Source organism: Phycodurus eques, chromosome 8, assembly GCF_024500275.1.
Source record: "Phycodurus eques isolate BA_2022a chromosome 8, UOR_Pequ_1.1, whole genome shotgun sequence".
Taxonomy (NCBI): Eukaryota; Metazoa; Chordata; class Actinopteri; order Syngnathiformes; family Syngnathidae; genus Phycodurus; species Phycodurus eques.
In genome coordinates this window covers 24,444,773-24,718,036 of record NC_084532.1, presented here as the reverse complement: position 1 = coordinate 24,718,036, position 273,264 = coordinate 24,444,773, and the positions used below count along the sequence as shown (strand labels likewise).

General features: G+C 42.0%; 4 protein-coding genes across 14 annotated transcripts; 1 reads left to right on the top strand and 3 right to left on the bottom strand.

The window, feature by feature from the left end:
* Positions 1-30,093: 30,093 nt before the first annotated feature.
* plpp3 (phospholipid phosphatase 3) lies at positions 30,094-68,914 on the bottom strand. Of its 2 annotated transcripts, none has more exons than XM_061684825.1 (7): positions 68,337-68,914; positions 47,270-47,427; positions 44,827-44,919; positions 44,557-44,744; positions 43,401-43,458; positions 39,388-39,564; positions 30,094-31,942 (listed from the first exon to the last, which is right to left on the bottom strand). In XM_061684825.1, exons 1-7 carry the CDS (start codon positions 68,476-68,478, stop codon positions 31,814-31,816), a joined length of 945 nt encoding a protein of 314 aa, XP_061540809.1. In that variant the 5' UTR covers positions 68,479-68,914; the 3' UTR covers positions 30,094-31,813. The 2 variants fall into 2 exon arrangements, with proteins under 2 accessions (XP_061540809.1, XP_061540810.1); XM_061684826.1 differs by lacking the exon at positions 47,270-47,427 and adding an exon at positions 47,705-47,859 and having other exon boundaries at positions 68,337-68,907.
* Positions 68,915-70,374: 1,460 nt separating this feature from the next.
* Positions 70,375-84,719, top strand: prkaa2 (protein kinase, AMP-activated, alpha 2 catalytic subunit). The gene is given in 11 exon segments (XM_061683189.1): positions 70,375-70,673; positions 72,828-72,969; positions 73,650-73,743; positions 73,921-74,065; positions 76,329-76,416; positions 78,619-78,721; positions 78,723-78,844; positions 79,138-79,300; positions 79,604-79,942; positions 80,172-80,298; positions 80,442-84,719. Coding segments are annotated over 11 exon segments (1,728 nt in total). The 5' UTR covers positions 70,375-70,519; the 3' UTR covers positions 80,693-84,719.
* LOC133406007 (FYN-binding protein 1) lies at positions 84,055-98,438 on the bottom strand. Of its 3 annotated transcripts, none has more exons than XM_061683186.1 (20): positions 98,210-98,438; positions 95,902-97,031; positions 95,683-95,822; positions 94,443-94,637; positions 94,014-94,308; positions 93,828-93,937; positions 93,162-93,190; positions 93,030-93,064; positions 92,290-92,464; positions 91,691-91,850; positions 91,470-91,593; positions 91,153-91,187; positions 91,006-91,078; positions 90,879-90,913; positions 90,398-90,467; positions 90,187-90,258; positions 90,066-90,088; positions 88,277-88,310; positions 87,380-87,474; positions 84,055-87,299 (listed from the first exon to the last, which is right to left on the bottom strand). In XM_061683186.1, exons 1-19 carry the CDS (start codon positions 98,249-98,251, stop codon positions 87,390-87,392), a joined length of 2,862 nt encoding a protein of 953 aa, XP_061539170.1. In that variant the 5' UTR covers positions 98,252-98,438; the 3' UTR covers positions 84,055-87,299; positions 87,380-87,389. The 3 variants fall into 3 exon arrangements, with proteins under 3 accessions (XP_061539170.1, XP_061539171.1, XP_061539172.1); XM_061683187.1 differs by having other exon boundaries at positions 87,380-87,468; XM_061683188.1 differs by having other exon boundaries at positions 95,902-97,016.
* A 1,743-nt stretch (positions 98,439-100,181) lies between these two features.
* On the bottom strand, positions 100,182-199,694 carry dab1a (DAB adaptor protein 1a). Of its 8 annotated transcripts, XM_061684446.1 has the most exons (16): positions 193,122-193,398; positions 157,328-157,583; positions 143,703-143,842; positions 140,480-140,578; positions 132,841-132,972; positions 129,433-129,552; positions 128,103-128,141; positions 127,746-127,808; positions 125,081-125,134; positions 116,133-116,195; positions 115,962-116,058; positions 113,163-113,551; positions 112,729-112,927; positions 111,012-111,160; positions 108,879-108,975; positions 100,182-102,576 (listed from the first exon to the last, which is right to left on the bottom strand). In XM_061684446.1, the coding sequence occupies exons 2-15, from the start codon at positions 157,395-157,397 to the stop codon at positions 108,895-108,897; spliced, it is 1,695 nt and encodes a 564-aa protein (XP_061540430.1). In that variant the 5' UTR covers positions 157,398-157,583; positions 193,122-193,398; the 3' UTR covers positions 100,182-102,576; positions 108,879-108,894. The 8 variants fall into 8 exon arrangements, with proteins under 8 accessions (XP_061540430.1, XP_061540434.1, XP_061540429.1 ...); XM_061684450.1 differs by lacking the exon at positions 127,746-127,808; XM_061684445.1 differs by lacking the exons at positions 125,081-125,134; positions 127,746-127,808; positions 128,103-128,141; positions 193,122-193,398 and adding exons at positions 118,980-119,147; positions 199,640-199,694.
* Between the last annotated feature and the right edge of the window lie 73,570 nt (positions 199,695-273,264).

The following is a 273,264-nucleotide window of genomic DNA, read 5'->3' as shown; positions in this document are numbered from 1 at the left end:
CGTCAATAAATCTTGTCTACTTTAAACCTTGACAGACTTCAGTAATGCTTGTGAGATTTAAGAAACTGTCGTCCGACTTGAGTAAATCTTTACGAGACTTCTCTGATTTTGCAAATCTTGTGAAACTTCAGTAAGTCTCGCAAGACTTCAGTAATGCTCTTGAGAAAAATTAACCTTTTTTAGACTGCAGAACATCTTGCAAAACTTATATATTATTGTGTGATTTGAATCTTGTGAGACGTCAGTAAATCTTGCCAGATGTCAGGAAATCACACTAGAATTCAGTAAATCTTAAGAGACTTAAACAAATGTTGCGAGACTGTAGACAGGCAGATAACATGTGCTTTAATGCCGATTACTCATTGCCCTCCCTCGCTCGCACGCACGCATGCGCGCACGCATATCCACACACAATTTTTTACCATCCTGGCGAGCTCAGCTGTCGTAGATATTCTAACCCTCCAAGTCCAACGCCCACGCTGGCTCGGGTGAAAGTGGGTCATAAGTACTACCTCGTTCATGTAGTCAGTCTGTTTATAATCAAGTCAGTCGGACACTTCCCCCTCTGTGTTTTGAACGCGAGGTGCGAAAAAAAAAAAAAAAAAAGAAAGAAAAATCCTCTCAAAGGCATCTTTCCTGCAGATCGTGGCCGGGCCTCTAAATGCGGCACGGCAGGCGCGCTATTGCATCCAGGTGGATCGATCCTGACAGCGGTAGCTTGGCGGCTGGCATGGCTGCGCGTTCTCTGCTTACACGTTCAATCACGCTCGCTATGCTTTGATCAGCCTCAACAGCTGCTGGAAATGATGGCGATGAGGTCCCACCCAGATTCCTGCCCTGCCGTTGGCACTGCCAGGTAGATGTAGCTGCAACTACGGAAATTCCTGTTGGTGTGTTTGTCCAAGACCAAAGCCTGTTTGTCCAAGACCAAATTTGGTCTTGGACCTTGAAAAAAACAAAAAAACAAATGGTGTGAAACTTTGTTTTGGAAAAAAAATAGTAGCAAAAAAGCCAAAGAAAATACAAACCACATGGACGATGGTCTTTAGATGAGTATTTTCTCCAAAAATCGGTTGCATATATTGAATTTTCAGTCCGTGTTTTCGTAACATACAGTATAATACAATAAAACCGTCAAAAGCCAAGGAAAAAGCTAAACACTTGAGCACGATGCTAGTGACTCGTGTGATGACATGCATGATGGCGGTCTTTAGCAGTCTTGGCCCCCCTAGTAGGAGTTTGAAAAAGGAATTCATTCGAAACGCATACCTCAAAGAAAAAGGGCCGACTTCCGGTTCAATTTCGTGCATGGATGCTTGAGACTTTTTTGTGCGTCAAATGACCCAATTTCAGGTCAATGTGTGTAGCTGGTGCCAGGGCCTGATTTTTATTTTATTTTTTTAGCCAGGGGGCGCTACTGAGGGAGTTTTTTTTTTTGCTAAGGGCAGATGGCTAAAGCCTTGGACATGAGCTTCGAGAGAGATGTGTTTAACATTGCAAAACAATTTCATTTTTTTTTTTTTTTTTTATGACTCACATTTGGCTGCTGCAATACATGGAAAATATTTTATTGGAGGAAACCAGACCGCCCAAAACTTAGCACTGGCCGGTAACAAATGCCCTCCATGCACCTGCTCGCCCTCAACGTATTTATATCCATGTTAAGTTAAATTAAAGCCATTTGTTGCACTTTATTGTGGATAATTTCCTCATAAAATCACATTACCGCATGTGAAGTAAAACCTTAAGAACAACCCCCACTCCCTCCAGCTTGTGGATCACTTTCAATGCCGACATCGCTCCTATCACTTTGTCTGTGTTGTGCAACTGGTGAAGCTCTTCCGTGCATTATTTATGAGCCTGTTTATCATCTCATATTCACCAGGAATGCCGGAACCAATCCCACGTATGTGCATTTTGCATTACAGCCGAAAGAACACGCCGGACACACACTGTAAGTGCAGACACTTACAGTAGAAGTACAGGTACTATACATATTAAAAAAATAAATACAAAAATTGTCGCATGTTGTTATTTGTTTAAATCCAAAGCTAGCTAGCATTGGTTCAACTTTTACATTCATCAAAACAATGTATTCCCATGAGTTTGCCATTGTTGTAAACAACAACAACAACAAAAAAGTTAAATTAGCTAAGGAGAACAAATGAAAAAATATCTCTAATTGTATAGTGGTGTCTTTACTCACAAGTTTAATTTGTTCTGTGACCATGCTCGCAACTCAAAACACTTGTATCTCAATTCATCTTTCCCCATTGCGATATGAATGGAAATTACATTTATTCATTCCAGCGCCCCCAAAAAACACCAACAAAAACATTTTTTGTTTTAGTCATAAAAATAAAACTAAACAGCATTGTGCTTCATAAAAATATATAGCAATAACATAATTATATAGAATGAAATCATTTAACAGTTTATGTGGCATAATAGTTCAATGGGCATTGATGTGCTCCTGGTGTGTGCGCCTTGGCCACTAGGAGGCAGTATAATACACAGATTTGATGAACTGAGCTGCATTTAAATGTTTATAAGCTGTTTTTTTTCTTTGTTTTTAAATGCTTTTTAATCATGTAAAGCACATTGAGTTACCTTGTGTATGAAATGCGCTATATAAATAAATTTGCTTTGCTTTGCATTATTAGTTGTTTTTCGCAGAGGATAAAGAATATATGAGTATTGTTTTATGCTCTGTCTGCATGTGTGTGCATGTTTGTGTTGCAACCATTTGTGTTCAAATATACATTTATAAATACCGTGCCATACCGTGCCGTCCACGCTAGTTTGGTTAGCCCGTCTATGCTGTTTAGCATTGTGTGTTTTCTGACTTTTGTAAGACAGAGTTGATGTTTTTTGGTGAATACACAAAGTGTAATTCTTTGTTTTATGTTTAGTTTGAAAGTAAACTTCAACTGGGAATGGCAAGGAACAGCTCGAAGCAAGCATTTGTTCACTATTTTACAAACTGTTGCTTGTTGTGAAGTTCGCTGCCATCGTAGTCAGTGCTCGTAAGTGAAATTTTAACGAGGTATTTGTACTTTGATACTTCCCATCACGGCCGGATGGTCGCACACGTTCCCAGGCAGACAGCCGCTTGGCGTCCTCGAACGTCACGTAAGTGTGAAACAGATCCCAGTGGTACAATTGAGGAACGAGCTTGTTTTTCCTTGACAATTCACACCCCACCACTGAAGTGATGAGACCCTCCTCTGGGGGGAGTAGGGCTCCGCTGTGTGTGTGTGTGCTTGTTTGGGGGGGGGGGGGACCGGGATTCCAGTAAGTCTTGTGAAACTGCCCCCCGCCACAATTTGCCAGACGTCATTCCAGTGCGATGGTGTGCGCTTTTAGTGTGTCAGAGCATCCAGGCTCATGCATTCCACCGAGATGGAGTCAACGCTCCTGTCGTCTGGCCTTTCGGGGCTGGGAGGTAAACATCCAAATTTCACCTTTCTACGCCAGGAGCTGGGAGACATTCAAAAGTACAAGGTGAACCCCTCCAGCTTCCACTTGTCTCCATGCTGAGGGCCATGATGAAAAATTTCTGGTTGTGTTAGCCTCCTTCTGAACCGAGCAGCAATGTGTTTCTCTGATAAATCGACAGTCGTTCAGAGATTTACTGTCAAATAGAGACTTACGGCTTTCACTATCTTAGACCAAATAAATTGCCATTTGGAGGATTTTTACATACGCCAAGACTCACCACATTTGCCAAGAGCATCCTGCTAAATATTTACATTAAGTGAGGGTGGCGGGTTTGAGTCTCCAAAATTGTTTCAAGAGCGCACCTCCTGGAATCTTTGGAAAATTCAGCCCCCGAAGCTTGTTTCACTTAGCAACATGACATTTTTGTAGGCAGGTCTAACATGAGTCGAGCCACAAGAACCAATGCCTGAAAAGACGCAGGCATTCTGGATCAATGTTGCCATTTTTTATTATTATTATTTCAGGGAAAATGCAATGTTTTCCTAACATTTATTGATTTAAATTGACAATCGGCATTTTCCTCATTATTCCCATCTCATGTAAATTGGGGTACATACACACTTAAAGACAATCTGGCCAAATTTGAGCCTTTTCCCAATCAAGGAGCAAAGGCCAGATTACCCGATGTCTCGAGTGTCTGGCTGACAATTGCAAACGTTAAATGTGTTGAACATTTGCGATCTTGGTACCACCATCTTGTTTGGGTGAGGAGACCCTTGATCGTCGTTGGAGATGTGGTTTTATGTGTTAACTCGAAAAATTTGGCTTCATCGTGTGTGGGTTCTGTGACATTTGAAAAATCTGCAGTGTTAAAGATCTTGTATGTGTGTACCTTGCTTAACATATTCTGTCTTCGGTCCATGTAGCGCATTACGTCATCTAATGAGCAATCCGCTGCCTGCGTGCCCGCTAATGTGACATCTTGACGACCGCCTTGGCCGAGCAGTGCCGGGCGTGTCCACCTCGGGATGGGTTTAGTTCATCCAGGGATTAGTTAATTTGTAATTGATGGTATTATTTGTGGATTAGGTAAACGCGTGAGGAATAGTGGCACTCCCACGTTGCATGATTTACACCGCAGAAATGTTTTCTGGAGCTCATCTTACACTTGCAGCCCGTTCCAAAACGAGTCCGATCGAGGATGGAAAACAGACTCCGTGCCACTACACGTCCCGGCCCTTCATTCTGCAGAGATTGCCGCCATATGTTCTGTATAGAGGCATAATTAGAACATGTCCGCCTCTCCCTCGTTACCGTGGAGACACGGTCGTGTTTTACCGTTATGTCACAGCCGCTGTGTGTGTCATGCGGACATCTTCTGTCTTCTGTCTCTTCACCTCATCCGTCCACCACCACCCTCGCTCCTCATCATCCATACTGCTGTCGGCCATCTTTCACGGTTGACATCACAGAGGCAAGCTGTTGCGTCCTATAGCAGGGGTGGACAAAGTATGGCCCTGGGGCCACATACAGCCCGCTCCCTTCCTTAAAGACCTTGCAGAGTGAATTCTGAGATGTATTTCGAAATAACATTATACATGTTTCAAGATATTTGCTAAAATCGTGCAAAGACTGACAACTATGTAGTACTGAGTTGTGGAGATATAGCATGAAACTGTTTTTTCACCATTTCGGTTTTCCCAATGCTTTTGGGTGTAGCTAAAATGGCGACTTGATTTTTTTTCACACTTTTGAAGCCTCTTTTTAAATACTGTGAACTGTTGACTCTGAACAACACTCATCTATCTCTATTTTGACTTTACAGGGAGCTTTTACATTATCAAACACCTGGTAATATTTCTTTAATTAATTGAGCCATTTCCCCCTAAATTGGTTCATTAAATATTTGTTCATTTTAATTTGTTTTAATTAATTATTTTCATTAAATAATTGCTTCACTGTTTCATTCAAAAGAGTCAAATAAATGAACAATTTTACATATACATATATATTTACATTAAATGTATATGTTACATATACATATACATTTAACATTTTGTTCATTTCATTCTAATTAAATTCATTAGGAAAATAAACGAGAATAATTATTTTAAATATGAATATATAATAAATTATATATATATATATATATATATTATAAATTATTAGAATAATTATAAATATAACAAATATAAAATTATAAATATATTATTTATAATTATATATATATATATATATATATATATATATATATATATATATATATATACACACAGGCCTTTAATCTTGTCATTTTTAATAGAGGATTAAATAAACAGTTACTTAATTAATTAATTAACAATGAACAATTAAATTAGCATTACATTAAATTAACACTGACATTAAGTGTTATAAATCAATCAAATGATGGAATAATTGCCTTGAATATTAATCGTCAAAACATTTAAAGAGAGAGATAATTTATTATTGTGGTTTAACACAGTTTTCAAGTATCTTTATAACTTCTCTGTGACAAGCTTTCGTCAAAATACCCCAAGGATCAAGAATCATAGCAGACTTTCTGGGTATCCTGTCTAATGCAAATAAGCCACTGCTCACCCTGTTGTGTGTAGAGTTTTGAGGAATAATGAATTCAATACATTTTGGGATACAGCCATAAATACACAAAATGTGGGAAAAGTGAATCACTGTGAGTACTTTCTGGACGCACTGTATGTTCCCCTTTAGCACAGTTGCATGCCTCCAACTTTGCTCGATCAGTTTTCTGTTGCAGCAGGGTTTGGATGAATTTGGTGCGGAAGAACCCGCCCTGTAATAGAGATGTCAGCAGGTCCAAAATAAGTGAACTTTAATCCTGAGCAAATGTTATTCTGGATAAAATTCCCACCGACGTGCTCCAAAAACCACGTGTAAAGATTACCCAACGAGCCAGTGCTTATTGTTGTGTTTTGACCTCAACATGTCAACATGTGTTTTAGAGCCTTTTTTTTTGGGTGTGTGTTTTGCGAGCCATGAGAATCAAAAGATTTACGCAAGAGCGTGTCGTTAACCTCGCTATTTTCATAGCACCGACGCGGTCAGCGATGAAAGACAGAATGAGTGACCCAACGAGGCCCCTTTGGTGACCGTATCGCAATCGCCACGATCGTCAGCAATGTGCGGTCTGCCTCTGTTGAGCAAGACGCAGACGCTACTGGACAGGACCACAAGCAGGAGAAAAGTGATGCTGATTTACTTCATGCTTAAAGTAAGTACAGCAGTCCCTTGGCTTGCCGTAAATTGGTAATGCAATTTAGTTGTATACCAAATCAAATGACCCCATTGAAATGAATTGAAATGACTTTAATCCGTTCCAACCCACCCAAAAACCACCACAAATGTAAATAAAGAAAAATAGCACTGTATTGTATGGAAACAGAACTAAATAAACTGGCTTTATAAAGTGTGACTGTATGCACTGTAGTATTCATGTTTTTGTATGCCTTTAAGGGGCGTGGTCGAGTAAGTGAAATCAGGAATTGGAGTCCGAGCAAGTGTTCCCCTTTGGTATTTTCTGAATTTTACTGGGCTCGTCAATAACTGACTGAAAGTGAATCAGCGACTGTGGCTCTCCTTGCCCAAATGCGAGGGCATTACAGTAAAAACGTTGAAACGTTACATTAAAACATTGGATGTGCAGTTACTATAAATTTTGCAGTTTGACCATTGTTTCCTATGGGAAAAAAACAACAACATTTGATTAACTCCAACAAATTGGAAGTCAGCCACCCTGTAATGGATGTGTTTGACCTTTGAGTTTCCGCTGTATATACGAGCATCCGAGCCGTCTTTTCTCCTCTGGCCTTCTTCTAAACAACAGCACAGTGAGTCATGTGCTCTGTTAAAAAAAAAAAAAAAAAAAAAAAAAAAAAAAAAAATCCAAGAGCAGCTTGAATCAAACAGAGCGAGCAACTGTATACATCTTGTCCTCTTTTCCTCTTTTGTCGTAAAGTGTGTGTCCATGTGTGTGTGGTTCCTGGCTCCAATTAAAGACTTCCCATCACATTTTCAAATAACTGCTTCTCCTTTCATCCGAAGATGTGAAGTCACACGTGCTCACCACCGCCATTGGTACTTTTGCCCTTTCATACCCGACAGCTGATTGCACTTACGTACGTGCTGTTAACCGCAAAAGAACAAAGCGAGAAGGCCGCACTTGAACGCCTCGTTTTTACAAGCCACAGCAAGATGAAGGTCATCGCCCCCGAGTGCGCGAGTTAGTCATGCGCTAAAATTCTTTGCACCTAAGTAAGCTAAGTTGTGGTAAGTGGAAGCCAAAGACATTACTCAGATACCTCTGCTGACTGAAATTGTCCCGCGTTGTTAGTCTTTTAATAAAACACAAACAAATAACTAAAAACAACAACAACTCTTTACAGTATTAAATGTATATATATCGCTGTACATAGCTGCACTTATCTGAACTACGTTTGCCATCTTGTTTGATTTAAAAAAAAAATATACTGCCTGTAAGCGTGATTGACAGCTCCTTCTGGTCGAGCGGTTGAAATTAGACACTGTTATACATGGAGGCAACCTGTCCTTTTATGCTCTTTATGGCTATAAAGTGTGGGCCAACTTGACAAATTCATGACACGGATTTACAGGGAAAGAGTGAGCAAAGGTTTACAGTCGAGTTCTTGTCTGGAAAGCATCCATCGCCACGTTTCCACTGAATCTCTCGACATGAATCTGCGCAAGCTGTGGCGAAGCACGCGGTTGGCACGCGCTGCCATTTTGTCAAACTGCACATCGTCAACGGTTAAGCCTGGTGTCGTTAACCTTAAACGACCGCCCTCCTCCTTACTCGTCCGAGTCGGTCCGGACGGCGCACACCCTGAGGGATTACGGCCGCGTGATCTCATGACAGCCAGACGTCATCGCCTCTGTTTATTTCATCTCTTCTTCGAGGCCCCTCTCGTCTCTCGCAGGACTCGAACTTTGACTCTTTGAGGTGCGTGGGGCGGGCCGCTCTCGAGTGAACCCCACCTTTTTAGAGACCGCTGAAAACACAACCTGCTCCCAAGCACGTTTATTCGCATATTCGCGGTCGGTACAGTGGTACCTGGACTTATGAGTGCCCCAACGTCCGGGTTTTCAAGTTGTGAGCCTTCACAGTGAGAGTTTTTATTCGGTTCTGGGATGCCCTCGCATGTGGGCAAGGAGAGCCTCAACTCATCGAGTACAGACAGTTAAACACACAAAAACAAAATGAGAACACTCACAAGGAGCTGCTGTAGGCCACAATCCAGGCCCAGTCGCTCACACGGAACTAACTCCAGTTCCTGATCACAATCCACGCCCCTTAAAGGCACACATCCAACATAAAAATACATTATAAAACCAGTTTATATCTTTACATTCTCTTCATGTTTTATTATATTGTTCATACATACCATAATTTTAAAAAATATATATAATACAGTTCTAATTTTCTTCACTAAACAAATAGTTTTTTTTGGTGGGGGCTGGAATGGATTAATTTCAGTGGGGTAAAACGTTAGTCAAGGTACTACTGCTAAAATGATTTTTGTATAGTTTAAACCAAGAAGAGTAAAAAATATCCAATCTTTACATACTGCATTATTGAAAATGCAAGTTATATGGCAACAAACCAAACTTTATAGGAGACATATTGTGCATTTTTCCCCCTCACAATTTAAAACAATTCCCAGGTGTCTTAATATTTTGTCTGTTGTATCCTTTATTTCAAAATACCTTAAGAAACAATAATTATAGCAAAATCTTTTTAGGACCACATCGAATATCAGCCTGTTTTGAGGGGGTGGTTCTGTCTCCTTAAACTGCGAGCACAATGCAGAGTAAAGGCTTTCATTACCATGATGATTGTGGGCGGAGCTAGAGGGTACATGGAGGGCAGAGGGTGAAGGAAAAAAAAAACAAGCCTCCCAAAAGACCGTAAAAGCATGGAATGTATTTTCACTTGTGGAGGCAGCACTTCTTCACCAAGCCGTCAAATTACTCTTCAGCCGATCTGTATATGTGGTGCATGCAGTAGACACATTATCAAGGACATCAATACAGGGTCAATTCCAAGTACGGCTTGCGTTACGGAGCTAGGGCGTTGTGACGAGGCTAGTGGCTACTTCTGGTTCAGCGCGTTAAGAAAAAAAATAAAAGCACCATAAAGACAGTAGAAGCGTGGGCTGTATTTCCTCTCATGGCGGCACCACTTCATTACTGAGAAATTGAATGAAACTCGGGCAGATCTGTGTATGTGGCGCAGGCAGTGTACACATCGCCAAACACAAATACCCCTGTTCTGCATGACCTTGGGAAGAGCTAGGGGTTGTGAGGAGGCAAGCGGCTACGACTCGCCCAGAGAAAAAAAGAAAAGAAAAAAAATAGCGAGACTCCGTAACGACAGTGAAAGAATGGAATGTATTTTCACTCGTGGAGGCAGCACTTCACCACCAAGCCGCCAAATTACACTTTGGCTGATGTGTATGTATGTGGTGCATGCAGTGTGCACAACTTTAAACTCAAATCACCACACCGTCCCCTTCTACCAATGTCCATTGTCGCTTTTGCTAGGGGGTTGCGGGGAGGCTAGCGGTAAGTAAGCGTTTACTATTAACAGCCGATTTCTGTGTGTGATTATGGAGTATCCACAGAACATTTCACAATCCCTCATCGCAACATTGGATTGGACAAGCGGGACGGAAAATGGATGGATTAAGTATCATTTGTATTGTAGTCCGTAATGAAGAAATCAGCTGGAATGTTACTTGAATCTTGTGGCTGGAGTTAGAGGAGGAGTGCAAACATGTGGTTTATCCCCAGCAGAGTAGCAGTAGTAAACATGAGGATGGATAACACCCCCCACACCTCCACCACCCACCATTGTGGGACAGCTTGCCCGTGTTTTGGCTGACCCAGCTATCAACAAAACTTCTCAGCTTGCTGAAATATGACTGACACGGACTAGCTTAGCACGTCACGTCTGTTGGGGGTCATTGCCATTGTCGCCATCCTGTAGGTGTCAGTAATACGCCTTCTTTGAAAACCAATCAAGAAGAAGATAGTTCCTTCCACAAATGTGTTGATTTAAATTAAAAACAAAAATATATATAAAAAATAAGAAATGACTTAGATTTCCTTGCTCGACAAACGTTTTGTGTGAAGAGGATCCACTTGAATCCCTGAGCCATCCTGATACAATATTTACAATCATGCTCACAGTTAATGTGCTCATCTGTCTTCTCTGGAGGCAACTAAACATTGACTTTCCCCAAAGTACCGAATAGAAATACAGTAAATGCATTCCAGATATAGTTTCTGACGGTGTAGTGATACATTCGCCTGACTCACGTGCAGGCAGTGTGGGTTCAATTCCCACTCGGTCACTGCGTGAGTGTGAATGGTTGTCCGTCTCTACACGCGCCTTGTGTTGGCTTCAGCTCCATGTGACCCCCAACTGGATAAGCAGCACGGAAAATAGAAGGCAAAAGTACTCACACTTTGTACTAAAGAACCCCGTAAAATGAATTTCTGAGATTTGTTTTCGAATACATGATACGTTTACAGTTAATTGCTAAAAACATGTGTACGAAGACGAGGAGAAACAAAAGCCGCTCCTTTAGAGCGCCTCATTGTCACGGCATGGAAAAGCCCTGCGACGCCATGGTGAGATATTTTCCGGCCAGGCTTTAAGAACATATGTTTTCACCATTCAAACATTTACAGTAGTTATGTGTAGGTATAATAATATATATATATAATATAATAAACCCTTAACACTAACTCCTAAACCTGAGCTGACACGAAAAGGTAGCTGGCGGCCAACGAGGAGGAGGAAGGGGGAAGGAAGTGGAAGCTGCCAGTCACTCGGGCATCAAACGACAGTCCAGTGCCAGGAAGCGCCGTCCCGATAGCCTCCGTAGGTCGTCTCATCACCGCGTGGGCTCTAAATAACCACCCTCATGACTCTGTTGTTCCTGGCACTGCGCCCCCAATGCCCCCCTCCCCTCCGGCTCGCACACTTTCACCTCATTCGTCGGGAGGCAGGAAGTGGGCCTTTGCCCCTTTGCTTTCGCCGTTGATTTCGCTCGGGTGGAGTCTTCATCCTCCATGTGACCGTTGTTTGCGGCCCGAATGACTCGCTGTCAAAACAAAGCATTCTTTGTGCGCTTTTATTTATTTGCACACTTCAACGATATTGCCGAGCTTGTGTGTTTCATGCTAAGGTCAAGGCGGAACCAAATAAAACGAGCTCTGCGTTAAAAGGTTATGAAAGAGTTGATATTGTTGCTTGGATGCTTCTGTTATTTAAATGATCATACAGCAGCCGTGTTGGCGTAATCGCAAGCGGGTCCACAATGAGTGACCCAATTTATGAGGTTTTTGAATTATGAGCCGTCGTTTGGACGATTTCTTTTTTCTTTTTTTTTTTGCTCACTTCACAACAAGCAGCGGTTTGGTGAACAATTCTTCAAAAAAGAGCTGGCAAGCTTTTTAATGCCATTCCCAGTTGAGGTTTACTATCAAACTAAAAGAGAATGTCATGTTGTGTTCCTTAATACAACTACAAAGCTTTGCTTTAGTAAAGTCTGCTTAGCCTAATGCTAACCAGCAATGCAAAACACCATAGATGGGCTAAGGGATATTTGACATCGCTCGGTGTGGGTGGCAGACGGCCGGCCAGTTGGGTCTACCTTACACTTGAAACCCAAAAACTCAAAAGTTCCTGCACTAGACGACGGTCATGTTCATTCTAACGCAACAGCTGCTTTTCCAGACAGCCATGACTAAACGCAGTCTTAAGCCATCTGCCATTTTTGTTTCCACTGTTGTGTTGTGTTGTTTTGCATGCGACGCGCACGCACACAGAGGCGCCGCGAACATTCTACAGAACCTTGGGCCTTCCATCAGTTTGTATGATGTGGCATTCAGCAGGGCTAACGTGCTCGCTCATGGGTTTGGTTCAAAGTGTGCGGTTAACCAGCCCCAAGAACTAATTTTCTGGGATTTGGTTTTGTTTGTGTCGCGCGGTCGTCTGCCAGGCGATGAATCAGGTTTTGAAGTGACAGTGTTGCAGTCCAACAGACTGGATTGTTTCCCAAACACACACACACACACACACACATACACACACACGCACACACACGGTGTATGACTTTCATCCTAGGCCGTGGATTGAAGTGACAAAAATGTCAAAAATGCATGTGAATGCTTTCAAGTACTTCAGGAAAGTGAATGTGGTGAAATTAAACATTATTATAGAGCTCGTAAAGCGACGGGAGCTAATAAAAATGTGTCTTCGGGTTTGTCGCCACATCACTTGATGTTTCATCAGCGTTTTCACGACGACTCCTCCCCTCACTTTTTCTAACCACAGCAACCATAAGATGCCAAAAATAGCAATGTCAAATGTTGGTATGTGTTTCTCTGCGACAAATCTTTTTCAAATTTTCTGGAAAGTCACTGATGGTGTAGTGGTGCATACGCCTGACTTTGGTGCAGGCAGCGTGGGTTCACTTCCCACTCAGTGACGGTGTGAATGCGAGTGCGAATGGTTGTCCGTGTCTATATGTGCCCTGCGACTGACTGGCGACCAGTTCAGGGTGTAGTCCGCCTTTCGCCCGAAGTCAGCTGGGATAGATGTGGGAGGAAACCGGAGTGCCCGGAGAAAACCCACACAGGCACAGGAAGAAGAACACGCAAGCTCCACACAGGCGGGGCCGGGGATTGAACCCGGGTCCTCAGAACTGTGAGGCTGACGCGCTAACCAGTCGGCCAATGTTACCCATGTATTTCTCAAATATTGAGGGATCAAAACAAGAACCCTAATTGAACTTTGTAGCTACCTGACATCAAATGTGAGATCATTGTCAGTATTTTGCACAATTTTCAACTGATTTTCCAACTTGCGGTATAGGTAAAAATCCAATTGCTGAAAACTGGAAGAAAAACCTTATACACTCAGTAAATTTAGACATTTATTTGTTTGAAGTTATATTGCTTTGAAACTACATGAATGTATTTATTTTTATATATTTGAATGTCTAAATTCATCTACATTACACATTTATGCACATACATGCATTTATGTATGCATATAAAAAAAAACACATTAAAGTAGTTTAAATTCATCAAAGATGAATAGAAAGAATGGATACAAAAAGAAGTAAAAAAGAAAGAAAGAATGGATTGTGTGTGTTTTTTTTTTAAATTGTAAAGACGTCAGCTGTTGTTCGAAATTCTTCCATGTGTTGGCTGAACATGACTGGTCGCGTGTGTTTCATTCATTCCCCGGTTAGTCGGGAGCAGATTCATTCATTCCCCGACGATTCCAGCGTGCCAGTGAATGTTGCCGTGCAGTTTATACCTCAGTTGTACTCATTATTGTTGTTCCAACATGTGCTTTTCATCTCCCCACAACAAAGGAAATCCCAAGTTAGAGGCAAGAAAGTGAGCATGATATTTCCCTCTTGTTTCTTTTTATACTGAGACTGAAGTGGCAAACATCACATGAAAGCTAGCGGGCTGTCTCCGGTCCCACAAACCCCAGCCTGGGCTTGAAACCCTAATCTTGATTTGAAACCCTAACCCCGGTTTTGACACGCTAATTTGAAACACTAACCCTGTTGAGAAAGCCTGCTTTGGAACCACAACTCGGCTTTAAACCCTAATTTGTATCCCAAACTCTGGCTTGGAACCCTGAGTTGAAACCGTAACCCCATCTTGCAAACCTCCTTTGGAAACCCTACTTTGAAACCCCAATTCAGTCTGGAAATTGTGACTGTGGTTTGAAACTCTAACTTGAAACCCTAACCTTGTCTTCAATCACTACTTTGAAAGCCTGACCCGGGGTTGAGACCCTCATTTGAAACCTTAACCTTGCTTGACATCCTAATTTAAAACCCAATTTTGAAAGTCCCAGACAGCTTGAAACCCTCATTTGGAACCCCACCCCTATTCCAGAAACCTTACTTTGAAACCTTAAAGCGTTATAAATTCCCTTTGAAATTCATACGCTGCTTGACATCCTAATTTGAAACCCTATGTCTTGAAACCCTACTTTGAAACCCGAGCACCGCTTGAACCACACATTTCAAACCTTAATTTGAAACCCGAACCCTGCTTGAAAAAATACTTTGAAACCATAAACCTTGCTTGGATTCTTGAAACTCTACTTTGATTCCGCAAACCGGTCTTGGAAACATGACCGGTTTGAAACCTTAATCCTGTCTTTGAAACTCTAATTTGAAACCCTAACCTGCAAAGAATTGGCGCAGTTTTTCTGGAGTAATGACTGTCTCCTTTCACCTCGTTAGTGACGTCATCCTTTTGCTCCCGCATGTGACGACGTCCTGTTATGTTATCTCAGCTCGCCCATCTCTCTCTCGCTCTCTCTCTCTCCTTTTCCGGGAAGTTCACCGCTGCCATTTCCCCCCCCCCCCCCCCCCCGTAAAGACCAAAATCCGACCGGAATTTTCCATCACGGTGGTGTCAAACAGCAGCACGGGGCCGAAGTCGGGGGTGGCTGAACTTTGACTCGTACCGCCTTTCACGCCTTCTGATTAAAAAGGACAGACAGCCTGACAACATCATTGGATTGGGCGGATTGGTGACATTTCGGGACGTTCGCCGGCCTCGTTATTCGTGCTCCTGACAGGGCGGCCATTTGAACGTGACCTTCAAGGACTGGTTTGACCTTCAGCTGATGGGAGGAGCCATCGCAACACTGCAAGCCTCCCTTACGAAGCTTTCCTACCAGGACGTTATGGTTCTCATATTCACGTCACGTCGAGATAAATTGCATTTAACACGACACCGGTTTGTTTGAAAAATCCATGAATAGCATGGAAGTTTTTTTTTTTTTTTTTTTTAAATAGGCTTCAAACCCTATTTCGAAACCGCACATCTTTATTTTGAACCTAAACCCAAGCTTGAAACGAAATTCAAACCCTAAACTTGGTTTCAAACCTTTACTTGAAACCCTAACCCTGATTTGAAACCCCAATCCAGTCTTGAGACCCTAACCCTGACTGGAAAACCCTTCTTTCAAACCCCAACCTTGTCTCGAAACCCACATTTTTAAACCCTAACCCTGCCTTCAAACACTGATCCAAACATGAAACCCTAACCCCAGCTTCAAACCCTAACTTGAAACCCTAACCCTGCCTTCAAACACTGATCCAAACTTGAAACCCTAACCCCAGCTTCAAACACTGATCCATATTTGAAACCCTAACCCCAGCTTCGAACCCTAATTGGAAACCCTAACTGTGCTTTCAAACAGAATCCACACTTGAAACCCTAACCCCAGCTTCGAACCTAAATTTGAAAACCCTAACTTTGCTTTCAAACCGAATCCAGACTTAAAACCATACTTTGAAACCCTAACTCGTTCTTGAAACCCCAAACGGAGGTTCAAACCATAATTTTAATTCTAACCTTGGTTTGAAACCCTAATCCAGACTTTAAATCTTAAACCTGTCTTGAAACCCTTTTTTGAAACCCTACCCCTGGTCTCGAAACCTCAATTTCAAAGCCTAAGCTTTCAAGTCCAAGTTTTTGTTCCTTAAATTCTGACTGTTTGATCTTTCCAAAGTTTGTAGAGACGTTTTCATTGCGAGCATGCGCAAGCGTGTCCGTACTTTTGTCTGGTCGCGTAAACGCAACCGAAGACTCGTTGTTTTCTAGACACGAGGGAGACGTCGCGGAGGACAGCCCCCTCCCATCCGTCATGGCCTCCCACCCCAAAACTGAAGGCTATCTTCGACACCTATCTGGCCCGGAGACCAGTTGGGCATGTGACGCCGACTCGAGTCCTTCCCCCCCCTGTGCGCCGTCCCGTCTTTATCTTGAAGGGAACATGAAACGGCATCCCACTGGCCAACCGCACACTATCTTTTTTTTCTATGGTGATAAAACCTTCAGCTGAATCTCAGAGGAGTTGCTTGTGTTCCCTGATATTCATTAGGATTTATGTTTGTGGAAAAAAAAAAAAAAAAAAAAGAGAACGTGTGACGGTGTTACGCAACAATGTGGCGTTCAAAAACGCTTTTGGGGCGAGTCCAAAAAGAAACACACTCAAGTGTACCTGAAGGGGTCTTGAGAGGGAAAGAGTTACCGTGAGGGCCTTGCAATCCCACAAAAAGGACTGGGGGACCGCAGACAGACAGACGTTAATCCTGGCTTGAAACCCTAATTTGAAACACTAACCTCGTACACTTGAAACCCTGATATGAAACCCCTACCAAACTTTGAAACCCAAACACTGACATGAGACCTTCAATCCAAACTTGAACTTCAAAGCCTAACATTTGCTCGAAGCCCTACTTAGAAACCCTAACCCTTTTTTGAAACCCCAATTTGAAACCCTCACCCTTGTTTGAAACCCCAATTTGAAACCTAACCCTGTTTTGAAACATTGGAATTAAACCCTAGTCCTTTTTTAGAAACCCTAACCAAGGCTTGTAACCCTAATTCAAAACTGAAACTTGAAACCTTACTTTGTATGGTCAAATTTAAAACCCTAATTTGAAGCCCTCGCCTTTATTTGAAACCCTGCACATGTTTTAAAACCCCACTTATAAATCATTTTGAATCCTAAGGCTTGGAATGCTTCTTTGAACCCCTAACCCACAATAGAAACCCTAACACTGACGTAAAACTCTACTTTGAAACCCTAACCCACAATTAAAACCTTCATTTGAAACACTAACCTTTACTTGAAACCCTAACCCAGGCAAGAAACCTTAATTCGAAACTGAAACCTGAAACCCTACTTTGTAAACTCCAAATTAAAACCTTAATTTGAAACCCTCGTCTTTGTTTGAAATTGTGCATGTTATAAATCCTTTTGAACCCTAACTCAGGCTTGAACCCCTACTTTGAAACCCTAACCCGCACTTCAAAACCTAATTTGAAACTCTAACATGAACTAGAAAGCTTAACCCAGCAAGAAACCCCAATTTTAATCCCTAACCCTCTCTTGAAACCTTAATTTGAAACCCTAACCATTGCAGGAAACCCTATTCCTGCTTGAAACCTTAAATCCAAACCCTAACTTTTGCCTGAATCCCTAAACCAGACTTGAAACCCCAATTTGAAACCGTAACCCTGTTTGTAAACCCTAAATTGCAACCCTGCTCCTGCGTGAAACCCGACCGCTAACTAGCACAGCGCTACGAACGGCCGAGCTCAAAATCGTGAGCTTTGCTGAACTAGTTCAACACGTGGTCTTCGACACATCCGCCGGTCGCCTTTCGAAGAAGAGCCCTCGGAAGACGTCGATCGGTCGTCAGCGATCCGATTCCGAGACGGAGGGCGGCGTACGGCGTCGAGCAGATGGCGTTACGAGTGAGACGTGTCACCAAAATATGGCAGCTGCGTGCTAATCTTACACGTGGGACGGGACGGCAGCGCGCTCAGCACTTTAGCGCTTTGGCTCCTGAATGCTTCTGCAGACGTCTTACACTGGAAGACATAAAAGACATATATGAGGTGAACTATTATTGATAACTTCTTGCGAAAATGAAACCTTTTTTTTTTTTTTTTTTTTACATTTTTATGGCAGTTAAGAATGTTTAAATATTACATTGAAAGGTTTTGCGACGGATCACAGATTTTACTTTAAAATCCCAACCTAGTTGTAAACACTAACATTTGCCTTTTAACCTTAATTCTTTCTTGAAAACCCAAATTTGAAACCCAAGCCCTGCTCGAAACCCTAATTTGAAAGACCAACTCCGTTTTGAAACGCGTTTTTGAAACCGTAACTTTGAAAACATTAACCCAAGCTTGAAACCCTCATTTGAAAACCTAACCTGTCTTAAAACCCTATTTTAAAACCCTAAACCCTGGCTTGAAACCTTAACTTGAACACCTAACATTTCCTTCAACAAATATGAAACCATAACTGTGACTTGAAACTTTACTTTGTTTTGCAACCCAGCTGTGAAACCCTACCCCTGGCTTCAAAACACTCATTTGAAAAGCCTAACATTAGTTTAAAGCTATTCCCTTCCTTTGTAAGGAGAAAAAAACCCAATAAAAAATAAATATGATGTCACTGCATCAATATTTAGAATACCGGTGTAAAACTCTAGGCCCGGGGGCCAGTTCTGGCCCGCCACATCATTTTATGTGGCCCACGAAAGCAAATCATGTGCATCAACGCCTGTGATTCGTGCTCAAATCTGTACCAAAATGTTATGTCATATGCAATAAATAATGTTAAAATATTGCAAGCATTTTTTTTTTTTTTGCTACCAATCCCCCTTTTTTGCTTTTTTTACAGTAACTGAACAACCTAGTATCCTTCACTTCTGATTTCAGAATTGTTTGTGTATACGCAATAATATGAGGCAATTAACGATTTATATGGTTTCACAGTCATAACGGCCCTCTGAGGGAAATCGTAGCTACAACGTGGGCCACGACAAAAATGGGTTTGACACCCCTGATTTAGACCCAGCAAGTTTGTCTGATTGTTTTCCATGCAGCGAGTTGCGTATCTAGACTGTCAACAAAATATCTCCGTTGTCCGTAGTCGCGGGCTGACTAAAGTAAATAACATCGGAGCTGAGCCTCTTCCCCGACCGCGGCAGTCACGCATCAGGAATTCTTCTCGTTTCAAAGCCACGCACGCAAGCTGCGCTCAGATGTTCTTGCGCAAGATGCCACGTGTGACGAAGCGATGACGCTCGCTTCCAGGGCCCTGGCGTCTCATCCCGTCAGTATCTGCTCACCATTGCTGGCTTCTCTGGAAGCAGATGCTAACTAAGACCATTACAAAAAAAAAAAAAAAGTCATTTCTAACTTTAACTATGTCAATATTATATATTATATTATTTGTGTGTGTTGGCGCCCCACCAGAAGCGCCTTTTCTTTTTGCCTCTGACCTCCTGCGAGCTCTCAGAGGAGGCCATCTTCTCTTCATCATTCATAACAACAGACACCAGAGAGGAGGAGGGGAATGGGGATACGGGGCGCGGGGGGTACAAGGCACAATGATGGGAACGCGTGTTTGCGCCAGCTCCAATTTAACATTGCACAAGCTGTGAACCGAGCACACACACACACACACACACACACACACACACACACACACCCACATGCCACAAAGATGTCCACGAAATGTATCCAGAGAGAGAAAAACATGGTTTTCCCAGAATTTCCATCCTAAAGAAAACATCTTTCTATACTTTAATACACACTGCAACAGTTCAACACACTCAAAGTATTGTAAACGTTGTGAAGGGTGCAAAATTAAGAGACCACTTTTCGAAAAACCATTCAGGGAAACAATAGGGTAACAGATCTGCATAGAAACATTTTGGAAGCCCTCCAATCTGAAAAGTTGGGCAAGGTACAAAATAACTTTACCAATGTGAAAAATTCGAAAATGTGTATCTGTACATTTGGGTAACCTTTTGTTTTCAAAAGTTGTGAATGGTACCGAATGATAAGCGCCCTATCACAGCCACTTTGGCAAATATATACTGTACGTATAAGCGGTGCAGAAAATGGATGGATGGATGTATACAGTATGTATACAGTTTATGTAACGTTTTCAACCACACAACACATCCGTACCGTACCATTTTTGGCACTCTTTTGTTTCCAAAATGTTGTTGTTTATTTTGTCACTTGTCACGGCACCCGTCATTGTCTGTTCTAGATCTCAAAGCGTCATTTTCCACACTTTCATACCCACTGTGTTACTTCAACACACTCAAACTGTACGTGAGCAGCCTCACTTTTCATAGTTTTGTCTGTTCGGCGCCCTGCGGAGTGACTGATAAGTGTGTTTTTCCGCTTGTGCATATCAGCAGGAACTATCAAGTAACCTTCTAATGGCCTAATTACACACGCACACACATTCACTCACAACCCCCGCCATCCTCTAATAAGGCCATAAACAGAAGGATTAGCACGGCCGCTTAAGAGTAAACCTCAGTCGGTGCCCGCACATTCTTTGGCTGCTCTGCAGTTGGCCAAATTAGGGAAAAAGGCACGGTTAGACACGGTTCAGTTCAACCGAGTTCTGAAGGGTACCGAAATCTGATCCTTGCAATGGGTACCAATCGTTGCTATTAATCTTCATAAATATTTGATTTACTAGTTAGTTATCTGTTTAATTGCCTATATATGTATTTGTTTTGGCAACGCTCCATTGTGTAAAACTATACTATTTGCCATCCATCCATCCGTTTTCTATACTGGTTATCCTCAGTTTGGGCGAGAGGCGGGGTACACCCTGGACTTATCGCCAGCCAATCGCAGATATCGATATTTTTTTCCTTTATTTAAAAGTATCACAAATGTATCTGCATTTGGCCAGCGACAAGTTTGTGTCTTCAATGATGACCCGCGAGAACTCGCATGAATTTACCAAATACGTTTTGTGGCAATATAAAGTCCGATTAGTAATGTTATTATAACTAGTTAAGTCATTGTAGTTCATTTTTGTGTGTGGCATTCTTCAGCGTGTGTCTGACGTTCACTCCGCTCCAGCTTTACAGAAGCCACGTGCGGGCAGCGTATGTTGTGTGGTAAAGCTGTACGGGCATCAGTGCTATTAATCTTTACTGGCCCCTAGTGGCACAACCTGTTATTGAAAAAAGGAGGTGTCCATTTGAGGTGCGGCATGTATTTTTTCGGGGGTACACCATTTATTACAGCTGAGGGCACTATTTGAGGAAATATGTCTATTTATTGAAAAATGGAGAAAAAAAAAGATCCAACTTGACTGAGCCCATATAAACACGCCAAGACATTGAGTAGCCATTTTACTGTCGGGCGTTTGACAGGAAGTGACAGTGCCATGCGAATAAATCAGCGCGAGGGCCCGCTTACAGATCGCATTCATATTCCACATCCTCAGTCACGCCGAATAAATGGCGCGTCTGTAAATGTTAAATACAAAAAACAAACTCACTCGCTCTCTCTCTCCTGGGAACTTGGCTACATTATACCTCAGTGGTCCCAAAAAAATTCAAGACCCCCTCAGTGTGCCTTTCTCTCCACCCCCCCCCCCCCCCCTTTCCCTCCTCCTCCCACATTGAGCTGGGAAGGGGTTCTGCATATAGAACCAGCGTGTGAATGAAGGATTGTGGGACGGCGGCCACAGGAGGCGAGAGAAACGGGCCGTTCACCCCCGCTGGAGCTGAGCCCTAACCTGGGTACACACTGCATCCTTCCCCCTGTCAGCACATGAATACCCGCCTGTCAGAGTCCACGCATGTGACCCACCCGTCCTACTCCTTCACGAGCCGTCTAGTAAAGTGACTTGACTTGCTTCCGCTGCAGTCTCGCTTCCAAACAATCGGAAAAGCGATGCATCCGAATTCTTCGGATGGTTGCGCCTCCACAGTTGGAACTGGGGACGTGTTACTCGCTTCACAACCAATTTGGTCGGAGATGCTTATGAAATATGTTTCCCATGAAAGCTCATTAATATTTGTAATTTTATTTCGCAGAAAATCTGCAAAACAAATGTTGAAATACAGTATTATTCGCATATTCTTTATATAACTGCCTCAAATACTTTTTTTGTACGTTATTTTAATTTGTTTGATGTTTTGATTGATTTATTATTATTATTATTATAACTAAATTAAACTAAATATAATACTCTAACTATAAAAATACATGAAAACTTGTATAAAATAAAATAACACTACCTTTTGTTATATGTTGGCTGACTTGACCAAATATGGTTTGTTGGACTACAATTATTAAAATAATAATAAAAAACACTGAGGCATAATTAAAAAATATATTACAAAAATAATTGAACATGGGAAACTATTTTCCATGTAGTTTTTCCATGCAGTTATTTATTTTTATTTGAGAAATTAAAACAACTTTAAAAAAAAAAAAAAAAAGAAATGAAATTAAAACTACATTTCATCCCTCTTTGGCAACAACAAATCAAGAAAGAGTTTACCAAATATGGTTTTGGTACAATGTGATTAATTATTGAAGTAATTTAAAAAAAAAAAAGAACAGCAGAAATAATTTTTAAAAATGTTCAAAATTGTTTAACAAGTGAAACCTTTTTTAATAATATTTTTCTCATTGTTATTATAAATAGATTAAAATAGAATACATATATATTAAAATATACATATGCAGTTTTTAAAAATAAAATAAAAATATTTCTCTTCATTCAATGGATTTAATAAATCATTAAATACCAGATATGGTTTGTTGCAATATAAATGTGAGATTAATTATTCAAGTAATTAAAGAAACACAGCAGGAATAATTAGAACAATATCTTTTTTGATTTTTTTTTTTTGTAAATTAAAACTAAAATTTGTCCCAGCACGGCGGGAGTGTTTTTACCATCCATCCTTCACAAATACATGCCACCTCCCCAAAAATGGACTTAGCATTGTGTCATTGTTTGTGCCTGACCTCCCTCAAGGTCAAACACAACCCTTTTTAGGGTCCTGGCGTTATCGCCTCTTTTCCGCAGAGTGAGCGTTTTCACTGTTTCCAACACATAAAAGAAGACGTAAAAAGTGTCATTCTTTTGTAACCCAAACAAAAAACAGATAAAGTGAGTGACAGCAGACAATAGACAGACGAGGACGAAGAGGAGGAGGAGGAGGAGGAGGAAGAGGGCAACAGCAAGGAAGCCGAGCTGGACGGCTCCTGCTCCTCCTCCTCCTCCTCGTCGCCGACCTCCTCCTCTTCCTCTCCGCCATAAACAAGCCTTTCGCTTTCATCCCTCAACAATCGAGCACATTACCTGTTAACCCTCTGACCTCCTAGCACATGAGCTGCTGCATCTTGACCCCTGAACTCTCACCCAGCCAGTGTCCTGTCATTCATCGCCCCCCCATTTGCTCCAGTCCCCTTCGAGCCCAGCAAGCGATTGAGTTTGATCCGACGCCGAGATCCTTCGCACGGTTTCCCCCGAATGAGCGAGGCGTCATAACGGGAAGGCCGGAGATCGAATTTTTGTCCACGGCGCCGCTTACGGGTCTGATCTCCGAGTGAAACCAGATGTGCGTATGACAAGGAGCGGCAGAACGCAGAGTGGACAGGTAGATGGAAAAGTAACGATGCGTCACCTCTGGGTGCCGTGCGTCACGCATCTACTTCAGAGATTAGCGAGATTGAAGAACGCCTCATAAACTTTTTTTTGCCTTTTTCGCCTTCTTTTGGAGAAGGGGCTGCAGATCTGTCCACACGTAGGCAAAATGCAAAATGCCAAGCCAGTTGTGGTGCCTCGAGATACAAGTTGAATTTGTTTCCTCACCAGTCAAATGAATGGAAATCCCATTAACCCGTTCCAGCCTACCTCCCCCATCAACAAAATCTTACGTAAAGTGTTTTTCATAAGGGAAATGTCACCCTACAATCCTGCAGATTTGTTTAAAATCATAGAGTAATAACACAATCAAATAGAATACAAAGAATTTAACCAATCCTAATTTAGTACTGCTACAAATACAGTCATACAGCCACAAACGAATGAGAGTGGTGGTGAGGATAAAGAATAGATCCCTGTGAGTATTGTGATATTGTATGTTCAAATATCTCTTGCTTAAAAGGTTATAACACCGCGACTATCGACGCTAACCATTAGCCGGTCAAGAATAAAACTTTTTAAATGAATATATCCAATATTTGTATTGAGCACTGATGGTCATTTATCAACCAAAGAGCAGTGAATGCTAATGTCACATTTTGTCATTCCTTCCAGCTCAGGAATGAAGCTCGAAAAACACCTCCAGTGCAATCAAAGACATCCGTGACATTGTCCCCGAGAGAGAGCTCGTAAATAAACACTGACAGTTATTGTGTGGAGGAAACTCTATCTCGGCGCTCCACGGGCCTCACGGAGACAACAAACAAACATCTGCTCCGCATTTGTCTGCGACGGTCAGTGACAACACACGGGACACTTCATTAGGTACACCTGCACGCCAGTTGGTGTCGAATCCGTGCAGGACACAATGAAGCCAGATGATCAAGCATATGGAGCGAAATGCGTTGGCTAGTGTAAGAATGATCAGTGTCTGTCAAATTCTGGGGCTGTTTTGCAACAGTCAGCGTGCATATCAGCAGGAGCTATCAAGTAACCTTCTAACGGCCTAAGGCCCCCCCCACAACCCCTTTATATGAAGTACGTTTGGAGCTGATGAGGCTGATGGTCTCTACAGGCGATTCATCAGAAGACGACAGTTTAGCTAGGTCACAACGGACTAAGCACATAAACAAGCTGTACCAGGTTGAAGCTGATGACAGGCGAGCTCTGCAAAAAGCAGTTTTCATGACTAATAATCTTGGCCCACAAAAAGCCAAACTTCATCACACGCCAGTCTCACTGATAGCACACTTGAATGATGCTCACCAAGAGCAATAATTCTATTTTGCGCTCATGTTTCAAGCCTCCGTTGTGCGCAGTCCACCAGATTCCTGCTCGCCATCGTCACAGCGCGAAGAGAAGAACTGGTGCTGGCGAACGATGGGAGCAGCTGGTTAACGCGATGTGCGATCGATGAGTGTTCGTCTCGCACGCACGCACGTGCGCGCAAGGCCGGGAATTCAGCTGCACGTGGATGGAAGCCAGAGAGACTCAGCTAATAGTCATTCCATGACTGTGCATTGACAAGAAGAACAATGACACTTCGGAATTATGTATTTATTTGATTTGATTTAATTTATTTATTTGTTTTTTTATTTTCTCCAGGTCTCTCCCTACCATTTGCATAGTGCAATGTAATTTCACAATGACAACTAGACCGCAGTAAACATACTCTTACAAAAAAATAATAAAACACAACGAAACAAAAGAAATAAGAAGCAAATGAAAAATAAGACAACAATGAACATTATTAAAAGATAATCGGATTTAGACTACAAAAAACAAATAACACAAAAATAACAGAATTGACTAAATAAAAAATAAAATAAAATAATCAGTGATCACTTAATAAAAATTCAAAATACTGATATAACTGAAATTGATATTTTTTGTTCCAATAAAAAAAAAAATAATAATAATAATTTAAAAAAATAATAATAATAATCAAAAACAAAAAATAACGTTGCTTTTTTAGTTTTTCCTTATTATTATTAATAATAATTAAATACAAATACAAAACCAAATGATTAATAAGTTATAATTTTGAGATGAAATAGATACTCAATAACCAATCAATAAAAAAATAAACAATTTGTAAAATTAAAAATTAACAAATATATAAAAAATGAAATTATAACAATGATGGTGGATGTCTTTATACTAAAAAAAACAAATATCAAATATACATGATAACAATACACATAAATATATTTAGTTTTTCATTTTATTTTTAAAATAAGATAAGCCATAAGTAGCAATAGCCAAAATATACATTTCATTTTATTGTAATTGATTTTTTTAATTATGTTTTAATATATTTTATTTTAATTTTAAAAAAGGATTATTTGTCACAATATGAAAAAGAAACCGAAACCAAAATATGGAATTATAATACAATACAATAAAAACATCATCATTTCAACTAAAAATAAATAGTAGAATAACATTCTACTAAACATAAAACAAATGAATAACAGAAGTTTAAACTCGTAACCGTTTTATATTACAACGTCATCAAGACTGTGCGGTCATTTTCGATGCGTGTGTCCCACACTCATACAGGGGAGCCCACTAAAGGAAGCGATCCATGGCAAGAACAGCATTAGCATAACTGTGAAGGCCTTATTTCAAGGTCAGATTGTTACATAATGTGCCTTTAAAGACCACGTGTACGTAGTTCGTCTGCTTCCACTTAAACCGTCTCGACGTCTCCGCCACAGCATAGGTGATAGTTTTCAAGTCCTCGGGGCTGTTGGAAGTTTGCAAACGGAATCCCTGGAATCGGGTTCCAAAGGGACTCGAATAAAACCAAATTCCTGCGCCGTTCCATGTGGGCCAATGGGGCGGACTGACAGGAGGAGGCGGGAGATGTCTTTTCCAGGCACCAGTGAAGAGAGGATCAGGGCATTCAAAGTTTTGCAAAACGGGCCTCCTCGCTGACGTTTTCTCGGGCCCTCGAGACCAATCGGTCTACATGTGTTTTGTGGACTCGGAGAATGCGTTTCCAGTGGACTCCGTTGAGGCTGGCCTTTGTTACCGATTCTGTTCATTCCTTTTATGGGCAGACTTTCTAGGCGCGCCGGGTTTGATGGTGCGGAATCAACTCAATCGCCTTGGGATTCCCCCTGAAGAGCTAGACCGAGTGGCTGGGGAGAGGGAAGTCTGGGCTTCCCTGCTTAAGCTATATAAATAAGATCAAGTGCAAATCGGTCACAAGATGACCGATGAGCATTGAAACAGTCAAACGATTTATGCTATAGATGAAAATCAAATCAAATAAATGAAATTCAATCACAAGATGGGCGATCAGCACTGCAACAGTCAAGTTGTTATTGGTCTGTTACATCATAGTGTAGGCAGCATAATCAAATTAAAATTCAATTGAAGATACTCAATAGACTGACGGGGTCTATTTCCCCCTCAAACGGGAACGCAGGAATTAGGTTAATCCATCCTTCCTGTGTGCCACAATTAACATGAGCCTCTCGTCTGAGCACATTTGACGTCCCTGCTGCAATGGGCTTTGATTCATTTTTACATAAAAAACGAGCCAAAAGATCCTCCTGTGCCAGACAAAGACACGGCGTTCTCATGTCGGATCATCGCCATAAAAACATCGCATTAATCCCGGATATTAATCCTGCCGCTCCCGCCTACACACACAAGATTACTGACTGACTTCATTTCGGTGAGAGCATCCAGCACCCCGTTGTGTCCTCATTTTCATGCAAAATCCACTTAGAAATAGGTTAATACTTGACAAAAATCCTCATTTTCTTTCACTTTTAAAGCATTTAAATACTGTTTTGATGACACTCCCACCATTAGTGCACATGTTGGCCTGTTCAATGGGTTTTATTGTGTTCCCACATACAGCCTGCTGGGAATCTGCTCCCATTGCGCCAAAGGAAGTGTCCGTGGTCCCCCGGGGTCCTCAGAGCCGTCTTCCCCGGCTTCCCCAGGCCCAGTTAGCTGCATCTCTCTGGGTTGAGCTGCAGGGGAAAAGGCCTTCACAGTCACGTACTGTATACACAGTAGCATGCTTGTTGAAATGTGCTGCTTTTTATATCAAGTGGGCCATTTAACTCTTCCAGAGAACTCGTACATGGTAACATTTTGCTGTAATGCCCCTCGCCAGTTCCAGATACATACATTGTGAGTTTATATTTCATACAGAGTAGTGGTTCCACTGAACAACTTGACTTTTGGCATAATTTCCTCAGTGTCTATTTGATTTCTGGTCAAAAAGAGCCTTTCTATCACTGGGCTTTGGCTCACAACATTCCCCCCCCCCCCCCCCCCCCCGCAAATTTGGCAGAGCAACAAGTTTGAAATTTTTGGATAATGTATCCCAACTTTATTTGTTGGTTTAATACAGCAATTTTAGAGAAACATTTTTTTTTTTTAATTACTCATCATGCTCATGATCATCTTGATGATCATGATCATCATGATCGTGATCATCAAAAATATGTATTGTATTTACAATAATACTACTTTTATATTATCCATCCATCCATTTTCTGAGCCGCTTCTCCTCACTAGGGTCGCAGGCGTGCTGGAGCCTATCCCAGCTGTCATCGGGCAGGAGGCCGGGTACACCCTGAACTGGTTGCCAGCAAATCGCAGGACACATACAAACAACCAACCATTCGCACTCACATTCACACCTACGGGCAATTTAGAGACTCCAATTCATGCATGTTTTTGGGATGTGGGAGGAAACCGGAGTGCCCGGCGAAAACCCACGCAGGCACGGGGAGAACATGCAAACTCCACGCAGGCGGGGCCGGGGATTGAACCCTGGTCCTCAGAACTGTGAGGCTGACGCTCTAACCAGTTGGCCACCGTGCCCCCACTTTTATATTAATCATAATACATTTATCAATAATATATTTATTATTAATATATATTTATTCAGCAGACATCATCATCATGAGTGTATTATTTATGACTCTATTTACAATAATATGACTATTATATTTATCATAATTAATAATATGCCTATTATATTTATTGTAATACATACATCATACAAATATATCTCTTATTATTATTATTATGTATTATTATCATTATTCACTAATATAAATAGAAATATCATTGTTACTATTTATAAATGTAATTTTATTATTTTTTGTACAAAATAACTCATGATAATAACACATATTATATAATATTAATAATAATTATTATTATATTAATTATTATTATTATTATTAGTCCTACAATCCAATTGTCCATTAACTTTTTTTATAAAAATAAAATGTACATTATTTGCATACAATCTTCATATGCGTTGCATAGTCTATATTCTAATACATATAATTTGTGTAAAATATGGTTTAAAAAATAAAATACAATCATTAAAAATATATATAAAAAAATGTAAAGGAGGAAATTCACATGAATGCAATGCAAATGCTAAATACCATTGGAAATAGATGCAAACAGACCCACAAAGAAACACAAACATATGCAAACGCACACACACACACACACACACACACACACACACACACACAGCACGCCGAGAGTGCGGAGAGGTCCTATAAAACGATTGGGTCCTGAGCTGGTTTAGCTCGGTGCCAGCTCGGCTCCTGCCAAAAAACACGACCACAACACGGGCCTCTCTCTGGCTCGGCTCGGGGCCTGCGCTATCCCAGCCACGCGTGGCCCGCCAGCTGTTCAGCTCGCAGCGCGTCAAACTCAACAGTGGAGGAAATATGCAAACGTCCGCTATCAGTGCACTTACCGTACATGATGAATTGTAGTCCATAAGTTTTTCTTTGCGCTGCGGTGGACAAAATGACACTGCTGGTTTTGGTCACAATCACAAACCGTGAAGTGGTTTTCTTTGCTTTCCCACCCCCGCCCCCCCATCGATTTACTTCTTCTTCCTCTTCAATGTTTTGAACCTTTTTGGTGCTGTTTTCCCTGGCCACTATGTTAACTTGGCGGGCCAAATACAAGACAGAAAACAAATTCAAGTGCTTACGCTTACATTTTTTTTTTTTTAAATTGGGGGAGCCGAGTTGGCTGTTATTGGACACTTGAACGCTGTGTCCTTCTGAAAGTTGGAGACTCGGCTTTACAAGACCAAATATTCAACTCCAATATTTTTGGGGCGATGTGACGTTTTATGCAGTGTGGACTCTGCATCTTTTTGCACAATTGTTTTTTGTCAATGTCTTTATGTCCCCAAAGTGTTCTGTAAATTGACTGTTTGTTGTACTAGAGCGGCTCCAACTACCGGAGACAAATTCCTTGTGTGTTTTGGACATACTTGGCAAATAAAGATGATTCTGATTCTGATTCTGATTCTGATCCAACCCTACGAAACTAACCTCAATCTAACCTCTAACCACTAACCCTACCCAAACCAACACTAACTTGTGGATCATTTTAAAGAGTCTAACAATAATAATAACTATACTTTTTCAGATTAAAACCTCAATGGACAAATGTGTTTGAATAGGTTCAATAATTCAATCTTTAGTTCACAATAGCAATTAAGACAAATCCGCCACGTGTGTGTTCATAATGAGCTTTTTATTTCAAAGCACATGTAGTAGCGCAAGGTACATTTTGCAGAAAAACAACAACAACAACATTGCCACTATTTCTTTTGTACAAAAGAGACAATACAAAAATACTAATATGGGTTTGAATAGAAACTGCGGGTGTATTGACTGAGTGCATATTACAAAACGTTACTATGACAATCTACAATAGGTTGACTTGATACAAAAAAAAACAAAAAAAAAACGTCTGTCCGCTCTTGCTTTTCAAGCAGCATTTTACAAAGAACACAGGTCTGTAATTATAGTGGATATATCTAAAACATGTACACAGTTACTTTTAGTGATCTATACATTATTTATATATTTTTATAGATATGAAAAAGAAGAAGAGAAAACAGCTTGGAGAGGCGATCGGACGGACTGTAACGGTGATGAAGATGTGCAACCGTGTGTGTGTGAGGATTGTAAAGGGAGACAGTTAAACATAGGACATCCACAGTTTTTTTTTTAGAACCACGACACACGCATGCACACACACACACACACACACACACACACACAAACACACAAACACATACACACACGCATACATTGCCAATGATTGACTGGGGTGTGTCTGAGCCCCTCCCGGCCAGCAGAAAGAGCCCCAACCATCCCACACGTGATGTGCCAAATTGGCTGTCAATCATCCTGACCCCGCCCCCTTTGAATTCTTCCTGCTTTGGAAGCCAATCAGAACGCCCCACTCCCCCTCCCCCAGCAATAGAGGGAGTTCGCAAGGCACATCCACAAATGTTAGGGATATTCAGCTTGGGTGGGAATTCAGGAGGAACCTCAAATGCACGATAACCTTGACAGGTTAATTTAATTTGACCTTCTTGAACTTTTGAACGTCCAACTCTTTTGTTTTCTTAAAAAAAAAAAATGGATCAAACACCTCAATTTTTCCGTTCGGTTCCTTGTTAGAGAACAAGAGGTTGTACAAGAGGTTATTCAAAAGTTTAGCGAAGGTCAAATAAAGGATGTAGTGCCTATTCGGTTCATCCCGAAATGTCACTAGAGCTGAAAGTTTTTGTGGTAGTGTGCAGTAGGTGCCGGGGAGGGGGCCACCCACCCGCATAAAACCCACCCACCCGCCCCGATTTGACCTAAATCTAAAGTAAATGCAACATCCCGGGCTTTAGGCCGCACTGAGCGCGCTCAGTAGAAAGCCCGACGAGCGAGGCCGCCGTGACATCGTCGGGTTTCCGCTTTGACGCGCCAGGCAGCGAGTGGTGATGAACTTTTACAAAAAACAAGAAAAAGAAAAGAAAAACAGTGCTTTAAATTACATTTTTTCATCCTTCCTGTCGCTGAGGAAGTTGTTGCTGCTGCCGCTCCAAGGCCACAGACACTTCAGAGAGTAAACATCGCTAGAATTCCTTCTCTCCCTTCTGCAGGAAGTTTGTTTTTGTCTCTTCATTTTCGTTATGTTGTTGTTTTATCACCTCTTTCAAGCTCCGCCTGTCATTTTTCAAATTGTTTTTCTCCGATCTGGTAGTAAAAACCCCCAACCCCACCCCCGCACCCGCCACCCCCATCCAGGATGGGGCTCCTCGCAGATTGCGTGGGGTCGGAGGTGGGGTTCTTGAGTTTGCCCTTTAGCTACATTCTACTGTCCGATGAGGGGGTGGTTGAGCGGCGACGTTGGTCGCGGGAGGACGAGGAAGAGGAGGCGCGGTGGTCTTCCTCACACCATGTTGTGGTGGTTGTTCCTCTCGATGATGTCGGACGAGGGCAGCAGCTCCTTCTTGATGGGCGAAGGAGGAGGCGTGGCCGGCTTCAGCCCGTGCTTGAACAGGTCCGACACGTAGTACACCTGGCGGCACGAGATGAAACGCCACAATGAGAATTTGTTGCATTTTGGAAAAAAAGAACATCAACATTCTATGCTTGACTCTTTTAACTAAAGTTCAACTCATTTAGTCACTGCCAGCTGTTTTCAAAGCAGAGTTCCCCACATCGCCGCGATTTCACAATATTTTCACAGATTTTTTTAAGACCCACTGAATATTGTGTTCTGTGACAATATAAGCAGCGGACCTACCAAGAGAGAAAAGAAAGCGTATACTCTCTTCTTTCCTCAGAAAAAAAGGTTGTTTCTAGCTTGTTCTGTACTTTAGTAATCAGCAGTAAAACATGGGTTAATTTCACCCAAAACACCGGTTTAAGACCATTATTCTTTACTTTTGTGACACCCCGAAATCCACCTGACAAATATAAATGTGCCCAGTAGTGAATGAGTTCTTGTTTTTCTCAGTTTTGTAAGAAAAGTGTTATACATTCATGTAAAGTGTCTGAAATTTAACCCAAACACCTAACTTTAACCTCAACACTAACCAAAAACCCGAACCCTACCATAACACTAATCCCAAACCCTAAACCTGTCCTTTAACACGATTTTAACTTTCTTTTAATTGGACTTGAATGCTCTTTCTCCTAAATGTTCTTAATTTTTAGCATTGTTTCAACATTAATGTAAAGTCCTTGAAAATTCATTTGCAACAAATTGACATCGGCTATACTAGAATAGTATTTTCTGTACGTATGTTTTTAATGATTTAACTAAACCACTTTGAAATCCAATTTGGTATGAAATGTGCAATACAAATAGAGATAGGACTGCGGCTTTGTCACTCGGCGCAAATGCAAACATTAGGGGAGGCAAAAGTTGAATAAAAAGTGTTTTCATCTGCAGGGCAGTTTCTGAAAAGCTTCAAGGTAAAAGCGGCATGACCTCACATATTGCTTAAAACTTTCACGTGGAGCGCGAGCAGGTGACTAATCCGCCAGTCGGAAGTGACTTGCGCGCGGCTCACCCAAACATGAAATGGATATTCTGGCTAATCCCAAATTACACCGACCACACTGGCCACAACCGGTCGTATGACGGAAGGGGAAAGAATGGCACAGGCGAAATCTCTTCCTGCGATCGGGGTGACATCATACAGGAAATGAGGCATAGTAGAGCAGGAAGTGAGGAAAGTCATATCGAGAAAAAACACAAAACTGAACTTTTTTCGTCACTGCCCTCATAATAAAATTCCCCTCCAACTACAGCGTGACATTCACTGACCGTGTAATGACCTTCACGGGTGACCTTCGCCAGGGCGATGACGTCACACGTAAAAAGCACACAGCTGCCTTTATGCGGTTAAAAGTCATCTTTGTGTGTGCTGGTGAGTTTGTGCGGCATCAATGTAATGTATGTGACATAGGAGCTAAGTTTAGCCTGGGTTCTTAGTGGAGTTTATGGTGACTGCGTGCATTTTTGTGAAATTAAATCATCTTTAATAATTTTTTAGCATTTCTATTTTATGCTAATGTTATAAAATGACAGATATATGAAACATAGTAAATTATTGGGGATCATAGTTTGTGGTATAGTTATTGTTTAAACTATCAATACAGGCAGTTACATATTTAGCTATTCGTGGCAGGACTCAGACTCTATTACTGTAATTGAGGGGGTGGGGTGGGGTGGGGGTGGGTGGGGGGGGGGGTGGGGTGGGTCTGTCACTCTCATGGGAAGCCATCGAGACGCTTTTCCCATCGGAGGCAGCTGTGTGTCCGAAACCTACGAACTTTCACCCCCTGAGCCTGTCACAGTAATGAACTTATCGCCGCTTCCTGTGCGCACGAACGCGGCTCCTCACACAGAGCGTATTGTATGAATGTGCGTGCGCGTCCGTGTGTACTCCCGCCTCAAGTCGTGCGTATTTGTGCCTGACCATAATTGAAATGTCAGAGCTGTCACATAAAGACGCCGCGTCACACGGGAAGTGAATGTGCAGCAACTGTAAGTCATTAGCTTTGTTTGGAATAGTGGCTGCAACTGGCGATAATATAGTATATATATATATATATTATCTAATTATTATTTTTGTTATGATTATATACATATTGTCTAATTATCAAACTTGCCAAAAGAACCACATACAATACAGGTTTGGTAATTCCCCAGGAAATTATGTCGTGTACACACATACCAATAATCAGGAATTTGAACATTCATTGTGTGGGGTGTGTTAAGAGTGATTTTGTTTTTTTTCCCTCCTCGATCTGCTCGTAAGACTGTCGGGTCAACAATCGTAAACCGGGGTCCAAACATCGATAATCAGGCCAAATGTGAGCATTTTCTCCTCTCTTCCGGTCAAAGTCAGCAACGGCCCCATGGTCGGATGTCTCTAAAAGATTACTCTGGATGATTATCCTCTATTGTGAAGTGTATAAAAATGATTTTTCCTTACAGATCTGCTGGGAAAATGGCCGGCAATTGTAAAGCGGAAAACAAACACACCGATAATCAAGCCAAATGTAAACATTTTTCACCCCTTGTAACCAAAGTCAGCAAAGCCCCGATTGTCGGGTGTTGCTACAAATATTATCCAAAGCGATTATCCTGTGGTGTGGGGTGTGTTAATGACAATGTTGATGTTAATGATTTATTTTTCCCCTCCACGATCTGCTCGTAAAACTGTCAGGTCAGCAATCGTAAAGCAAACATACAGATAATCGGGGCAGTTTTGTGAGCATTTTCTCCGCCCTTCCGATCAAAGTCACCAATAGCCCCATTGTCGGATGTTTCTAAAAGATTATCCAGAGTGATTATCCTGTGGTGTGAGGTGTGTTATGAGTGACTTTTCCTCCTCGATCTGCTCGGATAACGCTCAGGTTAACAATCGTAAAGCATGGTACACACATACCGATAATCAGGCCATATCTGAAAATGTTTCCTCCCTTCCCATCAAAGTCTTGTTGGCTGTCTCTAAAAGATTATCCAGAGCATTTATCTTGTGGTGTGGCGTGTGTTATGTAAACTGTAAGCGCGAATAGTGTGACGTGTCACGGTGCATGTTGTATATCTTGAAATGCAAGCGCCCCCACCTGCTCCTTCCCCCCCTTCCCGCTTTGCAATCGCTTACCCGACGTCTGGACCTCGGCGACAATGAACGCAGAAAAAACAAAACAAAAATGACGCCACTTTCTCTGCGACAGCTGCTTCCTGCTGGATGTGCTCCCCTCGACCTCGCTTGAGCCGCGCCTTGAAAAGTGCCGCCGTCTGATAGGAAGTGCCAGGTAAGATCCGCGGAGCGTTTCCTGTTTTGGGTTTCGCCACCATTCTCTAAAGTATGGGTCGGCAAAGTATGACCCGGCGGCCATATACGGTCCGTGTATACATTCATAAATTTGAATTAGTTTGATCAAACAATTGGTTAATTATTATCATATTACTATTGAATTAATTACAAGTATATTTTACCACATAACCTGGCCCATCTATCCGTTTTAAAAATCGAACGTGGCCCTTGAGGACGACGACAAAAAGACTCAAGACATCCTCCGTCATCAAATGAAGAGCCGGACAGAGTGCACTTGAACGCATCGCGACAAGCAGCGTGAATGTGTTGACAATGGCCCCTCCGTTTGTGTGTTTTTTAATTTACTGCCGCTTGATGGAGGGGTTAAAGAGGGAACTGCTGCCGCAGGCAGCAATAAAGTTAATTTCGCCCTCATTTAATCTGGGTGGTTTCGGTTTAGGAAGATACTTTTCCCACAAATGCACTATAGACCTTAGTTTTTTTTAGACACTTATTCACATATACATCTTATTTAATTTGAATGCTTTACTATTAAGTGGTTTAACTTCTTTTTACTCTTGTTCAGAATACAAAAAAATAATTTAAATGAGACATACTATGCATTTTTTTTTTTTTTTCACAATTTGAAAATGTTCGCAGGTGTGTTGTCTATAATATACTTTGGTCAAAATACCCATAGGATTAAGAATTAAAGAACACTTTTCACTCAAATTACGGTGAAATTAACCCGTTTTAATGGGGCGGTGCTATCTCATGCAAATGAACCACTGCTCACTCAGCCACCACTACTCCAGGGCCAATGCAAAGTCAGACTTTTGTTACCATGGCCACTAGGGGCTGAGCTAGGGGGTGGCTCGGGTCGACCAAAAAGGAAAAATGTTAATCATGTATTTCCATTTTCTATGACTTGAAATTAGAACAAAATTGAGTTTGACTAACAGTTTGGAATGCATCATGTGTGCCTCCCATTATGTTCCACTGTAAAACCAAATTTACATTCAAGCCTGTTGAAACATACTATGATTATGTCATTATATTCTCCATCTATAGCGCTCATAAGATCAAAATGATGACATTTTTGTCTGCACAGACATTAAACCACATCATATGTCGACGAATCACTTGGAGTACATTTACACTGGGATGCGGCCTCGCTTCTGTGCATGGTGGACCCTCTTCAAAACAATGTCATCCACCGCAAAAATCGCACGCACACTCGGTGACCTTCCTCCACTACGCTTTGACATTATTTTGACGAGACGACTCGTGTTTTTGTTCGCTCCAGAGTCAAAATAAATATCGACAGAGCCGCGCCGGGCGTGTTTGATGTGCTGCATTTCTGCACCCGGGAGGATTTATTCCCTCTGGGGTCGCCGCCGCTGCCGCTCGTCGCCTGTCACGTCCTCGCTGCACCACAACTAGTCACATATGTGCATGTCTGCCATCGGGTCCAATCAGCAGTGGTAGGAAAAATACTCACACTGTACTAAAGTAGAAGTACAGATCCTTGTGTAAAAAAATACTGCCCTTCCTGACACAACCCACCCAGGTTTCATCAGAGTGTGGTCTGGCACTGGCCAGGAATGAAACCCGTCGACTTTAATTAAGTAAAAGTAAAAAAGTACAGACTCTGAAATGTAACTTAGTACAAAAGTATAAAGTAAAAATGTAGTTTTTTTTTTGTCAATTAGATACAATACAGTAACCCAAATTCATATTTTGTAGGGCCCTGTTCAAAATAATCTCAATCTACCGAAGTTTTGCTGATTAAAGGCTGATATATTCTTAAATTCTCATGAAACAGTAAACGCTGTCAAGTGTCGGAGTCACGGATAATGATGTCCTTACGCTGTTTGTCCGCAACATGAAGCTCTTGCTCCATTTAATCCGATACGCATCTTTGCTGAGACGGGTGACGTAGTTGCCCCAGTCCTCGTGCGACTGTACGAGAACACCGCAAACATTTACAACAACCATGGTCGATTATGTTACGTACATGCTGCAGAAGCTCCTGAGGATGATATTGATTTTACAGCAAAATCAGCAACATGTAGAGATGGAGAACAGTAAATCCCATGTTCTTAAATCCTTGTTCTTCTGTGGGGTCTATTTATGGTTGGCAAACAAGCTAAATGGTAAATTAGCACCATCAACTGATATGATACTTTCATTGCAAGGAAACCAATGTGAATTGATGGTGGCCAGATGTTGTGAAGTTTGCTGGCGACGGCTCGTATCTCCAAAAACTCGTAAGTCAAGGGACCTGTATCTCGAGGCCCAATCAGAGGGGGCTGTCACGGATGTGTAAAGCTAACATCATCACCTTGATCTGCAGCAGCAAGCTTTGTGTGCATATTTCCATTTCTTGGGGGGTAGTTCTGTCAAAGATGATGTTGTCCAGGAGTTGATTAAACCACAAGCATTGCAGTCTATTGTTACTGCACCAAGCAAGCCATGCTGGCACTCAAGGACCGACCCCGTACCGCGAGGCAACATGTGTCCATGCGCTGTGCCAAGGTCGGTCTTGGCGCCACGGCTCCCCTCTTGCGAAATTTTTATGAATCTAATCCCTTCCGCGATGGACGAAGACAGGGCTTGTGTGTGTGCGTGCGTGTGTGTATGTGTGTGTGTGTCTGTGTGTTCATACTTCTCCCCAGAGGCAGCCGAGTTAAGCCAAGGGGCCCACTGTGTCGATAGCTCTGCCAAAAAAAAATCCCCCTAACTGAAATAATTGAACAACCTCATTCCTGTTTCAAAGGCTTATCGTCTTTGTTATTCCTCTCCTCAATTTTGGCTGCATTTCGCCCTCCTTCATGATGATAATTATGATGATGAAAATTCTTCTGGGGGTGTAATTCACCCTTTCGCCGAGAGTGGACACACACGCGCATGCACCGGCAAACAAGCTCCGCGCAATGTGTTCTTCATTATAGGAAATCGCCTTCTCCTCACTTCACTGGTTGCTCCTTTCCAGTCGTGGCCCATTGGAGCAGAAGCCGTGCGAGGGGAGGAAAGAGGAGGTAAACTCGGCTGTAAGCTCGATACTGAATAATGTTGTGTTTGATGTGAATGCGTAGAGCCTCAAGCAATTATATTTATCATAGTTTACATTTTTACATCGCAAAAACTAACATCTAACCAAGCTTAAGTATCTCAAATCAGGAAAAATATGCCTTTTGTTCTTTGTCCGGGAAGATAGGTCAAAGTTTGCTTTGTTGAGGTTAAAGTTAGTTTGCTCAATGGTCCGCCCCCTATATCCGGGGGCGGACCATTGAGCAAACAATTGAAATTTCCAAAGGTATCCTAAAAACTGATTCATAGTGTGCTTCAATTTAAAGCAAAAATCTTAATAGGTATAAAAACATGTTATTGAGATTCTGTAACTAGTTATGAGTAAACTTAGCTTAAAATAAGAAACACCATAATTCTATAGGTGTAGGTAGTATAAATACATTCATTTTCGACATCGTTAGTGTTTTTAATTTTTGAGGCGAGCTGTGTTTATTTGTCTTGCTAAGTCCAATTTTCCTGTTCTATTGGGAGATAATATTGCTTAAATTAAGTAATATATTCCTCCTTTCACGATTTTTACCTTATATTTTTAAGCCCAGTTTCTGCAGTCTGAATAAGGTATTTACCTTCTTAAAGGGGATGGTATTATTTCAAGAATTTTGCTGTAGCATTTGATGTTGAGCATTTGTTTTCTTCAAAATTGGAAAATAATTCAAATCTCCTTATTTCGACTAGTTAACTTGTTTTAAGTGTAGCGTACTGTTTTTAAAAAAATATTTTGCCTCCTACTGGAGGATGACTGCATTAACAAATGCATGATTTAGCACATTTTCCAACATATTGAGAAAACAATTCATAAATATTTTCCATATATTAGTACAAATCTGTTTATTTTAAGTATAATTACACTAGTTTTAAGATTTTGTAGGCTAGCTATGTTTACTTGTTGGAAGAAATCTTCCCAAGACAAATTTTTCTACTGTATAATCGGATAATCATGCTTACATTAAGTAATATATTCCTCATTTCATTACTTTTCCCCTCATTTCCTTAAGATGGGTTTTTGCAGTGTACACTGTCATCTCCATCACTGCATTAACACTACACTGTCCCCATGAGGATATGCTCAGAGAAGTGTGTCAAGACTCACTATGCAGTAGGCCACCAGGGCTCCCTGCACGAAGCCTGCCAGCACATCGGTGGGGTGGTGCTTGTGGTCGGAGACGCGCGACAGGCCAGTGTAGAACGCCATCATCAGCAGGGTGAACTGCAGCAGGGGGCGCAGGAGACGGGCGCCGCGCCAAGTGAACCGGGACTGGAGATAGAACTGTAAGAGAAAGCGAGGATTACTGATAGTAACTTCACAGTTGAGTGTGATTTGGCAATACTGTACAGCAGGTGTGTCAAACTAATTTTGTCACTGGCCAGATTGGAGTCATGACTTCCGTCTGAGGGCCGTTATGACTGTGAACGCATATAAATGAATTAGATATGCAACAAATTGATGGATAACTAAAAAAATCTTTGAAATAAGAGGCCTATATAAACATGTTTTCAACTATTACAACATATCTTTTAAAAGGGTGATGGGTAACAAAAAATGCTTGCAATATCTCAACAATATTAAAAGTGAAGACAATTTACAATTTCGATATTTTCGGAAGAAACGAAGTCGACGCACATCATTTGCTTTCGCGGGCCACATAAAAAGATGTGGCGGGGCAGATCTGGCCGGCGGGCGATGAGTTTGGAGGCGATCCCAGCTTACTTTGGGACAAAAGGCAAGAATAACACCTGGTCTGAAAAAAAAATAAAACTGATATCTTGTAACTGTCAACTTTTTAGAAGTTTTATTGTTCATTTTAGAAAATACTGTGCCATTTTTTCTACTTTTGCAGTGTTAACATTTATTAAGGATGAACCGATTACGTTTTTGTTTTTTTTGCAACCCAGTCCGAGTCACTTGATTCTGAGTATCTGACAATACCAAATCTCAACCCGATACCTCGACAATGCATTAAGAAAAAAAAAAAGAACACATCCAAGTTGTCTCAATTTTTTGGGGAAAAAAGTATCCTAACATTTTATGTGGCTATAAGTCTAGTGCAACAGTGGTGCAAACCAAGTCTTGAATTCTTAAAGTCTTAATATTAACTAAAATCTAAAAAAATAAAATACTTCCTCTTTACTCCTTGCTGTAAATCAACGTTCCACTGTATGTCTCTTTAAGACGAAATTACTTTACAAGCAATTGTGTACTTAAACAACTCTCCATACACAAAACTTTTTCTTTTTCTAAAAAGCTAATTTCTAACAACTGTCATCACTGGCAACAGGAATGCTTCAACTCACTTTCCACTGTTGACGTGTAGCCATGTGTATGCACACACGTGGCTGTGATTGCACGGCCGCTCATTACGTATTCTCGCATCGCCTTTCTCACACTGCATCTGCACGTGTGGGCCAACTTGTTGCGGGCGCGAGAAGTCTAGACCGAATTCGAGTGGACATGGCCGAGGAGAAGTGTAGAGCTTCGCACACTTTCAACTGCCAGTGACCTGGATGGCTCTACATGCCAGCTGTAAAAACATCAGTGCTAAGGGGGGGAGAAAAAAAAGACGGAACCGCAGAAACACACACACACTGACGTACACCATTTTCAACAGTATCTATCCTGACTTGAGGTAAACGGATGCAGCTCTCGAGGAGCTGGGGGGGGGGGGGGATTTTTCCACCGTATTCCCACACATACTGTAAGGGCGAAGTGGTGAGGTCAGACGAGGTGCCTCAGACATCCTCTCGTTTAACCTTTGCTTCCTGTTTCTCACAGAAGTGGGTAAAGCCTCCGCCAAGGTCTGCCCGACCCATAAAGCCTGACATGTGTGCGTCTTATAATCAGTCACGCTAGCAATATCGGCAGACAGCCACAGCTGCCTCCACGCCAACCGAGAGCCCTGCTAGGCGTGGACCCTAAAAAGCTCCTGCGCGTTTCCTCTCGGACACTCTATCATTGTTACTTCTTCTGCGTTTCGGAAAGGGAGGAAGGGGATCCCTCCCATCCCTCCCAGTTGTAGCGGAGATTGTTTAGACTGCAGACTTCCTGTGCGGCGGTTCTCAGGTAGTAAGGGTGAGGACGAGCCAGCCGCAGTAAGCCGGCAAGCCCTCGGCCGTCATCCTAAACCTCTTGACTCAAAGGACAATTTGTTGAGGGGCGATGATTGAGGCTTAGGGCGGCACACCAGGGCGTGACTGGAGCCCAAACAAGGGTGGTAAAAAAACAACAACGTAAAAGTCCGACAGATATTAGCAGAAATGTTTGTCAATTTTTATTTAGTTACATGTGAATAGCTCAGAAGAAGAAGTCTCCATTTTCTTTGTGACTTTACTAAAATTAGTTTTTACTACGCAATCTAGAACCAGATATGTCTGCTGGTATGTCGTTGCTAGTAGGGTAGGAGGGGGGACGTCTTAGAAGCAGCATTGTGGAATGTCAGAGTAGAAAAGGACCCGCAAAACCTCTGAACCGCCTCAGACTCTCCCGAAAGGCGCTCGTGTCACCCGAACGATTTGACCTGAGAAGAACGACAATAAAAGACTCCCAGATTCCCATGGCGGAGGCAGACAAAAGCGACACAAAGTCTGGTGGTTCTGAAAAGCCATCCAGCCCATTCCGGTAACATCTTCTCCCCGCTGCCTCTCTGGTTGCTTTGTTTCAAAGAGTGCATTAAATGAAAACACACACAAGAAAGGAGAAAGACTGAGGCTGTGGGTTTGTTTTACACGCTCTTTTTTCCCCCCTCCCCCGTCTTCACACCAGGCTGCGAAAAAAAGGCATAGCTGTGGTCAGGACCGCAAATATCACGTGCATGTTGTTTCTATTTGTCCGACAAATGTTTGGCTCTTTTACAGATGGTTCTCTGGGAGGTATAACCTGCTAAAACAGGGACAGACAATGTGCACACTGAATAAAACACGCGAGGGGACCATTAAAGACAACTGCCAACGCACCATCTCTGGAGGATGTTCAAGTTTCTGCTCAAACCTCATCTGGCATAGATTCTTCCCAGGATGTGTTTCCTGGGTGGGCGGCTGTTGTTTGGGGGTGACAGCCACGCTTTGGTGGATATGTTCAAGTGGTATTTTGGTGTAGAAATTAACATGTTACCAGTTTTGCTTCAGTTTGCAGGTGGTTGGGTTCCATGCCGCATTGAATACATCAGTCAAACACTGACAAACAACAAAGGAGATAGACGAGGATCTCCTGTATTTACTTTTCGGCCACAATAAGGAGACAGATGTGTTCGAGAGGAGACAGAGGGCCACTACACCGAAGTGGATACTGTGAAGCATAAAACTGCAATGCACTGTAACAGGGTAAGCTAACATTAAGCTAGCATGTGTGTTTATTTATTTCTTCATTTGTTCACAGGTTCTATTTATCGAAGCAATCCCCTCACTGATTTTGGTTTTTATAATGGGTCTTTTATCAAATCCATGATGGCAGAAGTCAAGCATCAAATCAATCAAACATTAAAATAATAATAATAATAATAGCTTAGAATTAAATGATTAGAAGTCTTTTATGGAGTACTTTTTTCTCACCTCCTTACCAGTTGTAATTACAGCCCTTTTTCTTCTACACCAAAGTAAGAACACTAATTTGAATATTATGCACTCTGGCGGTATCTCAAGTTAGCAGACACATGGTTCTAGTCTGCCATTTGTTTTAATTTTTTTTTACTTCCTCTCTCAACATGGAACAGCTGAGTTTCCTGAAGTGTTTTCACAACTCTTATCCTCTCTCTGTAACGTGGAACATGCAAAGGTCAGTTTTCTGTGTGTGTATGTGTCTGTGTGTCAATGTAATATGCACCTCTGGCAGCACGAGATTCCGCCAGGGAGCTGCACCCCCACCCCATTAACAGGTGGATGGAGGGATGTAAGAGGGGGGTAGGAAGTGCACTGGCAGCGGCCCTAAAGAAAACAGGTGGAGTGTATCCATCCATCCCTGAGAGGAGGATGTTTTTTTCCTCAATTTCATTAGGGCGCCGCAGCCTTCCTCCTACATGTTGGCTACAATCAAAGTATTGTGTCTTTATCTTGTCCGTGTAAGACCGCCCCCAACACCATCCAAACTTCACCCTCTACAGTAGCGTTACTTACCGCCAGGTAGAGCATGGAGAACATGGAGAAAGAAGCGTGTCCAGAGAAGAAAGACTTCCTGTGGAAAGAAATATCCTCACAGTTAAATAGAAGAGAATATGCAACAGGTTGTGCTATAATCCTTAACCAAAGAAGTCATATCAAGACAAAGGACAATAACTACAATGCAAAATCAAGGAAAATTCAAGGAAAAAGCGCACTATTCATGTTTAAGGCTGAGTTACTATTGAATATATATTTGAATATAAAGCTAAATTTAATAAAGTGGAAAAAAACGACATAAAATCAGTTTACCTTAGGACACAGGTGTCAAACTGGTGGCCCAGGGCCCAAATCCGGCCCGCCACGTCATTTTATGTGGCCCGCGAGAGTATGCATCGACTTTGTTTCTTGCTAAAATATAAAAATTCCAAATTGGCTTCACTTTGAAAAATATCGAAAGATTGCAAGCATTTTTTTTGTTACCAACCCCACTTTTAAAATAAAATTGATTCATACTGTAGTTGAACAAACAGTTTTTACTGGCTTTTGATTTCAAAAGTAATTATCCATTAATTTGTGTATATGTCATAATATGAGGCAATCATACATTCATATGGGTTTGCAGCCATAACGGCCCTCCGAGTGTAAACATAACTGCGATGTGGCCCGTGACAAAAAATTAGTTTGACACCCCTACCTTAAGAGATCAAACATGTACTGTGATGTTACATAAAGGAGATGATTAAAAAAAAAAAAAAAAAAGATTCTTCTTCCAAATTTTTTTTTAGACTAATAATCTGGTCCAAATAATAGCAGCTCATGTGAAAGCATTAACTGTCTTTTCAATGACATTAGTCTAGGAGGCAAAATATGTCATAACCTAACACCAAGGCTAACCCTAACCTCTAACCCAAACTCTAAACCCTAACTGAAGAAGATACCATTTTTGACACATACAAACCCTACCACATGTCATTACACACATATGAACCAGGACCCTAACCCTTAACCTAACCCAAACCCCTAACGCTAACTAAGAAGAAGATATTTTGGCCAATGTTGAGATGTAGAGTTCTCAAACACGCAACATTTGAACATGATCCTACTATACTGTAACTGTGATCAACGGATGACTATGGAGGCAATTTATCACAACTGCAGCATTTCCACCCACCTAGCCTCTTGCACATCACTCTGCTTGCCGCTGCAGGTGTACTCGGTGATGTAGCCCAACGAGCAGTTGATGGCGATGAAGTCCGGCTTGCACACGTCTAGGAAGTGCGGCCTCAGGCGGCCTACCGACACCTTGGCAATGTCTGTGAACGACTGGCTGATGGCGCAGCCGAAGATAAACACGCCTATCTGCAGGAGGACAACATGTTATTTTGATGGAGAACGCAACCTGTAGCCTTGGTTAAGCATACTGTATGTGTCGAGGACTGACCTGTTTGTAGAATGCTGCCACGTAAGGGTTCCCCACGAAGGACTTAGTCCCCTCGTGCAGCTGGTGAATCCTGTAGGATTCTCCGATCACGATCTACAAAGAGAGGACTGGTTGATCTCTAAGGGATTGGCCGAAGCATTGATGCAGACGACCACGCGGTATGACGTTGACTCATGCAAGAAACACAACTTATCTCAAAACGACAAGAGAGTGACAACCACACAAAGACACACACATAGAGACACAATGAGCATGGCCTGCCTTTCCCTCAGGCAGTTTGGATGTGATGGGAGATTATTAACGAGTGTTCAAGAATGATGGGCCTTTAATGGAGATGGAGGAAGCCAAGGCGATGGAAGTAAGAAACCCCTTCCCCCTTAGGTGTGTCTTTAGGTGTGATTCGCCTGAACTGACAAAGAGCGTTTTATATACAGTTGAAAGCACTACTGTACAAAACTCCTCTACTGTAGGGTTAATATCTGAACCATGAATGGGGTGACTTTGATGGTACTTAAATTGTACTATTGGTCTTAGCTGGGGTGGACGAACCCCCCTGTGATTGCTGTGGTATTCCAGCCAAAGTGGTTTTACATAGCCTAGGGCCCCATGAAAAGGCCCCGTCGGTACTTGAGGAGGCTTAAGCCCGAACTAGCCGTCGAGCCACAGGGCCTGCCAATCACGTCCACACCTCCAGGGGTGTCTGACTGACAGGCTGGCCACCCTCCATCTTTAAAACCACGTCCCCCAGCACGAGGCTTCAGTCTCTGAGAGTAGAGAGTACTGACCTGACCATCCCATCGAGGCTCAGACATCCTATCAAGTCGATGCTGATATGTCTTGTTTGCGTATTATACTAGCACAGTGTGTGTTAGGCCTGATAAACACACATATCCCTGCCTGATGGGTGGTCAGCTGGTGGGCTCACAGCCAGAGCAAACAAACACTGAGGTTTATTGGTGTGTTTGTGCTATTGTCTTTGAATCGGTGGAGATTAGAGACCTAAGAGGCCGATACGGTCCTTAACAGTCCTTAACAATTTTGGACTATCACCATTAACATTCAGTCTTCTTGCAAATGTGTGCATACTGTTTTCTGTAAAGGACTGGGTTTACCTGGGCTTGTCGGCAACCAATGCCGCTGCAGGGAATTCCCTCACGGCGTACACAGAATGGCGCATACACCGTATAGACTTAAAGGAGCGCCGTCGGCATGGCAGCAGACGCCACTAATGGAGCACAGCTGCGCGGGACACGCCAGCTTTACCCACACATAAACATGTAACGGGCTAAACTGTTACAAGCACACCATCTCCTGGTTCTAATAACCAGAAGAGCTGAGCTAGTGCTATATACTGTATGTGAGTGTGTCTGTGTGTCTCAGTCTGGGAACTTTTGATGGGAGTCTATGCTGCAAAGATCATCTAGCCTGACCACGTGCCACTAATTGACACATACAAACCCTACCACATGTCATTATAGTATGTTTCCACTAACTCTGACACTCATTTTCGCCCTTCCCTCGCAACACCAAAATCAGTGGAACAGCAGTTGAGCCACGGGAATGTAGACTTCACGCAAACTTGGGCTACCAGCAACTCAAATATGGAACGAATGGGACAAATTTTACCCATCGTGTCACGCACGGGGGCACTGGGGACCGGCATATGAGTGGGAGTTGTAAGACTGGGTCAGGAACTTTAAAAAATCTCTTTGGTGTTTGGCAAGCACACACACAGAAACACTTTTTTGACGCTTGAGGCAGGGGTGGGGGCTTTCTTACTACCACTGACTCACTTGGAGATACAAATTAGAAACAAATAGCTTGGATGATTCAAAATGGATGGAGTATGACGGAGGACGTATGGAAGGAGGAGGACATGTAAAGCACATATATAGCATAGGACTGCATGATAACATACTGGCAGAGATGGGATCAAATCACATATGTGCAAGTCTCCGGTATGTCTCTCTTAGATTAAAGTCTCAATCAAGTCCATAGTGATTTTTGTCTTGGGTAAGTCAAGTCACGAGTTAGCCCAAGTCCCTAGTCAAGTCTTGGGGTAAGTCAAACCCCAAGTCAAGTCAACTTATCAAAGCAGTCTTACCTGCAGAGTCTGGTCTTCTTAGAGAAGACCAATGAGCTAAAACAATAGTATTATTAGTCAATTTATGTAAACTTTCTGCATTTATTAAAAACACCTCATCATTTCTCAAGTCAAGTCCCGAGTCTTTCAATCTCTCGCCAAGCCGAGTCTCAAGTCTTTTAGATTTTGTAAAGTCACAAGTAATCAAAACAGTGACTCAAGTCGACTTGAGTCCAAGTCACAATGACTCAAGTACCCATCTCTGGACTAAGGTGGAGCTGCTATCACTTAATGACTAGTTGAGGGGGGTAAAAGACTTAAATTGAAGGAGAAAACAGGGAGGTGTGCAGGTCGACTTACAGAGATGATGGCAATAAGAATGCCAACACCACAAAGCATGGCATCGCTAATGGTGTCGCCCTCTTTTTGGGGGTAGCGGATGGACTCGTCCGAACAGTAAAACCCGCGCTGGTACGGCTTTATGGTGCTAGTCTCAATGATCAGGAAAGGCAGGCTAGCTACAAAACAGAGAGAGGGAGAGCAAGACAGGAAGGAGAGAGAGAAAGCAACAGGTCAGTGACACGGACATAAACAGGAGGAAGCACAAGGAACGCTCCAGCACTAGGGTCTCATGGACTATGGCAGAAGTGGGTGACTGCAGGATGTCGTCTATGGCCGGTGACTAATTTTCCTTGTATAAAATTTTATAGTCTAAACGTTCTTAAGAAGCCACCGTTTCTGCCTTCCATTGTTCCCCAATGCGGGGGACGCTCGTTGTGGGGTTGGGCCACTTACAGACACCGCGGGCAGTGTCAACCCAACAGAAGTGAGCACCGAGGAGCGCACGGTGCTGTTCTTGTAGGGGTATGTCAAGCTGGAGTCGCCGCAGTAAAACCCTCTCTGGTATGGACGAATAGAAGTACGGTGCAGAACCAGGCTGGGCAGCATTGCTACACACACAGACACACACACACACACACACACAAATGGATGGATGGATGATGACACACTCATACACATCTCCATTGGGAGTCATCACCTGCTGCATGTCAACTCACCTGTAACCTGAAAGGAAAACATATTAAAGAGCCCACAGGTGTTTGTGCGAGCAAACGCGATGTTTACGCAGCAAACACTCCAGCTGCTCTGATGACAGAACAACACTGAGCTATTTATCTTTTAGCAGGAGACCCTCAGCCCCCTCCAAGTCCATACCATCCTGGCAAAGCAAACAGATACTCAGGAACAGGGAGGTCCAGTTAAGTTCTCTGGGGAATTGTTTACAATGGTAAATCCCCAGTATAGTTTCTGTATTTTTAAAAATGGTCATTGGCCCATTACCATTGTCGAGCGGAAGTGACAATTTTGCTGACCTATCAAAAGATACCAGTGCCTCCGCATGACCACCAGTTTCATACTATTATGGTGAGTCGTGATAAGTGTTTGGCAAACATACACTTTTGACAGTGGAAACAAACAAGTATCAAGCTGAACTGAACTGTACTGCGCTGCACTCCTGAGGCTTTAAAAGGACCCTGTCAATACATCTTGGAGTTGAATGTTTTGGGTTAGAGGAAATCAGTATGCCATTCCATTTGGGACTTTCTACCTCAAGACAGAGTGTCGCAAAAAAATGTGCTGATAGACTTCAGAAACAGCAGCACGGTGGAGTGGTAGTCTGTGTCAAGTGTCAAGATCTCCGGGTACTCCGGCGAAGACTGTGTGAATGTGATTGTGAATGCGTATTTGTCTATACCTGTATATGCTCTGTGATTGACCAGCCTATCACACAAAGTCAGCTGGGGTAGCTCCAGAACCAGCTCACCCGTAATGAAGACAAGCGCTGTAGAAAACGGTTAGATTAAGGCCTCACATACCACAAAAGATATCAAAACATAAATCCCCAAAATCCTGGCGTGCAAAGCTTGGCTTCAAATGTTATGGGAATTTTAATATGTGTGCATAATAAGGCAAACAAATCCAAGCCCACCCAAATGTGCAACATTTTTGTGCATGAGAGCATGTTTGGTGCTGCAACGGCTCATAAATAGAAGGGAATGAAGAGTCCGAGGCGTCCCGAAGACTCACTGACATTCGACGCCAGACACGATTCTTCACGTCTTTGAGATTTGAGTCAAAGCAAGAGCCTCACCCCACCCCCCTTTGGAGGGAGTCCAGATTCGGTTACTAGGTCCTTTTCCTCAAAAAACACGCCAGCAACCGTGTCTCCAAAGGAAGAAAAAAAAAAACAACAACTCAGCTCACATCTGATCCAGAGCCACTTTGCATGCAATGCTTTGACATCTGCTCCCACTTGGAGGAGGAATGCATTGCCTCTGGTGTCAGACTGACCACTGACTTAATAACAAAGGTACATCTACTTGAGCATTCAAGTGGCTTGCACATTTGGGCTGCATTGTTTGCTCAAAGTGAGCCCGGGTGCGGAAGATGTCAGTAAATGTAGTCTAGACCTTTTACGGTAATGACACTACAGCAGGTGCACGTATCAGCCAGAAGAAGACTTCTTTTTTATGCCTGGTCTTAAAAATAACAATTCCCACAATAATTCAACAACACACACAACAAACAAAACCTAGACTCGCGCTGGGCAAAGAATGGCCTCATTCTGTTATTTTTTTTATTTTTTTTTTTTAAATCCAGCTCACTTTTTCCAATTTTTCCAATATCAAGAGAATTTTTTTTTCTGTGTGTGCATTAATGTATCCCCCTTTTCCCTAAAATTGGCTTATTACATTTTAGTTTACTTTCTATTCACTTATCTCATCCATCCATCCATTTTCTGATCCGCTTATCCTCACTAGGGTCGCGGGCGTGCTGGAGCCTATCCCAGCTATCATCGGGCAGGAGGTGGGGGACACCCTGAACGAGTTGTCAGCCAATCGCAGGGCACACATAAACAAACAACCATTCCCACTCACATTCACACCTAGGGGCAATTTAGAGATGTCAATTATCCTACCATGCATGTTTTGGGGATGTGGGAGGAAACCGAAGTGCCCGTAGAAAACCCATGCAGCCACAGGGAGAACATGCAAACTCCACACAGGCGGGGCCTGGGATTGAACCCCGGTCCTCAGAACTGTGAGGCAGACGCTCTAACCAGTCGTCCACCGCGCCGCCACTTATCTCATTAAGTAATTAAATAATTCAATAATGTAGTTTTAGTAAAGTAAGTAATGCATAGTTTTTATCATTAAATATGGTCAATTATAATAGATTATTTTTAAACATTTAACAATAAATATACTTTGAAATTCCTATTTCATTATCAAAAGAAATTATTTTAAATATTTTATATACACATTTCAATTTTTTTTTATTTTTATTTTTTTTTACCTCCTCTACGAATTACCTATTTCACCACTGACCTAGACCAAAACATCCACTTGCACTTTGAAAAAAAACAACAACAAAAAACTACTGTTCACCAACAAATCTGACAACCTCAATTTTTGGGGGCAGCTGAGTTAGCTGTGCATCCTGACATAATGTAATCAGTTTTTTTTTTTACTACAAGAAAAATAATCACATTTTAAAAGCCCCTTTAAAAGAAAAAAACATAGCCTTTGGATGAGGTCAAGGTGTAGATTTCATCGATTGCTGGTAAACTCCATGTGCTGTAGAGCACTATGTGATCAACGAAAGCTCAAGAGCCTGAGAGGTCAATTGTTTATGATGCCTCGAGAGAAACCTGGTGGTTCGTTTGTCAAAGGGCAGCAGATGGGATAGGCACCTGCGCAAACAGGGCGCAGTGCCAGGGTTCAGCGGGCCTCCTGGTGGAGGCCCATTCGGGGGCTTGGGCCAGACTTTGATGGTGACTTATGAGAAGAAAGGCAACTGCAGGATTCTGGTGCGGATATTCATGTGAGTCGTTTAGCTTAATGCCCGAGTGAACTTGGCAGCACTTTAATACCTTAAACGCAGTGAAAACAGCAGTGGGCGTTGTGCTAATGCTCAGCGCAAAGCCAGTACCGCTGGGTAAACACTCATCACGAGTTGAATCGTTTTCTTCTGTGTGGTTGCGTGAGGGGAGCGGTCCAGGGGAGGGGGTTCAGGGGATTCTCATGCTAATTCTCAGAAGGGAAAGAAGGTTAGTGCTTTAACAGACATGAGAAACACAACCGCACACGCTAACTAATGCTTAGTGACGCGAGGACACCATGGGAAACTTGGTAGCCGCCTCAATGAACAGAAAGTGAAAGCAAGCTTTTGAAAATAAATGAAAGGCTCTCTTGTGTCTGAATTCCTTGAGATGCCAAACTTGTCTACGCCACCACCGTGTATTGTTTATCTGAAAAGTTACTACCGAGCGGTACAGTTCGTTTTGGAACTGTAGCTGCCAATCTGGCTTGTGTTTCCACCACTGTGGGATAGCAGCGTATATGGGCTTCCTATTCCATTCCCATTGTTGCTCCTGAGTGAACAAATGATTGCTGTTGGTACCCCATAATAATTTGGCCCAAAACTGGTAAAAATGGTATGCTTTACGTAATGGGTGTGCCATACCAAGCTGAAAGAAACACTACTGCCGATCTTAAAACACACACTTAATAGTAATCAGGCCAAATTTGAGCATTTTCACACCCATCCGATCAAACTCCACGAAGGCCTGATGGCTCTGAAATCCTGAGTGATTATCCTGTCGTGTGGGGTGTTTTAAGGGTGATTTTTCACCCCCAATCTACTCAGAAAATGGTCAGGGTTGGGAATCATTGCAAACTACTAAGAGCAGCAAAAACACACATGGTGTTTTTTTTTTTTTTTTCTTGTCATGAAGTTTAAACGCCAGAAGCTGGTGGCCACAACTCATGGCAACATCAAAAATCATCAGAAATAAGGCCATGGATGGAAAATATCTTGCTTCTCGGAATCTGTTGCGTCGTCACCATGAATATTTCCTGGTTCACGTTCTTCCCTGTCACTCCTGTCCCTGTTTTTTTCTGCCTTATGAGACCCCAATATCTAAATCAGTCAAGAGCTCAATCACGGTTGACTTTGCCTCTCTCTATTTACGTCTTTTTTTAATTCATTTTTCTACATTTTATCATCATCCGCAAAGGCTAAAAAATTAAGGATTCTAGGATTAAGGATTCACAGGGGAAGAAACATGACCTCCTTTATTGGGGTAAATAGTGAGTGACCTTCGCAAGGCCCGCTGACCGGACTGAGTGGAAGAGTGATGGGGGGTATGGCAGCGGCAGAAAACAACAAAAGGGGTGGTAGGGGCGAGGGGGAGAAAGAGAAAAGAGGTGGGCCGGCCTGTTGGCAAAAGCCTGCTGTGCCTCATTGAATTAAAAAACGTGGTCATGTCATGAGGTCAGTAGCGCTCAGTGACACTTGAGATTCTCCTGGGTGAGAAAGAGCTCGAAAACAGTCCGGCCTCTCACCAATGTGGTCTAGGCACTCTCTGACGGCGCCATAATTCTTCACGGCAGAGTCTGGAGAAAAAAAAGCACAGAGTGCGGAAACACACACGGAGTGGGTGGCTGGTCCAGTCGGGGAACGGTTCTATTAGTCTTATCAGATGCGGTCATGCAATTCTCCCTTGAAGTCCGTGAGGGGAAACCACTGCGGACCACTCGACATCACTCCGAACCCATTTCCCCCACCGACCCAATACAGAGAGAGAGGCAAAGGGAAGTTGAGAAGGAGGCTGCTTGAAGTGGTATTTATGTGCGCAGGTCATGGCTCGGTCTTTCAGACCGTGTGACTGCCATCCACTCAAAATCCACTCACATGCCTGCTGCATGTACACTCCGTGAAAAAAAAGCAGATTACAGTGTTCCACTGCTGTATTGCGGTTCATCGTTCACACCCCCTGCCGTATGGGTTTGTGAGCGTGAATGGTGGTTTGTCTATATGTGTGTTGTGCTTGGCTGGTGACCAGTCCACTTATTGTCTGGTGGTTGCGACAGAAGTCTTCTTTGCACACTGTTCGTAGCCTCAAAACATTGTATCATATTACCATGGTAAACCGAGGACCCCCCTGTACCAACATAACTATTTTGCTCCAATATACAACAGGGCCCATGTTTGTTTACTTGATATTTGACAGCTTGCGTGAAGCAGATTACATAGCCAGTGCCCATTTGATTGGCTTTGGGGTTAATTTTGGTATAGCGGGAGTCAGATTAGCGGTTTGGCTCCCTTTCAAGTCTCAAACGCTTCATCCCGCAGACACAAAGAAAACAAAAATACGGTTTACGACTGTGCTTTATCCTCATTTCCACTATGTGGGATGGCTCATTTCAGCTCAATTTGGTTAGGCAAAACTCTCAAGTCTTAACCTCCAAGTTTCAGGCGAGTCCCCACTAAAGGTCAAGCAAGTCAAGTCAAGCCATTTCTTGGGTTAGGCCAGTCATAAGGCAACTCTTACAATCGTTTCATAGCCGCTTTGCACTCGGTATCTTCACTTGCGTTAGTTAGTTGTACTCTCACATTCACAATGATGTACTGTAGTTTTTAATGGTCCCATACTTGTCTCAAGCGTGTAGCCTTTTGTCTATTACTGTATTGTCTTCTCAAATGCATAACTGACATGAATCTTGGGTCATGTTTAACCGGCTATTGGTTAGCTAAAGCTAGTGACGTGAACGTAGCTTACCTGTCTTCGTGGGTTTTATAAGTGACAGATGAAGTTAGATGTCGTAGTGTATCTTGAGTTGCAAAGTTTTTCTATCAAAATCATAATCTTTGAAACCAAAATTAATCATCTTCGGACCTCCCTCCGTGATATTTTCTCCCGAGCACCATAGCATACTGGTTGGTTGCCAGTTTTGCGGACGCTACAAACAAAATTTTATCTTTCAAATACAATGGCACACTATCTTGAAAATTAAGATTTTCAAATGTTTTCAATTAATGTAATTTAAGTAAATTGGATCTCATGAATACCAAGTCAAAGTGAAGATGAAACAAGCAATTCCCAAATTCTAAAATTGGCGATTTAAATCTGACTTGACTCCCCAACCTCTGGTAAGCAGGAGGACAATAGCGTCGTCACATACCTTAACAGTGTGACATCATAATAGGCTGCGTGCTGACGTGACGTGTAAACAAGAAAGCGACAGCTTTAAATCCGCCTTCACTCATAATCCAGGGTCAACAAACAGCAGCGTATCGGTACGGTACCACTGCACTTGTTTCCCCCAATAGAAAGTTACGGAATTCAGTGGAAACCCAAGTTTGTCAACAGTGCATCAAGTTGGTTGTCCTGGTTCTATTAAACCGACAATACTTCCCAGAAGAATTTGCAAACAGTAGACGGTCTTATGTGGGCTAACGCTCCAAGTGGATTCCCCTTGACATGATACAAATATCCCCATGGAGCAGGGAAAGTCTTCAGCCCTGATCAGCACCCTTCTGGGCCTGCTTTTCACATTTTAAGAGGCTTTGGTGGCTTTCGGGAGCAGAATTAGAACGATATATTATAGTGAGCGTCAGCCAGAGCGAGAGGTGACTTGGGGTGGTGAGAGAGGCGGAGCCAGGTGGAGGAAGCCATATCGTGGTTTGCCCGAATGGAGGATTTCCTTCTCCCGCCTCTCAAAACGGGACATGTGACCCGTGCCGAGAAAAGAAGAGGCGGGGAAAGAACAACTGGGTGGAAGGTTAGCAAGGGGCGGAGGCCGCTCGACTTCATCTTTCTCCACTCAATCAAGCTTTCCCTTCTTTGTCCTGAAATCAATAGCTCGTAGCTATGTAGAAAAACATGACACTGACGCCTGCTCTCGCTTCGTGGTATATTGTACAAAAAAGTAGCTGTAGTTAGTGTAAATTATACAAGTAATGTGGACGAATTGCAATTTTTTTTTAAAGATATCCCCCATTTTTCGCAAAACCCCCACTTATTCGCGTATTTTTATTTTTTTTTACTCAATTCCCGGTTTTGTTTGTGTTTTTTGTGGGGAATTATTTTTTTTTCATGGCAATTATAAGAAACATCAAGTATTCGCTGTCCACAGTAATTAGTTGGAAGCTTACACATTTTGTTTAATCTCACTTAGTAAGATTTTGTACAAAAAAATCGCTGTAATTAGTAGAACGCTAACAAATTTAGTCTGTTCTTGTTTAGGATTTTGTATATAATGTAGCTGTAATTTGTAGAAAATGTACAAAATTTGGTATCTTTTATTTTTGTAGGATTTAGTACAAAATGTAGGTTTGATTAGTAGAAAACGTTAAAAAAAATGTTCTTTAGATTTTGGACGAAAAGCAGAAAACTCACTTCATTGGGTTTTTTTGGTACAAAAAGTAACTAATTAGTTGAAATTTAGATTTGTCATTTGTACAAAAAGTAGTGTAATTAGCAGAAAACAGGATTTTCTTTGGGGTGGGGGGGGGGGGTTATTCTTATGATATTAATAATGCATATAAAACAAAACAAAAACTTTCAGCACAGGTTGTATTCTTTACAAACAAACAAATCAACACTTTTATCCCTACACATCCTCACTGAAAGCTGGTATAATGTACAGCATATTTGTGTGTGTGTTTGTGAGTCATTGTGCCCTGGCGTATGGCTTCAGATCCTCCGGGCCCATCCCAGTCTCTTGAGGAAACCCGACATACTTCCAGCAATTCAAAGCCCCTCCACTCAATGCTCTCAATGCAACATAACCTAAAGTAAACACTGTAGCAAAGCACTCAAAAGTGGCCTTTGAGTGCTGATATCGTATGCTGGCCAGTAGCACTGAGGGAATAGTGGAAATTCAGTAAGAAATTATACAAAAATTGAGTTGAAAATGAAAGTGGTGCATTTGCTAAGGTTATCTACAGCAGTGGTTTGCAAATTGACAAACTGTAGCTTGGGGGTCCACAAACTAATTTGCAATACATTTTTATGTCGTATAATTTTCTTAGTCTGACAGCATAATTGCCCAAGTCATTTTTAATTTACTGCCACAATATCTTGAAAGAAATACGACTTTATTCTCACTAAGATTGTGACTTTTTCTCTCTAAAAAATATGTACAATATTTCTCAAAACAGGAAAAGGCAACTTTATCATTTTTACGACACCTATTGGCACAAAGATTATGAGGGGATCTTTGGAAAACCTTCTCCCCTGTAAGTGGTCTCTGGACCCAAAATGTTTGAGAACTGATCTACAGTAAGTGGATCGCCTTCTTGCCCTGCAAGCATATCTGAGTGGGCCCGCTGATCTTTCCTGATGCTGTTCAGGCATTAATTCCATCCTGTGTGAATCCCGCCACACGTTCCTTCGCACACAATGGGATTAGCTCTGAGCGGATCCCTGCCAAATCCCTGTTGACTCATTCCATCTTTCTTTTATTTTCAGTCGACTCTGGTCACGACATCTCTTTAATTGGAGAACCGATGAGCGAATACGCAACTGGGTGCACAATAAATCCTTCTAGACACCCTCTTTAGGTCCAATGTAAGGAACACTTCACTTTACTGATGTCACTTGAGCCGAGGTGGGAAAGGTACTCACACTTTTGGAAATAAAGACTCTAGGACAGTGGTTATTAATCTGGGTTCAATCTTGCTTCTACGGACCTGTTGCATCATCTTGATTATTGCTCCCTGGTTCACGTAGTAAGTCCCCAACATATCAATCAATCAATCAATTAAATATCAAATCAATTCTGCAGAGGTTGAAAGAAGTAATGCAAGCTTTGGATTTTTCATTAGTTTTTCTAATCATTTTGACTTAATGTAGTTTGTTTGAATTTGTATTTAGAGCAGGTTTCCTATTTGTTTTTAGTTTTCATATTTTTTTCAGTTTTTGTCAGGTGTGAGATTCAAAAAGCTCACAGTCAAAAATGCGGCACCAAGAATTCAACCTCTTAAATGCTAATTCAAATTCACTGAAGAAAAAAATTCCAAACTCTTCCTCCCAGTTACCTGCATTTTGACGTCTTGTGGTATTTTTGTGCCATCTGAATTTGAATTTAAGATGTTGAAATGTTGCCACTGAATTTTGGACACTGAACTTTTTTGATGGTGAAAAAAAACCAAAACAGTGTTATAATTCAAATTCAAACCAGATATAAAAAAAAAAATAACGAAATGCTTTTTCAATTTTAATTTGTTATTTTGTTCATTTTCATTAACTACAATAACCCAGGAAGAGTACAGATATCTCAGCTCAAATGTGGGGAGTAAAATTACAAATAAAAATAAATACTGAGGTAAAGTACAGATACCTGAAAAATCGACCTAAGGACAGTAGCGAAGTTAAAGTACTGTCACTGAGCAACTATGTGTGGCCTTTGGAGAGGGTGAGTGTAAATGAGCAAAACCCTGGAGGGCAAAAGGTGAGCGATGTAAGTCACATTCTGTACAAAGCTCTAGAATTCCACTGCAATGCGCCTGTGTCGCTAAGTCAGTATCTTGCGTCTGTGTGGGCCCATGTGAGTGTCAGGAGTGGATGACTGTGGCTTCACTGGCAGCGTCTGCAAAGACCACCAAACATTTTTGAGACGCTCACTGCTGAAGCCTCCCGCAGTCCAAATACGCGAAGCCAGCTTGTTGCAAACAAACCCGAGGCCTTATTTGCACACATTCATTGTGGTTTGCGTACTGCATAATGAACACGTATGAGTGACTCTTCAATCAGGTCCGACGCTTCTTTGGCTGGTTTTACACTGCAGGTCCAAGTTGCCAATTCTGATTTAATGTCTATATCAGATGTTTTATGGACTGTTTATTGAAAATGTACTTTTCAAGTGACACATTGTGTTTATATTTATAGAACACACGAAACAACATCCAAGTTTCTTGTAAATGACAACACATAACACCAGGCAGTAATAACATGGAAGGAAACAAAAATACAGAAACAATACAAATACAGTGGGGTGCCCTGAGATACAAGTGACACATTTCCAAATGTGCCACTTGGGAGCAAAAACAAAAAAAAAAATCGGAATTGTGTCACTTGAACCATGCAGTGTAAATCCAGCCTTTGTTTCCTGACACGCAGACAGACACTCACAAATGCACGCATCCACAGACACACACACACACACACACACACAGCGGAGTGGCTGAGGTCAGCAGAGTGGTCTACAGAGTCAATCCCTGTCCTGCCCCTCCCTCTATGTGGCAACCAGGGGCCCGCAACAGCAGCATGTGCTTACTCAGAGCGATTTTATTCATAGGAATAAATGCCATTTATTCATTTTTTAAAATTATTTATTAAATTTTTTTTTTTTACAACCAGGCATATGCCAGGGACACCTGTTGGCTTGCAGGCACACTTTTAATGGGACATCTGATGAAAAATGGACTTATTATTTGTATAGAGAAAGGGATAAGCTCCAGCTCACCTGTCACCTGAATGTGGATAAGCGGTATAGAAAACGGGTGGATGTTCCAGACATGTTACTGAGACACCTGGAAACTGTTTTAAATTGCGAAATAAATGCATAAAACGTCTCTTTTAAGAGTTCCCCGTTGCTGTCTTGTCGGAAATCAAATCCGCTTTCCCCGGTTAACAAGCGGAGGGGGGCAAGGGGATATTTATAATGCCTTTTAAAAAAAGATCAACTCATGGATGGGCCGCGGTGGTTGCGGAAAGGGCAGGCCAAGCGCGCAGCTGCCTCTATGAAGGGGAAATTTGAGCGCCCAAGCGGGTCGGGTTGTGGAGAGGTGGGGGCGTATCGGGTTATTTGGCCGCTCGGTGACTGGGCGTTGCGCTCTTGATGCCATAATGGCATTATTGCTGCAAGGGACAAAAGTCTGGCAACAGAGAGTAGGGCTCGGCTCGTCTTTGAAACCTGACGCCTCTGTTCTGGATAATGGCTCACGGCATTCCTTCCCTTTCTTGTCCTCCACTGCCACTCATCTGCTCCTCATTACCTTGATCACGGGGAGACAATGGGTGTCAAACCGGAGCCCCTGTGTGAACGCTCTGCACATCGTTTAGCGTGGAGTTCTTCTTTGTATGTAAACAGGAGAAGGCTCAGTGGCTGCGGCCACAGGTGACAAAAATACTTGCACTCTGTACTACAGTACAAAAAGCGGAGAAAACGAAAATGTTGCATGTTAAATATTTTTGTTTCTATCTTTTTAACATGATTGAAATAGTAAGTACGTAAGGAGTACAAATTCAAGATTTTAAATGTTTTATATGTATTGTTGTAGCTAAAAGTAAAAGACTTCCCAGAAAAATAAATACTCAGGTAATGTACAAGAAGAAGAGCTAGCCGCAGTAGAGCAGATAAGCACTACAGCCCGCCCTCCAGCTCACAATGTGGCAATAAACTATTGATAGATCATCAATTGGCCATGCGTGCTTCAATCTCATTCACTTATTCACCCCCGGCCCCCGCCCTCCACCGCCCTAAAACTCTGTCTGCCACGGCCTCTGTCGGTCCTCATTAGCGTAAACAAAGGCTCTCCGAGATGCATCAAAAGGCTTATTGTCCTCAGTGAAACAGTGAAAAATCCCAACCCCCAAACATTGCATCTCTAAATCCACACAATATGCACACACACATAGAGAGGATTGTAGCTGGCCGCATAGTAAGAGAAAGTGACAGACAAGAGTGGCTTGTGTAACAGCAGGAGGAGGCCCAGGCTGGGACAGCATGGTGCACCGCAACCATGCTCCGAGGACCGCAGCTTGGCGTTTGGCAAACACTACTGCAAGGGAGACTATAAGTGCACAGACAGGCTTCTTCTTCTCATATCATGCAAACAGATCTACACAAGTCTCGTAATCAGTTCATTAATCCAACAGAGGTTGGACAAAATTCCCCAATTCCCATCCATCCATCTGTCAATCACGTACAGTGGTGCCTCGAGAACGAATGTTATACGTTCCATGACCACACTCGTGATCATTTTTCCACAATTAAATACATGGAAATGTCAATCATCCGTTCCAGCCTCCCCCCACCCCCAAAAAATATAGCACTCGCTAATACTGTTCTTCATCCAAACATAAAGGACATAATAGAATGTTAAAAATGTCTTCTTTTTTTTTGCATTAATTCCGAGGACATTGTTGCTTAAAGGGTTATAACACCTCAACACTGACGCAATTTATTTGCCTGACGATGGTGTTTCCCATTATGTGTTAGCAAGCTGGTTATTTTAAATAAACAACATGGAAGCCTTTTAGTTTTATGTTTAGTTTGACAGTAAACTTCAACTGGGAGTGACAAAAAACAGTTTAAAGCTTCTTTTTTGAAGAAATGTTCACAAAATCTACTTTTGTCCACATACTGTAATATAATGAACCAAAGTGGAGAGTAAATACGCCCAGTGCAAGAGAAAGTCTCCAGAGTTTCCAGAATAACCAGAAGCCAGAGTACCGAAAGAAAAACCACGCAAGCACTGGGAGAACGCGCAAACTCCACACGAGAAGCCGAGATTCGAATCCGCCGCAAACCTGAGGACGCTGATGCAGAGATGGAAACCAAACCTTCACCACTCTGCCTCCTTAACTACCAATAGATCTTAATTCCATGCCTTTGACTTTGTTGGGGAAAATGAAGCATTTTCTGACCACTGAATCGTGCTTGAACGAGACGAACTTGACCACAAACCCATCAAACACCTTTGGGACGAAATCGTCCCCTAACTTCCCACAGACACGCTCCAAAATCACATACAGTATTTTCTACAATTTTCACTTAATGCGGATGTGATGGCCTCATGGCCTGAAACTTTTGTCCACATGCTGTAATACCATGAGTGGAGGTAGAATGTAAAAAAAGACGAGAAAGCCTCCCAACCCCTATTTTCATGGGTGTAACGACATACTGAGCTTGCAGTGTGCTCGCAAAAGCAATTAAAAAACTCAAGCACACACACACACACACACAAAGTTTACAGTGAGGCGCTAAGGTATAATTGCACACTTATCTAAATAAGCACTCGCGAGTGTGTTTACTTGAGAGGACTGTAACCATAAATGATCGTAAAGAGTATTGTTATACGTCTGCTGCGCTGTAAAAAAGTGAACGGCAAGAAAGAGTGCAAATATAAAAGAGAGACGACACTATGAGCCTCAAAAGACAGTCAACTTGTCTCCGTGACAACCACACGGGACAGACGTCAACGCTCACGTTGCGTTGCAGCCAGGGCCGGCATGGAAACACAACAATTCACCATTACAGTGAATGTAATTGATGTAACGAGTGGGAACCCTGCACTTGTTTCTATTCATATATTGGGGTAATGAGAGACCATGACCCACAAAATGACCCCCCCAACCAGACAACAAACCTTTAACACTTCACAAAAGCAAACGACTATGGTTACATCCTCTTCCCAAACTCTTTCTCTAATTTATTAGAGCCATGAGTGATGCAATAAATTAAACAATGAGCTGGCTAAGTGGTTTAATAGGCGGAAACAAATCTGCACACACTTACCTTTGAGACCGACCAGTTCCTCCTGCACTGAAGCATAATGGCGATCTATTTTCAACAAAACAGGCTTACTTAAATCTATTAGGCTTTATACGATCAGGATTTTTGGGGCCGATCACCGATCAGCGAGTTGAAAAAGCTAACCGATCACTGATCCGATCACAAGATTGAGGAATGTGTCTATTTAAATGACCTGTTCATTTACTCTATACACTTGTGTACTTAATTGCTAAAAAATATATAATTACAATAAATAATGTATATCTTTGTTCCTCTATTTATGCCAGTGAGGCATAGTGACAGACAGAACAAATGAATGGTCTTCTATTAGATGGCAGGAAGTAAATACAGTAATTAATGTATCCACTTTTTGTGACCTTTTTGTTTGTTGGTGTGCCGTGAGATTTTTCAATTGTAAAATATGTTCCTTGGCTCCATAAAGGTTGGAAATCACTGCTCTAGTCAGATCGTGGATTCTAATCAGTCAGGTCAGACCAACATTACAACGTGACAGAAATAATGGGAGCTAACTTACTGTAATTAAATTACTTTATTTTAGTCAAATGACTTCACCCACACCGAAACTTTAGAGCATGATTTGACAGAACGGTGGCATGTTTACGTCCAACCGTTTGTGGTACCACTAGCTTGCTAGGCTACATGACGTTTTGTTGCCTGCTTGCGAGCCGTATCGTATTCAAAGTACGTGAACATTCCTCAAGCAAGCCTTAAATGGACGTCCTCTCCTGTCCTGAGCACCGGTGACCACCAACACACGTTTTCCCCCATTTTGTCCTTATAATACAGTCGGCGCGCTCCACTCTTGTTGTCGTCGCCACGGTAACGAGTGTATCCGGTCGCATTTGGGTTGACAAGATAAAGCCCAATGATCGTAAAAAACAGGATGCGGTGGTATCGGAATACAAGATTTTATTGCAGTAGTCTGACAGTGCAATCGTGAAAGAGCAAATTTGTCTTGTAGTCTGATCGGGCATTACGTGTTGTCTGTCTCAGACGTGTTGTCTGTTCCACACCGCCAACATGTTTTTTATTTTTTTTTTAAGAACTTTATTGGCCGTCAGATATTTCAAATACTACGTCAAAAGACGCGGGACAAGGCTAAAAATAAACTGGCTTTTGGATTCAAATATACTGTGCACGATGGCGACGCGGAGTAAATGTTTTTTGCGGAGCCGATCAATGACGTCACTGATCGGATCGGCGAATTATGACATTAAAGCCGATCAGCCGAGCAGCATAAGATGCTAAATATCGGCCGATACCGATCAGCCCGATACAATCGGTGTAAAGTCTTAAATCTATCTAACTTAACTTTTTTTTAACTCGCTATTGTCTATAAAATCATCCAGACTTTCAATCTCGAGGCAACATAATGCAAACAGCTCCCGCAGAGTGAGAGAAGAGGCGGAGTTTTACAAACTTCTCAGACAGAATTTTTGTCAAGCTATTTTCAACGCTTTAAATTGGTTAATAATTCGGAAAAATAACAGACAACGTGAGGAGAGAATACAAGTATCGATTTGTGAAAAAAAAAAAGAAGGAAATTGACCATATTTGGACATAGGACGTTTCTGCCAGACAGTGAGTGACGATAGATTGTATCATGTGACAGAGGCGAGCAATCTGACACGTTTACAGAGGCACCTAATTTTCTAAATAAAACTTTCGGATTCTGATTCTTGCTAAAATATTTTTTGTTGAGTTTCTCTGTACGGCCTGGTACCAAATGGCCCACGGACCAGCAGTTGGAGACCACTGCTGTAGAGTACAGCTAATGACAGCTCTGGGCGCCCATAAGGCCCATGGGACACATACACACACACACACACACACACACACACACACACACACACACATACACTCACACCTCTAATAGCAGCCTTTGGCAGACACACACCCCAGGGGTTCGTTCATTTTAGTCGGGCGACAGACCAGCCACATGTCGCAATGATGGCATACGATGCCACACACACAAAACCACAACGGTGTGGCATACTTTGTTGTCATCTACTGATCTGCTGCATAACACAACGATGCCATAGGCCACCGCAGCGTAAACATGCACGACGCAACTCGCCGCAGGCCGCTTAAGATGTAATTATCGTCGGCAGATTTTTGATACCGACGATTGCTGCGGCATATTTTGTGGGTCTCGCCTCCCTCAACTTTGACATCATTTGCTTCGAAAGGAGCTTAAAAATAAATGACATTCACATTAACCCTCCTGTCACGTTTGGTTCTCTGGATGAGAATCACAAAATCACTTCTGGAAAATTGGCTACTTGAGGAAAGGGGAAATGGAGTTACCTTTCAATATCCCACGCTTGAAGCCAAGTAATAAACAAATCATGTTAAATGTATACTCTAACCTCAAATCGTGCCAGTGAATGTAGTTTATCAGGTTGTAACTTGATCAGGTTGTAACTTTGTGACTTTGTTCTGTCAAGCCACTTCTCTTAAACTCTCGACTGAGACGTACAAGGCCAAACAACCCATGACAGTACACCTCTGAACGCAGCATAGCGTGCCCTCCGTTTCACTCCCAAAATGACACCAGATGTCACTTCAAGAGCGCTTTGGTCGCGGTGCAGCAACCAGATGAAGAATTTGAGAATTTCCAGGAAATATTTGCAGAGCCCAGCTCGAGATTGAAGTGGCCGAGAAGCCCGAGAGGTTAAAGCTGTCCGGCTTTAATGAGCTGTACCGCGTGACTGCTTTGCGGTGCTATGGCGGCTAATGGTGGAAAGGGTGGAGTGTGGATTGTATTAGGTTAATGTCCCCGGGGACACTCAGGGAGCTGAATCCTCAGGGCTAAAAGGCTGAGTTGCAGCTACTAATTTCCCCGTATATCACTCATCAAAGTGCCCAACGCCTTTTGGCCAAGGGTTACTGCAGCTCGTGTTTTGATATCTCCAGCAACCATCAGGCCCATGTTGACTTAGAATGTCACTCGGTTGCATGTAGACACCTCAAACAACTCTAATTAGGATACAGATACCCAACTCAAACATAGTCAATAATTTTCTCAAAAAAAAAATAAATCACAAATTAGACATTGAACATAAAACAAGGTACGCCAATTAATCACAGTAAGTGGCTCCTTCAAATAGATTCCCATTAGGAGAAGGAAAACAGGTAGTTACTGTAATTGTGAAAAGAGTACACTGCTGAGATAATTTGAGCTCTGTTGCTAACCAAAACAGCAGGACCTAAATACGCACGTAAGCCATCTACCAGATAAATTTAAAGAGTGGAGAAATACAGCATGTTGGAAAATGAGTTCCCTGCACGGTGTCAAAGATTGTCTGATAGTATTTGGCGATGGCGTCTTTAGCAAGAAGCATTCTGGTAGACTTTCATGTCACGACACAATGTTGTGCCTTTATACTTATATATTAAATCCTTATTTGTTCATTTTAAACTCCAACTTAACTTGAGATAAACTATAACACACTCCTAACATTTTTTATTTTTATTGCAATTTTTTTTTTTAAATGCCCCCCTCCCCCATCTGAAGTTGAGCATCTAAAAGTCCCACCAAAAATCCTGGATCCACACCATCCAAATTTGTACAAAAACATCTTCTTGGCAAGGTAGCAATTTCTGTAAAAAAATTAATTCCTTCCATCAACACTACAGGGACTCAACCAACTAATCGACTAGTCAAGTAATCGAGGCGTCCACTTTAACGATTTTAGCGCGGAGTCAATTATTCGGCAATCACGTGTTTTGCCATTAAAATACACGAATGCCTCACTGAAAATGCAGATGAAAGCACACACGGCGAGTTGACGACTGAAAAAATTTCAATGAGGCCATCGATTGATTGAAAGCGACTCGACCGTCATTGCCTCAGCGTCGTCGACCACAAAAAAATCTGGAGTTGTTCCACCCCTACTACAACACGGCCGGCTCACTAATACAAATATAGCTCATATTACAAATAAACACCCCCACCATTTGAAGTTGAGTAACAAAACCTCCCCCCCAGTCGCTATTTGCGTGACAAAAAAAAAAAAAAAAAAGAAAAACCTAGAGCGCTTTTATCCAGATCTGCACGAAAACTTAATCAACTTCCTTGGCGGAGGTAACAATTTTAAATAATTTACATTTCAGTTGCTGCCATCTACAACACTGCGGTCTAAAGCTATTGCCTTGTGGAAAACAAAACCACGGCTAATTTTAGAGCTTTTGGGGGGAAATCTTTCCCCCCGTGGGCTATGGGACAATCGTGTTGGCATTTTCACAAGCGCGACAATGCAGTGTCGCAACTCACGGTCCCGCTTTTGTGTCATTGCGGAGCCAATCAGAACCCCGCGCCACTCATAATAGCAAAAAGCAGACACCAAAGAGCAGAAGAAAGAATGAACAGGAAGATCGCAGTGCCAGATTCTGTTAGTGTGGTTGCCGCCAAGTGTTTGTGAGTCTGTGCGTGGGTGTGTGTCCGTCCCCATCCTGCTGTGTTTATGCATCATTAGCAGCTTTGATTACCAGAAGCAAAGCAAAAGAGGCCCCTTTTTTTTTTTTTAAAGTACCCACGGGTGTGATTATGGAGCGCCTCAGATGTTCTTTTTGCCTAAGGTTGTGTTGCTGCTAGACATTTAAAAAAAAAAAAAGCAGTGTGTGTTTGTGTGTGAGTGTGCCAACTGGCCGATACACAAGAACGTCCATGTATAGCGTGCGCCTTTTCACTCGACAACACACAAACGGGATAATCTGAGGCCCTTCACACACCCACATTCCTTGTCCCAAACCCCACCCTTGTCTAAGCCCCCCCCCCCCCCCCCCCCCCCCCCCCCTCATCCTTCCACTAACCCCTTGTCCCAGCCCGGACAACTGAAAATGGGCCAACCAGTCACCACGGGGCAGCCAGAGTGCATTTAGCATGACAAAAGAAAAGTGGCCATTTGTGTCTGTTGTGTCAACCTGCATATATTACAGAGCCCGTTCCAAAAAAGAGCTCGTAAAATGAAACGAATTAGGCTGCATGTTGACAAATTGGTGTGTTTTTATTGACTTTGCTCCAAAATGCACTCTTGTTTGACTGTGTTCAAGCATATTCCATCTTTTCATCGCTACCAAAAGACATTCTTCACCCCGAAAACAAAGAGAGTATAACCTTAAACTAGCATTCAACTTCAACCCAAGTTCAACATTAACCAAAGTTCATTTTGACACAATTTGAGAAAGAGCCAGCTGTTATTAGACTACGAAATGATGTCTTTTTTTTTTTTTCTTTTTTTTTGGACACGCTGTATGTGTGAATATGTGTGTGCTCTTGAGTCTTTACAAGTCAAGGAAGTCACTGTAGCCAGGAAATTTGTTTCATGTGCACTTGGAAGAGCTCATCTGTGTGTGCTTTTATTTCTTTTTCTTTTCTTTACAAGTGCATATGAAACACTTGGACGCTTTAAAGCTTGCAAAAAGCTTTTGCGAGCTTCTCAGACGAGGCAGTAAAAAGAAACGTGCAACATCTCGGATGCCCGTGTCACATGTTTGGCTACTAGCAACTCGTAACTGCTGATGCCTTTTCCACATTGTTTTTTTTATTTATTTTTTTTGGCGGTGCGACTGCCACCTGCTCTTTCAGACGCAAGGGTCCTCGCGTTGGATTGGAGAGGCATTCCCCTCGTGCCGCAACACATGCTTAAGCAATTATTAGGCACCACAAAGAGGGGGCGAAATAGCGCGCTTTTGACAACAGGTGAAGTGGAGCGATGGAGTGGAGCCAAACTTTGGAAATTCTTCAAGAAAGAGGGGTGAAAGCAAGGCTACCGGCGATTAAAAGGTAAAAGGGCAGGCCAATAACATGCCAACTGCGAAATCCGACTTCCCCTATTAGTAGCTGATAGGATCCTATAAAAGCACAACAAATTAAAACGGGATCAAATCTGATTTAGAGTGTAGCCTATAGGTCAAGGAACAACAGAACCTGAACGTGTTTGGCTGTCCTGGCTGCTCAGCACAATATGGGCCAAACCATTTTGTAATATTAACAATATAAATTAGAGGAAAGGTCAGCCGCTGTCCCGGAATTGAGTTTTTTTCAACTGTGTAAGTGTCTGTACATTTTAATAGGAGTGTTCTGTGCGGGACAAGTTGGTCGATTGGTTCGCACGTCTGTCCCGCAGTCAAGAGGTTGTGGGTTTGAATCCCAGGTCAAGTCTTGCTGTGTGGTGGAGTTTACATGTTCTCCCTGTGCTTGTGTGGGTTTTTTCCTCCTCCATAAACAAACACATTTTTTTTAGGTTCATTAAGGACTCTAAATTGTCCATAGGTGTGAATGCTTGTTTGTCTATCAGTGCCCTGACGACCATTGGCTGACGACCAGTCCAGGGTGTACCCAACCTTTCGCCCAATGTCAGCTGGCATACGCTCTATCTTACCCACAGTCATAATGAGAACAAGTGCAATTAAAATAATAATAATAATAATACAAAAATAAATTAAAAAAAACAGTGGCTATTCTGTGTTCAATTTAAATTAGTTCCAGGTTCAATTTGGTCTGACGTCACAGATCCTGAGCCCGCATCCATCCATCCTTTCATTTTCTCTAATGCTTGCCCTCTTTTGGGTGGCGGGTGAGCTGGAGCTTGTCCCAGCTGGCACCGGGCGAGAAAAGTGGGGATGACCAGGGTTGAGGGGGGCACAGGGGGGTTGCAAGCGGTTGGGGGGGTGGGTGGGGCACCGGTGCTATTTAAAAGGGCAGGTGACAACACTTCAAAACATTTATGCGAGGGAAGCAGCATATATAAAGTGAATGTGAATGCGTTGACAGCGTAGTATAGAAAAGCCCACTGTGCATTATTTACTCTGTATTTTTGAGGTTCTGTTGCCCTGGAGCTCCGTGATAAGATGTTACGGCACATTAAATTGGAAGATAACCAGCAATACTTTCAGAAAAGATAAGCCTTTTGATTGACAGCCGTTGCAAACCATGGAAGCAAGTGTAAATGCAACTTAGAGGTGGGGAGAAAAAAAAGAAGTGATAAATACAATAGCAGTTATTTAGGACTTAATTAAAGTTGTGCACTCACCAAGTAGAAGACACAAGATGTCCAGTGCAACAAGAAGCTTCCTCTTGGTGTTGTCGACACCGTTGTTGTTGTTGTTTAACGTGGAGCTTCCCCCGTTCCTTGTCTCTTGGGCCATGGCTTTCTCATACATGTAGTTTTGCATTGGACAACTCCGCCCGTTTCGGCTCCGAATCCCACAGGCGCGCGCGTTCACCGGGCAGAACTGTCACTTCTTCAAAGAAAAAGAAATACATAAAAAACAAAAAAAACAAAACGAAAACAAAAAAGTCTCAAAAGTGGAGAGTTTGGGGACGGCAACTATTAAATGAATGGCAGCCAAGCGTCACTTTGCAGCTCTATTGAGAAATGTAGCGCACATCGACAGACGCTCTTGTTATATCTTCACCCTTTTACTCTTCCTCCTCCTCCTCTTCCTCCCCCTGCTCTCTCTCTCTCTCTCTCTCTCTCTCTCTCTCTCTCTTCAAGTTCCCCCAGCAGACTGTCCACAAGGCTCAGCCCTCAAGCGCCTCCATCCCAGCATGGAAAACTTTTTTTTGTTGTTGTCGTTCCTCTTCCCAGCCAGGATCGAGGAGCCCCGGATAGCGAAACGAGTCCACTGCTGCCCCCGGTGGTTACGTTCAGTACAACAGGCGCACCAGAGCGCTTCTGTCTGGAGGGAAAAAAAACAACAACAAAAAAAAAACGTTTTGCGCCCCAGTCGTCGGGCAAAAATGTAATAACGCTGTATTTAAAACACGTTAACCCGCTGTGGAAGTGATTCTCAAACCTTTTACACAAAATACCACCTTAAAAAAAAAAAGAAAAAAGAAAAAAAAGTATTAGCACTCCAAGTACCACAATCATGACCAACCTTAAAATACGGTTGCATAATAGGCCCAAGTGTTCATCAAAAACGAGACAGAGGTCTTATTGTAAGAGGGTTTATTTTGACATTGTTGTATATCTATATTGGAGGATTAGAGTAAAGGAATTGTATTGTATTGACTTTTGAATTGTATTGACTTTATTGAATTTCAAAGTTGAATACAACTGAACTGTGCTGTTATTTCTTTGCAAGGCACTTGAGGGAGCACACAAGTCGCGAATCGCTGCTGTATTGAAAGCCATTTGAGCATTTATTCAATGTCCTTGATATCCAGTTTAAGGTCCATATACTAGTCCGCTCTTAGTCCTCATTAGTAAGACAATTCAGAGCGCGAGTGGAATGACTAGGTGCACTAGTAAAATGACTGCTTCTGATGAGTCGCATTTTTTCAACAACTGCCTATTAAATGACATTTCTGCATACTAGTAGGACAACTACTTTATATGTCACTATTGAGAACTACTATGTAGTGGGTATCTTGTTGATACTGCAGGAGTCCAGGAGGCTACTAGTTTGTTACACCTGCCTACCTTTTTGGCATTGTAGTGTTAATCATGCAGCGCAGTGGTATACTAGTAAGGTTTAATTGCGCACTTGCAGGCCAAAAGTGGAACTAAGTAGCAGGTTATTTTTATTATTATTTTTTTACTAGTAAGACACAGTTGTTCTACTAGTGCGCCCTAGTCGTTTTTCCAGTGCACTGAGTTGTCTTACTAGTGAGGACAAAGAGCATATTTGTACATAGTAGTACATGGGACCTTAACCCTTACTAGGAGTTTGGATCAAATTTGACTCATTTATAAATGTAATTCTTTCACCCTGAAATTTTACAACTTTTCCTAAACCTAAAGCAAAGTGCAAAGAAAACGATCAGTATGTAAGGGTGTCGAAATCAATGACATCAAATAAGTACTGTAAATGTTCAAACGGGTTTCCATGATGGTACTACTAGTGTAGGCCTATACTGCCATCTAGTGGCTACAAATCCAAATGACCCCCCCGACCCTCTCAACCCCAACTCGAATCGTGCGCGGGATTGGGTTTACCAGCGCGGACAGTGAATTGGTCGTGGTCACTGTTACAGAATGTTACTGTCCAATATTACGTTTTTTTTTTTTTTTTTTCCAATGGGTGTGTGTGGACGAACGTTTGTTTTTAAGAGTGTAAGTGAACGCGGTGAACTTGCTGGAAAGGCAACGTCGTCTTAGCAGCAGCCGGTGCGTCCGCTGATGGTCACCTTTAAAACCGAGGGAGGCGGGGTCATCCGTTGAAGACACGAAGCGCTCACCCCTCCGCGCGCCCCGCCGCTGCTTGACAGATGAGCCGAGCACACCCCACTCTCACCCACTCGGAGCTCCGGCGAACGGAGAAGATGGCAGAGCGACAACAGCAGAAGCACGAAGGCAGGGTTAAGATCGGCCATTACATCCTCGGCGACACGCTCGGAGTGGGGACCTTCGGCAAAGTAAAGAGTTAAGTGCTGTTTATTATTAGCGTGTTTATGTTTGTGTGCGTTTCGGTTGGGAAGTAGTTGACGTGAACCCCCCCATACCCCCCTCCCCTTTTTTGGACGCGTAGAATCGAAGTTAGCAATGGTTAGTTACTTTGCGTAACTACGCCGAGCAACGCTGGCCACGTAAGATTGCCAAAGCGTAAATACGTTTGGAGAATACGCTGGCTTGAAAGTCAAATTCTTCCACCCAAAAAACGACCACCATCAGTCGCTATCTATGGGGCAGGTGGATTAATCTGGACTCGCATAGCTACCCGGATATAATTGGAAAAATGACACACGTATACTTGTATTACCAGCTTTATTTGTGTATATTGTCGTATTTTTTTCTAGCTAGCGCCTGCGTTGCGGTAAAGGACACCGGTTTAGCTTGTCTTTAACCCACCTTCTAATTGGGTATAATATACGCGTCTCAAAGTCTAGCATCCCAGCGTGTTGGTGCTAAATTAGCCATTTAAACGCCTTATAAATCCGGAGAGAAAAGCCACATAACACGTTAAATTACAGAAAGCGTAGCTGCATTTGATTTCACGTCAGCTTGTTTTGACCACTTCGTGACCTTGTGACCTTCAACTTGTCAACTCTTTTCTAAATTCAGTGTAACGACACATTAATGTCGCACGGAGCTCTAGCTACAATTTCATAAAACGTTCAGCAAGTTGTGTCATGAAATAAATACATTCTAAAAAGCTGTAATCCACCTAGTTTAATTAAAAAATATAATCAAAGACAATGGTGCTGTTGCTTATTTGGCTACTAACAGTTAGCATACCCCCTTCAGCTTTTTGCGCCAATGCTTCATAAGTGATGCTTGGAAGTGCAGCTTTATAGGCACATAAATGATTTAAAAAAAAAAAAAGTAGTGCAACAGGTTTCTCAAACAACCCATTTGCAACCCTTCTCCCCTTGGCACCCACATACACTCCCCTGCAAATCTAAAATGTCATCTTGTTCCTCTGAAGTAGCAGAATAAGTATTCCAAAATAGGAAAAAAAAAAAAAAACCAGCTGTCATTATGATGCAACGCTTGTTTTACACCACTGTAACGACATACGAATGTGTGTCAGAAAACATCCAGGACTGTCACAAAACACAAACTATGATTTTTCCCGTCAGTGTGGGCCAGACAATCAATCAGCACATCTGCAAAGAGATCCTTGTGCATTTTCGAGAAGTGATGAGAGTTGTGGCAGGACAGTTTGTGGCTCCGCCACCATGACAACGCCCTGAGCATCTGAGAGTTCCTGGCTGAGAGGAACATCGCTCTTCCGACACTACCTCCCGACTCACCCGACCTGGCTCCGTGTGATTTTCTTTCCCAAAATCCCAATCGATGCTACTTTGACTAGTAACTATTTTAATATGCCTACACAAAACTAAGTACAAGTTTGAGCCGCTAAAATATATCCGCTTAAAGCAGTGGTGTCCAAACTATGACCTGGGGGCCATTTGTGACTCACTGTACAATTTTCAGTGGCCCGCGGCATATCCTAAAAATGACATTTGACATGGCCCGCAATACTAGTTTTAAAAAAAAAAAAAAAAAAGGTGGAGGTGAGCAGCATGAGAAATGTGGGTTTTGAAAAAAATGGGTGGTTTGATAACACTGATGAATAAACATATTTCAGTTTTAGAAGTAAATATGGTTCCCTCCACTTTGCTCAATGTCAACACGCAATTTTCGAACATATCATATTAATGATGCTCAAGTAAGTGCTTTAAAAATGGTCAGTTTACGACAGATTGCCCTTGTTTTGGTTCTGAATGCGCAAATTTGGCCCTATTATCGGTATGTGAACCCTGCTTTATCATTGTCGGCCTGACCGTTTTCCGAGCAGATCCCGGAGGAAAAATCACTCTTAACACACCACAGGATAATTATAATTATTATTATAATTATCCTGTGGTGTAAAAAAAATACGACAAAATACATGTCAAAATACCTGAAAGGTTATCCCAGGATAACCTTTCAGGTATTTTGAGACATCAGATAATCGGGCCTTTGCTGAATATGATAAGCCAGGAAACATCTTCAAATTTGACCCACTCGTTGGTATGTGTACACCTTGATTTAGCCCTGACGTGCGCCCGTTTATTTTTATTGTTTCCTTAGTCGGGGAGCACCAGTTGACGGGCCATAAAGTGGCGGTGAAGATCCTGAACAGGCAGAAGATACGCAGCCTGGATGTGGTGGGCAAAATCAAACGGGAGATCCAGAATCTGAAACTATTTAGGCACCCCCACATCATCAAGCTGTGAGAACCTCTCTTTTTTATTGGTCTGTTGTGGCATTTGCTGTGCTCGTTGCTGTTCGTCTACCACAGCTGCACCACACTGAGCATGCCCGACAGGGTCACAGAAGGTAGAACAAATGCAGACAAGCCTGCTCAAGTTAAAATGGCAAGCACTCATTGCATGGCTAAATCCTCACCAAGGAGTCTTGGCTCCGCTTGTATTTTCCCTTTGACCTTGCCTGCTTCCTCTCCCTCCGGTTCTCACTTCTCTCCTTCTGGCAAACTGCGTCTCGACAAGTTCTGTGTTATTTTTAGGACCCGCTCTGAGGGTCAGCCCTCCGTCACACTGCAAGTTATGGCACCTATACTATCTCTTGAGGTAGTACGCTATGGATCACTGCCACAGACGTATAAAGTACGCACACAAATACACTTTTACAAGAGTCTTCAGGCATTGGGCGACGTGAAATGAACCCGCAGACGGTGATAAAGGGCCAAATCTCCCAGGAGTAGCCATTCATGACACTTTTTTTCTGTCTAATAATCATTACTCAGTAGTCATATACTGTGTCACTGGCCCTGCCTTCGCTCTTTTTGACTCAGAGTAGATGATCAGACAGGAGCCTTGAATCAAAGTTTTTCCAGTTTTATAAACCCAATAGGCTCACAACATGAGGTAGAATGATGTGTTTGTGTTCCAGATACCAAGTGATAAGCACACCAACAGATTTCTTCATGGTCATGGAATATGTGTCTGGTGGAGAGCTCTTTGACTACATCTGTAAACATGGACGGGTAAGAGTTGATTTATTTATTCACTGGAAGTACACTTAAGGTAGAATGCGGTTGTTTCCGCCTTTTTACGAAGACAATAATGCTTGACTAATAAAGCCCAAACATGATAATGCATTCTAAATAACACTTTGTAAATCCCTCCTTCTTTATTTGTTTCCCTTCTCCTTCATCTGCCAGGTGGAGGACACGGAGGCTCGCCGCCTTTTCCAGCAGATTATCTCGGCCGTGGACTACTGCCACAGACACATGGTGGTCCACAGAGACCTCAAGCCCGAGAACGTCCTGCTGGATGCCAGCAAGAACGCCAAGATCGCTGACTTTGGTAAGGTTTCCTGAGCGGAAATCCTTAAAGCTAGCCAATTTGTCCGAGGTGAAGTTTCTCAGCCAAAGTCATATTAAATGCCAAGACATTTTGTGTCACTAGGTGCCACTTTGGTCAATCAGTAGCCAGCCACCTGTCACATGATACAGCACCTCCTTCCCGAACACAGACAGAATGGTAGGACGGGGACAGGGACCAAGCCCTATCGTGAATAGCGAAAATCCGCGAGAAACGGATGTCCACCCTTAAAAGTTAATTGCCTATAGATTCCACGAAATGACAGCAAAACACTTTTTCTATTAGACAAGGCTACGGCCTGAGTAAATGACGCTAATCCCCTCATTTCAAACAGAGTTCCTTGGCCCCAACAAGCCAAAACATGGCGAAAAAGCAATATTTTGAAATTATACACGGCTTTAACCTGAGCACCAAAAGTAATTAGGAGAGTTTTTCAGCAAATAACGGAGAATAGGTTCCCCCAAAAGATCAGCCAAATTCCCAAAGGTTAAACTGCGAATATGTGGCACTGATTTATAACCACTTGTGTGTCATTAGGGATATCAGGTGTGCTGAAGGAATTTGTCCATTGTTATTTACAAATGCAAATAATGTATCTTTGTTCTTTTATCTACACCAGTGAGGTATAGTGACAGGTAGAACAATTAACTGTTATTCCGCTAGATGGCAGAAGATAACGTTAACATGTTTATCCACCTGTTGCCATTCAGACAACAAACAAATAGCTTTGTGTTCAACTAGTACAACTTAGTGTCTTCCGACTTACAGTTCATAAAATTTCCCTGTATCTGACCACAAAGAGGGTCAATACGGTTTCCAAAACACTCCTGCCAGCAGTAGAGGTGTGAAGGGTTGCCTAGCAACGGGCAGGTCTCGTATTAGCTCTGGCAAGACGCCTTGAGGCCCAGTGTCATCCGATAGGAAGGGAACTAGGGGTGGGCCGGGGGGTAGACACTCAGGGGGTGTGTTTTGTTGGAGAGCAGATTGGCAAGCAGTTGGTGGGAGTGTTAAGGACACCGGGGATGAAAGATAAAGGAAAGGTCAGCACGTAGCGGGGTGTCTGGTATCCGAGTATTAGGGGAAGGCCCTGACAGGCACAGGGAGCGTCATCTCATTAGGTAAGCTTTGTTGCTCAGAGCTTAGAGACTTGGCGGGTAAAGCGGGATAAAGATATCAGCGTGCTCTTTCACCGGTCTGTCTCAAAAACATTGCCTTTAACAAAGATTGCAATGCTTACTTTTCGGGAAGTGTTCATTTACTGTATGTTAATCAAAACTTTGCTATACCAAAAGGGACAATTTCTGGAAATGTTTTAATGGTTTGTTTACAAATAGTTGGGTCTCTGTATTGCCTACCCACGCATGGAATGTGAAATTAAACAACCAAGTTATTTATCTATTTCTGAAAATGTGTCAGTGTTCCCCCACATAGTTTCTCCACCCATGAGATTAGCAGCTAGGATGGGTGAAAATCCAGAGCCACTTTTAAGTGATGACCAGAGGCTGACCACCGACTACTCTGTCTGAAATAGCTTTACATACAGTAAGGTTACTTTGAACCTTACTTTTTTATCTTTTAAAATTTTTGGTAAAACACAGATGATCATGTCATGTCTTTGAAAGTTTCTGATAGGCCTATTGACACAGCTGGGGATGTACAGTATTTGAAGGCACACCTGGAACACACTGCTTCTTTGTGTAACATCATGGAAGTAAAGTCAAAAGAAATCAGCCAATATATCAGGAAGCGATTTCCAGATGCCTGAAGGTGCCGCGTTCATCTGTTCAAAAATATTATATGCAAGTATAAACACCATGGGAATCTTCAATGGGTTAAGCCATCATAGAGTACCTCTCAGGTCAGAGATAGTTTCTGTCTGACAATGACCTGAAGCACACTGCCAATCTACACAGTGTCGTGTCTTAAGTGCTACCTCCACAAAAGAAAATGTTCTTTACGGGGGTACTTGTTTCCCTCTGTGCTCCGCTTGCTTGTTCGTTCACTCTCCTTGCTCCATCCCCCGTCGTCATGGTAAAAACGTCGCAATTGGCCCAGAAATATATGGGACGAGGTGTCCAATCTCGCTTGCTTGTCTGTCACCATACGTTCCACAATCACAACGATCATTTCTTTATTTTCTGGCGGTATCACTTACTCAACCTTGTTGTCTTTGTAAAGGCTGACATTTTAAGACAGCTCCTAAAGGTGGTCAGTGATATATGTGTGTGTTTCATCCGGCTGACAGGTCTGTCGAACATGATGTCTGACGGTGAGTTCCTGAGGACGAGCTGTGGTTCGCCCAACTACGCCGCCCCAGAAGTCATTTCGGGAAGGTGTGTCTCTGTGCGTCAGTGCATGTGTGTGTGTTATTTCCTGCCTGATTAGTGCCACCATTAGTTGTTTCAGGGGTTCTCACACTTTTTACTCGGCTTTACACGATCATGATTTTTGGGGCCGATCAGCGAGTTTAAAAAAAAAAAACGATAACCAAATCCGATGACAAGATGGAGCAATGTGTCTGCACCTGTTCATTTACTCTATATACTTGTGTACTTAATTGCTCAAAACATTGTATTTACAGTAAATCATGTATCTTTGTTCCTCTATTTATGCCAGTGAGGCATAGTGACAGACAGAACAAATGAATGGTCTTCTATTAGACGGCAGGAAGTACATACAGTAATTAATGTATCCACTTTTGGGACATTTTTGTTTGTTGGTGTGCCGTGAGATTTTTCAATTGTAAAATATGTTCCATGGCTCCATAAAGGTTGGAAATCACTGCTCTAGTCAGATCGTGTTTTCTAATCAGTCAGGTCAAACCAACATTGTAACGTGACAGAAATAATGGGTGCTAACTTCCTGTAATTAAATTACTTTATTGTAATTAAATTACTTCATCCACACCGAAACTTTAGAGCATGATTCGACAGAACGGTGGCATGTGTACGTACAAACGTTAGTGCTAGCACTAGCTTGCGAGGGTACATAACATTTTTGTTGCCTACTTACGAGCCGTATCGTATTAAAAGTACGTGAACATACTTCAAGCAAGCTTTAAACGAACGTCCTCTCCTGTCCTGAGCACCGGTGACCACCAACACACGTTTTTCCCCATTTTGTCCTTATAATACAGTCGGCGCGATCCACTCTTGTTCTCGTCGCCACGGTAACGAGTGTATCCGGTCGCATTTGAGTTGACAAAATAAAGCTCAATGATCGTAAAAACCGGGATGCGTCGGTATCGGAATACAATATTTTATTGTAGCAGTCTGACATAGTGCAATCGTGAAAGAGCAAATTTGTCTTGTAATCTGATCCAGGCATTATGTGTTGTCTGTCCCACACCGCCGACCTTTTTTTTTTTTTTTTTTTAAATAACTTTATTGGCCAGCAGATATTTACAGTACTATGACAAAAGACACGCGACAAGGCTAAAAATAAACTGGCTTTTGGATTCAAATATACTGTGCACGATGGCGACGCAGAGTAAATTTCTTTTGCGGAGTCACTGATCGGATCGGCGAATTATGACATTAAAGCCAATCAGCCGATCAGCATAAAATGCTAATTATCGGCCGATACCGCTCAGGCCGATAAAATCGGTGTAAAGTCTTTTAAAGTAAAGTTTTTACGGGGGAAAGGTTTTCCCAATGGTCCCCCTCATAATGCCAATTAAACATGACTACCCTAGATGCCATAAGAATTACAAAGTTGCCAATTTTTGAGAAAAAACTTAAAATGAAATGATAAATTAATTTTTGTTTTAAGAAAAAAGTTTTACTGTTGTAGAATACAGTCATACAGTCACAAGTCTTTAATTGTTACAAGAACAAAGATGTACTTTGTCGGGTTAAAAAAAATCTTAATCCTATGAGAATAATGTCGTATTTTTTCAAAATTAAATCAGAATATTATGATATTAAAATCAAAGTTTAACGAGGGAAGAAAATCATACTTTTTAACATTTCAAAAATACTTTACAACTTTATTCTCGTAATACTATGCTTTTTATTTTGGAAAAGATGCTGTTATAATTATTTAAGAAAAAATAAGACTAAATTCTAGAAAAAAATATGCTTTTTGTTCTTGAAAAATAGGACTGTATTCCTGTAGTAATACACTTTTATTTAAAAAAATAACTGCTTTATTCAACGCATGGTTGTCAGATTTATATGAGGGTACGTTTCAATCATCAAATGTCTTTTTTTTTGGGGGGGGGCTCCAAAAGGTAGGGACGGAGGAGTAATTGGTTTATTATGGCACACTGGTGCCAGTATGTAAGTACACACATTTCATTTTTAAATAATACGACATAATGATTTATTACCAATTGTTTTGGGGACCCCCAAGCTGTGGCTCTCTGACCCCTCAGGGGCCTCGGGACCTCATTTATAAACCATTGGCTTAGTTAACTGTTTCATCCATTTCACTAATAGTGAAACTGATAAAGGCTGTAATTAATGCTCTTAACCTGTGTTAGTTATTGGCCTACATACTGTAAGTAAGAATGTACTATCACACCTTGTAATCAGGCTGTACGCAGGCCCGGAGGTGGACATCTGGAGCTGCGGCGTGATTCTTTACGCGCTGCTGTGCGGCACGCTGCCCTTCGACGACGAGCACGTGCCCACGCTAGTTCAAAAAGATCCGAGGGGGCGTGTTCTACATCCCCGAGTACCTGACGCGCTCGGTGGCCTCGCTGCTGATGCACATGCTGCAGGTGGACCCTCTGAAGAGAGCCACCATCAAGGACATCAGGTGGAGACCCGATTGGGGTGGCAAAAGTCTAAATTGTCTGTGGGTTTGAATTTGAGTGTGAATGGATGTCTACAATATGTTCCCTACGATTGGCTGGTGACCAGTTTGGGGTGTTAATTAGGGTTAGAAGGATTCATTTACTATTCTGGCCCATCTGTCCATTTGAAAAATTTAGTTGCGGCCTTTGAGCACAAAAGTTTGCCCACCACTTCCCTAACAATATTAGTTCATTCAGTGCATTTTCAACATGAACTAATATGCACGCAACGTGACCAGCTTTGTCCTCCTCTCAGGGAGCACGAGTGGTTCAAACAAGATCTGCCGGGCTACCTGTTCCCGGAGGACCCGTCGTACGACACCACAGTCTTGGACGAGGAGGCCGTCAAAGAAGTGTGCGATAAGTTCGAGTGCAACGAGTCCGAGGTGGTCTCCAGCCTCTTCAGCGGTGATCCTCAGGTATCACCCAGACAGATAACAGTCAGCATTTATTTCCCATCATCTATGGATGTATACAAGAATGGTACAAGCACAGCTCAATACATTTGAATTTCGTCAATTAAATAAGTAAAATCAAAATGTGACGGGAACGTAAAGAAAGGTCAATTCCTACCTACCTAAAACTTATATAAAAATAAAATTATGAAATGTTTCTCTGTGTAGTGAATCTATATGAGTTTTACTTTGTGAATTTAACTACTTTAACTACAGTATGTAGCGTTTGTTCCCACCTTCATGGTCCTCGTTCCCGTGTCCGCGCAGGACCAGCTTGCGGTGGCCTATCACCTCATCATAGACAACCGGCGCATCATGACGCAGGCCAGCGAGTTCTACCTGGCCTCCAGTCCGCCGCAAGGCTCCTTCATCGAGGAGGGCATGCCGCTGCCGCCGGGGATCAAGCCGCACCCAGAGCGGATGCCGCCGCTGCTGGCTGACAGCCCCAAGGCGCGCTGCCCCCTGGACGCCCTCAACACTACCCGACCCAAGCCGCTCGCCGTCAAGAAGGCCAAGTGGCACTTGGGCATCCGGAGCCAGAGCCGGCCCTACGACATCATGGCCGAGGTCTACAGGGCCATGAAGCACCTGGGTTTTGACTGGAAGGTGAGTGGGCATGTTTAATACAGGGGTGGGCAAGCTTTTGTGCCACATTTGATTTGAAAACACACGGATGGGCCATTGAGGAGATACATTAATTAAAAAACAAATCTAAATCAAATCTCTCAATATGGGAAGAAATGGCTAAATTCATTCAATGAACATTACGAGTCTCTTGATAAGGCGGGCCATAGTTTGCCCACCCAATGACGACACAACTGTGCCTGTGCACTAGGTGGTGAACCCGTACCATCTGCGAGTGCGCAGGAAAAACCCAGTGACGGGCAACTTAGTGAAAATGAGCCTGCAGCTCTACCAGGTGGACAACAGGTCCTACCTCCTCGACTTCAAGAGCATCGACGGTTGGTGACGAACACAAAACTTGGGAATTGTTACTTGTCAACTCTTCACCACGTATCTCCACTACCCGAGTGGATATTTTGGGATTCTTTACCATGGAAACGCAGTAAAGCGTAACTGACCCAACCTGTCCTCTGTGCCACAGATGACATCATCGAACCAGCAGGCTTCAAGTCGGGCTCGTCCACCCCTCAGCGGTCCGGCTCGACGGCGGGGCTACACCGGCAGCGCCTCAGCATCGACTCGGCGAGCCAGGCCGGTGAAATGCTTCAGCTCAGCTCGTCCCTGCCGGGTTCGCTGTACGGGAGTTCGCCAACGCTCGCCCCGCGCCAGGGCTCACACACCATGGACTTCTTCGAGATGTGCGCCAGTCTGATCACCACGCTGGCTCGCTGAGAGGAGCTGACGTCAAGAAGGCGTGACAAAGAAGAAGGAGGAGGAAGACAATCGGAGTCTTGGCGTCAAAAGCAACCTGATATGGGGACAGGACAAAGGGGGAACCAGAAAGTCTTCAATCGGCAAGATGCCAAAGGTTAAAAAAACACCCACAATCCCCTTTTCAACTGCTAGAACATCGCCGCCTACTGTAACGCTTCATCCTGACACTGATCAGATGTCAGTTTGGAGTCTTGAGGGAGCACATAGATGATTCATTTCTCCATCTATATGGAAAAGACTGTTATCTATGTCTACTATATTTATATCACAGTCACACGATGTTGCTGAACAAACAAAATCACATTATAAATTATTATTATTATTATCATTATTATTACTATTCAGGCGGCGACTGGGTAGCACTTCTGCCTGTCAGTTCTGAGGACCGGGGTTCAAATCCCAGCCCCACCTGTGTGGAGTTTGCATGTTCTTCCCGTGCCTGCGTGGGTTTTCTCCAGGCACTCTGGTTTTCTCCCACAATCCCCTTTTCAACTGCTAGAACATCGCCGCCTACTGTAACGCTTCATCCTGACACTGATCAGATGTCAGTTTGGAGTCTTGAGGGAGCACATAGATGATTCATTTCTCCATCTATATGGAAAAGACTGTTATCTATGTCTACTATATTTATATCACAGTCACACGATGTTGCTGAACAAACAAAATCACATTATAAATTATTATTATTATTATCATTATTATTACTATTCAGGCGGCGACTGGGTAGCACTTCTGCCTGTCAGTTCTGAGGACCGGGGTTCAAATCCCAGCCCCACCTGTGTGGAGTTTGCATGTTCTTCCCGTGCCTGCGTGGGTTTTCTCCAGGCACTCTGGTTTTCTCCCACAATCCCCTTTTCAACTGCTAGAACATCGCCGCCTACTGTAACGCTTCATCCTGACACTGATCAGAGGTCAGTTTGGAGTCTTGAGGGAGCACATAGATGATTCATTTCTCCATCTATATGGAAAAGACTGTTATCTATGTCTACTATATTTATATCACAGTCACACGATGTTGCTGAACAAACAAAATCACATTATAAATTATTATTATTATTATCATTATTATTACTATTCAGGCGGCGACTGGGTAGCACTTCTGCCTGTCAGTTCTGAGGACCGGGGTTCAAATCCCACCCTCACCTGTGTGGAGTTTGCATGTTCTTCCCGTGCCTGCGTGGGGTTTCTCCAGGCACTCCGGTTTTCTCCCACATCCCAAAAGCATGCGTGGTGGGTCGATTGAAGACTCTAAATTGCCCGTATGTGTGAATGTGTGCGCGAATGGTTGTTTGTTTGTATGTGCCCTGTGATTGGCTGGCGACCACTTCGGGGTGCGTCCCGCCTCTCGCCTGAAAATAGCTAGCTGGGATAGGCTCCAGCACTTGTGAGGATAAAGCGGTACAGACAATGGATGGATGGATATTATTATTCAGATTGCTATTTATTTTTCTGGAGAGAGATTATTTTTAGGCATTGATTGCATTATTTAAAGGCATTTTATTCTGACTTGAACAGAGAGCAGACCACATAGCACAGCAGGACAGTCGAATGTTCTGCTCGGTACTGACCAGTGCTGCATTTATGACACGGCACAGACGCGCACTATCTCATTGACATCTTGCCTTGCATTAGTAGCCTATCCTGAACAGCGGAACCTCCGAAGCCCTCCTCAAGCCTTTATTAACAGGACAGGCAATGTTTTAAGTAACATTTGAACAGTCGTGAATGACAAGTGAGGTATTTGAACAGTAACTCACACGAGTGTAAAATCAAATCAAATGTAGAGTGAACCCCTGCTATTCGCGGGGTTTAGGGAATCAAATCAAATCAACAAATAAGATAGATGCTAATGTTGAGAAACAACAACGCACGCTTAACTTGAATGAAATGTAAAGAGCATATCATTCTTTGACAGTGCCACACGTGTAAGATCAAATCCAATATTGTAAAATGCTACAACACGACTAGCTACAAGCTATCATTTCGAAAGAATAAAGCACTCTTTTAATGTGAATGAAGAATGAGGCGCATTTCATTCTTCGACTGGCACACAAGTTTAAGATCAAATCCAATAGTGTAAAATGGTAAAAGGCGACGAGGCTAGACACCGGCGTTTGGAAAGAATTGAACACTCTTTAAACTTGAATTACAAATATGAACCATGTCGTTCTTAAACAGTACCTGTCACACAAGTGTATAATAAAATCAAATTGTGTGCAACACTAAGCCATAACTAGCTAGAAGCTAACATAGCACCCTACATTGTCACTCAGCGCATCGCTTTACTTCATGGTCGATATTCTTCTCTTCTTCTCTTACCTTCGTCCTTCAGACTTACTCCTTTGATGCTGTTTGAATCGAGGTCAAGTGAGGTGCTTCACCAGCTCCGTTGGCCAAAATGAGTACGATATTTAACAGCTGCTCGCACACAGAATGTCATTAAAACAAACAATCAGAGAGGGCAGATGGGGCGAGCTGTCACATGTGCCGTAAATTCTACAAAAAGACAGGCGGTTGTTCTTGAAATTCCTTTCTTCAAAGCCTGGACATGTGCGAGAAGTAATGAAACTGTCAAAAGACACGTCGAGGGCTCCAACCTTTCATTTAATGCGTACACATTCAGTGCTGCCCTGCTATAGCAGATATCAGTGAATAATTGACGACCCAGCACCAAATACGGTTTCTAATTGCCTATAAATGCCACAAGATGCCAACAAAGGGGAAGTGAATTTGCAAAACCGTGAATATGCGGTGGTTCACTATATATATTTTTAAATGTAACTTTAAAGAAGCACTTTGAGATGGTGTGTGTCTGTTTTGCACAACACACAATCCTTCCTCCGGCTGCCTTAAACTAATGCAAACGACGCGTGTGTGTGTGTGTGTGTGTGTGTGTGTGTGTGTTATGTGTTACGGGTTTATCACATCACATAGCATAACATTATTTTTATGAATGTAAAATATGGAAGAAAGTCTGCTCAAGTTGAATCCTCTTATTTTAGATCATGCACTGTTGCCTTCCTGCTGTTTTCAGTTAACCCATATGTTGTAATCGTTTCTTACCAACAATGTTCACGGGTCAAGGTGACCCGCTCGACACGTAATCATCTCACATTTATGTATTTTTTTTTAATAAGAAGAAAAAAGGAACAAAGTGACCAAAACAAATTCAGGCCATGTCTACTGGTATTTATTTATTTGTTTAAAAGTCACTCAAGGGTAATAATAATGTTTTTAAAAAGTCTGTTTGCACATAAAAATGCATTTGCAGCATGCCAAAAGCAAAAGGTGGCGCCATAACACCATTTTGGCCAACCAAAATCCTCAATAAAATTATATCTGGAAAAGGCAATAAACAAGCAGCAGCAAATCGATAATAATAAAAACATCTCCTTTGTGTTGCCTTTAATTACTTCTGAGTATGACACAACACTAAAATTAATAGAAATAATGGAACACATTATGACATACTTTTTTTTATGCAGTCAGTCAAAAAAATATACTGTATATAAATCGTGTTAGTATGGATTGGGTCTTTTAAAGGTGTATCACTCACAAAATGTTTCTTGATTTTTTTTCTTTTTCTTGATTTTTACATTACACGGGGGTGGTACAATTATTTTTGAGAATAATACCACAAGAAAAAAAGTCCTTGTGAGAGTAAACAACAAATAAGGAGAAACATGTTAGTTAAAACATATTTAAAACAATTTTTAACTATACAAATATGTTCAAATACTTACAGAAAACGCAAAAATATTATGAGGAAAAAATGGTTCTCATGAAATAAAAATCACGTATTAAGTCGTAATTATGAATTTCCATCTTTATTATCATAAACATTTTTGTGACATCACAGAAGATGTAATTATGATATGTTTTTGGTCGTTATTCTCATGAAATGACTTTTATTTTTACAGTGGTACCTTAACTTACAAGTGATCCGGCTTACGGGTTTTTCGAGGTACAAGCTTCCACTCCTTTTTTTTTTTTTTTTTTTGCATTGACTCCTGTGTAAAAATGAGCGTGAGTTCGTGGCAGTGAACTCAACCCACTTCACAACGGGGAGTCAACAATTCTTCATAAAAGAGGTATCAAACTGTATTAAGCCCACTCCCAGTCGAAGTTTATTGTCAAACTAAAAGAGAATTTCAGGCTGTGCATTCAAAACGATGACATCATTTTGCCTTAGGAAAGTCTGCTAGCTTAATTCAAAGACAAAATGCAAAATGCTATTGACAGGCTAATCAGTAGCATCAATGTTGCAGTCTAATAACCCTCGAAGCACTGGATATTGACAATACTCACAGGCATCTATTCTTTATCCTCTGCAAAAAAGAATTAGTGCAGTTTATTGAGTCAGTTGTGAAACGTGTATGTCTGTACTGTACTGCCCCCTAGTGGCCAAGGCGCACAGACCAGAAAGAGCACAATGTGGTGCTGGAACTAATTAATGGCATTTCCATTCACTTCACAAGTGTTTTGAAGTTACGAGCGTAGTCCTGGAATGAATTAAACTCGAAAGTCAAAGCACCATTATATTGCAAAAGTTGTTTATTTTTATCACAATAAGAATATTATAATTATGATTGTTTTCTCCACCTCTGTACAATTACAACTTTTCTCCCTAATATTACGAGTTGTAATTATGACATTCCCTTTATTCTCACAAATTAAAATGTAGACTTTGTTTCTTGATAGATATTGACTTTCATCCCGTAATTGCTTCATTTATTTGTTTTCATAACCATTATACACCTTTGTATCGTTTACATGCAGCTCATACTAATAATGTGTCCTTTGAACACGTAAAACCCTTGACTGATCTTTTTGTCATTTGCGGGGCTCTTTTAGGCGGGGAAAGCACGCCCCTGCTGGAAGGCAGGTGCAAATGCAGCCACACGACACCAACAATAAATGAACAGTGTCAGCATTTTTTTGCTTTGATGCCGTAGACAGCACTGTAGATGACAGCTGTATGCAAAAACCGTGGCATGCGTGTCAATGTAAACTATTATAATGTGTGTCAAACTAGATGGAGGTACACAACACAAACACACGCGTGTGTGTGTGTGTGTGTTTCTACCAGATTGTGGAGGCTTCGGATTGATCTCATCATGCATTGCGTGGAGTAGCTGTTAGGATTTTTTGCACTTTAAAAGAGTATTTATTGAAAGCAAATAATGACAATAAACAAACGTACAAAAGGGAGATGTACTGTATTGTGTTTTGACTGATATTCTGTCACGTTGAGGGATGGAAGGTGCGTAAATAAAAGCGAGTTCGATGATCTTTTTGGATGATTTGGTTTTAAAATCACCATTCACCATCTTAACGGAAGTGTTGTTGTATTTTTGCATATTCATAATAGCCTAAACATTAAGTTCACCTGAACAATCTAAACCGGCAATCGAAATTGAACAAAAAATAATCTGCAATTTTGTTGAAGTGGTGTACATAACATTCCAATTATTGAGTTGATAATCCCCCTTTACGATCAAAGTTAGCAAAGACCTGATTGTTGAATCTCTCTAAAGGATTATCCAGTGTGATCATCGTGTGGTCTGGGGTGTGTAAAGTGGGGTACTTTACACACGTAACACACAATTGGACCTAATTTGATCATTTTTCCTTCCGATCAAAATCTGCAAATGCCTGCTTGTCGGTTGTCTCTGGAAGATTATCCTGAGTGATTATCCTGTGGTGGGGGTGTGTTAAAAGTGAGTTTTCCACGATCTGCTCAGAAAAGGTCAGAACCGACTATTGTAAATGTTAACCTGTTCAATATTTACGATTGCAAATCGTTCTGTTTGTGGTGTGCTGTGCTGGTCATCCGCAGTACACCACACACGATAAGAACAGTCGGCACACTGTACATGTTTTACTAATCGTGTGGGCTTTCTCACTATGTAAAAATGGCTTGTGTGTATAGCACACTTAAAGCTTCCTAATTGGCTATCATTCTTTTTTTACGTCACAATCACGCAACCCATGGCTCAGCCAAATTTGGTGTTTCTGATTAACCCTGAAGGGTGGCTAACCTGATTAAGTTAAAAATCACTCTATTCACACCACACGATAATAATTCAGGATAAATTTTCAGAGATATCAATTGCGCCTGCGTTTTGCAAGAGAGGAAAAATACTCAAACTTGTTTGTGTACCCCGCTTTAGCTCCAGGGTGTACCTAATATTGTGGCCTATATGGATACACATCCGGAGGTGAGGCTAAAAAAGTTTACAGATGAAATTTGGCCAAATGTTAAGGGAGGAACATAGCAGCAAAGGATAATACCAAGTTATTATGATTATATCTTTAAATCTCACAAGTTTAAACACTGCAAACTGGTAAATGCTAGAGAGGGACCTGGAAGTTGATCCGATTGTGGTTATGTCGCCCCCCGGGAATTAGCAGTTCAGAGTTCAAATTACCCGTCGCCTGGGTTCGCAACACAAAGAAGTCCAAAAAAAAAAAAAAAAAAAAAAAAGGTCCACTATCTTGTGAGTGCACGTGATTAAAAAAAACGCCAAAGGTGTCACAGTTTGAAGATAGGTCACCCTCCTTACTGCAACACAAATCAAAAACAGGAAACACCTGAGATAGCATGTGCAAAAGTCAATACTGGTGGTTGTGACGCATCCTCACCCGTTTCCTTCTACTCGCTATCGTCGGCGTAGAGATCCGGAGGAGGTAAAATGAGCAAATCTGGATCTTCAGAACCCTTTGAGTGAGGCCTGTGGCTACAAGAAAGCAGATATTTTTTTTTTCAAAAAAAAGGGTTGGAATTTACATCCTAAATGTAATTCATGATATATTATTACATACTGAGTATTGGCAGTGGCGGTGTCTGGCACGGGGCGATATGTGAGGCAGCACAGGGCGGTATTGCTCGGAAATAATGTAACAATTCAATATTTATCAGAAAAGAAAGTTAGTTTTGGCAGAGACGCGAGGGGTCTGGGGTGGTGAGTGAGTGAGACTACATTCCAATCTCCCTTCAATTGTTTTTGATTTGTGTTTTTGTCAAGTGAGGATGGCCACTGGAGGGTGGGGTACAAAAATGTCAATAAATAGTCATAATCATGACATTTTGTATTGCATCCTTATCACTTATAGTACAGTTTTGATACACAAGGATCGGATATTAAGATTTTTATAACATTAGCCTAATAGCACAATTGCCCAAGTCATTTACTGCCACAATGTAAGTAAAACATACCAATGTACTTGAAAAATGTCGTTTTCTGTTTCGTTTCAAAAGTGTTTTCTTTTTTCTTCCTATATTCACAGAAAATTACAACTTTATCTCTCTTGCTAAAGTATTTTTCTTCTTTACCCTCAGTAAGTAGTAATGGACTTTTCTCTTGATTACAGACATAGTTAAAAAAAAAAAAATACAAAGGGCAAAAATACACGTCGACTGAATTTTAATATCCAGCCCAGACTGAATAGTAATGAACTAATTACGCTTTGTTCACTCCCGACACATTTTGCAACGCCTGACGTGACTCATATGTTCGTGTGTGTGCGCGCGTGACTTACGTGTGAACGGCGTGGCCGCTGCCAAGCACAGGCCCTGAGGAGCAAGCATGAGTGCATTATTTGGCAAGCGACACCCGACAAACACGCCAAGGAAAAAAGGACTTTTGTCAACACAGCGATTCATTGGATATCTCCCCTCTTTTTTCCCTTTCCAGATAGATTCATCTTAAATCATTATTGGTAGCTGATTGATCTTCTTTTCCTCGTTGTTTGGGTTATTGGAGTCAAATGTCAGCTTGGTAAATAAATACATAGTCATCATTTTTAACTGTCTGGCTTGGCTGGCAAACCCGAACACGAAATGCTTGAAACCCTACTTTGAAACTCTTGTTTGAAATCCTAAACCTGGCTTGAAACCCTAATTTGAGTTTTTTAACTTTTATTTATTTATTTTTTTACTTGAAACCCTAACCCAACTTGAAACCTTTGATTGAAAACCAAACCCCGTCTTAAAACCCGAACCATTTCTTGATACCCTTACTCAAAAACGCTAACCCTGATTTGAAATCCTAACCCCAATTTAAAGCCCTAACCCTGGTTTGAGAGCCAAACTTCAAACCCTGACTCTGGCTTGAAAGCTTGGCTTGAAAAAGCCCAACCCAGTATTCAATTCATAATTTGACATTTAAACTTGAAACCCTAACGTTTGCTTCAAACCCTAACCGTAACTTGAAACCCTAACTTCAAACCCGAAGTCTGGCTTGAAACCCCGACACCAGCTTGGAACCCTAAGCCTATTTTAAAACCCTAATTCAAACTTGAAACTTGAAACCCATCAACCAGGCTTGAAACCCTAACTTCAAGAAATCTATGTCAGAAAAAAACAAACAAAAAAAAAAATCCTATTACTTTTGAGTTATCTCTTGTCACAATTTCAAAAGGTGACTTGTTCTGAACCAGGTGAAAACCCTATTGAGTTTTTTACCCAAGACTTTTGTCTAAACCGCCACCCACTTTTTGTGTTGCGCTGAAATCTGCACAAAGAGCGCTTTCCTCCCAGGGGATCTTCCCATCCGAGCGCTCCACCACAAACAAAATGGCCTCTCTCATGTTTTTTTTTGTTTTTTTTGGCGCAGCACATCAAACTCTGGGAACTCTTCAAACAATTGCGAGTCGTCTATTCATCCAACTCAACTGAACCGCGAGCTGAAATGCATCTGAGACAAAAGGGCCTCAGAGGTAAAAGGTCACATTCAGTGCTCCTGGAGTCAGAATTTCTTCATATTCCAAAGTTTGCGCTCTCCCAGCAAGAATTCTTTCAATTTTTTATTGACTCTTATTCCAGATGTTTTTGCTTCAGCGGGTACTATAGCCAATATTGTCCCAGTCCAGTATTGGAGCTTTTTGACCCTTTCGGGCCACTGTACTTACCTGTATAATGTACTGTGATGAAATGCTTTTGATTTTGAATGAGGTGCTGATGTTTGGGCTTGGGTTGTACGGAACATATTCCGAGCAATGCACCAGTCAAATGTATTGTTCTCACGGAAATAACTTTATTGAGTTTTAGTTATACACTGTTGCCAGATATTTTGTCGTGTAATCGCAGAAATATCTATAGGTTAGTCGAGTCTAAAAATATTCGATAGTGACAGCCCTGATCATTAAACGAAGAACCATATTGATCTTTTAAAATAATCTCATTACTGATTTTGAACGCTCGCTTTTAGATATCATTGTTCTATGTGTAGAAACAAGCCTATCCATTTCATTGGGTAGGGCTCTGTTCTGAACCCTATTCATGATTTTTCACAAATTGGAGAAAGATGCATTTTGAGGTACGACTTACTTGTTTCTGGTTCAGCGCGCCTCCTGTTTGAGAAAGAAAAAAAGACAAAAACCCCAAAATGTGTTTCTTGTACGATGTGATACACTGCAGTGCGTTGTACATGATCGTGCATTAGGCCTACCTGGCAGGTGGTTGTACCACACCGGGCGAATGGAAAAATGTAGCCAACTTTTGAAGTGCTTCATTATTGGCTCTGAAATATATATATATATTGTACTATTATTATATATTATTATTGAAATACACACACAAAAGCATATCAATGGTTGCACAAATCAAACAAATGATAAACGATACTGGTCGGTCAGTGTAAACGTGAGCGGTAAACTGACTGGACATTGGGGCCGCCGGCGCTGATGTCACTGCGACGGTGCTGGTGGGTAATGTTGAGGTCTGCGTTTCCTTTGCGGGAGTCAAAGATATACTGTCAGGAAACACTCGGTTTGACAGACCACAAGCAAACGCAAAGCATGGCGTAAGCATGTTTTGGGCGTTTCTGGCAAGATGCAAAAGTACAAAACTTTGATTTCTTTACATTCTCTTTCACTATGTCATTACTGTTTTTTTCACTGTTTTTTCTTTTTTTTCTTTTTTTCTTTAAAAAAAAAAAAAATACAATATTAAAGACTACTATTTTTCTTACTGCTAAAACACATTACAAACATTTTTGTTGCGTTTTGGAGCAGGCTGGAATGGATTAATGGCATTTCCGTTCATTTCAATGGGGAAAGACGATTTGAGGTACAAGTGTTTCAACTTGTATCTCAAGACACCACTGTACACAGAAAAACAAGAATTATGAGTGATTGTTACCCATGTCTGGCATGGAGAGTGCGCGGTAGTGGCGCCTGCAGATGGCGAGATAATGGAGCATATAGGAAAGAAATCGGTGAAAAGCAATAACAACAACAACAACAAAACAAATTTAGCGTGAACTCACACTGAAGCGGCGTCCGTCGGAGAGGAGAGAGCCTCGTCGTCATCGACGGTCCATTCCTCGCTGTCATCCGAGACTAAAAACATCAAACTTGTTCCCAGTGACGCGAGATAATCAAGGCATGAAGAAGAAGACGAAGAAAACACTTACAACTCTCTGTTGATTGCGGGTAGTGGTTGGAAGTCCTGTTGGGGGAGGAAGATGGAATCATTACAATCCAACAAAGATGATACAGAGACACTGGAGGCATCACAGAAAGGGATAGAAGTGGCAGTTAAACGGTCTTAATGTTTACAACAATGTGAACACTGGATATAAAAAGTCTACACACCCCTGTTCAAATGACCTGTTTTTGTGATCTAAAGAATATGAGACCAAGATAAATCATCTGAAAACTCCCCCCCCACCATTACTGTATGTATTTGTACATGACACATGCACTGTACGGTTGTTTTCTCCTCACACACCTGATCCCCGTCGTGGTGATGTTCGCATCCATTGGGCTGCTCACGCGAGTGCCGGACGCTTTCCTTCCCAGTTCCAGCATCTCTTTGATATCCAGCTCCACATGGTCCACAGCCACGTACCCGTCTTAAAAACAACAACAACAACAACAAAAAAACAAGATGCGATCAGGTGTTCCCTTTTGCATCTTGAAACGTGCATACTTGAACGCGGCCTGACTCACAGTTGTTGCCGGAATCCCTGGCCAACCATTTTCCTTTGGGGCAGTTGGTCGTGCGAATGATGCTGATGTTGTCGCCGCTCTGGACGGGCAGGTCGTCCTTGCGTCCTTTGGTTGTCACGGTGACCGTCGCGTGGTACATGGCCTCCTCGTAACCTGTGATCTGGAAGACATAATGTAAACACATTATACAAATACATACATATATATATATATATATATATATATATATATATATATATATATATATATATATATATATATATATATATATATATACAGGGGTGGGTGATAAGTGGGTATAGACTTTCTAAAGTAACTTGTTTTTACAGGTACCATGAATAATGGCAAGTCATTTGAGTCAAGAACAAAGAAAGTGGATTGTAAAGCAATATTAGCACCATCTTGCACGTGAAGTCATCTTCTCAGAAATCTCAGGAGCGATGATGCAATATTTACACAAATTCCACTCACACCTGCAGGCTGAGTCGTCGGTCCGCTGGGAGGAATGAATCCCGACAGGTTTGTACACCGACACGTTACATCCGCCCCGTTTCCCCTCCCGTCCATCACTTCTTCTTCTTCTGTCCCCGTGAACTCACCTTGTATTTCTTCTTCATCTCGTTCGCCCGCTTCTCCCGCTCCTTCTGCTCCTTCTTGTCGCGCTCTTGCTTTTCCTTCAGTTCTTTCCTCTCCTTTTCCAGCCTCTGCTTCTCTCGCTTCTTCAGCTCCTTGCCATCGGGCGCCTCCGCCACCTCAGCGGACTTCTTGTCGACTCTGCCCGCCGGAGTAAATTCAAATTCAATAAAAAAAAAAAATCAAAGATAAAACACAATAGAATATAAATTAAATTATAATAAAATAAAATAAGATTAGCGAAAAAAAACTTTATTTAGAAATTATAAATAATAAAATTATTTTAAATAGTATCGACTAAATGAAAAATAAAATAAAAATATTTCAATAGCTAAAGATTAAAATACAGAAATAATAACAAAAGAAAAATACCAATAAAATAAAATGTAGACAAATAAAACACAAATTACTATGTTAAAATAAAATGACAATATATTAATTTTAAATACCAATAATAAAATGTAAATAAAATAATATCATAAGCATAAAATAATTTAAGAAATAGATAAAAAATAATACTAGCAAATAAGAATAAAACAAATTCAATTCAGGTCAATTCAATAATAAAAGTAAAATAGGAATAAATACAATAAAATGACTTTTTTAAAAATAAATACATAGCACATGGGTTAAAGTACAATTAAAATACTAATTAAATAATAATCAAATAAAAAATAAAGATAATGAAATAAAATTCCAGTCATACTTTCCAAACCAGCCTGTCTTGTTATTCTCTTCATTCTGCAAAAAACACAGATAGCTTGATTCAGTCTACTCCTTATTGTGACACTCTCTGGCAGATAGTCATCCTTTTATAAACACATTCCACTTCACTTACAGATTCCTGGTTGGCCTCGGCATATGGATCTGGAGTAGAAGTGCAGTGAATTAAATATTAATCAATGAAGTGATACAACACGGCAGCCTTTATGTCTATCAAGTGTCAGAATGATAAGATACGATATGATAGATGAACTCCACTTTATTGCAATCAAATAAACGCTCTAATCACACACACACACACACACATATATATATATATATATATATATATATATATATATATATATATATGCACTTGGACAAAACTGTTGCTACCAATTAAAGTAAGAAAACCCAATAATGATCACAGAAGTCAGGAAAATCCGATTGCTTTTGAATTGTGGATCTTTAACCAGGTTTGCACATATTTAAAAGAGTTTGTGCCAGATGTAGCAAAGCAGCCCCAGAACATAACTGACATAGATCTTTCTGACACTGAACAGCACATATTGTTCCCGAATGCCTTGATCGTCTTGAAATTTCATTTCACCCTGCACAGACTCAAAACATCCAGCAAAGGCTGTTCCATGTTTTACAGCAGGTGCAGTGTTGTGACTTTTGTCAGTGACCAATTCTGGTTTTCCTTTCTTGAAGAATTGGGTATACCAACATTTTTGTCTGTATTTACGAAACCGTCCCACACAACCATTACCCTGACAGTTTGAGTTCTTGGAGTTCTTACTCTTTGGAGGTCCTTTCCTTTTCTTCCCCACTTCAGTTTTTGCCTTCCCTTTAGCAGAGTACAAGTTCTCATAGTAGCTTCCCGTACCGCCGCTGTTGTGAGCTTGATGCCTTGCTTGGCAAATGGAAAACACAAAAACTCAAGACAATCCCTCGACTTCAAAAACCTTTTTGTTGTGCATCTTACCCTGCCATTGCTTGACCTTCCAGCGAGGTAGAGAAGGGGGAGTCTGCCAGATGCGGGGGTGGCTGGTCCCGTAAATTGTCGGCAAACACAGGCAGTCCTTTGGGGCCCGTCAGCATTATACCGTTGTTGTATAACAGTGGAGGTTTGTTTCCGTCTGGAATATCTGGACCTGCGCAGTTCCCGTTGACCCTTTGTGACACTGTTAACTCTGGAGAAGGTGCACCTGGAGCCATACCCCCAAATGGTGGCTCATTGGTGGAGTTCATCTCTGGTAATTCGGAAGGCACTGGGATTGCTACAACATACATCAACATTAGAGAGCTGTTAATATAGGGTGTCCCGAGAAATGCACTCCGCAAAGAGTGAGTACATTTTTTGGAGGACACCCTGTACATGTGTTTGGTTTCAAGTCCAACGATGGTGACTTACCATTGTGTTGCATCGGAGGAGAAGGAGGGATGAAGTTGGGGATTTTGATGAGGGAAGGTTTGGCAGGCTTTTTTGGAGGAACCCCCAGACTAGCTCGGTCCAGGAGGACATTCCTGGGATGAGGAGGAAAGACATCCAGCAGAACGTCTTCTGTCCCTTCCTTGTATGTGTCCTCCAATGCTGGCAAGGCTTGCCCTGTGCACAGTTTTTACCGCGTTACTCCCAAAACCACTGGAATTTCAGGGTGGTATCTCTACGGACACGCCTGGCATCTGACAGCCGTGTCTGACTTTATTGATGCGGCGAATAGAATGCAGTCAGAGGAAGTCCAATGGTGGACGACCTGCTGGATAAGATCATGGGATGACAGACTTAGATTTGTGAGGAAACCAAACCAGCTGAGAAAGTTGTTGAGAGGCAGCGCAAACTTTGGCCTTCTGGGAATGTTTATAGGTTCCACTTTGCAATAAAAAGGCTTTGGTGTGACGTTTACAAGATTTCTTCGGATTTCAAAACGTGAAAACCATATTTGGGAAAATTTGTGCCGGATTGTAGGGTCCACCCAAGGTGACAAAATCCTGTATGACCTGTGAGTTTTTCCAATTCCATAAATATTGTCACGACTGACTCAATATATCTGCTGCAGTGTGACTTCTTATGAGGAAAAGGGCTGCAGATTTCAATAAATCTCAATCTTGTTAGCTGGAGAGGTTTCCCCGGTTGTCTGTTTACCACGAGACCTCGTGCAGATGTTCGCTACAAACCTGATACAGTAATCCCCCACTATCCGCGGGGGTTAAGGACTGAGCACCGCAGCGAATAGTAAGTGACGTCCTTAAAATGTAAATATACCACCAAACATTATCCCAAAACAGTTTAATATCCTTTCGGTCATCTTACAATAGTACTCTTACAAATTAATGGCTTACAGATTGAGTTCTAAAATGATCAAGAATTAGTCCCTGCCCGGCATACACAGCTTCCTTCTCAGTCGTGATTTATCCCTTCTACATACTTCCATGAAAGTTTTGTATCTAAGAGGGCTTAGGCAGCATTTTGTGGCATATCAGGAAGCGCAGCAATAGTAGAGTCTTTCAGCGAATAGCTCGTGATGGGTTCCACAGATATGAATATGAATGAGTGAATTTGAAAATTGTGAGCCAGAAATATGCAGTAATATACTGTACCCCAACGATAACACGAGGTCAGTCAGAGAGAAAGGTGATTGGCCATGACTTACCAGGATCTATACTGTTGAGCTGTCTGGCCCGAGAGTTGAGGTCGATGGGTGGGAGGTCTGCGAGCAAACGGTTGGGGCTTTGAGGTAGGTGAACATCATCGGGAGGCGGTGTACTCGAGATGGAACTGTTTTTCTGGGAGCTGAGAACAGAAATGTCAGTCGGCAGTGTTTATATTGTTAACCTCTTGACACATTGATGTCGAGATATGTCTTTTGTACTTGTGGTTCGGCTTCCTGCGAGCCTTCTGCAGAGCATTGAGGATCCTTTGGTCGGCTGCAGTGGTCCTCCTCCCTTGGCTCACGTCTTCCGCTCTCTCCAAGGCCGAGAGGGCTGAAGCGGAACCCTCAGCTGGGAGAGACGACAGGACAGACGGGGGCCGGGGATTCAGCAGTGCTGCTATACTGATAGCCGCTACGCTGCCTGGAACACCATATTTGGGCTCAGGAGATGACAGCGTAGGAGAGGGGACTTCAAATGGAGGGATGGAGATGGTCTGGTAGATGGACTGAGAGGTTTGCAGTAGGCTCATTTTACCTTGACCACCATTTGTGTAAATGGGGAGGGTAGCAGTTTTTATTTCCAGTGGAGTTTCACTCTCTGGGGACGGGAGGTGAGGAGCTGGAATATCAGGAATGAAGGAGGGCGGAGGGGTGAAGCCTGGAGAGACGGGTATTGCGACATCAGAATCAGATAAGGATAAAATGTTTGGTGGAAGAATTTCTGGCTCTGGTTCTACATCGGCAAACTCAGGAGGTATTGGGATGAGAGGGGCGAGTCCAGGACCGTCCAAGGTGGGCGCGTCCAAAATGGGATCTGCTAGTACCTCGTCTGGATTAGTTTTCGCAGACCATTTTAAACCCAGGAAACCTTTCTTCTTGGAGTTTGAAACTTTAGGGAGAGCCGGGACTGATACCAACTCCGCGGTGGTCACCGGCGGGGGCTTCTTGTCTTTATCGCTGTCTTTCTTCAGCTTGTGAAACAGTGAATACTCATCGAAAGGCACCTTGCTTCCCTTGGTCATTTTGTCTTTGCCGGCCCTAAGATTCTTCTCGTTTTTATCCGTCGAGGTCGTCCTGATGAGAGGCTTCTTGCTCTCCTTCTTCTCATCCTTGAAGACCACCCTAGGAGGCATGACGGTCTTGTTGTCCAGGGTCCAGTTGATGGAGGTGAGCAGGGAAGGGCGGGCCCCTGCCGGGAGGTACTGCGTGGGGCTGTGGGGAGGAGGGACCACCTTGGGTTTCTCCGGGAGGGTGGGTTTCATCCTGGGCTGACTCAGAAGAAGCTGTTCCTCTTGGAACCTAGCCCTCAGGGCCTTGAAGTCCATCGTGTCCTCCTGGGGAAAAGATAACTGTAAAATATTAACCTTACTTGCAACAGCAAAAACTACAACAAAAATGTTGTAATGTGTATTGTCATCTGTAATGAGGAAAAAGAAAAATCCATAATATTGTACTTCATAAAAACATACAGTTATGACATAATTAAATAGAATTCAAAACGTTTTTGTCACACAGCATTTAATGAACGGCAATTGTGTTACTCTTTCTGGTGTGCTCGTCTTGGCCACCTGGAGGTAGTATACAACAGACTGACAAATACACCGTTCACTGAGATGTGTAACTCCTCCCAGTTCATCAGTATGGCGCTAATATTAGTCGTTCTTCGCACAGGATAAAGAATAGGTATGCCTGTGAGTACTGCTATGTTGTCTGTGTACATGTGCATTAGAATTACGCTAGCAGACTGAAAATCTAAGCTATGTGGTTGTTTTAAATCCACAAGGTGTAATTCGTCATTTTTATTTTTAATTTAAAGTTTGACAGTAAACCGCAATTGGGGTTGACAATAAACAGCTTGAAGCCTTGCTCACTAGTTTCCCAATTGCTGCCTATTGTGAAGTGAGTTGAATTGAGTCGACGCCTACCATACAGCGCTCGTATCGCAAGTCTGCACTTGCAAGTCAAAGCAAAACGACGGTTTGTATCTCGAAAAATCAAGGCACCGCTGTCATCTCCAAGTCTCTCTTTCACCACAACTTGGGAATCCTTGTCTTACAACATATAAATCATTGCTTATACCTTTTATCTTTTCCCAAACTTGTTTAAACCTCGCACCCCCTTTAACATCCAGACTGAGGTGGCACACCCACTCTCCCCTGAACACACCCTTGAAATAACCACGTGACAAAATAATTACAAAAAAAGCTAATACGCTACATATAGTGTCGATTTCATGCCACGCACCCCCGGGGGTGCAACCACCATTGTTTGGGAATCCATATTTCAAAGCATAGAAATTAGAGTTTCGAGCAGCCTTTCCCAAACCTTTTAAGACACACGCGCTCTTCGACACCCAGACCAAGGTGGGGCACCTCTTCACAAACCCTCACAAAAAAACATAGATACCACAGGCTTGAGTTAAGCTAAAATGGAATTTGGGTCACAGTAACCATGTGACAAACTATCCTGTACATTGGCTTGTAGTCTATGACAGGTCGCGATGAGGACAGATCGTTAAATCGTGTACCTGAGCCATCGCGTTTTGACGTCCTTCCAAAGTACGCACCATCGATCAGTCAAACAGGTTGGCCTCTCGTCTTAGGTAACGCCCCAACATATTGACCATTACATCAAAGTGACAACCACAGTAGGAAAACCAAGAAGTTTCTTCTCAAACAACTCTCATGTGTCAACAACAATGGTTCCCATGGAGGAATGACAGTAAGTAGGAACACACACATGCACACGCGCACACAAAACAGTCCCATCCCGTCAAACGGGTCTGCTTAAAGTCGGAGTGTCAAAAGAGTTTGGATGTTTTCTTTTCATCCTGGAGGAATGTCGCCCAGCAGGTGTGAGTCACCGTCGACAAACCTTGCCACTGGTGCTGAAGTTGTGTGAATGTTTATTTTTATTCAACCAGTAAATGCAAATAACACTCTTGTATTACAAGGAATGTTTTGAATATTTACGACAGATATTTATTTCTTGGTTGCATGTTAATTTTAGCTGGGAAAAGTAGCAGACATTAAAAAACAGAAGGGGTTGGGTAACATTCCAGAATGGTAACACAGAAGACAATTATAATATGATAACATACATACAGTACATGACATACCTGCCACAAAAAAGACACTTTCTGGTTTATTGATGTCATTGTTTGCTTGAGTTTGACCTGTCCGAGGAACTTCGGCAACTCGATTTGTCGGCTTGAGGGACTTAATTTTTTTTTTTTTACATACACTGAACAAAAATATAAAGCCAAGACTTTTTGCTGCAATTTTTTTTCATAAACTGAAAACTGAAATAGCGCTCCCAAATCTAATTCTTTGTTAGTGAGCACTTCTCCTTTGTCTAGATGATCCCTCCACCTCACAGGTCTGCGATGTCAAGCTGCTGATTAGACAGCATGATTACTGCACAAGTGTGCCGAGGCTGCCCACAATAAAAAGGCACTCTCAAATTTGCGGTTTTAAAGTATTGGACACAGCGTTCGTAACTTTGCTCTGAATGCTTCTTGGGGTAGGAAAAAAACAAAAAACGAGAGGGTGATGATTGATGGTTCACCATTTGGGGACTGTTAAGTGAGTCAAATTACCCCTGTGAAGAGATATATTAAAGGTTTTTAAAATTTCCTTTTTTTTTAATTTTTTTTTTTTACATTTTGTAATCATATATTTTTAATATTTTGGATTTCAGCTCAGCATCAGTGTGCATGAATGCAGTAACTCACAGTACTGAGGTTGATGGTTTAAATGTTCTCCTGTGCTTGCGTACGTTTTCTTCAGGTACTCTGGCTTCCTCCCGCATTCCCAAAACACATATCTTAGGATAAGAGAAGACTAAATTGTTCATAGGTATGAACGTGAGCGTGAATAGTTGTACCCTGAAGTCCACGAAGTCAGCACTAAACACACCCACAGTGGTGCAGCCCGCCCATTTTTGGCTGCGCTGGTCTACGAAATTACCATTACTTGTCTAAACCACCTCTGGCGCACAGCTGTACTGCCTGGTGTGCCGAATTTACGGCGGTCATCAAAATAGGGCCTATAGTTTTATAGTAACACTCCATTATGAATAAGTCATGCTCCCTACATAGCAGTCGTGGCTAACATTGGCTTGTTTACAGAGCTAATGCTAGCTTAGTATTGCTAGCTCGCGCATGCACATAAATTATGGGTGCAGCTTTGCTCAAGAGACGGGGGGGTGGATGAAGTGAGGCCACCTATGGTGGGATCCTTTAGAATGGTGCACATGATTGAGGTTCCTAATAAAATGTCAACGATATGAATTATTCAAAATTTGAAAATGGAAGATAGCTGTCATTGACAAGAATTCCACTTTCCATAGCGCTTGTCCTCATTAAGGTTTTCATTAATGTCGAGCATAATTTGTAGCTCTTTTGACACTTTTGTTTCAAGTGTACACATCATTTTAACTGCACTTTAAGCACAAATTACAGCCAACAAGGAATGTAATTGAGATGTGTTTATTTGGAACAGTAATACATGGTTGGTATATGGAAATTAAGAGCGAATCCAAACCTAAAAAAAAAAAAAAAAAAGTTAAATCAGCTAAAAACCCCTGTGTATAATGTTATATATTTATGAAGATAAAAATAATGTCAATTTACATTAAGAAACTGTTAGTTGAGGTAAAATCTAGAAATGTTCCTGCTTTTTTTTGTGTGTGTAAGTCTTTGCTCGCGCTTCTAGAACAGCATGTTAATCATCATCATCATCATCATCATCATCATCGTCATCGTCTGGGTCCCAAAGAGCCATGAAACAGGGAGTTGTTGGATGTAGACCATCATATGGTGTGTGGATTAGAATACAGTGCTACCTCGAAAGATGGATGTTGGGTAACCAATGGAAGCAAAGGAAATAGAAATAAAGACTACACAAGCTGCGATGAACAGACCCTTGCACCCACTTTTTATGGCAAAGCTTTGAAATCGTCATCAAATTTTGACACCATTCTTCATCAACATTATATGGCGTAAGTTAGAAAAGCTTGGCAATTTAGCATCGTCCGTCCGTCTGGTATACCTGTTTCCGATTGGGGCACATTTGGGCGAATTCCCTGGGAGGATTTCGTTCAAGCACAAGCCCTGAAATTTGCCCGAAATGGCTGCTTCAAACCAAAATGGCTGACTTCATGTTCAATTTCCTGTCTTGGTCCTAAATACTTTTTCGTGTATCCTGTTATGATAGACACATCCACCCAATGTCGTGTCCTTAGTTGAAACTGGTGTCAGGGGCAAATTTTTTCTAACTTTCCAGGGGGCGTTACTGAGCGACAATTGGCTGCTTCCAAACATAATGGCGGACTTGCTGTTCAATTTAGAGCATTGGTCCTTGAGACCACCAGGACACCAGGATACATGCAATTATAAATATTAGTGAATTTTCAGGCATGGTGCCACTGCCAAAATGGCCTTAACTTTCATAGAAATGTAAATAGAAGTTAAAAAACACATTCGCTGCCATTGACGGCTTTGGAAGTCAAATATCCATGTTAACTGTGAAGGCTGGAAGTGAACGAGTTTTAACTGCAAAATGTTAAAAACAACTTAAATGTTAAAAACTTATTTTATTAATCATATTGACATCAGACCTATTATTGAAGTCACCATATTGTACTGAGCAGCCAGGACAGAGACCCCCATACCACGCTATCATCACATTTTTCATGTCTGGCAGCCCTGATGTGGCTTTTGGGCAAAAGCCAATGACACACACTCTTAATTTTTTTGTTTCAAATTCTGGATGGAGAATTCTCCGTTAGAGGTTCGACTGTAGTGTGGTGCCTTGACTTTCGAGTTGAATTTATTCTGTGACTGAGCTCGCGGGAGTGAGACGCAGGATGCTGGGGATATGTTATTTTTCACTCCTGCCATCTAGTGGCGCTGTATATGACTCTTGATCGTAACCTCTAATTTTGGCAACACAGCAAAGCTCGTAACTTGAAAAAAAATAAACTAAACTGTCGTAAATCAAGGTACCACTGTTTTCTAAAAGTGGGCAGGGGGATGAGTCAGACGGAGCTGTAAACGGGAACGTGAGGCTCACTGCGGTGGCGAGGATCGGACCGAAAGGGCAGGAAACGCTTGTGGCTATTGCTTGGGTTCAAAGGTTTGCATAACTCGAAGCCTCCCTATTTGATGTCCCTATTTGATGGCGCAGAGGTCTGACGCGGTGGGGTCAGTGGTGGTGACCGTGGGTCATGCTTATTTACAAAATGGCAAACCCCGTGATCCAGAATGCTTTTAAAGCCACTCTACATCGCCCCCTACCGAGCTGCGGCTCAATTGAATTATAAAACAAAGAAAAAAAAAACATTATTTTTTCCTTCAGTTGGCTCTTTTCTTCATTGTTTCTTCTTCCTGTCATTAGTAATGTACAAAAAGCTATGCAGAGAATGAACTCTTTGTCCCTTCCACGTTAATCCGGTCCTTTTAAATCAGTCTGCAAGGAGACGGGTCGGGTCAGTCGTATGCATGTGTGTATGCGTGTGTACGTGTGTGCGGTTGGCGAGTGAGTAGCTCCCAGAGAGTTTGTTTCTGCACCAGAGTCAAACCAACGACGGGCCTCCGCGACAGAGTCCACACAGACGGCAAAGATGGAGGAGGAAGCCGAGTAAGGAGGGAGGAGAGCAGGAGAGCAGGAGACAAGGGAAGGAAAAGTCCATTCGTGTGGATGCCTGTCCTGCCTGGAGTCGAGGAGCAAAGAGGAGGCAGGAAGATCCGACACACACATTCACGCTCATACAAACAAGTGGGGGCTCTCCCTCCTCCAGTTTTCTAAGTGCTGGTCCGGGCCGCCTTGCTGTTTCTGTGTCTCTTTATTTCTTCCCTTTGTTGATGCGGGCGTACAGAGGGTCCTTCTCCTTCTAGAAGAGACAAAATATAACTTTAGCAGAATGTCCAACAAGAAAAGGGCATGATTAAGTCTGGAACAGCACGGTGAAAAGTGGTTAGCATGTCTGCCTCACAGTTGTGATCTTCTGAGTTCGAATTTCTTGCTTGCGTGGGTTTTCTCTGAGTATTCTAGCTTCTTCCCAAATTCCCAAAACATGCATGTTAGATTCATTGAAGACTCTATATTGTCCGAAATAGGGAAGAGCCAAAAAAAAAAAAAAAACAGCAACAACAGCAAAAAAAAAAAAAAAAAAAAACAATGGAGAAAAATAAAAAAATAATAATGTGGACTGAACACAACAAGAAATCAACTCAATCAACTCATGCTGGGAGATAGTGAAAGAGTTCACACTGTGACAATTAACAAATGCACTGTTTTGAGAATCTTATTCATGTTATAAAACCCAATTCACAAAGAAGAGATAAAGGCCTAAAATTAGATATTAAAATTGAATTAAAAAAAAAGGGGAATCCCTATTGCTCCTAGATTGATCACTGGGTGGCAGTAGCACATTAGCTTCAACGCCACCCATCTCTCAGCCGGTTTCCAAAGCCTCACTCTTAAAGCAGGGTACAGTCCACACATACCAATTTGAGGAAAACCTAACCCCAACACAAATGCAAATTTTCTGCATTTAAACAGGCAAGATTTGTCAGGTCATGCAGTTCAAGTCCAAATCAGGTCAAGGTTTTCAGAAGTTTTAGCTAAGCATGCCCCAAGTCCTAAAATGGGTGACTTGAGTCTAAGTCGAGTCAAGTCATGTGACTCGAGTTCCTTACTTCTGGTGTGTACCCCGCTTACCCCGACTCCGATACGCTTTATAGTCGCGCGTATCCCCTCCACGTATCAGCGTAGGCTTCCAAAGACGAGTCGTGACTCATCGCGTCTGCCCGTCGAGCTAGCCGCGGTCGCTCACGCCGGTACCGCTTGTTATTGTTCACATAATTACAGTCGCCCACCCCATGCGCCATGTGGACGGCTCGATGAGAGAACGGACCTATTATATTGCGGAGGACTCCTCTCACTCAGCAACGTGAGCGTGTTTGGAGGCTTCCCATTGAAGGATGCGACACTCGATGGAGATTGTGTGGGAGACAAATGCACGGGCGGCAATTTTGGGATGACTGCAAAGTCGGGGACGGGTACGCGTCCATTCAGCTCTTTACGGTACGGTTTGGAACGGGATTCGATTACGATTGGTATTCAAGCAGTCACCTTCATCGTACCGTTCATATTTTTGACGTATACCATGACATCCGCTTGAGTATGACAGTCCACAATAGCTATTCAATTTTGAAGTTGAGAATCCTAACGTGATTTTACATCGTATAAGCTATCGGCCCCTCAGTATGTTTGATTCCTTTTGACGCATCCATTTGACACGGCCACAGCGTCTGAGAGCTGAGAGTTGGCCCTTATTCAAGATTTGATTTTATATACTTAGCGATTTGTTTTATTCATTCAAATTTGGCAAGGCCTGTTAACATTACTCTTCTCTGCGGTGCGTCAAATTGACATGCCGTTTTTTGGGCCTGCTTAGCTTAGTGCCAATTTAAAAGGTAACAAAAAGCTTCCAATATCTCAAAATGATTAAAAGTGAAGACAATTGGCAATGTTGATACAGATCATAGCAAGAAACATTAAGAAGGACGCCACATAAAATTATTTTGGTGAGCCGGATGTGACCCCTCGGCCTTGAATTTGACACATGGGCTCTAAATTGTCCATAGATGTGAATTCGAATTGTCACCTACATGTGCCATTTGACTGACTGCCGACCAGTCCAGGATGTCCCCCGCCTCTTGCCCGAAGTCAGCTGGGAGAGACTCCGGCTCAATCATGATCGGGATAAGTGCTAGAATTCTAAGTGACGTGCTTTGAAGACTACCCCCACAACGCATCACCCGCAATGAACAGCACAGGGAGGATCAGGATGTAAATGACGACATCATCTGCAGTATGCCAGTGGTTCACATAGTTTTTCTCAAAAATTACTTCGCCGTCCAAGTACCACTATAAAGATGAACATCCCAAAACAGTACCGTAGTAGGCCTAAGTGGTGGAAAACAGGACAATGGTTTCACTCTTAAAAAGTAAACGAAATATTTTCTAGTCCACTATGAGATTATACACAGCTTGAACATTAACATGGTACTTTAAATATAGGAATATACAAAAACTGTACTTAAAAGGGAGTTTACCAGTTTGAGCTGACTTGTTAGCTTGGGCTATAGGAGTTTTGTTGGACCCATTTAGATAATCCACCTCTGGAAAAAAGCGCTGTGGAATTAGCAACATTTCGCTCAACAGATACATTTACCACCTCTGTTTTATGTATAAAATAAATATCTACATAAAAAAAAAAAACCTGATAAATTTTGCATTTTCTATCACAAACAAGTCATGCTATCAATGTAGCAGCCGTAGCTCACATTGGCTTGTTTACACTGCTAATGTTAGCTTAGCATTGCTAGTGCTGCTATTTTGTTGAAGCTGGACAGTCTTCTCGGTGACTATCACAACTACGCACTTTCAAATAAATTACAAATAAAAGTAAAGTAAAATTGTCCCTAAATAATTATTTGGGAAGAAACATTTCTAAACGATTCAAAGCAAATGTATTGTACTTCAAAGTGAAATACAACTGAACTGCACTTGTAATGTACAGTACTGGATCAAAAAGAAGCTTAAGCCACTGTAACATTTTGCACCATTTGAACATTTAATTCGGTGATTCGTTCATGTCCCACTAGAGGGAGCCATCTAGCTCAGTGTTGGGTTGTGGCTGGCGCATTTGGACCACAGAACCCGGCACAGATTGGACCTTTAGTTCCTCTACGAAAGCAGAAGGCTACTGTTGATTTTGTTCTGATCTGGGCACAGCCTGGGCCAGTCTCAGAGCACCGTGGTGTTTTCCAAGCCAATGTGCCCACATTCCGGATCGCTGGCGATGGCGTTGGGAATGTTTTCCCGGCCCCCCTTTGGCTCATTAAAAGGGACTAATTATTGTATTTCTTTTGCTGTGCTGTTTAATTACGCTCTTGGCTCTCGGTTTCGGTTTCATCATCATGTTGTGGTGAATTCCGTCCACATTGCTGCACAATGCGGCAGACGCGTGCTTGTTACACTGCTCAGTTTGGGAAACAATGATTCGTTTTTAAGGGGTTCTGTACATACACAAAGATGCATACAAAGATAGATGGATAGAAAATGTACCTAACCCAGACTTGAAAACTCAACCTTGTTTGAATCCATAACCCTAGCTTTGAAACCCTAATCTAAAACCCTTAAAAACATGTGAAACCCCATTTTGAAACACTTAACCTTGGCTTGAGACCATCATTTGAAACTCTAAACCTGGGTTGAAACATTACTTTGAAACCATAATGCTGGCAAAAAAAACAAAACAAAAAAGGAACCCAAAAACCCCGGCTTAAAACCCTAAACCTTGTTTGAAACACTAACCTAGTCTTAAAACCCTAATACCCTAATTTGAGTTTTTATAGCTACATAATTGAATTGAGTGCACACAGTAGAAAAGTCTGCACCTTTCATAGCACCCTGCCATGCGCTTTCGCTGAAGTCCAAGCTGCAAATATACGAGGGCAGAGCGAGGTCTTGGAACTGTGTTCCTCATACAATGCTTAAGCGTGTGGTTGGGATAGATGGGGGCTGGGGGGGTCTTTGGTGTAAAAGACCTGGACAAGAACAGCGAAATGAGATTGTTGAGTGAACCGTGACGGTGGGTCGTTTCACTCTCTCTCTGGACACCCCTCTACTCCACCCCAACCCACTGAAATAATAGATTCACTAGGTGAATAGGACACATACACACACACACACACATTAGACAGTAATTTGACCTGAGCATAAAAACAGCAATTAGGTGAGTTTTTAGCAAATCATGAGAGGATAAGATTCCCCCAAAACTCATGAAAATTGTATTATAACATTGAACTCTAAATCACATTGGAACAAAATATAAGATTAATATTTACAATCTTAAATTTAAAAGAATGCGTGACAAACTTTAATTCATTTTTAAAATAAAACTAAAAATTGTGTGCTATCTTTCAACATTTGCTCTAAACCTGATGAGGTTTATTTTTTTCTTATTATTGTGGAATGAACAAATGTGAACCTACAGGAGAAACATGAAAACATGTTGACCAAAACAGATTTTCCTTTTAAGGGAGTAACTCTCCGTTCTGGAAATGTTTTTGTCCTGAGCACTTATTAAGTTTGCGTGTTGACCACATGAAGAAATACCCCCCCCCCCCACACCCCCGTCTGTGTTTTCGCTTTACTTTTCGTTTTTTTGCCGCTGTCGGCAGGATCCGGAAGAGACGGACATCGAGGGCGGCTACCGCTCCCATTAAAAACTTCGGACACCCCTGACACCCGCCCACACCCCTACTTCCTACCCACCACCCCCCTTACACCAAGACTCACAAACACACATTTTGGCTTCGGTATGATCCCAGTTGGTCACAGTATCAATCACAGGTGTGCTTGTCCCAGGGATGAGTGGGCCTCATAAGATGATGTGTGTGTGTGTTTATTAGGGGAGGTGTGTGAAGTGGGTGTGATTGAGCAAGTAAACACCATATGGGAGTAACATCATTGGCAAAGCTACCCGCCTCCTACACAAGAACAGCTCGGAGCCTCTGGCCAAAACAGTCCATCTCCCGCCAGATTCAGCACTTAATTCCCCCCCAACTTCAGGACCCCACCCACACACACACACACCCACTTCCATGGGGACCCATCTCCCCATTCTCCCCCACCTGCTGCCCTTCAGCTTCCAAACGCTCCGAAGATGAGAGGCCCAACATGGGAGTGAGGAGGGGGTCTTCTGCAGGATCAGGGGGGAGTCTTCTTGGGTTTGTAATTAATGGCAATTACGCCGAGGCGGTCATTAATCTTAGCAACCCAAAATTAGCGGATGAAAAACAAAAGCGTCCTTTAGCCAGCAGCTGTCATTAAGGAGACGGCGTCTGGAAGCATGAGGGGGACGACAATTAGGGTTTCAAACAAGGCCTTGAAAGCCTAACTCTGGCTCGAAACCCTAAACCAGACTTGAAACCCTAATTATTGTTTGAAATCCCAACTCTGTCTTGAAACCCTAATTATCAATGAACCCTGAAATATATGAATCCATAACTCAATCCATAACTGATACACTAAGGCTACGTTCACACTGCAGGGCATGATGCCCAATTCGCCTTTTTTGTTAAATCCGAGCTTTTAATGTAGTCGTTCAAATGACTAAAAAACAAATGCGGCTTCTACTAATGGATGGAACGTGTCTGTGACGTCACACGCTTGCGCACAAACCAGGACGTCACATTGCACATGCACACAAACACGAGTCACTGTGTTGACGGAAGGAAATAAAAAAACATGAATCATGACGCACTTGTGGCGAGCTCAAGAATTTTGTGCAACCGGAGCCAACCTTTTCTCATATTTATCAGTTCTGAAGCATCTTGTTTTCGCAACTGACTTCTCGTCCTTCGGCCGCCGTTGCCGTTTTGCGGCGTGTCTGTTTTGTCGAACAATTGTGACGTTTGATGACGTTTGGGTCGGACGCGCTCCCCGTTAGCGTCCATCCTACGCTCGTGTCGCATACATATCCAATTTATATCCACATATGAAAGAGGTCTGGGTTGGAATTGCGCTGTTGACATTAGCATGAAAAGAACAACAACAACAACAACAAAATCAGAATTGACCTGCAGGGTAAACATAGCTTAATTTGAAGCCCTAACTTGAAATTGCTCACTCGGGGTTTAAAGCTAAACTCGAAACGCTAACTATGGCTTGAAACTCAACATTGACACCCCAACCGCGGTTGGAAACTCCAACTCAGGCTTGACACCCTCATTTGAAAACAAAGAAGGCTTTAAACCATTTTGCAATAAAATAAATTACTTTGAAACCTCAACCCTGGCTTGACACCCTACTTAAAAACTCCATATGTTCTTCCATTTTCTTCCATATTCCGAACTTAAAAGATGCACAACAGTCTCTTCTTGCTTGTCTCGCATTGTACTTGCTGTCACAGTGTGACGCACGCTCTCGGGGGACGTGGCTGTCCCCAAAAAACTGACACAGTCAGCGCACTATGGTCACATGATCACGCGTGTGACGGACGGACACGTGCCACGAGGCCATGGTACATACTCACAATAGGGTAAAAATAAGAATATAAAGGAATAAAAAACATTCAAAATAGATGAAGAGGAGAAGGTGGTGGTGGTTTATACCTACCGTGCCCTGCTGCTATCTAGCTCCCAGCCTCTGGACTGGCCTGGTCTGGGCTGGGCCCTGTTGGCTCACTGGGGCAGGGCGACCCAGAACCACAAGCCTACAAAGCGCACGGCCCGAGCCATGGAGGAAGAGGAGAAAGGGTTGAGAGGAGAAGAAGAAGAAGATTGCGAAGAATTAAGACGGGAAGCAGGCAGAAGGAAACATCTACAAGACAAGAGTGCAGCTTGTTAACACGACGAGCAAATAAAAAGGAAATAAAGGTGACAATCTAGGATGTTAATAGCTACAAAGAATATCCAGACCTGAGGGAATAAAACGTAAAAGCCTACAACATCACAATAAAACTACATGAAATTTGACATGTAAATAGAATACACATATATATTAATATTGAATATTTATATTAATAGTTGCATTTGATTAAATAAAAGAAATACAACTTTCATTCAAACAAATAAAAAACATGAACTACAATTATTATTATTGTTATTAATTTATGATTATTATTATATGAATCAAAATAAAATGAAACACTAATATAGATATTAAGTATATAAATGAAAAATACAAATATACATATACAAATATTTTTATTCATAATTCTTCTTATTAAATATTACAATTATTATATAATATTTTTTATAATTGTTTAAATATTTGAATAAATGCATGAATATTTGATATTTTAGTAAAATAAAACAAAACTTAAATGTGTCTACATGCATTTACAACATAAATGTATATACTTTATATTACAGATAAAAAGTGTAATATACTAATACTATCCTGGGAAGAATACAGAGTGACAACTCCATCTTGTTGTGCAGGACATTAAAAAGTGTCAACAAGAGGTTGCATCCAAACATGTACAATTTACGTGCAACACGCACGCACGCACGCGCATACATGCACAAACAAAAAACACATTGCGTTCCCTCCAAGGACCTGCTGCTTTTCACACCTCGCTTCACAAAAAGCACAAGCTGCGTTGTTTTTTTTTCTCTTTTCTGCCTTCACTCAATCGCGCTTGTCTTTATTTTTGCGACCTTTTCATCACGCCGCCGCTATTGTACACTTTTATTTTGTAAAGCTTCTCCATGTTATTCTGGCAGGCCCGGTGACATTTGCAGCGGTGTAAGAAGTCTCTCTCTAGCCCTCTCTATTTGATGTTTCATTCTCTCCTAAAATGGCTGGATTGGAGGCATAAAAAAAAGAATAAAAAAAAGAATGCTTCACGCCTATAGAGCGACCAGCGGCAAGTGGAGTAGGAAGGACTTGAAAAAGAGAGGAGCCATAAGGGTAAGAAAGCACCAGAGAAGGTCAGTAACTCTGCACTGGAGTGAGAAGGGAGTTGCTTTGGACAATAAATATTAACTACACTGCCGGACATCTCCGCTTCTGTCCGAGCTGAGCTTTAGTAGGTATCGTGTTTAATGGTTTCATTATGGCCGGTAATGACAGCTCGCTAACTCTCTATTATAGTAATAGACTACAGAGAGGATCACGCTAACGCGAATCTTTGGTCACAATTATCTGTCATTGTGGTAATTGAAATTTATGTATCAACAGTACTAGTGAATTCATATCGGTGGGTACCCAAGAGTGAATACTCGTACTGGTATGAGTCTGAAAAAAAAAAAAAAAAAACGGTATCAAGCATCCCTCGTTTTAAGCTTGTGGGAAGGGTCAAACCATAAAAAAATTTACTTTATAGACAAACGGGGATTCACTGTATATCGTCGTATCCAATAAAAAGCACGTTCAGCAAGTCAAAAGGTTTAGCATTGCCTGTAGCTGCCACAGGATGGCAGCAAAGTAATACTTTTATTGCCTGAGGACAAACACATCGAACGTATAGTTTTTATGCGAGTAACGGAGGATAGGTTCTAAAGAAAAAATAAATTGCGAATGCCGAACCGCAAATATTCGGGGAGGCTGACTTACATAATGCGTTAGCGAAGGTTACTGATATTTACTTAGTATCTGTAAATGGGATATTATGAATAATAGTCCACTGCATATTCGCTTGACAGCAATTATACGCATTTGTTAAGGTTAGCGCATTTTAAGGTCAAAGTTGCTAAAATGCTCAACCACATGCAATCACACGGCAAATGTGGTCGCCAAACTCACAGCATCTTCCTCCCCGCTGCGGCTCGGGCTGCCCTCCGCTTCCCCGAACGAGTCGTCGGTGGGCGGGTCGGTAGCGTCCGTGGGGGAGTCGCTGACATGCGAGGCGGACGATTTGGAGGGCGAGCTCTGGTGGGGAGCCGGTGTGGGGGCTACAAGGGAAACGTGCAGTCACACAAGGAGTATCTACAAGGCTAATGACAGTCTTGTATAGAAAGCTGAAACTATACTGATAAAGCTGTTATTTGGGTCATGTACAGTGGGTACGAAAAGTATTCAGACGCCCTTAAAATTTTCACTCTTTGTTATATTGCAGCCATTTGCTAAAATCATTTAAGTTCATTGTTTTCCCTCATTAATGTACACACAGCACCTCATATTGACAGAAAAAAAACAGAATTGTTGAAATTGTTGCAGATTTATTCAAAAAGAAAAACTGACCCTTTGCTGTCCATTTCTTCTGATCACCCTTGAGATAGTTCTACACCTTCATTGGAGTCCAGCTGTGTTTGATTATACTCATTGGACTTGATTAGGAAAGCCACAACCCTGTCTATATAAGTCCTTACAGCTCACAGTGCACGTCAGAGCAAATAAGAAACATGAGGTCAAAGGAACTGCCTGAAGAGCTCATAGACAGAATTGTGGCAAGGCACAGATCTGGCCAAGATTACAAAAACATTTCTGCTGCACTTAAGGTTCCTAAGAGCACAGTGAAATTGATGACCCTTCCTCGAGCTGGCCGTCCGGCCAAACTGAGCAATCGGGGGAAGAAGAGCCTTGGTGAGAGAGGTGAAGAAGAACCTCTGGTCTGACGAGACCAAGAGGACCAACTTTTTGGCCTTTATTCTAAGCGGTATGTGTGGAGAAAACCAGGCACTGCTCATCACCTGTCCAATACAGTCCCAACAGTGAAGCATGGTGGTGGCAGCATCACGCTGTGGGGGTGTTTTTCAGCTGCAGGGACAGGGAGACTGGTTGCAAATGAAGAAAAGATGAATGTGGCCAAGTACAGGGATATCCTGGACGAATGCCTTCTCCGGAGTGCTCAGGACCTCGGACTGGGCCGAAGGTTCACCTTCCAACAAGACAATGACCCTAAGCACACAGCTAAAATACCGAAGGAGTGGCTTCAGAACAACTCTGTGACTGTTTTTGAATGGCCCAGCCAGAGCTCTGACTTAAACCCAATTGAGCATCTCTGGAAAGACCTGAAAATGGCTGCCCACCAACGTTCACCATCCAAGTTGACAGAACTGGAGAGGATCTGCAAGGAGGAATGGCAGAGGATCCCCAAATCCCAAAATTTAAGGGGGTCTGAATACTTTTCGTACCCACTGTATCTTAACAGAAAATAACGTTGGTAGAAGTCACCTTGTAAAATATTTCTTGATTAAAAGTCAAAGTATCTGACATTTGCTGTACATTTTGCTGTACTTAATGACTTTGCAAAATTAATTCAGAGATTTGTTTCTACTACTACTGATTTCCATAAACTACTGATTTCCATAAACGACAAATTTATTCTGCAGTAACTAGGAACAAAGATGATTAGGAAAAATGTATCTGTGCAAAATTATACATTTTATCTGGGAAATGTAGTGGAGTAAAAGTAAAGTGCAGAGACATTAAAATTTTACTTGGGTACAGTAACAGTATTTGTATTATGTTACATTACAGGACTGTCTGATATTGATGATGATATCTGCAGACGACTCACGAGAGTTGGTGGAGGGCGTCGTGGAGGTGACCGGCGTCAGGTTCATCTGGGAGATGTCAAAGTCGTCGCAGTCGTCCGTGTCCTGGGCGGTGCCGACACGGCTGAAGTAAGTGCTGAATGCCTCTGAGGTGCCCGCCAAGCTGGCCTGTTGCTCGCCCTTCTTTGACGGCATCGCCGGCGGCTTTGCCAGCTGAAAGTCCTGAGATAAACACAATGACTTTGTTGTAACTTTACTTGTCAGTAGTCTTGTTAGAGAACCAGAAGTATATCACAAACCACAGCACTCTTAGAAGGCCTCTGCTGAGGCTACGACATTTGAATTAAATCCACTAGTGAACCCCGAGGATTTTAGAAGCTAAAATTACGTCAAAATCCCTAGGAATATGTACCTGAACAATTAAATCTCAATAAACTCAACCACCTCTATCTCGCACCTTGAACATTTCCTTGACCATCTTCTTCGCCCGCTCCTCATGTTGCGGACTCGACGACGCGGAAGGAGCCGGAGCGCCTGCACCTGAATGGGTTTCGCCGGCCGCCGTCACGGCGGTGACGGGGGTGAGCGCCTGGAACATGGGCAGCGTGCCCACGGGCTGGGCGGGGAGGTAGGCTGCGGGGGGGAAGGCTCCGGCCGCCATGGCCGCCCACTGCTGCTGGGTGGCGGGGAAGATGTTGGCCTGACCCCAGATGAGAGGCTGGCCGCCCGGCAGCACCTGAGCCATCGGGCCCAGAGGGGACTGCACCCCAAAGGCCAGCGGCGTCTGAGCGGCGAACGCCTGCTGGGACCAGTGTCCAGAGGGAACCGCCCCCATTGTCACATAACCTGGCACAAGACAACAAAGGAGGGAAGAACTGGTGCTTGGAGGAGGTCACTGCGGCTGTACAGAAATTCCATGCATGTTGACGATTCACCAGTCACAGATTAATCTGCTCTTTTTTGGAACCTATCCTCTGTTATTTGCTGAAAATCACATATTTAATGTTTTCGTGCTCATTCTGAAACACCCTAAGATGCCCAATAGAAAAGTAGTGCTTTGGGCCATCTTGTGGCATCTTAGTGCCAAGGAAGTATGTTGAAGTGAGGGGAGGAGCTTCAACATCGGTTCCAAAACTAAGGGTTGTACATCTTTACTTTTTAAATCCAATCGCCAATGGGGGCATGACGGCTACTAGTCAACGGGGAAGGTGGGGGGGGGGTTTACGGTAAATTATCTAGGGGAAACATTGTAAAGCCATTTGTCAACGGGCAGGGGGACAATCGTTAACGATGTGGGGGGTGGGGGATGTCTGCCCCTGTTGCCTATATCAATAACCACCCCTGGTCAAGATTACTGTAGCGGTTAATTCCCTTGACTTCAATTCAGGAAGCATGGGTTCAGTTCCGACTAAGTGTGAATAGTTTTGCCTGTGATTGACTGGTGACCAGTCCAGGACGTAGGATAAGCAGTGTAGCAAGCGGGCGGGTGTTGGTGGGTGTTTGAAGGACGCCGCCCATGCAGCACCACTCTGAGGCAGATGGGGGTGCAATTAAAACATCCACAGCTTTTCTTCGACACACAAATTCACACACACGGAGATAATAATCCATGCATCACCAGAGAGCGCTGCCCTACTTGCGCCTGTAGCTAATGTAGCATTTCTTCATGGTCACGGCGAACTAGCATAATTACCTCCGGAATGAAGCAGCGCCGTTTCATCGAAACGCACTCATTAAAATGACTCAAATTCATCAGCGGAATCTTCATCGACGACGCACTTGCTCATCTTTCTGGTGCTTTCCGCCGCTGACATTCAACCTCACCAACGTGCGCCAGGAGGGGAGGGGGGTTGGGGGGGGTGGTCGGAGAGTCTCTGCTCACGCCTCATTCACACACAAGTACCGCGACTAGCGAGCCAGGGGTCGTGGCCATCTTTCTTCTCGGCCGCCTCGGCCCGCAGGTAAATCAACAGCATCTGAGTCAGCGAGCTAATGATGCATTTTATATTCCACACACAGACTATGCCACCTCCTCTCCTCATCAACATTTCATTTCTATTCCATCCCTCTCTATTAATCACATCCTGTTCTTTTACTTCCTTTCTCACCTTCTGCCAATAGGCTATCTTATACAAAAATGACCTTAAGGACGGCCACGATGTGTAGATATCCTGATTTTTGATCGTGATTGTGATCATGTGGAGGTGGATCAATGGCAAATATCCCAGTTAACTCAAGTTCAGCAGGTTTGCCATATAAATGGGCTGCTGTAGAAATAAAAAAATAAAGATATAAATCAAAAGAAACCTAAATGTTTTGGAATCTACTGCATTACAATGTTTTACGGCCACTTAGAATAGGAACTGGATTGAGGAGCCTGACCACAGTTAATTCATGTTTAACAAGCGATCGCCTAAACGGGCTGCTGTCGAAATTAAAAAAAGCAGGATCGTTCTTTTCATGATGACTGCTCTTTGCATGTGTTTTTTTTCCCCTCTCCCTTGTCTTCTTCCAAATATTCAATGCGTATCTGTGCCACTTGGAGGAGCTCCAAGTCACCCCCGCTCACAACTGGCGTGATTTACAACGCAACCAAATCAACGACAGGGCGCACTGAAAGACACACTTAGGATGCATTTATTTACATACTTCAGAACCCTGTATGGTTGGGTAGATGTATATATGAACTGTATACTACATTGTACTTTTTCCAAAAATATAAAATCGAGGAAACATAAATAGCATCGGTGGAATGGTGGACGACTGGTTAGCACATCTGCCTCACAGTTCTGAAGACCGGGCTTCAAATCCCAGCCCCGCCTGTGTGGAGTTTGCATGTTCTCCATGCGTGGGTTTTCTCCGGGTACTCTGGTTTCCTCGACATCCCAAAAAACATGCATGGTAGGTTAAGTGAAGACTCTAAATTGCCCGGAAGGGTGAATGCGAGTGCGAATGGTTGTTTGTTTATATGTGCCCTTCAATTGGCTGGCGACAAGTTCAGGGTGTACCCCACCTATCGCCCGCATGGTGTGAAAAGTGAAAATGGATGGATGGATGGATAAATAGCATCAAGAAGGGCTTTAAGGCAATCAGTGAATTTGAGAATAGTGACCTAAGAATATGCGGGGATTACTATAATAATATAATTCCTTTACATGTCTTTTAGAATTACAGTTACTACCTACCATGCTACCTATGCCTCCACCACTGGTATCATAATCCTTCAAAACTAAAATGTTCTGGATGTGTGTCATACCTGAGGGCACAGACGCAGGGTTGAAGGGGGAAAACAGCTCCGTGGGAGGTTGCAGGCCCTGCGACGGGTCCAGGGGGTTTGCGGGTGAGGCCGGGGTCTGCCAAGGTGATAGAAAACAAGAGTTTAACAAAAATCCAAATCTCAAATTGTGCACGCGAGGCGGTTACGCACCGACGGCGAAGTTATGTCAGGAGGTGTGGACATGTCTCCGAAAAGCTCTAATTGGTTGATATTCTGAGAATCACATAAAGGACACACACTGGGAGTCAGGGTACGATCGTTGCTACGCCACGTCGGCAGCGACAATCCCATTGTGCGACATGCACGACTCGCTCCGCATGCGAAACATCAAACGAGCTGACGTCACCTACCTTGACGACTGCGGATGCGACAGAGAGGAAGGTGCACAAAGATGGGGGGAGATGAGATGAAATGATTATGATGACATACCTTCCGAGATATATTAATCTAGAGGTGGCAAAAGTACTCACTCTGCACTTTAGTAGAAGTACAGATTACTTGTGTATAAAAAGACGATGGTAAATGTAAAGGTACTGATTCAAATCCTGTTCATAAGTAAATATATATTTTAAAAAAAACTTAAGTACAAAAGTTAAAATGATTTTTGTAGACAATACCCATTTTGATAACCTCTGCACACAAAATAGTTTCCCTTTTTTCGTGTGTTACATGTCGCATGTTGTTAAAGAGCTAGCTAGCACTGGCCTGACTTGTACGCTATCAAAACATCAAGCATTTCTCTGTTTCACTGCTTCTATTTCGCTTGTGCTTTTACTGTATTTGAGGATAGACTTGCATGTTTTGAAACTGACCGTGCTACTGGTCTCATTTTCGTTCAAAAATTTCCCCACGCTTCTAGCATAGTACAGTCGTATTCTGAAAAGTGTTACTTTACGACATTGTGTCTGACCACCTTAACAAGTATCGGGGTGTTCCTGCGCATCACTGGACATAACATTGGTATGAATAGTTTAAGACCAGTAGCGATCGGAATAGCCGAAGCTAGTGAGGCTAACCGCTATCCTCATCAACAACCAGTTAATTACGAACACCGGGCCGCCTTGTTGGCCGGACATTATTCTGCTCCACAGAGCATTGTAGTCGGGGCATAGGGCGAGTCGAAAGACCTCTGTAAATTGGCCGACTGGATGACAACACGCCAAAAACGTGATTAGCGATTAGTCGACTTTAAGCTTTAAACTCAATGCGGAGTCGGAAAGTCGACTCGTCGGGTAGTCGACTAATCGGTTCAACCCCTACAGCACTTTTCGTTAATGCTACCTGGTTCACATTACTCCAACCCGCTGCTGTCCCTCAACCGCAGTTCACTTTACGTCTCTCTGTTTATATCTATGTTTTTACGTTGTCCTCATCCGCGGAGGTTGAAAGAAGTAACAAGCCTATTTTGACAAAGTAAGTAGTAGAAAGTACAAATTTGCAAATGTAGGGAATACAAGTAACAAGTTGTCAGAAAAATACTCAAGTGCATATTTAAAAAAATAAAATAAAATAAAAAAACTTAAGTACAGTATTTGTACTCCATTACTTCCCACCACTGCCACCAACTAAAACAAACCCACAGCACCCGTATTGTACCCGCACCCCTCTGGGCGAGTCATTAATGTCCTCCCATTATGGAGGATCAGCGGCGCGCCTCCGAGCGTCTCGCTATCAAAGACTGCAGCCTTCCTATTTGATCCGAATCTATTCTGTATTTCTGCGCTTCCATAATTTGCCCCTCGTTCCGTGCATTAATAATATCTTAAGGCCAGCATGAAGCGAAGGGAAACTATTTTTAGTTGTAAAGGAATTTAGGAGCCTTGAATACACGGTCCGAGATTTGCATAAATCATGGATCCGGATCATTTTTTTTAGAGATAATGAGTGTTCTTAGAATATCTTTCTGCTTGCTCGCTATGATCACACATAAATCAGAAGTGTGTGTGTGTGTGTGTGTGTGTGTGTGTGTGTGTGTGTGTGTATATATATATATATATATATATATATGCATACATGCACATACACACACAATCAGAAAATGGAATCAGTGTGCATGGTGTTTTACATTTATGGGGACTGGATGGTGATTTAGCAAGTGGAAGGGGGTTGGGAGGCTGAGTTATGGGCTATTCTAAGTGTGGAGGAGACAGAGATTGCTCAGCAAGACAATAGGATGGGATATTGATGATAGCCATGATAGATATTGTAAAATGCTGAATGTGCACGGCGACGTTGCGACCGTGTGATTGAACGCGTCAAATCAAGCCACTTCCTTCTACGCTTTTATAAAGTCAGCACAGAGGCTTTCACTCAGTGTCTCCCAGGCGATGAATAGGACAGACAAAAGGAATAGTTAGTTTGACAATTGATTGAAACACTTTAAAAAGGTTTGGCAATTAATTCAATTTGTGTTGTTGTGATTACTCAACTGGTTAACACGTCTGCCTCACACTTCGGAGGTTCTGGGTTCGATTCTCGTTCCCCCTGCGCTTGCTTGGGTTTTGTACAGGTACTCCAGCTTCCTCCTGCATTTACAAAAACCTTGAAACGCTACCCTTGTTTTAAACACTAACCCTGGATTGACACTCTGCTTTGAACACTCAATGCAAACTTGAAATCCTAACCTTTGTTTGGAACCCAAACCAAAGCTTGAAAACCTAACGCAGGCTTGAATCCGCACTCTGGTTTGAGACGCGAATCTAGATTTGAGACAATTTGAAATTCTAACCCTGGTTTGAAACCAGACTTTGATACCCTACCTCTGGCTTGAAACCCTAATTTTCAAATCCTAACCCAAACCTTTTGCACCCTTCCACTTGCAGGTGTCCATTCTTTTTCTCGGTCGCTATGAGAACAGCAAGTTTACATGTTTTATTCATAAGTGAAAAGGGGTCAGGAGTCGGGGCAGTGACTCCCGACTGCTAGGAAAAACAAAAGTGCGGCTCGGTCAAGACGACTGGAGGTCATCGCAGGAAATTTCATGCAGACTACCCTTACCTGAGAAACCGTCTCCAGGTCTAAGTCTATGAGATCCGCCTGCTGATGCTGATGTTGCTCCTGAGGCTCACTTAGTCCCGCCTGGGGGGGTTGCGGGTGATAATGAGAATGATGTTGTTGATGATGATGATGATGTTGATGGTGGTGGTAGGTGCTTTGATGTCCGTTCTGCAATCAACAACCTCTACGTTAGATAAGCGGGTGGGATGACAATGGCCTGGCATACGCAGTCTACATTAGCAGAGTTTCACACTGAGGCGGGGGGAGATGAGGCTGATAAAGGAGGGCAGGTGTTGCTCTCGCCAGGTGCTCGACACACATACACTTTGTACACACACAGGAGATTGAAAGAGGTTTAAAGATCATCCCTACCTTTCGTCTAAACTACAGTGCTGAGCTCCCCTTTATGTTTCTGTAAATCCTCCTCAAGAGTCTCAATGTGCTACGAGAAGCAGATATATCTTCATCGCTCGCTTTTAAACACACTTAAATTCATAAAACAATGGGTTGTTATTGTTTGTTATGGCCATAAAAAGCCAGCTGAGGTAAACAATGAATTAGCCACGAATTAAGCAGACAGCTAATGGTGGTTTATCTCAGTCTCACCAAAATGTGACATCTAATTTTTTTTCTCCGGAAATATAGTGAAATGCTACATAGCTGGAAGGATAACTAAATCTGACATGCGTGAAAAGATATCTTAATGTGACATAGAAGGCTGTATTGCTGGATGTAAAGCTAAACTATATGTTCCGCTACTACAAAGAAAGTGAAATGCTAAATGGTTGAATAGACAGCTAAATGCTAAATCACGAAATGCTACATGGTTGGAGAGGTAGCTAAATGTTGCATATCCAGATAAATAGCAGCATGCTACAATTTTAGCTAACTTGCTACATTCGTGAATGGATAGCTACTGTAAATATTCCAATATATGTCCATGACATTTTTAAACAGGGTTTATGTCTTAACCTGAATGCTACATGAATTTCTCCTTTGAATGAACGAGCGACCGTTATTTTGGGCTGTTGTGGTTGACAGTGCTGACAGCTGTCTTGTGAATGAGGTGGTTCAAATCCCCCATCAGCCCACAACATTCGCATCTTGCTTGAACAGCTTCCACGCTCGTCCTGCCTGCCGCGCTGCCACTGTCTCCCCAGTCAGCGAGGCCTGAGTACGCGCCGCCATGGCATGGCTGAATCGATAGCTAAGTGCTACATATGTGGATATATAGCTAATTGCTACATGCAGTAATGGGTGGATAATTAATGAATGGATGGAATAATGGATGGATAGCAAAATGCTACATGGTACGGCTGATAGATAGCTAAAGATAGCGAAATGCTAAATGGCGGGATTATATATCTTTTTGCCACATACTGTAATTGGGTACACAGCTGGAAGTATAGCGAATTGACTTTTTGATAGCAACCTAATGTTCTTTAACTTTACTAGATAGCTTGCTGCAACATCACAGGATAGATAGCGAAAGCTGCATAACAGACTCGATAGCACAATCCTCCGTGATAGTGTTCAGTGTGGTTCCATCTGTCCAGTAATCCCGTGGCGCCTCTCTTGGCCTTTTCCTTTGTCCTCATGCATCCCGGCCACTGCTTATCAATTAGCCATCTCCAGTGAGGGAAACTGTAATTACCTGTGTACGTGTTCCCTCAAGTAATTAATGCAGCCTCTATAATTAATGCCATCTTGCTGATCCCCTGCAGAGTGACTGATCACAACTGCAAACACACTCAGACACACACACGCACACACACACACACACACACACACACACACACACGCATGTACTGGCCAGTGTTGAAGCTCAAACACACTCTTTTGGATCTAATGCGAACACGACACAAAGAGATTACGGACATGTTTCTCCCCCCAAAGATAATAATCGACGGTAAAAGCGACTACTCTGTGGACTCGGGGAAGGCGTCTGTTGATTCAACACTAACACTTGGTGCAGGGTCAAGGGCTCAGTAGATTGGAATGGCCTCGCTCGGATGTGTGTTTTATTGATCGCTGGCCGTTTAAGATGGTGACACAGTAAATAACAGAAGCGATTGCTTTGCGCAGCGAGTCACGTTCGGGAGGGAGTTATCATTTGTTCCGAAAAGTTGTCGCTCTCGCACACACACACGGCGCAATGATCTCGGTTTAATGCCGCTGTCTGCTATCAATTTCGTCGCTGCTGATGCAATGAAGGCTAAATCCACTCCAAAGCGACGCTGTAGGTCATCACTTCCCACAAAAAAACTTTAAAAGCATCTCTGCAGCAGCGGGTGATGAGCCAGAACGCATCCAGTTGTGAAAGTGCATCATTTCTACATTGTTAACCGCAGTGGAAGATCTTTGTTTTTTTGTTTTTTTTTTACTTACTTGCGTAGGTTAGGGAAGTGACTCCCAACCAGTGTGCGGCAACAAATGATCAAATTGGTCCAAAAATGATCATTTATGGCAAATAATGTATCTTTGATGAGCTATCTATGCCTGCGATGTATAGTGACATGCATAACAATTTGATGCTCTTTCACTAGATGGCAGAAGGTATGTAATTAACTCATGAATCCACTCCCCCCCCCCCCCCCCCCCCCCCCGTTACATTGTTGTTTGGTGTGTCGAGAGATTTTCCGAATGCAAGATAAACTACTCACAAAAAGTTTGGGATAGTGGGATTTTGGGTGAAATGACAGGATGAATCTAAAATCAACTCTGACCTTTACTGCTGAACCTATTTTGACCTTCTCTTAACTTTTGAATGCACCTATCCAACTGTTTAATGTTTAAATACTTTTTTGTAAAAACTTTTTGTGAGTCATGCATGTGCTTTAAACACTGCTATACAAGACTGGAGTGATGTTATCAATTAAATATAATATTAGTAGTACTACTGACATGGCTAAAAATATCCCTTTAAGTATTGTATATTCTTCAAGCTCCCGCTGGAAAAGTTTGATAACATTTGAAAAAAAAAGTGAGTTATGAATTAACTGAAATTGTATTACAAATGAGTGACTCATTTCAGAAGATTTCATTCATACTTTTCTGGTACTAGGTAGAGTCATTGAGTCAATGAGTAGCTCCTCTAGAGGACTGGAGTGGAATTCCAACTAAATGAATCAGCGTTACTTTGTTGAGGTTCCGAATAATATATACTTTGTTCATCTATCTATGCCAGCAATGTATAGTGACAGCGAGAACAATTAAATGCTCTTCCGCTAGATGGCAGGAGGGTCAATTAACCTGTGTATTCACTTGCTACCATTCATTCAACAGAATAATAGCTTTGTGTTCAACTAAACAGGCCCAGATTTCACACTGACTGAGTTAATTTGTGAGTAAGCTGACAAGATCCTTATTTCAGTTTACATACTGTTTTATGCCATTTATGTTTGGGGGTGAGTTGTTGAATTTTTCTAATGTAAAATACGTGCCTTGGCTCAATTAAGGTGGGGAAACACTTGCTTAGGGTTAGCAATTGTCAATACGCATGGAGCTTCAGTTGCATTTGTTTGACCAGTGGAAATACGAGCTAAAATCTAGTTTTAGCATCCCAAAAATTAACCATGAACAGATCAGTACCGACCGCCTGTTGAAAACACGCCGAGCAAATTCAATAATTAGCTCAATTGAAAACACAGCTAGAGAGTGTACTGCTACAGTGCCGCTATCGCTCTTTGTGACAGTTAAACTGGATTTGCGACAGTGCGCACTCTTTGTAACAAGGTGAATTGATTGTAATGACGTCGACATGATTTTGGTTCCATTTAGCCGAGATTTTAGATTCAAGCTTCTCAAGCAATAACAAGCAAACCTCCTACCGTAATCAGAGCCCTCTTTGAGCCTGACTGTATCCTTAAATGCAACCTGATTACCATCAAATCACATCACAACAAGGCATATTTACATACCTGTGATCCATTTAACTGTCTGTGATTGCTGCCTTTGACTGACTGGAGGGAGAATGAAAAAAAAAGACTGAAACCCGCCGAGACAGAGCAGACGACCACAACAAGAGCAAAAATATTGCATTTGTTCGCTTAGACCCGCCAGCACAATAGCCATCCAAATTGCAGCATGTGCCATAGGATGGACGAGGCCAGACAGACACACAAATGTGCGAGAGTGCCTGTAAGCTTCTTAGCAAAGCTCACGATGAGATGCCCGAAGAATAAAAACGTGAGATTATTTCCCAGCCGGGCAAAATTTCACACAGACGGACTGGACTGCCTGCGTTGAAACGGCTCAGTCCGGTTTAACCGTTTAAGGTGGACTAAGCACACGGGCACACATACACGGAAGGACTGAAAATGTATGAGGGGCCGTTAGGGACATTATTCAGAATTAGCTCTCGCACACATTCAAATGCTTTCACACACACACACACACACACACACACACACACACACACACACACACACACACACACACACACACACAACTGAAAGGCTCTCATAAACACAACTCAAACACTCTCATATGCACGAGTCTTGCGCTCATAAAGACTACTCAAACACTCTCATACACACGAGTCTTGCTCTCATAAAGACAACTCAAACACTCTCATTAACACTACTCAAACACTCATATGCACGAGTCTTGCTCTCATAAAGACGAATCAAACACTCTCATTAACACGCACACGTCGATGATGCTCACACGTGAATTGTGTAAATCTTTTATTAGGTAGTTCAATTAAAAAGGTAAAATTATAGAGATGCACTGCACACACTCAGTGAACTCGTGAATGCCAGTGACGTGTGTGAGAATGTGATTGACATGGTCGCGTGAACGCATTTGAACACATTGAATTGCCTATAGATCCCACTTGATGGCACGAAAGCACTACAAGAAATGCCTCAACTCACTTCAACACAGTTCCTTCGCATCAAGATGCGAAAAGATGGCGCCAAAGCAATACTTTTAGATTAGCATTTTGGCCTGAGCACAAAATACAGCGAATTGCTATCTTAAATCTGGAAAAAATGTGTCATATGTATCTCTCTATATCGAATTTGAACAAGAAAATAGAGATATTTTGTAACATTCAAACTTATTTACATTTTTTAAAAAAGCATGGCAATTTTTAAACTTATTTGTAACTCAAGAAAAGTGTGCAATGTTGAGCATTAACTTTCTTTAACGTCTTGATGCAGGCCAAGTTAATTTTTATTTATTTTTTTATTAGCTGCCCACTAATGCCCATGTAAATGATACAATGTAATGTACCACTTCCCAAAACTAACATGGCAGCACACACACACACGATCCAATGTAATGTGCCACGTCCCAAAACTAACACGGCAGCATACACACAAACACACTTACACACACACGCGTGCGGGAGAGCGGGCCGCTTATTACGACTCTGGAGATTTTAGCAGATTAAATCCAGCAGCCATATAAGCCGCATCTTTATGGGCAAATAAAGAGCAGTGGAGTTACCGCCCGCCCCTGCTGGCTGACAGTAGCCAAGGTCATCTTTCATTAGAACTGCCGGGAGCGGGAAGCCAATAACTAAAAAGATATACCATGCACGCACACACGCATATATACAATAACTGAAATGTGGATGTGGTGTGTAATGTATGAACAGGTGAACTACAGATTTTTTTTTAAATACAGCCCCAGTGAGATCCCATTATGTTTGGGCTGGTTGGTGTATACATGTATATATCAAATCACAGGAAGATGACAGTGACAGAATGTGCCATGTACGCAATCTGGGACAAGGTCATGCGGGTTTACACTGGATGCACCACCAGGCATGCTTAATTGAGCACCACAAACTGGTTGACACACACAATACACATAAGCGGCGTCCCGGTTGACCACATGGAGCACAAGGAGGAGGGCACCAGCCACCACAAGCGGAGGAGAAGCACACTGCACAAAGCACTGGGTCCCAGCAAACCTCTCAGGGGGGACCATGAATAAATCACTGAGCTGGGGGGGGGTACGAGGGGGGTAGCGTACGCTGAGCGACGCTCACAAGGGAGGCGCGAGGCGGGGGGAGTGTGATCATGGCGGGGCCGATCTGAGAGGTTTGACTGAGAATGGGGAGGCAGGCGGGCAAACACGACGTCACTCACTGGGTGTCGCTTTGGGACGTCATAGACCCCTTCCTTCTGCTGGCTGGTGGGAACCTGCACAGCCGGCCACAAACCCAGAGCACAGCCAAGAGAGCCTGTTACCTCGACATCAGCAATGGTCTGGTCTTTGCGCAGTACGGTGACGCATTTTACCCCAATCTTGACTAGAATTTGGTCATTTGGAATGGAACCGATTTGATGTTGTGCTGACTAACTTACACTATGTTGTGTAGTTGCTACGTTTTGAAGCATAAGTGGATTTCAGTACTTGGAAGCAACAAGTAGAAGGTACAAAACTTTGATGCCTAAACGGGCAGCAGAAGATGTGGAACAGCGAGTACGAGAAGTTTGGGCCTTATTTAATGACTTGTAGACTAAAGATAAATATGACTCAGACCCAACTAGTTTGCTGCCTAAACGGGCAGATCAGAATTAAAATCTACACGATGAGACCTCATGAGTCGTGTCTTGGCCCGTGAGGGAATAGTTTAGCTCTTTCTTGGTTTGGATAATGAATCTTTTCAACCCCCGCAGATGTGTAATAACTCAATGTCACACACATGGCGACGTAATAATATTCCATGCCACAAAAATGCAAAGATTTGACAGTCTGTGTGCGATGAGCGGGAACAATTAGCGCTGATAGCAAACTGAGATTGTCTAGTTTGGAACAGCAGGGAGACTAATTATTGGGAGATGGCATCTACTGGAAATAAACCAAGGTAATGCTAAATTTGTTAGTTAATTAATATTATTATTATTATTATTATTATTATGCAGAATATTTAGTCTCCATAAAAGTATTTAATACAATTAATAAAACTACACTAATGGAATAAATTCATATAAATAAAAAGTAAAAAGACTAAATCCATATAAATATAGAAAAAAGAAAAATATTTCTGAACTACATTAATAAAATATGAAATACAAAAACGACTAAAATATAGATACAGCACATTTATTTAATATAAAAAGAAAAGACAACTGAATATAAATATAAATGACTTAATTAAATGTAAGCATAAATAAAAATATAAATACATCATTAATGAAAATATAATATAAACATACATAAAAATTACAACATTAATAATCTGCTAAAATGATCCCTCTAGATAATTAAACGTTTGACGTGTCAGACATGAAAGAAAAAAAAATCAATGTGGGAGGTTTTGAGGCTCAGTCAAGCATTTTCTTGATTTAAAAAAAATTGTTAAAGTAAATGTAAAATAAAAACGGAATTTTCACTATAAAACACAATTTATGTGAACAAAATAAAAAGAGCTTCCACTTCCACAGACTCGCAGAGATGTGACACTGAGCCGAGGGCAGGTTGAGGCCGTGTAATATTTGAAAGCGAGTGTGGAAGCAGCTTTAAAAAAATAATTGGAACAAATCCAAAGTATCTGGCCGCTGTAAGCGGCCTACCAGAGAGACACGATGTCCTCATCTCAATCATGCAAGTGCAGATATGTGGGGTAATGAACCAAAATATGCACAAATCCCCACAGTTTGGCTTGAAAACTCTATTAGGGTGGAATCGCAGCTATGGCGGCATTCCCTGTGCGGAACTGTGTGGTAAATGGATGTGTGTAACACACTCTGTCATGTTTATTTCCAGAAGCAGCCATCTTTATTCATACTGCTACAAGCAGCCTCACGTTTGCGTTGTGCACACCCGCTGTCTTAATTTCAATCCATTTTATTTAAAGATCAAACGAATCTGGTGATTAATCTTTCTTTTCTTTCATCTCCCCGGGAGAAGAGGATGAGGAGGGGTGTCGGGCAGTGGGTGGGGGCGGGTCCCGCCTTCCGCACCGGCCAGGAATAACCTCAGTATCCGCTCCCCCTTTTCCTGCCCCTTGGAGGGCTACCCACGCCTCCTGGGGTGGTGTAGATTGCGTGTTTGTCTTTTTCATTTATTATTTTTTTATTTTTATTTTTTTTACAGTATTTTCCTGTTATATCATCTATATATATATATTAACCTTAAGTCAGACATTGCTGGCCGTTGCCAAGTCATTCCAATACAGAACTATATTTCTAATTTCATTTGTACCTGTGCCTAGAAAGCCAAGTGTGGAGAGTCTCTGTCACCGAAATCCACAGGAGCAATCAGTGAATGGGGCAGTCGATCATTGCCAACAGCCTCTCAAAACATCCAGTCTCTCATTATTCTCGCCTGTTTCCTCCATTTGTGGCAATCCGCTTGTTCCTTGACAATCGCACCATGTTTTTGTGGTACACATTTAAAATAATACAGTACAGTATACTGTGCGTGGAGGCTCAAAACCTGACACAGCGTCGCACAACTTCCGTTTTTCTGCTGTACCGTGCTCAGTGTAGTTACAGTATTTTCAATATAGTTTATGCTTGCACATTTTTGTGTTCAACTACGTTTACAATGTATTTAAAAAGTGTGTTTTAATGAGTTTAAAGGGTTTAAACCTTCTTTATTTGGACTCTCCGTATTGTGGATTTTCACCTATCGCAGGTGGGTCTGGAACATGTCGCCCGCCCGCCATGAACGAGGGTTCACATTATTTCCTACGTCTCCTTTTGTATGTTAAGCATAATATTAAACATTCTCGCCGTCTGACTGCCCAACAACGATGAGCTGAAGTAATTTTATTTTGGTTTTCTTTTTTCAATGCGAGTATACCTGATAAATGCTCTCGTCTGATTGGTCGCGGATGGGCTCGTGTCCGGCCTCAAACACAATGTACTACGGCGCCAGAAGCACAGGGAAGAGACAGGGAGGGAGGGGGAAAAAAAAGAAGTGGAAGAAGTCGAGAGAAAAGTCAAACAGCATTTTTGGGAAAATCAGCTTATCATGCACGCCACAAACATGCACATTATGTGGATATTTGAACCCAGATATAGTTCCATTAGTAGTGAGCGAGGGGCTGTCTCCCCACACAGTGCGCACTCACACACACACATACACATACGCACAAACAGATAGGAGCAAGCCAAAAGGTGGTGAAGCGGGGGAGTGAAGCAAGGCTGGCGAGGTTACCTGGTAGACCGGGTCCTCCAGATCTTCCTCCAGTATCGTCTGCGGACGAGCGGAGCCAAGGAGAAAAAGGAAAGAGGCATAAAGGGTTAAAGGCGGAGGAGCAAGAGAGCGTAGGTGGGAAGCACAAGCAAAAAGAAAAACAAAACTAAGAGAAAGAAAGAAAGCATCGTTGGCTTCCCATCATTCGGTAATTTGGCAATCGTCAGGCAGGGGGAAGAGAAAGCACAATAGGCAGCCGGCGCTACTGGTGAGACCTTTAGTGCTTCTTTTTTTTTTTTTGCCCTCATTTTCATCTGCGGGGTACAAGCATCCTGATTTGTAACTGCTGATCTGAAGCGATCTTTAAATGTCAGAGGAAAATATCTTTTTGTTCTTTTAGTGATTTTTTTTTTTCTTTTTCCCAGACATCCAACAATCGGGCCTTTGAGGGGAAAAAGGCTCCACTTAGGCCCGATTATCCGTATGCATGTGCCTCGCTTAAGTAGATCGCGGTCGCAAGTTCTCCTCCTTGTCTTTCTATGGTGGTGAATGACCTGTAAGACGCGTTATAGAAACACTCAACACAACCAGTTGCTCCTCTATTTGGGTCTGGCTGCTTCAGCGAGCTTCCCGATTGGCTACCGTTCTGTTTCACATCACAATCACGGAGCTGTAAATCGTAGCTATTGAACATGTGTAACATTTACGAATGTCTGTTTTCAGAGCAGGTTGTGGAGGGGAAAAATAATCACTCTTAACACACGCCACTACTCAGGATAATCCCACATGATAATAACCTTTGAGAGCACAGGTGTCCAACCCGCGGCTCGGGGGCTAGCTCCGCGCCGTCACATTTCACATGGCCCGCGAAAGCAAATCATGTGCGTCGACTTCTTGTTTCTTGCTGAAATACCAAAATTGCAAAAAACCTTTTAATAAGGTTGAGATATCGCAAGCATTTTTTTTGTTACCAATCAACCTTTCAAAATAAGCTGAGTAATCGTTGAACAAAAAAACTTTTCTTTTTACTAAATTCTGATTTCAAAAGTAGATATCCATCAATCTTTTGTGTATATGTAATAATATGAGGCGATCATACATTTATATGGGTTCATGGTCATAACGGCCCTCTGAAGGAAACCATAACTACGATGTGGCCCGCGACAAAAATGAGTTTGACACCCCTGTTTTAAAGACATCCAATAATTGGGCGTTTGCGGACTTTGATGGAAAAAGGTGAGAAACAAAAATGCTCAAGTTAGGCTGTCATTCTGTTTTGCATCACAATCACAGAGTTTGTGACTCGGCCCAACTCGGTGCTGACAACACAAGCAGGGCTTGACGGATGTACCTGGTAGACGGCCTGCTCGCACTGTTTGTCCTTCTGGGCCTTCTTCTCCATCTCCTCGCGCTGCTTTATCTCGTAGATGAGCTGGAACAAGTCCCGCAGGTCCAGGATCACGGGTTCAGCCTGAGGAGGGTGGCGGCGAGCAAGTTCATCTCAAATAAACGCGCACGCACATATGCACACACAAACAATGCTACATACACACACGCACGCACGCACGCTCCCTCACACACACACACAAACAAACAAACAACGCAATCTAGACACACATACATGCGTGCGCACACACAACTATGGCACCACGAGCCAAGAATTAAGCACCTTGTTGAAGGCAACAACTTTTGTTTGCATGTCTGATTGTGACTTAGTGCTGCTTGTACTTTCTCACTGTCAGACAAAGCCACTGACTGTCAGACTGAATTATTCCCACAAAGCGCTGCTGCCAGCGAGCGGCACAACGGCAAACAAAGACACACCGGCGGCGCTACCAGCTCCAGCACTTTCTTCCTCATCCCGCTGCCACTCCGACCGACACGTACGGCGGCGGACGCAGCCTGGTGGAAAAAGTACTCACGCTTTGTACTTCTACTGAACTTTAATAATGGTACCTTAACCTACCAGTTTATTTTTCCCCATTAAAATGAAATACCACAGCAATGTTTTCGCACGTGTTCATAATCAAGTAATGCATTGTATTGTCTAAAATAGCGTGGTCGAAATTAATGCGTTTGCGGAAATTCCCTTTTATGCTACACACGTTTTGAATCGCTCGATTAACACACGACTCTTCATTGGCCTTGTACTGAACTTGTCGAGTGTGCTGGTCCTGCTGTGTGCGCCTCGGCCTCTTCGGGGCAGTGTTGTGCATGCATGCATATAACACCTACACTACATTAGTTAAATGAACAACAAACGTCGCGATTAAACTGCATTAAGATTACTTGTTTTTTTTTTTGCAGAGTATGAAGGATATATGCCTGTGAGTATTGTTATCTTATCTGTATTCCAATAGCGTTTGTGTGTGAATATTCGTTATTTAAGGGGATATGACTCCCGGACTTCCATGCTAACGTTTGTTAGCCTGTCAATGTGATTTTACATTGTGTGTTAGCATTAAGCTGCCGATTTAAGTATGTCTTGTATTTAAATGTATTATTCTTCTAAGTTTTTTTTGGTGTGTGTTTAGTTTTAAAGTAATACAGTACAATAACAGTTTTACAGTATGTGCCTATCTTCTTTTGTTGTTGTTGTTGGGATGTATTTTTTAAATGATAATAAATATATTTGCATAAGGTAAACATATGTTGATAAGGGTATTAAAACACTGAAAAATATCGTTTTATTGTACATTTAGAACAGAAACTAAATGTGCAATTGCGATTGTTTTCATTTTGCATTTGTGTCTCTCACTGTTTGTCCCGTTCAATATATGGCTAAAAGTGCATCAGCGACTGTGGCTCTCCTTGCCCACATGCATGACAGCACCGTAATTGTGCCATATTTTTTTCACTCCACGAGTGTTTTCATCTTTTTTTGTTGTGTCTTCATCCTTGGAGGTTGGAAATAGTGACAGGCCTATTTTAACAACATAAGGAGTAGAACAATATCTATTTGCAAATGTAGGGAATACAAGTACAGATGCTCGAAAAAAATCTACTTAACTTCCCACCACTGCTCCGAGTGAGCTTCAACACTTGCAGTACATCGACTGTTACCGAAACAAGCGGAACAAGCCTTCGAGTACGACAAGAGTTTCATCCCTAATCAATTATTGACCGCGAGCTTTTTGCGTAGTGCACTCGGAGTTCACAGACGGAACGCCGCCGCGCATGAAGCGCAGCTCTATTTTAGCGCCACCGTTCCATGAGATGGTTTCTCCGCCTCGCGTCGCTCTTGACAGCCCTGGCCCGAGGGGGGGTGCGAACGTCTGCTCTTGCCGGGCCGCCGACATCGAAACATATTGTCACGCTGTCGCATTCGCCTCGCCTTTGAAAGTACAGATTTTAACCGGCTCGGCTCAGCTCCATCTCGCAGTCCCAGCGACTCCTTTCTAAAGAGGCTAAGACTCCAAATCAGATACAAAAATGGGACCATTAGTTCTCAGTGAACTAGGAAGAGCTAACAAAAGGATAAAGAAACAATATGCTTCTTTGGATGAATGAATCATTCTTTTCAGAGGCCTCAATATGCCCAAAATCTCATTTTTGCAAGTGCTTGTATCCTGGTAAAAATGTTTGTATTTTATGGATCCCGAACATAACCCCCACAAAATTCATTTAGTAGTGCCCAATGGGAAGTTAGGGAATAAAAAAAATAAAGAAAAAAAAATCAGCCAACGACACTAGTTTCGCTGATTGACGCGTAATTGGGCGGACATGCATGTCGTAACAAGACGTATGAAAAACTCTCTAGGATCTATGCCTGCAAATAAGCAGGAAATCTGCCACTTTGGTTTGAAGCACCACACTCAGTAACGCTTCATATACATTGTTAGAAAGTTAGAAATAAAGTCAGCCCCTGACACCAATTTTACCAATCGATGCGTAATTAGGTAAAAATGCCTTTCATAACAGGACGTACGAAAAAGTCTCTAGGATCCATGCTTGGAACTGAACATAAAGACGGCCATTTTGGTTTGAAGCAGTGAATCCACACTCCGTGTCGCTCGCTAGAAAGTCAGTCAGCCCCTGAGACCAGTTTCACTGATCGACTGATCGAATTTTTAAAAAACGTAGCGTTGATTTAAAGAGGCTCAACTTATCTTTTTATTATTGGATTATCTTTGTAAGTGTCACACACACTGGAAAATGTATGAGAACAAAACTGTAATTTCTAAGGCTACGAAGGTGTAAATTACACGTGCAGGTCAAGCGATGGCTGGTCACAACCTTCGAATAAAAGTAAGCTTATAATGGCGAGGTTTACTCAGGCACACGTCGGGTAAATGCCAGCTAAGGCTGACCGATGGCACTTCGACGGGTTAGCCTTCGGTGACAACCAATTTTGTGATCTCTGATCTATGTCGCAATAAGGTGTGCAAGTGTGACTGCGCTGTTTGTGTCGCCGCGAGTCAAAGAGCAGCGCCCGGGAGGATGGATGTGCCATTAGAGCCGGTGACACACACTCAAACTCCCATCGACTCAGCATGGGGAATCGATACGGCGACAAGAGAGAACCAGCTGGATGCAAACGGAGCACAACAAGAGGTCCGAAAAAGGCCAAAGAATTGGTGCCGGATTGAACACAACGCTCCACAAACTAAACGGCGGCTTGATAAACAGCACGACGGGACACGAGCTGCTGTGCAAAGGTCCTTGTCTAAATGTCAAGAGGTCTGCAGCGTTGAGAAAAAGAGACTCATACAAAATACGTGAAGCTTGTTGAACGGCATGAAAATATCCAAATACTGACCGACTGTGCGGTTTTGATGGCCACGAAGCGGTGGTTGCCTTCCTTCCCGCAGACGTAGCCAAACGCTCTGTGGTCCGTGATGTCCTTGGCGATGTAGGAGATCTCGTGGACGGCATGATGGTGTTGCAGGACCTGAAGGGAAGACCCACACCGATGGTTTCATTAGGTCTTGATGGCTTTACTGGACCACCTGAACTACGTATACTGGAGTGGAACATACTCATAGCAAAAGGGTGGATGAAAATCAGGAAAAGCAATCTGCATTTACAAAACATGTAGTAATCACATAATTAAATACAATGTGAAGAAATAAACCGTTTTTGCCACATTTTTTGCTTCAATTTGACAGATGTTGTGCTGGTCCTTGATCGCGGGGAATACGTTCAAGACCCGCACGCAACAGGTAAAAATCGGTGATAAGGAGAGTCCATATAATAATAGCTTTAGCCCTTCAACACGCTGAAACCACATTTAAACTTAATTAAACACACTCTTTAAACACAAATAAAAAATGCTAAGTCCGGCACAGTAGATAGAACGCTGGGGTCTAATGCAATTTTGGTGAATCTGATTGAGGTGGAGGCAAACAGATACACAAGCTCATTGGACCTGTGTGGTGGGTCAGACGTATTTCATTCATAAATATATGAAACGCGTGCATCGAACTCTGAATAGTTGTAGAAGTCAATACATTGAATGCATTGTTATATCATCATGATCATATTTTTCAAATCCTCCCACTGGCCACCTTTACATCATCCGCCCGTGGAGGTTTGCTTGCAGTTTCTTATAAATATACTTTGTGTGCTTCGATCTCCCGGACTCGACAAATCAGTTTCTTCAACAGCCACGTCAAAGATGATCAGTGCGCCACTCGCGCCACTCATTTAAAGGGAATGAGAGGAGCCGCTATTGATTGGACAGGATGGAAGTCGACTGTGAACACGCCCACACCAGCCCAGACATCCCAGTTTTAAATGGACTTCCTTATGGAGGTCCACAAAATTACCAACATTGGGTCTAACCTGTCTCCACGCAGAGTTGCGCCACGCGCAGCGCTGGATTTCTGCCAGTCAAGAAATTAGAGGCCCCAGAATCATAGGGGGCCAGTGTTAAGCTGTGGCCTCTTCATTGTTGTCTGGGTAGGGGGCACCACGCTAGCGTTGCCAATGGCAGATGGCAGGGTTATTGTTTTTGGGAAGTGTCAAGGGGGCGTATCAGTGACAATCACAGTTCGGCAAGCTGTCGACTTGATCGCTTCATTTGTGCCCATGTGACAAAAAACACAACACACAAGTGCTGGAAGTCAGACTAAAATGTGTGTGTGTGTCTGTTGTTGTTGTCTGTGCCAGGTGCATGCTGGGAGCAAACACACACACACACACAAACCTGCGACGGAAAGGTAATCCTTAATGAGTCATTCATAATTAATAATTAGACTAATGATTATCATCGTTCCCCCCCAATTGACCTGAAAATGGCAGCCAAGGCGGGACACACAATACAAAGTGGTTATTGAATTATCTCTAGGAATGCATGTGTGTGTGTGTGTGTTTGTGTTTGTGTGTGAGTGGGTGACAGAGTGCACAGAACAGCTTGAGGGGGGCAGCGACCTCTCCAAATTCAAATTGATTTCGCGCCTGGAAAGCCAAAATCGCGACAATCACCTCTGGACTGAGATTGATTGATAAACTGCACAAGTGGCAGCACCCTCATAAAAACAAACTAAAAAAAAAAACTTTTGCAAGGTGTTACACTGAGGGCATTGAAACTTTTTCTTAATGCTTTACTGATGGGTAATGACAACAAGACATAACAGTATGACTCTGAGATTGGAATATAAACCCAATAAACAGAAACGGACGGAGCTGCAATTACCTAAAATCCTTGAGTAATTGACGACCCCGCCTAAAAATGTTTAGAATTGCCTATAAATGCCACAAGGTGGCGTCAAAATACAACTGTGGTCTAAATTAAGCTGCTCGATGCACTTCTACGTAGTTCCTTGGCACCAGATGCTGGCAAAGCATGACTTTTGTCTGAATGGAACTCTTAAACTTACTTCAACATAGTTCCTTGCCACTAAGAAATATGTGGGGGTTCATTGTTGTAGATATAGGGGATTTAACGGTACATGTATTGGTGTTCAGAGTTGCCACACGGGACATATTAGCTAAGAAACAGGATGTGCAAATCTCTTGCATTCTAGCTGCTTAAAAACATAAAACGCAAATCAGCCTCTGGCTCGCCAAAGTCACTTGTAACAATATACTTTTTGCTCTATGTCAAACACTTAAAATGGCATCATGGAAACATATAACGACAATAATTTAAAAAAAAATAACATACTGTATTTCAGACTGTTCAAACTGTGACATTTGTCAGGGTTTTCTAAATAGATGATAAACAATTGATGTTACACTTTCCTAAAAAGAAAAGATTTGTGCTCATGGGGCATTTTAAATACCTTTAAATGTGTTCCTGTGTTGATGTACAATACACATCCAAAAATACTGTCCATTACTACTTGAAATACATATTTAATGAGATCGTATTGTGCTATGAACAAAGACAACAATATACTTAACGTGCATCTATTGTAACAATTTGCTGTCAGAGAATGAATCACTTTTCCCAACCTTGAAAAAAAGCAATTATTTAAACAACAACAGCACAAATATTTGATGTGCCTGTTGGGGGAAATCAATAGGGCCATTGCTAGAATCCTGACAGCAAAGATGTTTATGCTTGTACAAAGACAAATAGAATATTTGGAAAGGGGGCGGGGCATTGAAAATAGTGACTTGAATTGCTCTGAAAATAACACTAATATTGACCAATATGACCAGGCTTTTAACCCATTCAAAATCAATAGGTTTCTTGCTTTGATCCAGTGTAGTGGCTCCAAATGTCTGTCACTTGGCCTGAACAATAACATTATTTATGAGCAATTAAATGAACGTTGCGCCTGTCAGTCAAGTTCCTTGTGTTTTTATTCACGCTTGTATGGTCTGATTAGCTCATGTGTAGATGTTTTGTTGGGTCATTTTAGTGTCTCAAAACATTGTTTACTGCCAAGAGAAAAGATGAGCTTCTTTCCCCCGACAGACTGACAGTGACAACGAAGAACCTTCACACAAACACGAAGTCAATCGAGAGCCATGTCTCGTTTTCCCTTCTGGCGAACGCTCCCTGTGTCTCTGTATCCCCCCCAAAATGATAACAAAGCTTCTGATGACAAATTAGTGTAGCGTAGACAGCCCTGCCAGTACAAGTCAAAGTCTTCTACATTATTGTTGTCTACACACAAACAGGTAAAGGTGGTTTCACTGTGTAAAGTCATTTTTAAAATAACAGAACCAATACAAACAAGACTTACTTCGTTTAACCTTCACATTCCAAATTCATTCAGAGTACGACCATTTTTTTTTTCTTGGTGCAAGTCAGGTCTGATGAGGTTTCAGTCAATACAGTGGAAAGGTAGGCATGTGTATGCTGTCTATAAACTGAAATGAAAGCGAGAATTGAATTACTGATTAATCACTGCCACAAGTCGGCGTCTCAGGAGTGGGAAGCAGTGCACCATTAACACCGTGTATAGTGGGGATGGGGCGCTGACCTCGACTCGGGACGTTGCGAGCCGGTGGGCAGAATACTTCGAAGACCTCCTCAATTCCGCCGACACGCCTTCCCATGTGGAAGCAGAGTCTGGGGTCTCTCCTATCTCTAGGGTTGAGGTCACCGAGGTGGTTAAAAAGCTCCTCGGTGGAAAGGCCCCGGGGTTGGATGAGATTCCTAAGGGCTCTGGATGGTGAAGGACTGTCCTGGTTGACACGCCTCTGACACGCGTGGACATCGGGGACAGTGCCTCTGGATTGGCAGACTGGGGTGGCGGTCCCCCTTCTTAAATAGGGGGACCGCCACCCCAGGAGGGTGTGTTCCAACTAAAAGGGGATCACACTCCTCAGCCTCCGTGTTAAGGTCTATTCAGGGGTGCTGGAGAGGAGGGTCCGTTGGGAAGTCGAATCTCAGATTTAGGAGGAGCAGTGTGGATTTCGTCCCGTCCCCGCATTGCCGGCAGTAAGTCGGACTCATCTCCGGTGAGGGTTGGACTCTGATTCTGTTCATAACTTTTATGGACAGAATTTCTAGGCGCAGCTGAGGCGTAGAGGGGGTCCGGTTTTGGTGGCCTCTGTTCTGTTGGCTTCATCAGGCTGTGATATCCAACTCTCACTGGAGCGGTTCGCACCCGAGTGTGCAGCGGCTGGGATAAGAATCAGCACCTCCAAATCTGAGACCATGGTCCTCAGTCGGAAAACGGTGGAATGCCCTCTCCAGGTCGGGGATGAGATCCTGCCCCAAGTGGAGGAGTTCAAATATCTTGCGGTCTTGTTCACGAGTGAGGGAAGAATGGAACGGGAGATCGACAGGCGGATCGGTGCAGCGTCTGCAGTAATACGGACTTCGTATCGGTTCGTTGTGGAGAAGAAGGAGCTAAGCCGGAAGGCGACGCTCTCGATTTACTGGTCTGTGGGTCGTGACCGAAAGAACAAGATCCCGGATACAAGCGGCCCAAATGAGTTTCCTCCGCAGGGTGTCCGGGCTCTAACACTTAGAGATAGGGTGAGAAGCTCGGTCATCCGGGAGGGGCTCGGAGTAGAGCTCCTCCACATTGAGAGGAGCCAGATGAGGTGGTTCGGGCATCTGTTTAGGTTGCTTCCAGGACGCCTCCTTGGTGAGGTGTTCCGGGGATGTCCCAGGACACACTGGAGAGACTACGTCTCTCGGCTTGGCTGGGACCGCCTCGGGATCCCCTTGGGAGAGCTGGAGGAAGTGGCTATGGAGAGGGCAGTCTGGGCGTGCCTGCTAAAGCTACTGCCCCCGCGACCCGACCTCGGGTAAGCGGAAGAAAATGGATGGATGGATGGATCACTGCCAGCCCTCCCAGTTAACATGGATATTCGACTTCTAAAGCCGTCAATGGCAGTGAATGTGTTAAGAAAAATGGTCAAAGGTTGGATTTTATGAACCTTGTCTAAACTTTCAGGGTCTGTTGCTTTATATCAGGGGTGTCAAACTCAAATTCACATTGGGCCAAAATTATTAATTGGGATAAAGTTGTGGGCCAAACTCATTATTTATTGAAAATTGACTGCATGTTTTCCCTTCTTATTTCAATAGATGCCACTCTTTTGTTGTCATCTGTAGCTTTTGGAGTTCCTTTTAAATGGAAATTGTTTTTTCATAGATTCCATCCCTTGGAGTAGAAAAAGTGCGTTTAAAAAAAAAAAAACATTCATTCACGCTATGTGTAATAGTCTTGTGTTCCAGCCACATTGCCTCAAATCACATGACAAGCAGATCTGTCCTTTACATTCGTGAACAGATAATCTGCCTCCCTCCTGTCTTGAAAACTCCTCTTTTTTCATCTTTCATTTTGGCCATTTTTGGGAAGGGGAGGTGTAAATTTGTCAAAGGACACTGTCTGCTAGCATGGATGCTAATCACTGCAACAAAAAAGATGCGGTGAGCCGCTTGCTGGTCTCAACTGATGTACCAACACACGAGCAAAGCTCGCATTTGTATTATTAGCTGTATATACAGTATTTTTACATTCAGATTTTTTTTTTAAACCTCTTTTACTAAATTTCCCCAAAAAGTTTGCCAACCCCTTACCTAGCGCGTACAATTGCCACAATTATTACAACGGAACAGGACGGTTCTTGGGCATGTGTACGTTTCCAATAAGTGTGCACGTGTCTGAAAGCGAGCTCGAGAAAGAGGAACATGCCCTCTGTTAAGATTAATGTCTCCTCTCTTCTTCCCCTCCATCTCAAGCGCCACCCTTCCTCCGCTCCGGACGACCTTCCCTCCTTCGGGAGCGAGCGGCCATCCATCCTGTCGCCCGAGCCCGCGCGTCCATCCGCCCATCCTGCTGAGTGATGCGCGGGCCGGGAATGAGACTGTCAAGAACCCTGAACCTCAGCAGAGTCATTCTGGCTGTCTCTCTCTCTCTCTGGCTATCCATTAGGACTGATAGTGAGGACGGCATATCGCTATAGTTAATATTAATGTGTGGAGACAGAGGACAAAGTCTCCCTATGGGGAGCTTTACTTTGACATATGCTTTCCTATTCCCCACCCGTCCCTCTGACTCGCTCCGCCTTGTGTCTTTATTTCATCGTCCCTCCGTCTTGGGTCTGAGACAAAGACTGACGACGGACATAAAAAGAGGCATGACGAACGACGCTGCCGGCGGGATGAGCTCGGCCGAGTGAAATACGGCCGCCACGCGGGAGGCCACCGGTCACCGGCGCCGCGCCTCTGAGTTACGGCCGAATACGCGGCATCGAGGTGTAAATCTCGGGGCTCAGCGCCTGGGCTAATAAAAGCGGGTGCGAGCGGGGCAGCCGGCTTCCAATTGCCGCTTGCCCCCATTCACGGTCATTTGGATAAAGTGAGGCGGCTCACGGTGAATATATTTACAGGACATTCGGCAACACATGCTAACGATGCACTTTGTTGTAAAATTAGATATAGTGAACCAAACGAACCCGTCCAAAAGAACAGTGGTCCTCAACCGCTGGGCCGTGGACCCGTACCGTGCCGCACAGAAAGACAGATAAAAAAAATATTTGAGTGATCATCAGTCTGAAGGAAGTTTTATTGTGAAAATCAGGTGCCTGTGCCGCTGTCAAAACACACAATTCGTCAATGTAGAATGGGGGGAAAAAAGGAAGCCCACAAGCTACAAAAATGAAGACCCCCGCCCCGCCCCCCCCAAAAAAAAAATAAAAAAAAAAAATATATATGTATATATATGTTTTCTCCGGGCACTCCCGTTTCCTCCCACATCCCAAAAACATGCGTGGTAGGTTGACTGAAGAGTCTAAATTGCCCGTAGGTGTGAATGTGAGTGTGAATTGTTGTCTGTTTATATGTGTCCTGCAATTGGCTGGCAACCGGTTCAGTACCCCGCCTCCCGCCCGAAGATAGCTGGGATAGGCTCCAGCAGCCCGCAACGCTAGTGAGGATAAGCGGTATGGAAAATGCATGGATGGATAGATGGGTGTGCGGCGCAACAAACGGTTGCCAACTGCTGCAGTAGAACCTCTACCTCAATTTGTCTGGAAAAAAAACCAAATTTCACCATCGGAAGAACAAAAGGAAAACTCATAAAACATTTTGGTGACAGGTGAGCTATTCGTGATGTTAACGATAACATGCTTAGAAACAATTTTTGTGTTGATTTTTCAGTAATGTCATTCATATCAGGAGGAAGCCCCAACTGACAGCTGAGAGTAATCTTGACCGACTAAAAACGCAGCGCGGGAAGGATAATAAGCAAACAAAAGTTGAACCAATACAAACAAGACAATTTTTTTTTTTTTTTTTTTTTTTGGCGTTGAGGGAGACAATGGGACAGCCATGTTCTCTCATCTACTGAGGGCCTTGTTCTCAGGGTTTCAATTAGGCTCTCCTGATTTCCCACGGGGGGCACCCCCCCCCCCCCCCCCAACCATCCCGCCCCCGCCTCGCTCACCCAGAGATGGCTCATTAATGGTGGAAAAACACAATGCTGCATGTTGGCCTACCCGTTAACAAACACACACAAAGATAGAGGGAGCAGTTTGCTTACCCCTGACTTCTCATCAAAGATCTTGATCCCTCCAAAGGAAACAGTCAGGAACACTTTCTGCTTGTGTTCGCCTTTGGACCGCGCCGCAGCAGCGATACCCTGAGGGAAGAACATTGGCAAATACAACAAAAAATGGATTTAAACAGCAGCGCAACATGCTTGACATGTACTTGACATCAATTAAGGGATGATCCTACGGTCTTACGGAATAATGATCAAGAAAACAAACAGTAAGAACACACAAATGAAGATGTTTCGAGCCATTTTATTCCAAGAGGAAATTGTATTTAAACAATCTTCTCAAATACCTCTGACAATTAAGTGGTTAAGTGCCTTGTTTAAACGCTATTAAAAAGGCTTGGAACTAAAAGCAATTCAAATAACAAAATAACAGCAATGCTATGGGAAAGTAGTCAGTGAGTGGATCAGTCAAGCCGTGCAGTTTTACGGCTTATTTGATGACATTAAATTGTTAAACATTCAAAATGTTATATACATATATATATATATTTTTTTAATGAACGTGTTTACATCGAAGTTTGGCGAAAAGGGACTTTTTTTTTCAAAAGGAGGTCCATCCATCCATCCATTTTCTGAGCCGCTTCTCCTCACTAGGGTCACGGGCGTGCTGGAGCCTATCCCAGCTGTCATCGGGCAGGAGGCGGGGTAAACCCTGAACTGGTTGCCAGCCAATCGCAGGGCACATACAAACAGACAACCATTCGCACTCACAGTCATGCCTACGGGCAATTTAGAGTCTCCAATTAATGCATGTTTTTGGGATGTGGGAGGAAACCGGAGTGCCCGGAGAAAACCCACGCAGGCACGGGGAGAACATGCAAACTCCACACAGGCGGGGCCGGAGATTGAACCCGGGTCCTCAGAACTGTGAGGCTGACGCTCTAACCAGTCGGCCACCGTGCCGCCCAAAAGGAGGTCGAGAGACAAAAACATTTATTTCTATGATTTCAATGGAAGTTGATGCAGCTAAAAGCACGGAAAATACATACTGGAAAAATTCAGTTTCAAAACTCGTTTAGTGTCAGGAGGAATTAAGCAAATCCCAAAAATGAAAAACAAACAAAAGCAAAACTTGTTTGAAATAATGTCTTTGTCTTTGCTATTTCTGTTAAAAAAAAAAAAAAGTGGGTGGTTGTGGGGGTGTGTGTGTGGGGGGGGGGAGGGGGGGGCAAGTGGGGGTGAGGGCGGGTGGGATCAGTTAAAATCAGAAATCCAATTTTGTTTTAAGGTCATATTACCCAGCCCTACCATCACATATTCGGCACTCACATGTTTTGTAAAGTAAATGTTGACAGGTGGAGTTGTCCAAAGACTCAAAGGCATACAAAAATCAATCGTGAGTGCCGAAATAAGGCTGGACAGCTGTGGGCTGAAGTTCATTTGCAACGCCTCGTAAAAACATAACCCGTCGCATTGGCTCGCAATGACACATTGATGATTAATAAACGCCCAGACTGCACCTGCGAGGGTGAGCCGTTCACCTGGGCCGCATTTGCTTGACATGGAGGAGGGAGGAGCAGCTCGCGTGAACGAAGAGGCGAAGGAGATCAGAGAGAAGCTCTTGATGGATTTGCCGTAGCCGTAAATGAGGAGGAGGGAAGCCGTTTGATCAATGAGCTGTCGCTCCTCTCCTCGGCCCTTCGTCACCTTCAGCTGAAATGCACCTCCCCCCCCCCCCCCCCCCCCCCCCCCTCAATTCAAATACCTCCTGTAGGACAATAAATAATGAATCGGGCTCTTCCAACTTCCAACTCTGGAAGTCGCCGTGGCGAAACGCACTTTTAAGATTATTGCGTTTGGCGAAGTGTCTTTGGGTAGTGTGTGAACGGCTGCCTGCGTTAAAATGCTTTTGCAGGGATCTGTCAATCCCAGGGGATACGATCCGGACCCACCCGCAAAAGGTGAAAATCTACAACATAAAGAGACCATCTAAAAAAAAATACAAAATCTACTTCTCCCTCATGCTTTAAACACATTTACATCTATTAAAACACACTTTTTAAAGTACAGCATTCCCTAACACGTTCTCACTTTCCAGTCCACTCCTGATCCAGTCTAATGTTATGCGTACACCTACTGGTGAGATGGCAAGAGCCAGTCGGCTGAGTGATGCGGAGGCGAGCGATAGAGAGAGAGAGAGAGAGAGAGAGAGCGAGAGAGAGTCAAAGACAGACTAGAACAAGTACTCTCGCTGGCTTGAGCCAACGCACAGTTACACTTGCTGGCGAGATCTAGCCAGCAGTTAAAAACGCACTTGCTGGTGAAACCCAGCCAGCTGTTAGGCATACACTTGCTGGTGAGATGAAGAGAAACTGCCTATTGAGCCACACAGAGAGAGTCAAACTGAAACTGGAACTTGGACACTCGCTGGCGAGATCTAGTTCACTGTTACGCACGCACTTGCCGGCGAGATCCAGCACACTGTGATGCATACACTTTGGGACGAGACAATAAGATTCAACCCAGTGCCACGGAAAGATACAGCCCGATGTTACGTATACACTCACCGGCGAGATGGTGAGAGCGAGTCCGTCAACCTTCTCTCTAGTTGCAAAGCTCATGCTCCGCCCCCAGTCGTCATGGTAACTGAATCTGTACTCGCCAATGGCCCAGCAGTATAGGGGGGCGGGATCAGAGCTGGCTCATAAACAGTAAATGAGACAAAGTCTCTCATAAGGGAGTTGATTTCAGCCGATTGCCTGTTTTTTTAAATTCCAGGAACAAAACAAACAAAACACAACATGTCTGCTTTATGCCTCGCTTTTTGCTCGTCTATCTTCATCATCCCTCGTCTTCCTCACTCACATCTCACCCAAATTATTCTCCGGCGCGGCTTCCCTTTTCTGGCTAACTAGCCCATCTGTCTTCCTCTGCCTGTAATTGTTCCTGTCCTTGCAAATGAGACTTTCACCCCACATGCCCCTCTCTCATCCATATACTAACCACACCTCTTGATGTTCTTCTTTTCTTTTCTGAAAAACTAGACAATCACTCCAAGGCACTGTGTCAGACCCTGTAAAAATAAAACCCTCCTTTCTACAACATGCTTGTGCTACAGCTGATTTGTTAATTTCCACAATTTCACAATAACAACGTAACAGCCTGGCACTCTGCAGTTGAGTAAATAAAGACCCCGGGTCATTATTTGAAGAATTATGATCATTTGATGATAATACAAGATGTATAGGCTGGCTGTTCTTACCTTGAGCTTCATCATGGAGTCCTGACAGAGTTTGTCTCCGCGGGCCGCGGTGACCTCGTCCAGGCCGATGAGCTTAGCCTTGTAGCGGACGCCGTCTCCCTTAAAGCGCCTGATGAGAGTCGCTTCGCTGCGATCCTGCCCTGCAGAAACACACACACACGTACACACACTGTAAAGCCTGGCGTTCAAGGTCCTCCATCATCTTTTACCTTGGGGATAATCAATCTCACAGAGCAGAAAAGACCATCACTGATCTAAGTAAAAAAAAAAAAAAGTAATGGTAGCGATGAAGTGTGCTATCATATGAATGACACCGATCAATACACTTGTGTTCTTGTCTCTTTGTGGACATTTTTTTCCCCTGCTCTTATCCCCTCCATTGTGCGAGAATGTCAGCGTTGTGCGAGTGTCGGCTATGGCGTTCCCATGTCGACCTTGTTCGCTCCTGTGCTGAATACAGAACGGAGGACGAGGAGGAGCTTTAACTCTGTGTTAATTTTTTTCCATAGACATCCTCACCTGGCCATTAGTTTGCAGCGGTGCGTCCTGTTTCACCGATCATCACTGAGATGTTTCTACAGCTTCATTCATTCACTGCCACTGACGTTTATATTCGTCAACTGGAATCCAACTTGACGATCAAGTGGTTGTTATTCTCGGCTTGTCACGTCGATTATGAAGGGGGAAAGGCCAACATGTTGGAAGTCGAGCAAGTTTACGAACCTGACACCCGTACAGAGTTATGTATATGTACACTACAAACAGAGTATCTATCTTGCGGTAGGTAGTAGAAAGTATGTTTTGCCATTGTGAGAAAAGATGACACAGTTCATGGCGTGGAAGAGGTAGGCCACGTAAAAAGCCAATGATGTTTGACTCGAGCAATGCAATGAGTTAGCGTCTCTCAAGGCACACGTCATAGTTGTATATCTGTAAATAAATTATTATTTTGCAATCAAAATCCCTTTCTCAGTCTTGTTTTTGTTGTTTTTATAATTTAAGGCGTTATAAAATAAAAAAATATTAGCATCATAGTCGCTGTTCTGTTCGACATGTTTTGTTTAACAAAAAGCTCGTTTTGCCCACTTTATCGTCAGAAACTGGTGTTTTTGGCGAAACCAACCCATTTTCTACTTCTAATTACTAAAGAACTGAAAAGCAAAAAACATTTTTTTTCCCCCCAGTGAAACAAGAGTTTAGTCTTTCTTTTGGTAGGTTCAGTAAGTGCATATATTGTCACATAACACAACATTCTGTGTGTCTTGAAAGATCATTTAGAATGCTCTATGCTCTATAACTATATGTAGCGTGATGCTTACAAGCAAGCTTCAGTGTAGTAAATGTCGTAACTCTCTGCTTAATAGTTTCTTCCTTAGCCTGAAGCACTGTTAAGTAATACATAAACACGGCACTGACAGGGGGGAAACCCTTTGAATGTTTTTAATCTTCATTCGTCCAGTAAACGCTCTAAATCAGCAGGTAGAGCCGACGAGTGCCCACACAGTGTAATGATAATGCAGCGTCGCTCGTATAATACATTGACACATTAGCGCCGTGACCCTCAGAAGGTCGTGTAGTGGTGGAGGCGATGAAGAGGTCTCTCTCCTCCTCTTCATCATCAAAAGCCTCGCATTGTTGCGAGTGTTGCCGGGCAACACGTTTTAGTGGCGGTAACTTTTCTGGATCCATCGGAAGGCACATGGATACAGTGAAACACCACCTATTTGAAGTTTGCTGTTCACAAAATCACCTTGTTTTTCTTTTTTTTGTGTTTGCTCTGGAACACCCTAAAATGCCACAGGTTAACCCTGGCGAATTAATAATTGGTGTCAAGGAAGTATGTTGAAGTGACGCATCTCGACTATCATACAAACATATGTTTGGGAGGAGCTAAATTTAGCCTGGGTTGTTAGTGCAAGTTACAGAAAGTCTTTACATGTGTAAAGCCTCTGTAAACCTTTTATGTTTAATGGTATTGTTTTTGTTGCTGATGAGTGTGAAATGAAAAACTGTTTTAGGATCATAGTTTGGGGTATATTTACGGTTTAAACTATTAATATAGGCATAGATATGTTGCTTGTTGCTTTTTTGAACAAAAAAAGTTGCACAAAGGGGTTACAGAAGTTGGCAAAACTGAGTAACTTAATCGCAACGCCCTAAGTACCCCCCCAAAATCAGCATCATGTAAAAAAGCTTACCATTGCTTAATATTACAGAACTGCAAACAAAATGTATTTGGACATCACTAATTATGCCCCCTTCCCCATCTGAAAATGCCAGAATGAAATCCATCCTATATATTTTTTTATTCGACGGACGAGCTCACTACAGAAACAGCTGAATGTAGATTAATGTCACGAAACTGCCAGCATTGACCAAAATGTTTGGGGGCATCTCTACCTTTGCCCACTTCAACCTCACAACGAAATCCCCAAAATGCATGTATATATATATATATATATATATATATATATATATATATATATATATATATATATATATATATATATATATATACACACACACACACACACACACACACACACACATAGTCGGCATGGTGGACGACAGGTTAGCACCACAGTTCGGAGGACTGGGTTCCAAATCTCGGCCTTGCCCGTGTGGAGTTTGCATGTTCGCCCTGTGCCTGCGTGGTAGGTTGATTGAAGACTGTAAATTGCCCGTATGTGTGAATGTGAGTGTGAATGGTTGTTTGTTTCCATGTGGTCTGCGATTGGCTGGCGACCGGTTCAGGGTGTACCCCGCTTCCCCCCCCGGAGATTGCTGGGATAAGCTCCAGCACGCCCGTGACCCTAGTGAGGAGAAGCGGTACAGAAAATGGATAGATGGATGGATATATGTTATGGGTTTGGAAGAAAAGGTGATTGCTAAAAACAATAAAGTTGATCAGTTTGAACATTAAATAGCTTGTCTTTGTAGTGTATTCAATTAAATATAGGTTGAACATGATTTACAAATCATTGTATTCTGTTTTTATGTTTACCACAGCGTTCCAACTTCATCAGAATTGATTGAAAAAAAGATTATTATTTTTTTCATTTTCCATTTGTATAATGTGTTCTATCGACTTGACGATTTTTTTGGGGGGGGGAATAAAATTAACAATGTAGATGAAAAATCAGGGTAGTTAAGTATTGTACAATATGCAATTTCAGTTCCACATGGAAGACCTGTGGCATCCATCTCCATCCATTACCCACCAATGTTGCTATATTTAGCAAAGTGCAGAGGTCAAGAAAGGGGTATGTGTGTGTGTGTGTGCCAAGAGGGCGAAACTAGTCCAATCTGCTCTTTTTAAATGTGTCTGACTCGTGCGACCCTGCCGAGCATCAAAAAGAACTCATGAAAGAATCTTTGCTTGCATCCTCCTCCACAAACACGTGCGCACACACACACACACACACACACACACACACACACACACACACACACAAACACATGCGCGCGCACGCTGTTTGCGTCTTTGCCGTGAAAGAAACACACAGGCACGCACAAAGTGAACACTGAGGGAACACTGCTAATGTGCCAGTCATGGCTGTTGCTCTTCAGGGAGATGACAACACACACACACACGCACGCGCAGACACACAGGGAGGGAAGGGTGTGGGGGGGGTGAAGAGGAGGATGGATGGTGATGGATGGTTGAATGAGCAAGGCCTCCCTGGATAAATGTCACTCAGGATTAGAGCGTTATGACAGGCAGAAGCCCCTTTGACACACACACGCACACACTTGTGATCGATGGCAGGTACAGTACAGTCGGGCCCTCCTGGAAAGCCCCCGGCGTCGCCCCTAGCAACCGTAACCTTCTGTCCGCCACTCCATCACTCTCATCTGTGAAGGCTTCCCCATCAATGTTGTCACACACACACACACCTGGAATTCTCCCATCATGCAACAGGGTCGCACCTTGTCTTCCGTGATGGTTCACCTTCGGCCTTCTCGTCAAGGTTTGGCCATCAGTTGTTCCCTTAAGGAGGCCTGGAGTCCTCATGTCAGATCCCTTACGGCAACCCGCTCCAATGTTTATATCGTTCGACAGCAACAAGGCTTTCGAATCATGTCAAAGTCAAAAGCTAGGCAGAGCAGCAGTGTTGTTTGGAACATGTCATATGCGATAAACGGGGTTCACTGCATCAGAAAAAGTTGGGACACTCGTATCTCAAGGCAACACTGGATAATATATCAGCATGAGCTAAAGCCGCCCGGCACCACTGGCTGGTTGCTATCTCCCTTAGCATTACGTGTCTAGTTTCTGAGTTGTTGTAAATGTGCACCGGGGGAACGTGGTCATGTATTCTTGTTAACTTCAGCGGTCCCCCCCAAAAAACAAAAAAACAAATAAAAAAAAACAATCACGGAGCTCGTAAACGGAAGCAAAGTGTACGCTCAATAATAGTTAATGGTCTCGCTCGTTACATTTATTAGACATTAGAGACCTGGGCCCAGTCGTCCGAGGCTACCGGCTAACAAGCAGCCAGCGCCACCGAGTTTTCTTTGGGAATCTGGGAGTAGCCATGATCCGGTCTCTAGATATGTTTTTTTTTTTTTTTTTTTCTGGCGGCTTGGTGTCTTGTATCCAGGAGCTCCAGATGTAACCGCAGCTGGGACGCTTCCCGAGCAACACTCGACGGCCTCGCAATTAATCCCACTCCGATGCCCACCGCCGTTTGCGCGTCTGTGCGTTATTTCACCTCGCCGGAGACAAAGCGCTCTCAGAACATCACAAAGGAAAAGCCGGTTTCTGCCCGGCAAGATTGATTTAACGCATAAAAGCTGGCACTTGACTGACGAGACGCGTATGCAAATGTGCGACGGCGAGCGGAAAATGCGATGATAAAGTGCGACTCATCGAGTAGACAAATTGCCTCGCGCTTTTGCTGACGAGTGCGCTTTTCGTTTATAGCTGTTGTGTTTATGAAGACGCTTTTAACTACCAGTTTGTGCCATTAAGTGTTTCGATGCTCCCTCCTAAACGGTATGGCTTTTTTTTGGTAAAGGGACAAGACAGGCCAGATCATCAAAAAAATGTAATCGTTTCAAACATTTCTCAATTGGTTCAATGCAATAAATTGTTTCTTGGACAAAATATGCCTTTGCGCTTATGAAATGTATTCTGTCAATCCTCACCTAACTCACCTAAAGATTAGGACTCCTACTGATTTTTTGGATGATCTTGAAAACCAAGGCCCAAGTTCAAAGTTCTCTCTCTACCAGTTAAAACTTTCTTCAATCTTCTTTACCTCTGAGGCGTTACTTTTTGTATTTGATATCATTTTTCATGATCCCTGTTGTCTACCAACCTTGGCCACCTGCTGCATTGACCTGGACCAGACGAGTCCAGACCCGAGTCTGTCTGCATGAGGGCGTGCGTGCACACACAAATGTGCCCTGAGGCGACGGCTCCCTGGTTTGTGGGCCCGGATCAGATGCATCTGATGTCAAGGTCACTTTTCAAGGAGCAGACAGATAGAACTTTTAACTTGTGGAGACAGTTGCCTCCAGAGAGGAGGCCGGGGCTCGTTTCTCGTCACGTGTGGCAGTACGATCGCAGTTTGACTCTCCTGTGTCCATTTGCTAAATGGAGCAACGGCTATGTTCCCAATACAGGAGCCATGTCCTTTGAAAGTTCTTTGATGATCAAAACACAGCGTGAAGGTCCTAAAAGGCTCCTTCAAATATGACATGCTACCTGCATTTGTGGCCTGTCCTGAATACAAATGTCAATACAGTGTTCTCCCGCTTTATCGCGCTACATCATTCGTGCCCCCAATATATCACTTTTTTTTTTTTTTAAAGCAATTGTTTTTGTTTTCACAGTGGGTTTTTACGGTGTACAACGGTACCTCTTATGAGTGACCCGGCTCGAGAAACGAAACGAAAATTTGAGTTGCGATCACGGTGGTGGCAGCGAACCTCACAACAAGCAGTTCGGCAAATAGGGATCAATTCTTCAAAATGGAGGCCAAAGCCAAACATTAAGGAAAGTGTTGTTAGTGATGCTAACTTGTCACCACATATAAAAGGCAGGTCTTCAACCCAGCCAACTGTTTTATTTATTGTTGGGTTTTTTTTTTGCAACAGTTCTCGTTTCTCATATTGAGAAATACTAGATAATAAGAAGATACTCAGATGTTATTTTGTCACCATTTGTCAGCGACGCAGACTTGGAGAGCCTCTGCCTGAGATAGGCTCACCGCAGGCTATTTTTTGCCTGTTAATTGTTATGTTATGCAGCTACAAACAAGTACAGGAATATTTTTAGAAGGTGCTAATTGTTGTCAACGTCGAATTTTGAGGGAAATACCTCGAGCATCTCGTGGAGTCAAAGAGGCAGACGGCTCATCTCGCTGCCGCTGTGAGCGTGTTATCCTTATTCCAGTGTTCAAACCACAACATGATGCGCTGTGCAGTGTTTGCGAGGCTCGAACATGAAACAGAATATGCTGCGTGTACATCGGCTTTTTGATGAGCACTAATGAAAGCTCGCAGATGGTAGTGGTTTGTCGGAGAATTTTTCAGGGAGGGTAATCGGTTGAATCTGACACACACACACTGCAGCATGTGCTAATGTTTACCTACATCGACACAACAAGATAAATGTTGACCTGATTGAGGTCTGAGAGAGAGATGCGCATCTGAATTGGAGTGTTCCACGTCAACCTGTACAATCTGGATCAAATCAGGATTAAATTTGATGTAACATTACACCTTCGGGCCTTGTATGGGATTAACCTCGTACACCTTGTGTCTTCTTTTTCGGAAAGAGCAATATCAATAGTTTGTCTTCTTTTTAGGAAAGTGCAACCTCAACAGTTTTTATTTTGTCCGAAAAATTCAACATGAATAGTTTATCTTCCTTTTCGGGATTTGCAACATCAAAAGTGTGCCTTTATTGAAGTGTAACATCAATAATTGATCTTCTTTGTATGAAAGTGTGACAGAAATAGTTTGTCTTCTTTTTTGGAAAGTACATCATCAAAAGTATGTCTTCCTTTAAGGGAAATGCAACAATAATTTCTCTGCTTTTTAGAAAAGTGCAACATCAATAGTTTGTTTGCTTTTTTGGAAAGCAAAATATCAAAAGTGCGCCTTTACTTTGGAGTAAAAGAAGTTAAACTAAAAGTTAAGCATATTAACATTGTTGTTTTGGAAATGTTGCTTTCAATTTAATACAGTAATGTAAAATATCACCAAGGGCAAAATGCGGGCGGTGCTTGTGTTGATGCGTGTGCATTTATGATGATTCGTGATGTTTGTGTGTACACCTGTGTGCTGTCCGCCTTCTGACAAGGTGTCACAGCGGGCTTCAACAAAAAAAAAAGAAAGAAAAAAAAAAAGACGATCTCATCCTGTCATGCAACACTGAATCTGCTCCCCCTACGGGCCTGCACCGCGGGCACTCGTGCACCGTGACAATCATTACAAGAGGCATACTTATGTGTGTGTTCGTGTGTGTGTGTGTGTGTGTGTGTGTTTGTGTGTCACTAGAGGCTCTTTCTGTAAGAGCATCAGGTATCCCCTCAAAACCCAGCAGTTGTCTTTTCATGCCAAGAACAAAGTTTTTCCTCTCACCACTTGAATTCACGGCGCCGCTCCTTTCATTTTCTTTTTTAACGGTTACTAACGAAGCCGTTCCTAGCGCGGCTGGGCCGGAACGCCGGAATAGTGCGAAAGCGCAAAGCGGCACAGACGAACATCACGATAGGAAACCCCCTTGCTCGTGTGTGTCGACCTCATCGGGGGGAGTGGGTGGGTGACACACGTACTTTCATCGCCGACACAAAAGAAAGTTTCATTCACTGATATATTTAAACTAGCAACAAATACAGTGGAAACTCAAACACAGATTTCTTCGTTGGGGTCGCGGGTGAGCTGCAGTCTATCCCATCTGACACCAGTCCAATCCACCTCCCGGTTACTGTCTAAGCTACCATCATGTATAGTTGCGTTCACCCCATTTTACTACGGCTGACTAGGTTTCTCATCAGCGCGGTGACTGGTGTGGCAAATGTTTTGACAGTTTAAATTTCTCACCGGGCATCCAAGGCAATCACGGCTTGTCAAGTGTGCCCATCCGCCCCCGCACGTTGCCTCACGACCATCTTGTTTTGTCCACGGTTGCCTGGAATTGGGCGGAATTGTTTTGTGTGGAGAAAAAGTCCGTGAGGCATTGAAGAATGCGCCTTATTACAAAAATCCACATGGGTGTGGACGGTTGACCTAAGTTTTTTTTTTGCTACTTTTCCTGTCCAAATAAATTCCACGGAGGATAGAACTTTCAGAAAAGATTAGAAGATACAAAAAAAAGTTGCACTATCGCAAAATATCGGTTTGTTCAACTCTTTCAGGCCAGCTCTGTTGTCAAGTCTGTCAATATCGCACAAATAACAAACGTTCCCTCGGTACTCAGCAAGGCGAGCGTGTCGTCCTCTACCGAGTGTGTGTTCGTGCGTGCGCGTGTGTGTGTGACTAGGATGTTCTCTCCTTTTGTGCAAATTATGAGCAAGGAGCCAACTGTTGCTATGGCGACCGTAGTTATTAATGCGGTAGAGGAGCCGAACACAGCGAGACGACTGCAACGGGGACAAACTATCATACACACTACACTAACACGCACACACGCCACTCACTACACTAATACACTTACATAATGGACCGCTGGTTAAATAAAAGGTTTTTAATGTTCCATATCTTTTTTTGTGTGCGATTGATGTGATGTTTTTGACCATGAATGTGTCACATAGGCTGTTTATTACAAAGAGTGGGTAAGTGAGGCCTGTTGGGAAAATGAAAAAAAATTGCCTTGTATTATCACTGTTATAGAGCTGAATAAAGTATATTATTTGTATATATGTATATATTTTATTTTATGTGCATCTCTGCACACCATGCGCATTATTCATTCGTGAGTCAATACACTAACGGTATAATTTGTTTTCCCCCATTTTTATTTTGCTCATTTTATTCGAATTTTAATTTATTTATTTTTCACTCTGACCATTAATTCGTTAGACCAGTGCTTTTACATTAAATGCCACTGAAAAAAATTGTTAGCTCCCTAAGTACCACTGCGCTTAAATATGGGAATATGAAATCTGTGCTTAAATTATGATTCAATTAGAAAGCACTGCGGATAAAAGTTAAATCAATATTGTACCTAATAAGCGTTTAAAACCTTATTACGCAAATGTATTGTAAGTTTAAAAAAAAAAAGGTATAGAAGTTAGGCGGCACAGTGGACGACTGGTTAGAGCGTCTGCCTCACAGTTCTGAGGACCGGGGTTTAATCCCCGGCCCCGCCTGAAAGCTGTGAAATTAATAAATATATCTATTATTATAGTGCTAAAAGGGTGGAAGACAAAGATGCAATGCGAAGATTAATTAACCACTGTAAAATGGTTCAATTAGCCAGTGGTGGCTTTGGGAACTGTTTTAGGTTTAAAGGATCCACAAACAACTTGGAGTAGTACTGCAGTTTTCCTGGTATGTAGTTGATTTTATTTCATTCGCAGCAATACGAAATTACGTCTTTCATTTTCTGGAAATAAGCAGATGGAGGAGACGAAGCAACAAGGACAAAGACGTCAAGTAAAAGAAAATGTCACAATGCGCCATCAAGAGGACTTTGTTGTTGTTGCAGCAATGACAACCGCAACAGAACTGAGCCAATTCAATTCCATCTCGGGTTTGATTGGCGGGAACAGATCTGATTACCTCTCACAGAGCACAGGGACGGACGGACGGACGGATGGACGGACACACAAACACACACACACAGATTCCAAATGCTGTTGTCTGTGTTCAAGAATTCACTGGGGACAAATATTAGGCTGAATGGCTGCAGTGTTCGCTCCAGATATACTGCACATGTGCATAATATCCACACCAAAGAAGATAATATGTTGGCTAATCACACACCAGAGACAAGCAAACACACACATACACACACTTTTGTTTTTGTTTTTTCCGCTTCTGTGTGCGGTTAGCAGTGCATGTTTGTGTCAGTCGTTATCCTATTTGCACCATAAAATAAAGGCAGATGGAGTTGTGCACGTCTTGTTTGGACACCGCATGAATTACGATCATGGTCAAACAAAATGGAAAAAGCCTACAGAGTAATTACCAAAACTTACACAGTTAGTTTTAAAAAATAAATAAATAAAATAGCCACCAGCATCAGTTTCACTGATCAACACGAAATGTATAACTGGACATGTGAAAATGCCTCCAGGACACGTATGAAATTGAAAAGGAAGTCGGCCATTTTTGTTTGGAGCATCCAATCCTCACTAAAATTAGCCCCCAAAACCTTTTTCACCGATCAACACGAAATTGGATGGACAAAAAAAGTCTCATGGACTCGTGACTGAAATTGAACAGGATGTCGGCCATTTTAGTTCAAAGCAACCATTTTGGCATCTTACTGATACACATTCAAACAAAAATTCACTTTAAATGAAAATCTGATCAGGATATGAAGCAAAGGGAGAACATGCAAACTCCACACAGGAAGCCCGGAATTGAGATTCAAACCCAGATCTTCGGCACTGTGAGGCAAACGTGCTAACCACTAGCAGTCTGTGCTGCCCCAACAGCGGCCATTCCTTTTCAAAAGTTTTGAAGAAAAAGTGTTTGGGGAATCAAGTGTTGCCTCATTGGGCATTCCGAGGCAATTTTGAGGGTGAGATGGACCCAATCTCTGTGGATTTATCCAGGATTAAGTGGGATTCTTGCACTCTGAGGAGCGCTTGACCGCTAATAATAAGAGCGACCCGTTGTGCGCAAAAAAAAAAGCCGTGCTACTTCAGAACGACAAAGGCCAGGGGTTATCTTTCTCTTTGTCATGGTAATTGAATTTAAAAAAAGAAGAGGAGAAGTTTGGAGCCACAGAAAGCAAAAAAAAAACAAAAACAAAAAAACGTCACTTCAGTGACACAGCGTGTGATGGATGCAACGCTCGTTGGTTCTCATTCAGAGCAGAGCTGCAAGACAAAAGGCGAGAGATTAAACAGCTCTGCCTTACAATAGTCTCTGCTCGTCGTCTATCCTCCTGCAAGGTCATTTAGAAGTCGTCAGGAGGAGAAGGAGGACGTTGGAGGAGTGAGGGACTATCCTGCTGGGGTTCCTCCTCCATAATGACAATCAGCTATGGAGCCGTTTTCGTTCAAGGTGATGAGGAGCAATATATGCATGACGCACAAGCGGGGACGGCTGACGTCATACACACAACAACAACGGGAGCATTAGCAAACTTTACTATTCTATCTTGTGTGGTTGCATTGGACTTTCATCACACTGCGGGGTGTTTGTGTGTGCGTGTGCGTGTGCGTGCGCGAGGACGAATTACCCAGATGAGAGGAATGATGAGTTCCCGCTGTGAGTCTGGAGTCTGTCGACGAGCATGTTCCAAATGAGTCTTTTTTCACACTGGTCATAATAGCGGGCTGACTTAATTGAATTCTAGCCAACAACTTTTGCACGTTGACATTATTCTATTGCTTACTATTGTTTTTCGTGTTTTGTTTCTGTTTTGTTTCTTCTTTATTTTCCACGTACATTTTTTTTTCAATGTTTTTAATGATATTTTTTTCAAATTTGTAATGCCATTATCATACAGTATTTTCTATTATTTATTTCTATTTTTTAATGTTATGATTTTTCGTTTTCATATATACAGTATACATTTTTGATTAATATTTTGTATTGTTATTTTTTACTATTTCTAATTTAAATTACGTGACTGCTTCTGCACATGGTACAAATTACGCAGAGATTTCCAGCTATTTATTTTTACCTAATATCTTTTAAAAAAGTTATCTACTTTTTTTTGATATCTCAAATTTATTTTTGATTGCTTATTTTTTATACACTGCATATAATTTATTTACAATTTATTTTTTGTTTTCTACTTTTTAGATATTGTTCTCAATTTTATTTCAATGTCTATTTTATTATGCTTCCATTTTTAAAAATGTTCCACTTTTTAGATAACTTTTTTCAAATTATCTTTCTATTTTGTACTTCATTTTTTTGCCCATTTTTATTGGTATACTTTTAAGATTATTCATTTCCAAATTTCTTCCTATTTTTAAATGTTTCAAATTTTCCATTTTACTGCTTTTGAGATGATGTAGTACACATTTCATTTATACATTTGTTTTTTAACTTTTAGATTCTTTTAAAAAATCCATCTTTTTCTGTTTCTACAATTTAGATGATTCATTACTTTTATTTCCATTCAATTTGTTTTCATCTTTCTATTCTGTACCTATCCCGACACATTACACTTCTATTTTCCTCTCTCATAAGGCTTAATTTATCATTCAATTCATTTATTTCACTTTCCCCCCCCCCCACGCCGGGTTTCATCAGGGATCAAGAAATAACAATAATCACAATTTCTTCTAAAGAAATGGTGTTGGAGGCCCACAAAAGGTTGACGGTGTCGTGTAAGTGTGTTTCTGTTGTGTGTGCGTGTGTGAGGAAGTGAAAAGGCAAAGAGATGTTAAAGCACCCCCAAGTCTCGATGCTGAAGGCAAACCATTAATCTTACCTCTCATATGCGCTTCTGGGCTTCAATCCCAGCCTAGAGTGTGTGAATGTGAGTGTGTAAACGTGTGTACGCGTTTGTGTGTGTGTGTGCATGTGTGTGTGCATGTGTGACAATGTGTCTTCATCTCCCCCAAATATAGAGAGCAGTGTGAAGGATGAACATGAACATTGTGGCAAAACAAAGGTGTTTCTAAATAGGACATAAGGGGCACCTGCTCACATGCACACACACACACACACCTACCTACACATACACGTGTCTGGGACTGGTGTGTGTATTTGTGTGCGTGTTGGCTGCAGCTGTGTCCAGCTTTTCTTTTTTTTTGTTTGCGCTACATCAGTCAGGTGCTTATCGGGAGAGCGCTACACGGCGTTCTCACACCGAGCAGCTGGGCTGATGCGCTCCCGGCCCGGCCCGGCCCACCTTGGCCCCTGACATCTCACACATACACCTGCGCCACAGGACCCAGGGTTGATTTCTGGCCAAACCTATGTAGAATTTCATTCATTCAGTCTACATTTCTATAGACTTTGTACTCCTATTTTTATTTTAAGATGATTAAATATTATATATTAAAAAAATCTATAAATATCTCTCTCTCTACATATGATGCCCATAATGCCTTGATAATCTTGAGATTTCATTGTACCTAGCCCAGATTTAAATTGTCCAGTGCCACAACTCTCGAAGCAGCCCCAAAAACATTTTTTCTGACACCGGTCACCACATATCACTCCAGAATGCCTTGCTATTTTTGACAATTCATTGTACCCAGAACGGATTTGCTGAGTGTTCCAGCACATAACTAGGTCAGACAGTGTTCAAATTTAAGATACAGGAAAAAAAAAAAAAAAAAACTTTGAGATGAAGTATCGTAATTTGACGGAAAAGGATGATATACTTTTTATCGGTGGATCAGACTTTTCATTTTAGCCGGACAGTTTACATGTAAAATATGGTAATAAAATCTGAAAGATTTGTTTGAAATTCTACCTGGTCAACAGTAGTATTCATACTAGATTTCTAACGTGAGTCACATTTGCCGCACCTTTCCTCCTGGAGTCCCGCCTGAGGCTGCCGGGCCGGACCGCCGGCTGGAGCTCCATCTCCGTCGACATCCTTCAGGCTCCGACGGGGCTCGGCTGGACTGGCGCGGTGGGGGAGGCCAGGTGCGTGCTCGGGCGCCGGGTGTGCGTGCGTGGCGTGGCGGCGCCGGGTGTGCGTCTCCGGGCACACGGGCTCATGGGAGGGAGGGTGGCGGGGCTTCAGCCCTGACGTGACGCCCGGCGCACACGCACGCCGAGCTGCGCCGAGAAGAAAAAAAAAGAAGACAAAGCAAGTCAGTCTCGATAAAACAATTTAACAATACAACAAAATAATAACATTGTACAGGTATTAACACAAATCACAATCACACATTGCATATACAGCTAGCCATTTTCTCCCTCATCTCGGATTGGCCTGGTCCATCTGTCAATTTTAAAAAACAAATACGGCCATTGTGCCCAAAAATTTGCCCACCCCTAATTCAGAATGGGTTTTGAATGCTGGTGGGCATGACAATGAGCTGCTCGCCAGGGCCTTGAGTGCATGTTGCCCGGGGTAACAGTGGAGTGCCTTCTCGACACTTCCTGTCAATAACACGTCTCAGCATGGGCGCTGCTTCCATAACAGTCCTACATCGCCAAGCTAAAGGTGTTACAAAACAAAAATGAGGTTTTTATCCATTGTGGCTTGCCACAGGTTTTGTTCAGGGCCAATCGTGGGTGGTTTGGGTTTTTAATCCCATTGGAGGACCCATGACCCACAGATTTCTGACACTGGACAGCGTAATTGCACTTCACAATACCTTCATAGTCTTGAGATTTCATTGTACCCAGCACAGGTCCAAGACTCCCTGTGCTAAATGTAGCAAAGTGGTCCCCGGAACACAACTAACAATCTACTTTGTGACAAAAAGGGCAACATATTTCACTCCAGAAAGCCTTGACAGTCTTGAGATTTCAATATACTCAGCACGGGTTCAAGACGTCCTGTGCCAGATGCAACGACGCCGCCCGAGAAAATAACAACCGACCGAGCTTTTCTGACACTGGACAGCACATTTCCCTCCGGAACACCTTGATAGTCTTAAGATTTCATTGTACCCAGCATATATTGTATATTTAAAACCCTCTGTGTCAGATGCAGCAGGTAGCAGTGCTGGCTTGAATGGCGCTCTGTGCCACTGCTCTAGATTTAGACCCCAATGCTTGCAATACTGTTACTGTTCTTGAACAACAGACAATAATAATAATAATAATATATTCAAAAATGCTGAATATACAATAAAAAAATTGTGGTAAGCTTTCATGAGCCACCAAAAAAATGACGGAGGCTTGGATTTGGCCTACGGGTCTTGCGTTTAACACCTGTGTTTTAGCCCTTGAGGGCCCCGTCTATTGGTAGTCCACAAAGTCCAATCACAGACAGCTGTCAACAGAAGCCGAACACCACTGAGATTTGCGCTGAGAATGCACGGAAAGGCGAATTCGGTCAAGTGTTGCCAGGTGCCAAAACAAGTGAATAAATCACTGAGCATAGGCGTTCCCCTTAGAATATCAGGCCTGACCGCTTCTTCGCCATCTACCCTTGCTCGAGTGCAGACTTGAACGAAATAAAAAGCACTGGCTACTTCTTGTGGAAGACGGTGGTGGGGGTAAAATGTCCTCATGACAAGCCCCCTCGCCATCCCCATCCCCGGTGTTTCTATGCAAATTGGAGGCCCCCCCTGTAAGCCTTGAGCAGATGAATTGAGAGCCTTTTAATTTGCTGCCGTCAGAACAGAACAGAGTCCATTTAATTCCGCCAGCCGAGGCCGTGTCGGCAAAACGCTGACAATATTCTTTATCTGGTCCAAACACACTGGAAAAGTGCGAGTCACTCCAATTACAGGCATTATCTGCAGGGCTGCTCCGGCAAATGGATGGATGGAGAGAGAAAGGGAGAGGGAGAGGTTAGAGGGAAGAGAGATGAGTGGGAAGAAAAGTAAAGGGTGAGGGAACAGAGAGGACGGTAATGAACAAGGGCTAAAAGGGGGGTGGGGGCAGCGGCGGGGAAAATGGGAAGCCAAAGGAAGTAAAATCAGGGGAGAAAGGATGGAGCGTAAACCCTGCTTCCACAGTCCACCCACTCTTGCTTTTGTGTCCTCCAAATTTGTTCATTCGCCCCGTCGAGCCGAAGCCTTTCACACGGCATCTGGTTAATCCTCCACTTGGACCAGAAAACACGCACACACTTTACCCGGTGTTCACTGTAGCCATTCTTACGCTGAAGAACATCATTTTTAGAAGACCTCTGCCAAGGTTTACGAAAACATTTTCCCGAAAGATAGCAACGAGTTAACAATGGACCCCTGCTATTGGTGGGGGATAGTGACTGGGAACGGGCCCGACCACGAATAGCAAAACTCCCCAAATAACTGTCGCTCATTATATTTGCCATGATTTAAAATAAATAAATAAATAAAAGCTCAGTACCCAACATTTTGAAAAAAAACCAGAAGCTTGACAAAAATAAAGGCAACTATTTTTCTTTTTTTAAATTCTTGAGCAAATATCTACAATGTTAAAGACAAATATTCTTACATTCACTGCATTTGAAATTTCACAAATGCCCTAAAATTACTTCTTGAATTGTTGTAAAATCTGATTTTAGTTGTGCAACATACTACATCCATCCATCCATTTTCTGAGCCGCTTGTCCTCAGTAGGGTCGCGGGAGTGCTGGAGCCTATCCCAGCTGTCATCGGGCAGGAGGGGGGGTACACCTTGAACTGGTCGCCAGCCAATCGCAGGGCACATATAAACAAGCAACCATTCGCACTCACATTCACACCTACGGGCAATTTAGAGTCTTCAATTAACCTACCCTGCATGTTTTTGGGCTGTGGGAGGAAACCGGAGTGCCCGGAGAAAACCCACGCAGGCACGGAGAGAACATGCAAACTCCACACAGGCGGCGCCGGGGATTGAACCCGGGTCCGCAGAACTGTGAAGCAGATGCTCTAACCAGTCGTCCACCGTGCCGCTGCGTAATATACTCTTTTTTTTCTTTTTATGTAAATCCCTTGTCATTTTTCCCCCCAATGTTCCACTATTTATTTCGATTCACATTTTACATTTTCTTTTATTTAATTTTGTATATTTTTGTTCAGTGTCTTCCCTGTAAAAATTTCTGAGAGGAGGTTCAATATGCTGAAAATCCCATTAACTGATATATTTTGCCCACCCCAGAATACAAGTGGTATAGTCAGGTCCCTCCCCATTTAGCAGCAGCTTTCAGACTTCATAACACTTTAAACAAGAAACAGCATATTACATTTTGGTGACGATCTGCATAAAGGCGCAGCGAGAGGAATTCATTTGCACTGTTTGAGTACATACCGTTATTGACTGTATTTATCGAAAAAACTGTAGACGGGTAGTTTAGGTAAGCTTGTGAGGATGCAAGTTAATGTCCCTGGTGACGCTCAAATAAAGAGTTCAGGATTTTAAAATTCCACCCACACAACCACAATGCAACCAGTCTAACACATTGCAAACATAACAGCTGCTAGTCCGCGACTAAGAAGTGGTAAAAATGTGCCACGGAGCCACTCTCCAGATGCCTCCTTGGCTGCAGACATATGCTCGTTCCTCTGGAGGAAGTCAGAAGAAGAAGACACTTCTTTGGGATGACTGCTACAACTCAGCTCCAGTCCCTAGAAGGGGGAACACGGTGATATCTTCAACCCTTCCAAAAAGCCCTCGAGCTGTTCAAATGCAGATAACAAAGATGTGCGCGACCATCTGAAGACATCCACATTTGGAAAAAACAAACAAACAAACAAACAAACACAATTATCTATGATGCAATGGCCAGATTTGGCAAACTGTCAGGGATGTAGTTTGTAATTGTAATCTTAATTGAGGTCAATTATATTATGTCTTAATGGGAGTGAATCGTATTGTATCTTCAATGATTGAATCATATCGTAGTTTGAGTAAATCGTTTCATAAATGGAGTGAATTGTATCGTATCGTAATTGGAATTGTGCTGTAATTGGAGCAAATCCTATAAAAACTGTCATGGGAGTGAATCGTATCGTAATTGAGTGACTCATAGTCATAGGAGTGAATCCTATTGCATCGTAATTGGAATTAATCATATTGCAATTGGAATAAATTGTATGATATCATTTTAGTGACTCATACAAAGTAATTGGAGGAAAACCATATCATAACTAGTGTGAATTATATCATATCATATTTGGAGATAAACATGTAATGGGAGTTAATCCTGTTCGATTTTAATGGGAATGAATCGTATTATATCGTAAATGGAGTGAAACTCTCATCTAAATTGTCAAGTAAGCTATGGAAATTGGAATGAATAGTATCTTAATTGGATCAAATTGTATAGTATGAGATCGAATAGTATCGTAATTGAAATTAATCCTATCATAATTGCAGAGAAATGTATTGTTACGTATTTGGAGTTACTATATATGCATCGTGAATGTGTGGCATGGGTCTTAGTGTTGGAGATGCGAATCAGTAGTGCTGCAGTGGCGCTTTGACCTGTAAGCCAGCGAGCGGGCTTCCGAGTACCGTCGGAGTCGGACGTGAACACGCCTTTGAGCGTCTGGATTTAGCCAGTCGAGTCTGGCGGGCAGACCAGAGCGAGCCGTAAATTGGACGTCCATAAATGGAACGCTGCCAACAGGCTGGCGATGTCACGATGTCTGTGATCGTGTGAGTATGTGTGTGTAGCGTGAGTCTGTGTTTGTGTGTTGCAGCAGCCGGAATGCTGCCAACAGGAGCCTAGTGGCCAGAAATCAATAAAGTCTGCCAGGCGAACGGAAAGGGAGAAACAGAGCTGGGATGTGTTTGGACACTATCCAACACCGGTGAACCCGCCCAACCCAGTACACCCCCACACCCCTCACCGCCTACTAGCCACCCAGCCTCTTTCGCCATCCTCACAAGCTTACCTAAAAATTTTAGAACATTTTCACCGACATGAAGTGAAAATGGAAGGCAGTATGCACATGATTCTCATTAACCCACAAAAATATTATCCAGCGAGCTGATTGGATAGTTGTGGCATGTTCACTGCGTTTATCTTACTCTGGTAATTTTCTTATCTGTCCTGGCTGATGATACCCGATACATGAAGGCAAAGAAAAGAGAGAAACCTCTATGGAAACACAATGCAAGCGAAGACTAGGACTAGACCAGGACTGCATCCGGTCATTCTACAGGTCATAGGGGTCATTGTGGCGCATCAAGAGACAAAATGGGACAAAATAATGGACATTATGGGATACTATGGGACCCAATAGAGCATTGTGGGACACTACAGGACAAAATGGGACATAATGGATCATAATAAGATAACATGAGACACTGTGAGACAAATGGGACAATGGCGCGTCATGTGACATGATAGGAGATCATGGAACACTCTGAAGATAATCGGACATAATGGGGACATTATGGCACACTACGGGACAGAATTTGTGAAATTATGGGACAATATGGGAAATAATTGGACATGATGGGACACAATGAAGCATCGTTGAACACGATGGCTCATAATAGGGGACATGGTAAGCCACTTTGGGACAATGTGGGACAATGCAACACAATGGAACATCATGGGACACAAGGGCCATTATGGAACAATACAGGACAAATTAGGGGACACAATGGGAAACTGTGGAACATAAATAGGGGACATGATGGGTCAACAGGGTCATTATGGGACACTATGGGACATATAGTAATAGGGTACATTATGGCACACTATGAGTGTCACGTACGTGGTTAGGGCGAGGGCGAGTAACGCAAGGCAAGAACATGGTGGACCCAATTGCAGGGAAGCAGGGAGTCAAGGCAGGAGTCCGGGAGTCTCAAAATAATATTTATTCTTCAAAAAGGGAAAATTGAACAAAGTCCCACAACAGATACCAATCAAATCAAAGTAACAAAGAAACACTCAAATAACTAAAACTGGAAACAAACTATGACCTGTGAGTAAGACGTGGAATAGAAAGGGAGAATGACACCTGACAATGACATGTGACGACTACTGGCGACTATGACATGGCAAAGACATGTGACAACGACAATGAACCGACAAGAACTGAAAGAAACCAGGGAACTAAATACAAACAGATTGACGAGACAACGAGGAACACCTGGACAAAACACGAGTGGCTGGAGAGAGCTGATTGGCCGACACAAAGTAGACGAGAACAGGTGGACACAACAACCTAATGAGCACACGACAAACATGGAACACAGGAAAACATGGAACAAAACTAAACACAACCCAAACCAAAACACAGACCATGACAATGAGACAATGGGTCATAATGGGACGGAACACGTTAGGGGATGTTATGGGACAAAATGGGACACCCCAAAGGTGTGTGACTGGGTTGAGGTCACGTTCTTACGTACTGTACTCCTCCAAGCATGCCTTAAGGGACCGTTTCTTTGCACACTGGGAACATAAATGTTTCCTTCCCCAGGTTAAAACCAGCTCCATCACTTCCACTTCCACCATGGACATTCTGCGCTTATCGTCGGTGACAGCGCCACACCCTTGTAGATGAATAATCCAGGTGTCAGCGCGTGCTAAAGGTTATGCCTGCAGACAATCTCTGCTACGGTGGCCATATGACCTGCTCAACATGGATGAGCTCTTTATTTTGAAATGACAAGAAGTGTGAGTTGCTGGTGCACAAAGAAAGCCAAGAAACCAAACTGTCACCCAAGGAGAAAGGACATGTGTGATAACCTGTTAATGCTAACTTGCCAATGCTAATTATTATGTAGTGGATAAATGTTATGACCTAAAGCCAAATTAGCAACTTTAGCTTGGTTTAGCGTGTGCTTCAGCCACTGCGCTGTGCTGGACTAAAAAAAAAAAAAAAGCTTAAACAATTGTAACATTATGCACAGTTTGAACATTTAATTCAGTGATACTTTTATGTACCACTAGAGGGAGGCCATGCACCACGAGCGGTACCACACTTTGAGAACCATTCATCTATCATACTTTCAGAATATCGAATGAATCAACATATTCATTGGGCTGACACGTCGGTCCGGATTTCCCAATATTCAAAGTCAACTGCGACCAAATGAAAACTCAAAGTCAATCAAAGCCAACATATGGAGGAACAAGTGATTAACTCAATGTTTTTAAAATGAGCAAAACAAACTCGAAAAAGGAGAGATATTGATTGAAGAACTAAAGACTTACCAGTGTGAGAGTCCTAAAATGTTGACTGTGTGTCTGAGTGTGTTCAGCCAGCCAAGTTAACCGCAGCCCGTTACTGAACTTTGCCCAACTCTCTGAATAGACGTCAGTTATTAACAGGCATGCCGCGTCTCTGATAACTCAACTCCGACAGAGTAGAATGTTACGAAGAAATTCTGTTCCTCGGCTCTTAAGTTTAATGATCAATAAGCCATTGATCTGTTTCAAAAAACAACAACCCAAAAAAAACATTAATATAGCACTTGACCTAAATGACAGCAGCTGGTTTGTCTTGGCTATTGTCTCTGTGCTATAAATCAGGTGTTGAAAAATTGAATAATTATTAAGAAAAAAAACTAAACTGCAGTTCTGTTTACGCACAGTGACAATAGACATTTTGATTTTCTGAACAGGCTGGATAAAACGTCAATTTAATTATCTGGACAGGACAGAAAAAAAAATCAAAATACTTAAATATAGAAAAGATACTATAACTATATATATATATATATATATATATATATATATATATATATATATATATATATATATCGGAACAAAATTTGTACATGAGCATTAGCATTATTGAGCTATCGCTATTGATGGGCATTTGGCCATATTATCTTGATCTCCCTTGGGGATGATTATTGGAATTATTTCTCAAAAGGGTTTCAAAAAGTAATTAATCAAACATTTGTTAAATATTATTATCAAACCGTTCTGTTGGAATGTTCTGGATTCCTGTTTCTATGCTGGTTTCATACTGATTATAAAACGATTCAAGACTTAAGCAGAACAACTTCCACCCATGAATTTTTACTGCCTTTTTACTACAGTGGATTGTTATACGACAGTTGGTTGGTTTGGTTGGTTTATTATCCATCTATCCATCCATTTTCTGAGCCGCTTCTCCTCACTAGGATCGCAGGCGTGCTGGAGCCTATCCCAGCTGTCATCGGGCAGGAGGCGGGGTACACCCTGAACTGTTTTCCAGCCAATCGCAGGGCACATTTAAACAAACAACCACTCGCACTCACATTCACACCTACGGGCAATTTAGAGTTGACAATTAACCTACCGTGCATGTTTTTGGGATGTGGGAGGAAACCGGAGTGCCCGAAGAAAACCCACGCAGCCACGGGGACAACATGCAAACTCCACACAGGCGGGGCCGGGATTTGAACCCCGGTCCTCAGAACTGTGAGGCAGCCGCCCTCACCAGTCGCTCACCGTGCTGGTTTATTGGTTTATTATGCTTCATTAATTTGGTTGGTTGATTGACTGGCTGGTTTCATGCAGTCAGTTAATTTGATTGGTTGATTTACTATCATTGGTTGGTTAGTTGGTTTACTAAGGTTGATTGGTTAGTTTCCTACACTCAGGTATTTTGTTTTGTTGGCTTACTACAGTTGGCTGATTGGTTTATTACAGTCAGTTTGGTTGGTTGTTTTACTACAGTTGGTTGATTTTTTGTTGTTGCTTACTACATTTGGTTGGTTATTTTACTATGGTTGGTTATTTGGTGGTTTTACTACTGTTGGTTTGTTTGTTTGTTTGGTAAGTTGGTTTACTACAGTTAGTTTGGTGGGTTTGTTATTTACTAGATCTGGTTGGTTGGTTGGTTTACTTCAGTTGGTACGTTTGGTTGGTTGCTTTACTATGGTTGGTTAGTTGGTTGATTTACTACATTTTTTGTTTGTTTGGTTTGATTGGTTTACTATGGTTGGTTGATTCTTTTACCACAGTTGATTGGTTATTAGGTTGTTTACTATGGTAGATTGGTTTACTATGGTTTGTCGGTTGACTTGGTCGGTTGGCTTACTGCAGTTGGTTAGTTTGGCTGGTTGGTTGGTTTGGATAGAGAATCTCTATGGGAATATTCTGAACTCTTGTTTCTACTCTGGTGTTGTATTATTTATTGACCAATTCAAGACTTTTAAGCAGAACTGACTTTCATCCCAATTTTAGGGGGTTTGCTTGTCCTAAATGTGTCCATAACGCCACTTAAAGGATGCTTCCATCTTCACTTTGAATGTGATTTAATTATAAAAGCAACTAGCAGTTTGCCTTCAGGGAGACAAACAGCTTAAAAAGAAAAAAAAAATGTTAAAGTGTTTTGTGTTTGGAGTTTGGAACAGCTCTGGTGGGAAGATACACTGACTGTGACACACAGCTGCACACATTTCTTGAGAAGCTTGACACCGTTTAATTGCGCTAACGATGCAAATTTGTGTCGCTGTTTGGCTGCAAAACAAGGACAGCAACGTTGTTGTTAGATGTCTGACAATCCAGAGAGAGGTGGAAGCAAGAGAAGGAGCAAATTAAATATGCGCTTGGTTAGTTTACTATGGTCGAATTGGAATACAACGGTTGGCTGGTTTACGACGGTTCAATCAAATGGTTCGGTTGATGGAAGCAAGAAAAGGAGCAATTAAACAAATATAAATTCAATAGTTTATTTATTATAGTTCCATGGTTTGGTGGCTTGGTACACTTGGGTTGGTTGGTTGGTCGATTTACTACAGTTAGTTGTTTTACTACAGTTGGCTGGTTTGGTTGGTTGGTTTACTACAGTTGGTCAGTTGGTTTACTATAGTGGGTAAGTTTGGTTGGTTGTTTTACAACGGTTAGTTGGGTTAGTTGGTTGTTTACTACAGTTGGTTAGTTTATTATAGTTGGATGGTTGGTTGGTTGGTTGGTTGGTTGGTTGACTACAGTTGGTTCACTACTGTTGGTTGTTTCTTTTAGTTTGCTATAGTTGCTTTTGACAGCTAGATGTTTTTCTACATCTGACTGGTTTGGTTGCTTGGTTGGTTGGTTGTATTACCATAGTTGGTTGGTATTGGCTTCCGACAATTTGTTAGTTAGGTTGGTTGGTTTACTACAGTTCGTTAGTTTGGTTGATTGTTGTACTAATGTTGGTTTTCTTGGTTGATTGGTTAATTCACTACAGTGGGTTAGATTTTTTTGGGGTTGGTTTACCACGGTTGCTTGACTGGTTGGTTGGTTACTTTACTTGGCTGGTGTATTATGGTTTGTTACTTGGCTTGGTTGTTTTACTCCAATTGGTTGGTTGGCTTCTTTCAGTTGGTTTACTATCAAACAACCAATTTAAAACTATTTTTACAGCACTTTTCATACAAAAAATACATTTCAAAGTGCTTTACATGGATGAAAATCAATTAAAATCAATACTATGGTTGGTAAGTTAAGTACAGTTGGCTGGTTTGCTACAGTTGGTTTGATTATTTTACTACGTAATAGTAGTCGGCTTACTCTTACACTCTCTTTAAAGTACAGTCCTTATTAACGATGAATAAGTTTAGCTTTTTTCTTGGGCTGGTTTCCATGAAGAGGTGACAAAGAGGAATATACAGGAAGTTACATGAAGTAAGCGACAATAACACGTCTGCTTCACCAAAACCATGAACACGTGTACCGTCACACCCCAAGTTTCAAGCACGCAAATGTCGTCGTTACGGAGCTCACGCTCATTGTGCTAAAGATGTCCACTCAACGTGATTTAGCAGCCCCCGCGCCCCCCTCCGGACCCCACTGTCGGCCACGCCTAAAGTGAGCGATGGATCGACTCCATCTGTGGAGCGGAATGGAGCACAATTGCCGAGCGTAAAAATAGAGCACAACTGGGACTTAATGAGGGATGCAATCATCAATTATTCAAAACTCTTAATCATGCTTCCGCACAAACACACACGTGTACACACGCACATTCACACACGCACACACACACACACACACACTAACTTGCCACATGCCTCGCACGGCGCCGCCGCAGGCAGACAGATCCAAATAGATGAAGAGCGATCGAAAGAAGGGGGAAAAACTCCTGTTGCTCTACTTTGTGTTTGCATCATTTCTGACAATCATCCATCAGAACGCATCACATATTTTCACATTCACTCTATAAAAACAGCCTGAATCAGATTTCATACCACTCTGCATTATTGCTGTCAAACAAGGAAGAAGCATGTGACAGTAATTTGGTATATTTCCGCAAAGACCTTGTCCCATTTCCCCGTTCTTTTGTGTGTTTTTCAACTCACCCTTGTCTCAATTTGGACAGCATTCAAAAATCAATAGACACCTCGCTTTCTCACAGAGCCACACCGTCCTACAAAGAGGAAGGGAAATCGACAAAATGAAAACCATTGGTCCAGTCAAACGATTCAAAATCGATATAGACCAAAAAATAAAAATAAAAATATGGCAAGGAGATGACAAGGAACCACCAACGCATCAACTTCACCATGGCTCGCACTGGCCTTAATCACCTCGGCTTATAATACAAAATCAATAAACATCCTGCCCTCGTGTAGCATCACAACTCCACCAAAACGTTTGAGGAATCTGGGTTAAACCTTGCAAGCTGACTTGTGAAATGTCAAGAATAATGATTCTAATAATAATACACTTGTTTTATGGAGGGCTTATAAAATAAAACAATAACATACTCAGATTAAAAACCAAATCAAAATAGGAATAAAACATGACAGATTTACATGTTAAAAGCTATTCGGAATAGGTGTTTTTTTTTTTGGGAGTGATTTGAAGGTGGAGCGATCTGAGCAGTCACGTTGGGGTTTTGAGAGCAGATCCCAGAGGGTGGCAGCAGAGATGGCAGAGATGGCGAAGGCCCCCCAGGTTGGATGCCGGGTCCGGTGTGGTGGTCAAAGGAGGTTATTGTCGGAGGAGTGGAGGCTACGGGCGGGGGTGTGGTGGTGGAGGTAATCGGAAAGGTAGAAGGGGGCCCGTTTATGGGGGGTTTTGTGAGTGAGAAGAAGGACTTTGGACTGGATGCGTTGTGGACTGGGGGAACAATGGAGATTCGGGATGTGATACAATATCGATATGTGTTCATACTGTATGTGTTATTGTTTTTACAAGATCTAGACCGCCCTTCATCGTTCACATCCCAAACTATGTCGCTGATTTTGAAGGGATTGTTTTGTTTAAATAATAATTTACAGTATACGGGCAGTATGCCGCACAGCACTGATGAGCGCTGATGTACTGTAAATAAGAGCAAGATGAAGAGGCAGAGTAGGTCCCCTACTAAGATGCAGGAATAGTTGTCATTCCCACAGAGCACAGAATATATGCCTGGGAGTGCTGTTGTATGCTCTGTTTGGAGGTGTTGCTGCTGTGTTTGTGTTAAAGTAACAGTTGTTTGAACATTTATAATTATTGTCACATCTATGCTAATTTCTGTTACACATGTATACCGTTTTATATTATGTTAGCACGAAGCTAGCGGACCTTCGTTAGAACGAAATCATGTGGTTTGGTTGAACATTTTGATGTCTAAATATAAAATGTTTAATGCTCTTTTGTTTCGTGTGTCAGGTTTACAGTAAACTTCAACAAGGAATGACAAAAAGCGTGAAGCAAACATGAGTTGCCTCATGCAAATTTGGTTGATTATTGTGATTATTATTATTGTTATTAGGAGAAATGTGCTAGCGAGGGTGTCTTGTTTTTGTTTCCTCCAAGTGATGTTGTAAGAGTCTCCCATTTCTTGACAGCGAGAGTGAGGACAGGTGCTATGATATACAGTGGAGGCCTGCATCGTCGCAGTTCGGTACCCACGGATTCACCTAGCCGTGGATTTATTTCAATTTGTTTTCACCCCGCCAAGTTTACATTTTTTGTTGTTGTTTTTGTTTCTGTTTATAAATATTACGGGTAGGCCTGGAACATGTAACCCCGTAATAAACAGGGGTTCGCTGTTATAGCGGTTGCAGCTTCTTCACTGATGTCCACCGATGTATCGTATCCCAATAAAGTTCTCGCAATCCTGATCATTTGAGATGGCAACATATTGGATCAGAGAGAATTTAAAATCAACCAAAATCTTTCAATATTAGATGAGAGCAACAATCATCATGAACATTTGGAAGCTTGGTTTAAAATTTCAACCTGTATGTATCGGACCGACCGCACCGGCCGACGGACGGACAGATGGAAACTGTAGACGTATGCATTAGCAAGCTACGTCAACTATCTATAATATTAAAATGTCAACAGTGGTGCTTCTCTCACACAACTACACGCATTCACATGCTTACTCTCACATACACACAAACAGTTTCAGAATCCAATGCAGTCTCTCAAATACACACAACAGATGCATGCTCTCACATGCACACGCCCTCACACACCATTTGCCCTCCCACGTCAAACACATGAAGCCGCGACGGATCAATTTTACTGAGTGGCTGACGTTACTAACGAACTCTTGCTCCAGATGGATCCTGACAACATGGGTGACCACACACACACACACACGGCGAACCGTGATACGCACCCACTTGCCCTCATCATCAAACTTAGTGTTGAATCACCGTCGGATTATTAGACCCGGGATGAGATTTGCATAAATTCCATTGGTAAGTCTTTGAACTTTTCTGCGACGCACACGTATAAAGGCAAGGTGCAGAAATGTGTTAGCTAAAGTTCCTGGAGGTGAAGCAGCTCCGGAAAAAGAGAGCCTTTTAGCACCCGGCGGTCCATTGCACTAGTTCAGTGTGCGTGAACTCTCCCAGGGAAGTGCAGAACATCGCAGTTCTCTTCTCAGCGGGGGGCCCTGAGTCAATACAAAGCTCTTTAAAAGAGCTTGAAAAACGCTTCTGTGTTTGTGTGTGTGGCACAGGCAGGGTTTTAACATTCAAATGTCTTTTTTTTTTTTTCAGCTGCATGCAACTCGATGGCACCATTGTACAAATGTGGGGCAAATTGGTCCAAAAGTGAAGGACTATTATTCATAAGTAGACAATATTCATGCAAAAAATAACACTATATATTGAAATGAATACTTATTGGCAACATAAACACAACCGATTTCCACAACAACAGTACACAAAACCATATTTAGCCCCCCAAAAATGTTGCATTTTCCCTTAAAACAAATAATTGATCCAGAAAAAAAAAATGGAATACTCTGCCACGAAACCACTACACAGTCACAGATAATTTATTATGGAAATACTATTTCACTGCATTGCACTTTAAATGGTGGCAGGTGTGGGCTGACTCACATTAACATGAGTTTGAACGTGATTGATTCATTTTAAAGACAGACAAACATAATGAGGGTGTGCACATTTGTACAAGTACAATATTTCAGTTTTTTATTTGACTTCTCCTCTCAAAGATTTTTCTTTTTTTCAATTGAGTTGTTAAGGGTTTAGGTCACATTAATGGTGTAAAAAGGTTTGAAATTATTTATTTTGGTCACATTTTTATATCACAAAAACATGCCGTTTGTACAGGGGTGTGTAGACTTTATATCCACTGTATATTTAACCCCATAAATGCACTGCTATAGACTATAAAAACATGTTTAAAGGCATAAAGTACTCTAAATTGTCATAAAAACCTTCTTTGCCAAACATAAATATTTAATTTCACCATAAAATAATGTTTTGAGCCATAGAATAGTATATTTTCAGTATGAAACAATGTATTCAGCCACAATTATATTGTCCAATAACACAACAGCTAAAGCAATGTTGTATTTTACCATGACACTGTATTTTGCCATAACAATAGTGTAATTTAGCTTTACGATATACTTAACCACGGAAATGCTATTCTTCATGAAACAAAAAGCTTCTTCAGCCATCAAAATGCTGTATATGGCCATAAAAACACTTTTTTTGTCCCCTTAAAAAAAACTAATGAGTCATAAACTGCTAAATTGTTTGACATAAATTAGTCTATTCAGCCAAATTCTATAGTTTGCCATAGAAACCCTGTATTTAGCCTCCAAATGCTATATTTTAACACAACATAAAACAATTACTGTATTTTCAGCCACAATAATGCAATATTTCGCCATATAACACACAAACCAAACTTATATTTAGCCATAAAAATGCTATATTTCACCAGAAGTATTGTATTTTACGATGAAAACACCATATTGAGCCACAAAATTGCTATAATTGGCTCGAAAAACACTATTCCCCCCCCCCCCCCCTGCGCAAAAAGCTATATTTTGCCCCAAAAATCTAAATATTATATCTCCCTCAAAACACTAATATTCACACACACACACAAAAAAACTAAAGCAATGTTTTATATGACCATGGAAACACCGATTTAACCATAAAATATTACGATAATTTTCTGTAAAAAAAACACTACATTCAGCTACAAAATGAATCATATTTCCACACATAAAGCTCTCTGTGAGCAACTCAATGTCGCCATAAGTTCTATACATGCTTTGGCTGTCATCATTGTAAACACCACGGCGTGAGACACCATGCATATGGATGTGTGTCTGTGTGTGTGTGTGTGTGTGTGTGTGCGCGCGTGTGTGCAGGTAACGATGGTACCGTCCCAGTCTGTTAATGTTCGGGCCTCTCGGCGCCATCCATCACAGAGCCGTACCGCTAACGATAGCACATACACCGGATGGGGGGAAGAGGACAAGGACTGATCAAGACAAAAGAGCCGTAAAGAAAAATGGCTGATTGGAAAATATACCAACGGGGATTAGAAGAGACACATACACAACTTACGAAAAGTTTGGTGTATTGGACTTTCGGGTGAAATTTCCAATTTCAAAGGATGTCCACTTTTATGCCTCTTGCGATGTCGTGTGACTGTGATAGGTGAACTGCGATATAACATGGGGTTAACTGGACAACTTTGACTGTATGTATCTCACTCTAAAAAGCTCATTTGAATGAGGAAGACAAGCCGGTGGAGAAGAGGCGAGCGGCATGAAGGGGGAAGCAGACGTGCTGTCACACACTGAGCACTGAATGAGTGTGTGTATACGTGTGTGTGTTCGTGAGTGTACGTGACTGAAATCCGCAATCTACTCGTCTAAAAAGACACCTTCTCTCGCTCACACACACACACTTGCACACAAACAATGCAGTGTTCCGTGAAACACTGTATTTAGCCACAAAATGTTATATTTCTCCATAAAAAAACTAATTATTCAGCCACAATGCTACCATGTTGCACAATAAAAACACCTTCTCACGGGACTGTTACTGATACAGCTGTTGTTGTGCCTATTGTTCTCTCTTCCCACCCTCAGTTGCTCAACTCCCTCTATCCTGTTTTTTTCTCTCTTTCAACCCACTGCCCCTCTACTCAACCCAACTGGCCTACAAAGATGGTTGTCCGCAGAGCCTGGGCTGTTTGAGGTTTTCAGTTTGTGAACAATTCTTCCCCCCCAAATTTTTTTTTAATTTCAAAAAGAGGCTTGAATCTGTTCGATACTACTCCAAGTTGGAGTTTAACCGCAAACAAAGAGAATCGCACATTGTGTATGAACAACCACACATCTTTCCCTTAGTATTGTCCGCTAGTTTAATGCTAACCAAAAAAAAAATGTATTAATTAAAAAAAAAAAAAAGCAAAACGCCATAGATGAGCTAGTGAATAGCATCTAAGTGGCGGTGGTATAACCCTTTAAAGCAACAGATGTTTGAATACAAACAGTGGAGGAATACATGTACACAGCTAATGTAACAATACTCACAGGCATATATTCCTTATCCTCTTCAAAGACTATTATTGATGCAGCTTACTGAGGAGCCGAGTATACTGTATATCCATGTCTGTACTGATACTGCTTCCCAGTGGCCAAGGCACGCACAACTGAAGGAGCCGCACAATCTCTATTCAATTGAAGCAAAAAACACAGTCCACTGAGTTGAAGTAGAACATTTGGCAAAATCTATCAGTTTATGGTTCCATTCATTTCAATGAGGAAAGATCATTTGAGTATGAATGTTTTGATGAACGAGCGTGCTCACGGAACAAATTCAACTTGTGTCTCACTATTGAATATAATGTATGAGGAGTGTGGCACTTGACCTATTCAATGCGTAAAGTGCCTTAAGATGACTTCTGTAGTGAATTGACCGCTAGATAAATAAAATTGTCTGGACTGGACTTGACATCAATTGACTTTTTGTGTCACTTCTGTAACGTGGCAGCTATTGGCATGATATAATAAAGGATTGCTCAGCATTGTTCTGTGATGTCACCCTGGAGATTACTTCTGAAGGGCTTCTTTATTCATGCAGGTAGATGCAATGTGAGGGTTACTATTAGAAGGCAAAGACCCGAGCGCTTCCTTCCCCCCCCCCCCCCCCCCCCCCCCCTTCCCTATCTACTCTCAGGCAGCCCTGAGCGAGATGGAGGCCGACGCCGCTGTGAAATTGGCCTGTCAGATGCCTCCACTGGCAGGAAAACACAAACTGCGAATATGCTAATAGACTGCAGATTAAGATAGAGTACAGTAGTAGCTGCGGGCGCACGCGAGTGCATTGATATGCACTCGCGTGCGTGTACGTCGGCTGGATGCGGCGCTAATGCAGTGCGGAGTAGACTGAATGGCGATAGGAGTAAGTGTGTGATGAGCTTGCAGGTGAGGAACAAGAGGAAATGCGAGGTGAGATGTGCTTCCCTGTGTTTGCAGGAAATTGTAATAGAAAGTGGTACGAAGAGTTACGGACAATCAATCTTAACGAGACTCTATTCAGTAACATGTTGCCAAGAAAATTACAATTTAGTAATTTAGTAATTGAGAAAGTTTTAATTTGAATATGGAAAAAAATATATTTAGCCACAATGTTATTGTTCCCACAAGGACAGCATATTTAGCCACATAAATGCAACATTCCATCGTCAAAAAATACGACACCCACGGAAATGTAGAATTATCCCATAAAAACATATTTTAGCCACAACAATGCAGAATTTTCCCATGAAAAAAAAGCTATTTAGCCACAAAAAAAATTAACATTCCACCATAAAGACACTATATAGCCACAGACGTAGAGGTCTACCATGAGAACATTATATAATTAGCGACATAAATGCTATTCATGAGCACATAGACTATATATATATATATATATTTAGCTCTAAAAAATGTATATTTTACTTTTAAAACCAAATATTTATCAACAAACATAATTTTCTTTAAAATCCAATATTTAGCCACGCTATATATTTTCACAAAACACCACTTTTAGCCTAAAAAAAGCTACAGCACCAGTTGCTGTTAAAATGCTTCATAAATGAAGTTGAGTTGAGTTGAGTAAAAGTAAATACTTAGCCACAGTTTTCCGCCACAAAATCACTATAGCGCTACAAAGTTAGCGCTTGCCAGGAAAACAGTTTGGAGCCACAGAAATGTAGGATTTTACCATGAAAACAATATCTAGCCACAAAATCTGCATGCAAACATGCAATATTCTGCTATAAGAAACAATAAAGCCACAGAAACACCCTCTCGATGCCGGATATAGAGCACAAAGTGGATATTTTACCTTAAAGGTGACCATATTTTGGCTATTTCGACTTCCATAGAGTGACTCTCTAACATGGACTTAGTATAAAAGTGTCAATTTCATTTAAAAAAAACACCTTGGTTTTGTTATACAAGTGTCCAGAAAAGGCCCCGCTGACAGCTACTTCTGTTTGACCCAGTTTTGTATCCAGTTTGTCCATATTCGGCTAAGACCGCCCCCTTTTCTGTGATTGGTTACCTCCATGTTGAAGACCCACTTGTGAGAACACACGTGTGTGTTATGTTGACAGCGCTGGCTCGTAAGCGGAAAGGGAAGGCGGAGCTCTTCGCTCGTGACGTAGACAAACTCGAGAAATTTACGTAACCTGATTTCAGGCCTCTCGGCAGAAAAACAAGCGTGAGGACCTCAGCAATGCGTGGACGATTTCAATTAATATTTCACGTTTGTTTACTCAGGTAACATAGTCAATATTACATTCCAAACACTGGAAAAAGTTGGCTTGCTAAAATATAGCACCTTTACAAAACAAATATTTTGCCACAAAAATAATAGACAGTCACATAAAAGCTAGATTTTAAAATCAAACTTACTTTTTGCCACACAATAGCTATTATTCCAAACTAAAAACATAAAAACACTAAATAGAACTGCAGCAACAAAATCACTATATTTGAAAAAAAAAAGTGTATATTATACATTGTAAACCAAATATATAGCCAAAAAAGCACCACATAGCCAGAGATCTCATATCTTCTCTATGAAAACACTGTTATACTACTATTTATTGCCACAAAACAATATACTGTATATAGCCACAGAATAGTATATGTTGCTTTGAAAAGTAAATATTCGGCCATATATTTATACTACTTATTTCCACAAAACATCTTGACACAGAAATATACTATAATTAACTTTTAAAACCATATATTTACCGGTAACCTAAAAAAAAAAAAAAAAAAGCTATATTTCACTGTAAAATGATAGCATGTATCTGCATAAATGTTATATTTTACAATAACACTATAAAAAGCCACAGAAATATTGAAATGTGGACATGACAAAGAACATAGAGCATAACATATTCATTCAACTTCCCTGCCAACCGGAGCCAAATATCACTCAAAATCAATAGGCTTCTTGCTTTAGCTATTTTTAAAAAGTTGGAAGATGGGAAAAATTCCACTTCAGCTACCGGAACGTGACAGCCAGAAGAAGAAGACATTCACCAGGAGCTGCACTGACATCGGTATTGCATATGTGCGTGCGTGTGCATGCGCATGTGTGTGTGTGTGTGTGTGTGTGTGTGTGTGTCCGAGGCCGAGCACGTGATTGATGTCGGCAGCGAGGCTAATAAATTGCCCGGGGTCAATCCACTCCGGTGAGGTAGTCCAATCCCTGGAATGTCCGGCAGATATGCAGGCTTCCGAATCTCCCCTGCGGCACAAATTCCCGAAGAAGCCGTTCATCAGCCCCGGGATCATTAAGTGCTTCTCGCAAGAGAGAAGCGGGGTGGAGGGGATTGCCGTAAAAACTCATTTGAGGGTCCATTTACAGCCGAGGACCAAGTTCGAGTGCCTGGTCTCCAGCCGAGTTTACCATAAAAGCACTGGTTACCGTGCAATTGCAAAGCTTCTTTATCCCTACACTGATGCAGCCCCCCAAAAACAAAACTTGAAAAAGATATCACCTTAAAGCTCCTGCTACCTAAACCCTCCTGGATCAGATCTATGTCATACCTTGGAAACACTATTTAACAACAACAACAAAATCCTATTTTTTCACCATAAAAACACTATTTAGACACCAAAGTGATCTTTTACCGTGAAAATATAATATTAAGCTACAAAATTGTATGTTCTACCTTGAAAAACATTTAACAACTAAAATGCCATTTTTCACCATCAACACACTGTATTCATCAACTGGCACGTTGTATTTTGTCATAAATTAAAAAAAAAAAAAAAACTCTTCAGCTGCAATACGCGACATTTTACAGTTATACATAGTTAGTTATACATTATATTTAGCCATAAAATAGAAAATGTTACTTTGAAAATCAAATATTTAACGAATAAAATACTATATTTTCACTATTATGCCACAAAACGCAACATTTAACAATGAAAATATGATATTCAGCCTGTACAATGTTTAGCTTTTACATTTAAAATCAAATATTAAACAACAAATTTGCCATATTTCACCTTGAAAACACATTAGCCACAGAAATTAATATTTCTATAAAAACACTATACTCGTCTACAAAAAATATTTTACAAAACCACTGAAATTTGAAACAGAATGTGTGTATTTTACCTTGAAAATTTTGCGTAATTTAACAATGAAAACACTGCATTTTTCACACCAACAATTTATCTTTTAGCTTTAAAAGCATATATATAGCTAAAAAAAATCTACACGAAAACATAACAACACTAGCCATAGAAAATGCTGCATTTTGCCATAAAAAAAAAAAAAATCTACATTTCGCAATAAGTACACTGTATTAGCCCCCCCAAAATGCTGTATTTCAACATAAAAACACTGTATTCAGACACAAATTTTATATTTTGCCATAAAATTATTTCTATTTAGCAACAAAAATGCTACATTTCACCATCACACTGTATTCAGCCACCAACATGCTGTATTTTACCATAAAATACTATGGAACCACAAAATGTGATATTTTACAATAAAAACATTATATTCAGCCACAAATGTTTAGATTTTAAAACTGAAAAACCAATATTGAGAACACTACTACACGAAAGCACCGCATTTGGCCAGAAAATGCTATAGTTCCTCATAGAAATACTGCATTCAACCAAAAAATGCTATAATTTACGAGTATGAAAATACTATATTTAACAACAATAAATCCCATATTTTGCCACAAAAGAAGCTGAATATCACCCTAAAGCCACCTAAATGTCATTCATTTCCACAAAACAATATATGAAGCAACAGAAGTGCAACATTTAACCACAAAACCACGACATATATATGCAGAGAAATATTACACCTGGGCAACAAGTACTCCAGTTTCTTTCCTTTCACCTCAGCTATCTCGGTCATCTTGTGCTGGCCATCAATGGAAATCAATAGCGATCTTCCATTTATGTATACAGTGAACATTAGTCCTTATAGGTTTTAAGATCCGGTGTGATTTGTACAGATATTTCCAAATCTGGTCATCCAGGCACCTTGGTGGGAAGACAAATAAGGGAAACGTATTTCTTTTTTTTCCACAATTTAAAATTGCTCCCGTGGAACCTTGATTTAACGGACCCAGAAACAACGGACTTTGAATTTATCTGACAGAATGGACAAAGTCCGTTGGTTCCAGAAATGGCTGCTGTTGTTTAACTGGCACCACGCGATTGGCACAATCAACAGACACTGGTAGCCGTATTTCCGGGAATAGATGCTGTTGTTTACTTGGGCGCCCGTCAGGCATCTCTCGAAAATGCTATACTTATAACAATAATAATAATAACTTGGATTTACGAAACCCAAGTCCGCTTTACACAAAGTGGACAAACGAAAGAGAACACTAAACATCAAAAACTGGGTGCAACAGGTGAGTTTTGAGTTTCATTTTAAAACTGTCCAGAGACGTGGCAGTGGGGATCTCAGAGGGGAGAGAGTTCCAGAGGGTGAGGGACTGCCACCCTGAAGGCTCAGGCTCCATGGGTCCGCAGGTGGGTGCGAGGGCTCATGAAAGCGATGCCGACTCGCCACCAGCATGCCGTTATCATCATATATCAAAAGAAACATCACAAGAACATTCAAAAAAGTAGGGCTGTGGGGGGAAATTTTGTTTTAAATCATCTAACTCGGCTAAGAGAACCAAAAATTTCTGCCTCGAGGCAATAAAAAAATATTACTAAAAGATTTTCAAGCATTTTTGTGCCACCCAGTAGTAGTAGTAAAAAAAAAAATTAAAAAAAAATGTAAGGTGAAATTTAGGTTTTTTGGGAGCGTGGCGATTACTTGATGAAATATCTATAGAATAAAAAGATTCGAAAAAGATTCGGGAGTGACAGGCCTGGACAAAATTAAAAAACATGAACGTACAAAAGTGCAAACTGAAATATTGTAAATTGTGATGAAACTAAAAATACTGCCTAGCGCAGGTTACAAAATACCTAACTTTTGTCTATTTCCTGTGTTCCAGACACACACAAAGCGCTCCCCCAATGACCAAGAGGTGAATCGATTCAGAGGATTTGCTGAATCGATATCGAACTATTGCAATGCAACGATTAATCAATATTCTTACCCACCTCTAAGAATGAGTCATTTTTCCTCCTTTTTTTAAAGCCTTGCAGAACTCAGCCAGTTTTGAGGGGGTGGTATTGTCTCATGAAAATGAGCCTTGAGTCATTCCTCTGCAATGGGGATTGGTGGTTTTCGACATTGCAATGTCACAATTTGGGAAAATGTCAGGAAGGCCTGTCAACATGTGCGCGTCGGACACTTCAATCAGCCGCGCTGCTACTCGTTACATGTCACTGAAACCGATCAAATCACGTCACACTCGTTTAACCTTGCCCCTTCCATTAATCCAGCATCTCTCTCTCTCACACACACACACGCACACACCCAGTGAGCAATGGACCCCGTGGCTGAATGGGTGGTCCTTAAACGCCCCTCATTTCGAAAACTGACTTATCGTGCTAATCAGAGCGCTACGACGGAGCGCGGTGGTTATCTGGCAGAGAGTGGTGCTAATTGAAAGCCGCCCGTCCTAATGTACAGATACAGAATGGGAGTGAAGGCAATTACAGAGCAACGGTGCACACGCACGCATTCCATCATGTCCCAACCTCGCCACTCTAAGCCTTCAAATGAATATGTCGCGGCTACATGTGCTTTGTTCCCACCAGGGAGGCCAAACTGTTTCACGGTGTTTTACTCGAGTTGCAAGCAATATTTGGAAATCAAAACATTAAGAAGAAAAGACAGCAACCCTTAAATCAAGCCATTTATGTCAGCAAACGGCAGCTTAACATCAATGAGCTGTGAGTGAAAAGCTTGAGCAATTAATTGCAGTTACAAGTGGAAAACAGCATCTTATTCATCTATTTTTACATGTAATAAAACATTTTATTTTGAAAATAAAGGACAGGAAAGAAAGACAAACACTACCTACTATCATACTTCGTCAAATAGTGGCTAGCATGAGTTTATTAATTAACTGCAGAGGGCAACAGACATTGACATGGAAGTCTTTAACGATAATAATATTCATAGTAAAATATTAGTATCATCACGTCATATCAATAATAATAGTAATCATTATGATGATTAACATTAGTATCGTTTTATTATTATTATAAATATAACACTTCAAATAATATATAATAATATAATATAATCATTATTCATTATTATTGTTATATTAATAATAGGCGGCACGGTGGACGAGTGGTTAGAGCGTTTGCCTCAAAGTTCTGAGGACCAGGTTTCAATCCCCGGCCCCGCCTGTGTGGACCAGCCAGTCAGTGGGAACTAGAATCAAGGCTGGTTGCAACTTTTACAATGTATGAGAGGCCGTTTAGGGACAATATTCAGGATTAGCTCTCACATAGTTTTCAAATGCTTTCACACACACAAACTACTAAAAGGCTCTCATAAGGACTACTCAAACACTCTCATTGCACGAGTCTTGCTCTCATAAAGACTACTCAAACACTCATTAACACTACTCAAACACTCTCATACGCACAAATCTTGCTCTCATTAACACTACTCAAACACTCCTATATGCACAAGTCTTGCTCTCATTAACACTACTCGAATGCGTTCATGCGAGCACGTCAATCACATTCTCGCACACATCACTGGGATTCACAAGTTTATGTCAATCATGCTCACACGTGAATAGTGTAAATCTTTTATTAGGTAGTTCAATTCAAAAAGTGAAATTATAGAGATGAACTGCACACTCTCAGAGAGCATTTGAGTAGTGTTAATGAGAGCAAGACTCGTGTTTATGAGAGTGTTTGAGTAGTGTTAGTAAGAGCAAGACTCGTGCATATGAGAGTGTTGGAGTAGTGTTAATGAGAGCATTTGAGTAGTGTATTAACACTACTCAAATGCTCTCATTAACACTACACCGTGAGAGCAAGACTCGTGCATATGAGTGTTTGAGTAGTGTTAATTAGAGAAAGACTCATGCGTATGAGAGTGTTTGAGTAGTCATAAGGAGAGCATTTGAGTTGTGTAAATGAGAGCAAGAGTGTTTGAGTAATGTGAATGAGACCAAGACTCGTGTGGATGAGAGTGTTTGAGTAGTCTTAATAAGAGCAAGATTAGTGCGTATGAGAGTGTTTGAAAAGTGGCAATGCGAGCATTTGAGTAGAGTTAATGAGAGCAAGACTCGTGCGTATGAGTGTTTGAGTAGTGTTAGTAAGAGCAAGACTCGTGCACATGAGAGTGTTGGAGTAGTGTTAATGAGAGCATTTGAGTAGTGTATTAACACTACTCAAATGCGTTCATGCGAGCACGTCAATCACATTCTCGCACACATCACTGGGATTCACAAGTTTATGTCAATCATGCTCACACGTGAATAGTGTAAATCTTTTATTAGGTAGTTCAATTCAAAAAGTGAAATTATAGAGATGAACTGCACACTCTCAGAGAGCATTTGAGTAGTGTTAATGAGAGTATTAACACTACTCAAATGCTCTCATTAACACTACACCGTGAGAGCAAGACTCGTGCATATGAGTGTTTGAGTAGTGTTAATGAGAGAAAGACTCATGCGTATGAGAGTGTTTGAGTAGTCATAAGGAGAGCATTTGAGTTGTGTAAATGAGAGCAAGAGTGTTTGAGTAATGTGAATGAGACCAAGACTCATGTGGATGAGAGTGTTTGAGTAGTCTTAATAAGAGCAAGATTAGTGCGTATGAGAGTGTTTGAAAAGTGGCAATGCGAGCATTTGAGTAGAGTTAATGAGAGCAAGACTCGTGCGTATGAGTGTTTGAGTAGTGTTAATGAGAGCAAGACTCGTGCGTATGAGAGTGTTTGAGTAGTGTTAATGAGAGCAAGACTCGTGAATGAGAGTGTTTGAGTAGTCCTTATAGTAGTAGTCCTTAGTCTTTCAGTAGTTTGTGTGTATGTGAAAGCATTTGAATAGCAAGTGTGAGAGCTAATCCTGAATAATGTCCCTAACGGCCCTCATAACAATGTGTGCTTTTTTTCAATTAACACCCATAAAAACAGAGACTGTTCATTTCTTTCTAAATTTAGAGAATGAGTTCCCCCAGTGTTAATCGAGCAACATCAGTGCCAATTGAAATGAGGTTGTGGTTATATGGAGGAATCTACTTGGCATGTCCAGAGGTCCTCAACCTGGTGTGTGTTGCCAGCTTTCATCTTAGCCAGAAAGTCCTGCGCGAAGCAAGCTTTAAGCTACTTTGCAAAACATGAAACTGACGGCACCGGTGCGCTTTATTCCTCAGTAAAAAGCTTGACTAATATAATAAACACACGCTTACAAGCTTCTAAAGCCGCACGTCGCTAACTGTCTCCGGTGGTTCTGATTTGGCGTGTGTACACAGGGAGGCCTGGGTCTTTGTTAGCGCACCACTAATGTGTATTTATGTGGGTCAAATCCTCTTACGTGTGTGCCAGTAAACAAGGCTAAAAAGGGGGAAATGTCATCAATGCTACAGGGGGGTGCCGGGTTCATCAGGAAGCACGCTGACATTATCAAGCGCGTGGTCCTTTGGTATTTCAACATATGTCAACATAGGCGCAGCCAATCAGTGGGTTGCCATTTATGAATTTAAGGGAGACGTTCATGTTCGATCGCATTTTTTAATGTTTTTTTTTTTTTTTACAGTACACTTCATGCTCTCCCATGTGGGAAAGTAGAGCCACAGTAGCTAAGTGCACTTTGCAGACCTTTATCGAATGCCAGAAGAACATTAAAACACAAATGCAATGAGAACACACTCACACAGAAGCTGGTGTCGGCCACAGTTCACACCCAGACGCTCACACGCAGAGTCGCCCATGGCGCCCTACCAGACTCCGCCTCTTCAAGGCACAAACACAATAATATGCCCTTAACATCAAATAGGTTAACATGAGTGTGTTTTAATATTTTTTTTAAATGTGTTTAAAGTGTTTGGGATGGATGTAATTATGAGAACATTGTTTTTTATGGTCTCTATATTGTGGAGTTTTATTTCGGGTGGGTCTGGAATATATGCTCCTCCCTCCCGATAAATGGGGGGTTCATTGCATCATGAAAAAGGGAGATCCAAAGATTATTACATTTGGATTCCAGAATTGTGTTCATGATAAAACTGGAAAAAGGAGAACGGCAACATGCAAGATTTGCAACTCAAGGATAAGAGACAAAAACTACGACATCTAACTCCATCTGTCACTATAAAACCCAGAAAGACAAGTAAGCTATGTTAACTTCCCAGTTTAGCTCACGTATAGCTGGTCAAACATGAACTAAGCTTCATGTTGGTTATGCATTTAATAGCGATGGTAATAAAGTAACAGATAATACAAAGACTGGTTTTGTGACCATTCAAAAAAACAAACACAAAATGACTGAATAGCTGAGTAATATATGTACAGATACTGAGTTCAAAGTGGTTGATGTGTGAAAATACTGTATGTTGACACTGAGCAAGCTTTTATGACTTCTTTTAACCAAAGCTTGAAATCTAGTGGGGACGCAACTTAACTTTTACCACAATAACTTGGGACTTTCTTGAAACATGAAGACCTGAGACTTACTTACGTACTCCCACATGTGCTTGTTACAGTGCTTAGCATACTGTATGTATTAAACCAGCACCTATAGTAACATAATTGGTATTTACCAAAATCATTATGCAACTAGGTGGTACTGAGTCACTAAATAGCATCAATAGGAAAGTAAGAAAGAATTATTCCCTGAGAGCAGTTCCGCCGCTCGACACCAAATAGGGTGGATCTGTCCATCGTGACATGGAAAAAAAGGACCCGTTCCTAAAAGTGAACAGGAAGTTAACCACTTTGGATTTATACTTTGACAAAATTTCCCAGAAAGTTAGATTTATTTATTTTCTTTTGCCGGACACTAGTGTCAGCAATCGACACGAAATTTAACAGACATGTTGATCACAACATGTTGAAAAAAAAAAAGAAAAAAGAAAGAAAGTCTTAAGAAACCATGGCCAAAATTGAACAGGAAGTCATCTATTTTGGGTTGAAGCAGCCACTTTGACAAACTCCCCTGGAAAGTTTGATACCAGTTTCACCGACCGTCATGAAATAGAGTGAACACATCGATCATGATAGGACACACAAAAAAGTCTCATGGCTCCATGGCCAAAATTGAGCAAGAAAGTCGTCCATTTTGCTTTGAAGCGGCCGCTTTTGGCTCGTGCTTTGACGAACTCCCCTGAATCCAATCCAAAGAATCTGTACTAAAAAGACGCCATGGCTGGATGGATGGATGCATGGATGGCCTCTCCTCATTTTTATGACAGGTGGCCTTGTAAATTTCTTAAGCGACAGTTGTTCATGTAGAATATTTGCATGCTTAAGTGGCAATGCGGTGGAAATACAATACATTTATAATGCTTGAAAAAAAGGCACCGTCAAAACATTTTTAGAGCCTTTCAATCAAAGTCAATGAGGTTTTCCGGTGCTTGTCTTTACGAAGCATAAAATAAAATAAAATTGCTCTCTTTTTTTAATGTTTCTTTCTTAACTGGAACTTAACTTGTGATGAGCACATTTCATGACCCATGCAAGCCGGTAAAAGCCGGAGCCCGAGATGCAGAGTGCTGACAGCTGACAACTCTGTTAACACGTTAAACGCTTACGTGGCACGTCTGAAGCCAGCTTTCCTTCAAGCACCGTGTGGCTCTTTATTACAAGACGACGACGGGGTCCGTTTGGCAAATTTTGACCCTCTTCCCGTTGTTACATGGAATTTTTGTCCATCGATCGCAGGGCTGCGGGGAATCTGAAACCTGCACATTAAGGTGCCATAAGAATGCAGTTACAATGGATAGGTGCCAAAAACGTTCAATCGTGTCTTCAAAGGTGGACTAAATTTCCTCTATTGAATTCATCATCCATCATCTAATTGTAATATCAAAATATTTTATGATCATTTTGGGTGGGAGAAGTTTGTTTTAACTATGGATTTGGCATTTGATAAAATTTCCTCCATTGACTATGGGGGGGGAAATCAATGAAGTCCTCTTTCATTAATTTTTCATTTTTAAATATTTTATATTAATATAAGCGGGAATAAAAGTATATGGAAATTGTGTAGGTTTTTTTTCCAACATAGATTTTTATTTCAAGAATATTTTTTGTTTAAACTAGGGGTTTGCCATTTGACAAAATATCCTTGCTGGCTATAGCGGAAATAGATTTATTTATTTTTAAAAACATTTTAGAACTGTGTTTTCCTACAAAATGTCAATTAATTAAATCATATCTATGAATTATTATTATTATTCATTTTTCATTTGCAAATATATTTTTTATACATCAGGGATGGCAGAAAAAGGACATTTTGTTTTGCACAGTGTCGCTATTTCAAGAATAAACTGTGTTAACCAGGCACCGGCATTTGACTAAATGTCCTTCATCATAGATGAGGAAAATGAATACATTGATTACATTTGTTAATGGAATGGGAACATACTGTATCTGTGTGAATGTTCTGGGTTCCTGTTTTGATGCCAATGAGCAGAAGGTTTGCGTGGAGACTTCCTTGAGACAGAAAACTAGTTCTGAGCAAATGAAGAGACCGGGGAAATCGAGGCTAAACTAAACTCTTGTTAACTTGACTCATAGGCAGCAGCATATAGCATTCTCTCCACTTAATGTCAGTTTGGAGCTGGTCCAAGATACAAGATGTAAATATAATAAATGCAAGTACAAGATGCAAACATAACATGCTAGAGGGAGGGGGTGGGAGGGGGGAGGGGGGAGACAAAAAAAAGTTGATAGACGCTTTCTGGAAAAGGATTCCAACTTGGAATGTGATAGGATGACATTTCACATTCATGAGTTGGCCAATAAAATCAAGTAAAAAGTACAACGCTATTGTTGAAAACATGCGGTTTCTAAGGCAACATCATAACAACATAATCTAGTTCGGTGCTGCTATTGTTTAACAAGATGGCCGTCACTTCCTGGATATTTTCCCCCAGCGGAAATCATGGAAATAATCCGCGCCGAGGTCAAACTGTCGCCATTGTACAAAATAAATAAATAAATACATTATTTTAAAAACAAAAGCAACAATCAAAAAACCTTTATTAAGTGTGCAAGCCATTTTTTTAAGTAAAATGTTAACACTGGGTTGTTTTTTTGTGCATCTCGGAGTAGTGGCATTTAAATCAATGGGGAAAATTGATCTGATATAATAATTGCTGTCAAGGAAATATGTTCAAGTGATACATCTTGACTGAACGAAAAGCTTTGTATGTATGTATGTATGGATAGGCTCCAGCACGCCCAGCGACCCTAGTGATGGTAAGCGGAACGGAAGATGAATGAATGAATGAATTCATTAATGTAAAATGTGTCAGAATCATAGTTTGTGGTGTATTTCCACAATTATAAAAAATAAATAAATAAGAATTGGTGCCGATTACTCGCTGTTTTTCACTTTTCGCTGCGAACCTGTGAATACTGGACTGTAATACATATTGTATTATATTTAGATTTGAGACACTTTCTTCTTTTAAACCCCGCCCCCTGGCACCGAATGCTGATTGGACAGGAGCTAAATTAGGCGCTGCCAGACACGTCGCTAACCGCGGCTATTGAAGCGCGTCTAATATCGACAACAAAGAGGAGACGCGGGCTTCGAAATTAATTAGTGAGCGAAAGGAAGGAAGAGAGGGAGAGCTACAAAGAGGAAATCCTCTGAGGAAAACATCTTTGTCTTATTGGTTGCTCCTTTGGAACTTGTGTGTGTGTGTGTGTGTGCGTGTGTGTGTGTGTGTGTGTGTCTGTGTGTGTGTGTGTGTGCGTGCATATATACAGGGTGGGCCAAAACTAGATGCAGTTATCCCTCGTTTATGGCGGGCGTTAGGTTCCGGATCAACCACGCAATAAGGGAAATCTGCGACGTATTGACCAAATATTTGGGGGGGTATTCGTACCTTTCTTCTTTGCTTCCATCTTTGCTTTATGCCTTCCTACCTTCCTTTCGTCTCTCATTCCTTACCACCTTCATTCCACCTCACCTGCTTTTTTCCATCTTTCCTTCCTTCCTTTCATTTCTGACCTTTTTTCTGCCTTCCTTCCCCCCCAACCTTCTATTTTCCTAGCATTTGTATTACTTCATGACTGCCGTCGTTTATTCCTTCTCTCCTTATTTCTCTCAGACCTGCTTTTAATTCATGCAACCTTACATCCATCCTTCCTTCATTATCTTAAAACTGCTTTTCTGCCTTCCTTCCTTTCCTCCCACTTTCCTTTTTGCCTACCTACCTTTCGTTCTCCTTAGATTCCTTACCTCCTTCCTTCCACTTCAGATATGCTTTTTTAAATCTTTCCCTCCTACATTCCCCCCTTCATCCCCCCTTCTCGCACTGATAAGTGTATTGTGATTCATTTGTATATTTAGAGTTTAAACTATTAAGTTTGTGGTTCACTGAATACTGTATGTGTGTGTGTGAGTGTGTGTGTGTGTGTGTGTGGACTGCTCTTGTGTCTGCAGATGCTAATCCCAGCACTGCTGGCGGATTGCGAGTGTTTTAAGAGATTACAGATTGCAGCCGGCAGTGGCAGATTAGCTGGCGGATTGACCGGCGCCATCTCACATATACTGTAGCTAAATAACGACAATGGCAGATGACCATTTTGGCAGATGTGCAATACTTTGGATCACAAGCTTTTTCAAGGATGCATAGGTGGCATATGATGTGGTATGCTTTGGATGGCATCCCTAACCCTTGATTGAAACCTGACTCTGAAACCTGGATTGAAACCGTAATTCAAAACCTGAAATCTACTTTGAAACCCGAATTGTTGTTTGAAACACTAACCCAGGCTTGAAATACGATGTGGTATGCTTTGGATCATCACATTTTACTTCGGATGACTGGACAGAGCGAAAGATAGTTTCTCTATGGATAGATTGGAGAATGTTATACATTGGATGTGATAGATCGATGTATCGATATTAGAAGCATGAGAAAGAACTCATTATGATACATTGCATTTAGCACATAGCACTAGTACAATAAGAAATATTATGTATTACATGCCCCCCCCCCCCCCCCCCACCAGGGACGAAAAGGCATCGCCTGCATACACAAACAACAAGCAAGGACACTCCCAGTGGACTATGCAGGCAGTGTGGTCGATAATTACACGTAAAAACAAACCCACGCAGGATGTCGATCAGTCGCGGCGGCCATGGAGTGACAAAACAATATTTAAGTGGCTGTTTGGCGTGTCATGCTGCTTTTCCTTCATGCTTCTTTTAGTGCGTACGTTCTAAGATGACGACGAGCGCTTTTGCGGTATCTTTAGCTCCCGCTGTGACGTCTACGGGAAGTCCCGCTTCCATCATGAAAGACAGACAGAAATTGGGAAAAAAGGGCCACTCGTGTACCAGAGCATTAAATCATCGACGCTCTCTGCTACACATGGATGATGTAATGCCAGCCAATACACCAACTATAACAAATAGCCTGCATTTATAACTTTCATTTTTGACTGACACTGAGCTACCAATGTAACAGTACAGCCAAACCTCGAAAGTCAATCGCCCTTGAGGTCGCACGGTTTGGACTTTGACCAAAATTAGCAACCCACTGGCTCCACCCAAGGTCGTCATGGTAACAAAAAGATAGATAGACACTAGGCGAAATGGATAGCTTTGGATAATGAGCATTTCCTTTCAACAGATGGACAAGACAGATGTATTAAAACCTTACTTTAAAACTCTAACCCTTGTTGAAACCTTAACCCAGACTTCAGCTATGACATGGTTTGCTTTTCCTTCTGATAGCTTTTCCAAAGATGGATAGCTGGCGTTTGATGTGGTATGCTGTGGACCGTAACCCTAACCCTGGCTTAAAACCTTACTCTGAAACCCAAACCATTTTTTTAAAACTCTATCCCTGGCATGACACCTTATCGACACACGTTAACCCTTGTTTGAAACTCTACCCAAGGGTTGAAATATGATGTGGCATTGTTTGGATGATAAGCCTAACCCTTGTTGGAAACCTTGGTTTGAACCCAAATCCTGGCTTGAAACCTTACTCTAAAACCCTACCATTGTTTGAAACTCTATCCAAGTTTGAAACCTGTTTGATTCCATTTTATTCTCTTATTTCGTACGAGGGGTAAAAAAAAATTCTAAATCCAAACACCGACCCAAAACCTAATGAGGTTTGACTGTAGGTTTATAACTGAGCGCAAGAACTGCATTGCATCATCGCGACAGCTGTTTCTACTATTATGCCTGCCTTATTTAAGCTACAAATGAGCACGGGCATGCCTGTAAAATCCAATTTTTTACAACAGCGTGTCAAATGCGAATGAGAAGCTTTGATGGCGGCATCAGCAAAATGGAAAACTCCTCACGGCCAGCGTATTCATCTCGATTTAGCCGTGCAACGATTTCACACAGTGAAGCCTTGACCACAGTATACAGTAGTTCCCTAAAAAGAAAAAGATAGAAATTCATTATTTTATCACTACAGGTGCCAAATGGATATCATTGCGCCATTGTAAACATGAAGGCCACTTAATTACAAGACTACTTTTGCATTTAAGGTCCACCAAATTGTAGCGCTCAATGACTCACAATGAAGCCCAAACCAACTTTTTTAGGGCACAAAAAAACTGTTACGGTGCACTGGAAAAACACAACTTGAAAAGACGAGCCCAAGAGAGTGAGAGTGGAAGGAGCCGAGATTTGAAGGAGGGCAAAAGAGAGCGCTCAATAGTTTGTCTCTCTTTGAGCTTCAAAACAATACTCGAGAGGTTACTATGGCGACCGGGCTCGCCTGCCGGGACCATACAAGCGCATGTAAGGAGCAGCGGTGGGGGGTCAAATGCAAGAAAAGATTAACTTCTTGAAAGTAGCAGCGGGGGAAAAAAATCTAATAAAAAAATTAAAAAATCCAGTGAAGACCAATATGAAGAATTTGTTTTGACCTTTTATGTAAGACTAAGCGCACATTTGGACTAATTCATTATAGCAGTAGTGTAAAAGGTTGTTATAATACTCATCACCGGCCACATCAATGATTCAATACACAAACTGTTTGCAAAATATACTCATAGGGCACTGTAATAATAAAAAAATGAAAAAAAATATATATATATATTGTTTAAGCCTAGAAATTTTTTTTAAACATACAACTTTATTTGTATTTTTTTATTTAATTTTAATAATCTCTGCTTTATATTGAGACATCAGTTTCTAACTAAAAAGCATGGTTCCTTGCCCTATAAAAGATGAATATTGATCAACTGATGAACATCCACAGAGCAATATTACATATATTTGCTAACCTTACTTCATGTTAGAAACGGCTCTCAGTGTCACCGTAACACACCTTTGAGACTTCCCCATTTTGTTGAAAAAAAAGTTGAGATTTTCCATTGAACTTCATATTCAATGTATTAAATAAATGTGATGCTGTTCGAAATGCATATTGTTCAAGTTCCCACACAAAGAGCAAAATATGTGAGCTTGCTGTCAGGGTGGACAATGACAGGGTGGACCGTTTTGGCTAATGTTAGCATTTTTATGAGCACATAAGGGACCTTCACTTGGCAACAAGGTTCAGTTAGCAGGCTGATTGTGTACTGATTAACAAGTATGTTCCCTATTTCGGAAAACTTTTTATATAAGTTGACTTTTCCCTATGACAGAGTGGACATGTTCAGCTTGACCACATCCAAATGCACACATAGGTTGAAAGTGACGAAACATACGTATATATATATTTATTCTTCAACAATCTACTGTGTCAGCCTCCATTGGAGAAGGATAACATGCTGGTCATAATGTCACTGAAAACATTAGGATTCTTAAAGGAGCAGTTACCCCATAATGACAGGGTGAACTGCAATTCCAGGGACACACACAAAATTTTCAATATGATTATGAACATAGAATATACATGTGCATGATCAAAACATTGTTTTATCCAAAAACAACTTGTTGTGGACAATACAGTCATGTAAGAAAATGATTCAGAGGCATTTAACCATTTCTTACATAGTAGTGTGTGAGACATGCCAAAATCACATCCAGTACAGCCAATGAAGAAAACTCATTTTAAGAGACTTTGTTCTGGTATGTGTGCAAATGTTCGACCATGTAACAAAACCTCAGAGTTTCATTATTCCGCTACATTTTCATGATGACTGAATGATTCTGATGAGGACACCAAAGGCACTTTATCGTGATATTGACCCACATATAGAAACACGAGTCAATCAGAACTGAGCATTACCTTGAACGGGCGGGTGTCCCTACTGACGTGGCCAGTTAGCATAGTAAGCAAGTAGCCCCGTATAGGGCAAGGAAGGAAGCACCTTTAGTTAACCTAAACTTACAATAAAACATAAGGAAGAATATGAGTGTATATCATTACAATTGCTTGTGAAGAATTCTAAAAAAAAAGCAGCCCACAACTAAACAGAACACGTATTCGAGTACAGCTACCTAAAACACCAACTCCCGAATAAATGACATGTGTGGACAAAATATTAAGAACTCTGTCAAGCGCATCCACCAAAACAAGACTACAGTATAAAGCTGCTGTCCACTACTACACGTGTACCTAAAAATGTGGCAGGTGCACAGCAGCGTGCTCCTCATCCTGCCCACTGTTTAACTTGGTGCTGAAACATCCCCCTCGGGCCATAGGTTGGACACCGCCCGCCCACAAACGGACGGTACCCCCGGTGAAGCCCACGGTCAAAACGTGTTGATCCGAAGTCAACTTTATGGCTGTCTATTTCTCGGCTTCATGGGGGGGGCGGGGGGGGGGGGGGGGGTGAATGAGTGACGTGGTGATGAGAGGAGACGCCGCTGAAAAGCAGCAGTCTTGTGTGCGGCTCACACACACACACACACACACGTTTCACTCAGGGGGATGCGCGTACCCACGCATACACTTAAACATCTCAATGCACCAGCACATATTGCATTGCAGTGATTGGAGTACATCGTTTCACACACACTTTTAACGCCTGTCCTGCACTTACCTTTGCACAGCAGCAAAAAGGAGCACACTTAGTTCCCATTTTGAAAAAAACAAACAAATTTCAATTAAAAAAAAAAAAAAAAAAGCAGGTTTAGTGGTGTTCCCGTGTGCCTCCTCCTCTTCTTGGTTTATTCACACATCCACAGAGAGTTGCAGCGGGCGCAATAATCCAGTTTTCCATGCCGGAGAGAGCGCGCGCAAGCTTCCTCACATCTTTTCTCTCTCTCAATCGCTTTTTCCAAACTATGCCGGTCTTCTTTCAGCACCTCCTCCTCTGCCTCCTCTACCCTCTCTCTCTCGCTCTCTCTCCCCGAGGTTGCCTGGTTACCTCCTTCTGCCGCACGCCAGCCAATGGGGGGCCAGGGCTCCTCTTAACCCCTCCGATGCCAGACTGTCCTATTTGCAGCTTTCAAGGAGTAGGGAGAGGGATGGGATGGGAAAGTGTGGAGGGGGGCTGACGTGGAGGAAAAATGTATATTACCAAACTATAATGAGGAAGAAGAAGATGAAAGGACTGTGGGGTTGGAGGGGAAGGAGGCACTCTGGGCTCGGATTGAGTTTTGAAATAACAAAAAACAAAAACAAAAACGGGGAATAAAATTATGCGGTTATGTTTTCAGGGCATTTGTAGTTTTTACCCCCTAAAAACTGAAATGAAAATAGGTGTTAACCACTGTTAATATTAAAGGCGTCATATCAGGAACAGCGGCACGGTGCACGACTGGTTAGCACATCTGCCTCACAGTTCTGAGGACCCGGGTTCAAATCCAGCCCCACCTGTGTGGAGTTTGCATGTTCTCCCCGTGCCCGCGTGGGTTTACTCCGAGTACTCCGGTTTCCTCCCACATCTCAAAAACATGCACGGTAGGTTAATTGAAGACTCTAAGTTGCCCGTAGATGTGAATGGGAGTGTGAATGGTTGTCTGTTTGTATGTGCCCTAGTGAGGAGAAGCGGTACAGAAAATGGATGGATGGATATCAGGAACAATTGACTTTTTAATCAGGGCAGCACGACGCACTAGTGGTTAACATGTCTGCCTCGCAGTTCTGAGGTTCGGGGTCGGAATGTCCTTTGGAGTTTGCGCGGGTCGGCCAGCCGGTCCTGCGCATCGAGATACTTTAATCATCCACAAGGGAAAGTAATGTGCGAGGACGCACCCGGCCGCTATTTGAGGAAGTAAAGTATTTCAAATCCTACTCAGTCGCTATTTCTCTTTTATGGGCTGCTGGCCCACTCACATTCCATCACCATCCTCCCTCACCAACACCGTGTCGCTTTCTTCGCATGCTTTACATCTCGGCTCGGCCATTTGTATTCGATTAGAGAAACCGAGGATGCATCATTTGTGGCGCGACTAAATAGAAGTTTACCGAAACGCCGTCTTCGCATGACTGTACATCCTCGGTACAGCAGGGAAACTCACTGACAACACTGCAGTAAGAGTCCACATTCAAATTATTCGGAGAGACTGCTTAAGGGCTTTGGTGCTGCTGTTTTGGTTAGCAATTGAAGTTGAAAATGACAATTGAACGACTGAGAAAATTAGACTCAATACCTGTTTTCCCCCTATCTATATGAAGGATACATTTATTTTACAGAAATTAGAAGTCACCCCACCACCTAGGCGGTACGACTTTCGTTACCATGGCGACGAGGTTGCAACTACTAGCACAGAGTGTGTTGGGGGTGAGCACCCATAAAGACAGTAAAAGCACAGGATGAAATATCACTTGTGGAGGAAAAATGAGACACGTTTTATACCAAAAAACTATATTTAATATTTTTGTTAGCCTCTGTAACATTATGCAGTTTGTACATTAACACTTCACTTATAGGAAAAAAAAACAAACAAAAAATTACTTAAAAAAGATTTATTGCGCATAAAGTTTTTTTTTTGTTTTTTTTAAATTACCTAAATAAATGCTGGAAAACAAACAGTCCTTAAATGCAAATGTATTGCACTTAACAAATTTACTCTACTGGTTTAAAAAAAAAAAAAAAGTTTAAAGTCACTGTAACATTATGCAGTTTCAACATTTAATTCAGTGACTGTTTCACGTACCACTAGAGGGAGCATGCATACCACACTTTTCGATCTATTGCAGTAGCGGATCCGTGCATGTGGCACATGCAAGGGACAGCAGCAAAGAAGTAATGGTCACTTTTTGAGAAAAAAAAAGTTTTGGGGAAACTCTCAGGTTGGAAAAATACTATCATCTAATAGGGATGAAACTGTTTCTGTTTGTTACACAAACCTTTTCCAGTTATAGCTACCAAAATCAGATTTTTTTTTTGCTATTGAAGTTGCGCAATAAAGTAGACATGCAGGTCCAAAATTGTCTACAAGTGGATGTTTTGGAATGGTATGTAACGTAGTAGAGCAACAGGCTCACCAACTGCAAAGTATGGTATGCTCTGCTAACGGCAAACATTTGTCCCGCTTTCCATCTGTGAAGCTAGTTTGAAGTTTGCCACTTTTGCAGAGAGAAAAGACCTACACGCGTGCCCTCGGGGAAGGGAAATGATGCGCACAGCGGCGTATCTTGCTATGCAAAGATAAGACACCTGCTTTCTCCTCTGATATTGTCGCAGCATGCTAATGATGTACAGAATATCGTCCCGAGAGACAGAATTGGATCCCAAGTAGGGATGGGGGCCCGTTTCTTTGGGACAAGAGGAGTTTTGTTAACCGCTACTCCCTGGATGAGTGATATACTTTGAAAACATTCCGCGCTTCAATTTTCCACATATGACGTAGTTTCCCCTTGACTGTAGTGATTGTCTTATAGCCAACGGTGACCAGATTCCCTTTTTTTCCTCGGGGCTACAGGAATTTGAAAATCATTCCACTGCTCAGATACTGCTTTCTCTCGTCAATCGGTCGATTTTTTTGCTTTGACGTGTGAGCACAAACTTGAGAAATGAGTGCTGTATGGTGGGAGTGACTCACTTCACAACAAGCAGCAGTTCGGCGGAGAGAATTAGTGAACGACTCTTCAAAAAAGAGGCTTCAAGCTGTTTATTACCACTCTCAGCTGAAGGTCACTGTCAAGCTAAACATAACACATAGAGAATTGCATGTTGTGTTTTCAAAACAATTACATAGCCTCTGCTAGCCTAATGCTAACATACAATGGCAAACACCAAAGGCACACTGGCTAACAATTAGCATCTATATAGCAGTGTTCTTACTCTTTAAGAAATGGAAATCTGAACACAAACATGTAGACAGATAATATAACAAACCACTCAGCCATATGTTCTTTATCTTCTGCAAAGTTGTTTATAAGCTGTAATATTGTACATTAGAGCGCAATATTTCACATTAAACATATTTTCTTTGTTTTTTGGGGAGGCTGGAACAGAAGTGTCATGGGCGTATCAAAAACGTGAATTGAGTAGCAGCATAAGAATGATCATACATAATAAACATAAGGATCAGAGTCATATGGAGGTCAGAGGGCGCCTTGACACACATACGAGCTCTGCACCTGCAAAGTTACACTTTCCCTTTTCTCTGAGATGTTGATTAAGAATTAATCATCCATTCATTAATCAGAGGCTATTAATACATTCTGAAAAGATCTGCAGTTCATAATTTGATACAGACAATTATTCTAAGAATATTCACTGCTCGGGTCAAATTGGATAAACTTTGTGTGTTTGGTAAATTAGCGGCACAAAGGCAGTGTTAGCAGTTAAGGCAAACTAAATGAGGTGAGCACAGGACCTCAAATGTCACTTATCTGGAAAGATAACATGCATCAAGAAGCGAAGAAGAGTAAAAAAAAAAACAAGCATTGGCATTAAAACCCAAAAGATTTCATCATCAAAATGTGGACGCCATTGCTTCCTTCCATACATACTACTCTATCTACTACATACGACTCTATCGTATCTCGTTTTCTTCGGTCATCAGTTGACAGCTGTAAATAACGACGTCCTTTCCCGGCTCCGTCGATATGTCTGGAGGTGAATTTACGAGATTAGCGGTGACCTGTTTGCCCTACAAGCTCCCACAATGCAACAGTGCCGCGTCCTATAGCCCGACATATAAAGCTTGTGTTTGCTCTTTTAAGAGATCGCGGGATCCGTCTTAGCGGTTCAGAACTTTGTGGGGCGTCTTTGCATGTACAAAACACTGTGGCATGCCCACACGTCTGCATCTACTAGTATTACTATCCATCCATCCATTTTCTGAGCCTCTTCTCCTCACGAGGGTCGCGGGCGTGCAGGAGCCTATCCCAGCTGTCATCGGGCAGGAGGCGGGGTACACCCTGAACTGGTTGCCAGCTAATCGCAGGGCACATAGAAACAAACAACCATTTGCACTCACAGTCACACCTACGGGCAATTTTAGAGTCTCCAATTAATGCATGTTTTTGGGATGTGGGAGGAAACCGGAGTGCCCGGAGAAAACCCACGCAGGCACGGGGAGAACATGCAAACTCCACACAGGTGGGGCCGGGGATTGAACCCGGGTCCTCAGAACTGTGAGGCTGACGCTCTAACCAGTCGTCCACCGAGCCGCCCTAGTATTACTACCATTCCTCAAATAATGAATCAGTAAACCCAGATCATGAGATAACGTCAGTGTCTGGTGTGACGTGTAAACAACAGAGAGTGACAATCGCTTTCGACACAACAGAGCGGAAGAATAAGCGCGAGAAAGGCGGACAATCCCAGCTGTAACAGCAATGGCATCGTTAACGGGACTAATGAACCGCTAATATTTACCCAGCATCTTTTCTACTACATTTCTTTCATGCCCTGCTTCATTCAACACCATTTTCTGCACTGAAAGTTCATGTCAATGTATTGATGTGGTGTGGAGTACTAGATACAGACTGATAGTAGCGTTCATCCACAAAAAAGCACACGGCCGAGGTGACTCCAAAGGACTACAAGAGTAGAAAAACCAAGCTGTGGTTTAAAAAAAATAAAAAATAAAAATAGATCTCTTGGTCTCCACTGGACCGAAGCACCGGGCTAGTGACCCCGCTTGACCTCTGTTTAACTGGGCATGTGCACTGATCGCGGCGGCACGATGGCAGGGAGGACCGACACAGTGGCAGTGTATATTCTCAATATCGTGAATGAATAATTCAAGGTTGGCTCTTTCCCATAAAATGTTGTTCTCATTCATTTTTAAGCGGCTCGGTTACACACGCCAGCTCGGCTCCGACACACTGCCCGTGCCGCGAAGGAATTTAGAGCCTTGAAAGGTCTTTCGGTGGTGAGGAAACGTTGCTGATTGTCAAATGTAACGAAATTTGGGTCCCCGTCCCACACATTTTGCTCCAGAAAGCCTCGATAGCATTGAGATTTAATTCTACTTGTCACGGGTTCAAGGTATCCTGTGCTGGATGTAACAAAGGAGCTCCAGAACATAACCGTCACCAATCTTTCTGAAACTGGACAGCACATTTCGCCCCTGAACTATAGTCGAGATTAGTCATTCTCAAAGTGTGGTACGAGTACCACTATTGGTACGCGGGCCCCTAATTGTACGCAGAAGATTCACAGAATTATATGTTCAAATATGTTACAGTGGCTTAAAGGTTAGTTGTTGTTGTTGTTTTTGTTTGTTATTGATCATGTACGGAACATTCGTTGAGTACCATTCAGTTGTATTTAACTTTTAAGTAAAATATATTTGCATTTAAGAACTAGTCATTTTTAAAGAATTTATTTAAGTACAACTTTGTTTTAATTTTATGTGCAACACATCTTAACTGAATATTTTGTAACCTTTTTTCCCAATATTTAAGCTCAGTGTTAATGTTCAAATTATGCATAATTTTATAGTGCCGATGAAAAATATCACACTTTCTAGTAATGAAACTGCTACCTCATTGTTAATGAGGACTTTGGCCTACTACCTACTGTATTTTAGTCATTGTGGTCGTACTTCCAGTATTTTTTGAGGCAGTACATGGAGCAAAAAGGTTGACGGGTACTGTTCTATATACAGTATTTATTTGCACACATATTGAAGACACTGTGTGCCGGATAGAACAAAGCAACCTCAGACCCTAATCAACAAGTCTTTCCAATACTGGACAGGAAATGCTACTCTATAATGCTGCTATACTCTCAAGATTTAACTGTGCACCCTGTGCTGGATGAAGCTAATGCATTAATGCGTGCCTCGATAGTCTTAAGATTTCATAATAAGTTATTTCAGAGACAGTTGTAGGTTTTTTTCTCTCTTTAATAATACTGTACCATGAGTGAGAATGCACATCCACTTATCACCGTCTGGCTAAAATGACTCAAATACGGCTTTCATTACTATGACAACCAAGGACGGCGCGAGAGCATTGGGACAGAGTGAGGGCTTTGCGGGGTGTCCAGGTTTGTGGCTATATTTGGAGACTCTAAGACTCCCACCAGGGCAGCGTTCACCGCGGCGCGTCCAGACTGCAAAGGAATGCCGCGTGCACAAAGCCACCACCACTAGCTAAATCACCCACGTCCAACACGACCTTTTAACGCCTTCTTACTGAGCAACCCACCTGAGAGTCAGCACACCTGGTATCCATGTCAGAGCTCCTCAAAGGCGGGCAAATGTGCACCTGCAGGACAAGCAGAAGGAGAGGTGAGGGAGGGGGGCACGACATTAAGAAAAAGCACTTGTCAGGTAGCCCATTAGAGCAACATTACAATAGTTTTGTGTGTGTGTGTGTGTGTGTGTGTGAGAGAGAGAGAAAGAGAGAGAGAGAGAGAGAGAGAGAGAAAGACCCTCCTTTTGTGCCTCTCGACGCCAGCGGGAAGATGAGATCATTACCTGTGACTGCGAGGCTAATGTAGCACAAAGCTGACAAACACACACACACACACACACACACACACACACGCACACGCACACGCACACACACACATACAGAGAATGGATGAGGCTAATGTGAGCGCACTTCGGGAACAAAAACGGAGACGACCGCGGGGCTCGTTTCCATTTGGACACCGTGACGGTTCCCTTTTTTACAAGCGTCGTGGCGAGATGATAAGAGACAAGAACGGCGGGACGTCTAATTGGACACGTGACGGGAATGAATCCCTCCATTTTCTGCCCCGTCAATGACTACAACAGCTGCAGAGCCGGTGCGCCGTGCGGAAGTTAGATCGTTAGTGGAGGCGAGGCTTGAGAAGTTATTATGTTTTGTTTGTATCTCTGTTGCCGAGGCGGCCGATCGGTAGTCGGGCGGGGCCTGTCGTGGCAGCAATCCCCGAACCCGTTGGTGGCCACCAACGGTGAGGGATGCCGTCAAGCTGAAGAAGAAGTCCTACCGAGCCTTTTTGGCCTGTGGGACTCTTGAGGCAGCTGATGGGTACCAGCTGGCCAAGCGGAATGGAGCTTTGGTGGTTGCTGAGGTAAAAACTCAGAAGTGGGAGGAGTTCGGTGAGGCCATGGAGAACGATTTCCGAACGGCTTCAAGGAAATTCTGGTCCACCATCCGGCGTCTCAGGAGGGGGAAGCAGTGCACCATCAACACTGTATATAGTGGGGATGGGGCAGGGCTGACCTCGACTCTGGATGTTGTGAGCTTTTTAACCACCTCTGTGACTTCAACCCTAGAGATCGGAGAGACCTCCTCAGAGACCAGAGACTCTGCTTCCTCATGGGAAGGCCTGTCGGTGGAATTGAGGAGGTCTTCGAAGTGTTCTCCCCACCGACTCACAACGTTTAAGAAGGGGGACCAGAGGGTGTGTTCCAACTACAGGGGGATCAGACTCCTCAGCCTCCCTGGTAAGGTCTATCTATTTCTGTGGGGGGCACGGTGCCCTAGTGGTGAGTATGTCTGCATCACAGTTCTGAGATTCAGGTAAAATCAGAAAACGAAATTTAAAAAAGTTGTTCATACATTTTTTTAGAAGGTTATGGACCAAAGAGGAACCAATTTGAGACAGGGGCGTATTCAGCTCATTACCACCACCCACAGGACAGGAGTGGAACAGAATCAAATGCATCTGTCGACTCCTTTCGATTCGCAGCCTTCTGCACGAAGATTATGTCTTTTTTCGATATTAAAAAAAGTAAACAGCATGATGACGGAACTGTTTAAATACAGTTTCTCAGTGAAACAGAAAAGTTATTGGAAGAGACTTGAAGAGAAGTGGAAATCTTCAACACCTGATGAATTTAGCCAGTCAGCTTCTTGTTAGAGATCAGCAAGGTGTGTAAAAAGTACTGAACCACTGAACAAATTGGACGTGCATTTAAAAGTTCTGAGACAGTCAGACTTGCCGCGTTCATCTATAAAGGCTATTGAGCATTATAGATTTATCCGGAAATTCTACCAGATTATCTCAAACCTTTTTGTGAGTAGTGTTTAAACATGAACACTCCATGACTCTAAACAAAGATCAATTATGCAAAATAAAAACAGTCTGAGGACTGTTATTTTATCAAGTCATTTTTCCCCAGTGGGGATGTTTAACATAAAGCCATGCAGACAACGATAAGTGGCAAAATAAATGAGTTGTAATTTCCTAGTGTACGTTTTTGCATTTGGGGAAATGCGGTGACTCCACTTCCACAGTCATCCCCTCTAAATTGCCTCTTTCAGTTCCATTTTTGTTTCTACTTTCAATTACTTAAGCATCATTGCTGAGGCGAAACGGAATTAACCAAGTCATTTACAAAAACGTGTTATGTCTTCTTATTCGTCTTCTCGCTCGCCCTCTTCTTCACCCTCCCCAACGCTACGCGGCCTCTTTCATAATCATGTTGCAATCATGTGCGTGTGAAGCAGCATATAGGAATATTGCATAGCAAGTGCACATTAATTTCTGGCAAAGAAGAATATGAGATGAATTAATCATGGCCGACAAGGTTGTCTGGAGTCTTATCCGTTCTTCTCATCGGCGGCTATGATGCGCTGCAGGATATTAGCGGCAGCCGATGGCAGACGCCTACATTTGTATCGACTGAGTAGTTGAGCAGATTCAAGTACAGGACATGCAACATATATTGTATATGTGCACTTACAGTATATCATACTGTATGTGCACTTCCAAGCATAGGCAATATACTTTAGTGCATATGTGCATGTTCATTGTAGTGCAGTATATTTATACAGGACATACTCAAGTAAATACGCCATGACTGTTCCATTTAGTATAGTATGCATTATATACAAAGTGTTAAGAGTTTCAAGCCTGGATTAAAGTTTCAAACTAGGGTGAGGGTTTCAAATTAGGGTTTCAAGGCTGGGTCTAGGTTTCAAATTAGGGTTTAAAGCCTGGGTTAAGGTTTGAAACCAGTGGTACGGTTATGAATTGGAGTTGTAAACCAGGTTAAGGTTTCAAAGTAAGGTTTATAACCTTAGTTAAGGTTTGAAACAGGGATTAAATCCTAGATTTCAAAGAAGGGACAGAGTTTTAAACCTGGGTTAGGATTTCACACAAATTTTAGGGTTTCAAAGTATTGTTTCAAATCAGAGTTAGTGTCCCAAGCAAGGGTTTAAATTTCAAAGCGTTGTTTCAATTCTGGATTAGGGTTTCAAAGACACCTGACTTAATACCACTCGAGCGGCAGGCTAACCCGGGGGCGGAGTTTCAGAGCCACGATGATAGCGATGTGATCATTTAGAAAGAATCACTCGTCTCTTCTTCATCTTTGTGCTGCGTGGCGCTCCCTCTTAAACCCGCCAGTGGCCCCCCGCTTGCTCCTAATAACCAATGATGAGTCCTCCACACTTGAGCACCCTCTCACCACACACCCACTGAGACCCTTACGCACGCCCCCCCCCCCCCCCCCCCCCCCCACACACACACACGCAATTAATTGCTGCGACTCCTGCGCAGAAAAGCAGAAGAGCAACCGTATGACTGCATGACAGCAGCATCATTGGCAGTGCAGGATTCAGACGAACCAGCCAGGTTTAGGGTTTCAAAGTAAGGTTTGAAACCAAGGTAAAGATTGCAATGTTGGGCTTTAGGACAGCGTTGAGGTTTCCATTTACGTTTTCAAGATAAAGTTACGGTTTGTTATTAGAGTTTCAAACTGGGATTAGGGTTTTAAACAAGGGTTGTGGTTTGCAATTAGGGTTTCAACCCAGCGCTGGGTTTTCGAGGGATGCTTTAAAGTCAGAGTTAGGCTTTCAAGTAAGGTTTCAAGACAAAGTTACAGTTTGAAATCACAGGATTAGGCTTTTAAACAAGGGATTATAGTCAGACATTTTGGATTCAATACGGGGTAAGGGTTTCAAAGTATAGTTTCTACTAGAAAAATAATTGATTTCAAAGTAGGGTTTCTAGAGTATTAAGTGTTTTACAGTAGTGTTTCAAACTCGGGTTCAGATTTGAAATTAGAGTTTCAAATCAGGGATTAGATTCCAACAAAATGTTAGGTTTTTAAACCAGGTTTAGAGTCTCAAAGTACACTTTCATGCAAGGGTTAGGATTTCCTTGTAGGGATTTTAGACGTGGTTTAAAGTTTCAAAATGAGGGTTCAAACAAGGATTAGGGTTTCACATTGGGGTCTCAAGGCAGATTCAGGGTTTAAAATTAGGGTCTGAAACCAGGTTTAGCGTCTCAAACTAGAGTGTCAAATCAGGGTTTCAATCGGAGGTTTCAAATCAGGGATCTAAAATCAAATCAGGGTCTCAAATTAAGGTTCAAAATTCGTAATTCAAACAAGGCTTAGGGTTTCAAAGTAAAGTGTCAAGACAGGCTCAGTGTTTGAAATTAGGGTTACAACTCAGGGTTAGGGGCTCAAAATAGGGTTTCAGGTCAGGGTCAGTGTTTCAAATTAGGGTTTCAATTCAGGGTCAGGGGCTCAAAGAAGGGTTTCTAGTCAGGGTTTCCAACGAGGGTGTGAAGTCAGTGTTTTAAATTGATGTTAGGGTTTCAAAGTAGGGTTTTAGTTCGAAATACGGTTTCAAAACTGGGTTAGGTCTTCAAGCTATGGTTTAAATGATGTGTCATATTGGTTCCCTTTCCCCCGTATAAATGCTGACAATGGAGAGCTCCATATTCGGGCGAGGAGTGAACAGCATCCTTCAGCGGTGCAGTAAGTGAAGGCCATGCTGGCACCTAACCCAAATGGAGCTCCATTTTCCCCTCAGAAAGAAGGATGAGCTGCAGAATGAGGGCACGCACAGACGGGTGGAGGTATGACTGAGAGTGGGAATCATAAAGCCGAGGCGGACGCGGCGGGGGGGGGCGAGACACATGACCACGCCGCCAGCATACTGATGCCGCAGGCAACCCGGCGTGTCGCGTACTGTCTGTGCTGTTTCCATTATTAATTCACCAAATCGAGGGATTCTGAGTCTATGCTATCATTTTTTTTGTGTGTTAAAATAAACACTTCCTCGGTTAAAACAAAACTACGGGAAAAAATTACATATTACAAGGAATAGAATGAACATAGTTGACAGTACTACTGTGGATTACTGTATGTTTAAAAGTTTAGAAGGTGTTTAATGGTGTAGAAAGTGTTGATAAGCTTATGGTAGAGGTTAATAGGAGTGTGGTGAAGATTAAAAAGGGTCTCGAGCGGTTCATACAGCTTTAAAATATGTATGCAAAATTAATAATACAAATATAGGTGGTCACTACTTTGTTGATTTCTCCTATTGCAGGGGTGGTCTGGAACCTAAACCCCGGGATAAACGAGCGATCACTAACCCCTTTCAAATGAGTGTTTCAAGCCAGAGTTAGGGTTTCCAAGTTAGCCTTTTTAACCTGGTTACGGTTTAAAACAGGATTTTGTTTTTCAAATTAGGGTTTCAAGGCAGGGATAGGGTTTCAATGTACGGTGATAAGCCTGAGTTTCAAATTATGCTAAGGGTCTTCAAACAAAGGTTATGGTTTCAAATTAAGATTCAAAACCGGGATCAGTGTTTTAATTCAAGGTTTCACACCTTAAATAGTGTTCAAAGTTTGCGCTTCAAATGAAGCTTTCATAGCCAGGGTTACGGTTTGGAGCTTGGGTTGGGGTTTCAAGCTATATTTTGGGGATGTGGGTGGGGGGCAGTCGGAGGATCCAGAGAAAACCTATGCAAACATGAGTAGAACATGCATACTCAGAGAGAGACAGAGATGTTCCACCATGGATTCAAACCCAAATCCACTGACAGTCAAGCAGACGTGACAACCACTATTTCACCGTGAAGCCAGGATTTTATTTTGCGGGTAAATGTAGTTGATATCGTCTTGCAGTGCATCTCAGTAGGAACCGCAGCTCTTTCCTTGCACTTTTCCAAGTCACAAAGGTCTGAAATGTCCCAACTTTATTCAAACGCAGCATAAGGAATCTCTGGAGACATCCCAGCAAACGCTTTAATGCAGCATCCTACACAAACAACCACTGCAGGACTGTGATCAGACGCCTCCTGGGCCTGGACGCTGAATGACGGTGCCTGAATAGCGCGTCTGCTCGGAGGGCACGCGCACCGAACCGAGCTTGTCCGCCGCCATTTCCCCACTCTTAAATCTCAGCGGGCCCACTGCTGAGCAGGCGGCGCGGCACATTCCATTAATGTAAAGTGGGGCTTCGAGGCCCGTAATTTATTGGCTATGCAGACTTGCCTCCACCACCAAATACTCCCCTTGACACCTTCAGCTTCCTCCTCCAACTTTAACTGGTCCGCCAGTTAGTTGCAGGGCACGTTCGACAAACTCATGTTCATACACACCAGTAGGAAATGTTTTCGGGTATCTATTCTTTATGTATTGTTCTGAAAACGTTTTACTTTTACTCCCTACATTTGAAAACTACTTTCTACCTCGTCAAAAAAAATGGCTTGTTGTTTTTTTCGACCTCTGCCGATGATCACACCATGTTCTAAACCAATCACATTTATCCTTCAACCAAAACAAGAATATTATTGAATGTGGGGAAAAACAATCTCACCAAGAGCAGCACAGCATACAATTAGTCAGGCAATTGCCTGCTTATTATTAATGCTGAGGTGGTGCGATTATGGCTGCATGGGGGGGGGGGGGGGGGGGGGGGGGGGGCTCACCCATCCTTCACTGTTAATTATTGAGACCATTTTCTTTGTGTGCGTGTGTGTGTGTGAGTTAATTGTGTGTATAATTTATGAACAGTTTCAATCAGCTTCCCTTTAGTGAGGTCAATGGCCATCCTGAGGAAATAATACAATGAATGCTGAAGCTAAGTGTGCGTGTGTGTGTGCGTGCACGTCCGCGCGCGTGTGTGTGTGTGTGTGTGCGTAACTTTGATTACTAGTAAAGATGTGGGAAGAAGTGTGTCCCAATACAACTATTAACCTCTGCTACTTCAAGCTTTTTACATTGGAAGTTGTTCAAAATCACTAGGATTCTTGCTAATAATAATCGCGTTTCTTAGAAAATGGTCTCCAGTGTGCAAATGATAATGAAAGTGCTGAAATTCGTCTATGACCTTGGCTAGCTTTGGTGGTAGCAATTCAAAACCTTTCGGGCTAATAGTAATCCATCTTGAAGAAAATGGTCACCCTTGCCCGAAATGACAAAGAAAAGTGTTCCAATTGGTCTTTGTCCTCAGCTATTCTGGTGTTATAACCACTTTCAATCAGTAATCCTCTCGCTCAGGCATAGTCCAGTTTGAAGAAAATGGATGCCCCGTGACCAAGCGGCAAAGAAAGAGTTGAAATGTGTCTTCGACGTTGGCCATTTTGTGCCACCCATTGGTTGATGAATGCGTGTGTGTGAATGAGTGAATGTGAGCCCGTTCAAGTGCTTTGGGCAACGTGTTGATGATGGTGGCTACATACCGTATGTGCACTCCATTTAGCGGTCCAAATCAGTAGCGATTTTGCTCTGTGGGTAACATGGACTTCCGGAATGTTGAAATCAATAGAGAATTCTTGAGATCTTTTTGGAACCGAGCATGAGTAAACTGCCTTTGAAATAAATAAATACATAAAAAAACCAGTGTTTTTAATTAAGCTTGTGTCGTGTTATCTCTCAATTCCGCTCACTTTGTGTTTGTTTGCCCGCCGCGGAGCGCTTTTGGCTTGTTAGCTAATGTGACACCAAGACGTTTCGGGGGCAGGGTCGCTCGACAAACGTTAATGAACAGCCTCTTGCGCTACCGCTTAGCCTAGCATTTAGCCTAACACCGTGCTAACAGCCGCTGTCATGGGAACGCTAACGAACGGCAGCTTAAGAGGAAAAATAACAAAAGTCAGTTTAATGAGAGCTCCGAGATGAGACGCACACAGACGCGCGCACGCACAAAGTGCGACAGGCTCTTCTGCTTCGACTCTAATTAGACGGGAAGGAGTGCATGTGGAGAATGAACTAAGTGTCCGCGTCAATACGCCATTGTGAGAGATTCGTGGAGGAAGAGGAAGAATTGGAGAGACAAATTAGAGAGAGGCCAAGACTCGGAGGGCAGCGGAGAAGAAGAAGAATGTGCTGCAATGAGCATGAAAACATACTGTAATACCGCCCGTCTGACTAGGACATGTACAGTATGTGCTGTGTGTGGAGAACCAGGCGGTGTGTCTCGCTCAGATGGATGTGAGCCGATGGACCAATTACTGCCGATATAAATATATACGTATCAATATCAAAAGCGAACCCCCGCCATTTTGCAATTCACCATTGTACGAATTCGACACATTTTTTTTCCCCTCTGTGTAACCTAACAAATAATGATTTGCTAAAAAAAAAAAAAAAAAAAAAAAAAAACAACAAACACTAAATACTCTCCAAAGACTGGTCCCAAAACACTTTAAAATGAATTCAAATGAATCTTCCAACATTACCCTTCCCCCAAAAATGAGGACACCGGTGTATGTCGTTGCGTCGCAACCTATACAAATTACTACTTTTATTCTGATTTTGACTCTGCGATACATACATAGTTGAGAGTGAACCCCTATTTATTGCAGCGTATTTTTCTAGACCGAGCCACAATAGAGGAAAATCCACAATATAGAGACCATTTAAAAAACATTTATATATAAATCTTACCCCGTGACACACTTCAAACACATTTACATTTATTAAATACATTTTTAAACACATTGCAAACATATTTGAACAAAAAAAAAACACTAAGGAGTCTAAAATGATTAGAAAATACGTATTGAAGTTTCTGTATGCATGCATGTGCCTTTAAGAGGAGGAGCCTAGTGTGGTGTTGTGTGACACGGGCCAGTCTGTGTATGAGTGTCTAGACGTGAGCTGTGGTCAACAGCAGCTCCTTTGCGAGTGTGCTCACGGTGTTTGTGTTTTACTGTTCTCCCAGTGTTCAGTAAATGCCCTTTTCAACCTTTTTCAAACATAATTAACATAAATATGATGCAAATTAACATAACTCCAGATTTCTTTGGAACCTATCCTCCGTTCTCGGCTGAAAAACTAAACTAAATAAAAACTAGTATTTTACGTTTTTGTGCTCAGGCCCATAGCCCTGTCTAATATAAAAGATGTGCTTTTCCACCTTCTTGTAGTATCTACGTCTATAGCTAATTATAAACCTTTTCAGAGGCTTTTCGCTATCAAGGCAGAACTTGGTCCCCATCACTCTAGGTTTCATTATGTTCTACACAAAAATGTATGCAAGTTCACGAATGCTGACTCACGAAACGGCGAAGGTGTACAGGATCTGATCCAGATGTAAACATGTTGAAGTAAAAACATCCCCTCCGCAATTCACCCGAGCCGGGAAGAAAGGCTTCCACCCCTTTTTTGCCCTCACCACATTTGATGTCCTCATTATTAAAAGAGAGCAGAGTCGAATACAAAAGAAACATTTACTGTCCTTGTTTGGTGCAGATACACGAATACTGAATTGCAACAAAAAAATACAATCCAAAAAATAAGAGCTCCACTAAACAAGACAAATTATTCAGTGCAAATAGCAGTATAGCTCAGTGGAATAATGTTTGTACAAGCGGCAGCAGCGTCAGGAATGTTTTGAATTTAATAAAGTATCAGCAATATGGAACAAATGTTAGTGTTATTGTGAGCTCAGTATAACTGCGGACATAATTATGCAGGCCCGGTCAGAAGCAGCGGAGGGGAGGAGGTGCGTGCGGGTGTGGCGCTCGGGCGCAACCGTTAGCATTCATAACAGACAAATGAATCCTTACGTGCGGCCTAATTCAAATAACTTTTGATCACCTTAATCAATTAGAGGTTTTTTTCATAGAAAATGAACTGCTGTGTGTTGGTGGGTGTCTCTTTGGAAGAAAGCCACACCGGACATTTTAATTTCCTCATCAAGGTGACAGATGGAAGGATATTCGCGGTCACGCTTGTACGCAAACACACACGGCAACACGTGCGCAGTTATTACATTCCCTTTATTAAATATCCCGGCGGTCCCTTAATGGACAAATAGCATCTGATTCTATCAAGTTGCGCGTGGAGGACGCAAAGAGGAGGAGGAGAAGGAGAATATTAACCGGGTCCTCGGTGGCGCGGAGAATATGTCACGCCGAGCAAATGAGTAATTCCCAAACTGATTGATTGTGCCGTGGAGAAAGCCAGAAGAGAAGAAGAGCGACTGATAAAAGGGGCCATAAAAGTGCTGTGAAGTGGCGGTGATGAGGATGGAGAGCGAGAGAAAGAACGAGAAAGACACGTTCCGATGGGAAAGATGGAGCCGGGAGAGCTTGCCGGACCTTTGACTGCACACACATTCCGCGTGTCCTGACACAACAGACTTTTTTTAACGGTAAAAATTGGTGGGGCAACAGCCACTGAGGTGGGTCACATACCGGGAAAACTACTTTACTTTCAATTTCTCTCCAACAGCAAAGTAACAAATCGCGGCGGCAGCAAACGCTGTCTGGTATCCTATACGTGGATTTGCGGTTCCCACATAGTTGCGCTTTGTCGATTGCAAATTCACCGTTTCATGAATTTTTGAATCTATCCTACGCTAATCGCTTCAATACCAACATGTGGTTGTTTTAGTGCGCAGGCCAAAGCAATAAGTATTACTTTGGCCACATCCTGTGGCATCTAGGTGCCAAGGAACTATGTTGAAGTCAATTGAGGAGCTTCATTTGGACAAAAGTAGTGCTCTGTCGCCATTTTGTGACACCTATCGGCTATTATAAACTATTTGGTGGGTGACAGTTACACATGGATTTTCGCTATTGGTGGCAGTAAGTTAAAGATTACAGGTAGTGCAAGGAGTAACAATTGAATTTTGATTCGCTAGTCATTCGTTACTGTCAATCCGAATAGCGATTGGGGATTTAGACGGACGCAAAAGTGAAGTGAGTGCACTTCACTTTTGCGGTCGGTGTCGGTCAAAAGTCATCTTGGAAATGAAAAAAATAAGAGACCATAGCAAAATGACCAATTTCTCTGATTTTGCCATTTTTAAGTATACATTTGAGTGAAATTAACATTTTTGTTTTACTCTATAAACTACTGACAACATAACTCCCAAATTCCCAAAACAAATATTGTCATTTAGAGGATTTATTTGCAGAAAATGAAAAATGGTCCAGATACCCAAAAACGTCCAGTGGTTTTTCAGTCTCTTATTTCTTTTTAGAGGACTGTATATATATATTGGATATATGTTCTTCTACCCACGCAAGTAAAGGAATGAGCAAAGCCCCCCTGACACATGCAAGTCGATCACGAATAGAGGGGGTGGGCGAGACAATAAATATGGAGATTGGAACAGTCCCCCTATTGGGTGCAGTAAGCGAGCAAAGCGTCTTGCGCACAAGCAGATATCGACGAACGAAAGGAGACGCCACCCCTGATGGAGAACAACTGGTGACTGATGTTAACCGACTGCTTTTAGCCATTCTGCTGCAATGACTTATCGATCAGCTCGGCAGGACACAACCGAGAAGAATGTTTGCGCCTGTGAGAGAGCACAGCAAGGAGGAAACTTTTTTGGGAAACAAAGCTCTTGGACTGGAGTGTCATCGCCAACGTGTACCTAATCAAGTGTGTCCAGTGGTTTGAATTATGAAACTTCAAAGTTAAACACGATCCTTCCGTCCATCCATTTTCTATCCAGTGTTATCCCGTTCCACATTACAAAAACATGGATGTTAGGTTCATTGAAGACTAAATTGTCCATCGGTGAAAATGTGAGTGTGGATTTTTGTTAGTCTATACTGTACGTGCCCTGCGATTGGAGACAAACACTACAGATAATGGATGAATGGATGAAACATGTTTGATTATGTTGTGCGTCTCTGCTGATGAACTGAGAAGTCGAGCGTGATTAAATGAACCCATTACAAGTGACACGCTGCTTTGGATGCAATGGGAAAGGGGGGGAAGCAAAAACCGGAGATTTAATAAAAAAAAATATGCAAATATGGCCACAGATTGGTGGCAATCAAATTCAACTTAACTGCAAAAAAAAAAAAAAAAAAAAAAAAAAAAACAGTGACGACTTTTTGATTGCAGAGGGTAGTCTTAGCACATCGCTATGAGACACGTCAACATTTAGAATTAAAAGGGACACGTTACTTAAAATTGATTTTTTAATGCATTGTATACAAATGGAGTGGAGTGACTGTCTAATTTACATAATACCGTCCTCACACTAACTTTCACACTGAACTATACTCAGGACTCGGTCGTCATGGTAACGAAAACGATATTCGTTATTGGCCCAGCAGAGGTTGAACCGATTGGTCGACTTAACTACTCTGCACTGTAGGGCAGCGAAAAGTCCGTTCAACAAGGCGACACCGTCTCCATACATCGGCGTGGCTGAGAGAGTACGAAAATAAGCCGTTTATAGACAAGAAGAGCGGTGAGTCTAATTTCCAATCGTCGCTAGTCTTAAAATATTTAAAACAGCGGGACCACGGGACTGGTCCGAGAGAAGCCACGTCTTCGTCGCCAAAGGTTACGTCCAATAATGCGCGGACAACAACTGAGTGATTACGAGAACGTAACTTAGCGACACTGTGTTAGTGTGTTGTAACACGCGGTACGGCATATGGCCCTACTATGCTACAAACGAGGAAATACTTCACAAAAACAGAGAGCGGTAGCACGGTCATTTGCAAAATATGCAAGTCCATTCTCATAGACAATCAAAGCACAAGTGAAATAGAAACAGAAATACAACATTTTTTTTTTTTTGTCTTACAGTGCGCCATGCCAGTGGTTGTCAAACTTTTTAAACAAAGTACCACAAACAAATAATACCTTGGAAGGCTTCGAGGCTCTCCAAGTACCACCATAATGACCAACATTAAAACACAGTGGTGTAGTAGGCCGACAAGCTCATAAAAAGTATGTTTTATTCCTAAAAGGTATATTTAATATGATTGCAAACCACTGTAGCATTATGCAGTTTGAACATTAGCACTGTGTTTCAATATCCATCCAACTATTTTCTGTACCGCTTATCCACACAATGCGTGTGACTGAGCTGGAGCCTATCTAGTGAAATATATATTTTTGAAAATGTACTTAATGATTCAACTAAAATGAATTCCACAGGAAGGTTCAATAAAAATTGCACCAAAATAAATTTTAAAAAAAACTCCCCCCCCCCCCCCCGTACAGAAAAAAATGCATAGGAATCGAACTAAGCGCCCTTTTGTAAAAAATTGTTTCTACGCTGATTTGTTGAAATACTGTATGTCTTTACACGAATTCAAGGACATCATTAGTTGATCGACTTCAACTTGACTTTCATCACATTTTTGTGATGAAAGTCAAGTTGACAACATTTTCGACACAACATTTTGTTTTAGTCGATCAACCCCTAGAATGAACGCTCAGGTAAAGTGTGCTACAGTTCTTGATGCTCAGGGTATTTTGAAGAAGCCATGTCACAGACATTACCCTAAAACACCTGGGAGCTGTTCCCCGCTCCCCTGCGTCCAATTACAGCCATCAAACCTTGCAGCGCTATCGATCACGCCGACCCTCCGCCCGTGTGGAGCACATGTGCAACTTGTCCGGCCATCAGCCGACCGACCACGTCAGTCAACGCACCGCTTGACCCCGCCGCCCCGCCCCATGTGTCTGTAATAATAACTCGTGTCATGTGACAAAAGTCAGCATTTTCCAGCCCAGTTTCATCATGCATATTATTATTTTTATAATAATAATAATATCCTCACAGAAGGCTTGCCGTGCTCCCAAGTCCCATGCGTGAGCCGCCCTGGTTAATTATTCATGATTGACATCTACATATGCAAATGAGTTGATGTTAAGGTGACTAAAGTAGAGGAGACCGAGCGATGAAATATAAAAGATAAAATGAGCTTTTTTCTGGAGGCTTTTGTTCATGTCTTCCTTGTAATTGTTAAAGCATTTGCTTTTATCACAGACCAATTTTAGATAGTCGATAATTAAGCTCTGAGGTTGCGTCTCTTACCATACACGCAACCCTGTTACTAAAACCTTTTTAGCTACCCAGAAGAAGAGAAAACACATGGCTCAGCAGAAACGAAATCCAGCTATTGCTCTAACCATGAGTAGACAGACCTAAGAGGTTTTTTTTTTCTATTTTTCATATTTTGTCAGTTTTCATCCATAACTGAGTGTGTCACTCAAACCAATGCAAAAATGTTACTCACTATTTGTATTACTGTATGCATTCCATTATTATCCTGCTCCATAGTTACCACGCTGCACACACCAGAAGTAACACAATGTCAATGGGCATTGATGAAATCATGATGCACAAACTGTTTACTTGTTTTAATTCTATATAAATGTTATTTCTGTATGTTCTTATACTGTACAATAATGTAGTGTTATTTTTCTTATTAAAAAAAAAAACAAGTTTCAAACATTTTGTAGCTTTTGGGGGGGGGGGGGGTGTAATGGCTTAATGGCATTTACAGTTTGAAGGGGAAAGATGATTTGAGATATGAATGTTTTGGGTTATGAGTATGGTCACGGAACAGATTAAACTCGTACGTTAAGGCACAACTGTGTAACTAAGTTGCTTCTTGAGCAGTGAGCACAGCAGCTGACACCGCATTAGCATGGACCTGCAACCAAGTAGCTTGCAACTCGGTTACTCGAATTTGAGTGGTACTAAAATTAATGTACTTTTCAAATAAAAGATTACTTAATTTAATTGTAAAAGATTTATTCAACCACATTTTTAAAATGTTTTTTTTAGGTGTCCGAGTATCTGTAAAACGGTTGCGCCAAACACAGCAAAATATATGACAAATGCAATAGATCATAAAAAGGGTATCGTTGATGTTTGCACTGGACATACTAAATTATATGATGATTTATTACTATTACTTTATTATTATTTTCTGGAAAACATGACCCAAAAAAATATTTTTTTTAAGTGTTGGTCTTTAATTGTCCTCCAAATTCTGGAATGACCCATAGCCTATTCTCACATGAAGTGCAATAATCATGCTGTATATACTGACATGAAGCACATTTGCAAACATGCGAGGAAACAGTTCAAACCACTTCTGCACTGTACCATCCAAACGAGAGGATCTGCTGACATTTGTGGTGCACCACTACTACAACTACGAGTCAGCTCGGGTCTTACATTAGCAGCCAGTCCGAGGTAGAAGCCAGGGCGCTGCTGTCAGGGAGTCGCACCAGCAAAGGATTATGGGTCGAGGCTGACAGACTGCAAGCGGCGCCCCATTAGCGAACGCGCCGAGAAGCTGGTGTGCCGGTATGCTTCCTGTCTGAGCTCGCCTCCTCCCGGAGCCTTGATTAGGGCTTCGGGGAGAAGGCGAGCACGCTGAAGGGCAGCAGAGAAAGAGAACGAAGGAGAGAGAGGGAAGACAAAGAGTAGCAAAAGAAATGAGATACAGCAGTATTAATACAGAAGCAGAGATATGCAGAGATTGTCCTATATTGATATTTATTTGTGACTTAGGTTGGCTTAAAGGGTGCGTTCTAACCTTTGTTCGGCACCGAATCATTGTCACACGTGCTGAACTCTCTAAGCATAGCTACCTTTAGCCTTACAGCCAGCCAGGAGGGTTTGCGTCTGCGAGACACACCTACACCTTCCGTATACATCCTTAACATCAACCACTGGCCTTGTGTGCATCTATGGGCTGACATACAGTAAATGTGCACATGCATTGGGGGCTCCAATGGTTGCTTTTGTACTTCTAAACTGTCGGAAACCACGAAATCCACACCTTATTCAACGCATCAACCGGCACGCTGCAAAAACTCAAACTCTTATCAAGAATATTTGTCTTATTTCTAGTCAAAAGCTTCAAAACTAATCTGATTACACTTAAAGGTCCCGTATTTTGGCGATTTAGACCTCCACAGAGTGACTCTCTAACATGGACATAGTATAAAAAGTGTCAATTTAATTTTTTTAAAAAGTGTCCAGACAAGGCCCCTCTGACAGCTACTTCTGTTTGACCCAGTTTTGTATCCACTTTCTCCCTATTTGGCTAAGACCGCCCCCTTTCCTCTGATCGGTTGCCTCCGTGTAGAAGACCCACTTGTGAGAGCACACGTGTTCGTTATGTTGACAGCGCTGGCTCGGGAGCGGAAAGGGAAGGCAGAGATCTTCGCTAGTGACGTAGATAAGCTTGAGGAATTCGAATGACCCGATTTCAGGCCTCTCGGCAGAAAAACGTCTGGGACATGGGTGATTTGAATTCATATTTCATGCGTTTACGGAGGCACCATAGAAAGAATACCACATTGCAAGTACTAGAAAAAAGTTAGCTTCCCAGAATATGTTCCCTTTAAATTAATACTCATCACCTAAAAAGTCAAATGTTTTTAGACAAATTTCACTTGTTGTCAGCTAATTTTTTTGTTGTTTTTTGTTGAAATAAGTAGGAGTCCTTCTTGTATTTATGAATCCATCCACCTGCCGTCGTCATTTTATCACTTGTACTGGAGCGTCAACATCTGCGCACAGCATCTGCACATTAGGGCTGTAGATAAAAATGCATAGAAATGTAAACATAGACACCGCCTTGAGCTCAGTGGCCCTTTCTGTACGATACACATCAGCTATAGTGGATGTCACCATCGTATTAGCCACATAAGCTGCAAATTATATTCATAAAACGGTGTTAGAATGGTCAAATACAATGAATAGTAATAGTTCCATCTGAATCCCATTAGTTCTGGCTTTGAATGTAAAACGGTTGATACATCTCCAAGGAGAAAATGAACCAGGCATCTTCACTGATCGCTTCACTCCTCATCAAATAAAGATGCGACGTCAATGGACGAGTCAGCACTCTATACTGTAAATGTTACCAATGGTCATGCTTGTGGCGCGTATTGCACAAGGCGCCATTCAAGCTAGCACCGACAATTTGTGCAGCAGTGCTGCACGCATTGAGCATAGGATCATCAAACATTTGTATGAAAGTAAGCACTGTCTGTAGGGTAATAATAATAATTGTCTAAATCCTAAGAATCATAGGTTTCAGTATAATCACTTGAACCTCAAGAATTATGTTGTACTAAGAAATCTGCGACATTATTAAAGAGAAACACAGACATCAAAAGAAGTCTAGACTGGACAAAAGAGAAAAACAAGTGACTTACACATTACACAACTCTTCTTATGACATAATTAAAGAAACTAATCTAGACAGATTGGCCAAATATGATCAGTGGTCACAATTAGGAATCCAGGATTGACCAATAACAGAAAAGGGGTTGTCCTAAATGACATCATAGAATAAAAGTCTGTGTTTTGCCCATTGCACTTCAGTCTCTCGCAAGAGATGCTCTAAATTCTTCCCTCTGCTTTTGAGAAAATATTCTTTGTGACCGAAACTGCTCGGACTCCATCCTCTTTCTCTCACTGGGCTTTGACAACTTTCCAGCTCCACGGGACTTTGACAATTTTTGACATTGGAAAAACTTTTGAAGGACCTCATATAGCCCTACATCTAGTCCTTGCCAGCCAGCTCTCAGCGATTTCTGGACATCAACACACTCGCAGTCAGCATGGTGAAGAGGCTAACACTGAAAAAAAACGGAGTCAGAGCTCCTGACCTCATTCACTAAGCCACCCCTTTAATGGCACGTCAAACACGAATACTACAGTGTGTGACTTTCGGCTTAATTAAGCAGTTTATTCTTTTACGTTCTCTTAATATCTTTTATTTTTTTCATATTCAAATTCTACAATACAGCGCTATTCTTCTTTAATAAAAACATGGCATATATTCAATATAGCCGTAAATCTGAGTTTTTGCAGTGCAGAAATACTACCTCGTCGTATCTGCTTTTGACAATGGAAAAAGCGTCAATAGTGCAGAAAGGGGGCTTTACTTAAAAATCCGACGACACGCCTCACTACATTTATTTTGACAGGCCACTTTGTTACTTGATGAAAAGAATCTTTCATATTCTATTCCCACCGTCAGCTGAGTGCTTGGGTAGAGTGTCGCTCCCCAAAGGGAGGCCAACGGGGTCCGGCTGTGATGTCTGAAAGAGGAATCCACACGTTCAGTGCGCTGTTCGGACCACCTGGAGGCAATTCTATGTCGGCTACATTTAAGAACACGACGTTCTATTATTCAAGCATTCAAAGCCAGAAATTTGATGGTTTTGAATGGTGCTTTACACGATAGGTCAGGTAGTCAAGGTCTAATTATTATGTTCCTGTACTTTAACCGACATAACTTTCTACCAAACGCTGAATTCCATTTCAAGCAAGACTCAAATTGATTTTGGGAGATACATGAAACATGCTCAATAATATGTGAATTTATTTTCTGATTTTACTTTCCGTCGTCTCTCAGATTCACAATCGCTTGTTTCTCACAGGCAGCTCTCTGGTTTACATATTGGCGACACCTGTAAAAAGTACAATTCACAGGCTATATGGACAGACCCCTGCCGCAAAGCTAAAAACGTGAATAATAGACGCATCTCCATAAAGGTTTAAAGCTGAATCCACAACTTTTTTTTTGTTAAAAGAAAATATTTTCACCCAAGCCAATACTAAGGGAGATGGCAAAATGCTGATTAAGCCTGTCAGCTTCTCTAACATCTTTTTTAATTTTTAAAAATATTTAGTGAATGCCCGATTCATTTCCCGTGCTGGCCCAAGTTGTTGGCGCACCAAAACGACGTAGACGGAAATGATGGCACGGAAATAAGACATTCTGTAGTAAAAGACTCACTAAAAATATGATTTTGCTTTTCTGTAGCATCAAATAGTCTTACAATGATTACGGTGTAAATGAAGCTCAGCTTCATTTACACCGTAATCTGAGCGTCCCTGCTAAAGCTACTGCCCCTGCGACCCGACCTCGGATAAGCGGTAGAAGATGGATGGATGAAAACAATAATAACCTCTTTTCAAGGAGCCGTTTCCTGCCAGCGGCAGTGCGCGTGGTCACAACCCAGCAGTCCTCGCATCCTTACTGATCTTTTTTTATTGCTTTTTTTTAATCTCATTTCTTTTACCGTGTGTGTAAGTTAACTTGCTCGTGTGCCAGCCATGTGGTTTGCGAGAACCTTTATCCACTTGATTATAACTGAGTGTCGTAACACTGCTGCCGCTTCACCACCTGTCATGACATGGAGAGGTTCTCCCAGCCGGCTTCCTGAATCTCCCTACGGACATCGATCGCCGGTGACGCAGAGCTGAGTGATCGCCGGTGACGCAGAGCTGCGTGACACGAAAAGTATGATCGAGATGGGAAAAGAGGAAGAAGAGCAGGACGACAGGCGAAAAAACTTCTTCAGCGTCCGCGAGCCCCTAAAAATAAATGGCTTAAAGATTATTTGATTTCTAAAACGTACCAGCAAAAACATTCACATGCTGCAAAGACTGTGTAATTTCTGCTAACAACCCAGGCCAAACTTATCCTTGCCGGAGGTCTGTGCTCGTTGTTGCCGATTGACTTGCAGGTGAGAATAAGAGGAAGAGCGTGTCATGAGATTTGGCATAAATCCGGCCATTAGTTCAACTGAGCCAAAGCTTTTCACGGCTCAGCTGTGCGTTATCTGATTGCACGCGCAGAATTTCCTCGTCGCCGCCACCACAAATTGGACGGCGTGACGCCCGAGAGGATCCGGCGCAAGAGGGACGGCTGGCAATTAGCAGACACCTTAAACTCCTTTCACTCATTAAAAAACACTCCTGTGTTCTTCTTTTGATGACCAAAAATGTGATTGTTTGAACTCCCCCGTCGCCCCCCAGCTCGGGGAAATCAAACGACTCGTACTCGGGCGCTTGTTAGCGAACGGTTGCTGTCAGGTTGCATTACACGGGGAGGTGTGAGAGCGTGGCGGCACAAGGACTCATTTAAAGCATCAAACCAAATGAGCGTAACTGTTTTTGCCAAATAGCCCCGAGCCGTCGTCGAGACTTATTAGATGGTGGGGGCTGAGATCTAACGTAGGAACATCGGCATCGGCGTCGTTGCGCTCAAAGCAGAATTATGACAAACTATTTGGATCCCAATATAAAACCTGCATTGGAATTTGGCAGGAATTCTTTGTTGCTGTTGTCCCTTTTTTAAACATTGAGGTTAACACTGGTTACTGAAATAACCTGAAACTGACTAAAGTCATAATAGACGCAGGACGCAGCCCCTGAACATAACCAACACGAACCTTTCTGATACTGGGAGAGCACAATTCACTCCAGAATTTAGTGTATTTATTTATTCGACCTTCATTAAACCAGGTAAGGCATTTGAGAACAATTTCTCATTTACAATGCCGACCTAACTGCACACAGCAGCCAGCAGCAATAAACTGTACAAGGCGATAGTTACATATTTACATACATACTGCATCACATTAGATCATAGCGTATGCTGAATAACAAGCTAAAAATGTGCAGAGATCATCTACATACAATATACCACACTAACTTTTTAAATTATGACATGACTTTATTATTTGTTGTAGCGTGTTCCAGTCATTTGTGAAAAAATTGAAAAGACCACCGACCAAAAGCAGTGTGGACTTTGGGAATAAAGAGTTTAATAAAACTGCTGGAACGGAGCTTGCGGGTGGTGGTATGCATGGTGAGCAGAGAGCGAAGATAAGGTGGGGTCCAGAACGTAACCCACACCTATCTTTTTGACATCGGGGCAACACATTGCGCTGCCCCGTGTCAGATGACTGGTGTCGGATATGTTCTGTGCCTGCTTTGCTCCATCCGGCACTGTGTCCCCTGAATCTCTGCAGCGTAAAATGAAATCTCAAGACCATCAAGGCATTCTGAAAACTTGCATTGGACTTTGGAAGAAATTCTTTGCTGTTGTTCTGGGCCTTTTTTTTTGTTTGTGTGATTTATTTATTTATTTTGCGCTCAGGCTGATGTGACTGTTGTGTTTTGGGTCTTTGACTCCCGCCCTGCAGCCAATTAGAAAAGGAGCAAGCAGCTTGTCAGTGTAGGTCCAATGGTGCTTGTCTGCAGTTTTGTCCAAATGGGACATCCCAAACTCCCACTCACCTCCCACTTAGTGGACGCATGGTGACCGCTCGGCTCTTCACGTGGAGGCCACCTGTGTCAAATGTGACACTTCCTCTGGGCCTCTGTGACCACACTTGTGTATGTACCATACGTGTGTTCTGTGGGTGGACTTAAACTGCACTTTGAAGTTACCAATTTCATTTTAAAGCCTATTTCCATGTACATTTCAAGTGAAAAATCAGCAGACATAAATAATACAAATATTAAACGTTACACAGTGTTTAGTTGGCCTGGTCTGGCTCTTCAACCCTTCTAAATGCGAAAAACTTCCACCTAATTGTTTTTCTAGTTTAATAATGGACACATCTCTAATGTAGCATATATACACCATATTTAGTGGTCTATGGTTTCACTGTAATTTGGATTTACAGCAGGTATTTTTCAATGTGTTTATCTGTGTTGATAGGGCAGAAGCAGCTGTGGAAACATCAACGATTGGTGAATTTCGATGACGTCATCCTGGCATTGATAGAGTAAATCCAATCTACTAGTTTACGCTGCACTGCTTTACAGCATCTGGCATAGGGTGTCTTGAATCTGCGCAAGGAACAGTGAAATGGAGCAAAATGTGCTGTTCTAGGTTGGAAAGACTGATGTTGGTTATACTGTGGGGCTGCTTTGCTACATATGGCACAGGATGTCTTGAACTTGGAAATCTCAAGACTATCACGGCGTTCTGGAGCAAAATGTGCTGTTTCAGTGTCAGAAAGATTGTTGTCATTTATGTTCTCGGGCAGCTTCATCCAGCACTGCGTGTCTTGAAACTGTGCATATGCATTATTATTTTTGTCAGCTTCAAGTTATTCCAGTGACCATTGATTGTATTTATTTAATTGCAGAACACCAATAATTTTGTTTGTAGTAGTCCAAGAAACGTCAAAACCAGATTACCAAACACACACACGCACACAGCCATTGACACAAACACAACCACAAATCTCCTTAGTGGAGGTAACCAGGCGAGGAACAATGATACAATCCCCTCCTCACATGCGCACATTTGTGCATAAAAAGGAATTACAACATAAAAAGAGATCTAATCCTGAGTGCGGTGTTAGGATTTAGACGAGGAAAAACGACAATGATGATGATACATGTTGGAATGAGGAAGAAGACTCCGTGCTGATGACCTTTCACGGCGAAGACAAGGACGGGGAGGAAGCTATATAGACGGGGAATCGCACCAGTGTGGGGGTGGATGGGTGACACAAGACACTGTGTGTGTCTGTGAATGTGTATGTGTTTGTATGTATACGCTATAAGACACTCTTACCCACGCAGCATCAAGGCTAAGCACACACTATCTACAATATGCTTGGCAGCCCAAAAACAAGGCTCGTCTCCAGTGAGCTGCAGCCCAGGGAATATTCTACCCTCATCGCACATACCATTATATGTATGAGTGTGTGTGTTCATTATCTTTTTATAAAAAAAAAAAAAAAAAAAAAAAGGCCAGTACGCAGTGGAAGTACAAGCCAACTGTCTTGCTGCCATCAAAAAAACCCTTTATGAAGTGTCAAAGCAAAATTTAAGGCATGGTGACGTTTCGGATACATTGCCAATTAAGTGAAAATAAAATGGAGCAAGTAAGGAACTGTAATGTCCTCCCATGTGGGCAAGGAGAGCCACACTTGCCAATGCACTGACAATCGTTTGTTGAACGGGACTAACAGTCAAGCCCACAATTACAAAATGAGAACACACGCAACGGGCTGCTGTAGGTCACAACTCTCGCCCAGATGCTCACACACACCTAAACACACCAAATCCTGACATCATTCACTCGGTCATGCCCCTCAAAGGCACAGTAATTACACTTTGTAAAACTACTTTATTTACATTTTATTTTATGTTTGAATATATCACCTTGTTATTGTAATTCATTAATTACATTTCAATTAGAGATACAGTAATCCCCTCGCGATATCACAGTTCACGCTTCGTAGTCCCACTATATCACAGATTTTTTTGGAGAGTTATTACAGTTTTTACTCTATTTTTTAATCGTGTTTGTCTCATATTTTTGTGTTAGAGCTTGTCATTTGGCACTTTTAAAGTGCTTTTAAAACTTGCCTAGGGTGCATTTAAATAGGGTATTTCTATATCGCGGATTTCACTTATTGTGGGGGTAGTCTGGAACATAACCCGAGTAATGTTAAGAGGATTACGTAGACCCATGTGGTTGCATCAGGGCCGATGCCGATACCGATTACTTGTAGTCGAGGAGGCCGATAACCGATATTTGAAACTGATATCAATTTGCAGTAAAAGGGGAAACACCAACATTTTAAATACTACAAACTCCAGCACTTTCTTTAAATGCGTTTTAAGCATATGTTTATTCAACAGCTTTTCAGATTTGTAATATGCTTAATTGTTGTATTAAATTTTATTTTTATTTTTCTTAAGACAATAGAGATCTTCATTTTAAATTGTACCAAAACGTGCAGGAGGCTCCCAAGCTAAGCAGCATGTCTTATAAAGTTAAATTACAACCCCAATTCCAATGAAGTTGGGACGTTGCGTTAAACATAAATAAAAAACAGAATACAATAATTTGCAAATCATGTTCAACCTATATTTAATTGAATACACAACACAGACAAGATATTTAATGTTCAAACTGATAAATGTTATTGTTATGAGCAAATAATCATTAACTTAGAATTGTATGCCTGCAACACGTTCCCAAAAAAAGCTGGGACAGGGTCATCTTTACCACTGTGTTCCATCACCTTTTCTTTTAACATTCAATAAACGTTTGGGAACTGAGGATTTGTAGGTGGCATTCTTTCCCATTCTTGCTTGATGTACAGCTTCAGCTGTTCAATAGTCCGGGGTCTCATAATGCGCCACACATTTTCAATGGGAGACAGGTCTGGACTGCAGGCAGGCCAGTCTAGTACCCGCACTCTTTTACTACGAAGCCATGCTGTTGTAACACCTGCAGAATGTGGTTTGGCATTGTCTTGCTGAAATAACCAGGGGCGTTCATGAAAAAGACGTTGCTTGGATGGCAGCATATGTTTCTCCAAAACCTGTATGTACCTTTCAGCATTAATGGTGCCTTCACAGATGTGTAAGTTACCCATGCCATTGGCACTACCACGGTCCTATATCATCACAGATGCTGGCTTTTGAACCTTGCGTCCATAACAGTCCGGATGGTTCGTTTCCTCTTTGACCCGGAGGGCACGGCGTCCACAATTACCAAAAATAATTTGAAATGTGGACTCGTCGGACCGTAGAACACTTTTGACACACAGTCCATCTTAGATGAGCTCGGGCCCAGAGAAGCCGGCATTGTTGATAAATGGCTTTTGATTTGCATAGTAGAGTTTCAAGTTGCATTTACGGATGTAGCGCCGAACTGTATTTACTGACATTGGTTTTCTGAAGTGTACCTAATCCCCATGTGGTGATATCCTTTACACATTGATGTCAGTTTTTGATGCAGTGGGGAAGGATCGAAGGTCACGGGCATTCAATGTTGGTTTTCGGGCTTGCCGTTTACATGCAGTGATTTCTCCAGATTCTCTGAACCTTTTGATGATATTATGGACCATAGATGACTGAAATCCCTAAATTCCTTGCAATTGTACGTTGAGGAACATTGTCCTTAAACTGTTGGACTGTTTTCTCACGCACTTGTTCACAAAGAGGTGAACCTCGCCCCATCTTTGCTTGTGAATGACTGAGCAATTCAGTGAAGCTCCTTTTATACCCAATCATGGCACCCACCTGTTCCCAATTAGCCTGTTCACCTGTGGGATGTTCCAAGCAGCTGTTTGATGAGCATTCCTCAACTTTCTCAGTCTTTTCTTTTTACACCTGTCCCGGCTTTTTTGGAACGTGTTGCAGCCGTAAAATTCTAAGTTAATGATTATTTGCTAAAAACAATCAAATGTATCAGTTTGAACACGGCAGGAAGAGACTCGCAGTCTGAAAGACTAAAGGAGAAGACGAAAGAGACGGCTGAAATTAAGACATTTAATTTCCTCAAGCGTTTTGTAGCTCGGTGGCATTAAAAGCTGCTTTTCCTCTCCCCTTCAGCCCCTGCTTCCTCGGGCTGACAGAGACATGAGAGCCAGTGACACAAGTTAAGTGAGTCCCAACCTCGCCGGCCAAAAAAAACCCCACTGGCACAACATCCAAGCGCACACATACATATTCGAGAATCTCAGATTCTTCTTTCCTTCATATTCATCGATTTCCTCCCACTGTCTATTTTAACGCAGGCTGCAGCACATGCGCCTCGTCCTGCCCCCCCAACCGTCTAGACGCACACTCCTACATGTCTAGTTGGGTATGGAACACGTCACGTCGACCTAAGTGCCTTCTGCTCGTACTGTACACCCACACCATTAGGTACACCCTCACGGTGTAATGTGATCCAATACAAGAGCCGTTTCAAATGTAATGTGGAATATTTTCATACTTACGCATTCAACTGACAAGCCTGGCAGACTGGAATGAGCGAGGTATGATCTAAGTTCTTCTTAAAGTACAATAAAATTCAATTAAACAGAAAATATAATGAAGTTAAAATTTGATTAAATAACTTAAAACAAAATAAATATATTTTACAGTGATGACATTAAGTAGAATTAAAAAGAATGACAGTTTTTGTCACAATTAAATGTCCATTGTACTGCTCCTTCTGGCGTGTCCACCTTGTCATAAGGCCATGGCCCTTAAAGGCAAATATCCTTTACATGAATACAGTACCATATTCATTACTGTTAAAATATGTTTTTTTTTGTCTTTAAATTGTCTTATTAATGTCCTATTTTAACAATAAAGAGCTGTTTTCTTTACTTAAAAACAATGCACGTTTCCCTCTGTACTTCACACTTAACTGCATGCTGGTGACTTCTTAAAGATGAATGTGAGCTGATGATGCTGGATGTGTGCGGCTGGTGCAGAACAATCAGAAGCAGCGCAGACGGCGCTTATTGTTCTCTTCTGTCAAAAAGAAACCATGATGACATTATGTTGACGGAGCAGCTTTTGACGCTCACGCAAATAGCGGAAGCTTGTCAGGAGTCGGCGAGGTGGATGAGCCGCTAACAACGCACAGAAGCCCTACCGTGCATTGTATATCAAAAATGGATTTCCACACATGCGTGAATAAGGGAGCAAATATATCACAATGCAAAGCCAGTGAACAACTGTTCGAGGCCTCCACTTCCCATCCGCCTTAGTAATTAATACACAGTCAAGGACATGTGAAGCCATTAATCAGCCTTCTACGAGGCACCGCACATCTTATTGGCTCAATACACAAAGGATTTATAGTAGCGGTACTGCTGCCTGGACCACCATCCAAAACTTACTGAGTCCAGTGCAGACCCTCCACCAAGGCTAAAATAACCAAAATAGGATTGTCACAAAAAAACTCACCTTTCAGTAGTATTCAACAGGTTTATTGCCATAGATGCACGGTTTCTTGCCACTTAAGGTCAATCTAATAGGCAGAATTTTTATTTTTTTGAAGTAGATAAAGAAACAGTCATAATAGGGTCAATACCACTATAATTTCTATATCTCGATCAGTCATCATGAACATGTAGCAAAATAATGAAACTGAGGTTTTATTACAAGTGATCAAACATTTGCACACATACCAGTAGATTGGTAAGTCTCTTACAATGTGTTTCATTCATTTTATGCCATTTTTTTACATTGGATGTATGTGATTTTGGCAGGTCCCATGCACTGCTCTGCTGTGTACAGTTTGTGTAATAAGTGGTTAAATAATATTATTATTTTTTTAAATAAATTAAAAAATAAAGTAATTAATAAAAACATTTTCCTTATTTTTTTCCCCACTTATACAGGGAATGTGACTGAATGAGTTTTGGAGGGTTGTGATAGGGAACACTAATACACATGCTTTTGAAAATGTAAATGCTTGGTAGGCCAGATTAAGGACCAGAGTAGTCCATACGAGGCTCCCGGGCCACATTTTGCCCACCCCTGCCCTATAGCTACCAACATGTAGATGAAATGTTAGTCTTGTTAGCCTTTTAATAAGAGGGAGCCTTTAAAGTTATTGTGCAAGCCTCTTGAATTTTAATGCAATCCAATCTCAAAGCAAAACAGAACATGAGATGGAGATAAAGAATCATGTAGAAAATGATTTTAAATGGACTCATGAGCCTAATTAGTCTTTTAGTGTTTGATGGTGAGGAGGAAAGATAATGTGAAGACCTCAAACGACGACTCAGCTCTTTTTGCTTGGTTGTTGTCTGTGTCACTTCATCTTCGTGGGCAGACAGACCCCTCAATCTCACACACAGACCCACTGAGGGCCCCCTCCTGAAAGCTATGCCTTGTTGTTTTTTGGCATGTCGGCCATTTGATAGCCGCAAATGTCGAGGTACTGTATGTAAAGGACACGTCTGACACAATGACAGCTGACGCCAAACAAAGGAAATAAAAGAGTTCAAGACGAGCTGAGTCGCTTTGGAGGTGTCACAAAAAGAAGATGAAATCGACTCATCTATTCAGCTATTGTTGTGATCTTTCTGCAATGTCCTAAGGTGCCACAAGATGGTGCCAAATCCCTTGATAAGAGGAAAGTCATCATTTGTGTTACAGAAGTAAGTTGAAGGGACGTATCTCGACTGTTGTCAAATTTTTGTACAGTATGTCAAGGAGGAGCTAAGTTTAGCCCGGGTTGAAATTTTCATTTTAAAATGTCGGCCAGCTGCAGTCCTGTTGTTTTCCCAGCAAAATGGAGCAAGCAGAAAAAGGAGGAAGGAGATGATGACTGCTTTTCCATTATCATTCGTGCTCTCTTAGCCTCTCTCATCGATCCCTCCATTTAGGAAGGAGCTCCGCATGGATCTATACCGCTCTCTCTCTCTTTTGTTTAACTGTTTATTTATTTTTTTAAATCATACCCATATGTCATTACACACACACAAAAAAAAAGGCTCAGAGGACCAAATTGCCATGAAAAGTTCAAAGTGACTCCCGCTGAAATAGACTGCTCGGATCACGGCGTGCCATAAAAGCGGCGGGGGAGGAAAAAAAAAAAAACAAGCTGAAGGGTGAAGGCGTGTGTCATCTTGATGGCGGCCGCGCTTTAAGGTCAAAGCCGTAAAAGCCCGCAGAAGCCACGATGAGGGATGATGATGAGTTTAAACATATTTAATAACACGCTGCCATCTGCGACACACCAACTGAAAGAGTACTTTAAAGATGACTTTTTAATGGTTTGTATACAAGTAGTTGGGTCTCAGAAGTCCCTACCCACCCATTAAGTGTGAAATTTAACAACCAAGCAAGTAGTTTCTCATCAGCCTATTTCTGAATATGTGGCTGAGAGATCCCTTTGGAATTTTGTTGAATTGTGATGCCTCAATGTTGCCAATTTATACAATAAAGAAATCGTCGATAGGCACCGTGCACTCCCATGAATAGCGGAAAAGCACGAGTAATTCAGGCCCCTCTCAAAAGATGTTTCGACTTGCCTATATTCATAATTTGAAGCCAAAAATAGCACAAAGTATGATCCCAAAACGCTTTGTAATTTGAAGCTCATCGTACAATATTACCCATGAAAATAAATGGATAACAGATTATTTGATTGCGGAAAAAAATGCACCGGAATTGTGCGTGTGCATGCAAGCGAAGACTTTTCAAGGTTTTTTGCACTTTTTCAGTGCTTCACAGAGAAAATCCATTTGCGAATAGTGAAACACTAAGATGCGGAGAACTAATATAGTGACCCCCTCCATATCGAGTTTCTCCACCCATGACTTGGCAGCTATCCTAGTTTCAGCAGTCCCTCAGAGTATTGTTGGATGCTCAGACTAGCATTAACAATCGGTGTTAACTTCTGATAGACGGCACATTAACAAATGCTCTGCAAAGTTGCACGGGTCTGCACACAAACTGACAAGTGTACGAACTGCTACATCCACGAGTGAAAACGCTTTTATGATCTTCACTCGATTTTTTTCTCCCCACGCTACGGGCTTCGCTTTCCCTCAAGTAGAAGCCCAGCTCGCATAATCGCAACACCCTAGCTCCATCCGCGGTCATTACAACACACTCACCGTTGGCCCAGCAAGATATGGGGAATGGTTAACTGTTACTTGCGTGAGACAGGGCCAGCCTTCAAAACAGGCTCGAGAATAAATATGGGGTGCAAAGACTGCTTGGGATATTTGGATGGAAGCATCTCATGTTATTGAGACCCGGGAACTGCTTCAAATTGTGAAAAAAATAAAAAAAATAAATGCATAACGTCTTCTTTAACACTGCTGCGGCACACACAGAATTACAAACTCAGCTGGGCCCGTAATGAAAGCCTACAAGACATCTGTGGTGTAAATAAGTGCCCATCCTGTCCACCTGTTAATGCATTTTATAGAGACAAAAGCTATGTCACTTAACAGAAACAGTTGGTGTTCGCTCATTGAGGCCTGGAACTAAACGCCACGCTCTCGTTAAAGCGACTTGCATTGCTAAACCTCATTGAAATGGGCCCATAACAAAGCAATTGTATTTGCATTTATACAAGGCGGACTAATCCAAAGTACATCCAGTTGTCGTAAAAGGCTTGGGCCATTTTTTAAAGCGACAGCACATGCAAATAAACACGAAGATTAGAGCATGTGACAATTTAAAAGATGATTTTTCTTAAAAGCTGTCAAACTGAAAAAATGAGCAGAAAAAAAAAAAGGAGTGAACACTCGCCGAGATGCAGGTGTTGGCAGCTGGCGCTCATGCGGGATTCGCACGCCCACAACACACGCGCACGTATGCGCACACGCACACTGTATTGCATGAAGGGACAGGCTTGCGAACGTCGGCGACAACGTGCGATCCTCAGCGCATCAATAATGCAGCGCCTGCGACAAGTGGGGGAACTCAAACGTCCCACAATGCATCAATCCATCACTTCTCACCCTCCCGTCCGTCTCTGTACTTTACTTCACCTCCTCTGAGGTGATTGAGAAAGCAAGCTGCCAATGGGAACAGGAAAACGGGAATGGGACATGAAATGAGTGACATGATGAGCCTCGTGGCAGCTCAATGTAACTACTGTAAGTACAATATGTGCACGCGCGTGTGTGTGTGTGTGTGTGTCTTTCATGTGTTGTAACCCAAAAGCACAGCAGCCACATGCAGCTGTGACGGACGCGCAAACACACATGCGCGCACACACACAGGCACAAAAAGTGCTGGAAGCCCATTGAATGTGTGCGTCTCACAACAGTGCCCACGCGCTTGAAATCTCTGAATTCACTTTACAGGGTCGTTATTGGAAGCCTGCCAGCATCCTGGGTTCACGCTACAATTTTTTTGTTTTGTTTTTACTGTTCTTTATGATGTGCAAATGTAAAGCAAATCTTGAGAAATGAAAATGAAACACTATCAAAATGGCCTTTGTTTCTGCATCGGCACCCCGGAGATACATTCCTGTGGATTCACAGTACTCTGTAATCCTGTCATTCCCTTCCTCACCCGCCCCCCCCCCCCTCCCCCCCCCCAACCCCCACCCCCCGCCACCACCCTTCCTAATGGCGCAGACACAGTCAACCGTGCCACCGACTGGGCCCCCAAATGCTAATAGCGCTGCGCTAACTCCTTTCCCTCCTCTGCAGTGCTCTATCTAACGGCCTCACCTGCAGTCTAAATGGCTCTGACAAGCAGACACACACACACACGCGCGCACACACACACACAGGGGCCCAGACATCAACTCACCCATTTTTTTGCTGACGGGCCACACACAGCCCTGATATCACTTAGCCGTATTGCATTGCTTGCACTTGCAGCACAGAGAAGCGTATTATTCAAAACGCCACCGAGGAGTGAGACGACACCAGGACGCACGTCCTTAGTCATCCTATTGAAGTCACTTTGTTTCTTATTATTTCGGCAACTAAATTAGCTTTTCGGGGTGGGGGGGGGGGGGCTTTATCATACTTCCAAAACGTAAATTCTGGAAATGTTGAAAGATTAGGCCCCACTACAGCTTCGTATCACGGTTTTTTTGCTTCCACCATGGTACTATTACTGATACAGCTGTTGTTGTGCCCATTGTTCTCTCGTCGCTCCCCTGGCTGGTCAACTCCTCTGTCCCTCTAATCTGTTTGTTCCATCTCAAATCAACAGGTCACCCCAGAGAGCCGAGGTTCTATTTGAGGAAAAATGAATGAGAAGTATGTTTTTCATGAAGTTCCTCGCTATTACTTATGTTGCAATTTGGCGATTCATAAACAAAATTGACTTGTCCAACGGCTTCATGGATCAACACATGATTTGGTGGGTTGTTCCATCATGACAGGACACTCGAAAAAGTCTTGGGCCTGCCACACGGTGCGGCCGAACATGACTTGGAAACGACCGTCGCCAAAAAATAAATAAAAATACAAAAATAAAAAAATAAAAAAGTAGTGTCTCATGTGCATGAGACAGGACATCCCCCTCATGATCATAAGGGCGAGTGTCATCAAGGATAAAAAAATATATATATATGGGGGGTCAAAACGTGCTATAATTCTTTTTCCTAGGGGTATTTTGACAGAAGAATCGGCAAACTTGTTTAATTAAATACGCAGACACGGGCAGCTGGGTGACTTTGATGTGCAATTCGTTTCCTGCTGGGACGGCGGCGGTGCATCACGGGGGTCGAAGGCGGACGGGGGAGGGTTTCGTGACTTCTATTCAATGACGTACGCTGAGTGGAGGGCGTATGCGTGACGAGGGCAGAAAAGAGGATTCAAGCATGGAGAGAGCAAGAAAGGGGCTCTGACATCCTCAGCTTGGCGAGCAGCCATGCGATCTGTCTTCTTTTCCGAAGCACGTGTATCCTGGTGAGATTGTATATATTTTAGTGGTCCCCGACACAACCCCCCCCCACACACACACACACACACACACACACACCAACACTCACTCAGCAGTGCCCACTGGAAAGTTAGGAAAAAAATAACGCGTTTCAACCATCGACACAAAATTAGATGGATGCGTCTAGCATAATGGGATATGAACAAAATTCTTGAGGACCCATGCCTGAAATTGAACAGGAAGTCAAGCATTTTGGTTAAAAGCCACCATTTTGGGCGAATTACAGGGTTCATACTTTGATGAACTCCTATTTTAGAAGTAGCTGGGTCCCAATAAGAAGCCGGTAACCTCGTCAAGCTTTTTTTGTCGAGGATGTCGTCAAAGTTTAGAGGAATCTGGGAAAGTGAGAAACAAATTTGCCCGTCACTAGTTTCACCGGTTGACATGACATTTAGAGAACATGTCGATCATAACAGGACGCAAGAAAAAGTCCGCAAGATCAAGGCTCGTAACTGAACAGGTGGTCGTCCATTTCGGTTAAAAGCTGCCGTTTTGCACAAATTCCTGGGCTTTTACTTTGGCAAACTCCTTCTAGGGAATTTGCTGAAGTGAGCCCCAATCGGAAGCAGGTATCCTCAACAGATGGGTGACACTAAATTTTTTTTTTTGTCTACGCCATTATGAGGATTCGCCACGAAAAAGAGGGTGCAAAGGACCGTTCAACACTGCAGCTTTACGAGAAAAGTTTTTTTCGCAGCTTTACTAGAAAGTCTAGTCAGACTGAAGCACTTCCTTTCAGTGCTTTACAGGCTTCTCGAACAGAGGAAAGCGTTGGGGGGATGCTAGGATTAAGGAACAATGAGTAAAGCAACGGAAGTAGAGTGGGATACTGTCTGGGGGGGGGGGGGGGGGGGGGCTGGGGGCGGGGCTATAGGCCTGGAAATGCACACCCCGAGTCCAACACGCTTGTTTGGCAAAAGAACATTTGCATAGAACCAATGCGAACGGAGCTGCGTGTCATGCTTATTTGCATGAATTAGCTCCTTTGCCTTCCCTCCCACTCCAATCACCGTGTGATTGTTTGCCATGCTGAAAGCCGCGGCATCATCACATACAAGCGCGCGCGCACACACACACGCACGCACACACGCAGCATGCGTATCAGTGCATCTGTGTTCATTCACGTTACACCATCTGTAATAATTTCAGCAAATACACATTAATCTAGTCTTGCAGGCACAAATTGTGTTTGACTCGCAGTCATTGGCCACAACATTAGCTACGTCAGCACAATGGAATAAGAGCTGCGCTTTATTCTTGATATTATTGGAACCATTTTTGTTTTATAACATTTGAGCTACGCTTTGGCCTCGTCGTACACGATGTAAATTTTGGCCAAAATAGTTTTTAGAGCACAACATGGGATAACATTTAAGATGTAACATGTACACCAAAAATCAGGGTTTGACACGTCCCTTGGTTTTGAGGTTATGGTTTGGTTCACACTGGGTACAGTTAGGCAACAAACTGCTACATCTAAAATTGCTTATATTTTTGTGCAGACGGATTCAATGACAATTTGACGTACTGCCACAAAGCATTTTGCTCGCCATGACATCTGCAGTTACACTTCCGGTCCCTTAGTACCTAATATGTTCCATGTGGGAAGTGGTATGGTACCCAAAAATCTGAATTCCGCCCATAGATAACACATTGTTAATATAGATAGATGTATTGTCAGTTTTTTTTTTTTTTTCAAAATTTAAAAGTTAGGTGTCTTAGCATGTGTGAAACTTTCTTCGCACACTATACTGTGTGTATGTGGCACATGGGCACAACATCAAACACACATTACAGCATGTCTTTATTATTATCGTTATCATCTTTATAACGGCAGTTGCTGTCGAGAGAGCTGTTGGATTCCGGATGTACCTAATGAAGTGCCCCATGAGCCAGCTATCTATGGAGATACGTTTGCAGTAAAAAATTGTTAAAATGATTTTTGTTTGTTTTGTTTTTAAGAGACCTGCTCCAACGCCAGACAAGCTTTACTAATCACCACACTGTCACTTACCTGTGTATGCATTCAAATGTTGGCATTATTCAATGAGAAATTAGGGAAATTTGGACAACTGTTCTAAAGTTAACAAAAGTATGGGAGGATTGATTAACCCACACAAATTGGACAAAGAATTTGATGGTATTATGCCGCGTTTTTACAAAGAATAGCGTCCATTGCAGCAGAGCTTGGCTGAAAGTATTCAAGAATGAAATCATTGCACCGCTGTGATGATGATCAATCAATGCGTCCAAGGACGTGTGCGTCTTCCTCGCAAACCAACAGGAAATAGGGAAAAAAAAAAAAAAAGAAAAGAAGATACCATCACTAATCATTTCATCCTGACGATCAATTTGACCCGCGGAGCATGAAATAATGGCTCAAACACATTCAGGTGGTTCTTGCAACGGGGAAAGAGGATCCAATTGATCCGAAACAGCTGCAATTGGAATCTAAATAAGCCAACCTGCACACCTACAGCACATCTTTGTTCACTTCCCACAATCCTCTCTGAGCGCCAGTGACTGACGGCGTGCCGTGCGCTATATGAAAGAAGGCAGCAATTAGCTGCAATGAATGTGTACAGTACTGGAAACAATAGAGGACATGAAGGTGGCGGTGTTGTTGTCTGCTTGGCGAGGCATTGCGGTAGATATGAGCTCAATTTCGGGATTAGAAAAAGTGTCGCCTTGCGCAAAATGGAAGGAAGAATGGGACCTTTAAACATTTGTTTTGCCTGTGCGTGTGTTTAAATGGTCGCCCATGCATGATAACAACAGGCGAAGGGAGAGTAAGAAAGCTTAACGCTGAGTCAAGACATTACATTTTGTTCACCCCATTACAGAAAAACATCCAAATTTTGTCTGTCTAGTATACCTGCATCCAATTGAGGCTCATTTGGATGAATTCCCGGTAAGAGTTTGTCAAAGTAGCAGCCCTGGAATTCACCCCAAACGGCTGCTTCAAACCTTTTTGTGAGACATGTCCGCCTAATTCCGCATTGACCGGTGAAACTGGTGACGGGGACAAAGTCTTTTGACCTTTCCGAGAATCTTTGACGAGATCAAACTTTGACACCAAGTTCTGCACGCACTGGATGGGGTCGCCCTTCTGTCTAGAATACCGGTTTGAATGTAATACATTGCAGGACCGTGTTTTTGTTCAATATCCCTCTAAATTCCCGTGAGAACCACTTAGCGGCAAGTTGGCTGAATGACAACATAAACCGCTGATATTAATCAGTAAAATCAACAAACGCCTACTCCAATTGACAGCTAATAATGAAAGGCTTCAATGCAAACTAGGGCAATAGACAGCAAAATCGATTGTGGTGTTGCAGTAATGACGTAACGATTCAGTCATCTACCTGCACGTGGAAGCATCCAGCAAACAGTGACGCATAAATAAAATGTGTCTCACTGTGGGGGGCCGGGGAGAAGCTGCTGCGATTCCCGTGTGAATCCGTAATGGGAAATCCAACGTATGAACGGATGGTGACCTAATTTATTGTGTCACAGCTTGATAAGATTGTGTGCAATTGCGTAAACGTGTTTACAATAGTGTATGTGTGTAAGTACGTGCGCTCCTCCGTCGCAGTTGGAGACCAGCTCGTCCCTTAGGATTTTAAATGAGTGCTCTTCAAGACTATCTCAAGTTTGTTCCTTTGTTTGTTTTTCCTTTCTGGAGTAGTGACAAGAAGCAAAGATGGCTTGACAACCACCAGAAAACACACATAGTGCGCATAGGGAAGGAACCTGGGGGGAACTAAAGTGCCAATTACATAATGAAAGCAACACTGGGCCATAATGCAAAAGTGGTTCTCAACTGTATCCTATTGCCGTGACCCACATTTGTATTTAGGAACAACAAAGAAATTGTATTTTTGCAAAAATTGCCTCGGACAACATGTATACCCTATTTTGAAACATTGCTATACAGTACTCTGATTACATGTTCAAAGGGCCTTATAGAGCGCCTTGTTAAGAAACTGAAGATTAACATGAGAACTGTAAGTGAATAAATACAGTAAAATGAAATATCACAATTAAACAAAATAAAAATAAAAAATCACAAAATCTTGTTGACGCTGACTGATCTCTTCTTTTTAGGAAAGTCCTTTACCTGATATGTTTCATTCTGCCGCATGCCTAAAATACTGTTATTTTGTGCAGACCACAAATCCTTGGTCTCGGGAGGTCTGTACTCTACTGAGTGTTATTTCTGTTGTTGTTGTTGTTTGTCTCCTAATTGGAACAATTCAAACCAGAACCAGAACCATAAGATCTACGGCGCACCAATCCATTCATGACAACTGTCGGAGGGATGGAGATAAAAAAAAAAATAAAAAAAATGGCAATAAAAGCAGTGCATGCTGAGTGCGGATCAGCGGATGACATGTTGGCTGGAGGCTCGTTCAGCGTGATGAGAGCTAACATTCTCATGCGCACCGTGCGGCTGTCGTCTTCAGATTGCAAACAAATAAACAGTCGCACTCTGCTTGCTGGCTCTACCCACGAATTCCACACTTGTTGATGTCCTCAGACAGCACAATTCAATCTCGGTCACAAATCATAAAAAAAAAAAAAAAAAAAAAATACAAAAAATTAAGCGAGAGCTAGAAGGTTTTGTATGACAGCCTCATAACGCTTGCTCTGTGGATGATCAGATTTCCACACATCATCTGGCACCAGATCAATAGAACGCTTCATTCCTCGGAGGCGAAGCTGCCAGAAGACAAAAGAAAACATTGCCCTGATATTTATTTGATGTCGCCTGTATGTTTGACAGGCGTTTCCCCCCGCGGTTAGCACACCGAAGGAGGCGTCATCAAACATTCAAATGAAGCCCCATTGATTTTCAAATATTTGCATCCGGCACAAAACAATAAATACATTAATTAATGAAAAAAAACAATTTAAAAAAGTCACGTCTGACAGCATGAGAAGAGAGGAAGGAGCGGGGGGGGGGGGGGGGGGGCTGGGGGGAAGATGTCATACATCATTCAGCCAGACAGACGCCACACAAAGCCACACAAAACATACAAACAACAAACATGCGTCGCCTGCCAACGGATGTTTTAGTCACAATAAAAGCATAGAGCCCAAACCCAAGAATGCAAATGGTAGACTCCTGTGTCTTCGCCGTAATCCCCCGTGAATTCACCGTTCACTCTTCATTAAAGTAACCTATTTGCCTGTTTTTGTTGTGTGGAATCTATCCCCGGGCATTGGCAGAAAAACTCACCGATTCGCATTTTTCGTGCTCTTACCGAATTGCCACAAGATGCCGTCAAAGCCCTGTCTAAATAGGAAAGTAGTACAAGAATTGTATCATAGATATACTGTACGTTGAAGTGATACATGGCAATTGCTAGACACACTTTATATATCTGGGAGGAGCTAAGTTTTTACAGAAATTACAGAGTCTTCGCTGAATGTACACGTGCACTTCCAGCACATTTTTTCGAAATCAAATCTGTAATCTGTAAGCAATTTATTTTTAAGGGTAATAAAATGGATTTGAAACTGTTTTGGGGATCACAGTTTGTAGTATATTTATGGTTTAAAATAGTAACATAGGCAATCGTGAAGATTTTCAGCGGGGCGTAAATTACTCGCATTTTTTCTTGCCACTTTTTTCACGGCAGCGTTCGGTCTCGATTCCCCCAAAATTTCAGTTGTATTTAACTTTTAAGTACGAAACATTTGCATTTAATGTTTAACTCACTTTTGAACTTTTATATGCAACATGTTTTAAGAGAATCACAATTATGTTACTTTACAGTATTTTCATGTTGGTCATTATGGTGCGACTTGAAGAGCGAAGTGTTTTTTGGTGTAAAATGTTTGAGAGCCGCTGCCCAAATACCGCTTTCTCGATATTGTACCATCCGAGCTTCTCGTCACATGCCGTCGTGGAAAAGTGGTCTGGTACCACTTCGTTGACAATTCGACTGTAGCCCAAACAAGCTCATGTACGAAATCAGTCACAAATAATACAAGGTTCCACGTCTTTAAATAGAAATTCAATGGAAATATACGACACTCTTTTTTTCACTTTTTTCACGCCAGCAACGCTAAAGTCCCAGGTAATCCCAAAAAGAAGAGGCATTTTGGAGTCTAACTACTAACGTATGGAAAGACAAATGACCCTACAAAGACAATATTAACTCTATTAAAAAGCTGCGAAAAGTGATACAGTGATTTACTGACCTGTTCCGAAGGTTCCACGGGGAAATGGGAAGCAGAGAGAAACACTCTGTTCGAAAAAGATATAGCACATACTCAATCATAGTCAATGAATATGTAATTGTAAGAGTTTTCAAACTCAAATCATTCCGTCTGGGATTTTTTATGATCTAAAACCGTATGCGGCCTGTTTTTTTAATCCGCCCTACCGAGGGCATTGTGAAGAATCATGTAATATTTATTAGATTAATAGTATTCTTCTTTTTACTATTTATTTATTTTTTTGTCATTTAATCTCGTGAAAACACTGGCTAGTTGATTCATTGCAAATCATTATTTGACATGTTTTCATGGCCAGTATTTTATCAAATGACCATCTTAAAACATGCACTGATTTGTGCATAGTCATAATTGTCCGTGTCTGCGGTTTAATGTTATTGTTGGTTCTCATTTCCCTGCACACGCCGGACGTCGGGTGTCGTGAGGCTAAGCGCACACGAGCACTCACAAATGCATGAGTGCAGTCATACAGAAAGACAAGCATGTACCAGTGAGGTCTGAAATAAATTGTTCTCCAATGCAAGCCTGCCAGACCACAGCGCAGACATATTGTTGGCTCGCCTATTATATATGAAACGCTACATTCCCCACCCCCTTCCACACACGCTCCTCCACCGTATGTTCACATGTGCAAACTCCCACAAGGCCCACTTTAGCCAAAGTGTCGATGTGTGGCCTTTCGCCGTAGCGTCGAGCTAGCCACTTTACCAGCACGTGACCCCGGCGTGCGCTGGAAAAAGAAGCGTTTAACCTCTTGAGCTTTACTGCTCGTGCACACATTTGCACAAATTACATCTCGGGTGCCTCAGCGAGCAACCATTCTGTATCTTTGATGGAACGTAGAAACAAATTTGGCCATTTAAAAATGCGACCAGCGTGGAAGCGTTCATCCTGGGTGAGGATTCCATATCTTTCATCCAAGTGTGTCTTTTGTTATTTCCCTGTAAAGATGCCGAGGAGCTGTTCCCCACCGCAGCGTTCTATCAGAGAGAACATCAATCTACAAGAGTGACATTTAATCCCAAGCTTGGGCAGAGTAGAGCAGCACACAAATATGCACACGGCACGCAAACAAAAGATGGAGTCCAGAGGATGGGAAATCTGGCAAATTAAATGGTATTGTTTATTACATGGATAAATTGGGAATTATTATTAATACAAAGGACCATGAATTATGTATTATTTTATTAAGTACGGTATGGAAAATTAATTATTTATTATTGTATTAAGTATGGTCCGGCCGCTTTGAGATCAAATTAGGGTAAACGTGACCCCTGAACTACAATTGAGTTTGACACCCCTGAGCTACACTATACGATAGTACAGACTGGCTTAGTTGATGTGATGCTGTGTCGATTAAAATCAGAAAGTGAAGTTATATGAGTTGATTTAATTGGACCCGCAGCGGAGGGCGACGCCATAATGACGAGCGAGTGCCGGGGAAAAAGCCGTGATCCTTGACACACCTTCTTCCGTCTGCCGCCACACGGCTATGACTCCAGGCAACGCGCAGCGCTAATTAAAATAGATTAGAGTCATGCATTAATACATGTTATTAAGCGAAATGAAATTAGTGGGAAAAGCAAAGTGCTGTTGGAGAGAATGATGGTCGTCGCTAATGAGGACAGTCAAATGATTTCCTCAATCAGCATTAAAAGACAGAACATTACTGCTCGCTGCCTGAACGGGCTGCAGAAGCAGGAAGTAAATGTTCTGTAGCGGTTCCAGTGACAGCAAACTTGGCTCTGAGGTTTTTTTGTTTGTTTGTTTTTTTCTTTTTAAATGTGGGTGACGCATGGCTTCAAAGCTTATCATTTTCTACTATCATTTTCAACTGAAACTCAAGTGGCAGACAAAATGACATGGTTGAGGAAATGTGTTAAGAAATAATAAATTTATACTGTTGTACTCTAATTTGAAGGCACCTTTTGACCAGATTTTCTACAGGTAAAATTTTTCCTAAAAAGGCAATATTTTCTGACTCAAACAAACTCAATTTCCACAGGAACCATCATCCTAGTGACAAAAACATTTAATTATTTTAAATTCTATGTATTCTGTCATTGCTATATGTTTTTATAAAGTATAATTATAGTGTAACTTTCTATTTAAAAACATTAAAAAATTTTTTTTTTTTTTTGGAACAGATGAATGGCATTTCCATTCATTTCAATGGGGAAAGATGATTTGAGATATGCGTTTTGGATTACAAACGTGGTCAAGGAATGAATTAAACTTGTATCTCAAGGCACCACTGTACTTTTGTCCAAATAGCATATAAATATGAAGGTACGAATAAGGATATACAGTACGCTGCCACTTCCTGGTCGGCCCGGAAGAATATTGCGAGCGCTCGGTGTAGCTCAATTAAAACGATGCTTGATTAAACCCGCAGGTCTCAAGCAGAGCGACAGCATGAGATCTGTTTCACTGCCAGCGCTGACACATTAGATGATTACACTGTGTGCTCCTGACAGCTGACACACACTCACACACGTGCACACACACGCGCACACACACACAAAGCTCAGTTACAGTAGGCCATGCTAATGCTATTTAAATCAAAAACACACACGCACACCTCCAACTAATCGCCAAAGCAAGCACCAGTTCATGAACATGACCACAATGAGATGTCATTTTATGATCCCTTAAGCTTCTCCTCTGTTCAATATTTACATTACAAGATTGGACACATGTTGTGTTTATTTCTGTTGTGCAAGGTGGCGGTTATAATTAATAACTGGCAAGGAACGGTCGCACGACAGTAATCATATGACACCGCGTGACCGAGTGTGACGTGGGGACTTGATGTGCCTGTGGATCGTCGTTCTGTTTATTTCTATTGTGCAAGGGTGGCGGTTGACACGAATAACTACCAAGAGGAGAAATCGCATTATATTACACATACATTGCGCCATTGTTTTTTTTTTTTTTTTTTTTTTTAACACTATGAATTATCTGGTTGTTCTGTTTATTTCTTTTTTGCAAGTGGTGGTTCTCATGAGTAAGCATTAGAGGGGAACTTTGCAATTTGGGGGAAAATATTTGTTAAAATGTCAATATGACCTGACAGTAATACATAAGTGATAAGTGGGGAGAAAAAATAAATAAAAATAAAAATCTGTCCTCGACGTGTCAGTCATTTGTAGTGCACTCGTGGGCACACCCCCGTGGCCTCGCGCTGACCTGTTAATTTGAGCTTCAGGAGCTTAGGCTGAAGCTATGACAGAATATCCACCTCCGTAAAATATAAAAATACCAACAAAGGTGAACATCGGAGTTGCCTTTGAGAGATGAGGGGACCTCAGGCAGCTGAGAGTATTCAGTAGTGACGCGGAAATAGCAAACATTTTTCTTGGACGCGTAAGTTTATCACATCTTTTTGATTTTTACTTGATTGGAAGTTCCAAAAAATTAAAACTTCAAACAGATAACTTTTAGTGTTATAGTAACCATCCATTACGAATAAGCCATACTACCAACCTAGCAGCTGTGGCTAACATTGGCTTGTTTACAGTGGTGATGCGTGCGATCGCTGCTATTTTATTGACGGTAGTTGAGCGTGCACTGTGACTCTCAAGACTATGCACTTAATAATCAAATGTCATTCTAAGTGGCCATGTTTGAGAATCAGACTCGTGTGCGTTAGGGGAGGGGAGGGAGGCTACGGTCATATCTTGCTGGTGGTTTAAACACTGCAAACTCCCCCATTTAAAGAATTGCCGAATGACTGGCAATTAAAGAATTGCCAGTCATTGCATGATGTGATGTCAGTGTATGACCCCGTGTGCTGTGCACTTTTTTTTTTGGACTCATTTCTAATCGTTCCGTCTTTTGCTATTGTGCGAGGGTATACAGAAACTGACAGGTTCAGAGAAAGCCCCACACACAGACAATAGCGTCAGTTAAGTGCATGTGTGATAATATTCATGAAGCAGCTCTTTAGCAGCCATGTTTATGCATGAAGATTTAAGGCGACGGAGGCCTGGGGCCAGCCGGGTCTCATCAGGGATATGACGTCTCTTTATGGAGATGGTCACAAAGGCCCAGTCCCCCACATTAGGAATTAAATTGTCCCTCACATAGATCTTTCCACGCAGCTGGACCTCACGAGATTCACTTTATTTTTCGACAATAATGCACCTCTCACGATAGTCACATGCTGTTGTTTTGCGAGAATAGCACCCCTGGAGGTTCGGTTAACAACGCTATTTCCCTGCTTGTTGTTGACACGTCGCTTTAAAGAGAAGGTGCAAATTAAAGTGGCTGTTGCCGTTCCTCTAAAAGTCTGGCACTTTCCGTGAAAACAGCTTACGCGCCCGCCGCCGCTAACACATTAGCAACGATTAGCACACGGGGGGGGCGGGGGGGTTGGGGATAACGAGGACAAAACAACACCGTAGCTACGCCAAGAACAACTATCACCTAATCATACACCAGGCAATCAGGGCATGCTCGGTGACAAAGTAGTGCAGCAGATGTTTTTCCTGCATAAAATTCCATCTAATTTCAGGTCGCCTCGGCTCTAAAACCTCTGACATCATGAAACTGCGATTACCTGACAAGCGTTGCACTAGTTGGGTGTCATTTTTCACAAAGTCAGGACTGCAGAGATGTTATTTCTTCCAGATTTCCCCCAAAACACAGAGATCGGGAGTGGCTGGGGGCATTTGGACCAGGGCGGTGGCCCCGGGCATCCAAACTGACATCGACCCCCCCCTAACCCATCCACATTTTGATTGGGGATGCTATTACCACGTACAGTGGCAGGTTACTTCCTGGTTCTCTGAAGTAAGATGACGGCGCAGTATAATTTTTGGTTTGTTTATTTTGTTACATCAATAAAACTAGCGGCGTTTGTCTGGACACAGCCTCTCTCTCTGATATTTGTGTCCATTAATCTGGGTTGTATTTCATTACGTGCCTGGCAAAGTGTCCTCTTGCTAAAAGGCGGCCCCCTCGTTGCAATACAATTAGTCTATCAGCTTTTCATTTGGCCTTTTATTACTACACACTTGAGATTGAATTATACTCTTTTAGTTTCATTTCCTCTGCGAGCGCTGACCTTCCAGCGAACAATCAGTGCACATCTGAGGCCGGAGCCTAATAGAACTAATATATCCTTTTTGGAATAGTTTTTGCAAAAGGGAAATGACAAGCGGCGTGAGTATGAAGAGGGAGAAAATGAGATCTATAATAAAGCGGTGATTCAAAGTACGTCCCGCATTGGATGGCCCGGACCCCAATTTGATCTGAGATTGAGATTTAACATCGTACTTTATTTACTGAGCGCTATTAGGACACAAGAATATTGACATTGTCCTGCTCTTATTTTTACAAAATGGTCAAATTAAGTGGTTACATACAAGCTACAAACACCAGCTGGAGCTGGAGCGAGGAATGGTGGCCAAGTTTAATGACTTGCTGTGAAACGCGAAACTAATAACTCATATGGTCACAAAATATTCAGCCCCTGAAACCGATTTCGCTTGGAAACGTGAAACTTGGTCGGCATGTCCATCATGATTAAACTCACAAAAAGCCATGCCCAAAAAGACACAGTAGGTCAGCCATAGTGGTTCAAAGCGGTCATTTTAAGGTCATTTGGACTTTTCCAGGTGCTCTTCAAAGATAAACTTGTCCTTGAGATTTGGTCCAATTGCTACCAAATTGGAAGCACATATACTAGACAGATGGACAACGCTACATTTTAAAAACAACTGTGTTTTTTTTCAATGCCTGTCAGCAGAGCATGGAGGTGAAGTTTGATGACTCTCCATAAAACACGAAACTTGAATAATTCCACAAGATCAAGATCAAATGCGAGGAAATCACGGTACCTAAACTGCTACATTTTCTTATCTGAAGCTCGTTCGCAACTCCAATTCTGGCTCGACCAAGTGACAGCTCGCAACTCGAAAAGTACATAAATTGAGGCACTCGTAAATCTAGGACAGAAACATAGCACAAAGATAAGCTATATATATATATATATATATATATATATATATATATATATATATATATATATATATATATATATATCAATGTTTTATGTTCACTTCTTTCACACGACAGACACAGGCGCGCGCGCGCGCACACACGTGACAGAAGTGACTGATGACTCGGCTCAGCTGATGTGAACCCCATCGGGATAATCTCGGCTTCTCGTTCAATCGCCAGGGAATCACACTGAGGCTAGCAACAAACAGCATAACACAGTGCTCGTGTGGCTTTATTACAAACACATACACACACACACACAAAGACCTAGTGATTTGATGTGGAGTGGAGTGTGTTGTCCCTCAGGGGGGATACAGCATAGTACACAATCAATAAGCTCCTGTGGTTTGTCCATATGATACGCTGCGAACAAACACAAAATAACAACATAAATAGACAGACAGCCGCTCCCCCGTTGTCACCGCTAACTCTGTCTGGAATCCACATGAAGTACAGTACACATGCATGCAATACAGTACACATGCACCTTTAAAAAAAAATTACGAATGAGCAATGCCGCACAGATTGTAAATTATGTCATTTTCTTTTCGCGTCCGAGCACGGCGGGATCATTACCCGCACCATTAAGCCCCTCAAGATAACACGGACAGTTTGCTTCATGCAGCCGCCGTCCACCATCTGTCTCGCCAGTGTGTGTGTACGTGCATGCGTGTGTGTGCACACGCATGACGAGGTGCATGTGAGACACATGGACACAAGTAACAGGATGCCACCGAATCAGGAAGTGGAAATGGAAGAAAATAGAGTCGCTCTTATGAACGACATTATGGAGTCTGTGGGAATTTGTGGGAACCTCAGTGGTCACTGATGTCAGACCGAAGAAAGAGGGCCTGGCATTCACCCTACCCTATGATAGACATCTCCACCGGATTTTGTTTCAATCGGTGAAACTGGTGTCGGCGGATAATTTGTTTCTAACTTTGCAGGGAGTCCAACTTAGTAAGAAAAGGCTGATTCAAACCATAGCGCCAGATTCTTTGTTGTTAAATTTTAGTCACGGGTCCTTGAGACTTTTTTGTGCATCCTGGTATGATAGAGATTTCCAATGAATTTTGTTTCAATCGGTAAAACTGGTGTCGGGGGCTGACCTTTTTTCTAACTTTCCAGGGGGTGATGCAGAGTGAGAACATTTCTGATTTAAACCAAAATGGCTGGCTCTTTGTTCAGTTTTGGTGATGGATCCTTGAGACTTTTTCGTGCATCCTGTTGTCCTCGCAAATTCATGTTGAAAGGTCAAACTGGTATCGGGGGCTAAATTTTCTAATTTTCTAGAGAGAATTACTGAATGCGGAATGGCTGATTTAAACTAAAATGGCCGACTTACTGTTTTGATTTCATACACGGGTCCCTGAGACGTTTTGGTGCGTAATATCGTGATAGACATGTATGCCTAATTCTATTGATTGTTGAAAAGGGTTGCAAGGCCTATTTTTTTGTAACTTTCCATTGGGTGTTACACCAAAATGGCTGGCTCCCTGTTGAATTTTGGTCAGGGATCCGAGATATTTTTTCGAACGTCCTGTTATAATGCTATGCTATTTATTTATTTTTACTTTCAAAGGGGCGCGACTCAGCAAGTTCTGCGGGAGTGGAGGGTGTTCAGCACACCTACAATAAATAGATTTTGACTCGGAGAGTTTTCATGCATGTTGAGGCCCCCAAATAGGCATCAGAACATGCTAAGCCGAGTAAGTAAGGGCTCTAGTCCTTCCCCCTATTGATTTTTTTTATTGGTGTGTCCCAACACTTTTGTCTAAAAGTGTTGTAAGTACAGTATACAGGGTCTTTCTTCCCTCTAACAAGCTCAGCCTCCTCCTCCTGCTCTTTCTTCCAAACAACAATGCTCTCATCAGCACTGACAGCCGTCTTATTGTCTTTGCCTCCTTATGAATAGCAGCCAAACTACTTGTATACTACTACTACTTGTGTGTGATGGGTTCTACTTCCACCCCAATCTCAAAGCTATTACCAGAGCTGATTCTCCGCTACATTACATAGCGTGTCTTCCATTGTGCTGCCGCGCCTCCAGTTGTCAATTTGTCGCTCCGCGGGGGAGCTTAGTGTCCGTGATGGTACGGCGATTTCCAGACTTCACAATGCTCATCGGAAGGTTCGATTTTGTTTTGGTCGCGATGCCTTAGTTCCCACCTAAATCTTTATTCTTCATCTTAGCAAGACATTTTGGGCAATTGCACGCTTCCAAATTTGTGGGAACAGTTTGGGGAAGGTCGTAGTGTTGCGGTTGGACATACATACAAACATGTAGATATACATGTTGTGCATGTTTGGAGGAGTTTGTGCGGCAGGACCAGATTTTATCCGATCAAACTCGAACGTAACACTCCAGAAAATTGTAGAAATTATGTCCAGAAGAGTGGGAGCTGTTATAACTAAAACAATTATAGTCAACAGGTTGACTTTTTTTTTTTTTTTTTTTCCCCCCCCTCATTGTATTCTATTTTTATTTTATTTCAGGTCAACAATTCAACACATTTCAATGAGCTAAAATTATTATGCTCTTTTTATTATATTAATATTTTTGTTCAAGTTCAAATTTTAAATGTCATTCACATTTAAAATTTACTTTTCAACAGTATTTTATTTTTAAATATGGATTGTATTTATATTTTTAGTTCGAGGTATACAGCATGAGTATGTCAATTGTATTATTATGTTCATTTTTTTACAATTTATTGTCAAATATTCTTTGCTATACAGTATTAGTATCTTTAAATGTATTTTTAGTTTAAATGTGCTTTTTAGTGTCAAATATTGTAGATTTGTATATTTACTTTTAAATAGTTTATTTAATGCGAGGAACAATTTCTGCTTTTAAAATGTCTATTTCATGCTGTTTATATTACAAAATTTGTATTTTATCATCAACTGTTTTTTATTTTGTGAATTAATTCTTTTTTACATTATTTTAAATGCACTAATAAAATTATTAAAAGATACAATTCCAAATAGAGACTCAGATCAAATGTCGCTCACTCACTTAAAATGTCTTAAAAAAGCAGGGGTGTCAAATTAATTTTTGTCACGGGCCACATTGTAGTTACGGTTTCCCTTAGACGGCCGTTATGACTGGGAAACCATGAAATGAATGTTTCATTGCGTCATCAATCGTATTACATATATCATAGTTTTATATGCAAATTGATGCATAAGTAGTTTTAAAAGCAGAAGTCAATAGTTTGTTTAACTATTATTCAAGTTACACTAAAAAGGAGTTGGGTAAACTTTCTAAAAATGCCTGCGATATGTGACGATTTGAAAATTGAGCAAGAATCATGGAAGTTAAGGCTACTGATTTGCTTTGGCGGGCCACATAAAATGATTTGGCGGGCCGGATGTGGTCCTCGGGTCTTGTGTTTGACACCTGTGGTCTAAAGCATAAAAAAATTATACGTTCCTGACACCCCCCGCAAAAAACAAAAAATTAAAAAAAAAATATATATATATATATATATATATATATATATATATACAAGTGACGCTAACTCAAGAAAACACTCAAGGTTGTGCACGGGACGCTTTGTGAGACATATTTAGTTAATGCATTCCATGAATGTAGTACAAAAACACAGGTAGTAGTTGGTGGTTGTATTTTCTTTTCCTTTCTCAAATCAGTTTAAATCTTTGCCGCACGGAGTCAACACCCATCCGACTGAAAAGTTGAAAAGGCAGAAGCTTGCGCTGACAAATTGAAAACAGGCGCGGCGTCGCTTGTAAGGCAGTCCCAAAAATATATTTATATATTTTTTTGTAGAAAAGATCCTTTGAGGATTCAGCTGCTCGCTCTCAAAGTGTGCGCAATAGCGTTCATTGTCGGCGCCATTGCGTGAATGAATTCAATTTGGAAGACGAACGCGAGTTAGCATCGCCGTTAGCATTCAGCCCGCAACAAAAGTCGTGATTAGCGGAGCGGCGCAAGGCAATCGCTCAGCCCATTTAAGACGCACAAGGGCGCCGTTAACCTTATTCACACACTCCTATTCAAAAGGGGGCCTTTTATTTCCATTGGCTAATTGTGCTCGAGGGGGGCTCTTGAATGAGAGCCTTGTGGTAGGGGGAAAGGTGCCTTTTTCCACTTCTGAACACTTTGCACTGACGCTGTGACATGCGCACCTGTTTGCTTCGAATAAAAGCACAGCTGACAAAATACAGTTTAATAAAGTCAAGTCCCATATTAGTTGGTGTATTCATTTTGCCATTGAATGCTTTACACTTCCTGACTATACTCTTTAGTCACTTAATCACTGCTCTTGTTATTTACATTCATAACTTAATGGTTATAGTCTAGACAGTTTTTAGCAGATATACAGTATGCAGCCTGTTTGATCTAACCGAGTATACACAAATTAAGTTTCCCTTTCAAGACCTAGGAGTATAAATCTTGTTCAAAATTTTAAAAGGTAGTCAATAAAAATAAAAAATAAAAAATAAAAAACAATATTTTCTTTTTAGGAAGCAGCATCATTAGTTTGGCTTCGTTTTAGGACAGTTAATAGTTTGTTTTCTTTATAGGAAATTTCAACATCAATTATTTTTCTTGTTTGGTTTCTTTACAGGTAAGTGCAAATTCTGTACTTTGTCTTCTTTTTATGAAAGTGCAGCCTCAATAATTTCCCTTCTCTTTAGGAAAGTGCAATCTCGATAGTTTGTCTTCTTTTTGGGAAACAAAACAATACAGACAAGTGCAGAAGTAACAGTTTGAACAGTGTGAATGATGATGCTATATACTGCAACACGAACAATGCCATTCGCCCAGGATTGGTTGTTAAATGGCGCTGGAAGTTGTGTTACCACACACTAGGTTTTCTCATGATGGAGAGGCCATTTCAAATGACTCGAAGTTTAATGTACTGCCAAAAGCCTATCGTTAGCCATAATATAAGCTATCTAGAGGCTAAGCTACAATGTATTTGTTTACGAAGCAGATGTTCCGTGAGAACTCACCAAATGTTCAATACAAAAAAAATCTGAACGCGACTACATGATTTCAAAAAATCTGTCTTGTATTCCTGAACTACAGTATGTAGTGTAAATCCAGACGATTTGCGATTTTTATAGAAATGCACGGGCATTTTTAATCACAGTATTGTCGTCGGGCAGTTGTTTCCTCCTCCCCCACAACACAAATCATCCATTTTCAAATTAGCAGCTAGTGCCATCAACAAAATCGCTACTTGGCTAAATGTTAATTATCCACAGTCGAACATTAACGGCTGATTTATCGAGTGCAAACGCCGATTCCAAAATGCGCTGACCGTTTGCTTCCGTGACAGGCCGCTCTACACTCCCACCCCCACCACCCCCCGCCGGTGATGCCGTTCTGGCTTTGGCACAGGAACTGCATAGATACACCCATCTCTTAGCTGCGTGCCATCATTTGATTTGGAGGCCCCCTGTGATTGGATTACAACGCTGACATCCATGTCCAATTTGCAGGAGTCATGTCAATTTTGTTTGGCACACTCAAGCATACGCAGGAATACAGCAATCTCTCGCTAAATCACCCTTCAACTATTGCAGATTCAGTCAGTGCGTTGCAGATTTTTTTTTTAATCATATTTATACTGCTGATAAGTCACCATATCACGGGATTTCTGCAATATATATTTGTTTTAATTGTTGTGGTAAAATGAGCATTTTCAAGCCCAAAACGTGAATAAAACAAAATGAATGAATAAAACATTACAAGGAATAGAATACCTGTACAGTACAGGGCATGAGCTTAGTTGTGTTGAGCACTGGGATTTATGAGTGTCTTGGAATCGCTTCATCGCTTCACTTCATGCGGGGGCAACCAAGGGGCGGGGAAGCGGAGAGTTTGTTGACGGTAGCGGTTACGTCTCCCAGTAACCATGCTTCGCTGCTTTATCAATACAGGTGAGATAAATAGACTAACGTCTATCAGTGGACGACGATACAATACTTTTTTAAATGTTCATTTGTATTTACATTTTGAGTCATCTTGCCCCAGTGACTTCAACCGCTACAAACCGGCGGCTACCGATCTATTTATGTTATCTAAATAACTAATTATCAACCTGCCTACATGAAGACCTAAATAACTACCCACCTAACTACTGACAAGATACCTAAAAAGCTAACTGCCAAACATACCTACCTACCTATGTTACTACAAAACTAACTACCTCCATACCCACCAACCTAATGTTCTACCAAACCAACGTATGTGACTACTAATGTAACTACCTAAATATCTAACCACCTACAGTACCTAACTAAATACCATCATGACAACCTACATAACGACCCACTTACTTACCTAACTCAGGTCCTACATGCCTAACTCCCTAAACTAATTACGTAACTAGGCGCTTACTTACGTACCTACCAAATAACCTACCGTCTAACTACCCACCTAACTAACTATTCACTTAACTACCTAAATACAGTCATACTGTACGCCTGTGATTAACAGCACTGATCACAGGCCGGACGAGGCATTCGTATCCCACTGGTAGGAGTTTTCTCAGGTTTCTCATTTCCAGCTTGACTCCAAATAAACTCAAGACCAGTCAGATCCCAGTCACCTTATTTCGTCCAATGACAAATCATCGTTTACATTCTGGCGCATCATCATGTTTCTCGTGTTCAAAAAAAAAAAATAATAATAAAAAACATGAAACAAACACGTGGCTCGCTGAGGCATGGAGCCCGCGTACGCAGGCGGAAGGAAGTCGTTTGTAGTGGCGAGGCTGGGCAGTCCCACAGGCTCAAGGGCCATGAATAATTAAAGTCAGTCACGTCAAAATGTGTGCGCACAAAAGAGGCGTGTGCGTACTGTGTGCGTATGAGCACAAAGTGGCCACATCAGCTCAAGTTTATGGAAATAATCCAGACTTTGAGTCCATATTTACTTGGCTGTGTTGTGTGGAGCACTGATCTCTGGTCACCACAACATCTTTGCTACATGTTGCTTGGAAACAAAAATCAACTAAGACCATTTCCAAAGATTCTGAGCTGCTATAATCTGGTCGGGCACACTAATGCAGTCATTTTGGGTTTGCAATTTGCGGATTCAGAATTTCAAAATTGGGTTTTTTTGATACATTATGATGGTAGCCTTCAAATTTTCCCTTAATCTCCATCGTCTTTCAGGGACAGTGCTTTTATTTTTTGCGGTTGTTTTACAATCTCAGCCTCTTGGTTTTAACATTATTATTATTTTTATTTTTTTATATATAAAAGCCATCCCTAGGGGGTTTACTACATGTCTGCTTCATACAAAACCCACGTTTTCTTTTGTCAGTGAAAATGAATTTTAGCATTGTAGGATAAGATTTTTATTGACACATTATGATGTGTTTTTCAACGTCAGCCTTCAGATTTTCCCTTCATGTCCGTCATGTTTCAGGGACAGTGCTTTCTTTTTAAATGTTACAATCTCACCCACACGGTTCTCCAATTCAATTTTCTTTTAGTGGCTGAAGCTACATACAAGAGTTCCTCGGTTTACTACACAGTTCCGCTTCCTACAAAACCGATGCAACGCCCCAAAATGTTTAAGTTTTGGTAGTAAAGATGAATTTTGGAATTGAAAAAAAATTGATGATATATATATATATATTTTTTTTTTTTGTTTGTTTACACATTATGATGTGATTTTCCCCACAGTAGTCAACTTTCTTGACCAAACCCCCTGCGATTGGCTGGTGATCAGTCCAGGGTGTACCCCGCCTCATGCCAAAAGTCAGCTGTGATTGGGTTCCCACATACCCACAACCCTAATGGGACAAGCAGTATCAAGGGTGGATGGATGGATGGCTAAAACCTTGTACACGTGGTCGTCCCTTAATACAAGAGTTAATCGGAAAACACCAATCACTAACCTAAGCTAATGCAGGAATAAAATCATAACACCAGTAAATGTTTGAATTACAAACAAATAACATAATTCTATGTATTAAATATGAAACAATCAAAGGAAAAACAGTAACAAAAAATGTATTGCTGACCTTTACCTCTGTGGTTGACTTGCACACGGGAAGGGGTGCAAACTAGTTCATTGAGCGCCGTTCGTATTCACAAAACGCCATAGGTCGAGACCCTCCGACACCCTGCAGCCCCTGTATACACACAGAAATAGAAGATTTCAAATGACCAAAAGCAGTCATACAATTCATCTTACATAAATCTCTTACTAGAAGAAATGCTGTGTGTGTGTAAAACAACACAGCGATCAATCTCTCTGTCCTTCTGCGAGACATGCATATTAATGTCAGATATAGAGACCTGCGTGAACATGCACGCTACACCCACTGCCGCGAGGACTCGAGTAGAATAATCAACATTCATCAACTCGGAAGATCTTAATGAGCTGATATCAACATGCGAATTGTGGTGCTAGCAACAAACAAAGAAGAGGACCTAAAACACCCACACACAATCCTAACAAGAACTCGAAAGCTTGTTTGTTGTGAGAAAGCGTGTTGGAGCTCAACTGATTGAGTCGTGCATGAGTAATGACTGACGGCGACTCACACGGCGCTCCGGAACAGCGTGTGATAATAGGTGCAACATCACACTCGCACGCTGAGGTCCAAACCTCCTCTATCCTCGCTCGTCTCAAGGGAAACGAATCACCCCCTTGTAATTTTAACTCCACTTTGTGACCATTTTGTATTTTTACAATTGCGTACATTTTGTGTCTTTCCATGCATGGCTTCATGAGACTTTTTGTGCATCTACTCATGGTGGACAGGACTTTTGAATTTCATGTTGCTAAGCGAAATTGGCTTTGGAGGCTGGATTTTTTCTTTTGGCCATGTGAAATTAAGAGTTTTGTGCTTACTAGCGAATCATCAACCATGTTCCACCCCCCCCCCCCCCCCCCCACCCCCCCGCACACACACACACACAATGACAAAGACAATTTTGAGTTGTTAAGAATTTAGTAGTTTATGACAAATCATCAAAATTCACCGCCATGCTACGGCCACACGCAATAACAAAAACGTTACCATCTGTCTAGTTTGGGAAATTGCCAAAATGAGCCAAAAATGTCCACTACGTCTGCACAGTATAAACGTCTCAGCTTGTTTCAGCTCCTCACAGAAGATAAAGAATATATGATTGTGAGTACTGTTACATTGAATTGTCTCAATGTGTTGCTGCAACATATGTGTTCATATCAGTTGATTTAAGGCTAATAAAGGCATATGTGTTTTTTCAGTACAGGTATGTGTTAGCATTAGCATCAAGCGAATGGACTAAAGGCTATGTGGTTGTTTTAAATACATGTAATTGAGTTTGATAAGAAACTTCAAATGGGTGTGGCATGAAACCGCTTCGAGCCCCTTTTTGAAGAATTGTTCACTATTTGCCAAGTGCTGCATATTGTAAAGTCAGTTGAGCTGAGTTCACTGCTAACGTACAGCGCTCGGACCTTAAAAAAAAGTCAAAGCAAAAATTGGTCGAATGGCTCGTAAGTTGGATCACTCGTATTTCAAGGCACCGCTGTATCCGATTTTTATCAGGATTTGGAGGAGGCCTGATTACAATCTGAATATATCCAATTCTGTGCTGTTTTTTGTTGTTGTTATTTTTTGTCTTTGTACTTCCATAATGTATATCCCAAACGAGACACTTGAGAGCAAAAAATAAAAAAGAAATCAGAAACGTGTCAGTTGAACCATGCGGTGTAAATCCACACGTGGGCTGCAACTCAGGAGCAGAACATTCAAGAGAGAAACATCAGGAAAAGTGGCATCAAGCAGAGAGAGAGACATTTTGATTGGGACCCACACTTACGCCGAGGCGGCAGGCGAGAGATTGACAGGCTGCATTGTGGGCGAATTTGCATGCGTTGTCACGGTTGATCTCACGCAACTTAACCTGTGTTCTCCTCCTCGTTCTACACCGAGAGAGTTGGGGGGGGTGCTGACGAGATGGAACACTTGTAAACGACACCTGTTTGAGGAGCGCCTCTCTACGGGGAATGCTCTCTCTCTCTGTCTCTCTCTCTCTCTCTCTCCGCCTCTCTCTCTTTTGCTTCTCTTCACACTCGCTTTCATCTCCTCCGTTCGCTTTGAGAATGCGGCTATTTGAATTCACGCGTGTTCTCAAGTACCAAATGCCATTCTTAAAAGCAGCAGTCAGTCTTGTTGAGTAAAAGTAGAGGTTGTTTGAAACGAGATAAATAGATTCAATATAGTCATTCTAAAAGAACATTGAAACCCCCGCTTAAACACAGTTTGCTCTTCACCATTTCAACTTTGTGCATTTTTTTCCCACCTAGTCAGGTGTTTTTGTGCGCCTGCTGTAACGCCCTAAGATGCCCCCAAACCCTCGCTAAAAGTAAAGTAGGAATTGGTGTCAAGGAAGCATTGAATTGATACATCTTGACTGTTCTAAGATCTCTGTATGTTAGGGAAGGAGCTATGTTAGCCCAGGTTTTTAATGGAAGTTACAGAGAGTCTTCGCCGCATGTGCATGTTTCTGCTTTGTTGAGTGGGTATTAAAAAGTTCAAGCTGACATAGGACAGATTGCAAACTAATTATTGCTTGACAAGTGGCATTTTTATGGGGGTTGCCAAGGGACTATACACCAAACTACACTCAATTCTTTTTGAATTTTATTAAAGGGTTTTGGGATCATAGTATTGTGGTGTATTTACAATTTAAACTATCAATATAGGCAATTTGTGGTCGGTCCCTATTGAATTCCACGCAAATCAATGTTACTTAAATAACGTCAAAACACAACAGATCTAAAACCACACTCCTCACTTATTAAAAGACCAACTGAACCCCACATGAGCAAGCACTAAGCGACGGAAGCAAGGAAAAACTCCCTCTTGGCAAGAAACCACGAGCAGACCAGAGACTAAATGTGGTGAGGCTGGGAGAACTGAAAGACAAGAACATGCAGTACTACAACTGTCTAGCTATTCAACTAAAAACTGCGCTAAGGTGGAGAACAACCAACCAATTAGCGAGAGAAAATGCAAATCCATAAAGTTACTTGAAAGGGAAAGTTAACTTTCAATTGCTTGCATACAAATACTTGGATCTCCCGAGTAACGCTAAAAGGTAAGCAGAGCTGTATAGAGTTTATTTTACATGCACAGATTAGAGTTGTTGACGTGGAGAATGTGTGTGTGTGTGTGTGTGGTGGGGGTGGGGGGGGGGGGGTATTTGAGTCTGGTGATGTGCCACACAGGGTAGTGTATGGCGTGCTGCCTCCACTAGTGAAAATGCTTTTGTCATAAACGATGCATACTTTTTTCCCCACACGCTGGAGTGCTTCCACAAGCACTACTCGCTCACCTAATTGCAAAACCCTAGCTCCACCCTTGCTCGTCATAATAAAAAAATCCAGATTTCCCGTCATCCCAGCAGTATAACGGGCAGGGTATACATGGGACAGGGTCACCCCATCAAAAGAGGTTAATTTCAGCAACATAGAAACAGGAAGTGCAAATTGTGCTATAATTCTTGATCCTTGGGGTATTTTGATGAAAGACACCTGGGACCTGTTTTAATAAGCAGGTTAAAAAAAATGCATAATCTCTTACGAATTTAAACTAGAGGAGTTTGACGAGCAACCTCTAAGGATACTTAAAAAGTCATTCATGAAGTGACTTCTCTTCACTGCTCGTTAACAACATGCATAAACAAACTAAGTGGACTTCACTATCACCCTGGGTGCTGTCCACCATATGGCCATCAAGTGGAGAGGAAAAAAAAAAAAAAAAAAAAAAAAAGTTCAACTCATCTTCTCGAATGCTGATTAGCACTGATGAATATGCAAATCCAACTGTCTCGGTCGTCATTAACCGCGTGCCCCCCGCACCGTCGACGGGGGTGTCAGAGGTGTCAGGGGAGGGGGGAAAAAACGCCAACGCCCTTCCGGTCGCTCCACTGAGTTAGTCTGTGAACCTGTAACAGATGCTCTTGTATATTTATGATGATGACGGTGGGTCCAAATGCTTTCTTCGTGCAACCTTTATTTTTTTTAAGGAACGACCTCAGCAGATGTACGAGGAGGTGACTTAAACTGATGCCATCATAAAACCGTTATTAACGGTACAGGCCATCTTTTAAAGGAACATTCGAACATTTTTAACTGTCATATAAGTGTAAAAATATAAGTTCAAGGGGAAAGTTTGCAACACTAATAGTTGTACATGAATAAAATGATCTCTGTCCAAATCAGCGCTGACAGGCCCCATTTTGTGCCTCTAATTTGATCTGCAAGCTAACACTCTTAACACTCCATTTCATGTCAGTACGACCCCCTGGAATTCACCCGAAATGGCTTTTTCAAACCAAACCTTCCTGTTCAACTCATGCATGAGACTTTTATTTCTAAGACAGACATGTAAAGCCAGTTCCGTGTTTATGTTGAAACTGGTGACAGGGGTTAATTTGTTTTTATGTTTTATTTCAGTGGGCATTATACAAATAACATTAAATATATATATATATATATATATATATATATATAGCACAATTAGCATTAAAAACCTGAGTGGATTAATTTAGTTAGTACAAATCCACAGATCCCTAACTATGAATCCAGAATGTTCACATGTAAGAAAGCTACATGTTAAGTAGCTATTGCGTCCAACCTACTGTAAAATAATGGATGAAGATGTTTTCAGAGTGGTATTGAACTTCACCACAGACAAATGCAATAGCAAAAATTAAATAGAAATACTGTATGCACTGCTGCTATTGTTATTAATGAGGCATGGAGCATATTTCTGCTCCTGTAGAAAAGTATTTATTTCTTTTTCGCCCCAACAGCTCTATTGCTCACCCGGGACAGAAAATTGATTCAGTGTTTTTTTTTTTTTTTTTTTTTTAAGAGTCACCCAGCGCCCAAGAAGCAGGCCATACGTCACCGGGATGGCGCACGGCGTAACATAACCAGGTTACTGCGAAAGTGGGAGATAGATGGAGACGGATGGCGTAACTTTATTTGTTTCTGTACACTTGAATGTTCACAGATCAGGCTTGCTGTACTCGCTTCGTACAGGAGCTCAATTGTAAATTATTACAGTGCGTAAAAATGTCTGGATGGGCGTTTAATAACGACATTATTGAATTGAAGTTCCCAGGTGAGGGATGCTAGCTGCCGCTCACTGTGTCACCACATAAATGACAAGCAAAGACCAAGACTGTAAAATGAGCAACTGTAATATACTAGCCTGAAACTTTATGTTTGTAAAAAATAACTTCAATAACTTTACTTTTATTAGGTGGCACTAATCAATTGCATCACAGCATCCGCCAAGAAAAAAAGCTCAAGGTATGCTGACTACGTGGGGTAGCGTTCCAAAAAGGACCACGAACCTAACAGATCTGATGTTTGACCTCACCCATGTTGTTTTGAGGACCATTCAAAATCAATTGGGTTCTGTATGTCACAGTGATCAAGAGTTAGCTCAAAACTTTAAATAAGTTTACAAATACTACTGGTAAAGCGCCGGAAAGACCCACGCACCTACAGATCTGAACACCCGCCAAAGACATATTGTTTTGGATATCATACAAAATCAATTGGGTTCTTTATATGGCATAAATCAGTAATTCCTGAAAAGTTTGAAAAAGACAAGTATAAAACTGCTGTTGGTAGAGCGTTGAAAAGAAATGTGATTTTAATGTTTGACCTTGGCCATGTAGTTTACAGGATTATTCAAAATCAGTCGTGTTCTGCTACGATGAAAAGAATATTGCTTGAAGGTTTTCAAGGAAAGATCTCGATAGAGCTGCGACTGGTAGAGCACCAAAAAGAAACAAGCAACTACAGTACAGAAGTGACCTTTAACCACGGTCATATCATTTTACATATCATTCAAAATTAATCCGGTTCTGTATATGACAAATCAGGAGCTCCTAATAAGTTTTGATGATCTGAGAGCACAGAATGGAAAAGTGCAAGATCAGATAGATGTTTGACCTTGGCCATATCGTTTTGGGTATCGTTCAAAATCATCCTAGTTCATTTTATGATGGAAAACAGTTACCTTTGAAGGTGTTAACGATTTGTATAGAACTGCTACCAGTAAAGCGCCGAGAAACCTGACCTTCAAACTCAGCCATATCGTTTTGGATATGATTCAAAATGAATAAGCCTTGACAAAAGATCTATAATTTTATTAAAAAGGTAAGTGCAAAACTGAAACAGGTAGTGTGCTGAATAGAAAAGTGCACATTCAGATCAGATGTTTCACCTTGTTTATATTGTTTTGGGTATCATTCAAAAGCAATCCATTTCACTTTATGATGTAAAACAATAACCCCTGAAAGGTTAAAAAAAAAATTCAAAAATAAAGCTCATAGAACTGCTACTGGAAAAGCATCGAAAAGAAGCAGAAAACATTAGATCTGACCTCAACCTGAGCCATACTGTTTTATGACGTGACGGCAATTATTTATTAACTTACTAAAAACACAAGTGTAAAACAACTACTGGTGGAGTGCTAAATAGAAAAAGCACCTATGGATCGAATGTCTGACCTCGGCCACATCGTTTTGGGTGTCGTTCAAAATCAATCTAGACATTCGCTGCCATTGACGGCTTTAGAAGTCAAATTTCCATGTTAACTAAGCCTTGAATATGTTTACAATCTGCGACTGGTAGAGTGACGAAAAGAAACTTGACCTTTGTTTGGGATATTCCAAAGCAATACCATTGCAGGTTCTGTCAGTTTCATTAAAAGGAAAGTAAAAGTGTTACTGGTCGAGCGCCGAATAAAAAGGTTTACTCCCCTTCAACCTCAAACCAAATTTATCGTGTTCTGTGTGGGACACAAAGCAATGATAGAAATAAGGAACTCCTTTTGCAGAAGAATAGTCATTAGCGTTCCGGAGGTGACGTAGACAAATTCAATGTGAAAGAAAGGAAAGAAAATGTGACAAGAAAGGAAGAATAACTATTACTTGAGCAGATCAATAAGTGCTCACACTTTTTTCCCATGCTAAAAAGATAATCACTAAACACTGCTTTGCTGTTTCAAATCTATGGCATGAATTGAAAAGTAATGGTGTAATGACTCGCCTGTTTAGCCATTGAGTTGCCTGATGGTAAGTTAAAAAAAAAAGAAAGAAAGAAAGAAAGGCCCATTGATTTCCTTTGAAGAGGTTTTAATAAATATGGCACTTGGTTATTGACCACAGAAAGAGGAGGAACTTGTCACTGTCGTCTGGAAATCCAAAGCATGCGAACCACTCAGCATGCCAATCAATAGCCAATTAACATGTACACAGATGCATGCATCACATATTCTATAGGAGCTCAATGCAACGTACTCTACTCCCTCATCTTGTATTGCAGGTCAAATTAACCCGTTAAAATCTCTATTTCTTTTCAAATGTACAAATATTTGAGGATTAGATGATGTGTGTGTTTTTTGTGGTTGTTGTTTGTTTGTACTGTATATATTTAATCATTAATTTTGTCTTGGTTAAGATATCCATCAAAATCGAAAGGGTTTAAATGAAAAGAATGAAAACAATGATAATATTAAATAATAATACATTGATACAGAAGGAATAAAAACATACGAAATTTAAAGCATTTTGGAGAGAAGAGATTCATTAAAGGTAATAGGGCTTAAATAAAAATAATATTTATGAAAAATAAACAATTACAAAAATAGAACAAAAACATTTAAAAACTAAAAAAAAAAACATCTTGATTAATATATCCAGAAAACATTACATGGGCGCTCGCCTTCGAGCCCCACCTCCAAGCCTGGCTCCAGAGGGGGGCCCCGGTGACCCGCGTCCGGGCAAAGGAAAGCGTTTTCCTTTGTTTTTTTATCATCATAGGGGTATTTGGATCTGTGCTTTGTCTGGTTCCTCACCTAGGACCTGTTTGTCATGGGTGACCCTGCCAGGGGCATAAAGCCCCAGACAACTTAGCTCCTAGGATCATTGGGACACACAAACCCCACCACCACGATAAGGTGACGGCTCAAGGAGGGGTATTTGGAAATTGTTTAAAGAATTTTAAAAAGGTAAATATTAAAAAACCTGAAAATAGCATTTTAAATAATTATAGAATTGTAAGAATTTAACAAATTGAACAAACACAATTTTGGAATGAAGAAAAAGAAAGATTAAAAAACAATAGTGTTTAAATTAAATTTGAAAAAAATAAAAACAATCACACATCAGCAACAACATATTTGTTATTTTCTCTCAATCACATTTTTGGACCTGCCGACAAACTTGCAAATATCAACCGAAGCTTTTTTCTTCACCAACGCAAGAACGCTACTGACTTTGATTGATGTCTGATCAAAGATAGCAGACGAGAAAAGTCCCTCTCTCTTTCTCTCGGATTACTAGGCAGGACGAGGCCTCGCCGGGTGCTGTGTGAACGCGATAATGAAGTGTACACAGGAGAGGATTACACTAACCCTACACTCCCACCATGGGCCCTGTCCTTTGGGTTGTGCGCTTGCGCTGAACACACGTCAACACTGATAATGCTGAATCGGAGCAAGGAGCTTCAGCTGCAGCTCGGGGAGTTTCGATATCTCGAGCGCAAATGTGCAAATAAGGCAGACCGTAAAGCTATTGGCACTCGCGTAGCGTAACCAGGACACGAACGTAGTAAGCGATGCTAACTTTAGCCTGCGACCTGCCCAGAATAAAAGGAGCCCCAAGTGTGAGCAAAGCAGGTCAGGAGATAAAAGTTTAAAAGCCACAGTGCTAAAAATACGGCTTGTGAAATATAACCTCAGTTACCACAAGAATTTTTGAGACTGGATAGTAGCTGATGGAACTACCACATACGATTCTAAAATCACAAAAGTAAAAAAAAAAAAAAAAGGCAAGAATAGTCTGAAAGTTTGAAGAAATTACATGTAGTTTTGTTGTTTTTGTTGTTATAAAAAGCATCTTGGTTAAGTAAAATGATGGTTTCAAAAACCGAGTCACAGATCCCTGGAGATGGCAGCGTTGCATCACTCAGGATTGCAGATCAGCACAGCTTTTGAGTAGAAGATAAAGATTAGGCGATGGACCTCGGCTTGTCGTGTCGATTATAAGGGAGAGAAAATGCTATCACATTGGAAGTTGGACAAGCTTAGGCGCCTGACACAAAAACAGAGTTTGTATATGTATGTACTAGAAAGTGGGTGTCGCGATCGTGAGTGTTGACAGTTCATGGAGTGAAAGATGAACGCCATGTAAAAAGGCCACTGACGTTCAACTCGAGCAACGTTGTGAGTCAGCATCGCTTACAGCGTGCTTCTTAGTCTGTAAATAAATGATTATTTTGCCATCAAAAGCCCTTTCTCAGTCTAGATTTTGTCATTATATAGTTTGAGGTGTCACATAAGTAAAAAATATTAGCGTCAAAGTCACTGCTCTGCTTGACATTCAATTCGACTTCACCAAAAAAATATATATTTTGAGTCAGAAGCCAATGTTTTAGTGAAACCAAAAGGTTCTACTGCCAATTACTGAAAAACGAGAAAATCCTCGAAAAAGGATGAGGGTGAAAAAAAAAAAAAGAGTATCTACTCTTACTTTTGGTAGGTATGGTTCTTATATTGTCACAGAACACAATGTCTGTCTGGTAATATGGGGAAGGCTGCTTTGAAAACCTTAAATATTTCCAACCGTTTTAGAACATTTTGATCTTTCGAGACCCACAATCCATTCCACAGACAGGTCATTTTGGTGTGAAGACTGATTGAGAACTGCAATCAAATATTTCACCTCTGTCATCGTGGTCACTGACAGGAATCACTCCAAATCTTTCCGATTCTGACAAAAATAAAAACATCAGTTGAGACTTGCACCCAATTGGAAGACAACGTCTCTGATTTCAGATTTTGCGTCCATCTTGTGTCAGGCACATTGTAATTCCAAATCATGCGTGTCCGCAGACATTGTGCAGATATCATTCAAAATGAATGGGGTCCTTGCTAACGGGGAAGTGTTGATCACACTCCGTCGCCCGTGACAGTGATCCAGCTGCAGCATCTGCTCCATTGCCCTCCTTTCATTACCTTCATCCATCCGTTCATTTATCCTGCCATCCATTCATCCTCAACTCATCTCCGGGCCTGTCAAAGCGGCGGGACGACGCCATCTCGGCGTCGCGCGGGCGAGGGCAGGGGTCCTATGTCACGGCCGTCCCCTGCCTGCGGAAATGTGTTATCGATTGAAATGGACGTCACCCCCTGTGCTATAGCTGGTCATGACTGCATACTTAGTCAAGGTTGAGAAGGGTGGCGAAGAGAGATGAAGGATATATGGTCAAGGGTTGAGTAACGTCTCCTAGAGGGAGCGCAATTAATAGCCTACAGTTGTGGGAGAAAACAAATTAGTGGTAAGCACTTTTGAGATGGAGATGGAACATTATGTTGTCTTCATTTGACTTCTCTCCCTCCCACACCTTCACCCTACGAATCTCATTAATTGCGCCCCTTCCTTCTTCTTCCATCCTTTCCGACAGTTGGCATGTGAAGGCACCACGCTGTCGCCCTCTACTGGCCAGCATGAGCGCTGTTCTTGTTGGTGACATCTTCCGCCAATCCAAAACAAATCTGCAGGCCATTTTTCGATTTGTCCCGTGCTATATTCTATTTTTGTTTTAGAAATGAAAATGAAAACTCAAAACTGTAATTCTACCTTTCCTCACTTGTTCCAGACAACAACAAAAATCTGTATTTTAATTTTGGTTTTTCTATTTTAAAAACCAAAACTCAAATAACATTTTCTATTTTGAATATGTCTGCAAAAATATCTAGTTACCAAAAGAGACATAGATCCATATACACTGAAACAAATGAGTAAAATTATTACTTTTTTTAAGGGGAAGTGTCAAGAAAAAAAAAAAAAAGTGAAAATAAATTATATCAGATAGCTGCAGTAACATATTCTAAAGCTATTATTTCATGTTGTAAATGATTCAGCAGATTTATACCTCAGAACGCATAAGCCCCACGTTTCAATGTTGATGTTTCTGAGCTTTTTGTGACAGATAAACTCAGGTTACACGTTATCACAGTTAGTACTGTTTTAAATCATAGTAGTAACTTTTTACTTCATAGTTTCGTGGCTTATATACCAATCCGAATTTGATCCGTACGTGCATCAATTGGCCTTGGCTGACCAAACTTAGACATTTAGTGTTAAACCGTCATCTGAAAACAAACAGGTTGTCGGTCCTCGGTTTTTGAAATCAAAGTCACGATCAGCTATCAATTCTTCGCTCACGCAAAAATCAACGGAGCGACAAGTAGGGGAGCAACTGATCATTAGAAAGGTTGGTAATTTAGTACAAAGTCAAACTCAGAGTGCCCAAGGCACAATCAATTCATCAATTTAACCCAGTCAACGATCGATGAATCATCGATTATTATACAATACCTAGAAAGACAGAGCAACATCGATATTCAGTCTTAGACCAAATACCGGAGCCTACATTTATCCAAGCAAAGCTATCAGGGATGCTAAAGTATCTAACACAAGTCATAGACATCGATTTGTTACAGAAGTGCAAAACGAGTCCAACAGGCTGGAAACGACGTCAGCGAAACGACGTCATCTTTTTGCACAATTGTTTTTTGTCAATGTCTTTATGTCCCCAAAGTGTTCTGTAAATTGACTGTTTGTTGTACTAGAGCGGCTCCAACTACCGGAGACAAATTCCTTGTGTGTTTTGGACATACTTGGCAAATAAAGATGATTCTGATTCTGATTCTGAAAGGAATGAGGCAACAGAGGAGATGCACTGATAGCAAGTGCAGCCCTGAGATGTCGTCCGACAGGCCTGAAGGTGACCCAATCAATTATGCGCCGTTGTCAATAATTCAGAGTAGGCCAGGGGCTCTGTGTGTACAGGCCAACACGTGTACGCACAAACACACACGCACATGTACTGTATACACAGACCAGTGGCCTGATTTGATTTCAGATGACCAGTCAATGTGGATCCAGGGCTTCAGAGGGAGCAAGACTTTAAATTATTGCTGGGCTTAAAGTTACACTGCGCTAGCGCTATTTTCCCCACCCAGGCTAAAACTTTTTATTCCAGCATTCGGCTCACTACTTCTTATTCTGCTCTCTCTACGCTCGCATCATCTCTTCCACCTCCAGGTTATGTCACTGCAGTTTTACAATTTACTCACTTTACTTTTCGGGATCATCGATAATCCCTCAAAAGTCTGAAGTGGTTTAAGACAACCAAAAAAAAAAAAGTCTTCCCTGTGGAGCAGCAGTAGATGTGAGCAAAACACTGACTATGATGGTCCAAAAATGGTTCTAGAAGAGAAGAAAACACACATACAAACATCCATACATGAGTGGAATTGAACAGAAGCCCTGATTGTTTGCCACACTACTAAAGTGAACCAGATGCTAGAATTTCCCTGAGGTACAGAGAGATGTAGAGAGGGACCACTCTCTTCTTCTCTAATCTTCTGTCTTCATCTCATACTACACACACACACACACACACACACATTTGTTTAGCCGGTGAGGCTGACTGTTCCACCATCCCAAACCTCGTCTTTCTTTCTTCCTGCCTTCTATTAAAATATGAATGGGCTCGTTCAAGCACAATTGGACCATTTGTCTGCGTGGGTTTCTTCTTGAGCGCATCTCCGCCGCTATTCGCAACAAGAGGCTCCCCGAGATGAACGAGGGCCAGATATAACGTGCTGTTTTCCCCCCACTACACTCTGCCTGAGATCGCAGCAACAGTAAACGATGAGATCCGTCATCAAAACTTTAAGACTGGGCAGTCCATTTTGACAGCAGAACCCCTCGAGGGATTCTAGAGCAAAATGTGCTGCCATTTTGGAATGAATGTTATTGCAAACCTCTCTGGCAAAGACATAAAATTCTCAAAATTGGATGAGCAGTTTACAATTTTATCTAAGGACCACAAACTGATTTGTCTTTTTATCTCATCCATAGAATGCAAGATTTTCAAAAATTATAGTATTGCTGCTGTTCTTGCTTCATTACAGACCTGAAAAAGGTCTGCGCAGCCAAGTTATCCAATTAATTTACAAATTGACCGGCACCCACAGTAACTTCGATGTCACATATGATACAAATCTGACTTAGGTCAAAACTGGGGACACTTTAAGGACTAAAATGTCAATGACTAAGAACCAATTCAACACTGACATCAAGTTGACCGCAGTCAATGTCACCTGTTTCAAAAATTGTGACTTTTACGATTCATAAGGCGTCTTGACAATGAGCCGATGTGCGAACGAGCGCGTTACAGCGGCTCGTTTGGACGATAAATGTGTCGAGGCTCCCGCTGCCGAGCTGACAATTGCCGCTAATTGCCATTGTAGATATCAGTGAGTGATGCTGGCTCGCCAGTATTATATAATGTCACGCATGCGATACTCATTGACAGAAGTATTCATCAAAATAATCACAGACAGAACATCAAACGTCATAAGAAAAAGAAAATGTCCCTGTGGGCTCAACAAATAAGTTGATTTATTATTCTGAAGAATATGTGCATCTTCTCACTTTGGCCATGCATGAATCTCAAGATTTAGGCTTGTAGCGCAAGTCTACGTGCCTATTGCATCTCAAATAGGACTTGCTATACTTTTTTTTTTTTTTTTTTTTTTTTAACACAACTTAAAACAGTTCCCATGTGTCTTAGTAAGATGCTTGTGACCAGCACCCGTAAACACAATGAAATCATTGTAACACATTTATTCACTACACTACACTGTGTACAGTGGCACATGGACAATTCACCAACCAAGTGCATGTGCATCTTATTAGAAGCTAACACTGTTTTCTGTGCCTCCAACAAAACTCAAAGAAGCTCTGTTAACTTATTTTCTACATTGGGGTAGAACCTTTTTCATAAATGGGCAGATAAAGTATTACATTCATTCATTCATCTTCCTGACCGCTTATCCTCACTAGGGTCGCGGGCGTGCTGGAGCCTATCCAACGCTAACTTTGAGCCCAAGGCGGGGTACACCCTGAACTGGTCGCCAGGCAATCGCAGGGCACATGTAAACAAATGAACATTCACACTCACACTCACATTCACACCTACGGGCAATTTAGAGTTTTCAATTAACCTACCGTGCATGTTTTTGGGATGTGGGAGGAAATCGGAGTACCCGGAGAAAACCCACGGAGGCATGGGGGGAACATGCAAACTCCACACAGGCGAGGCCGGGATTTGAACCCCGGTCCTCAGAACTGTACGGTAGATGTGCTAACCAGTCGTCCACCGTGCCGCCAGATAAAGTATTTGGTTGTTTAATTTGACACTTTATGGGTGGGCTGGCCCTCTAAAGAGCCAATAATTTGTATCCAAGACATTAAAAAGACGTTTTTACATAATGTGTCTTCTTGAATGTGTACCATTGAAACGTGTGCATTAACAAAACCATCGTTCATGAAAAACTCTAAAATTTAGCTTTATTCCACAATTATTATATTATTTTTTTTTTTACATGGAATAAAATGCAAATATAGTCGACCCTTTTCACCTCGGCAAACTGCAGTACAATTAAGCACTCAGTACAATATTAATTATCAGAGCAACTTGATCAGTCAGGAATAATTCACAGATGTCATTAGGATACACTCATTCTAGCATTCGTCAAAGGAAGTTGAGGCAAAAAGTTCAAAATTGAAGGAAATTATCACCATTTGGCTAACTTTCGTAGCTCGATAAATTGGAAAAATTTAGTAACTTTTACTGTGCAGACTAAAGAGAGAACGTCAGTTAGCCCCAACAGCTAGTGACCAAGAGCTGAAGACACAAATGTTAGCCGATATATGATGATGGGACGTCCTTACCCCCACAGGCCCTATTTAGGGGGATTTATCTGGGATTTAATGAGTCGGTACGTATTCTTCCACTGGGTGTGTTCTGTCAGAGATGCACGTTTGCGTGGTGGGGTTGGTGGCAAAAGGTGGAGGACACAAGCATCTTTTTAGTCTGCTTGTCAAACATTAATTACACTCTCTTTTTACCTCTTTAACCACATGAGGGATAATTAACGTTGGTGCCAACAGAGGAAACTAATAAATAAAAACTGACTACTGCACTCTAGGAATTGTAGTAAAAGGGGCGGGTGTGTAACGTACTGGCCCGCTAGTCACAAAATATCTTCCTCGGATAAAAACGCATCATTCCTCAACTAAAAAAATATGGTAGACCAGAGGACACTGATCAGCCTTTTTGAATCTGAGAGCTACTTTTTGGGTACTTATTAATGCGAAGGGCTACCACTGTGACACACACTTCTGAAATAACAAATATGCTCAAATTACTTTTATTTGTTATTATTACTGATGCACTGATACCAGTATATGTATTGTACTCATAGTAGTAAAAATGCTCCAATACCACCGTTGTCACTTCACCAGTCTGACATGTACCGACTGGGGAGGAGCCTTACCAGATCGTGATGATACTGTTAGGTAAACACAGATGACAACATTTTTAGGCAACTGCAAATTATACTCTACACAACGGCAGCCCCGACCGTGAGCTGTGGCGGCGGGCCGTCCAGCAAGCACAGAGTTTCTCAAGACCAGTCACCCGCTCCGCAGTGCTCGGCTCCAGTCACGTTGCTCTCGTCACGAAGCCATGACGGAGAAGGCTGGGTTGGGCGGACGACAAGTCGCAGGCCAGAAGTGGACATTTTTAGACTGGCTAAGTCATATACCAGACATAAACCCTATTGAGCATGTGCGTTACTCGCTAAAGAAGAGACTTCAAGAGAGTAAGTCTCCCAAAACACAAACACAACTCAAACCATTTTCTCATATTGTTGCTCAGTCGTGCGGGCGTGCGTGTTCTGTACGTGTAGTGTGCAGTGAAGTGAAACAAAACAGGCCTGTTCCAATAAAATGGGTCCTCACTTTATGACAGTACTGACAAATGAGGTTTCGAGGTTCAGAATGATTTGCAATGAACCAGATTACTGGGCGACGTAAGAATACGGGGTCCTGCTGCAAAAGAAGGCACGGTCAGTTACCACACTTAAAGTTTTCCTTTGTATTGTATTGCATTCATGGCCTAAAAATGTTTTTTAGATATTTACTTTAATTATGACTCATTTAATCATGACATTAGTGATGGACTACGTTGTGCTCCGACCTGCGTACAAATTTGGATTACGTCGCCGCCGTAGGAACGGAACTCTGTCAACGAGCAACACCCCTTGGGTTGCTGACATGAAATTTAGGTCTACGTGCAGGTTTGCTTGTGAAATATTTTGGATGAAACATAATGCAGGATACCTCCCTGCCTCCCTCCCAACCTCCAGCCAACCAATCCGCATCGAACAGCATGCCTTTTAATTACCTGCAGTATGATAAAGACAGCCAGCTTGCGTGTGTGTGTGTGTGTGTGTGTGTGTGTGTGTGTGTGTGTGTGTGTGGTGTGTGTGCGTGCGTGCGTGCATGCGTTGGTGAACAGGAATGAGGCAGTGATGATGCTTGATGTTCCAGTGTGCCTCATAAACTGTAAACTGATATCTCTGGATGCAAAGCCAAGGAGAGTAAAAGGAAGGTGCAAATTGGGGTGGTTAGATTGGTGTGGACGTGTGTCTGTGTGTGTGTGTGTGTGCGTGTATTAAATCAGAGCAAATGGTGGCTCCTAGTGCACAGCAGATTGCCTGAGCTCACACCACTGCCTCCGCAAATTAATACCATTGATTTTTCCCCTGCGCACATACTTATTTTTTACATAGTCTCACACACACACACACACACACACACTTGTTAAAAAGGGCGTCGATATGACGCCAGACTCAAAAGTATTTTGGTGCATTCAAAATCAATAGGACTCTTGCTCTAACATTGCAATAATCTATGAAGTGGACAACTTGCTACATGTGTTCCTTTATGCTAAAATCCCACATTTCAATGTAACGTTTGACCTCAGCCATCTTATGTGGGGGTAACACTCAAAATTAATAAGTTTGGACACAGAACCCACAGCTGCAATCTTTCTCACATCAAGGAGCGCATTTCAATCCAGAACGCCTTGATCGTTTCGAGACTTCATAGTAACGTGCACAGTTTCAAGATACAACATGCCATATGTAGCAAACCAGCCCCAGAACACAACCAACGCCAATCGTTCAGACTCTGGGCGGCACATTTTGCTCTATAATGCCTTTGTAGTCTTCATATTTAATTGCATCCTACACATATTATTATTTTTTGTATTCCATATAAAATACTGGAGAAGAAAAACCTCACCATGGACTGGTTTTACTGCCCCTAACGCAGAGTCACCGATTGCAGTGTTGTGTGTGTTGTTTACAAGTAAAAAGTAGTAGCCTGTTGCACATGGGGGGTTGCCGCAGTCAGTCTGACGAAAGACACAAAACACACACACCTGCCATCTCTAATGATGATTTATGCTGGGGCCGATGGGATGGCAGCCATGCATAACTGTAGCAGTCACAAACACACACAGCGAGCCGGTCGTTGGGGATTTTGACACCCCTCGGCCCGGTGCCCCTCGAAAGGAGAAAGAAATGACAAGATGGATATGTCGCAACAGCTGTGAGCACGGGGCCAACTGTACAAATGCATATTGATGAATGACAAGCGGGCCGATACATGAAAAATGCATGCACGGCTGCGCCAGATATACTGGACTTATTTCCCCCGCCGACGAGCGCAGTGCGAGCTCATTTACCATTTGTTATCTGTGACACTGGTATAGACGTGCAGTCCTTTTTCAGATATTTTCTCCGAGGGAAAAATAGCTCTTTTGTACTCGTCTTCACTCACGGTGAACTTACGCTCTTTGTGGAAAACACACTCGCACTCGCCGTCCGTGCGGTGTACGTACAAACATGATGTACGCGTTTATGCTTCCTTTCCTTGAGATGCGATCTTTCACTCCGATGCTAATTAGATTTGTTTGCGCAGCGTGAATGGAGAATTTCACTGAAACAGGCCTGCTCCATTGTCACCACAGTGAAACCCCGCTATTTGCAGGGGGGTTAAGGACAAAGCCCTGACGTAAAGTGTGAAAACTCACGAATAGTTGACACAAAATTTCAGGACGGACTTAAAATGCACCATAACCTTTGCAGGTGAACGTAATTCAGCTTCTCTAGACCTCTGAATGCACATGCCGAACTGTTGAATGTTTCAGTACTTTTTTCACAACTTGCTGTTCTCTAACAAGAAGCTCAACCACAAAATTCACAAAACAGGTGTTTATCATAAACAGCTGATCAGCAGTTGGACTTCCACCACTGCCAATATGGATTCTTCACTGCATCCTCTTGAAAGGTTTACTTTTATTTAATGTTACAGCATAGGTGCAAGGGTCTCAACCCCATTTTGTCGCAGGCCACATTGTCGTTACGGTTATCCCTCAGGGGGCCGTTATGAATGAAAGCAGAAAAATGTTTAATCACCTCATCATATTATTACATATACACACGAAATTTATGAACTAGTTTGGGAATCAGAAGTCAAGGATAATAGTTTATTCAACTATTGTTCAAGTTATTGTTAAAATGGGGTTGGTAATACAAAAATGCTTGCAATATCTCACAGTTATCATTTATGACAATTTGAAATTTTGGTACAGACTCTAACAAGAATCATGGAAGTGGACACACACAATTTGCTTTCACAGGCCACATAAATGGATGCGGGGGGCCAAATCTGGCCCTTGGGCCCTGAGTTTGATACCTGTGGGATAGCGGAAAGGCATAGGGAATGTTGCACTTGTCTTTCGCGAAGAAAAGATCAACATTTATCGATTCCTGTTGATCCAATCGTGAAAAATGAGAAAGTATTTGACAATGTTTCACTCTATCCTGTGTTAGTTCAAGTCATGGCCAGACTACATGAGAACAAACTCATTAGAAGAATCCGTCCTTTACCTTAGGACATGACATTTTTCTAATTAACGTGTGGAATTACAATCAGTCACCTGGATGCCGGAGCGGCGTGTGGGAAAGGTGATTAATCTTAAGATTGGCGTTTCTAAAAGAATATAAATCATCAACCCTCGAAAGCACAAAGCCTGAAGCTACAGATGTGAACTTTAACTTTTTTTTTTTTTCTTCTTTCCAAGACGGCTGCGTCAGTGGGGAAATTAGAAAAAAAATGCAAAAGCTAAGCAGCTGTGTATACACTGAGCAACAAGACGGGGGTCTAATTAAGGCAATCAAGCATATACTCCATAGAAAGAGAAGTTGTCACACCTGTATGAGGTTTGGAACATCGGTTTTGAACCATTCCAAACTTTCAGGTTAGTTAGTCACTTCAAGCTTTCACTACTCAGGCCCGCTGCACACTGAGCAAGGCGGCCGAAGGCGAATGAACTGGATTATTGCGGGGGGAAAAATAAATACAGCTAGAGACTTTCACCCGCACATCTGGCGATTGGGCAATTGGCCCCTTGCACGTACTGTAAACCAACTCGCTGAAAGACCGCAACCCTTGATGGTGTTATCGGGAAACAACATTTTGCACCACATGTAATTTATTATATTTCTTTTTTATTGACTAACAAACAACATGGTACAATTGTCAAGTAAGAGGCAGATTTCCCTGTTCATGAAAGATGGACGATAAAAAGCACTCCTTTGTCATGTTTATTTCAATCAGGTTGTGACCAACAGTGAGAGTCACTAAAGAGGCTTAAGTTTAGTTGGGAAAATTTGCTGCCCCTAGTAGTCTTTCTTAAATGTGAAGTTGGTATTTTGTGGCGTAAATTACGGGCTACTGAAATAACGGTGATGTTGTCTTAGATTAACATTGTAAATGATTGTTTTGTAGAATAACGGTTATTTACTCGCAATTTGTTGCTTCTTCTCCATAAGTGTTTTCTTTTGCTTCTGTACTCCCGAGCGTTTTTGCCGAAGTTCCTAAGCAAAAACCGGAAACTGAAAAGGTGACCGCCATTTTGGGGAATTAGAGAAAAAGCAGAAAAAATACACAGATAGCAGTGGATAGGTGCGTATTTCAGTGAATAGTTTATATTCTACAAAAAAAAAAGTGAAGTGGGTTTGCTGTATTTGTCAGTGGTCTGTTCTGTTCTAGCCACCTTTACACGAAATATTGTGAGAGCAGACACTTCTATGAATACAGAGTGCAAAGACTTTGCGCAATAAAGCTCAAATTCAATCTCGCACGCACCCATAGGACATTTGAATGCATCCTGCAGGGATTTGTGGGATAAAAAGAGTCAAACATACGGCGACGGGTGTTGCTTTGGTTTGCCGCCGCTCGACAAGCCACACAGGAATACTGCGTTTAGCTGCCATAACTGCATGTCAACCTCTCCTCCACTCCCATCTGTTCCCCTCCGCTTCCATTATCTTTCCTCCATGCCGAGCTGCGTGGCGTCCTTGCAACCTCCTCCATCATCGAGGGGGGAGAGACTTGGAGGCAGCCCAAGTCCGGTCTCTTGAGTCCTGCCTGGGTGACTTCCATCCTCGCTTTCCCTCCTCCCGGCCCACCCCTCAGGCTTTACTCCGGGCCTGTGGGCCTGAGAGCTGGCAGCTTGGGGGAGTCCATTGTTGGAGGGATTAACCACACACGGCAGCTAATGTGCAAGGGACACACACCTGGACATTTGTGGGTCGTGGGAGATAATCAGATGTGTCACGGGGAGTTATCAAATGTCTGTCGTAACACCATTGACTATCAGTGCTATTTGTTAGCCCATCCATGGCGTTTTACATTGTGTGTTAGCATCACTCTCCCAGAATGGGACAAGCCAATGTCACGTGTTTGTGCGTCTGCTAACAAACAATAACACTGTTATTATATCTAAAAATAGACATACTGATGCATTTAAAAAAAAAAAAAAAAAAACAGTCCCCAGGTGCCTTAATAACATATCTATTACACTATTTCTTGTCTTGGTGAAATTAGCTCAGGTTTATGGGATGGTTCCATTCCATGCAAGTAAGCCAGCTCTCATCCCGTCCCATATACTGAGCCAATGGGCGAATCAGGTGTGAGTAACCACGATGACCGGAGCGGAGTCCCAGCGGTACAACTAGAGCGACTTCAACTTCTGAGAGCAGAGTCCAGAGTTTGGGTGAAATTAAATCGAGCACCTGGAAAGACAATAAAAGCATTTTCATTTGTGGAGGCACCACTTCATACACAACACTGCATGCATGTAGCGTACGGACACATTGCAAATGCAAATACCACGTCACCGAGCAATCAAGTAGCAGAGGCTAAAGCTGTTAGTTAATGTTAATATGTGTGTACAACAAAACTAAGCAGCTCTGCTTATCCTTTGTTTTTGACATGACCTCCTTTCTAACAAAAAACGTTCTTAAACCAAGGTAATGTTTCCCATTGAAATGAATGGAAATGCAATTCATCCGTTCTAGCCCCAAATTTTTTTTTTTTAAATCAGTGTGTGGTTAAAAATATATTGCAATATAGAAATAAGTGAAAACACATTATTATAAAGAGATAAAACACTAAATAAACAACAGTTTATTGCTCATTCACTTTAACTAAGGAGGGAAAGGGGAAGTGGACTACAGCTTCTCATTGAAGAAATTCCATAATAACATGGGGAGAATCTTTTTTTTTTTCTTTTGTCTGTTTCTTTTCTAATTCATTGGTTGATTTAGCCACAACAAACCAATCCAGGGAAACTTGTCTTTTTCTGTTCATAAATAA

Coding starts and splice junctions, on each gene's coding strand:
- plpp3 (XM_061684825.1), bottom strand. CDS start 68,478: ATGCAAAACTACATGTATGAGAAAGCCATGGCCCAAGAGACAAGGAAC. Junction 47,428..68,336: donor CATCTTGTGTCTTCTACTTG/GTGAGTGCACAA, acceptor TCTGTTTTGTAG/CTAGCCTGCCTTTCCTGATC. Junction 44,920..47,269: donor TTCTTATTGCCATCATCTCT/GTAAGTCGACCT, acceptor CTCTCTTTGTAG/ATCGTGATCGGAGAATCCTA.
- dab1a (XM_061684445.1), bottom strand. CDS start 157,397: ATGTCGACGGAGATGGAGCTCCAGCCGGCGGTCCGGCCCGGCAGCCTC. Junction 119,148..129,432: donor GCGAGCAGGCCGTCTACCAG/GTACATCCGTCA, acceptor TGTTGATTGCAG/AACGGACATCAAAGCACCTA. Junction 112,928..113,162: donor TGGTCAAGGAAATGTTCAAG/GTGCGAGATAGA, acceptor TGTTTATCTCAG/GACTTTCAGCTGGCAAAGCC.
- LOC133406007 (XM_061683186.1), bottom strand. CDS start 98,251: ATGGTGCGTACTTTGGAAGGACGTCAAAACGCGATGGCTCAG. Junction 93,191..93,827: donor AAGGAAAGGACCTCCAAAGA/GTAAGAACTCCA, acceptor CTTCTACTCCAG/ATCCATATGCCGAGGCCAAC. Junction 91,188..91,469: donor ATCACCACGACGGGGATCAG/GTGTGTGAGGAG, acceptor CTCCCCCAACAG/GACTTCCAACCACTACCCGC.